Source organism: Mercenaria mercenaria, chromosome 9 (genome assembly GCF_021730395.1).
Source record: "Mercenaria mercenaria strain notata chromosome 9, MADL_Memer_1, whole genome shotgun sequence".
Taxonomy (NCBI): Eukaryota; Metazoa; Mollusca; class Bivalvia; order Venerida; family Veneridae; genus Mercenaria; species Mercenaria mercenaria.
In genome coordinates, this window is record NC_069369.1 from 57,730,749 (window position 1) to 57,966,576 (window position 235,828).

Consider the following 235,828-nt stretch of genomic DNA (forward strand, 5'->3'; position numbering starts at 1 on the left):
CTGTTTCGTCAGGCCCTTAAGCTTGTTTCGTTAAGCTTTGTTGCTCTGTCTTCTGCAAAGGCATTAAGTACATGTGTTTTAGGTTCTTAATGATTGCATTTATATAAATATACATGAGCATTTTTGTGTTTTACATTACATGCCTTCTGTCGCCTTTGCGTACATTAGGGTTTCACCTGGCGGGGATAACTTTTATTTACACTGTCCTGTGACTTTGGAACTTGGTGGGGGTAAGAGTGACGTTATGTGCACCATAAACCGGTTTAAGCTCCTCAGTGGTGGTCTTGCCACTGACCGTTCCAAGGCGGTGCCTCACTATGTTCCTTTGTTTGTTTGTTTTGTCCTTGTGTGTTTGCATTGTGTGAATGTGTGTGTTGGTCGTGTGGCCGTCCGCGTGCTGGGTTTACGTTTGGGGAGGCTTCGTTTTTGGAACGTGGCTTTCCCTGTTGGATATTCATCCTTGTTTATTGTTGATTTTAGTTCTACCGACTAAGGTTTGAATACTGCTTAAGCCAGTGCTAGGGGGCGTGGGCAGTGTTGCATTTTCCATTACTGCTCATGAACAGACTCAATCAAACCGAGTCTGCAATTTTCACTGTTTGTCTTGTTTTCGGTGCTTCCGAGGGATCTACTTTTAAGATTTTATTGATTAGTTACTCGATGTACTGTTTTCGGATAAAGTAATTGTTTAAATTGAAGCATACATGAGGTTTTATTTACGGACGATTGAAACGTTTTTATGAGATATAATCTTTTAAAGGGCAAGTCATTTCTTCGCTAACTGATCACACTTTTTTAATAAAATGAAAAATAAACATTTAATATACACTTCCTTGCCAAAATTGCAATCGGGGGTTTCAAAGTGATTCAACAGGCCAAGAACTAACATTCAAAGATCATTGTAAATGCAGCAAAATGAAGACGGATAGCACGTTTTTGAATATACAAAAGGCATCGCAACAGGGGAACAATATACATCTTTTACATGTTGTCTAATTTAGTTTCGACACTAATTGATCAATTGATCAATGTATTATTCCGGGTATTGGCGGTTAATTATTAGATGACTGATAACTTTTAAACCAAATAACTGTGTTTTCACCTAAATTACCCAGATTGCTTATGATATTATTTGTACCATTTGACACGCGCATATTTCTAACTGCTTTTAGCTCGCCTGAGCACAAAGTGCTTATGGTGAGCTGTTGTGATCTCGCTGTATCCGTTGTCCGTCGCGCGTGCGTCAGCTCGTCCCTCGTCAACAATTGTGTTTAAACGACATCTCCTTCAAAACAACTGAATGGATTTTGATGAAACTTGGCGTTGATGTTCCTTGGATGGTACTAAAGTTGTTCAAACGTTTCGGCTTATTTGCACATAGGGCCCGCCAGAGCTAAAAAAACAGAAAATATCTTCAAACGACATCTCCTAAACCGATGGTCCGATTTTGAAATAATTTCACACAAATGGTCCTTATGTCACCCTCTAGATTGTTCAAATTATACTGATTTGTCAAAAAACATGGCCGCCACGGGGCGTGCTCACTTTTCCCTATATGTATATAGTGCAAATTAAAAAAACTCCTGTATGAAACAGCTGGCCCAATTTTAAAATAATTTTACAAAAATGGTGACCCTCTCCAAGAGTGTTCAAATTATTTGCGCGGTCACTTTTCCCTGTACAATATACTATATAGTGGAGACTTTAAAAATCTTCTTGAAACTGCTTAGAAAATCTTCTTGTATAAAACTGTTTGTCCGATTTAAAAATATTTTCACACAAATCGTCCTTGTGTGACCTTCTACAAATATTGTTCAAAATTTTCTGATTCGTCAAAAAAATGGCCGCCAGAGGGCTTGGTCACTTTTCATCAACAATTTCTTTAAGCAACATCTCCTCCAAAATCACCAAATGGTCTTCTTCAGTAATCGCCTCACTCTAGAAGAGTATACTCGCGATTTGATTAAAATACGGTACATGCGCAGCCGCAAAGGACAACTATTTCATCTAAAAGACTAAAAGTAAAACAAAAACAGGCATTTAGAATGTGTTGATATTTCCTAGAACAGCCTTAAAGCCCTCTAGCGTAGGCTGATTTACGACACATTGAGGCAGGCATTTCCAAAGGACAGCAGGCTGGGAAGAAGCTGTGTTGGTAGGCAGATTTGCTGCAGGAAATTGGTTGTTCTGTAACAGTTGGTTGTGACTTATGGCTGATCTTGATTCCCTTCGAGGAGGATCAGGGATAATATCAACAATTTTGATGAAACTTTACACAAGTGATCTCTGGGTAGCCCACTTTCAAAGTTGTTAAAATGGTTCCGGTTCATTGAACATATGGGTCCTTTTGGTTACAAAAAGGTTTTCAGCTATCAGACGTTAAAAATCTTTTTCTCTAGAGCTTTGATATTTGGTATGTGATATTAGGGTTTGACTCTTTATCATAATTGTCCAAATTATTGCACTTATGTCAAAAATGGCCACGTTCTTACTATAGGCTTATATATAAGAAACTTTGAAAATCTTCTTCTCTAAACCAATAATAGCTAGAGCCTTGATATTTGGCGTGTGAAATCAGTTGTACTGTCTACCGTTATTGTTCAAATTATTGACCTAGGTTCAAATATTGTGTGTGACATAAACTATCAAAATCGTTTTTGACGATTAAAACTAATTGATATTTTGTAAAAAAGAAATTCCTTTCAAAAAATTAAAAGTTCATTAATTTAGATATAATGAATGTATTGTTTCATATTTAAAGAATAATCGAGGAAACATATACTACGGAAAAGGTGGTCCAAACAGTGGCATGTAGTTTCTTGTGGGTATATCTAAAGACCAAAAGTGGTTCTTTAGATAAAACAATATACAAATTAATTAGAATTGAATTTGAATTACCATGAAATATAGTGGTCACAAATACTTAGCAGCGTTCGATCTGTCGCGGTCTTTTACCATGTCACGCCGTTGTACGAGATACGTGCACATTGCCGAAATTTGCCTTCGACACGCGCTCGTTGTTGAGCGGCATTCAAACTTTCATTTCTCAGCAACGTATGTACGTGGCAAATCTTGTCAGTTTAGAGTTATTAGAGTTATTCCATCGAAACTATTCAAACAAGGGGGTCATTGACCCTAAAGCGCTCACCTCTGTACAAGGCTTTAAGTGTGTTTATATAACGTAAGGATACAAGTACAGAGTTAGATTTCTTCTATGTTAGCCTGATAATGAGCCAAAATGTGGTAAAATTAAAATGAAATTTATGAAGATATTTGAAACATCAAAAAGGTACTTTTACTTAGGTGTGATGTACGTATCTGAATCTTTCAAATGAAAGCCAGCATTCACGTAGTATATCAAGTAGTAGTAGCTGGTTTCAGTAGGATTTTAGGGAGGTTTTGCAAGTGAAACTGAGAAATATTTCATAAACATTTTTCAACAAAACATTTGGACATGTCGATTATTCTATTTAAATTTGTCATTTTTATCTACTACATTCAATTAATTGGAATATATTGTAACAGCCGTAAATACTACTTGTACTTATTTATTCCATTGTGTCATATTTGTATGTTATACTGTATACATCTGTAAAGACATCCAAGATTTGTGCAACTGCTAAAACGCAATTTTATTACAACGGCTCCAAACACATAATTGATTTCGCTATGTATTTATAAACTAATATATTTTGATTGCTGTCCAATCAAAAGTTTATTTTGCTGACCAATCAAAAGTTTTAGTAGTTCATTCTAGAATTTCCATGGAACTAGTAGTGTTTGCAGTCTAGATGAATAACTGCACAGGGCCTTACAGATGAGTCCTTGAAGAATCTTGTCATTTAGTTGTCACGGTAAGGCTACACTACATACAATCTTTTGATTTTTGCACTTATTGGAAGAAGAAGTTTTATACTTTGCAAATTTTCTTTGTAAGTGTAATGAGATATTTTCCATTTGTTTAATAAAAAGGAAAGCGTCCATAACCGCCAAATCTGTGTCTACGGAAATATCCGCCCCGTGGATAACCGCCGTATCGATATCCTCTGTACGGATAGCCGCCGTATCGATATCCCCCGTATGGATAGCCACCGTATGGATAACCCCCGTATCGATAACCACCGTGTCGATAACCACCGTAAGGAGAGCCGTATGATCCGCCTGAAAATACTCCTAAACCTCTAACAAATTGCGCCTGACCACGGTGAAGACAGCACAAGGCTAGCACAGCCACAAAGAGGAGAGATAATCTTTCGTGTTTCATTCTGCCCTGAAATATTCATTTCAATAAAACTTGATATATGTTTATAGGTTGATGTAAATATTTTATATTATTGTCTGTTTTATTTTAATGCACATTCAATAATTAATGTGGTTATATCACCGGAGAACATAATTATTTCTCCGGAAGTGGCACCTTTATGGAAGTTCACAAATACTTTGTTTTAACATGCATTACAAGTAAATTTCTAATATAAACTATCATGGGGCAATATTGTTTATGTCTGGAAAAAAAGCTACATGACTGATTCATTTCCAATATCGTTGTACGGGCGTTTTCTAACCAGTTATTAGTTTTATTGTTAAAATGCCATCCCTACGGTCTTGAAGCAGTGTGTTATGAATTTACTGCTTGTTTGTCTAGTCAAGAATCATAAACCGTCTAAACTGAATTAAATTTACAAATTTTAATACTCATCTGGACAGTCAAATACAATCAACTGTAAGGCAAACCTAAATGTTAAGCATGATAATTATAAGAATCGTCAATTGCCAAGAAATAACAGCAGTTGACTTCTGAGATTGTTCTACAATTTTTCACTGCAAGCGCTTTGCATGTTAAACATATCTTCATGCAGTTATATTTTTGAAATAATACATAGAGGATATTGAAGTTTATTGCATGAATATGGTTTTTATTTTCATCGAGTGATATGAAAATAAAATATTTCACGAGGGGCAATCCAGGTGGGCTTAAAAGACAAAAAGACAAAAATTAGAGACAAATCTCTGCGATTTTCTGCATTTATTTATCATGATAAAATCATATAAATCGTTTTCATTTAGTTTACAGTGTTTAAAGGGAGATAATAACAGTTATAAAAGTCCATTTCTGCTTGACGCGTAAATCAATGAATGCAAGTTGAATTCATAAATCATATACAATAACAGTAAACAAATTAATGCTAGAAATTACAAAAAAAAAAATATCATATCTATTCAATTTACTCATCGGTAACTTATGAAAACGATTATAAAAAATAAATTCACAAAATGTTAAAAAGAAGATAAAACCATTCCAAAAATAATAATTTTAGGGGAAAATGAGTAAAAGTACAAATGACAAACTGCATCATGTACTGGACTTAGATTTAATTTATACGTTAATTGGTTAAATTAAAATAATGTGCAATTTATACCAAGTGTTTTCTCAATTACGTATCGAGGGCGCAACGCGAAACAAGTCTATCTGCTTCTATTTCTATATACACACTTATACTAGTTTTGCGTTGAGCCCTCGGTATGCTAAAAGTGAATGAACACATCCATCAATGCTAGGGTGGGACAATTAACAGATTCCCTATATATCTATATATAGGAACCTGACAAATAGTGACAGTTTTAGAGAAGAGAAAGGACTGTATTTCATAAAAAGCTTGGAAACACAGCTTTACAGCGTTTCGCTGTAATAGCAATTAGCCTTGAGACATATATAGAGAGAGAAATCCGATCGAGTTAGAATTATCAATACTATACGCCCGGGTACACACTGAAATGGTATTTTATACAATGTGCACTTAAATTTGGAAATCAACTCTAAGAGGAGCGAGTAACCATACATAAACTATATTTAAAAGCTGGTTTTTTTTAGGAAATCATAACACTACACACACCAGTGTTTTCTGATTTTACTGGGTAGTGCTTTCAATGAGTATACAATATATTATAATTATATATATATAATCTTTGAAGTAAAACCTCCAGTAATAAAATTAACTTAAGGGAACGTAACAAAAACATCCGACATGATGCCTCAAACATTTTTCACTGTCATTCATTCGTAAAAAGTTTCTTTTTCTATATTTATCGCCAACTTTAGAAAAGCGTGTTTATATTTTTTTTTCTAAATATATCCATAAAATGGGTAATACTTACGTCTTCGTAAAATCACGTCCTTTAACTGAGTTTGCACATCCTGATCCTGAACAATTTATATAATTAGTCTTCGTTCAGGAACACTAACTTATCATTCTATACACATCCGTCTTGGTTGTTACATTATAGATCTTTTTCTTTGATTTTTATCGTATCGATCTGTCTGTGATCCGACGTTTTTTGCTGTTGAATGTTGTTGACTGATAAGACAAAACAATCGCTGCTTTGAGTTCTTCCCTAATGTAGTTATTCATTGAAAAGTAATTTTCTTTGTCTCTTTGACATAACGATTCATTAAGCCGCCAAAATCATTCGCGGTTAGCCAAATTCACAAAGACCATGCAACTACCTGTATATAACTGAGCAGACTGAACACTACTACGATTAATTAATGGGTTTTTTCCTGTCATTCGTCAACAATTCATTTTTTAACTCACGGTTTTATTGACCGCACAATTCGAACGCGGTAAAAAGTTCACAAGAAATTGAATCTAGAGGACCAAATTAATGATTAGACTTCTTCAAATGTGCAGCCTCGTTAAATGCGCATCCGGAAATTGCCAGCGCGCATCTTTTCGCGCATTCACTTTCGATGTCACGAAAAGAACGGCTAATGCGGATAATTTAGCATAACACCGTGAATTGACTTCTTTATCAATAAATATTGATAGATATTATAAACAATGTAAGTGTAATTTGCCAGATTTGAGTTGCTAAATAAGTGATAATATTTTATCAAATGAAATGACGAAAAGAAAGCAAGTAGCGGATTTTGTCATTACTCGCAACGGTTTAGATGGTTTAAATCTGAAATTGTCAGATTGGAAGATTGAAAGTGTTTAAATTACATACATTACAAGTACAAATTCATATAAGCAATCTAAACGCATATACCATATAAACGAGGCTATTCTGAAAATCTTATTGTTTCTATCGTATATACAGCACAGCCTCTCAAGAGTGGCTCCTCTCAAGCAAAAACCTCTCTATAACAACATCATCAAAATTTCCCTACGCTGAAATATACTATCAAATTTACCTCTCCAGAACAATAACGTCTACATAACAGTCAATATATGCATCTCCCAAAGGATATTGCTCTACAGAGGTTGCACTGTATGTCCATATGCCAATTTCAGTCAAATCAAACCCTGGCATTGCATAAGACTCATCATTCAAGGCATTCAGACGTGTTGAAACATTGTCGTCAATAACTAAATACAGCAGATCACTAAATCATACGTAATGAATTATTATACACAATAAGCATGGATGCTCTGCATTAACCTAATTGCACGATGGAATTATCATAATGAAGTAAGAAATTGTACCCTGACATAACTAAGTCCGATCAATACGACTCATTTGGTTCAACGTTTATGCTAGCCACACTGCGAGTTCTGTGGCAGTCAGTTAATTAAAGTGCGATGCCTGTTTTTCTGAATCCCAATCACAGTGCGATAAATTGTATGCATTCCAAAATTCTGAACGAGTTCTCCGAATGCCGAGTATAAGATTTATTTACACGCCAATTACAGCTCGATTAGTGTTTTTCAGCCAGTTATAGAGAACGGTAAGTCATATGCCAGGAACTTAAAAATTACAGTTTTACAGTACGTCAGGCAATAACATTAATATTTTATTTGTGTAGACCAATTACAGTACGGGATACGATCAACTTGCATTTCGACGAGTTTTATACCACTCTATTACAGTAAGGCGAGTGATATCTCAAGCAATTTCAGTACCTCGAGTTTTGTGCCAACCAATCACTGTAAAATTAAATGTGCAACTTTTTAAGACTTAACCTTCAATTTTGAGAGAAAAAAAATCAAACAACACCAAATCATAGAAAGAAAAGGTTGTTTGGCATGAAAATAGAACAGCATGTAAAACTGTATATTTAACTATACACAACAATTGTAAGTTTACTGACATATACATTGAATTCCGGTAAAGGGCTGTATAAAGGGGCCACACGTTCGGACAGTTCAACACCTTTTAAAAACTCATCATTTTCAAAGAAATGTTACATATCTTTTCGTTTCGATGCATTCGCTATAATGTCCCAGTGTTGAAATTTCTCATAACTATGTTGAACGTAGTTTTCAGCAATTATTTCTTTTTATTTCTTTACAAATGGTATGCAGTTTTGAAGGCAGACAATTATTTGAGAATATTTTAAGTATCCATCGCACGGGACAGTACGGCAGAATATGTAATGGTCAGGTAGATTGTTGGTAAAGATGCTGTTTGTTCATCAGTTATTTCTGTGTGTTTGAAGATATACTCCTAAACCTTAACAGTAGCAGGCTTTCCTAAGTACTTACTTGTTGTAGCTTGTAAGTTATAGAAGGAAAACTATTAAATCAAACTCAAAGTCTATGCTCTTCTATAACAACACATTTTCATTCAATAGTCTGTTGACAAAAACAAATACTGTACGTCCAAAAGCTACCGTTCGTTTTCGTAAACACCGTGTTTGTAAACACTAAAGATTGCGTTTTCTAACCTTAACTCGGGGTTCCACACTTTAGTGTGTCTGGTATAAGAAAAACGTGAACTCAAGCTAAACCAAGACATAATAAAACGGTAGAAAGGTCATTTTGTAAGTAGAGAAATTTCGGTTTGAAAACGTGTAAACACGGATGACCTAGTAATCGAACTGTAGCCATAACAAGCGCTGTACTTTTAAAATACCGCTGTATTCAACAACTATAAACTGCTTCAATCTACATTGATCAGAGAAACATATTTTGATTATTGTTTTGGCTGCAAGCCAAAGTTTGACAAATAGTTTAATATTACTTTCAAATAATATACTTCTTAACTTAAAATTCTAAGCGTAGCATCGAAGTAAGTGACCGTAACAACACAGGTTTAGACTAATTTTGCATTCATAATATCGACTTAAGATTAGCCATTCCTTTATTTTGCTACTGATCAACATAACCGAGTCGGAAAGGTCTGTGGCGGTGGCCGAATTTTTAACAATATCCGCATCCACTAAAATGAAAAGGAAAATGGCACCTGCTTGTCAATGAACAAAGTCTAACTACCTTTGAGATTATGTTGTTATCTTGTCTCTGGCCAAATTGATAAAAGCAATAAAAGTTATACCAATATTTTAGTAAGACAATTGGCTTGAAAAAGGTATTTCTTCATCTATTTGCATTCAAAATGTAGCTGTTTCCCCTGAGTACTTTGCTTAGCCGAAAAGCTAAAAGTTAAATTATTTGCAATTTATATGAAAGATACCGTGAAACTAAACTGAACTACAGATAGTTATGTTACATTATTATTAATATCATAAACACTTTGGGTCCCGTTTATATTATTACTCTAGACTAAATGATGGACCACAAGGTAGAGGCGATATATTTTGCATGTGGGTAAATGCACATTTATTCTCAGAGAGTAGACAAAGCAATAAAATATGCAAGTCCTTTGGAGGCAGATAACGCAACCAAGGTAACGATAGCAGACTCGGTTTGGTTTAAACATATTTTATTAGCGAAATGGTTTACAAAATACATATACAATCAGCTAAATTCGCAAAAACGCTTAGGATAGGATCGAAAGCCTAAAGCAGACTCGGTTTGACTGGGTTTGCTCATAAAAGGGGATTAATGGCTTAAACGAAACTTTAATTTGAGTGGACGCCATGATTTAAAACATCCAGAAAATATACCAAAACTTAGTGCGGTGAGACTTCTATTGACTGACTGACAAAAGAAGTTCAAGCATAGTTTTATTTTGTAGAGGACGATAGAATTGTATTTGTAAAACGAAGACACAACCCTTTTTTACAGACTCATACTTTTATGTGATATCCTGTAGACATAATGTATATATGATTATGATTAATAATATGTTGTATCTAAACATGATACTCTGTAATTCAACTCCACGAATAATGACATGTTATACCAACATGGGTGACTTATAGGCCCAAGAGGCCGAGTGCCTTATGTACTGTATGTAATATTGTATTATTTATATTGCAATTTAAAAGCCACGTTAATAAACAATTTACTTACTTCCTTACTTACTTGTATTTGATCTTACAGAGATTTAACTAAAAGCCTTAATTTAAAATCAGTTTATGCCATCGTCGTGTTAAATGCATCAGTATCAGGCTTGGAATTTAATAATAACTGATCAACCGTACGAGCACTTTGATTGAAGTAATGGCATTAAGTGTTATTAACCAACGAACAAATGCATAAAATATAAACAAAAAAACCCAGTTCATTTTAAACGGTACGGAGGGCTCTAATTATGCGAATGAATGATATTGCCATAAACGCCAGCATACCATCAGTTCATGTGAAAAATTCAGTGCAACTTTATTGATAATTGAAGATAATTGATTTCATACGTATTATTCAAATGTTATTTTACTCCATAAATCCTGGTGCAAAACTATTATTGTACTGAGACATCAAAAACGGCATAAACTTGATGGTCGTTAGATGTAGCGATAATTAGACATGATAGAACAGAGCTGATGCAACATACAAAAGTTTACAAATACAATTATGCTGATTTTCATCTCATTCAAATTTATTCAAAAATATTTAATATTATTGTTCGTATATTATTGTTCGTTCAACGATTAATACCCTTTGACATTATTGTTAGGAATGTTCTATAGCAAACTGGTAGTTAATGAGAAATTCGTTAAATTCTGTCACCTCTTGTGTGAATCTCTCTGCATGAATTCTATGATATTACCCTTGACTTGATTAAAGGTGGACCACTCTGTAGATGGTGTATGGAACACTACTGGGTTTTAAGAGTTAGGTTCATGTTACAGAGAAGAAAATTCGAACATCACCATATCATAGGAAGAAAGAATTGTTTTACATGTTTTACATAATATTAACAGCATATTACTATTATTTAAAAACCATGTCATACTCATAAATATTATATATATTTATATATATATTATAATATAAATATTATATTATATATATATATATAATATATGATTTCGGAAAGGGACTGCATGAAGGGGCCACACTTCTGGACAGTTAAACGCCTTTAAAAACTTAATATTTTCAAAAAGCTGTTACATGTCTTCGTTTTGATGCATTTGCAACAATGTACGCGTACGATTTCTGAAACTTTACATAACTAGGTTGTTTTCGACAATTGTTTATTTTTATTTCTTTACAAATGGCACTCTTTTTAAAGGGGGACAACTCTTTTAGAATATTTTAAGTATCCAGGTCTACGGGACAGAACGGTAAAAATGTATCGGACAGATGGGTTGTTTGTAAGGATGTTGTTTGTTTACTAAAAATTTCCATGGTTTTGTGATATACTGCTAAACCTTAATTCTGCAGAATAGTATGAGAGTTGTTGATTAAAATGAAACTTAACGTTATTTTCTACTAATCCATGTAGTTTACAAACCCAGTTAGATGCTTGAAAATTCCAGTTTATAAAACTATGATGTACTTAGAATTAACAAGAAATATCTTTAAAAATGATGGTCGGCGAATTGTAATAAGGAAAGAAGTTTATGAATTTTTCATCTAACATTCATCTTTCATCTAACATTTTTCAAATTGCAAAACTAAACACCGCACCTTAACAATTTAAATGGTTCTCTTTTAATTTTTCGCAAAGGTTTCGTAGGGTTGCAATTTTGTTTCGTTTATCCTTAGACGAATAATTACAGCAGTAGTTTGATGAAGATTCATGAAGCGGTTCATGAGAGGAGGTCATTAAATGTGTTTATATTTTTAGCTGAATTGGTCCCTATTCCCATTTGTAACAAAACTTTGCTTACATTTTAGTGTTTAATGCGAAGAAAGGCATATCTACTTTTAGCTATAGTGGTCCCTAATAGGGCCCAAGTTCCTATATAAATAAATTTGGAAGAGGACCTTATAATTATGCTCCAGACCAAGTATGACAAAGATCCACCAAGCTGTTCATGAGACGCTATATAAAGGCATTTCTAGTTTTAGCTCTAGCAGCCCTTAAAAGAGGTTAAATGTCCCAGCTGAGCAGAGTTGGCTGCGGGCCTAATAAAGATGCTACAAATCAAGTTTGATTAGAATACATGAGAAAAAATCAATTAAAGGATTTTTTTATTTATTATTTTTATTTATTTCTAAAACAGGCCACTTGATCCTGCTTTAACAAATGCATATTCGCTATTCATGAATCTTTGGACAATGACGTCACACCTATAAAAAGAAAAGTGAAGGTCAAGCAAAACATACAACTGTAATTATTTCAATATTTCTGTTTCATAAGCAAAGTTTGACCGTAGTCATATCACATAGATAAACTGTATGCAGCGTACCTTCATTTCAGTGTAGTTCAGTTCAGTTATTTGTGTTTAAAAAGGGTCCATCCGCCCTTTCGGGCACAGTATAGCATTTAAGCTATGTAGAGTATAGACCCCGGCATGTCACCAGGCATGCCGTTAAAGATAAATTTTTGAAGCCAAAGTGGTGAAAATTTACCTCTACGCAATTTCCGTAGAGTATATGCCAAAGAAAAATAATTTTGATGCCAAAAGTGAATCACTGTCACGGCCAATGAGACCTAAACGACAGAGACACGTAAAGAGACGTGGTTGCTCGAAGGCGCCCTTAAAAGGGCGGTAAGTGCTGCAAGCCGCTGTCGCTGGAATCCTCCGCCGCTCCTCCGCTGTGGGTGGTGTGCCCCTCCCCGCTCGCCTCCCACGTTGAGCGTTGAGTTTGAGCGGCTCGGGGGCTTCTCAGCATGCCGTCTATTTTCTGCAGGCCGTCTGAACAGCAAGCCGTCAGCCAAGTACGTAGCTCCTTGTCACAAACAGTTCCCTTTAGGGCCACTCCCGCCAGCTTCAGTCAGGACATTGACAGAAAAATGCCAATGACCTAGTTCTTTCAATGCCCTGTGCCTTCTCGAGACGTGCACTCACTGGCGGTCAGTGTAATGAGATTCAGTCATTATATAGCATATATATAATAAAACAGATTTCAACTGAGTTCAATATTTGCATACCATACTAAAGAAAAATATTCATATATAATAAATCAGTTAAATAATTTATAACAAATATATCAAAGCAAACAAGTACTCATTTTAATATGCAATCTGAATAAGTCACAAAAGCAAGAAACCTTTTCAAATACAGACGACAATTGTAACAAGGAAAATCTTTTAAAAAGCACTTCTCTACATAAAAGACTCTTATCACACCGTTATTCATGTGATACGCAGACCGTATTCAGCTGTTTCTTTAATTTGATATATGTTGGTATTTGAGCAGGTTTTTCTCATATTTATTAAACTTACTTATCATTTTGAGATAAATCAATATTCCTGCTAAATATACTGAGCCAAAGTTAGCTTTAAAACTGTGGACAGCGTCGTTTAGGATAAACGCTTTGTCTACATTCCACTCAGCGTAGCACAATCAACAGAGTGAAAGAAATTGACACTCTCGTCCAATCAGGCAGAGTGTTGCATAAATCTTCCATTTTGATAAATTATCTATAATGCGTTATCAAGTAGTTTGATTTGTAAACTGAAGTCACGTGGCATAGGCAACGAAAACGAATTTAGACGGCGTCGCCGAAAAATAGATACGTAATCGGAAAATCGATAAAATTGCTGACCAATCGTGCTGGTTTGGACTTATCGGTCATTTCCTGACTTGCAGAACTAAGTAAGCAATTTACAAATGTCATGGTAATCATCGAGCACCGATGGACGAATAACATTAAATAAGTTTTAAAAGACAATTCCAATTGTATCTTTTATTACATGAAATGTAATGATAATACAGTGCTTTCTCCATCTGCTGCAATAAATCTTTTAAAATCACGCCATTAGCTCTCTTTAGGTTAGAATAAGGAGGGCCCTAGATAATGTTGGAATAACTTGGCCCCACCCATTGTATGTATTTGACAGAATGCTTGTATAAATGTGATGTGATGTGAACATTTTTATTACAGGCAAGAATGAGTGTCAAAACGAAACACATATGTTTTATTTTGTAAGCCATCCAAATTGCGCCTTATAATTACATACGGCCTTTGATCTTGGATTGAACCTACAGTCGTTTCAAGCCCGCGACCAAACTGTCTTTCACAGCGGCATGATTATGCTGTAGCTCTAAAATAGATCAGGAAAGATGGAATATTGTCAGAAAATATTTTCACAACCTGTCCAGACCACTAATTTGCCTACAAATGCAACAAAATGCCAGTATTGTACAGCATTCAGTAAACATGTATAATGTCTCATCATGACTTTGATGACAGATTGAATACTCTTTCCGATACTTTATTTGAGCCGTGCTATGGGAAAACCAACATAGTGGGTTTGCGACCAGCATGGATCCAGACCAGCCTGCGCATCCGCGCAGTCTGGTCAGGATCCATGCTGTTCGCTTTTAAAGCCTATTGGAATTGGAGAAACTGTTAGCGAACAGCATGGATCCTGACCAGACTGCGCGGATGCGCAGGCTGGTCTGGATCCATGCTGGTCGCAAAGCCACTATGTTGATTTTCCCATGGCACGGCTCATTTAAGTAAGTAAACTGTTTTTTAAGCGTAACGTGAATTTGCTGCAAAATATGTAGACTTGTGAAAGCAGTATAACGGAATGCGACTGATTTTGCATATCAGCGTGCAAGTCGTCAGTCTGGAAATGGAAATTATAGGGCACTAACAGTCATCAAAAATATAATTATTTCTACAATAGAAAAAATGTCTATACCGTATAAACAAACATTCATAAAAACTCCAAAACCTAAGGTCGTCCTCTGTCACCGAATAACAGCAATATCTTTTAACAATGGCTTATATTTAGCCGTCCTTATACCTTCCATGAAAATATCCATTAGAAGATTAAATATGCATGAAAAAAAACACACTAACGTCATGAAACATAAATATCAATATTATGTATAGCCTTGCTGCTTGACATATGTTTGGAAATTTCTTACCACAAACACCAATATAAATGAATATTCTTAGCTAAACAAATCGAGGACAGAAAAGTATGGATGAAAAGGTAATGAAAACTCTTTTCTGTAAAAATAACAATACAGCTAAAGTTAAATGCACGAGACAAGTAGACAGTACGATATGATTCGTCGGACAATAGATTACATTGATCATGATATGGTTTGCATTTTTGTAGTCAACGTTGTTCTGAAAAGATATTCCATGACTTCCATTATGTCTCTTACAGATTTTACATTTCAGTTTTGTTTTAAAATAGTTTAATGCAACGATAAATGAATGAATAATTTCTTGTTGTTGATTTTTAGACAAGCGGTTCCTTATTTAGAGTAATATTGTACTTTCTCCAATGAAATAAATGCAATTTTATAAATTTATGTATCGGCAATATGTCAGTATATCATCATTTTACATGACTGAAATGTAATGTATGTTTTTTTCTCAATGTTTTGCTACATTTTACTTTTGTATTTGAGCCGCACCATGAGAAAACCAACATAGTGCGTTTGCGACCAGCATGGATCCAGACCAGCCTGCGCATCTGGGCATGTGTTGTGTCCGATGAGAAAAGTGACAGACTCCGCAATAGGCAGTTCTTCAAGTCAACTTTAACAGAGCTACATTGAGTTTCGGCTTCTTTCCTGTTTTATGATGCCCTTGTATGTGCTTCTTTTGTAACGCTGCTTTCTACGGAATCCAATAAGTGCCACATTGAATATCGCGTGCGGCAGACGAAGCGCGATTCGATTCTCGACGCGACACATGACACGAAACTACTTGAAAAATCATCACCTCTAGAATTCTATCTCAGAAGATCTCCATCCTTTGATACTCCCAGGACTACTTATTCCCATCCAGGTGGGTCTTTTGACACGGCTTATTTAGTGGGCGTTTTCCAAGAAATGCTTCCAACAGGTAGGTCCCACAGGGCATTAGTTCAGGCATAGGCGGACACCTGGTTAGAACCATCGACCTCTGCGAGATAGATGGATGGCTTTTTCGTATTAAGAATTTTGCACACCAATCGGGGTTTTGAAAAATATCGCTGAGGGGCACCACCCTGCCACAAAGGCCAGTCAAGCCTGGATTGATGCTAGATGTAATAAAAAGTGGTACGATGCTTATTATGACCTTTGTACATCACATTTATAATAATATTTAATTTACATATATAGCATTACACATTTTTATTCATTGAAATCAGTGAATTTTGTAAAGGGCAACAATAAATCATCATCATTTACATGTTAGCTATTTTAACTGTCGCCTTTTACATTTGTATGTATAGAAGGTATTTTTCAAAATGTTTTTACATTTTTATTTTATTTAAAGTAGAAAGGTCATTGTATGTTTGCACTTATATGTGTGCTTGCAGTGATATGTCTGCAGTAAAAACAAACTAGTAACTGAAAAAAAGATATGGTGCTTTCTTATGTCTTTTTGTCGACGTTTACGCATTTTCTTCCAATTCAATAAAAATGTGTTATAAAAAAGCAGTACCAGATCAGATCAAGATGCAAAACTGTGCATGCACTATAATTTATCAAATATCCTTATATGGTAATTAAAAATGCCCACATTGATTTTTATGTGATACTTATGTGTTACAGGTTCTAAACGATCATTCATCGTTATCTGATGCATTACCTTGGTTTCCGTTGTTATAAACTATAAACCACGTTCAAGTCACATGTGAGCCTGCGCATGTCTAGTCACATATAATCCAAATATAATATGTCCTAACCTTTTTATCCTTCCCACGTGCTCTTTCTTAGCTCAAACTTGTCTGCGTTTCAGTAGATATATGAAGCATTCAGCCAACATTTTGTAAAAATAGTGGTGTTAGAAAAGAGAGATTAAAAAGAAAAAATACTAAAATTCGGATGGGTTTAGTTAATAAGGCGTAACTTTATACAAAATAGGTAACACATGTTTTCTTTAATATATCTTATTTATATAGCAGATATCTACTTCTTGGGAGGAATGTGAGTCGTTGAAAAGTTTGTACACCTAAAAACAAGTGGCGTTAGGAAAGAGGAGATTAAAAAGAAAAAGTACTAAACTTCGGATGGTTTTAGTTAATGAAGCGAAACTTTGTTAAAAAGTAGCTAATACAGTTTTGCTTCTTTAGTACATCTTATTTATATAGCAGATAGAGATCTAGTTCTTCGGACGAATGTGAGTCGTTGAAAAGTTTGTACACCTAAAAACAAGTGGCGTTAGGAAAGAGAAGTTTAAAAAGAAAAAGTACTAAACTTCGGATGGTTTTAGTTAGTGAAGCGAAACTTTGTTAAAAAATAGCTAATACATTTTTGCTTCTTTAGTACATCTGTTTTATACAGCAGATAGAGATCTAGTTCTTCGGACGAATGTGAGTCTTTGAAAATTCTATACACCAGAAAATGCCAAAATGATTGTATCAAGAAGTGGATTGTATATGAAATTTAGAACAGCCTAATTTAGTCGTTTTTAACCTTATGTCAAGTTTGTGAACATCGCGATCTTAAACGATTTTCATTGAAAGCTTCTATAACTTAAACAGATAATAGAATTTTCCGAGGTTTAGCTAGATTTAGGAACAAAATCAAACGCATAATTGAACTTACCACGGTGTTGGTAAGACGGTATTGACAACGAAAGTTTTTTAAGTAGTAAATATTAGGTTTGTACCATTTTGAACTATAAGTAGTAGAGAAAGAAGTGTTTTATCAGACTATCTGATAAAGTATGTTTTGTTTTGTTTATTATGGGTTTAACATAACACCAATATTATCAGCAACAAGAGTTGTTTAAGTAGTTAATATTAGGTTGTACCACGTTGAACTATGATAGTGGAGCAAGTAGTGTTTTATCACACTACCTAATAAAAGTATTTTTTGTTTTGTTTATTATGGGTTTAACATAATTCCGACATAATGACTGGTCTATTTACGACTTTCCAGCTTTTGATGGTGGTGGAAGACCTTAGGTGTTCCATAAGTGAATCGAAGTCACTCGGCCACGGAGGTCCATCAAACAAAGTGGTAAGTAAATATATTATTATAATTTTTATTTTACTTGCTTCTCCTTTGATATCGTGCCAGTTTAAGTTTTTTTCTATGTTCAGTTATTAGAAATTATTAGAAAAACACCACTGCAAACAATGTTACATTTTGTAGATACTCATCGCACTTTCTTAGATGATTTCAAGCGGAAGCCTCCGGGGACGAGTAGTTATGGTTAATTTACATTCCACGGAAGTCTCTGTGACAGAGTGTTTTTTTTAAGTTTATTTCAAGAAAGAAATGAAATTAACATATGAGGTAAATGTGATTAATCATGATACAATAGTTAAACATTGGCCCATGGACTCGTTTATCAATACCTAGTAACCACAAAAACCATTATAATACAATTATACATTGTATCAAGAAACAATATTGATTGACCAAATCTGTCTGATTTTTATATTTCAACTGCATCATTACTTCTGTTACAATATCTGCACTTAGTTAACAAAATGTACACACGTTTCATACTACTTAATAGATAACTAAATGTTTGATTGATGCTAATAATATTTGTGTAAGACCATAATGAACGAGAATTTTTAAACTGCCTCAGGTTTTCGTCATAGCTTTGGCCAGCCAAATATTCTAAAGATTCTGATTGTTTGATCAAATCATTTTTCGAATAACCGTTCTGATTTATTATCAAAATTATTTAACGGTACCGTTTTGAATGTGATAATAAAATTACTACCGTCATAAAATTCATTGGACACTATGAAATTTTCATTAAAGTTGCCATAACAAAATGAGAAAATGAAAATAGAGGCAAATTATATACGTTCTAATATTGTGTTTTACAGAGAAAGTACCTCTTTGTTTTCAAAATATAGATATTGACGGCTATCTCTGTAGGATAATCTGTATCATTTGGGCTACAACAAGGGAAACAACTGTTTTTATTGGTTGTGGTATATTGATTTAGACAGTAAATGGGATGTAATTTACATTTTGTTTGTGATTGTAGTCCCAAAAAACAACTTTCAATTATTAGCTTTAAAAGATCTGAACACGTTCATAAGTTTTTCGACAACAAATTAAGCTATGTCTATAATGAATAACAAAGCCGTGCGGTTATCAGCGTTTGATATTTTTCATTAAAGATGTTATGTAAGGAAAAGAAACTCTGCTTGGTACGATGTTCCGTTTGGACAACCGTGACTTTTTATTTAACACTAAACCGCGATGCACGATGGTACGATGACGAAAACGCGGTGGCGCTATGGCACGATGATGAAACAACGATGGTACGATGGTGAAAACGCGATGGCACGATGATGAAATCGCGATGATGCGATGGTACGATGGTGAAATGTCGATGTAATATCGCGTTTTCATCATCCTACCATCGGGTTTTCACCATCGCACCATCGAGCCATCGCGTTTTCATCATCGTTCCATGGTGTCATCGCGTTTTCACCATCGTACCATCGCGTTTTCACCATCGTGCCATCGCGTTATCATCATCGTACCATCGTGGTTTCACCATCGTACCATCGCGTTTTCACCATCGTGACATCGCGTTATCATCATCGTACCATCGTGGTTTCACCATCGTACCATCGCGTTTTCACTATCGTACCATCGCCTTCCGGTTAGAAATGCGTAGTCCCGTACACTTGTAATTTTGTCAACAATAGATGAATGTATCTCAATGTATTTTGCATTTAGATTCTGCTGTTTTGCAAAATGTTTTACAAAATGTTCAGTGCTCAGTTCATTAAAACTGTAAAATCTTCAAGGCCACGTCTTTTATATTTTATGTATGCATGAAAGTAAATAAAAAGCTTGGTGTAATAGTCACATGGTATTATTCAAACTCAGCTTATTCTTGTTTGGATGTAGAAGGTACATAGTGCAATGTGAAAATGGGATTGTATCAAGCCTGTATTTACAGACACATATACTGTACCACTGCGCATGACCACCGGAAGGCGATGGTACGATGGTGAAAATGCGATGGTACGATGGGGATAACGCGATGGTACGATGGTGAAAATGCGATGGTACGATGATGAAAACACGATGACACGATGGCGAAAATGCGATGGTACGATGATGAAAACGTGATGGCACGATGATACGATGGTGAAAACGCGATGGTACGATGATGAAAACGCGATAGTACATCGATATTTCACCATCGTACCATCGCACCATCGCGTTTTCACCATCGTACCATCATTGTTTCATCATCGTGCCATCGCGCCATCGCGTTTTCGTCATCGTACCATCGTGCATCGCGGTTTAGTATTAAATAAAAAGTCACGATTGTCCAAACGGAACACCGTAGCTTGGACCTCCTGAGTACCAATATGAAAGGGATATGATATACTGGATGTGTATATTTGACTTTATTTCATTTGGAATTCAGCTTTCCGTATACTATTAGCTAGAACAATGTGACAGTCTGGTACCCTTCCCGATACGCAGATAACTACAAGAACCATTTCGTGACAGAAGAACCTGCGTTCTCGATTTATTGACTTAGTAACGCTGACGGCAATTATTTGCTAAACGAAGTAATAATTTAGTATTTCATTCACCAGTTTTCTCAAAATATCGCTTACAATTACTTTTAAAAATGAAATAACTAGTATACGAGTGCCCTCGTACTACATTTCTGTGCGTTTGGAAGAAATTGTTAGGATTAGTTTTGCTTTATTTTCTGTCAAACTGTTAAAATAATGAAAACGTCGGTCATTTAAGAAGTCTTTAATATGACAATATTTCATTTCTCTAAAATTCTTGAAAATCAATGGTGAATACTAGTATTCTAAATATATTGTTCATTGAATTAAGTAGTCGATATTGTCTTAAGACTGTAGGTCGTAATGACACATGGATACGTATTTTCGTATTTTATTTCGGCTTTCTTTTGCCTTAAGTGTAGGAAAAACGAGCATTAATTTTCGTAAGAACAGAAAAATGCCATTATCCTAGAGGCAGAAAACGCAGTTTATCAGAAAATAACGATTTTGTCTGGTCCGCTACCTAAAGCATATGGTTCTAATCAATTACTGATTGTTTGTTACAAAAAATGATAATGTTGTACTTTTGAACTAAAGGGATTGAATGGGGTTATTTACGAATTTCTATAATGACGTTTTTCTATCTGATAATATCAGAAGTGTGTGCCAAGCAGTCAGTTGGTGCTTAGAACCTCCGCGGCCATTCAAATGTTATCCGATGATTTTACTGAAAAACTAATTTAACGTCATCTCTGAATATATTGCTTCAGAATCAAAGAACAGATGAAGAACGAAGTTTTAATTATGTTCAATGTGGCGGCTGTACAACGTCGCCCCATACGTTGTGCCCTTTTCTCCGGTCGTGTTGGATTAGAAACTTCAGTCATTGCCCATTTATAGGGATTCCACTAGAATGTTTGCTCATATCGTTATTACTCATGATCAGCTGTCATACATGCTCTGCTTTTATATGGCTTGGTTTCGTTTCATGCTTCCAACAAATACTCGGTGCAGGTAAGAACTGGATAGCTGACCTAACAACTGTATTTCACAATAATGATGCTAAACAATACACAGGCACAAAACATTTAAAACATTTACTTATGATGGCGTGTTATGTAATGAAATAGCAAATCTTTTATTCTTTGATCAACATATACAATTCGAGTTGTATACAACATTTAACTGACTTTAAACAATACTATTGCTGTAATAATGTGGTGACTTAACGTATTATTATTACTATAAGTGCATTCAATTTGGAAATCCAAGTAATTTATTAACATCTTTAGTTTGTACGTAACAAACGAATATAGCACTGAATAATATTCAATTTTCACTCCATTATATTACAGTACATATCCTCACAGTATCTTCATGTTTTTCTTTGTTGTATTTTAGTAGTAGAATCTAGTAATATGAAAAAGGTCTCCCGTAATAATGTGGTCGTCTATGATAGGAAAAATATGGAATATATCTTCTGGAATAATGTCGATGATAGGGATAACGCCGGTAATAATGTCGAGGCAAATATCTTCTATGATAATGTCTGCGGTACCTGCCTGGGTAATGGGGTGCGATTTAGTCGTAGCTCAATGTGACCTCTATTTGGCCGTAACTCAATGTGAGTGAGCAAAGTACCACGGCGGCAATGAAAATGAGATCTATTTTCTTCATGATGTACTGAAAGTAGAATAAACGTAGAAGATAACTGACAGTTAAAGCATCATATTAAGATTTGAATTTGAAAACTTCAATACAGTTTTTAATAGGTCGTTGTTAAATTGTGTTAAATTAGATAAAAAAAATAAGCCAATTCGATTTAGCGTTTCGGCATGCGTCCTCGTGCCGCCGACAAGAATCCATACCTTTGCTCTACTTCCCTGTATTGTCCAAATATATCGGGTGTATGCTGATGTGCACCGGTTTTGCCGGCAAGTCATGTATTTTAACATTATTTAGTCGGACAAACTTTGGAAAATTGTTGTTAATAGAAGTATATACACCACACAAAGCAATTATTTCAGCTTTTTTTAACAAGAGCGAATGTTTACACTAACAAGAAATTTCATTTTCTTGCCGCTCACATGGACAGTGAGCGCTGGACGGTCGTATGGAAACTTTAATTTTCTCTTCCAGTAAGCGGCTTATGGCATTTTGATGAACTGATTGGTTTGCTGAACTTGGCTGACGGCCGCCTTTAACAAACGCTGCATTATTTTAAACAAGCAAGTAATTCTATTCCCAGTGTAAACATTTGCTCTCAAGTTGTATTTAAATCAGTTTCGAATTAAGGTTGCTCCAAACGGTGTATTTAGTTTAACTGTAGTCACTTTCATTTCAGTTTGTCGTATCTAAAATATCAAGTTGGAGCCATTTCACACAATTGGAGGTTTATCGTTAAAGATGAAATTTAAGTTAACATATTCGAGTTTTTAATCTCCATACAAGCTATCGCCATTTTGTCATTCACTACATATATTCTTTCTACCAGACGCATGCCCTTCATTAAACTTTCACACAGCAATGTAGTTAAATTTCCCGCCCAGAATATCAATGTATGCACTCTTTCCATTTTTTAAGAGATGATATATCCCATATAGTGATATTTTCGTTTTTGTTGTCGTTGATTTTCATTTCCAGCGCATTGACAAAACGTTTGACGCTATGACGAAATAATTGTGACGCACTAACTATGATTTTGTTGCATAATAACAACATTTCATTCTTCTTTGTTTAACAGGAAAATAAATCTGGTCGTGTTCTAATTAATCTAAGCACAAATAATAAAAGAATACTAAAACATTAGACAACATATAAGGCAACGTCGATAGAAAAGCCATATATAATCCGATCTCAATCACCCTTTTTGTCTGCAAAGGGTTCTTTGTACACTATATAGATATAGAACAGATATATCTCCCTTTGACCACAGATATATCAAAAGTTCAGCTTTTTTTAGCTCACATCTAGCAAAGTTAGTTAACTCTTGACGTCTATGTCGCCTGTCATGCGACAGTTTGTTCCCATTTGTATCGCAAAAAATGACAGTTTTTTTCAGCAAACGTAACAACACTACACGTCTAACGTAACTCATCCATGCTGAGAATTTTCAAGTTACATCCTAGGGACAAGTGAGTACAGTTAGCGTAAGACAATCAGCGATTCTGTACTTCTAGCATAACTGAAATGTCCTCCGGAGGTAACTGGCACATTTTTTAAAGATCTTTAACATAAATATTGTAAACGAAGTGGTGTTAAAAAGCAGGCTAAATCTACATACAGTAAAGTTATTATTATTTAATTTTTTCACTGAGAACATTAAATTTTCACGGGAAACACGCGCAGGTCATTAATAACCGTTAGGGGTTTGTTTCATATTTTGCATGAAAATTGAAAAGAAAAGAAAAATGTACATTGGTCTACGAAATAACAGACAATTAACTGTACATGCAGTTAATTTTGGAAAAGAACCATATAAAGGGGCAAAAACTTTCGGATAAGGCAATGTCTCAAAGGGCAAGGAAAGACTGACAATAAATTATTATGACAGCCATACTCAAGCCTTTCATAACGCTGAAAGAATTTTTAAAATCGGACCACTATTGAAACAGTTATGGCAGTTTGAAATTTAAGAAAATTATTGATCATGGAGGCAGCCATTTTGTGTGTTTATGACGTTATTTACACACTGCTGAATTCTTTATTTAGCAAATATCCTTTTAAATATATTAGTTTTATATGTAAGATGTAAAACATGGTAATGTCTGTCATCATAGATGGAAAAAGTAGAGAAATTATTTTACAGAAATAAGTAAATACAATTCAAATATATGTCCATGTAATAAATCTGCCATTTTGTTTTTTGTTGCCATGGAAACAAAATGGCCGCCATTTTCATCAAATATTTAAATGCTCATAACTTCCTAATGTTTTAGTCGGTTTTGAAAATTCTTTTACTTTTTCTAAATGATTACAGAAATCCCAGCAGATGGAATTAACATCAAAACAACATTGCCCTTTCCTTTAATAAACACAAAGAACTTTTTGATGCATTAATTTTGTGATAAGGTCCAAGTACTGAAAGCTCATATAAGTAGATTTAACATCGTTTTCAGCGAATGTGAAAAATGTTTATTTTATTCTTATTTCTTTTCTGATGGACAAGGTTTTAAGAATAATTTACGTGTTTACTGAACAGTACGGGACAGTGTGGCAAAATATGTACAGCACACTGTCAGGTAAATTAATTACTAAAAAAGTTTGTTTACCAACATCTGTGAGAACTTTATTTTACAAGTTTAATACTCTTTTTAAGGGTTTCTAAAAATTCATTATATTAATTTTTTACAATAGTTGATTACCTTAGATTTAAATGCAAATGACAACCTGTCAAAATGTGTGATTGTTTCTAAATCTAATGCCAAAAACAATTACCTAATAGCATAACTAACATGTTTTATTTCTTATTAAACACTGCTTTTTGTATGATTTGGTTATGCTCATTTCAATATTTCTTTACCTAACTGTTGTATAATATAAACTTCACCTACCTTGTGTATGAATCTTTCAGAAAAATGGTATTATTGCAACGATTTCGATCAATTTATACACGGTTAATGCATAATGAACTACATGCAAAATACTCATTAATTCCAGATGACTAATTGTTTTTTCTTACTCCAAGAATACTAATACGTACGTCAGGACCTGTGGCTCAAATTTTGACACTGATGAATACGTTCATGCTATTTTCAGCATGATCATTTGTTTTTTCCTTTTAATTATTCATAAATATATTCATACTGTAGAATCTGGTAAATAAGCGCATATTGGAATATAAGCGCATATCAAAAGTAAACGCATACGGCCTTACTGTTATTCAATATGGGATAATAAGCGCATGCCATGCCATTACCATAACTTTGTCTCGAAAGTAGGCGCATATCCGATTACTGGTAAATAAACAACAGATGCAGCAAAAAGACGTAATTAAATTAACGGTATTATATGAAAAGTTTTTCATTATAATATTAAACTCAATCAAAGCCCGTGTCAATTGGCATATAACACTTTATCAAATTTTATTCACTAAAGTAGAGTATGCAGTTTTTATTAAAACAGAATAGCAACCTATACGTTTCCGGGAAGGTCTTTAAAATTGTGTAAACATATCCATCAAAACTTAATTGAGCCGGACCATTAGAAAACCAACATAGTGCATTTGCGACCAGCATCCGCGCAGTCATGTCAGGATCTATGCTGTTCGTTTTCAAAGCCTTTTGCAATTAGAGAAACCGTTAGTGAAACTAGACTGCGCGGATGCGCAGGCTGGTCTGGATCCATGCTGGTCGCAGAAGCACTATGTTGGTTTTCTCATGGCGCGGCTCAAGTGTCTTTATGACTACAAAAACATAGGTCATGAAAGGAAATAAAATAAACCACCCATCATCAGTTTTTGAACAAAGATTTCAGCTCGGACACTATATACCAAAATGTTTTAATTCATTTTATACAGTATTTCGTGCCTCAAGGCACTCGTTTGTCCAAAATTGTTGATATTCTTCTTAAAGTCATAATTATACACTCATACAGCATAAAAAGGAGGTCATAAAATGTTAAATCGAAGCTTTTTTTGAAAACATTTTAACAGCCTCCCCACTCGGATACTGTATAAAATGACCAAACTTTGAAATTGGTAAGGCATTATGTTCCCTTCAGTAGTCTATTTTTTGTAGTCATTAGCTCGAAAATCAGGCTGGAGAAACCTTTCCAAAATTTTATAGATATACATGTACCTACGTTTTGAATATAACAAAAAAGTTACACAATTTTAAAGATATCAGAGGCTTAGATTTTAATGATTGCATTACATGCCAACTTAATATTATTAACTCATAGTTTAAAATCAATGAACGTAGAAAAAGAAAAGATAAATGATTTTTTATAGTACAACATATATGAATATTAATTCAATCTAGAAGTATTATTTATATCTACGAGAAAGTTATTTCTGATTTTTTCTAGTTCGATCGAGATGAAAGCTTCAAGCTTATTTGAACCACTCTCAAGTCCGCTTCCTGGAAAACCCATAGTCATATGAGAAGGCGGGGACGTGACCTCAATGGAGCTCGAACCCACGACACGCAAAGCTGAGCGGCCGATACCGTAACTACTAGATCACTGCTCTTATGAATGAGATTATATAGTCAATATGCTAATAACCTTACGTATACATCATGACATAGCATTTCCCTGCACGTGAACAATTACACTCATATTTGTTATGATATGAGCCGCGCCATGAGAAAACCAACATAGTGGCTTTGCGACCAGCATGGATACAGACCAGCCTGCGCATCCGCGCAGTCTGGTCAGGATCCATGCTGATCGCTAACGGTTTCTCTTATTGCTATAGGCTTTGAAAGAGAACAGCATGGATCCTGACCAGACTGCGCGGATGCGCAGGCTGGTCTGGATCCATGCTGGTCGCAAAGCCACTATGTTGGTTTTCTCATGGCGCGGCTCACATTATAATGTGTTCAGCAACAGAAAACATATATATCATACGAAAGGTCACGTGTTGTTTTTACTCTCGCTCCTGCACTAAAGTCTCGAATGTGAAATATATCTATTTTGTGTTATTTTGTAGACGAACCCCTTTTATAGTTAAATTTAAAGAAAAGGCGATAAGAAGAAGGTAACTATTTGTATATTATTTCAAAGTTATTAGAGCTCGTCTGTTACTTAAACTTTATTATACGCCCGAAGGGACGTGTTATGTTATAGCCACGGTGTCCGTCCGTCCGTCCATCCGTTAGCAATACAGTATCGATTGGCAAAATTGCAACAATGAAGAAAGACATCAAATCAAAGCAGCAAGAACACTAACTAGAGCTACATAAAATGCAGCTTTAATGACATCTAAACGAGCGTAAGTCACCATTTCTTGATCCCTATAAACGTACAAACCCGGTGTTTAATATCAGGAAACAGTAACGGTGATCAGTTAATACACAGATCCGATTTTTCCAGTAGGGAACGCTCACCTACCCTCTCCCCCTATATCTCCTACATGTTGTTGAAAAAATTTCGAAAACCAGTTAGAATACCTGCTAAAGGAACGGTAAAATAGTTATACTTAACGTTATGTTAATTAAATAAACAAAGTTTTTGAAATGTCGATGCTAGTTATACACCAGAAAATGCGGATTGTATATAAAATTTAGAACAGCCTAATTTAGTGGTTTTTAACCTTATGTCAAGTTTGTGTATATCGCGATTTTAAACGATTTTAATTGAAAGCTTCTATAACTAAAAGAGATAATAGAATTTTCCGAGGTTTAGCTAAATGTAGGAAAAAAATCAAACGCATGATTGAACTTACCACGGAGTTAGTAAGATGGTATATGCAACGGAGGTCCATCAAACAAGGTGGTAAGTATATGTATTATATAATTTTTATTTTACTTGTTTCTCCTTTGATATCGTGTCAGTTTAAGCCCTTTTTTATGTTCAGGTTACACATTTGCTATTAGAAAAATACCACTGCAAACAATGTTAAATTTTGTAGATACTCATGGCGTTTTCTTAGATGATTTCAAGCGGAAGCCTCCGGTGACGAGTAGTTATGGTTAATTTTCATTTCAATGGAAGTCTCTGTGACCGAGTGGTCAAGGTAAACTTGTATTCAAACGGGGGCTTCCTTAGCTGCTGGATAAGTTAAACTACTATTCAAGCGCTTGGCTCTCACCGATGTGGGTTCAAACCAACACTTTGGGCGTAGAATGATTCGTATGAATATGCCATGCAGCTGGCTTACAGAAAGCCATTGGTTCTACTCAGCTACCCGCTCGTGTATTAACGGGACCCTTGGTTCTTCATCCACCAAAGTCGCCATATAACTTAACTTGTGTCTATGTGACTCTTAACGAAACAAAACAAAACAAAACAAAATTATTATTTAAACTTACATTTGCGGAGTTGCAATTTTAAAAATGGTAAGTTTACTAGTTTAAATAGCAAGTATGTTTTATTAACCTTCTTCAGTGTTATTACGTATTATTTGTTTAAACAGGTTTTATGTAGATTTAATTCAAAGTAATCAGTTGCAAAACTTACAATTTAAATGGCAAATAAATAAAACCGTAGTTAATTACTTGTCAAGATATTTTACCATCCCAAAACATCAGAAACTACTTATCTTTAATTCATTTTGATTTGCAACTGAAAAAAGACAAAACAAAAATTAATGCGCTGTATTATAATATTCTTAAAAGAAAAGTATCACATAATGTTTAATTAAGTTCACTTCAGGAATGAAATGGAATTAACACATGAGGCAAATGTGATTAATCATGATTAAACAGTTAAGCATGGGCCCGTGGACTCGTTTATCAATACCTAGTAACCACAATAACCATTATCATACAATTATACATTGTTTCAAGAAGAAAATATTGATTGACCAAATCTGTCTTTGTACTGTAACTGATTTTTTCGGCGAACGCCGTCTAAGAACGAATTCGTGACCTGGACTAACCCATGCCACGTGACTTAAGTTTGCAAATCAGAGTACTTGATAACGCATTCTAGATAATTTATCAAAATGAAAGATTTATGCAACACTCTGCCTGATTGTACGAGAGTGTCTATTTTTTTCACTTTGCTGATTGTGCAGCGCTGAGTAAAATGTCAGACAAAGCGTTTATCCTTAATGACGCTGTTTACAGTTATAAAGCTACGTTTCGCTCAGTATATTTAGCAAGAATATTGATATATCAAAAATGATAACTTTAATAAATATAATAAAAACCTGTTCAAATACCAACAGATATCAATTTACAGAGAGAGCTGAATACGGTCTGCGTATGACATGAATAAGGATGTGATTAGCTGATCGATTAAAGTCTTCTAGGTAGAGAAGTGCCTTCCAGACAACTGCTGTAATTATTCGTCGTAGCGAAACATTTGTTAAAAATTAAAAGGGAATCATTTAAATTGTTAATGTGTCGTGTTTAGTTTCGCTATTTGCGAAATGTTAGATAGATGATAGAATAACACAAATGATATGAAAACCTCATAACTTCTAGTCTTATTACAATTCGCCGAACATCTTTTTTAAAGATATTTCTTGCTTGTTTATATTGCAAATGCATCATTACTTCAATTACGATATCTGCATGCAGGTAACAAAACGTACACACGTTACATTCTTTATAACTTGATAGATAACTAAATGTTTGATCGATGCTTAATAGAAAATAGTTGTGAAAGACCATAACGGACGAGAAGGTTTAAACTGCCACAGGTTTTCATCAGAGCTTTAGCCAGTCAAATATTCTAAAGATTCTGATAGGTTGGCCAGATCTTTTTTCGTATATAACCGTTCTCATTTATCATTAAGTTTATTTAACGGTACCGTTTTAAATAGGATAACAAAATTACTACCGTCATAAAATTCATTGGACATTATCAAATTGTCATTAAAGTTGTCTGAACTTTTAATGAAGTATAACAAAATGAGAAAATGAGGCAAATTATGTTCATTCAAATATTGTCTTTTGTAGAGAAAGTACCTCTTTGTTTTCAAAACATAAATATAAGCTTTCAATTAAAAGCTTTGAAAGATCTTCACAGGTGCATATATTTTTCGAAAAGAAATCAAGCTATATCTAATAATGAATAACAAAGCCGCAAGGTTATTAGCATTTAATTTATTTGATATTTTAATTTAAAATCTAAAGAAAAATATGTTATGGAAGGAAACGTTACTCTGCTTGGACCTCTTGAGTACCAATATGAAAGGGGTATAACATATTGGATGTGTATATTTGGCTTTATTTTATTTGGAATTCAGCGTTCCGTATATCATTAGCTAGAACAGAACAATGTTTCAGTCTGGTTCCCTTTCTTACCATACGCAAATAATGACCTGAACAATAACCATTTCGTGACAAAAGAAAGAACTGATGAAGAAGGAAGTTTTTAAGTTCAGTGTGGCGGCTGTACAACGTCGCCCATACTTTAACGTTGTGTTCTTTTCTCTGGTCGTGTTGAATCAGGAATTTCAGCTAATGCCCATTTATAAGGATTCCACTAAACATTTTGCTCATATCGTTATTACCCATGAACAGATCTATCATACACGCTCTGCTTTTTTATTATATACCAATATAAGTTCTGTAAAAAAGTCGGCTTGTATTTCACAAGTAGGTATGAACATGCAGAAAAAAATTCCGTATTGTACCTTTTGTACTGTATGTTATCGGGCTACTTTCATTAATATGCATGACCTGACACAGTTTTATAAATAGCGCACATAAAAGCTTCACTAAGTAGATAAACATTGAAGATTTTGTTCAATAACAAAACACCAAACAAAAAGGTGAAGGCATGTGCGCCTCGTGAGATCCGATCTGCTGGCCGGATCAAGCTACTATTATAATAACTCTATAAGGTGGCTTTCTTTCGTTTCATGCTTTCAGTGGATATTAGGTGCAGGTAAAAACTGGATAGTTGGCCTAACAACTGTATATCACTATGATGACGCTAAACAATACACAGAAACAAAACAGCACAAAACTTATGATGGCATGTCGTATAAAACAAATTATGTAATGAAATAGCAACTATTTTATTCTTTGATAAACATATAAAATTCGATTTGTATACAAATAATAAATTATCTGACTCAACATTTAATTGACTGACTTTAAACAATACTATTGCTGTAATAATGTGGTGACTTAACGTATTATTATTATTATAAGTGCAATGGAAGTCCAAGTAATTTATTAACATCTTTAGTTTGAACGTAACAAACGAATGTAGTACTGCATTATATTTAATTTTCACTCCATTTTATTACATTACATATCCTCTAGGTATCTTCATGTTTTTCGGGGTTTTTTTGGTAGCAGAATCTAGTCATATGGAAAACGTCTCCTGTGATAATATGATCGTCAATAATAGGGACGATATCCTCCCCGGTAATAAGGTCGAGGAAAATGTCTTCAATCATAATGTCTGCGGTACCCGCCGTACCCACCGCGGTACCCGCCGCGGTACCCACCGCGGTACCCACCGCGGTACCCGCCGTACCCACCGCGGTACCCGCCGCGGTACCCACCGCGGTACCCACCGCGGTACCCGCCGCGGTACCCGCCGAGGTACCCGCCGCGGTACCCACCGCGGTACCCACCGCGGTACCCGCCGTACCCACCGCGGTACCCGCGGTACCCGTACCTGCCTGCTCCATGATAGCCCTCGTATTGGCCGTAGCTCGATGTGAGTGAGCAAAGCACCACGGCGGCAAAGAGAAGGAGAGCTATTTTCTTCATAATGTACTGCAAGTAGAATAAACGTAGAAGATAACTGACAGTTTAAGCATCAAGTCAAGCAATAATAAAATTGAAGTTGAAAACCCCCGAAACTTTAATACAGTTTTTAATAGTTCGTTTTCAAATTAGATCTAAAAGAAGCCGATTCGATTAAGCATTTCGGCGTGCGTCCTCTTGCCGTCGACAACCAGCCATACCTTTGCTCGACCTCACTGGACTCTCCGAGTATATCAGTGGTACGCTGATGAGCGCCGGTTTTGCCGGCAAATAATGTATTTGTACACTATTTATTCGGACAAACTTTGGAAAGTTTTGGTTAATAGTAGTATAGACACCACAAGAAGCAAATAGTTAAAGCTTTTTTTAACAGGACAAATTAGCGAATGTTATCGCTAACTAAAAGTTTATTTTTCTTGCCACTCACATGAATTTAGTGAGCATTGGAGGGTTCGTAAGAAAAGTTTCATTTTCTCTTCCAGTAAGCGGCCTATGTCGTTGTGGGTGAAACAGATTAGTTTGCTGAACTCGGCTGACGGCCGCCTTTAACAAACACTACATTATTTTAAAGAAGCAAGTAGTTCCATTCCCAGTTTAAACATTTGCACTCAAGCTGTATTTAAATCAGTTTCAAAATTAATGTTGCTCCAAACGGTGTATTTAGTTTAACTGTAGTCACTTTCATTTCAGTTTGTCGTGTCTAAAATGTCAAAGAGTTGGAGCCGTTTCGCACAGTTGGTGGTTTATCGATAAAGAAGAAAGAAAATTAAAATATTCGAGTTTTTACACATGTTCAATCTCAATACAAGCCATCACCACTTTGTCATTCACTACCTATCTTCTTTCCACCAGATGCATGCCCTTCATTAAGCTTTCACACAGCAGTGCAATTAAATCTCCAGTCGACAATATCAGTGTATGCACTCTTTTCCATTTTTTAAAGAAATAATATATACCATATAGTGATTTTTTCGATGAATAAATTCATTGTTTGGAGTTCAGATGCATAGAAATCATTACGAGGGCGCATTTGAATGACAAACAATGATTCCATCTAACTTTAACGATCAAATCACTGTTTGCGATATATAATTTCGATTCTAACACGATGTCAAGAATTGTTACTTACATCCTTGACAACGTCTACCAAATAGTTGTTTTTCTTTTCCAGCGCATCGACATAACGTTTGACGCTATGACGAAATTATTGTGACGCACTAACTGTGATTTTGATGCATAATTACAATGTTTCATTCTTCTTTGTTTAACAGGAAAATAAATCTGGCCGTGTTCTAATTAATCTAAGCACCAAATATAAATGAATACTAAAACATTAATTAGACTACATATATAAGGCAACATCGATTGAAAAGCCTGACATTATTCGATCTCAGTATCACCTTTTACTCTTTACACTATATAGATATCGCTTTCATGTGGCTTATTGCTACCACAGATCAAACTCCTACGCAGTGATCTTCCTTGCCGCTTCGTAGCGGCAAGGGAGTCCACTGCGTAGGAGTTTGACCACAGATATAACAAAATTTCGGCTTTTATCAGCTCACATCTAGCAAAGCTAGTTAACGCTTGACGCCTATCTTGCCTGTCGTGCGACAGTTTGTTCCCATTTGTATCGCAGAAAAGTGACATCGTAACAACAATACACGTCTAACATAATTCATCCATGCTGAGAATATTCAAGTTAACTTCTTGGGACAAGTGAGTATAGTTAGCTTATGATAACTTCATAGTCTAACTGAATTGTCCTCCGGAGGTAACTGGCACATTTCAAAGATTTTTTAAACATGAATATTGTAAAAGAAGCGGTGTTAAAATAGCAGGCTAAATTCACATATAGTAAAGGTATTATTATTTCATTTTTCACTGAGTTCATTAAGTTTTCACGGGACACACGTGCAGGCCATTAATAACAATTAGGAGTTTGCTTCATATTTTGAATGAAAATCGAAAAGGAAATAAAAATGTTATTCTATTGACAATTAACTGTACATGCTTGAATTTTGGAAAAGTACCGCATAAAGGGGCCAAACTTTCGGATACAGCAATGTCTTTACAAGCTCACCGTTTTCAAAGAACTGTAACATATGTCTTTTTTGATGCATTAATTTTGTAATAATGCCACAGTACTGAAAGCTCATATAACTAGGTTAACATCGTTTTCAGCGATTTCGAAAAATGTTTATGTTATTTCTTTACTGGTGGCATTTCATGTGGACAAGTTTTTGAATAATTTACGTGTTCAATAGTACTGAACAGTACGGGTCAGTGTGGCAATATATGTACTGCACATGTAAATTAATGGTAAATGCTATACCAACAACTGTGAGTACATTATTTTACAAGTTTAATACTCTTTTTATGGATTTCGAAAAAGTCATTATATAATTTCTTTACAATAGTTGATAACCTTAGATTCCCAATTCTAATGCATAATTACGTCAATAAAAACAATTACCTAGTAGCATAACATACATGTTTTATTTGCAGTTCAATTTTCATATTAAACACTGCTTTTTGTATGATTTGGTTATTCTTATTCCAATATTTCTTAAGCCAAGTCTCAACTGCTGTATAACATAAACTGCACCTACCTTATGTATTAATCTTTCAGAAAATAATATTATTGCAACGATTTCGATCAATTTATACACATTAATTCCAGATGAATAATCAACTTTTCTTACTCCCAGAATACTAATACGTGCGTCAGAACCTCTGGCTCACATTTTGACACTGATGAATATGTTCATGATGTTTTCAGCTTTAAAATTTGTTTTTGCTATTTATTATGCATAAATTTATTCAGTTTTCATTAAAAAATGTCTATCATTACAATATTAAACTCAATCAAAGCCCGTGTCAATTGGCGTATAACACTTTATCAAATTTAATTCACTAAAAACGTTAAAGGACTATGCAGTTTTTATTAAAACAGTACAGCAACCTATACGTTTTCGGAAAAGTCTTTAAAAGGTGTTAACAGATTCATCAAAAATTAATTGTCTTAATGACTACAAAGATTTTGGTCATTAAAGGAAATAAAATAAACCAACCATCATCAATTGAGCCGCACCATGAGAAAACCAACATAGTGGCTTTGCGACCAGCATGGATCCAGACCAGCCTGCGCATGCAAGCAGTCTGGTCAGGATCCACACTGTTCGCTTTCAAAGCCTATTGCAATTAGAGAAACCGTTAGCGAACAGCATGGATCCTGACCAGACTGCGCGGATGCGCAGGCTGGTCTGGATCTATGCTGGTCGCAAAGCCACTATGTTGGTTTTCTAATGGTGCGGCTTAATTTTTTAAGAAGGCTTTCAGCTTGGACCCTATATACCAAAATATTTTAATTCATTTTATACAGTATTTCGTTTTTCAAGGCACTATGTCCTAAATTGTTGAGATTCTTCTTAAAGTCATTAGTATACCCTCATACAGCATAAACCATTAAACAGAGGTCACAAAATGTTAAATCGAAGCAATTCATCTTTTTTTAAAACATATTATTAGGCTCCTTACTCGGATACTGTATAAAATGACCAAACTTTGAAATTGGTAAGGCATTATGTTCCCTTCAGTAGTCTATTTTTTGTAGTCATTAGCTCGAAAATCAGGTTTAGAGATTGGAGAGACCTTTCCAAAAATTTATAGATATACCTACGTTATAAATATAACAAAAAAGTTACACACTTTTAAAGATATCAGAGACTTAAATTGCACGATTGCATTACATGCCAACTTAACATTATTATTTCATATCTTTAAATCTATGAACGTAGAAAAAAAAAGATATATGATTATTATTGGTAATATAGAGTACAATATACATGAACATTACAACTTAAAGTATTATTTATGTTTACGGGTATGTTTATACTAATTTATTCTATTTCGATTGAGATGAAAGCTTCAAACTTTTTTGAACCAATCTCGAGTTCGTTTCCTGGAAAACCCAGTACTGGTGTCATATGAGAAGGCGTGGTCGTGACCTAAATGGGGCTCGAACCCACGACACCGAAAGCTGAGCGACCGATACCTTAACTACTAGATCACTGCTCTTATGTATACGATTATATAGTCAATATGCTAATAACCTTACGTATACATCATGACATAGCATTTCCCTGCACGTGAACAATATCACTCATATCTGATATGACATAATGTGGGAATATCTCAAAATACGAGGGTCCTGCAAAAAGTTCTGTCACTTAGGTTCGGATTTCTTATGTGCTACGTTTTATCAAAATTATACTTATTACAAACCTTCAAAGTATTCCCCCTTTACCGAAACACATTTTTGTAACCTTTTTACCCAATCACGAAAAGCAGATAAAAAGTCTTCTTTTAGTTTCTGTTTGAGACACTGGTAAATGGCGCCGCCAAGAGAACTTCTAAACTTATATATATTTCTTTCCAGAAAGCATTTTCTTAAGCCTTGGAAATAAAAAAAAGTCACAGGGACTCAGGTCAGGTGAATAAGGCTGATTGTTTACAACTTTCACCTTTTCAGAAGCCAAAAAAGACTTAACAACCTCGCACTTGTGAGAGGAGGCGTTGTCCTCCTGACCAGCCTTTGCTTGGATGTTTTTTATTGTAAAACTTTTCCACTTTCTTCAGTACAGAGTTCTTGTAGAATCGTCCAGTGAATGTATGACCAGATGGACAAGGCACTTGAACTACTGGCCCACTACTATTGAAGAAAATTACGTACAACATCTTTTTCGAACTTATGGTTCTCTTGGCAATACAGGGGCGTTTTTGATCTTTTCGCTTCCATTGCTTATTATCAGCCCTTCTCTGTGGTTTAAACATGTACACCCAGGTTTCGTCACCTGTCATCAAGTTAGAAATAACCCGACTATCAAAGCCTTCTATGTTTTCAAAAATTCCCGGGCATATTTAAGGCGTTGTTTCTTTTGCTCCTCAGTGAGCAAATGGGTACCCACCTAGCGCAAACCTTTCTAAGGTCCAATACCTGGGATAAAACTACGAAAGTCCATTAGCGACAAAACTTTTTGCAGGACCCTCGTACTAGTAAAGTTTTGGAATATTTTGCTATATCTTAAACTGCTCTCTGTCTAATCTGTATTTTGGCCCATTTGGTTTATTTATCACAGTTAAAGATATATAAGACCCAAGTTCGTACATGAAAACATCAACAAGTATTTCTTGACCATAATATTAGCATGGTTTGTGTGTGAAAAGTACAGTATATAAGGATTAAAACAGCATATATAGATCTACACATTATAAATGAATCCGCCCCCTTAGCTCAGTAGGAAGAGCGCAGATCAACGGATTTCGGGGCCGCGAGTTCTATCCCCGGGCGGGGCGTATGTTCTCCGTGACGATTTGATAAAAGACATTGTGTCTGACATCATTCGTCCTCCACCTCTGTTTCAAGTGGGGAAGTTGACAGTTACCTGTGGAGAACAGGTTTGTACTGGTACAGAATCCAGGAACATGGTTAGGTTAACTGCCCGCCGCTACACAACTGAAATACTGTTGAAAAACGGCGTTAAACACCCCCCCCCCCCCCCCCAAAAAAAAAACCCAAAAAAACCACTGTACTACCACTTGTAACAAATGACTGTTACTCATGACATGTTGTTCTCCGTGACAATTTGATAAAAGACATTGTGTCATCATTTGTCCTCCTCCTCTGATTCATGTGGGGAAGTTGGCAGTTACTTGTTGAGAACAGGTTTGTACTGGTATAGAATCCAGGAACACTGGTTAGGTTAACTGCCCGTCGTACTGTTGAAAAACGGCATTTAACCCAAAGCAAACACAATCATGGCACGTTGTGAATTTAGCTCTACATCTAAAGTTTATATATTTAGTCACGTCAGATTCAATTGATAAGGATTTTCTATATAATTTAAGTTTGTATCTAAAAATAAACTGTTTTAGTGAAAGATGCGCATAGATAACTTTAAAGTTTAGTGTGTATCTCTATTTATCGTAAAGCTTGTAATTTTACTACTTTATTATGACGGTTATGCAATAACAAAAAATAAGAACATCGGTGAAAATTAAACAAGAAACAAGAAGACAGTCGAGGGTTATTTTAGTGATACACTGTCTTGTGATACAGAAACAACATGGGTGTTAAATGATATTGATATACCTGGCGTTAAATTCGTCAGTGTTGGTTTTGTTACTGACCGTTCTATATTAGGCAGTGCCCTTTTGTATTTTCTATTCATGTTTGTTTGTCTGTTTTTATGTCTATATGTTTTTTTTTTTTTAAATTTTGAGATTAATTTGTGTATATATGTGCTTAGCCGATGTGCACAATTATACATTAGTAAGTACCCTTATTTCCATGTGTAGTTGTGTGTGTGGCCGGCGTGGTTTTTCCTATTGGTCTTTTATCCTTGTAGGCTTTGAGCTACGACTCTAAGCCGTTCTTTTGTTTTCGGTTATTTTCAATTTTGAATGTAGCTGAGTGTAATAGGAGAAGCCGGGAAACAAAATCCAAAAAAGGGGAGAAAATATTAAGATTCCATCGATTGGTCAACGCTACCTGTTTCAGTCGAATGGTTGTTTGCTTTCAACTAGGCATTATATTTGGTTTTACCCTGTGAAATATAAGGTCAGGAAATAGCACAGTGGGTTAACGCTGCCTGGTTCCCAGTATAACTGTGCGTCATATTGCTTAAACAAAAAACAGTAACTTCCGGTTTACCATCCGCATTTTTACTGTTCGCCACCTTATTTCCAGTTGACATTCAATGTTCGCTGTAAATAAAGGTTAGTGCTTCCTGATAGTGTTCGCTGATTTTTGTTATGACACGAAAGACAAAATGTGATTTGCCTCTTTATCAAAGGGGGGTAATACTAAAATTATAAATGAAAGAGAGGGTTCCGATATGAATATATATACGAATATATTTATATAAATCGGTAAAATACTTGTGCAGGAATAAAATATATAAAGAATAGAGAAAAGTTCAATCGCCATGAAAAATCAGCAGTAGTCGTTTTACTTTTCCTATAAGTTATATTTTTTTTTACTGCAAGCGTTTTCAATGTTAAACATATCTTTAAAAAGATATAGATATATATCTATATAGTTCTCTGGCGCCATTTCTTGTGACATCTATTCTCAATGATAATTATGCAATCACGCTTAAAACATTTTGCCTGCTGCTCTGATACCTCAGAAATCAACATAATAATTTAATGTTATCTGCATTACATGCCAGCTAGAATATTGAATTTGCTGCATTGCTTTACAAAGGTGATAAAATTTTAACATACATGTATATAAAATACAAAATTGAAATATTTTCATAAGTATTGGTAGTTTTGATATAACTTAGTTCATATGTATTTGAAACTGAGTGTATGTGATAATTATTTAATTATTGACGTGTTTGATACAAACGTGTCTTCAAATAGTATCACTGGAAAATGCTAATTAAAAAATTAGCACAGCGAAAGTGAGAAAAAATCAAATCTTCAAAATACAAATTAATAGATAAATTGTATATTACAATAATAAAAAAACAGTGGCAAAAGTCAAATAGGAAATGTCACATTCATAGAAATTCTTGTAGCGTCGCATAAAGCAAACTTTATGCTTCCTTAGATACGACTAACGGATTTAATCAATGATTGGCAACTTTAGTCAATTTTTACGTATCGAATCATACAAAATTTTACCTTAAAGTTTGAAAACTTCAATTTGAGTACGAAAGAGCAGATGCTTAAAGATATTTCTAAGTAATTTTCACACGGTAAATTGTGTTATTCATTACTACCAACAGTACTTTTTATCTAAATAAAGCATTAAAGCTATATTAGATCCAAATATCATATTCAAAAACATGAACAATGACTTCATATGGTTTATGTTAACAGAAAATTAACAAGTTTATATGTATTAATAATATTATTCATTAGGTTTAAAATAGCACATACGCGTGTAGATAAACGCAGTATTAATGTGTATTACCACTGAAAAACTGGCTATCTTGTTGTTACTGCATGACATTAAATTATGAATATAGCTCTATATGTAAACATAATTGATATATTTAGTAATTGAAAGTAGATATAATTGACGAGGGCTTGAATATCTGAAGACAAAATATTTTGGTGAAAGATGCCCATTGGATATCTTAAAATAATTATTTCCTAACAAGTTCATTGACTACTTGAAACACTGGCTATTGGCCGAAATATGTCAACCTTTACAAGTAGCTATTGCAATACATCAAGTGATATTGCAAAGTTAGTTTTATACGAAAGGAATGTAACTTGAAAATTTAACATTTATCGAAATGCTCTGATACGTAAACGTGCAGTGTGCCAGTAATGTTATTAGAGTAAAATGTTCTTTTTCTTCCAGTTTGGTAACTGATTTTCTTTACATTACATTCAATTTGGAAACCTGCATAAATTTACACCGACCGTGATATTTTACGGTTTAAATACAATGAGCGGTAATTCTTACAAGAATATTATTTAACCTTAAAAGTAATTATTGTGATGTAAAAATCAGAAACTAGAAACTCTTATGCTAATTACATATGTAAAATGCTTCATCTTAACTGAATTTTTAACAATTAGAAGTTTTGTTAAGTTCGATAGGATCCATCTAACTACAAAGAGCATTAAAAAATAATTAATTATGATAAATCATTAATATACAGAAATCGTGTAAAACGATAATTAAACAGTTTTAATGACACGCTTTTACAATCTATCAGACATAATGATGATGGTACACCATGTTTTCCTTGTTTCCTTGTCTGAAGCATTGTGATATATAATATAGCACTTTGAGGTGATTGCTACTTTGTCTTTGCTTGCTACTTTGTCAAAAAAAATGAGTGATCACATTTTTTGTTTGCCTGTTCATTTATGTTAGGTGTAACGTCTCATCGACATAATTACAGGTCATATGGCGACTTTCCAGGCTTTCATGATTGCGAAAAGACTCTTCCGAACATATTTCTTCACGAGCGAGCACTGGCAATCCGTAGTTGGACGGCTTCCTCACATGAAAGACTTCTATACGCAGAAAAATATTGCGAACCCATACGGTTTGATGCCAACAATGCCACGCAGGCCCCTAATCATTTCTTTTCCCTTCCATCAGTTGCGTAACCTTCAGGGAGCTTCTCCATAACATTGAAGGTATTTCAACCATCCACAACCTAAAGTCCACAGAATGGTCCGAAGTTGGTCCAAAACTTTACATATACATATATGGAGCTATATATTAACAGTCAGCGCAAGTCTTATGAGTAAAACCAGTTTTGAGCTTAATGTAGAATTCAGCGACCAGTTATCTATAAAGTCGAACCTAAAATGCCCTTTTCCAGAAATGAACGAATATTCATTAAAATGACTTTGAATTCGTCTTCCTAAAGAATGACAAATAAATACCACACTAATTACAAGTAGCACACGCGTACGGCCACGCCGATAATTCTATTTCAAATAGATTTTTTTTGGACTCCATGATCTTAAAGGCAATGTCGATTCCAAAATAGCGCTCGTACTGTTACTGTCAAACTTCAGTAACTATTTCTTGTTTCAAATGACTTAATTTTCGTAGAATCCATGATCACAAATGTCCAGATGAGCCGTGCCATGAGAAAACCAACATAGTGGGTGTGCGACCAGCATGGATCCAGACCAGCCTGCGCATCCGCGCAGTCTGGTCAGGATCCATGCTGTTCGCTAACGGTTTCTCCAATTCCAATAGGCTTTAAAAGCGAACAGCATGGAGCCTGACCAGACTGCGCGGATGCGCAGGCTGGTCTGGATCCATGCTGGTCGCAAAGCCGCTATGTTGGTTTTCTCATGGTACGGCTCAGATAATTCTTCGACGATCAGCTAACCTGATATTTGACATTAAGCATGAGAGTTCTGATAGTATAGTTGAATGGTCTGGTGTCCGTCGTACCTAGTCAATAATTAATTTACAAACACCTAGGATGTCACAATTTTAATAAAACTCAATTACAATGTTACCCTTTATATAATCTTGGAAAAGTTCGATACTGGACCATAAACAGTCCAAAACTAGGCCACTAGGCTAACCCATTGAAACTCACTGTTAACATTTTTGGGGCAAAATTTTCAGCTTGATCTACATGAAAACTAACATAGTGTTAGTCTTTATTTAATCTATGTCAGTTTGAAAATTATATCATCTAGGCTCCAAATCTGGGCCACATATGTATAATCAAAAGCCCTGAAAGGACCAATAGCCAGTGCTTATTGAGCGATATTTCAACCGATACAACTAAAGAATAAACATTCATTGTGCATAGACCGGTTATGATTTGAACAATGTTTGTAGAGGTCCGCTAAACAACTACATGACAAACATCAAAGCATTCTGCAATGTGGTTTAGGACAAGAAGATTTTTAAAGGTTTTCTCTATACAACTCTATGTAAAACTAAGTTTGTCCTGGGGTGTGTGTGTGTGGGGGGGGGGGGGGGGTCAAATTTCAACTCTTACCTTAACTCTTACCTTAACTCTAACCCTAGAGCGGAGTGATTCCGAATATTTCGAATGTGAATATAAAGTTCATAAATATAGAATCCGTTGCTGTTGGATTTTGTTGTTTAAAACAGTAGTCCTGAATTGCTCACAAATCCACGCAATACCAAGATTATGAAAAATAAATATTGGAATATTTTTTACACGTCCAGAATATTTAGGTGATATGATACGGTCACATAGAAATAGAAGGAAAACTCAGACGTCGCGAGGTTGAAACTTGGTAGTTGATTTAGAGCTATAGCAAGTTGCTAAAGCACTGGCTAAAATGTGTGAGGTAAAATCGTTGCTTATTATTTGTGAAGCTTAATATGAAATCAGACTGCTACAAAAGAATGTCTTTAATTTGTCCGTCCTTATTCACATATACCATATAAACGGTTTAAATGCATATATATCGAATATAAACAACACTTAAGTTTTTATATGAACAGACTGAGGAAACATCTCTCTTTCGTCGTAAAAATGATTTAAATGAAAATAATATAATCTACAAAGATACTTTGAGAAGTATATAATGCAACAAAGTATTATAACAGCTCTAGTCTGTTTGTGTGCAGCACCTTTAACACTCTCTAATTAACACCGCCTTTAGCGGGATTCTATTTTTAACATTGAACGAACTCCATGATCTCAAAGGAGCAGAACATATATAACAACACTGTTTAAACCTGATTATGTGGTAAAAAAACTTATAAACATTAAACAAACAAGTATACTATGTACCGAAATAACCTATTTACGACGTTAAATAGAGTTGCTTATTATTAATTTATATTAACAATCATATTGTTTTAGAATCTGCACATATGAACGATGATATCTTTTTTAGAATCTGCACATAATAACGATAATATATATATTTTAGAATCTGCACAAATTAACGATGATATCTTTCTTAGAATCTGCACATATTAACGAACGATGATATCGTTTTTAGAATCTGCACATATTAACGATGATATCTTTTTTAGAATTTGCACATATAAACGATGCTGAAATAATTTAAAACTTCTGAACATTTCAAACATTTAAATTCCATCGAAGGAATTTAACACTTTGCAAATACGTTTACTAAAAGTAAAAGTATTTTTATTTATTATTGATACGTTTACTAAAAGTAAAAGTACTTTTATTTATTATTGCTAAATAGTGTAATCAAAACATGGATTGTATAGTTTTATAAACTACTCTACATGTAAAAAAATACCACTAACTTTACCTCTGTTACTTCCCTTAAAGAAAACTCCGTGTGGTTGTGCACTTTTATGTATTTTCTTCTGGTATTTGGTATATATTTTGTTTCTGAAATAAAACACCCGATTCTTAATAGTGCTACATGCATGTCAAAATTCGTTTATTTTTCATCTACGGAAAAGAGAAAATTTAGTACGTGAATCGATCAAAATCACACATCTGAAACCGTTCTTTATAATCATTTACTTTTATACATGTGTTTTTCACAAAACAGCGTGTGCCTTATTATCAAGCATTCGCTTAACCCTTACCCTGCTAAATTTTTTTAATGAACATGTCCATCTTTCCATTTGGACAGTACCATTAAATGTTAAAAGAGGTGCACAAACACGCCCACCTCTCGGGAGGTCAAAACAAAAATGGCGCCTTCATTAGTTGCGTCATGTAGACGCTTGAGATAAAAAGATTCACCGCGCCATAGAACAAGTTGGATTAAATGATTATCCGACATCGGATAAAATGTGTGACTGTTCTTGTTGCCACAAAAGGTGGCATGATCAATACTTAAGAATAATGAATAAAATAAATATGTTATAACTATGTAGTAGGTCAATAGCTATCTAATGCCGACCGTAAATGAATTTTTTATTTGTATTATATTATATTGTAGATAAATAGGTAGGTCTATAGATAAAATACATAAACAAATCGCTCGTATGGAATCATATTTTATTTTCAGCATGCCTAAAGGTCAAATGATTCATGTTGAAAGTACATTTGAAGTAGCAAAACGATTGGCCACTAATGATAACTTTTCCATCCGCAAAGCTGCAAAAGAATCTGGGTTCCATATAATACATTAAGAGATCATATAAATGGCCAATATGCTGGTTTCATTACACAAATTGGTCCGGAGAGAATAATGAAACCTGAGAAGGAAGAGTCTTTGGTTTCCTACGTTAAGTACATGGCATCAAGGAGTCTTCCTCTTACACGTGACGACATCAAACGCTTTGCGGATGAAACAATTAAACAACGCAATCCAACTTCTAATATTCCGTCAGACAAATGGATATACGCTTCCTTGAAAAGAAATCCTAACTTTTCTTTGAGAAAAGCAATGCCTTACAGAGGGATAGGAATTCAGTCTCACAGGACATATTTGGTGACTATTTTGCTCAGCTCAATTCTACAATTCAAGAACTGTCTCTTAAAAATGTCCCTACTAACATATACAACTGTGATGAAACTGGTTGTTCTGGTACTATCAATAACAGTGAAAAGGTTGTCGTATCGACAGGGACCCGCCATGGTTAATATTTCCGGTCATGTTACAATGTTGTATGCCAGATCTTCTACTGGTGAAAACAATGCCCCAACTACTGCTTTTTTCACAAGTACTTTCCAGAAACTGTGAAGATGGATTGCCTGGCGTCTGGGTTTTAGATCATCAGGGTCTGGCTGTTTGTAGAATGGTTTCAGTTTTTGTTCGTACCGTGTGTTGGAGCTGTTGACCTGTTCGCCTCATATTAGGCAACCATGCCTCACACATATCAAAGATGTTTGTTGATGCTGCAAGAGAAAACAGAGTAGATCTGATGTATATCCAAGCCCACACGTCACATTTACTTCTACCTCAGGATGCTGGGTATTTCAATATTGTGAAGCAGTGTGTAGACAAACTGGCTGTCCAGCTTTGATACTTGAGGATGAAAAACTTTATACAGGAGCCTCTTTCCAAAGATCCTTTACCAAGCACTTAACAAAATCAAAGGACAGTCAGTTTTAAATGCATTCAAGTGTACAGGAATAGTTCCCGACAATCCATCTAAAGTCAAGTCTCTAGTCCCCTCATCTTCGAAGACAGATGATTGCTCTCCAACACCTTCACTTCCACCGAGTCTAAACCTGCAAGAAAACAAAACAGTTTTTTCAAGTAAGGCATTGTATCCGACGAACTTGTCAATATTTTGTTAGAGCCTTCTTCAAACTTAGCAGTACCAAAGCCTCGGTGAAAACCTTTAAAGAGACCGAATTGTACTGTGTTCCGATAATTCTGTTGATCTTAGCCCAACGCAGAAACAGGCATGTACTGGAGAAAAAGGCGCAAATGAAACAACAAACATCCAATACTTACCCACTCCAGCTGAAGATGACAATGTACTGTGCCAAGTGTGTATGCTGTCTACTAGGGAAGGTTTCTACTGTGTGGAGTGAACGTTGGTTTCACTATGAATGCCTTCCTACATATGTACAACAGAGGTCGATCTAAATCTTGCGACTGCTTTATCCTGATGCTGCATTAAATGCATAGAGGAATTAAGTGTTTGTTAAAATAAGACAATATGTTTAGAAAAATCTTTTAATGTTATAGACATTATAAATTTTGATTTTTTGAAGTTTTTAGGTGTGTTTGATTGTTAAACTAGTTCAAAACTGGCTAGATTACATCATGTGTTCTAGAGTTACTGCCCCTGAAAGAGGCAACATTTTCTGATTTGGCCGTTTCAGCCATATACAAGTTTCATTTATGCTTTGATCTGAAACACATTTGCATAGAATGTGTATCTTGATGATCTCTAGGCCAAGTTAGAAAATGGGTCATGTGGGGACAAAAACTAGGTCACCCGGACAAATCTTGTTAACACTCTTGAGGCCACTTATATGACCCTATCTTCATGCAACTTGGTCAGAATGTTTATCTTCATGATTCCAAGGCCAAGTCTAACAGGTGAACGATATAGAGTCACCATGACCCTCTTGTAGTTACTATAGGAGAACGTCTCTTTCGACTAATTTTCATTTAACAATATCTGCCTCTTTCCTTTCATATCATTATGGATGGACGTTAGTGTATCATTCCAGTACGGCTTAATATAGGGGTTAAAGCGTATTTTATGTATATATAAGTATGTCGCTAGACTGAGAACTGTAGCTGAGTATAGGTCGTCTATTTCTTGAGTATCACTTATTTTAAGTTTCAGTGCGCACTTTAAGGGGTAAGGAAAGCCTGAAAATAAGTTAATTTCATACGAAAGCCATCATCAAGCCTTTCATAACGCTAAAAGAATTTTTAAAATTGGACAACTATTGAAAAAGATATGGCAGTTTGAAATTTAAGAAAATGGCTGATAATGGAGGCAGCCATTTTAGTGTATTTATGACGTCATTTACACACTGCTGAATAATTTATTTAGCAAATAACCTTTTAAAAGACTAATTTTCATATGTTTCTTAAGGTTTAGGAGTATATCACCAAAACACAGAAATATTTTATAAACGAACAACATCGTTACCAATATTTTACCTGACCATTACATGTTCTGCCGTACTGTCCCGTACTGAAAATATTCTGAAAAAGTTGTCCCCCTTTGAAAATGAATGCCATTTGTAAAGAAATAAAAATAAACAATCGCTGAAAACTGTGTTCCACCTAGTTATGTGAAATTTCAACACTCGCACGCTATTACAAATGCATCAAAACAAACATGTGTAACAGTTCCTTGAAAATGGTGAGTTTTTAAAAGCGCTTGACTGTCTGGAAGTGGGGCCTGTTTAAACAGTTCTTTTTTCGGAATTCAATGCTTATATCAGTATACTGACTCTTGTTTTATAGAGTAATATAAGTAATATACACGCTATCATTACAAAAACAACAAAACAAGTGTCAGTATACTAAAATAAACATTAAATTCCGAAAAAAGGACTTCCTAAATGGGACCCACTTTCAGACAGTCAAACGCCTTCAAAAACTCACCATTTTCAAAGAACTGTTACACATGTTAGTTTTGATTCATTTGCAATCGCATGCGAGTGTTGAAATTTTACATAATTAAGTGGAACACAGTTTTCAGCAATTGTTTATTTTTATTTCTTTACAAATGGCATTCATTTTCAAAGGGGAACAACTTTTTCAGAATATTTTCAGTACGGGACAGTACGGCAGAACATGTAATGGTTAAGTAAAATATTGGTAACGATGTTATTCGTTTGTAAAATATTTCTGTGTTTTGGTGATATACTCCTAAACCTTAAGTGTAAGATGTAAAACATGATAATTTCTTTCATTATAGCTGGAAAAAGTAGAGAAATTATTTTACAGTAATAAGTAAATGCAGTTCAAATGTGTATCTTAATATTTGTTAAATCCGTCATTTTGTTTTTTGTTGCCATGGAAACAAAATGGCCGCCAATTTGACCAAATATTTAAATGTTCATAACTTTCTTACTTTTACTCCGATTTTGAAAATTTTTTTCACTCCTTTAAAAGACTTAAGAAATCCCAGCCAGCTGCTCTATATGCAACTTAAATTTTCCTGCTTAATATTTCACCAATTTATCTCATAACGGGTACTCGTGTGCTCTTTTTCTACTTCCGCATGTATATAATCAGAACAAACAATAGTTCGATGTGTCGAAACATTAAGCGCATCCTCATTTAAAATTTGACAATCAATTACATTTTGTAAAAATGTATCCTCTACAATTATAATGATCTATTTAAGTGTTTGTCTATTACTGTTATACGGTACATTGCTGAACTTTGATCCACGGCACGCAACAAGTGTATTTAATGATTTAAGATCAAATTTTGCCATAAGATTTGTGCCTGCTTTTTAATTTTATCTTTTAGCAGTTCCTGTGATATGCAGGCTCCATACCCTCAGATCCCCTTTCTAAATTCCAGTTTGTTTAGTTCTGCCCATTGTTTTCTGGTTTAGGGCAAACCCATTATTTAAACTGGGGACCATACTGTAGCACTGAAGGTTCCATGTGCACCGCCGTATGAACACAACTGCGGATGTCTCTAAATTGTTTTTTGTACTTTTAGCATGTGTAAATGTTAATACCTGGTCAACCCGGTGCTAGAGGACGTGGACGGTAGCATGCATTTCCACTACCGTCCATGAACAGGCTCAATCAAACCGAACCTGCAACATTTTCGTTTTTGTTGTGTTGAGCGACCTGTGGAGTTCCACTTTTTCTATTTTATAATCTTTATAAATCGGGGTTTGAGTGCGATTTGATTCGAGTTCATCATTGTTATCAATCATGATAAACAATGGACCTTTATTGTGATAAATACATATTTTCTAACTTTTCGAGGTATTGCTTAAACAGGCGTTTGGAATGTTTTTTCAAGGTGGATGTGTTCTGGTTTAATGTCTTTTTCAACAATTTTTCAGTCATATAAACGACGGTGTCTACTTGTAGCAGTGAGCACAATGCCCAACTTTATAGTGCTGCCTCACTGGAATATCACGCCGTAGACACGTGACATGATACCCTACCCAGTCACATTATACTGACACCGGGCTGACCAGTCCTAGCACTACACTCTTAATGCTGTGTGAGGAAGCTGCTAGTACCATTTTTATGTCTTTGGTATGACGCGGTTGGGGATCGAACCCACGACCTCCCGTACTCGAAGCGGACGCTCTACCACTAGGCTACCGAGGCGGTTTGTTTTTTTGCAAGGAAAGTATACTTGTGCTATAAATTTATAACAGCTTGAGGATGTCATAATTTGAATACCGATGAAAGTTTCATAGTTTAGTTCTAGTGTGGTTACTACTGTGTTCAAGTTTCTGTGCCAAAGAGGAGCAATGCCTCCTTTGCCTACTTTCCTGGAGTATTGTTTATCAAAGTCAGGGCCAGATATTGCATAACTTGTATATTCAGTGTTTATACTATCTAAGATCCCGCCTGAAGAGCCAGTACTCTGATATTCTACATATGTCTATTTTATTATTCGTTAGAAAGGCTGCTAAGTAGCTTGCACTTGACATGATTCCAGTTGCGTTCCATGTTGCTATTTTTAGATTACACTTATTTTGATAAATAACCATTTGTTGACGCTCAGATTCTATTCCACGTCATCGCCAAGAGCGCTATAGGGATTGTAATCGGCCGGACTATACCGATCACCTCTATAACGGTTATAATGCCACGTATCAGACGAGTAACGGGACCTTTCATTATTGGCCTTTCGTGCTCTTTGATCAAGCGGTATATAATTATTACGGTCTTTATAACTGTTTTGAGACTTTGGTGACTGTAGGACTCCTTTTTCTTACATACTTTGCCAATTTTGCTTGTGTAACCGTATGTTGGAAACATACAACATAGAAGCGTTTCGTTCGCCGACGAACATACTGCAAGAAGTCATCACTATAATCTGTATGCTATGTCTCTCAGGGCCTATCAGTACCACCGATTGGTGGCATTTGCTGTTTCGGCAAGGTTGCGAAGTTACTTGTGTTTGTTATCTTAAGTTTGAACCCTGAGACTCGACTAGATTTAAATCATGGATTGTATCACCAAAGAGACGGGTTTTCTATTTGGGTTGTCAGACCTTTCGGTCCGTTATAATCGGTTGGATAGGAAGACCCCCAAAAGAAAAATCTTTTCCAATAACCTCTGTATCGGTAACTGTAAGCTGTATATTCACATTTATTTTGGACAACTCGTGTAAAATCTTGTACTTCAGTAAGAGCATCATCCTCAGGTGAAGATATCAAATCATTGCGTTGGGCAAAGTTGTTTTCATGGAGGGTGTGATTCGAACTGGTTGTATCAAACTGTTCTGGGACAGTTGTATCAAGGGGAGATCGGTTTGGGCTTTGGTTAATGGAATTTTTGGGGGCATTGTTGTTTTTGTGGAGTGCGTGGTTTGAGTCTGGGATATCAGATTCTGGTTGGGCACAGTTACTGTTAGAGACGGTATGGGTTGGGGTTGGGGTATCAAATTCTGCACCTGGTGAACCTTGTGTTAGTATACATTTCCTCGAACACACACCTTTAGGTTTGCCAAAGCAAAAGATATATTTAGGAAATTGCCTTGCATTTGTTTGACATTACATGCGTTGAGAAGTATATTTGTCTTGCATGAATTACCACTATCCACAATACTTGTCCGGCAGGATGAGAAGCACGCTGTGAGTTCATCCATGTTCGCTTTTATATTGTGAAGGTTTCCTGATACTTCTATTTTGAGCTCTGCCATAGTGTTTGTTTGCATGTTTTGTGTTGCTGCACGTCTTTATGCATTAATAAAACTTCTGCTTGAATCGATGAAATTATTGCCATAAACTAGGTTATCTCTGCCTTGCATTGACAGATGTTATGCGATGTAGCTGCATTTGGCGTCCCTAATACGGATGATTTCCTGCTGATTTTCTTCCCGGCATTTATAAGGTCTTTTATTGTCGAAAAGTTTTCACCTTCAAGAACTGAAATTAGTGCGTGGATATCGTGCGCAAATTTGACAGAAGTTGCCTCCCCTTGACTGATTTTTACACGTCTTTTGAGTTCTCTATTTAAGTCAAAAGGAAATTCGTCAAACTCGCGGAGGATTCTGTCTGCTTCTTTCTAATTTTGACTCCGAGTTGTGATATTCTAGAAGAAGTTGATTGCCAAACATGTCACACGGTATAGATCACGAACCCATGCTTTCTGTCGCTGTATTTCGACCAGGTCAGCACTGACACTGGATTCATGTTGGGTTAGGTTGAAAGTCGATGCATTCAATTCATCGTTTTGGGAGTTTTTTTAGCAATATCTGGTTATTTTGTTTTGACATATGTATACATGTATTGGGAGTTCTCCGTATAATGATATTTGAGGTATTTTGTTGTCGAATTCCCTCAAAGTATTGTTTCATGATTTAGGATCTGGAAAAACAGTTTTCTTGTTTTAATACCAGACTGGTAGTATTATTAAACGTTACGCTACGTAGACTTGCGATGTGGGTTGTAAGACCCTCTCCGTTTAACTAGACTTCATTTTTGTCAGGGCTGGTTTTTGTAAGGTTTGGAAATACCGTGTTCAGACAGGTTATTGTTATTCCACTGAGAACTACTTGCAAGCCATTTGTCGCAGAAATGAGTTTTAACTACTCTGACAGAGACTGTGTGTAAGCTTATCGCCGCAGGCAGAGGTCACCAATGCTTTAACAGGTCTTCATGTTATCTAAACAATGTATTTAATGGAGGATATTATCTATACATATTGCATTTATTAAACGAGTCAATCAAAGTATTAAAATGGGGTGGGGGGGGGGGGGGGGGTTCTATTTAATACAACGAGTTTAATATATTCAGTAAGAAAAGTCACAAATGTAACATTCTTTTCATCACATGTTAGATTTTCTTGCTGAAACATCAAATTTTCCTTACCTATTTTACACAAAGTCAGTTCTACTAACGTCTCCTTTATTTAAAACGACGTCAACGACGTCAACGTCAAAAGTTTGTTACAGTAGTGTTTTACCAAAATTATGTAATGGCTTTATTCTATTCCAGCCACATCAGACGACAGGTAACCAATGATTGTTGTTACACATCCTAGAGAGCTTCAGTTACTTATTGCTAGCAATGTGGATCATACATCTTCTTTTTTAAATGGGCATTACCCTATTGATAATGTTATAATGGAGTTAAAATGGTATCATACTTCCAAAGTTGTATGAAAAGAGTTTGATACTGTAAATTTTCCTCGCCTTGGAGATGTACCCCGTACCACACCATATGCGGTTTATATTTCACAGTTAATAAGAAATGCCAGAGCCTGTAGTAATGTTGAAAATGTTTATGTCTGTTTGTTACTTCCGTATCATCATTATTGCATTTGTTTGTGTTAAAGCGTATATACATACATGTAAAATGCGCGTAGCCAGGCATACTCAGTTACTCGGCTGAGTAATATTTAAAATCCAAAAACCAAAAATCAATAAGGCTAAAATCTCCATAGAAGAAATAATAAAATTGATCAGGAGTGGGTATTGGGGTAGGGACAATGTCATAGCATATGAGTAAGCTATTGCCGTGGTCCTTGACTTTGTTATATTGGAACTTCTTGTAAATTCATGAATCGCGCTAGCGATTCTTGGATGATTAGCAAGAAGCCTTCCAGTGTGGTTCTTACCAATATCAAATTTTGAATACAACAAATAAGTTTGGAAAAAAAAACTCATGGTGCTTAATTTGTGAATAACAAATTTCGTCTTGAATAAATAGACAATCTAGTCCAAGTCCTTCCAAAATGTCAGCCCCCACCACCCCTCTCCTTCACCATACCTTGCTTTACATTTCGAGCCGTTTGTGAATATTTTGTTCTAAACCGAAGAATCATAGTTTTGATTAGAAAAGTCATCAGAAGGCACTCTTTCTATTTGTTTACACTAAAATTTCCACGGGGGAGGCTCCCCGACCCCGCCGGAGGAGAGGATTCGTCCACCCATACTCTCCCCTTGAGTAACATCTAAATTGATCACGATACGCCCCTGTGTATGTTAAACCGATACATTATCACATACCACTATGACCGATTTCTGTAAAGGTGGTAGCGTTCGTTGAATGAGGTTTGTTGTATTATTTCAATTACTGACATGTCAAGGAAGATAGTATAAGTGCCTCTGGACCAGCTACGGGCCTGCCTTGGTCTACAATTTGACCAAATGCAACAAAAACCTAGAAGATAAGAGATCAGCGGGCATTCTATGATTTTTAAAAAGTGGACTGACTGATTAAATTGTTATATTGGGAGCTGTTACTGTGTTGTTCAATGTTCAATGTTCTTTGTTGCATTTGGCGAAATTGTAGACCAGGGCGGGGTCGTAGCTGGTCCAAACCCAAAGTATCTGTGGACAGTGTAAGTTTTAGCCGATTGATCAACAAATATATAGGAAATGTATGTGATGGTATCAAAAAAATGGAATTAATTTATACTTAAAATGCTATAAAAGCTGGAACTAACATCTAGATGTTTGTTAATTTTATAGTAAAGTATATAGAAATTGTGTACATTTAAACAGCGAAAGCTGATTGGTTCTGTGAGGTCTATACATTAATGCGTATAAAACTTATTTTAATTAATATTTTGATTTATGTTTATGAATAAACGTTACTATTAATAAAACAATAGAAGGTAATTTTGTGGTAGTCACATTTTATTTTATAACACATTGGCAATAAGTGATTTAACATGAGGATCAATCATATTAACGAGACCTTGTCCCATATACTATACTTTAGATGAACGTGTGAGTAATAAAAATGATTGATGTTAGTTAATTAAAATTATAACTATTACCGAAACACATGTGATTGCAAACATATGGAAACTTTTATATTTTAAAAAATGGTAATGTTGCCTATAAGCCAAACTTTAGTCCGTCCGTTTAGCTTGATAGGGTTAGTATAAATCTACGGATTGCGGGGTCGTGAACTCGATTCCCGTGCGAGGCATATGTTCTCCGTGAAGTTTGATAAAAGGCATTGTGTCTGAAATCATTATTCCTCTACCATTGATTATTGTTAAGAGTTACTTGCAGAGAAAGGGTTAGTACTAGTCCAAAATCCAGGAATACTGGTTACGTCAAATCCGAAATTTAAACAACTGAAATATTGTTGGAAAATGGCGCTGAATCCAAAACAAACAAAACTTATAGTAAAATGCGCCACCGACTATTTTTCAACGGACTGTTATGAAGTTTACAAAAATTAAAATTGTCAATATTTCCAACAGACTGGTGTTTTCTCAAGTCTCTATTTTTCTTCATTTCGCTGCCGTTAATCTTTTAACATGACCACTAACGTCGTGTTTTCATCACAGCGCAAAATGACGTACTTGACAGGTTTTTATAAGCAGCGTGTTTTTATATATAAAACAAAAACAAGGCAAAACAACTTCATTTTCGAAGTCTTAAAATTCTCTCTCCAATGATATATAATTTGTCAAGTTAGTTTCGACGTCACATCGGAGGCAAAGAACGCGAAACACTGACTTAAAACACTAACAAATTTTGAGTAAATATGCCTTTAGAAACTGCCAGGCAGTATATTGAATAAATTTAAACAAAAGTACAAAATTATAGTTGTTATCTATTTCTGAAAAGAAAAATTGGGGTCATCGATTTAGACTTCGCTCTATTTACCGTGGTGCTTCACCTACCCCCAGTTTTTATTCCTATTTCGTAAATTTCCATAAACTTAAATTTAGTTTATGTTTGTATTCCTATAAAATTCAATGGAACACCACCTCGTAAATACAAAAACAGAAATGGTAGTGAGTCGCTCTCGCTCTCAAGTATTGTGAAGATTCCGTAGCTAACATCAAAACAGTTAACAGCAATTTAGACTACATGTACAATAATCTATTATGGAGCGGAAGGGATACGTCCCATAATTTTATATAAGGTGTCCCGAATCACATGTTCTTCCAGCACGTTCACACTGCGTAGTTTCTCTCGTGGTACTTGACGTGCAGACTTTCACTAGACACGCACTGCCCGTGACTACCAAAAGAAGTGTCTTAGGTTCCGAGTTCTTGATAAGCAATGTATATGAGCACTTAGTAGGCAAACAAAAATTATGTATTATATATCGAATATTGAAGCGTTGACAGTTAGAAAAAAGTGTTTTATTTTTGTACAGCAAGTTTTCTATGTTTCCATTGATTGATCATGAAATTTGGTTAACATCAAAGTTTAAATTGTTATAAGAAGATTTATATGTGAAGGTTTTCCTGAAAAAAAGCTATTAAAACGAACTGTGTGATTATTTTCTAAAGTGTTTGATGTAACCTTTGCAGTGTTTTGCAGCCAATATTGTCTTAATAAGAGAGCTTTGCACGTCTTAGGTAATGTCTCATGCCATACTAATTCACACACATTTAAGGTTACAATGATCTTACATACCTGCCGTTGCAAGACATGGCTTTACCAAACCGAAGGGATGGCAAGAAATGATAAACCGAGCGCAGCTTAATTTCTGCCCTGCTAATTTTGTTGTTCCTAACATAATGTTTACCATCAATTTTCTGAGTGAGAAAGAGCTCGTTTTCATTTTAAACCAAAGAAAGCCAAATAAAATTGCTACTTACTAAGACTTAATAAATGATAATATATCATGGATGTGACCATTTTTTTTCTCACAATAATCAAATATTCAGGAGCTAGAAACGGTAGCAGAAAACTAATGTCTACGTGTTTTCCACATTTTCTAAACATCGGGTCAGGTCTTCTTAAAGTTACAGAGGAAAATACTTAGCAGTGTTCTTGTTTTTTTATTATCACCATTGCAATTACGTTGATATACCTCATCTATCTCAGGACCCAGGTCTATGGTAATAAAATAATTATAGCTCCTGCCAAAGACTTCCATTCGTCCTTCATACTTTTCGATAGTTAAGTGGTTGCATGCTTGACTTTCAACCCAGGCGTTTTGAGTTCGAGTCCAGATTCTTTAAATTTCTGAAATCCACTTGAGTGTTTCCCACCAAACTCAGACTAAGAAAGAGGGCTTCGTGTATATCGGTTATCTATACTGGACACCGGAGGAAACCAAATTGTTTATTTGCAACAGGCTAGGCTAAGTTAGACGGACAATTACTGTACCTCTATTTGTTCTGGTGACTTTTTCTATGTCCTTTTGGTAAGGCTGCTCTGTGTCTGTACTGAGAACGTATTTTGTTGGCCTGAGTGGCTGCCGTTTTGTGTAAAGCACATTTGAACATATCTGCCTTGAAACGGGAGCTGTATATTAAATTATAATAGCATATAATATTAATGATATAATATCATCTCATTCTCCACACGTTTACACCAAACCCTGAGTAGTAACCTGCTACTCATACTAATTTTAGATATTATTGTGGTTACTGTTTTACCAGATTTATATAAATGTTCCTTCCTTCTACCTTTTATGCGCTTATATCAAAAAATTGAAAGTTAAAGCGCTTCTATATTATTTGTACCAGTTTAAAAATAGGTTGCCCACTCCCTCCAAATAAACACCCGTCACACAGATAGAAGACTCACGCGCTAAACCCCCTTGCCTTTCTGTTTTCTTTTCCTTTCTATATTTTTTTTTTGTTGTTTTTTTTCCTGGAGTACTCCTATTGTATTGTGTTCAAGATACTACAGTATCAACTAACAACCTTGTCTTACAAACCAGATTCTGTTACTTTTTGCGGTCTTTTTTTCTCTCATAAACTCGGTGAATATTTCTATTGTCTAAAACAAGCTGAAGATACTGATATTCACTGTACTTTAAAACCCGACCACTGGCAAAATATTTTTTCTTAATACATAGTCTTAGAATGGATTAGGTAAATTAGAAAAGGCATGAGTAAATTGTTATTAAGAATATGATATATTACTATAAAGAAAATTTAAAATTTTAAAGAATAAAAATAACAAACTTTGTTTTATATTAATTTTTTTAGCTTTTTAACACAGCCCTACAAAGGGAATCAACTTAGTCAGAAAATATATATCATTAATAACAGCTTTTATCTCCCTTTAGTTATCTTGTTCTGTCTATAAGTAGGAATATCCATAATATTAGATGATATCTTTGCTGGCAATAGAATATTCACGACTGTTGTTGTTGTTATTCACTGACTTTGTCACTATGTATTATGTGCAGTCATCTGTTTGTAATTCAACATATCATGCTATTGATTTACTGAAAAATTCATGTTATTTTATGTGAACATGTAAAAGGAGTTTCTCTGGAAATAAAATATAAATTACAAAAAAAAAAAAAAAAAAAAAAAAATTTAGATATATTTCTAGCACGTCGTGATTTTGTCCTATACAATACGTTGAAATAATATTTTCTGATGTTATTGTCAATCTGTGAGTTTATTTTTACAAAAGAAACTACCAATAAATGTACAGATTACAACGGATATTAAGAGTACATTAAATGCGATGATTTATTTACAACATCGTCACAATTTCGCGCTATTACACTGTGAAATGTACCGACATATGTACGTGTACATTTCAAGCTATCTGGCATTAGCATTGAGAGTTACTGTGGTGAGGTCACGTATCACGGGACTGACTTCTGTTCTAATCATAGTCTTGTACCAGGCCAACCCACTTAAATAATTCTACAAACAACAAATTGTACCTTAACTCTTTACTCATTCTACATTTTCAGTATACTTTAGTCGCAACATAACGGTTGTCAAAATTATGTATATCGAGCGAGTATCAAGCACTTTGCGTTTGTATATCGTTTGAATATCGTCCTTGCGTCCATCGTGTATCGTTTCAGTTGCACACCTATATTAGGTTGAGTTTAAGAACTCACAATAAAATATGTTAAATCTGTATATCATTTAATCAGAATAAAATAATTATTGTCATAACCTAGATAACTAACTCAATATTCAAGGAAGATGTAATTGTAACGAATATCTACCGGCAGATCGTATACAATTATACAGTTGTCGTGAAAAAACAAGACTGTACTGGATCTCGAAATAACACAAGAAATAAGATTGCAATGTTGACATTATGTAGTACAAAACAACGTGTGCCTGCTTTCATATGTCATATGTTTGTATGAATTGGTAATTTAATGTCTTCTTCTATGTTATTATCTTGTAAATGTTTATACCTTATACAAATAAATAGGGGTTATCCCAGTTGAGAGCCCGAAAAAAAAAACACACACAAAAAACATGTGTCTCCTTTCGTCTTAGTATCCAAGTGCAATCCACGACAACAAAACTATTATTCTGACATGTGTACACAACCTCTGGTATTATCTTTTTTGTCGATCAAAAGTTCAGAGTGATAAAAGACATCACATTAATAATTCTTCATATTACTTTACGAGGTAATCTTATAAAAGAAACTGTACAAAAGACCATAATTTAAGGAAAACATACATATTATTCGGCGTTTTATACGACAAAAAAGTTTATTTTGTCAAACAATAAATAGCATAAATATACTTTGTATGGCTTTGATCATGTATCTGAAACCATATTGTTTGTGTTAGTTGGCATATTTATTATATTTTGCAGACATATTGACTTTTACAAGGTAAATGATCACTTTGTTTACTGAGACACAGTTTGGCATTTCAAAGAATCCTATTTAATGACATATCAAGTTACATTGCAAACATGAACAACTAGCATTTCACTTTTGAAATGTCATTGACCCAATGATTAACGGAAATGTCCTCCAGAACTGGCTCTAGATTAGAAGGTTGTAATAATAAACATCTCTAATACAAAATAGTTTTACAGCAATGTTTGTTTAAGAAGGATACAATGCGGATACCGTTCACCCTTCTACAGTTAATTACGACATTTTCTTTTTCGCCATGACTACTCAAGATACTACAAACCTATAGTTAAATCTATACACCAATTATTTTGAAATATAAATGCAACAAAGTAAAATACGAAAATAATCACAGGATTGGAGTTAATTCATGAGAGGTAATCAGTGTACGATACCTCTCATGTTCCCTTAAACTGAATTAAGCGGAATTCTTTTACACAAGTACATGAAATGGACTCAATGATCCCAGTGGACTAGAAAATATATTTAAAGCCACCAATCGGCACATTGTGATAGTTAAGGAGATCTGTTCGAATAAGAAAGAAACACAGTTCGTTCCTAAATCTTACACAAAACAATCGGTGCCCTTTCGTGCCCTTAATGGGTTAGTTCTTCAGTTTGTTTAGTTTTTTGAAATATTTGAGTGCTGATACTTAAGACTGATCGTGTCTGATATATTTCTTATTACTGTTGTTATTTCTTCATTTATTATACGCCTAGATACAAAGTATACGGGTGCTACATTGCAGTCGAGCATGTCCATCGCGTGGTCCGTTCATCCGCCATCGTATCCGCTCCATATCTACTAAACCACTGAGAAGCTGTTCATTAAACTAGTACATTTCTTTGCCTCATCGGAGCAACGTGCAGACTGCCCAAGCCGGCTCACTAGGTTCAAGTTCAATATCACATTTGAAGGTTAAAGATCAAATAGTTTAACTTCGTTTCTGCTCTATATTGTCTAAACCACTTGAAAAAGTTTCATAATTATGAGATGAATTAAATAACCTCATCCAAACGACATACGGAGTGCACAATGAAAGTTACTGATCACAAGATCAAGGTCACAATTAGATCAAATAGCTAATATTCGTGTTCACTCCAATCTCCTAAACCACTAGATTAAGCATAATCTGTTAACCTCATCAAGACAGAGTGTATTTAGTTGCAGTTCTAGTTTATTACAAATCCAGTTTCCTTTACAAAGCTTACCGGGCCTTTCTGGACGTTTTTTCTGTTTTCCGCTTGATTTTGTCCATATCTTAAGTTATGCATTTCGTCTTAATCGCTGGTGGTGTGGCGATAACGACGCAAATATATTTTCTTATTTCAAATTCGTTATATCAGTCTGTGTGATCCGATTTGCGATATAGGGCTGTAATTATGTTTGTTGTGTTCATTAAATCAAGAGAGCGTCTTCTAATTTTTATTAAGAAAACCATATGACTTTGTTGCGGCCCCAGAATGTAGTCAACATATGTGAATATTTTGAATCATACAGTTTTAATCAAAATCATGTTTGTATATAGGATACATGCTTTTCTAGTCAAAAGATTATCATAAATCTTTAATTAATACTTTAAAAATTAAATCGGATTTAAAAGGCGACTATAGATACCGTTTGTTGAAATGATGTTTTTTTTCATAACATACAGCTGATACGCTTATGAATTGTTGCACTTCGATGTCATTTATTTCATATAACTTTAACATTTCTCTTGGAAATATGAAATTATATGTGTTTCATTTTATTTATGATGTAATTTTATTGCTTGCATTACTATGTATGAGTGTATTGATAATGATTTATTTATTGTAAGACGGATAGGCGGATGCTCCCCGACCCTTATCACGCCATTGACGGGGAAAATAAATGGGGTAACCCCTTTCGAGGGCGCCTGAAAAAAAGAATAAATCGAATCGAGGGTTGTTGAACGTATGGTCTATATTTATGCAGACTAAGTTTACGTAAAAATAGATAAAATGAGATTCAACATGTCACATTTACTTTATTGTATATAATAAATGAGATGTGAAATACAAATTTAGTCATATCATAACGGATTTAAAAATATGCTATGAATATGTAATTTACCATAAGGGACATTTGGAACTCTTTAAATGTCGATTTCCACATTTTCCTTATTTCATACAAAAGTAGCCACTGTCTTGATGAACGAAGTGTTCGTGGCTTTGTGACGAGTAGAAACGCTTCATTCCCAGGCGTATGAACATAGTAGTAAGATAACGTGTAACCTTTTATGGAACTTTATTCGCAAGACTTCAAAGGTTTGTATCCTTTTAATTACACTTAGAATGTTTATAAACGAATACGTTTTCGGACAGGACTGGATAAACCAAGTTCACAGTGTAAAGCTTATAAGTAAAAAAGGTATAGAACCTGAAAGGGAATTAAATGGCTTATTCATTTATAAATTACAGCTAGGATTAACACCCGTTACGCTTTGATTCATTTTTATGACACTGTTGTATGGTAAATATGGTGTAAACCTCTGTCACTGAATATAAAAAGACCTACCATTAATTTGAAGACATATATTAAAATTGTGTGACAGGGTTCCCTAAAGTAAGGAGTACTGCATAAAAATACAAAGACAAAAGTCCAATAAGAAAAGTATGCGAAAAAATATATATGTACATGTAAACACCGACAATAGCATATGCACTTATAATAGTATAGAAGTAGCAAACTGACACAAACATACATAAAGCAGGGACACAGCAGGAAAGAAGAGCAACCTTGAGAACGGTCAGTGGCGAAAGAACAATAATTTGGGAGTTTAAGCTAGTTTCAATTTTTGGTACAGGGGTCATCCTTTGCCAAATACGGATGATGGGTAAATCTTTTGTTTATATACTTTTCCATTGTCATAAGGACTTTTTTAGTTTTATTTTATTTGTTTCGAGATTTTAAACACTTTTCTATAAATATATATATGGGATTATATACCTTATAGATAAAGTTAAAACAAAAGGTACAAATTGAAGATTTATCAAGGAAATTTCATAAGGCGTTATTCACAACCTTGACAATGAATGAGTATAGTAAAAATAGCCGCCGGTTTCTTTTTGCCACGCCGGTATTTGGCAAATTCAGCCCATATTTATACGCACTTTACAAAAATGAAAAGTGTCTTAAATTGTTACATTAACTTACCTATTTCAAAGTTAGTATCTTTTGATTAAATATAATTACCAGTTTTTTTGTAAGAAAGTAAGAGAAAATTGCATTTGCCATGGCAAAACTGATTTTGCCATGGCAAGAAAAATCGTCATTTTGCCATGGCAACTTTTTTTTCATTTTTCTTTAAAATTGATTTAACTATTTTTAAACGAATGTTTAGGTAAAAATATGATGTTTCATATTAGTATCTCGTTTTTTTATATTTTGCCATGGCAATTTTGCAATGGCAAGGTTCTGCCATGGCAATTTAGCCATGGCCAAATCTTGCTATGGCAATTTTGCAATGGCAAGGTTTTGCCATCCATGGCAATTTTGCCATGGTAAGATTCCGTCATGACAATTTTGCCATGGCAAATTTTTTTCCAAATGTATTATAATAAATTTTAGTGATAATGAAATACAACACTAGCAGGTCCAGAAATGACTGAAAGTTTCTTATGATGTCACATTTAAATTGATAAGCGTAGCTTTTGTTTGTTTGTTTTGGGTTTGAAGCCGTTTTTCAACTGTTACAGTATTTCGGTTATGTAACTGAGGGCTGTTAGCCTACCCAGTGTTCCTGGATTCTGTACAGTCAAGTACAAACCTGTTCTCCGCAAATAACTGGCAACTTCCGCACATGAATCAAATGTGGAGGACTAATGATTTCAGACACAGTGTCATTTATCAAATAGTCCCGGAGAACATACGCCCCACACGAGGATCGAACTTACGACAATTTTGTATTTTTTTTTCAAACATTTTAAAGAAAAGTTATAAATTTTAGTGATTATGAAAAACAACACTAGTAGGAACAGAACTGATTGCAAGTTTCAAATGATGGCACAGTTAAAATGCATCTAGATACATAAATTGTCTCACCAGTGCTGAGGTAAATACTAGTTGATTTTCAGTAGTAATAATTAGTTTTGCACTTCCTGTTGTTGTTGTTGTTTTCAAATATTAAATTAAATGAGTAAACTTTCATATACGATTGATTATTTATTATTATCATAGAATATGTATTGCAATATAGCAAATTAGTTTTTAATGAAACTGAATTTATGGCATGGAAAATGTTGAAAGAATGTTATAACTTTTAGTGATCAAGGAAGAACAAAAAAATACAATGCTACCGATACTTGAGAAACCACTTTCAAATGACTTTAACATGACGTTTTGCTATTAACATTGTTTACTGGAAAATAATTATACATGTATGCACGTCTTTGAATGTCTTATATACAAATGTAAATGTGGATTATTTGCTGTCTAAGCTGTGTTTAATAGTTTTAATGGCATGCACAGACGTATTTCTTTTTTTTACTAACCATAGATTCTCAATTTCAAAGAATATTATATTATCATACGTCTTAAACACAATAACTTTTAGGAAAATAATTCTTATTTGACAAAATAAACAGTATTTTGCTAAGATAATAGAGGTGTTATTTGGTAATCATGAATAAACAGAAAACGTCACAGATAACCCAAAGCGCCACAACTATTGTATAGTATCCTCATTGACGCGACAGCGCCGCAAGTTTTAACAAATACTGTGGCATATATGGTTTGGTGGAGCTTTCCTTAACTCTTATGTTTACCTGTATCATTATCACTAAAATTTATTATAATACATTTGGAAAAAAATTTGCCATGGCCAAATTGTCATGACGGAATCTTGCCATGGATGACAGAACCTTGCCATTGCAAAATTGCCATGGCAAGATTTGGCCATGGCAAAATTGCCATGGCAGAACCTTGCCATTGCAAAATTGCCATGGCAAGATTTGGCCATGGCAAAATAAAAAAAAAACCGAGATACTAATATGAAACATCATATTTAACCTAAACATTCGTTTAGAAATAGTAAAAATCAATTTTAAAGAAAAATGAAAAAAAAGTTGCCATGGCAAAATGACGATTTTTTCTTGCCATGGCAAAAGACTGCTTTGCCATGGCAAAATCAGTTTTGCCATGGCAAATGCAATTTTTTCTTACTTTCTCACAGAAAACTGGTAATTATATTTAATTAAAACATACTTACTTTGAAATAGGTAAGTTAATGTAACAATTTAAGACACTTTTCATTTTTGTAAAGCGCGTATATATATGGGCTGAACTTGCCAAATACCGGCGTGGCAAAAAGAAACCGGTGGCTATTTATTGCAAAAATGGAAGAGACTTTGTATCATTTGTATCATATTAGGCACTATGAAATATTGTTTGATGAAATTCCCAAAGATATATTTTTTATATTGAGTGGGTAACTACAACTACATTTTGTATATGAACCTATACTTTCTAGAAAAGGTCGCGACAGTCTCCAAACTGATTATATACAATATGACTGCAAAATGATGTATAAAATGTTTTCCTCATCATAATTGTTTGGAACAAGGCTTGCCTACCCATACCCAAACTGCATTTTAGACGGTACTCCCTGCTGGAAGAAACTGTTTCACGAGATGTTGATATCAATCAGTGTATGCCGTTGATAATGCAGTGACAGGGATTATTCCAGTCAACCATGCAAAAAAGTAAAAATTGAATAACATCATTCGTTCATGATTCCTTCAATTAGGAACTAAGGTATAAAAATCACTAAAACGTTTTGTTAAAAGAGGATGCCTCTTGTTGTATGTTTTATTCAAACACTGGTGATGGGCATCTTAGTGACATAAGATTATTAAAAAAAAAATGTGATATACATTCTACATATTATAAAAATGATAAAAATTATTTCAATTAAATTTGAAACAGGTTTATTATTTATCTTATTATATGCAATGATATGTTGAATGATGTCTTACATGTTTCTTCCATTACGTCGAAAAAGGTATCTCTGTATATGACAGGTTTGAGTTCAACGTAACTATAACCATCCAGCATTGAACATCTTTTTTCGAGAATTTCTAGAACCGGCAGTAGTCTTCCTTCGGGAAAGTCTCTAAAAAGAGCAACCACATCCGATATTGTATGGCATTGAATTTTCAGTAAAACACATTCGTGTTTTATTTCGCTTACTTCCCATCCTCCGGACAGGAAGATCTTAAAGGTTTCATTTACTGTTTCTCGTAGCTGCTGGAAACACTCAGGTGGCGGAGTTGTGAGTAGAGAGATCTTCATTCCCTTTTAGTCTAGCTTCAAACAACTCGACAAAAAATTCTGACAATCTAACCTCTTTCTCTGCACCAATATTCTTTATATCGATGTTAAAGTCCACAGCTATGTAAACAATACAATTGTCATGTAATATCAAAATGTCGCAGAAACTGAATGTAACTTAACGTCTTAGAAAAACTAAACTCGTCTGTAAGGACGAGCTTAAGGCTACTCTACTATTGAAAATAAACAATGTAAATGATGATGTAGCCAGCTCCTTTTTTGTTCTGGCTTTATAACTTAGAAACAAGTACTGATATAGAAAAAAATTTAGCCTTCGATATTTGTTTAAGGAAACTTGAGTTGCAGATAACTATCCCTTTATCGTCAAAGATAAGCAAATTATCAAATATACGCAAACAGTAGGACTGAACTTGTCGTTTCTAGTTATCTAAAAGTCCTTTTTATTAACATTCATCGTTCACCACTATTCCAGTGATAGACGGTAGTTGACTATATAGGCCGACTTGTATATTTATGTTTCTATGTCTTTCTTGTCATCTGTCGTTGTATAAATTTAATTATCAAATTACCATAATTTCCTTTCAAAAACTGAGCAAATTTAAATTTCTAGAAAAGAAATGTGAGCAAAAGCAGCAAAAGTGTAACGCCATACACCAATTTGAATTACGCTTTAATGGCTTAAGTCCAATGCAGGGTCATATACTCTGTAACTTAAAGGAACAAAGACTGTTGCCCGATTATAAGATTCTTTATTATACTTAAAATTTTGTTGTCGGGATTTAGAATCACATTTGCACAACTCAGGTTATACCCCGTATTATATCGTTTTGTTAGTTATTTATGACAGCTTAAGTCCCAGATTCCTCCGGACATTGTCTCAGGCACAGACTGATACTGTGATATAAGTCAGCTTGATGGTAATGAAACTTCAAGTGATTCATTGTCAGCGATCTTTAACCACTGGGTAACGAGTGTCCCTTTCTTATGCACAATAATAGCAAAACCAAGACCAGTATTATATTACACGTATAAAGGAAAAACATATTTTAAATCTTCAGATTCTTCTCAAAACACATATTTATATCAAAACATGACGAAAACAGTACTAAGGGCAGTGACATTATCCCGCTACAAATTGTCAGGTAAATCATTATTATGTACTTGCAACGGAAAGAAGAGCTTATATATGCGTAACCAAAATCAAGTACTTGATCAATTCGAATTTGTTTTGCTTGATCTTTTACATCTATGTGTGACTCTCATTGAATTAAAATTGCAAATTTTAAGGGGAGGTTACTTTTGAAACCCTCCTCATCTCCTACATTATTGTACCAAGACCAAGTAACTCTATTCTCTTCAACTGCCTTGCTGTTTTATATGCTTCCGAGAAGGCAAACAAAATAACTGACGTATTTTCAATGATGCCCTTCACTACTCGTCTGTCATGCTTGTTGTAGCCATGATAATGTCAAAGAAAAAGAAAACAAAACTTTGAAAATAATATGTAACTTGCGATGTATATTTTGTAAACGGGTAGGAAATGCATTGGCTGTATTTAAGGTTCATGGTTTGTGTTTGCGTACCTCCTTAAGAAGAACTTTTTGCTATACTAAGTTTTACAATAATTGATCACTCTTTTCTAAACAGATACAGAAACTACATTTTAAAAATTGCATTTCATCGAAACATCTTCATACATTTTGATAAAATATTAATACCAATGCATACTACATTTTGAACAGAGACACTATTCAAATTTCAGTTACCTGGTAGCCTCACCGAAGATGAATAATTTGGATCTGCTCGCATAACAACGGAAGAATCAAGTTTGTGTTCAATCCTCTCAGCTGGTTGAAGCAACCGACTCTCAGCTATTGATAAAAACAGCATTTAAATATAAATTAAATTGAAAAAATATATGACTGTTTAGATAACGAAAGTTAACATCAAAGTTGACAATGTAGGTTATATCTAAAGATAAACTCTTATAGCACCCTTGCTTCACACACACACAAATAGAGTTTATTGGTAAATGTCAAAAGGGTGATTATCATAAGGATTTCATCCATGAATCGATATTTATAAGGGAATTAAATAATTACCCAGCTTAACATTACGGATATTTTTATGATTTAAGCTGACAACAATAACCACACACAAAACTTTGGCCTTGGTAAAGAATTATTGGAAGTTTGCCAGTTTGACTAAGAAAATTGTAAATTGTGTCACACTGGCAATTTCTGTTAATGCGCTTTTTATTTTAAATTGGACATTTTCATAAGAAATATTGTAATATTTGTATTCAGTTTAAAGATCTGTCGATTGCCTGTTGTATTATGTAGTTTTTTTATGAAAGAAAAAGTGTTTTATGTTTGATTATGACATACACAAAGATACTCATGTAAGTTATTAAAACATGATGTTGTATTTCATTGCAGTCAGAATTGCATTTGCTCGAAATGCTATGACCTCAAATTCACAACAGTATATACCCTATCAATAGTTTTTTACAATAAATAAATTAAGATTTTTAAAATGTTTTATTTTTTATAACCACCCACAGTCTGTTTAGTTCTTCCTGTACTAATACATTTGAAATTGGGGATTCATTACATTCGATATATGAATTGAGCCACGGAGAAAAAGTAAAAACTTAAGGATATCTGCAATGTTTTAAGAAAATAGTTGTCTCTTTTCATAGATATATTTCTCATTCGGAGACATACTTCTCGTAAATAGAAATACAAGTCCTAAAACTTTACGTCTAACGCAAATCACATGAACGCAAAATTACTGCTATAATTTGTTTTCGTCACTCTTCTATTGCTCCATGTCGAATTTCTACCATTCATATGATTAAAAGGGAAAACAGGCCTAAATAGGTTTATTTATAATCATCCAAAATTACAGATGTCTTACAAAAAGAATTACCTACTTACCGTCACTAATCGTGTCTTATTTTTCTCTAATGTCTCTCTCCATAGAGTAGAAAATATGCATTGTTCTTACAGTTTCAACGAGTGATAAAGGTCCTTCTTTCATTTCATTTATAATGTCTGTTACGTCATCAGTGATTTTTGGGTTATCTACCTTTTGTAAAATTCTGGTTGTGATAACTTCGATTGTTTCAACATCATTCTTAAACTGAACGTCGTCAATATTGGGCTCATGAACATGGCAAAGCTCATTTCGAACATTTCGAAACTGTTTAACGTTTAAACTTTCTATTGTACTAAGCTGGCAATAGCGCACGAGAACGTGACAGATGAGAGATAAACCCCATTTCTTAATATCTGTTGCGCCGGTCGCAGGGAAAAACACTCAAAGTTTTGAATTTTTAATATCTCTCTGTTTAGTCTTCAGAAAGTCGTCAAGTGACCATGGAGAAGTTGGATCTGGCCTTAGATCCTTGACTCGTTTTTCAAGAAAAGCGCAATTTTTTTTGTACCAGCTTTTATCAGCAGGCAGGAAAGTCTACAATGTCTTTCTGTGCCGGAGGCGACATAATTACACTGAAAATATATATACTTGAATACTTAGGAAGGTAATTTCGTTTTAATTTTATCTCAACACGTGTATCATCAAACGCATTTCTATGTTGTATCGTATATATACAATTATCACCAAAGGCTTAATGATCCGAGTGGTCGCTTTGCTTCATTAAATAGCCTATTGTGATCCATAGTTTGATATTGATGTATTTTATTCACATTATTTTGTTCTAATACTTTTCTTCTTAATGAAATATTGCCAGAAAATATAAGGTTTCCACAACCCTACCCTTAAGTCAGTTTATTGTTTTTCATTGTTCGTATACTTTCCCTATCAGACATTTACTTATCTCTTGAATGAATCACAATGCAAATCATGACAAAATGGATTTGAATTGTTGCTAGATTCCTGTTATCTCTAATAAAAAATATATCAGCTTTGTATTTTGATTCAAATGATGACCCCAAAAGACCTAACAACACTAAATGTCTTCGAATATTATACGAGATTTTTAAATCCTATTATACGAAATAACTTCAGACTTCGCCTATGTAAACATTCTATGGTCTTCGTCATACATTTCTTAATCCAAGTGCACATATAGATTAACTGGGAATCGGAAATTATAGGGAGGCCAACCCATGCGGTTAGTTGTTATAGTTAGTGAATTATGAATAAATAATTAAATATGGGTTAAGACTATACCATGAGATATGTTTTTTATGAAGTACATTGAATAAAGAATAAAATGCCTAAACATGATTAAATAACACGACTACGGGAGACGATAACAACCTGAATACGATAATACGACTACGGATTACAATACTGGATATACATACATGTACGTAACATAAACATATAGAAACATAAACTACGGACAATGTAAGCTCGACCCTGTGAAACACGTATGAATTACAATATGTGGTAAATACGAACTTGCAGAAATTATTTTGGATAATTACGACTCTGTACCATGCAAGTCCCCTAATCTCACTAGTAATCATTATTTTTATAACTAGTTTAAATAAAAAAAAAACTGAAAATTTAAAAAAAACGAGCCTTCTTACACTTAAAATTGCAAAATACTGATAATGACATAATTTCCTTATACATTCAAAATATTTTATTACTCCCTTTCGGCAGATCGATCTCATATGTAAATGCAGCGTGGCTACCCGACGCCCATTAACGAAACAGATGTCATGACGATTCAAAGGAGTACACGACGAAAGATTATTAATTTGAAATATCTTGCGATGCACGATGGAACGATGACCAAAATGCGATGGCGCGATGGCACAATGATAAAACAACGTGTCATCGCGTTTTCACCGTCGTACAACGCATTTTCACCATCGTACCATCGTGTTATCACCATCGTACCATCGCACTTTCACCATCGTACCATCGCCTTTCGGTGGTCATGTGCAGTAGTACAGTATATGTGTCAGTAAAATACAGGCTTGATACAATCTTATCTTTACATTGCACTATGTACCTTCTACATCCTAACAAGAATAAGCTGAATTTGAATAATACCATGTGACTATTATACCAAGCTTTTTATTAATTTCATGCATACATAAAATACAATGAACGTGGCCTTGAAGATTTTACAGTTTTAATGAACTGAGCACTGAACATTCTGTAAAATAATTTGCAAAACAGCAGAATCTAAATGGTAAATTTCTTCTCACAAAATAAATTGAGATACATTCATCTATTATTGACAAAAATACAAGTGTACGGGACTACGCATTTCTAACCGGAAGACGGTGGTACGATGGTGAAAACGCAATGGTACAATGGTGAAACCACGATGGTACGACGATAATACCGCGATTGCACGATAGTGAAAACGCAATGATACGATGGTGAAAACGCGATGGTACGATGGTGAAACCACGATGGTACGATGGTGAAAACGCGATGGTACGATGGTTAAACCACGATGGTACGATGATGATAACGCTATGGCACGATGGTGAAAACGCGATGGCACGATGGTACGATGATGAAAACGCGATGGCACGACGGTGCGATGGTGAAAACACGATGGTACGATGATGAAAACACGATATTACATCGACATTTTACCATCGTACCTTCGCGATTTAATCATCGTACCTTTGCGTTTTCGCCATCATACCATCATTGTTTCATCATCGTGTCATCGCACCATCGCGTTTTCGACATCATACCATCGTGCATTGCGGTTTAGTATAAAATAAAAAGTCACGATTGTCCAAACGGAACACCGTAGTTTCTACTATCCTGTTTGCTGGAACGGGCGCGGGCGGTGTAGAGGGCCATGCCGAATATCAATACTTGACAAGATAGTCTTATAAGATAAACTGTTAGACAGTCTTGATTTCTGATGAAGAGATAAAAATTGAAACTAGAAAGAATGTGTTCTCGTGGTAATGTGTTCACATTATTTACCTAAAAACTATAATCGTACTGTCGCGCTTCGCCATCGTACTGTCGTGTTATCAGCATCATACTGTCGCGCTTCACCATTGTGCCGTCATACGTTTAATCCTTTTTATTGTGTTAACTTTATTAGGACTTATATAAGTAAGTTATATACCACTACTGAAGTACATATTTAATATATATCCTTAGAAAGTATGTATTTTTAACTTTTATTATCACTAATTGTGACAATGCTTCGGCCCAGGGCCTTTATCAAGTCACATGCACAATTCTAAGATTACATATTTTGCAATTATTCTGGCTAACAAATGCATGATAAGTTATATGGAATCACGGAAGCGACGTTTACGTAAACAATACAATCGACGTATACCCGCCAAATTTGGGTTACATACTTTATACGCTACTTAAATAGGGTTATAGGATTCAACAAGACAACTCTTATTAAAAATAATAAAGAGAGGTAATTAATCAACGATGTATCTGAATTATTTATTGTAAAACTGTATCTATTATTTATGTAAGTCTTGGATCTTTGTTAAATATAATTATTAAAATAAGAAAATGAAAATTAACAGAAAAAAATAAAATAAAGGAGACTTGTGTTTTTGTATTGATAAACCGGTATATAATCTACTACTCTAACCGTACAATGGAAAGTTATTACACAACATTAACCGTTCGTTTTGCCAAATATACTAGTTCACTGGCACCAGAACAGAAAGAAAATGCCATTGTACTTTTTAAAATTTATCCCTAGGTATTCTATAAGAAACGTGGCCATAACGGGAAAATATACCAACCCGTTTCAATAGTACATTTCTCAATTTAAACGCGCAGTTCGGTGAATGGGTACCTAGTATATTGAACAAGCGATAATTTATCTTCCAACATGCATCAGTCAAATTGTCTCAATATAATATATTGCTGAGATTATCCACATATTTTATGCTTTTTTCAACGTTACAGAAAAAAAAACTTGCGTGACCTTCCCTAATAAACATCCGGTCTAGAGGTCACGGCAGTGTGCACATGTTAGGCGAACCACTACGTAGAAGCATTTTCTGGAAAGTTTGTATCCTGGAAGATGTGTGCAGTGTCACAACAAGATGTAGTGAAAACACTGAATAACGTATTGAATCTTAAAGAGAAAACAAAATGATAAAAAGTAAAATAGAAGCATAATACTAAAGTGTGCATTTGCAAACAATGCAAGGATGTATAGAAGTAGTTTTCATCATAAAAATACATGTATTATTGATAAAAGTTGCAAAGAAACACGCTTATAAATAAAAAGAAAGAAAATATAAATAAGACCTGTCCTACAATTTTTTAAGCAGGTGAAAATCGTTGATCGTAATACATGCCAGTTAAATTAGAAACTTTGGCTATTGGTTTACAAGAGAACGTGAATATAAAGCTATGAATATTAAAATAAACAAATGACTTTAACTTCTAAATATATATGTACCAGAATGTAACCTGATATCGATACGATATCATTCGTAATTATATTAGTCTTCCGTCTGTAAGTTTCTGGTGGTTTAAGCCGGGCCGGGTTTTATTTATACAACCGTAACCGCGAAAAGCCTTTTCACTCCTGCTTTCCGAGTAGATACTGACATCTTATTAATGTTTCTACTAGATAAATTAAATGCGCCACATGGAATAAAAAATATAAACAAACAATTCGGTTATGTTTATGACTTGTCATTCAATTACAAATCGATGAATTTCTTAAAGAAATATTTAAGGTAAGTAGTATTCTATATAATAATTGACATTAAGGCCATTTCCTCATATTTCTGTAAATACAATGTCAGGATTTGACGAATATACGTGTTATCGCTTTGTGTGAATTAAAACCTGCGCTAAGTTAAGTGGCAGCGGCCTGTTCGTATTATGGTCTATTACGATATTTTCTAGTACAACAGGTAGATGTGCTGTAAAGGCATTTATATTCAAAGGATTATTAATAATAATTATAGAATGAAGGACTCCTGCGTACGAGTAATTACTGTGTAAAATAAACTAATGCTTGAAGCTCTATGTAGATGGCCGGGTCTAAAAACTTACCTGAGATACCGGAACTCCGATAAAATGGAAATGGTCATCCCCATCCATCCATCCATCCATCCAATGCATATTTAGCTCAAATTTGAGGGAAAAGTGCATGGTTACAAATATGGTCGCACGCTTTATAAATATACATATGTTCTAGGCCAGTCATTTGCAGATAATAAGGTACAGGTCGCACAAGGATTGTATTTTTGACCATTATTATCTCAAAATTTAGTGTCCTGAAACTGATGTTTCACTCTTTCTTTGTTTAACATAGAAACAACAGAATCCGTTCGGCAGGCTAAAATGTCATATGTTGAAGCGCAACAACAAAATGTATTTCTTTATACGGTATGATAAACAATTGTTGCGCTATAGCATAAAACGGAAGAAAGTTATATTTAGTCTCTATCTTGGAATAATTATTGGTAATTAGATTTGTATAAAAAATGAGAAAATACGCAGAAAATATGCAGAAAATATGCTTCGGAAATTCAGTGTCATAATGGGTGGAATATTATTCCGAGAAATATGGAGTGCCAATTTCTCGATGCAATACAAATATTTTGTTACATTCACAAAAGTATATTATCTCTTACATGAATGGTACAAATTCCTGTTTATAGAATGGCATACATGAAATTGGTGTCACAAATGACGTCGCAGGCCCTATGTGATATTTATTCGGACGTTAACATTATATTAGAAATATATTGACGTATCAGATTTCATTGGAACTCATAATAATTTATAGATAGGTATCAAATAACAGACCGTATTCTATGGCTCACACATCAATAAATTTAATATATAAATGCAGTTCAAAAATGCTTAGAAAAGAAGTACTAGTATTTTAGCTTTAAAATGACCACAGTTATTCAAAATTTGAAAAATTCCCATTTTTTAAGCTGGATATTTTCAAATCTTTAAAGCTGAAAAAATTCCAACTCCTAAAATTGGAAAAAATCCAATTGGATTTAGATTTTTTAAAACCATTTTAAACTGACTAAAAACATCGTTATTCACTATTTATGTTTAAGGGTGTTCATTGATCCTGTTTATAAGTGTTTACAATAAATCTTACTTTTTTTTCTAAATGTCCAATCGGATATTAATCCAGCTTTTTAAATGGGATTTTTTTTATTTACCATAGTATGGATCTCGAACCCGGACAAAAAGACAGTAAAACACAAAAAGAACACAAATATGCCTTTAATTTTGTTTTTTATAAAAAGATTATTGTTTTCCGCCCGGAAAAAAATCCAGCCCGCTCCTAAACTACCATCCAAGCTAAAACAGAAGTTTCTAAGTCACTTAGAAATGGTAGTGAAGTTTACCAAAATCCTGGTTTTGCAAAGATATCCTGGTGGCTGTTAGATACTAAATAACGCATTTTGTTTAAAGATATGCAAGTGCGGAAGTAGGAGTCACCATATAGGATGGTTAGGAAGAGAAACCGGAATATATATAAATAGACATATATTTGCAATGTACATATCTTTGTTATGAACTGGTGACATTTCTTATTTAAACAACGATCAGGCTATTGAAAGCGTGTTAAAGTAGGAATAAATGTTCTTTCCTAACTAACATATCGGAAATTAGAGAATAAATTGTTTGCTAGTGCTATTTTGGAAATATAAAATGAAAAAAAAAAATTCTCATCTGAACTGAAAAAAATATACAGATTTCAATTCAGGTAAATGTAAAATGGCTTACCCGCATGAAAATAAATACGTTTTGTATACATTTGCTTTTTTGATGTTCATTTCATCGCATCTGAGACTGACTCTGTCATATAATATTGAGACGGAGAAAGTTGGAATATCTCGGGGAGAGAAGAATTCACAGTACGGATATACTGTCGCAATAATACCAAAACCGGGATGGAATGAATTGTCAACTTTCTACAAAAAAGAGTAAGTGATAAACTATAAAATATGATCCAACGCTTTACCATACTTTTCTTAAGCACTTGTTCTGATATTGCTCAGATTATAAACATTATACTATCAATCCCACACGATAACTCAAACGATAACATGTTTGATAATTATGATTTTTCTTCATTTTAAAACATTTCAAATCAGAAAAATCTTTTGCATAGGCTAACATTACAGTATGTACTTAACTTCTGTCATATTTGAGTTCATCGCTTAGTCGCTTAAATTATCGTGCGGGAGTAGTAATATTCTGTTTATGCCACTAAGGATTAATTTGTTTATAATACGTTACTTAATTTATATGTTTCACTTCACTGTCTACTTTACATACTTACTAGGATAAATGTTTACATTATTATGTAAGAAGACTAAATGTTAGACTGGCTATAGCCAGAATAATTAGCCTCTTTAAATATAATAAGGATTATAAGTATAATTTATTGTTACTGTAGAGTCGAAATGTGCGATTAATCGACGCAACAAATTTTGCCCTGAAATAATTATTTCTAAAGCAAATAGTGTGTACTCTATGCTTCTATGAAGCATGTTTAATTAGTAATTTGACGGAGATGTTGTTATCAATTTAATGATGACATGAATTTATCTTACAAAGACCTATATAGAACTCAAAGTGTTTAGTCTACAGAATCATGAGTTAGAATTTACTCTCTGATTCATTGACTTTCCAAAGTTTCTAATCATTATGCTGTTTTGATAATAAAACGTAATACTTGTTTAATTAATTAAATTAAGCACTAAAAATTCATCTAAAACATATCTACGACATAAATTCGCAGGAACAAAAATGTAGGGCATGTCACATGCCGTAAATCCTTTAAAAATTAATGCCGAATCAATTTCAGAATTTAAGAATGTACACAAAGTAGCATGGTCAGTATCCTTAATCATTTAGGATAATGGCCAAGCTCTATCTGAAACTTCTGTTACTTTGTCTACATTCCTTAAATCTGAAAAATCTAATCAACAATAGTCACACACAAATGATATGTTACGTGTTCGTCATTCAATTTCAAACATGCAACACATGTCCAGTAAACTTTGGAACACCTGATTGTTGGGTTTAACGTACGTCACACTGACAAAATGGCGACTTGCCTGCTTTTTTATGGTGGAAAAAAGCTCCCGAGAAACTGGGTAAAGGGCAAGTGGTTCTGTGTCAGCGACTTCAACCACTCGGTCATGGAGGCCCCTTTGGACACTGATTATTACCTATATGCCGACTCGTATATAAAAGACAAAAATAATGAAATATTGTTTTTTATAGAATTAGAGTTGTCCCAAAGATTAATGCGATAGGCCCGCTATGCCCACATACGTATTTTTAGGCTACATCTAGGCCACTCATTTGTGTACATTTACAGATCAAAATACACAACTTTAGTACAAGTTATAATATGTTCTTTTCATATCTGGACAAAATATTAGTCATAAAAAATATGAAGCAGTTTGGGGTTCGCAACGAGATCGCCAAGATAATAAACAACACTGCTCTCGAAACAATACTGCTCTTGAGTAGCATGGGAATCCAGACTGAAAAGGACTTCGGACACTTTCTATATGAATTTGCCTACTCCAAGAGTGAAAACTAAACCACTAAGAAATAATTATTTAATTACATATACCATCAAAATACATATTTGAGATTATTTCTTAAAGTCAAATTTTTCAATATTTTTTCATAAAATGGTAATTTTTGCTCTAAATAGAATTACGTACCCTGTTATATACATATAAAAGCTATTTTGCTTTAAAGAACATTGTTCCCCCCGTGCATCAAAACCATATTTGACCAGCATATGTAGATATTAATTATACACATTTTCTGTGACTATTGTGTTGATGCAAGGGGTGGAACAGTACTTTTAAACAAAAAATATAACTACAGGGTGTTCCCAAATGTAAAGTAACCAATACTTTTTATATTCATTTTTAATAATTTGATAGTCACATATTTTTACATCTGTTTGTAACTAAAATACTATACAAATGTTTGAATGGGCACATATAGGCATGTTATACATGTAGAGTAGTGAGAGAAGCAAATACTGTTAATTCATTATTATTCATTGGGTTAAATTTTCATTCGCATATCCTGTTTGTTTGTTGTAGTAGATTGGCAAATGTGTGCTGTAAAATACTAGCAACACACCAGGTAATCTTCTGCATGCCCTCCTCGCGACGCGCACACCAGGATGTAATTTGTTTTCCATTTTGTTTTTATTTTATTTATTTTTTGGGGGGGATTTTTTATATATTTTTCATTTCTTTATTTCTTCATCTTTTTCTGTGCATTTATATTTATTTCTTTTAGACACATACTACATGTGACACGCATTCATCACTTCATGTTCTTCCTTCAGTAAAAACTGAATTGAAGATTTTCTTTGCGGCGGACTAGGCCTAAACACAACAAAAAAAGGGGCAATATGTGCACAGCATTTTATCTGATCCTGACTATAGTCTATCCAACAAAAATGAAGCTTGGCATTGATATGCCTGTGATGCATAGGTCAAGAACAGTAGCTTCTTGGCAGGTCATATCAGTGACGGTTTCACATTCAGTGTGATGCCACGTAAGTGATGTGTCAAGTCGCTTTCCATGCAGATGGCATATACAAATACGGCTAGACGCGAACACGAACTAAACAGTCCAGCCGAGTTTCAGGTGGAACTTTTAAGCAGCGACCTGCTTCAACTTTTCGAATATGTTTTACCCACAACTTCAGCCCTGAATAGACAACATTATCTATAGATGGGTTGTTGTCAGACTTATCCGGATTTAACTTTTTCCGATCCAGCTTCCTTAGGCAAGCCTCAGATAGAACTGTCATTTCGGATACATTTTTATTACATGTTTAAGCGAAATGAGCCGTGCTATGAGAAAGCCAACATAGTGGCTTTGCGACCAGCATGGATCCAGACCAACCTGAGCATCTGCGTAGTCTGGTCAGGATCCATGCTGTTTGCTTTCAAAGTCTATTGGAATAAGACAAACCGTTAGCGAACAGCATTGATCCTGACTAGACTGCGCAGATGTGCAGGCTGGTCAGGATCGATCAATGCTGGTGGCAATTGCACTATGTTGGTTTTCTCATGGCGCGGCTCAAATATTATGTGTGCCACTGGTACTTATCCTAAACAAAATCCCACCCTACGGCCTTGATAAGATTACTGACTTTTCTTATTATTAATGTTATACATCACACAAATAGCTGCCATCACTTATAACAGAGCTATACAGACATGTACATGTACTTAAATAACTACCTGAACCACTGTAATAAAACTGACCGGTCACTTATACATGTATACCTATTCACACAATGTAATGCGTCAATAACTTTACATTATGAACAGTGTATAGATAAATCAAGTACAGGTTGTTTGGAAAAATATCGTTCCCTTTTTATTTATTTATAGGATTTTAATCTTTAAATGTTATTTTTTCCTTAAATAAACAGATTTTGTCACTTTTTTCGACTGGAATTAAAATATTTAAAACTTCCGTAAAGTGATGACATTATATTTTCACGGAAATTTAAACATTTTATTTTTTCAAGAAAATATACCTACCCTGGCCCAGATAAAATAAGAAAAACATCTTGATAGGAACAGATACAAATCAGTTTCTGCTGTAATAAATTAACTAATACATTGGTTTATCACTGACTCGAAACGCTTTGGATATTGTTTAAATACTTAAGGAGAAATTTGCATTTGAAATGTAGGCTAAAAGCATATGATAGTGTCCGAAGTCCTTTCTAGCTTTTTTCTACCTGCAAATTGACAAGTTGATAATCGACGAATGAATGATAAACTCGATGGATGCCAGTTGACACTAATTAGAGCAAATTTAGTGGAATCTTTAATGTGTGATTTCTTCTGATTAAAAAAATTATTTATATATCGGTACCTAACATTTTATTATAGATATCAGTATAATATTTGAAGTCATTAGATCTAGATCTATGTACTTTTTCCACTTAAATGATTTTTTTGTGCAAGTGTCCGAGTTGACAAGAATTGTAAAAATTTCGTCGGTCGGCCACTCTGAAAATAGATTTGAAACATCTTCAACCTCCATCAAGCGTTAACGAACATAAATTATACGATATCGATTTATAAGATTGTAAACTCGAATTCTCGAAACTAAATTTTGTTTGACCTTGAAATTTTAATAAATTATACATGTCAAATGTTAAATATAGATAAGTTACTGCTGCTAAAATTAAATCTGTCGTTAAAAATCTGAAAACGTTCTGAATATCATTGATTTTCAAATTTTAAAAATGGCGGACTGAAAACTTCCGTATTTGCGCAAATTGACCCAACAACGGCATAAATAACGAGTGTTTCTGCGCAGTGGCCTGTTACTGCCGACGGCCGGCCAGACCCGAACCCGCTCTAAATCAAATCATTAAAAACTGTCAATCAAATATGAAATCAAACAATATAGATTAAATATATAATGCGAATCAAATAATTATGTGAATCAAACAAATTCATTTTTTGAATCAAATATGTGAATCGATTCTACAGAATATTCATATGGTATGTAGATTGGCAACAAATTTACGTTTATTTTTTCATGAACAGAATAGAACAGAAACTTTATTTCGACTTAACTATTTTCAGCTCATTGTCAAAAATGATGATCACAATATACATTTTACAGTTTCAAAGACTATAGGAGCCGCACCATGAGAAAACTAGCATAGTGCTTTTGCGACCAGCATGGAACCAGACCAGCTTGCGCATCCGCGCAGTCTGATCAGGATCCATGCTGTTCGCTTTCAAAGCATATTGCAATTAGAGAAACCGTTAGCGAATAGCATGGATCCTGTGTTGGATTTCTATGTTTGATTTCTCATGGCGCGGCTCATCAATGGAAATTTAAAATAAGTTGTCTTATATCACTGAAACCTAGCCTGATAATAACGCTGATGCGTCATATAGATGACTCGGCTAGGATCTATTTCTGTCTCTGTCTTAAAATATTAATGTTCAAGGAAGAAGGAAATCATACTTCTCATTGAAGAATGATGAGAGATATTGTGCATGATTCAATACTGGTAATGACAATGCAAAGCTTAAAGACAGGCTTCAAAGAAGTACTTAAGAAGATAGTGATCGTAAATAGAACAATAAATATCATTCTATACCTTTTTGTTAGGTTTAATGTCACATACTATATTGCTACTTTTCCCGCTTTTGGTGCTTAAAAATACCCTTGATATCCCTCTGCTCATTACTTCAGGCATTTCTGGGTAGCTCGGTAGTACGAATGGCCTTTCCTGAGCATGTGGATGGTTTCCTCATATGAAAAATTCTACACACAAAGCGCGGTTTCTAATACACATCCATGAGAGGCAAGTGATTCGAACATTTACCACTCGTCTGCGGAAGCCTCTAATATATATTTATAATTTCAAGTGGTATTTGTTGGTAAATTCAATGAGTCATTGTTAACGGAGAGTAGGCGTTTTGGAACACTTTAATATATTAGAGTGAAATATACAGTACATCTTGGAGTAAGGTACAATTCAAGGGAAGGACAAAAAGTGGCATATCTCTTAATAAAACATAAATTGTTGTTTAACGAAACAAGAAGGAACTGAAATTCGGTCTCTTAATGCAAGTGGTCTCTTAACAGGCGTAGCCTCTGTAGCATGTTAGAATTTAGAATGTCACAGTGAAAAATATAATTATTATTATGATGTATCAGTTATGTTTGTTACGGGTACGAATAGAAAGGATCAACAAAAATGGGTAGCATTTGGCTAAAACCCGCTGAAAAAAAAGGTGAAGATACAAAGGAAAATAAATGAGGTTGTTTCACATGTAAGATCAATATGTCCCATGCACATCATATCTTACATTTTCTCTCGCGATACGCTGTATGAAGTATTAACTGGGTGGAAGATATTTTGATCTATCACCTATATTTTGTGAAAAAAAAATGAGTTGCCATAGCAACAATTATTTAATATGTTACACAATCCAAATATGTGACTTTCCGCTTATTTTTAAAGATGTAGACGTTAGTTATTTTATTGTACAAAAGAAGGGTATTCTACAAATATTGAATAAGATATTTTTCCTAATCTTCATAAATTATTGTACCATAAAAAAGTCCGACGTGCTCATCATTAAAGTTTGAACTACTGTTTACCCACAAAATAAGCAAAATCATATTCGTGAAATCCGGCTTTAAAAATATGTCAAGGTCCAAACAGGTCATAAAAGAAACTCTCTTTGAATTTTAGAGCCCTTTCAATTTTAGTTTAAAACACGGATAAAGCCAAAATAGCCAAAAGAGATAAATATACCTAATTACACGGTTAGAAAAATATTACTTTTAACGTTGCAAACAGCGCGATAAACGAACATTATAAAAACAAATAATCCAATTTCACTTTTAAATTTGTAAATCAAATTTTCAAAGCAGTGACAAATAAAAAAAAATGCCAACCGTAAGAGTCTTTGCAGTGATTTCCAATACGTCTGATGTAGTAAATGGACAGTGAATCTATGTAAACTCTATATACAAAATGACTTTACTGCGAAAAGCGATAGAAATGAAATAATATTTGTTTAACACTTTTAAACTGTTTCCTGATATGTATCTGTATATTCCGTTTTGTGTCATACATATGTATACAGAGGAACCTCTGACTACCGGACCCTCCAATATTCGGAAACTTCCGAGAAAAGGACGAATGTTTTCGATCCCAATTTTCTCCTTCTATTCTAAACACTATTAGATAATATTTTTGAAATATTTGACTTATTTCAATACAAATCTAATTCCACAAGACAAGAACAAATAGATATTTGTTTGAATGCAAACCTGTGCCTGGGAATATTTCAGTTATGTTTAACGTGGTTAAAATCAGCAGTGATACATATAGATCTAGTTTCGCATATAAAAATATGTTATTGTATATGTTAGTCATATATCAACTTATTATATACCCTGTAAGTTACAGTGGAATCTGAAACATCAATATTTTCCATACATACGCTCAAATTTCGTATCGGGGCGTGACGTCATTTGAGAGGTCAATTTCATGCAAGTCGTCGCGTTTTATAGTTCTTTTACGACGATAATTTTAATTTTGCTCAGGCTAAAGATAAAATTGATATCATTTATATACTATTATATACTGATTATAGGTGTAGTACATGTATGTAATAAATTAACAGATTTGCATCGAAAAATATACATTCGTTCTTCTCGGAATAATATTTAGCTCCTAAAGTTGCGCGATATTTCCGCTGCATAGAGAATATTAGGTTATTGTCTTATAAATTTTAATTTATTAAGTGAGTCAAAGAAAGTATAGAAGTCGAGGCTCTGCCGAGACTTTTATTTTTTCGTAGACGAACATAATAAATTTAAATTCATAAGACAGTAACCTAATGTTCTATTTATCCTACCTGCTGATCTAAAGTCATTCTTTCATAAAAATTCAAAATTTACCACTAACTAGATCTGAGTCTGTCTTGCACAGAAATTAATACGCCCCACCATTACACAAACAGGTCTTTAAAATAAAAATATTATAAAATAAGAGCCGAAAAACCAAGCTTACCTTGTTTTGCTTTGTGTCAGACTTCTCTGTTCTACTGAACATTAAAGAATAATTTTAATTTGCTGCCAAGTGAAGTTTTGTCCGAAGTCCAGTCGAATGCCGGATTACCCATCCTCACCAAGCAAACGATTTACGAAACTTATATACACGCCATAACGCCGCTTGACAGAACAAATAGGCAAACCGTTTCTTCGATGATTGTATTCAATAACACTCGATTCCAAATGCAATATATTCCTAGATTGAAGTGTAGAAAGCTAAAATTCTAAACAAACGCTATACATGAGTCACATTCCGTTATAAAACCTTTTTGTAGTAATAGCAAATACGGTATGCATACACTATACATTTGTGACATGGTCTCACGTACCTAATAAAAGCGCGTTTATGAAAATAATTGCATAAATATGTCTTTTAGCAGTTATTCTCAAATAAAACCAGTTGGCGTGGTTTAAAACAAAATCCAAAAAGTAGTCCGCCAAGCCTTATCTAGTCACTGACCAGATAAAGCAAAATTTATCTGACCCCTTGATTTCTGCCTTTATTTTGCATGAAGGTAGGATAAAAAAAAATTATACTTCTAGATACAAATCTAATAACCTATAAAAACCTCCATAGAATTTAAACGTATATGAGCAACATGAGGCCGATATTAGTTTTCGTGTGAGCTGGTGTGCCTGATATTGATATCAGGCACTCTTTCGGTCATATCAGGCACACTTACGGCTGCGCAAAACATCCATATTTTATACTTTCACCGACACAATGTCAAGTGTATACAAACTAATATTTATTCTACAATAGAATCCATGCTGAACTGACATAATTTCGGTAGCGCCCTCTTCTAGTGTGGTTGAATAACGCTGACACAAGAAGCTACGGCCCTAATATGCATGAATTTAAAACAAATGACACTGTGCAACATTAGATCTTTTTGATCCCATTTCTATGTTAACAGAAGAGTAAAACATTTGCAACAAAGAGGATATAAAACAGGGCTAGTGTGCCTTAAGGCTGTATTGCCATGCTAGTCCGGTATTAGCTATCAGGCGAAAGCCCGTGGGCTAATACCTCTTTTTGAATGCCAATATCGCCTTATAGCACACTAGCTCTGTGTATTTATCTCTAATTATTACATGGAATCATTTCAGACTTCTAGTTGGTGCCCCAAATATAACGTACAACAACATTAAAAGTCATGGACAGGTGTTTAGATGTACCATCCCTACAGATAAGAACATAACCTGCGAAAAACTTCATCTGACTGATGATAGTAACCTGTGTGGTGAGTATAGGTTTAGCTAACAGATGTTTATAAAATGTTTCTTGATGCAATAAATTTGAGTTTGGCAGGTTAAAATGTACATCTGATAAAAGTGCCTATTTTTCATGGATTCATATAGAGACAAAATTATTGTGCATCTGTAATAGGTGTTAGATATGTACAGTTTAAAGAAGAACTTTGAATAGAACACTAAAATATTAGAAAAATACGAAACTTTGACTTTCTTATTGTTCTTTATATTATACACCACATGTTTTATGATATAACTGCATTTTAGGTGTATATATATAGACTGCTGCATTTTCGGACAGGAGATATACCTATAAGTATCTTCAACCTTTTGAAACACCGAATCTTCCACATTTGAGATGCAATTTGAATCACCCGTTGATGATACTTAAAGAGTAGAAACAGTTCTCCGTTTTTCCTGTTTTAAAATGTCTAGATTCAGTTTCTCACTGAATGTACGTCAGCAAAAACAACTATATACACTTGTAACACACTCATTCTCTTTTTCCAGCTAATGTTTCAAAGAACACCGACAGTGAATGCACTACTGACAGCAGACTCGGTGCAACGATGGAAGTCAATAGAAAATTTCCAGATATCAAATCGGAAACAACAAAACCGCAAATTCCAATGGTCACAGTACGAGTTCTTTTTATTCTTGTTACGCTGTCATATCCATTGCCTCTCTTTTCCGTGTCAAACTCAAGTTCTATCTTATTCCCTGATATATCAAAATTTTGTACCCAGTTGGAAATGTGTGCTGCTTAGAATGTTGACGAAAATACATCATGTGCAAACAATTTACTTTGGATTTAATTTGTAAACAAACTGGCCTTATCAAACTAGCTTCACAAACGAAAAATTTGAAACTCAGAATCCAGACGGTTAACTGCATGAGAACCAAATCCTAACAAAGTTTATACCAGGAGTACAAAACATCAGTTCCTGTAAGTGAAATATACGGAAAAAGAATAAATAAAAATGCCGGCGGAAAATCAATACTTTTCAAGATGAATTTGTGTGAACTGTATATTACATTCTTTGTTGCAAGATTACAAAATACCATATTTAGAAATTTTATAAATGCATGTTAAAAAATTCTACATCCGATCAAATATTTGAAAAGTTATTGCATTCGTTGATATTGTAACACGCATGCGCGAGAAATCCACTTATGTACTAAACATCCGATGATAAAAAAACTCAGATTTTTGTTTTACTTTCAAATTTTGTGAAAACTTTTGCTGGGGACAAGTGTCGTTAACTTTGAATCACATGTCGATGACCTCTGTTGGTCTGAAACCTTGATTGTGTTACAGAACTTATGTTAGGAAGTCATCCAGCTGGCTTGTGGATGGTCAGTTATCCTGAACAGTTCCTATCAGTCCGGAAAGGCTTCAGAAGTCTTCTTCTAACCACGAAAAAGCTGGAAGGTCGCCATTATGACCTATATATATGCCAGTTATTGAGAAAAATCTGACATTTTTGTCCGTTTCAGATATGTGCCCCGGGCTGGAGAAATGTTTACAACGAGAATATGACATATATATGAATTATATGACTGGAATGTGTCTTAAGGTGCGAGATGATTTACGAACATTATCTTGTGCCGATCGAAGGTGGGTGTGCTGATAATAAAATGTAAGAAGTACCAGCGTCACCTCATGGCGCAGTCACACGTAAAGTGATAATGTGGTAGTTTATATTATTATGTTAAATGAAATATACTTCAGGAAATAGTATACCTCTTTGTAAGACTCCATATGCATGTTTTGGGCATAAATACTCTGAAAACATAGACAGAGTTAATTGATTGGTCGATTCATAATATATATACAATTGCTGTTTGGTTTATATATTGACTTATAATCATATTGGCATTAATTGACTGTGAGTTTAAACAGAAGATACAGACGTTTATATTTCGTCGTTATCAATCGAATATTCAACTTGCTTTGCGATACCAATGGTCAGTATTGTCTAATTATCTATTCGAAATTTAATAATACAATCATATAACATTATCTAATTACAGTTACTGTTGGCCATTCTGGCCATACAATGACAAAACAAATAAAAATCGGAGACCGGTTTTTACATTCGCTGAAGGTGGAATGTCTGCAGCATTCACAAAGGTATTATTATGTTTTGTCTTGCATTTCCTACAATCTTTTGTTCTAATAACCGTATACTTCAGTCAACTTAAAAAAATTAATAATTAGGTCGATCTATCAAAAAAAAAAAAAAAAAAAGGATAGAGCTATCGAAGCACGTCATAACATTAGTCGACTCCGTCATTTTTAGACAAATTCTTGCAACTGTAACAAGAAGAGCTTTTAGCGGTACAGATGATAGATACATTTCATACACAATTTGTTTCATTCAAATGGGGTAAGATACGCAATAATTAAGCTCTGATTGATATCTAATCATAATGACAAGTTGCAATAACATAACGCAAAACTGTTCTCACAGTGGCAACAATTAATTATTGTGTAAGCAGGAAATGTTTTTATTGTTGTTTGTTTTGTACAGTTTTTGAGCGACATTTGAACAACCATGATAAGTCGTAATTCCTAACTGCAATAACCAAACGCTATGAAATACCAACCTACCCTAACTTCATCCATGCACATTTTGGATGGATCTTTTCATGGTGAACTGCGTTTGCCTGATGAATAATGCATCAGCCGCGCAATTGAGCGGTTGAAGTTTCAAGCCCTGTCATACGTGTGTCTGTTGGATAATCACCCGCTACTTATAGAATGATTACTGATTGCCTACCTGCAGGATAACGTGCATTTAAAACAGTAATCGGGAAGAAATACTGTTCAATGTATGTTGGCACCCCATAAGCTAAAACGACTGGCCCTAACAGTAAGTGTGACACGGAAATAAAACACACACACACTACTTTAATACTTTATGGCTCAAGTTATGACATACGTAAAATATTTGCTTAATTATATATTGATGCTAGTTCTCAATATATAACTCTTGATATTGCAGAAGTAAAGAAGAAAGAAATCAAGCAAACAATGGTATAAATCATGAATAAAGGAAATTAGTTGACCAACATGTTTCATATGAAAATCTGTACGGTTTGGATTATAAATATTCTAGAAATTTAGTTTTGTTACTGCGGAGTTACAAAGATGATTGTTACACTACCAATGTTATTGTTCGATTTCAGGACGGACGAAGCGAAGTAATTGGTGCCCCGGGTGCTGATGACTGGCGAGGTAATCTAACCTTCTATAATGGCCACTGTCATATTTCTTCCGGCGCTTAAAGTCATTGTGTTGTTAGCCGTCAATGTGACAAATGGACGTTTCCGTTTATAAATGGACGTTTTGTCTAAAGCGCCGTTACAAAACGTTAATTCTATTTTAAGTAGGAACAGAATAGTGATTATTTTTGTTTTATTACTTATTATACGAAACATACAAAACTTTTATATCGAGTAGAGATAAAACAGTGCAACAGCTTAACTTGCGTTAGTTGATTTACGGAAAATATCATAATGCACGTAAAATGTACATAGATAACGCATATACAAGCAATGTTTGAATAAAAAGACGTAAAATTGTTCCCTTCTGTGTTCGGAAAATATTATTTGAGTTTCTGTCAAAATTGTCACAAAATAGGGAAATTTATTTTGATACAGAAAAGAGCTTGCAGAACTTAAAAGCTAAATTTAAACTGTTTTCTTGTTAACGTAAGATAAGATTAAGTAGGCCTGAGTGTATCACGATAATATCGAGGTACCCAGCCCTACAGTTATGGAAAAGAATATGTAATTGCAACAGTAAATGTCAGTATTTCGTATTATGAATGTAAGGTATTAAATAACAATTTTCTCCATCACAGGTGCGTACAAAATTATTCAGAAGAACGTATTTCGGAGGATGGATAGGGAAAGGACGAACAATACACTTTATTCTGGTAAGCACTTTAACCTTTAGCCTGCTAATATTCCAAAATCGGCATGTCCATCTTCCGATTTTGGCAATACCATTGATTATTCGAAAGGATAACTGACTGAATAGCGAACAGTGCTGACCATGATAAGACTGCACGGGCTGGTCCGCACCTGTCGCTAAGGCAGAATCAATTACTGCCAGCGGGCTAAAAGTTAAAACCTGTTATTAAGATAACGTGATGTATGTATATAGTTATCATTTCAAGGTCCAATACTAAGGAAAGTGAACATTTTAATTTCTTTTAAAAAGCACAGAAACTATTTCATTTTATTGGAAAATGAAAGTTGGTATGTAGAAATTCGAAATAAATCGCAGTATAGGTACAATTATTTTTCTATGAAGTATGAAGAAAGTTAAAAAGACCTGGGGGGGTCATTCTGTCGATTCATTGAAATTTCAACATAATACACACACATTTCTTTGAGTTCCAAAGACCTTCTGTAAATTTTGACCTGCCAATCTTCATTATTTAGTGTCTTGCAGAAGTCTATGCACTGGCTATGAAAAAAATTGCCAACTCACTTTCCCTTAGTAATGCACCTTTAAGATTCATACTGTCGAAAAATGAGTGGGTTTAAATATTCAAGGTTTACGGTTTTGTTATTGAACAAAAGTATAAGAAGTATATACCAATGAGATCATGATCGAACGTAAAATACGACACCTCTATTATCGCTGCGTGAAGAAAGTATTTTAGTATATGGACAAGATAGTCTAACTACGACCACCACGGCTCATTTATAAGACGTACGATGTCAAATTTGTGACCAAATTGGCAGTGTTCATTTTAAAATCAAGAGCTGCTTCACAATAAATACAAAGTCCACTTGAGCCGTGTCATGAGAAAACCAACCTAGTGTGTTTGCGACCAGCATAGATCCAGACCAGCCTGCGCATCCACGCAATCTGGCTAGGATCTATGCTGTTCGCTTTTAAAGCCTATAATTGGAATTGGAGAAACTGTTAGCGAACAGCATGGATCCTGACCAGACTGGGCGGATGCGCAGGCTGGTCTGGATCCATGCTGGTCACAAACCCACTATGTTGGGTTTTTTTTCATGGCGCGGCTCACTTAATATTTTAGGTCCTGCCACCGTTTAAATTATCACACTGGTTTTTAAAAGACTGACAATTTACGTTTCAAAGCGCTGTTTTAATTCATCTTTTGGTTAGTATACTATAAATACAAATATTATACGGAGAAATCCAGTCCAGTTTTCGCCTAATATAAGAAAGGATAGTTCTTCATACAATTTACTCTAAGGTATAGTTCTTTATCCCGATAATCATTTCCGACATATTTATCTTATAGTCAAGTAGCACTATACCAACAGTATTGTCTAAGATAACAATTATTTTGTAAATAAGAACTGCTATCTAGTCAAGAGCCAAAAGTTAAGTTAATTTAATAAACACATTATCGTTTTCAAACATCAAAAAAATATCCTTCCAAGAACCAGTCAGATTTGCTAACTACTGTACAGAGTGTATTATGCAACTATTTCAATCAACAAGACATGGAATAGCTTCTATATATATCGTCAAACATCAAAATGTCGTCAAACTGTCAATAACGACCTGGGTTTAAGCATGCCTGACATGTAAGCCTGATAACAGATGACTAGTAACTGGCAACCGGACTAGTGACCTTTGACCTGAGATTGTACGCCTTCAAGAGAATAAAACCTACTACCAACTCTTGAACGAATTACGTTATCAGAACAGTTGGTAGTTAGCACACAGATAGGTAACGTGGTTATGTACTTTTACCAACGTTTGTCGTTCATTTATTCGTCAGTCCCTTTTTGAAATATCGTCCTAGTGTATAAGGTTTGATTCTTTTTTGTTTGTTTGTTTGTTTTGGCCGTTTTTTAAGAGTATTTAGTGATATAACGGCACCACTAAATCTAACAAGTCTTCCCGGACTCTGTGCCAGTATAAATCTGCTCTGGGCAAGTAAATGTCAACTTCCCCACATGATCCAGACATGGAGGACGAATATTTTCAACACAATTTTTTTTTATCAAATCATCATAGAAGACATACGCCTTGCCCGGGGATTTAACCCACGACGCCGCGGTCCGTAGATATGCGCTCTTCCGATTGAAATAAGAAGGCGCGCCTTTTATGTTTAATAGAGAATTCTCTAAAGTTTCAAGTAAATGAAACATTTGCTTGACATAGAATACATAAATTCGTAGTAAATATTGAAATATTTTTTCTTTCAGGATATGCTATAGTGACTGGAAAATTTCGAAGTGCCCCAGAACTGATTGTGTCTGGGTCTCCAAACTGGAACAAACCGCATAATAGTGGACATTTCGGAAAGGTATATTTTTTACGTTTATAGGGGTAGAAACTTTTTATTTTTATTTTTTTTTTTTAATTCAGAAATTTTATCTTACGTGCAGGTTGTAAGGGAAACTATAATGATGTGGCTGAAGTGTTTTAGTTTTACAGTCTTAAGAGTAACACTCATGAGATATGAAAGTTGTATTTCAGTATTCTTATTTCTTTATTAAGGGTGTGAAAAAAATATTGTTAGAGCAGTCTTTTACCGGTAGTGTGGCGATTAAATGTACTTAACGTATAAATTTTAATTACACTGACACGCTCTTTTTAAAAATTTAAATAAATATTATTAAGACTTTTTGGTAATTTTTTCTTAGACGATAGCATTAGTTGTAGATTATAAAGGTAAAGGTATAGTTTCTTGTTAAAGCGGGATGTGACGAGAGTCCCCACCTGGAATGGATGGAACAACTTATTTCCAGCCAAGCCCACGGCAGGCGTCATATTTACCTCCCCAGCTTCCAGTCAAGGCTGATACTGCTGGAAACAGTACCAATTTAACTAAATCACCCAGCACTGAACACCAGTCGGGATATCAACCGCGATCGGGAATCAAACCCGGACCGCTGGCGTAAAAGTCCAACCTGCCAACCACTACCCACTGACTCCCTTTATACTTGCGACATCAAATTTAGTTGGCATTTGTATTAGTTAATTTACACAGGACATCAACTCAACTTTACGTTATATGCCACCACTTTCAATGAAGTATTTTCCCAGCCACTTGTCAGTTGTGTTTCATCGAAATATCGTGATATAATTTGTTATGCTATTCAGCGCCTAGATAAAAATTTCTTAGCTATTTCAATTGAATCCATAATAATAATTAATTTTTCAGCTTCATTCACTTTGGTCTTTCGGACATTCCTCAGTTGTCTAGTATTTTGTGTTGTTTTTAAACTGACCTTCAGCGTGTATTTGTATGGTAAAAAAAAGCAAGCTGCCGGTTATTCATCGAGCTGACGACATTGACCAGAAAAGTACTAAATATGCATAATTAACTATTGACATTTGCCACGGATCGTGTGATTTTTTAAACAAAATATCTAAAGTAGTTTTTGTTTTCAAAAACAAAATGGCGTCGTATTGATTTCACGGATCAAATCACCAATATTCGATATCACTGTGCATAAGTGTCCATGGCTATTTATTGGATGCATATTACAAGCATTTAAAACGGTAGACTAAATAAATCCGACATTTATCATTATGTATCGGTCTTATCTCAATATGAAAGCATAAAATAAACAGGAAATTCGTTTATCTTCACAAATTAGCATATTAAATAAATGGAAAATGTGTGAATTTTCGGCGAGATATCGAAATACATCTTCACTGATAAGGGAGAAAATCATTATATTTCACTCAGGATCCACCTTCGTGAAAATATTGAATTGTCTACCTTATCTGTTAAGATATATTTCGATACCACACTGAAAACAAACAAATATCCTCTATATCATCGCAGGCCGTAAGCAGTAATATAAACACTAGATTGAGCGGATTTTAGCGGTTTTTCTTTGATTTATACTCCGTATATTACTCGATATGCCGTTAATTCTACCTAAACCTTTTGTGATCTTTTTCGGCTTTATGCGGATATCTTGCAAAATATTAAGCTTGTACGATGATTGGGATGGAGAAATGACCTAGTAATCTGATAGAAAGAAATTTATTTGAAAATAAAACGTTCGGTTACTGTTAAAACAAATGTTATTCATGCTATTTCTTTGCACCATAATACTATATACTAGGATATCATTTATTTTGATTTTCACAACACTTCAAGGTTAACGCTAAAATGGCTGTTTCACCGGGAAAATCAATTCATAAATGTCCAAGTGTTTAAAAGCAATATCTAGGATTTTTTGTGTTTGTTTTTATTCAATATCTTATATTGACACAGCCAAGATATCCACCAAAAAAAGGTTACCCATGAAATATAACTATTCACAGTAGTTAGGATAGTAACTATGTATATATTTCATCCGTTCTGCCAAGACGGTGATAAATAACTTTCTATATTTTACCTTTTAAGGTGGAGGCGTTCATTGGAACAACTGAAGCTGTCTCAATAGAATTTGGCAAAGCCAAGAAGGCTGTATGTATAACGAATATTTCTCTATTTTGTAGGGATTTTGGTCCTGTGTCCTGGCCATAACATTAACATGTCTTTGTATTTTCTATCGCTTCTGCCGATTTTTCTCATTTTTAAAGCAGTCGTGACAGTCAGTGACGTAAAAGCGAAATGGCTTTGTCCACTTTCACCGAGATCTAGTTGAAACAGCTCTATAAAGAACATTAGTACATTTTTGGAGCAACAGTAAACTTTGTTGTGAGCGGTTAAAACTTGTGGTCAATTCTGCTTAACTGGAATGTTGAGATTTTCCTTTGATGGTTGAGTTTTTTTCATATAATTATATTTATTGGTTATATTGTTATCATATTTCATTCATCTTAGTCTTCACATTTTCAACATGTCATAAAACTGTGAATTTCATTTTGAATATCTAATTCAGGCCCGGATCCAGGGCCAGACCCCGTGTTCACAAACCATTTTAAGTCTTAGCTGTGTTTGATTATGAAATTTAATATATCACTTCTATCTAATTAGCATGTTTAAAACTGAACTTCAAGTTAATAAGTATTTTCAAAAGGCTATTTAGTATTAATGGTCAGTTTCAGTTGGAATTAAACCTTGAATATTTCCTAAAATTTATATTAAAATTTCAAACTCAAACTCAGCTGAGATCGAAAAATGTTTTGTGAACACGTGCCAGATCTAGGAGGTACGTTCCTTCCCCCTTCCCCCGTCTAATTGGCTGAGAAGTGTTTTTATACTAATCAAAGTTGCACCAAACTATTTTGGTAAAGAAGTTACATAATATTTTAAATAGACCCAACATTGTACTGTACCTCAAAATTTAGACCGAAAATGCAGAAGAGGCCGCCATTTCATACCTATTTATTTAAATTTTCCAAGGGGAGTCCCCCTTCCCGACATCTCCTCACCGATGACACTTTCGTTCTAAACAGGTGCCCACATCCACACCCCCTCTCATTACCCCCCCCCCCCCCCCACCAACCCCACCCCTCTCCCCCGCGCTATCGGATTTTTTTCTAGATCCGGGTCTGTAATTACATTGATGTATAAATTTAGATTCAAATAATCTATGAAATAGGTGAATTTCAAATATTACCAACTGGCAAGCATTAAAGTAATAGCAGCAATGGAGTTAGGTCTCGAAAAACAAACATCAAAAAATGATATCACAAAACTTACACCAACGAAATTTCAGTTTTTAATCTAGTCATGGGTGATTTTTTTGAAACAATGTAACTGGCATAATACAACATAACATTTCGCAAGATATGGACCGTGTATAAGATAATCTTATGAAAATTGAACTCCTGCTGTACTGTAGATAAATGATGGAACAGTTCAATCATTTTCAGTGCCCAAATCAGCAATCATCCGATCTAAAATCGTACGTAGACAGCATAGACGTCCAAGCAGGTTCAAAGTTTGGAGCAGCGTTAGCCGCAGTGGATCTTACAGGTGACGAATACGACGAACTACTTGTCGGTGCGCCACTGTACACTGGCGACAATCCAGATGAAGGTCGCGTCTTTGTCTATAGTTCCTCAGAAGATGTAATATTATATCTTATCTATTCACAGTACTAGTATTTTCTTCATTGTATATCTTTGTAAGAACTACAGAGCGCCTTTCATTTTGACTCCTGAAGATACAGACTCTTTCGTCGCTAAGAAGCATGATGCAAAAAGTTATTCTTAAGTGCAACGATAATTAACTGATGCATTACGACATTAAGACAAAAAGTGTGGCTAAAATTGCGGGATGTATTTTTCACCTGCATACACAAATACTTTCAGTAGTTCGTTACTGACTTCTAAGATGTTCTTTAGACGATTTTGTTTTGAACGGGTAGTCAGATGATGTCAATACTTTGAGTACAAAGATGACTAATTTAGATCAATACCGTTTATTTAAATATAATGATGCTTATTTAGTACTCATATATATTGAAAAGACATATCTCTAGGAGGGTCTTGCAACAAGTTCTGTCATTTATAGGCTTCCGTAGTTTTATCTGAGTTTTTTTTAAACGCTCCATTGCATTTCTATTGTGTTTACAGTAGCTAACTATATCTGTTTATTTCGTGCAAATTGTTTTTCACATGACCAAGCTATTTCAAATAGAAATATATGTAATCATTTACAGTGACCAACTTACTTGTGAAATGGTAAAGTGGGCGAAAAGATTGAAATTTGTAGCTATATTAAATGCCGCGTTATGCTTGATCTAGATTCAAAGCAGATTTAAGATCAGTTGTGTGGTTTATATGGACCTCAGCCCATTTCAGTTTGCACAGGTTTTAGGTGGGTTATTGTTTCTAAAGCTGGGGAATTATCTGTCGAAGATGATACTCTTTCTGGTAGGCTGTACAAGCTGTGGTCGAATAGGATTGTCGGTGAAAGATATAACCATTTGAACTGGTATATCAGAAGGCTGTGTGCAAAGACTTATGAACAAGCGTTTGGACCTAAGAAAGGTTTGCGCTAGGTCGGTACCTCATTCGCCCACTGAGGAGCAAAGGAAATAGTGCCTTAAATATGACCGGGAACTTCTGAAACATACAAAGGCTGTGATGGTTGGGTAATTTCTAACTTGCTAACAGGTGACGAAACCGGTGTGCACCTGTTTGGGCCACAGAGAAGACCTGATAATAAGCAATGGAAGCGAAAAGATTAAATATGTGTCAGTATTACCAAGAGAACCATAAGTTTGAAAAAAAGTTGTACGCAATTTTCCTCAATTTTAGTGGGCCAGTCGTTCAAGTGCCTTGTCCATCTGGTCATACAGTCACTGGGCGATTCGATTAGAACTCTGAACTGAAGAAGTGAAAAAGGTTTACAATAAGAAACGCCAAAGCAAAGCATGGTCAGGAGTCTTATCCACGACAATGCCTTTTCTCACAAGTGCGAAGTTGTTAAGTCTTCATGGCTTCTGAAAAGGTGGACGTTGTAAACCATCCGCCTTATTTATCCCCCCCCCCCCCCCACCCCCTGCCAAAGGCGAATGGGAAATTAGAAATGCTCTCCGTCCGTGCGTGCGTCCGTCCGTCCGTCCGTGCCCGCGAAATATGGTTAAGTGACTGCATAACGGTACTTTCTCTTTGATGTCATTCATTCCGTTCTGTTTATGTGACCTTTTTCTTTTTATGTGACAGTTAGAACAATAGAGAGAACAATGGGGGTGTCACATAAAGACCGTTTCGTTAGAACTTCCGTCCGTGCGTCCGCAACGATCTTTGTCCGGAGCATAACTCCAAAAGTACTGGAGGGATTTTCTTCAAACTTCATACACTGATAGAACACATTGGGAGGAAGTGCAGTGTACAAGATCAATAACTCTACCTTGCCTATTTTTTGAGTTATTTCCCTTCATCATATTTTCTTAAAACATTTTGTCCGGAGCATAAGTCCAAAAGTACTGGAGGGATTTTCTTCAAACTTCATACACTGATAGAACACATTGGGAAGAAGTGCATTGTGTAAGAACAATAACTCTACCTTGCCTATTTTTTTAGTTATTCTCCTTTATCATAATTTCTTAAAGAAACTTGTCTGGAGCATTTCTTCTTCATGCATAAAGGGATTTTGATATAACTTGGCACAAATGTTCACCACCACGAGACGGAGTGTCATACACAAGATCCAGGTCACTAGTCTAAGGTCAAGGTCACACTTAGAGGCCAAAGGTCAGATACAAGAATGACTTCGTCCGAAGCATTTCTTCTTCATGCATGGATTGATTTTGATGTAACTTGGCACACTTATACACCATCATGAGACGAAGTGTTATGCGTAGTTCCCTTCTTTAGAATTACTTCCCTTTGTTGTTACTTTAAATAGATTTTATTGTAACTTTTTCATTACTAGTCGTAGGGAAAAATCAAGATCACTTTTCTGTAGTACAACATGCATGCTAAATCCAATTTTCAGGTGTATTTTGACCAATCTCTACCTGATTTTTTTTTTTTTTAAGATTAACTTCCCTTAGTTGTTACTATAAATAACTTATATTGTAACATTTTTATAATTGACCGTAGGGAAAAAACAAGACCACTTTTCTGTGGTACAACATAGATTTTACACTCTAATTTTAGGTGTATTTTATTATATATAAGGTATCTTTACCTGGTAAGGAGTTTTTTGTGAACTTAAAAAAAACAAAAGACTTACAATGATTACTAAACAACCACACAATTAACATTCCATTTGCAAATACAGCTGCTAGAGTAAAGAAATTTGCTGCGACGGGCATATATTGTGACATTCTGGCACTCTTGTTCCCTGTTAGCTTTCCATTCCTTCTTTTTACAGTAGCCATATAGAAAAACATCATAGCTATACTCTTCATGAAAATTAATAAAATTTAGCAGTAAACCACCTCACTACTGACTTATCTTTTCTTCCACATCTTTAAAACCCCTGATGCGGACCACAGCTAAATGGTTATTCAAAGCTTTCCCCAAAGTTAATACTTTCAGACACTAACTTGCCAGGAACTTTAGCCTTCAATTATAATATGCCCGGGGTGGGGGGGGGGGGGGGGGGGCGGGATTAGCCATGTCTAACATGGCTCTTGTTCACTTAGTCCCTGTGCCTCTTGACAGCGCCATTTATCAGTGTCACAAGCAGAAAGCAAAAGAAGACTATGCATCTGCTCTTTGCGACTGGGTAAAAAGTTTACAACATGTTTATGTAAGACGGAAATACTTTGAAAGTTTGATAAAACGTAGCACTTAAAAAATTCGAAACCAATGACAGAACTTTTTGCAGGACCCTCATATTCAGGTCTGATTCGTTTTGCATTATTAAATCTGAAACTAGATATGAGCCGTGCCATGAGAAAACCAACATAGTGGGTTTGCGACCAGCAAGGATCCAGACCAGCCTGCGCATCCGCGCAGTCTGGTCAGGCTCCATGCTGTTCGCTAACGGTTTCTCTAATTGCAGTAGGCTTTAAAAGCGAACAGCATGGAGCCTGACCAGACTGCGCGGATGCGCAGGCTGGTCTGGATCCATGCTGGTCGCAAACCCACTATGTTGGTTTTCCCATGGCACGGCTCATATGGTGTATTCAGACGTATCAGCTTTATTGCATATACAAAGCTATAGACACATATTTTTATACAGCTACTTTTTAGTTCCTGATCTAAAGCTGCAGGACAATCTATTCCTAGTTTTGAAGCTTTTGAATTTGATTATTATTTTGAAAGAGTTATTTTCGAGGTGTGAAACCGAAAGATGTAAGTTCATATAAATTAAGATATACTTACACTTTCCTCGGTATGCTACCTGTTACATGCATCGCTACAACATATGATGTTATTAGGTAATCTCTCCGTTTTACATTTAAAGGGAATTTGTGGCCCAATAGGGATACTTTCTGGAGGTGCGAATGTTGCCTCTTTGAAGGACAAAGCATCTTTTGCTCGCTTCGGTTCAGCTATATCGTCAGCCGGAGACCTTGACCACGACTCTTATAATGGTAAACTCTCATTTATAGTAGTAATGTTAACATGTGAATAGATACATTGTTTACACATAAAGGGTATTTTTACAGCCGGCAAAAAGTACTATTTTTGTTGGTTTGTGATTATACATTAAACAGTAATGGTACAATGTCTAATGTACAAACGTTAACTACTTCAGATTAATGACTAGTGCATAATACCCATACTTGTAGTAAACGTCAGTGTTATTTTGAGAGTTTTTTATTTTTCATTTTTTTTTTTTACTTACGGCGCAATAACACAGTTAAGGCTTTGTGGCTTTATGGCGTCAAGCGGGACTAAATATTTTGGTAACACATTTGATTCACATTGCACAGTATGGAATCAAAACTTTCATTCTTCCGGAATCACTGAGATACAGCAAAACCTAGTGTTAAGATCCTACTAGTCGCCTCCAACGATTATTATGGGGAAGGGCAGCGGATCCAACTGTTTTCATACATAAGATGTTGACAAAGAACACAACAGCACATGTATAATTAACAATTCTTTCATCGATGATTGAACTTCTCGGCTGACCTAATCAAATAACTGGAGTTGTATACATCGGAATTTTATATTTGTCAGTATGCTATGTAATTTTCCCTTTAGTCGGGTTATCGTAGCACAGTTCTAGCTTATATACCCGTCAAAGACAATTTTCCAACAGGAGAAGGACTGTCTCTCAACCAGCAACGTTTTAACTCACAGGTCGCTCTTTCTTATTGCAATAACGGTTATTTCATGTATTTGTATAAACCGATATTTGCACTTGTAAGAAACTGCTAAACGGATGATATTTCATCTAAACATGAAGTATAAACAACTGTGTTTTTGTATAATATCAAAATACCCATGTCTCCCAAACACAAATGTTTATTTATCTTTCTTGGCAATGTCACTCGAGAAAATATTGTTATATTATACTACTCTAGTGTTTACTTGGTGTGTGAAACAAAGCGTACCCTTCAGAATTGGTCGCAAAAGTATTTACATTCACCAAGAGTTCTCTGCTGATACTAATGATTCATTTGCAATGTTAATTATTTAATTTATGAATTTAGCGAAGGGTAAAGTGTTATATGAGTACTCTCAAACTTTAACTCATTATCTAATAATCAAATTTTTAAATTAGCATCTGATAAAAATGATAAATATTTAAATCAATAGCGAATGAATACCTATCTAAATCAATATCCTATCATTAATATCTAACGGATTACCTAATTTGAATCAATATCTAAATGATAAAATATTTAAATCAATATTTATTGGATAACGTATTTAAATAAATATCCAATCGACAATGTCTGATGGATTACATATTTGAATCAATATAACTGATCATATACTTAAATCAAAAACTGAATGCGAAAATGTTCAAGTCGACGATGAGCAAATTATGTGAGTTAATTCATTTTATGATCTTTTCAACATGGAGTAACAGTAATCACAAACTGACGGGACTTTTAAGAAAACCGACAAGTTTAATATGACTTGTTTCAAAACGAAAGTGTAACAAAATGCTTTGCATAATTGTACTGATTTCAATAAACAAAATAACAATTTTCAGATGTAGCGATAGGGGCTCCGTACGAAGATGATGGTACAGGAGCTATATATATCTACCCGGGAGTAGGGCAGTGTGGCTGCAAAATGGAAGATAAATTCTCCCAACGGATTGCAGGTATTTCGCGTGATATTCTGATGTCTTGTTTACTTAGCCTAGAACAAAAATCCATATATTGATGTTATCATACTATATACAGATATGTGTATATGAAGATAGTATCTCAATTTTCTTTACAATTCATTTACTTCTATTTTTGCGGAAGTGTTTGTCGCTTTTGAAAATAGAAACTGTGATGGCAATACTACTGTGACGCTAGATGTTTACTTAAAATTATATTAAAAGAGGATAAATCTGATAACTGACAGAAAATTGTCAGTATGAGTCTTGTATCTTATCTAAAACTAATAGAAAGTGCGACTCTGGTTTTTGTATATAATATGTTAAATAGAAAAAGTTTCTCAAATGCTTTTCTCGTAATAAAGCTAAAAAAGATCAGATCTGAGAATTATGTTCACGCAGACATGTAGACATGGTTACCAAAACATACATTTACGGAATAATTTTGGGCTCTTTAGATGTGAAAGGAAGATAGAGTAAGGGCAAATTACGAATCAAAGTATTTGCATACTTGAAATAATCAATGACCGTTTGTTAAAACGCATAGACTTCTGCCGAAGTTTAGAGTAGCTATTTACTACAACCCATATATATTTTTAGCTATATCATGTATGAACTCGTCCTTGTAAACAAACAGAATAGATGACCTTACGTGGTAAAGCAGTAAAGGTGTATTTAATGTAAAGAAAAAATTTCTAGTCGACAAAAGTGTTCATCTAGAATGGATGGAACAATTTATTTTTAGCCGAACTCATGATAGATGTCACATTTACCTCCGAAACATCCATTCTATGCCGATACCGCTGGAAACATAATATTTATAAAGAAGCCTTATAAACTGGTGCTGATTTTAAGTACCATAAAATATAATAGACGTTGTAACGTGTCCAGTGTATAGCATTGATACACACCAAGCCATCTTTCCTGGGTCGAACAGTAAATTAAATTATCTCTTAGCTAGGTGGGAGGCATTCATTTCGGTGTCTGGACCAGGATTCGAACCATAGACCTCTTGATTGACAGTCAAGCGTTATTCTTTTTTTTTCTTTTTCGTTTTTTTTCTCTCCACTACATCACTTTGCCATCGGGCAATCAACCAAAATATGCATGCGTAATTCGATATACTGCATTTCAAGTAGGTTGTTTTTCCTCGGATAACACATATCTATTTTTATTACTACATATATAGTAAAGATCACTTTTATTATCAGGCAGTGATCTTGATGTTGGTATTCGAACATTTGGTTGGAGTATCTATGGAAACGAGGACATAGATGACAACAGCTTTCCAGGTAATATTTACATGGGTTCATATCCACTTTGTACCGGAATTATGATGTAATAAAGGACGCCTATTTAGATTGTATTTAATTTAAAACATGAATGCTATTGATCGTTTGCTTTCTATGAGATATTGTGACAAGGTGATGAAAAAAAATGTATGCGTATTTATCTGGCAGTCAAACTGGTGTAAACCGACCACTAAGAGCAATTTCAAAACTCTTTTTGTACACTCAGATAGACCCTCAAATTTCCAATGATTAAAATACATTAAATAAAATCTAGAAATTGGTTTCTAAGCCCTGCAAGTAAAGAAAATGTAAAATTTAAGATAGTTTTGTATATATCATTAATAGAAGTTTAATATTTAATTTAAAGTGGAATTAGGCGCATTTGTCAAGTAAAATTCAGCTAAAATAGATGCTAAATGTGTATAAAGGGTAGGGGAAATTAAAGCTTTTAATCAAATATACCAAATTCTTCCTATTACTAGCCCGAAATGATAATTTACAAAATATGGTTTTTCTTATTTTGACTGGGGTTGTCTCATTAAGAAAAGGCAAACTGCACACAAGAGTTGCTTCCCTTCAACTTTAGAAATCTCTGCCTATAGGTAAGGGAGATCACTGCGTAGAAAATTGAAGAAAAGCACTATTGTTATAAGTCTGATTTCTTTATTTCTATAGCACCAACTTCAAAACCTCAAATACTTATGCGGCATTATCGTTAATTTTTACATTAAAATGCACAGCAACCGAAAATTTCTTTTATAAATCATTCACCAAAAAACACACTATGTGCAGTAAGATGCGCAAAACGTCACATTAAAGTTGTGATTCGCAAAGAATGACAACTCAAGCTTTAGGCCAGTACTTATAAGTAGAGATATCTATTAGTTTACTTCCCCTGCAACCACACAACTGAGTGGAACATGAAAGCGGTTTTAGACACAATATCATGCGTTTTTACAGAAAACAAAAGATAAAAATAAAACATTTAGGATTTATTTATATGTGTTTGATATAACCGTTAAAACCTGCTTCATATGATTTCAATAGTTTACTTATGGTAAAAAAACTTTTAACAAGCTAAAAATAAAATGAAACAACAGTAATTTATAGTGCAGATATCATAATTTGTCTTGAATCAAAATGTCACGATAGAAGCACTTTTGTAATACAGAACAGGTAGGATTGGAAAAGGTTCAATTATATTGATCTCTTTTTCCTATGCCTACTCTTAGACCAGGTGGTCTCTGAATCCATAGTTCATAGTAAAGCTTGTGATTTAAACACATCCAGTCTTCGGTTATTATTAATGTTGTTAACAATTTTATTGTATATGTTTAATTTCACTCAAACTCGTAACTACGTATTGGGAAAAATAAGAAAAAAATGAACTGAAGCATTTTGCAAGGTATATTTGATACTTTGATTTGATATTTTCAATAGTTATACTTTTAAATTTAACGAGTCATTTGCAGTTTCAATGTGTAATTAATTGTATCAGACTTTGCTGCTAAGACAGCTAATAATAGAAGATGACTTTTTATGTTGATAAATGGCAAGCAGGTGCAGTCTACGCCCATGTATGCTTTTGGACCGACTAGTCATATAGTGTTACGTACTAATGTAGACTTTTGTTCATATACAATTAAATAACATTTTAGAAATCAATTGTTTACTTATCCATGATATGCAACAGATCAAATGACTACATTAATTTTCTACTAGATATACATTTGTGAGATCATGTTCCAATGTCGTAAGCGTATTTTTATTGCATAAATATTACTAACAGTTTACAATTCAGCATGTGTATGAGTATATAGAAATGTCGTCCATTTTAATACTGATCTAGGGGGCATAATGGATTTTGAACATTTCATTACCTATCACGAAAGACTCATATCAAACGTTTGCTTTTTTCTCGGTTGCATTCTATTATTTCTTTCTTATAGTACATAAATGCACTGTTTATGACGATCTCGCCGATGTATGAACTTTTCATAACAGATCTCGCTGTTGGAGCTTACGAATCAAATACAGCTTTCGTTTTGAGGGCAAGACCTATTGTGAACGTTCATCTAGAAATGAAGATGACACCGAATCCGATACCGTTAAATGGTTCCTTGATAGACTGCTCAATAGATAAAGAGACGCTTTGTTTTAACGTCCAGGTTTTGTTCCAGTTTAATGCTGTAGGAACTAGAAATGGCAACGTCAGCGAAGTTAGTAAGTAGCCTTTAGGCAATGTGAGCGATGTTAGTAAACATACATTTGGAAAAGTGAGTGGCGTTTAGTAAGTAGTGCCATTTTGCAAGCATGAGCGGTGTTAGTAAGTAACTTTTTTGCAACACGACTGGCATTAGTAAGTAGCCTTTACGATTGTTCTGCTTGAATCTAAATCAAAATTATAAACGTAGCTATCCTGATTCACACTTTGCATATACTGTAAATAGATGCAAAAACATCAAAATGAATTCAATACGATACTGTAATATAGCATTTTTGAAGTTCAGAAAACAGGTATTTTAGGTCGGAAGCCAGTGACCACTTCTATGCACCACGTCCCGCAACCCCATTCCCTTTCAAACACATACAATATTTATAGGTAACTAGTTGTTAAGCAAGGCCAACTGAATGAAAATTCTAAAAAAATCTCATGAGCGAAAAACACTTTTGAAATACATACGATTTTACCGTTTCCACGGGATCCATTTTTTTTCGTGACAGAAAGGTCATTTTAATGTCATTGGGTCTTAGTTGTAATAAAAAAATATATGTTTAATAGAATATGACCATTTTATAAAAAAAACCTGTTGGCATGATGCAATTGGAAACCTGGTTTTCCACGTTTCTTGTTTTAAAGTTATATTTTGGAGTAAAAAATACCCTACCCAAATTTTTGGTTCGGAAAATTATGTGGACGCTTATTAGGTACAAGGAAACAGCGTATTCGTCCAAAAATCCGAAGTCAGAAGCTCTGTGCACGTGGCGGAAGGACACTTTGTGTAATTGATAGTATATATCTCATTCGGTATATCGTATGTTGCCGTAAAGGGATCGATTCCCTATGAATTCTAAGATAACGTAATCAACAATTTATTCAATATCATTCTATTTAGTTTCAGTTATATCTTTTTCCCGAGACTTTAGTTTGAGCATTGGTTCATAATATGCAAACTAGCTAAACATTACAAACTTAGAATAAATTATTTACTTTCAATTTACCTTGTTGCAACATACTATTGCAAAAGATAATCCGAGATACTTCAAGGCCAGATTTGAAATGTTTAATACGTTAAAATTGACTTATAACTTAGAAAATGTTATTTCTTGACACAGTTTCGTCATTTGTATATTCTTATAAACATTCATGCAAAAATGCAAAGTAGTTTATTAAAATAAGAATACTGCGAATAAAATGTCAGTGCCAAAGCTCCATTTAGTACCTTTCTTATCGTTTGTTTTATTATCAAAACTGACTAAAAAAGGTTGTCACGGAAACAGTGAAATCACATTAATGTCAAATTGTTTTGTTTTTTCATGGGCACTTATTTTATTTTCACTCAGTTGGTTCAGCCAAACAGTTTGATACTTCTAAAAAAATGTCAATAGAATGTAAAGAATGTAGAAAAGAATGAAATTTGAAAATGAAGACCTACAACGGAACATCATTAAAGTCCTCACAGATGTAAGCACGTACTTGGACGTGTGTACAGGGAATGTGTTTTCTTTTCTGTAGAGCTCAAATGGACCCTTGATTCTGATACAGTGTACAAAAGTAAGGAAGGTTGGAGCCGGGTACAATTTAGAGGTCCTGGCGGCACAGGGACGTTGACGGAATATATTACACTTTCTAGCAGTATGAATCAAAATTACCTTACAAATTACGTCATTGATGTAAAAGTAAGTAATAATAATGGAGATCTTATTAGAGTCATGTACTGAAAGAAAATTGTATTCAAGTATGGTATTTTCCCGAAAATGTATTACAATCGGGCGAAACGAAAATATGATTTTAAAAATAAACTGTGATTTTATATTTTTTTAATCTTATTGGGTTTAATTTGTGATTCATTCTTTTCAAGTTTCATAAAACGGTAACCATGTTTTGTCACTGTAAGGAAGTTTTTATTGAAAACTAGAGAGCATTCAAAAACCTACATGATAAATGAGTTTGGGATGTTGTGACGAGATGCCCTTATCAGGAGTTTTATGTTGATCTAGTTACTGTATACCTTAAGATTCGTACCCTTAATTCGTATCTAAAATAGTTTGACTCAATTATATTCGCACCACTATTTCCACCCACCAATTAGCTGTCTTAAGTGGATCTTTCAGATGCACTTCAAAGATCATTGTACTAAAAATCTTCATTTCGTCATAGTCATTGTCCGCTCATAAATTACTGGATAAAAGATTGTTTTTTTTTTTTCTTATTTCTTCTATACGAGGGCAGCGCTTCGAATAGATCAGAATCTGTCTGGACATCGAGGAAATAAAAACGTTATAGAATCTGCCAAGCTACTGAGTAATTAACATTGGTGTAAAATAGATAAAACATTATATTACGGAATACTATTAGGAGCTTTACCTCCTATCATATTCTGAGTCCTTGACCAAAACAGTACGTTTCGTTTGAGGTGCACGACGATAGGAATCTGACATATGTTGGTATTTTGATAGATCCTATGTAGAGTATTCACCTCAGGTGAATCACCGTACAAAGGATGCCATCCACAGGTTTAGAGTGCTATCATCGATTAAATAAAGACTGATTCGCACTAATTACTTTACATATAACCAAATATGTTAAAATCATTTGTGTTCCAGTAGGTCGGCAAAGACTATGACATTGAAGGTAATAGATAGAAGCGGCCATACTTAATTGCACTTAAATATGTATAAGTTATAACGTTAGAAACGAAATGTATTTCCCACTTTCCTTAAGGTTTTATATTTCGACTCGGCTGAAAGGAAAGACAATAGTCGAGGAAAGCATGAGCTTTAATTATTATTTTCTCAATAATCTACTTTTTAATACACATGTTAATTGACAAACGCACGCACACCATTATAATAATTATGGTTTATGGAAGACAATTCTGTTTGCAGGGATATAGGGGTAAACCAGAACCGAAAGATGCATGGACACAAGTTCGTATGGAAGGAAGGTTTGAACTGATTCCAACAAAGCAAGATAATTTTGCAGACTTGGATCCAGTCCTGAAAAATGATGCCAAGACGCACATAGTTGAAAATGTAATGGTGATTTACTACTACCTGTTCTATCTATGGAAATAACTGGATTAATAATTATCTCAAACACGTAACTGTAGTGAATACATATTTTTAAATATAGTATCATATTACCTTATGCTCAATTATCCTGAACACATTTTTGTAACAGGAGTAATTTTTCCTAACCAAGTTTTGTAACAGGAGTAAGTTAACCTGACCTGGATTTTGTTACAGGAGCAAGTTATCCTAACCAGGACTTTGCATCAGGAGTAAGTCTGTAACAGGAATAAGCAATGCTGACCAGGAGTAAGTTATCTGCAGTTTGGAACTTGACCTAAATTTTATATAGACAAACATTTGACAAAGCTGAAGGTTCCATAAATATCAAGTAGAAACAAGAAGATACTTTTTTAGAAAAGCACATGTCTCCCCCAAGTAACAGTAGTAATAGGCAAAAAAATAGGGGACAGAAGAGACACTGATGGTTGGCTTAGTGACTGAAATGCAACTGGGATCATCTGCTTGGCATGTCCAATCATCCCAAGAAGTTTCAACATTCTGGATCAAATGGTTCTCAAGTTATTGATAGGAAACAGTTTTCCATGTTCTGGCTTCTGTGACCTTGACCTTTGATCAAGTGACCTCAAAATCAACACGGTCATCTACTATGCATGTCCAATCATCCTAGTATTAAGTTTCAACATTCTGGATCACGTAATTCTCATGTTATTCATTGGAAATGGTTTTCCATGTTCAAGCCCCTGTGACTTTGATCTTTGTTTGAGTGACCCCAAAAACAAAAGGGGTCATCTACTAATGAAGCCCAATCTACCCTATGAAGTTTGAAGGTTCTGGGTCAAATGGTTCTAAAGTTATTGATCAAGTGCGGTTTTCAATGTTCTAGCCCCAGTGACCTTGACCTTTGATCAAGTGACCCAAAAACAATAGGGGTCATCTATTCTGTAAGCCCTATCACCCTATGAAGCTAAAAGGTTCAAGGTCAAATAATTCTCCAGTTATTGATCAGAAATGAACTGTGACAGACAGACGGATAGCTCCTGTGACCTTAACCTTTGATAGAGTGACCCAAAAAACAATAGGAGTCATCTACTTTGCATGTCCAATCATCCTATGAAGTTGCAACATTCTGGGTCAAGTGGTTCCCAAGTCATTGATAGGAAACATTTACTCTGTAGGTCCTATCATCCTATGAAGTTTGAAGGTTCTGGGTCAAATGGTTTTCAAGTTACTGAACAGAAACAGTTTTCGGTGTTCTGGTCTCTGTGACCTTAATTAATTAACCTATGATCGCATGACCCAAAAATCTTTAAGGACCATCTACTCAGCACGTCCAATCATCCTACGAAGTTTCAACATTCTGGATCACCTAATTCTCGTGTTATTCATTGGAAATGGTTTTCCACGTTCAGGCCCCTGTGACCTTCAGTTCTGATCGAGTGACCCAAAAAACAATAGGTCCATCTACTCTATAAGCCCTATCACTCTTTGAAGTTTGAAGAATCTATAATTCAACAAAGTGACCTAATTTTCTTATCCCAGACAGATAAAGGGCAGTCACAATAGCTTACTTTGAGCTACAAATGAAAAAGATGAAATCCAAAGTTATACCAGCAAAGCTTTGCCATGCTGTTTCTTTAGTTTTCTAATGACTCTTTCTTGCTCTATTGCAGCCTCCTCGTTGGCCTTGGCGAGGGCAATGGCCTTCAACTTTTCTGCTTCCTCCCACACTGCCTTCTCAGCCAAACGTATCGCATGTAATTTCTCATTCTCCGCCTTCTCCTGTTCCTTCCTGTGTAGCTCATTACCCAACCCTGAAATGTTTAAGAATAATTTGTCAAAAACAGAAACGGTAAATTAAACAAGACTGCTTCTGAATAAAGCAAATGTCTTTCAACACTGCTTTGTTTGGCAGAGTTATGGACCACATAAAATTGGGACAAATGGATCGACAGAATGACAAAATGAGACTGGTAGTTGAACAAGGTGCAAACCAATAATCCCTAAATCTGGTTTTCAACCAGTAGGCGACTCATCAGATTTACTATTTTTTTATTTTTTCATATGAAATTTTTCAAGAACTTTTCTCTTTGTTCCATTCAGACCATAGGAAAAAGTAACTAGAACTTGGTCTGGGATGCATGTCTCTGATAAAACTTCAATCTGGTTACAGGCCTTGTGTCTACAATACAGAAAATGTTACCTATAATCCTAGAATGGGCACAGCCTTGTATGAGGACGGGGCGTGTTTCCTCATACCGACGGGGCACATTCCTTGGTGTCAGAGCTGGCAAACTAACTGTAGCTGTTCCCCCTTCTCCAGGCATTTTATTTTTTCAATCTGTTTTAAAGAAATAAAAAAAAACATAATTCACAAAAAGAAAAAGAAAAGAACAATAAAGGCATGTTTTTATGTTTACGTCCAGGTGCACTTACTGCTGTCTCACAAGTATTCAAAGAATGTCACCTTCTTCTATTTACTTGAATCAGAGCTGCTCCAGATAATTAAGCTTTTGGTGCAGTTGGGTATCTAATTTATCCATCACTTTTTGTCTGAATTGGGTACTGTAAATCTGAATTGGGTAAAAAAAAATATTATTACCCGGCCTTTTCAGAAGTAATCCCAGGTATTTGCTAAAACCAACTGGGTATTTCACCAATCTCACACAAACAATTGAGTATTTTTTCTTGTAGTTTAAATTGTACTGGATGAAACACCGATGCTTACAGCACTTTGAATGCAGTTTACAAAGCGCCCAAATAAAGCCGATCAGACTGAATGGTCCTGTGATTTTTCCGAAAAATAGCAACCTGTTCTGCCGTAACATATAAAATAACCAGTCTGTTGTCTAGCGTTAAAGTCTTGTACCCGTTCTGTAATATGGAAAATGCAATACGCAAGTGATTTTTAATAAACTGGGTATTAGGAATTTCAACTGCATTTCAGTACGCACACTGTATGAATTCAATTGGGTTTTCTGCAAATTTTATTGCATAAATACGCAGCTTATCTGGAACTCTGCTGAAAGGTTGACTTATCTAGAGCTGTAAAAACTTTATGTCAAATTGAGGTTATGATGTGAAAATTTCAGCATTAAAGGTGGTCAGTCACATCAGAGCACTAAAACATTGTGAACTATCAAACAAAAACTAAACCCCATTACATACAGCCATGCATGTACAATGTCCATTTAACCTCTGAGGCTCTCCTAGGTAGCTACAAGTTATCTTAGAAGATGGTCTAAATAGGTGACTCCTCCAGAAAACTGTTACAAACATTTAGTTGAAGGCTAGTGTAAGATAAAGAAGCATCCCTTATTCTTGAGCATACCAGGTGTAAAGTTCCAATACATGGGAATGAATCTGAATGTGTCATTGCTGGGCCTTTCGGCTTAACAAAACAGGATTCTTATAATTATCTTAAGTTTTAGTTCGGAGAAGCCGGTGATCAAACTAACCCCAGGTTTCATAGTCAGACAGTGTTACAACTAGACCAATGTGCCCCCTCTGGCTCTGCTGATGTAACTTAGGGTGGCAAGTTGAATAAACCTGGGTATATACTATATTGGGACACCTTCACTTTACTGGTACGCACTTTCAATAAATACTATGTTTTTATTATGGGGGCCAGCTACCACCCCCACACCCTAGTTTTTCTTTTTTGTTTATTGAATCATTTATTTAAGTGATTATAACAAGCCCCTTACAGAAGCAAGCCTCTGTGGCGTACATGCTGCGTATTTGCTGTGTATATGCCGCGAACACAGTAGTACGCCAGAGGAGTACATTTTACATACACCGCATGCCGCGTACATGCCGCGTACTATTTCGACGAGTACACAGCATGTACGCAGGAGGTCACTAGTACACTTCAAGTACGCAGCACAGACTCTGAAAATTTAAGGAGTACACAGCATGTACGCAGGAGGGACTTGTACAAGAAAATAGTACACTGCATGTACACCGCAGATACTTTGAAATTTGTGCAGTACACTTCATATACGCGGGAAAGACTTGTACAATTTCTTTTGGCATTTATACTTAGTTTTTTTTTTATAAGTTAAAGTCTGAAGTAAACTTCATATACGCGGGAGGGACTTGTTCATTTTCTTTTGGTGTTTATACTTTGAATTTTTTTAGGTAAAAGTCTGAAGCACACTTCATGCAGGAAGGATTTGTACATATTTTTTTTTTTTGGAAGCAAGAACTTAATTTCCGAGTAACTTTTATCTTAATAGCATAGAATAGTTCAGATTACTGGTATTCTGAACAATGAAAATTTGCCAAACTATTTGCAATGTTCATTTGTGAAGCTTACATCTTAGTGATTTCTGAGCTGCACCTTGCATGCAGTGTAAAAATATGTTCTTTTTCATTTTGAATTAATCCTGGAGCTTTCTAACTTGGATAATTGAAAAGCCTTATTTGAACATCGTTGCATTACATTTTGTAATACATGAATTAATTACCAAGATAATGCCTCAACAGCGCCCGAATGAGAAGAATTAATAGCTCTCACTGTTACTTGAATACTCTTAAGCAAAACACCATTCTATCATGTTTTATAAAGGCTTTAATGTTAACTCATTAAGGCCTCACCAAATTAAAAAGTTGTTCATCGGATTTGCCGCTCGTATATTTTCAGAACGTTTTTGGCTAATTGCGCTCGCCCCATTGGAAAAAATCAATCCAAAATTTTTTGGTGCACTACTTTTTACGGACGTAAAAGTGTATAAATGCTTATATAATTCCAGTCCTAGATTGTTCTCAGATGGATTTTAATCAAAATAAATACATACTACGCACACATCATCTATAATAAATCATAACACATATATTTAGTTGCATTAAAGTTGTTTCCCCTTGATGCAGTTACGCCATTTTCTTCAAATGTTTACCAAATTACATGCTACAAAAATTGATTTATTTCATTGAAAAGTGGATGAAGAAAAGCATACTAATTTATTTGATAACATCAATCTACATTATTTTGGTAAGGGTAAATACTTATTGATGCATGTCACTTATCTTTTTTCTGTTTTTTTCTGTCCAAATGATCAGCATTTGCAATAAAAAATTACGAAAGTTGGTGGGGTAAGGAATTTACATTATCACAGCAGTTTCGCCACAAGAGTACACAGCATGTATGCAGCAGGAGTACACAGCATGTACGCCGCAGGACTCGGGCCAGGAGTACACAGCATGTACGCCGCAGGGGTAGTACACCGCAGGCTCATTTGCATGTAAAAAGTGTATGTGCCGCGTACATGCTGCATACTATTTCGCGCATACTAAATTCCTCTAGCGTACATCCTGTGTACTATGTAGTCCACAGCATGTACGCAGCAAGTAGTACACGGCAGAGCTCATTTGCATGTCAAAAGTGTACTACAAACGTACTATCGGTGTATGTGCGGTGTATATCCTGCGTACTATTTAAAGCCCTTGATTTCAGTACACATCATGTACGCATCATATACGCTGTATGTACACAGCAAGAGTACGCAGCAGGCCTTTTTGTTCTGTAAGGGGCAAACCCTGCCTTTTAAAAGCCTAGCAGGAAGTGCGTACCGGTAAAGTGCATTCTTGCCCACTATATTGTGTAACAATTTTTAACCACTCTTGGTTAGGCCTAAAAAAAATTCTTTGTTTCCGGTAACATGCTAAAAAAAATTAGGGTAGGTAGATCGGAAAAAAGGGGTTTTTTTGATATTTTTTTAATTAAGGGAGACTTTTCGGAAATTATTTTTGTGTCAAAAAATGAATACAAATAAAGGGGTTATGCCTTTAGAGCATCAGTAAGTTGATTTCTAACATCACTGGCCATGTTTAAAGCATAATAAGTTGAAAAAAATATTCTCCAAGGCCACTGACCATATCAACATTACAGGATAAATCCCGTCCTCCGGTATTTCCATAAATAGGGTCAGGGGGGCTGGCGAGATTAACCGATATAAAGACCATGTATAATATAAGCGATTATTTTTGCCAGAAGATAAGAATTTAGGAAAGTTCTTACTTTCTCACAATGAAAATATTATTTTACGACCTAGCTCGGCAACAAAATTTTTGCAAAAATAATTTGTTAACCTTGAAAAATGCAAATAATTTCACACCTTCGGTATCGAGCCACGGAAGCGGCAGTGTAGAATAAAAGATAAAATTCCAAAAATAAAGTAAACTTTGAGGATATTTTTGCTACATCTTAATTACAACAATGTTTTATGATGATCTGCAATACTTTTTTATTCATTTTCTTTGTTTCAATTTAAAAAAAAGGATAATGTAAACACTACCGCTATGCGCATAATAGCCAATACCCATCCCACTTACCGTAAAACCGGGAACTGGTGTTTATTGGTGGCTAATACCAGAAAACGGGATTTATCCTATAATGTCGATATCAAGAATAAAAACAGTTAGGGTCGGGCCAAAAATTTACGGTAGGTCGGGATACCGGAAACAAACAATTTTTTTTTTTACGCCTTATGTCATAACAAAATGATGCCACTAACTGATATGTATTTGCCTTTTAATCATCAAATCACATTAAGCCGGCCCTAACTGGACTGCTTTTTAAATGTTTCATAACCGAATATTAAGTTTAACACTCAAACACTGACTTAAAAAGGAACATTACCGGAAGTAAAGAATGAATCAAGTCGTCCTGAATCAAGTTGTTTATGATAAATTAAAACATATTCAACCTATCAAAATAGTCGTTTACTTTTGTTAGAAGGTGAAAGATTATCCTGTTTATTTTGCTAACATCTGTCAAGTCATTTAAAATTAATTACGCCCCCATTTAACTGAATGACAGTTAAACATATTAAATGCCACAAATCAAGCGTCACGAGTTGCCACGGGAGATCCCACCAAAATCCCGCATTCTCGCGTGACAATACGTAGTCGATAAATCTCAATATCCGTTACACGGATAAAGCCGGATAGTTCTGATATCCAGATAGCTGAACTGATTCTTTTTCCAACCCCATGTCCCCACCCAGTGCCACCAAAACGCATTTTTTTTCCCATTCAGATGACATCTTGTACGTTCCTGGTATACACAACTTATTCTCATTATAGATCAAGTCTAGGATTTTGTCGTTTTTACGGTAGCAAGACGTTCTGACCCCTTGACACCTTGACCCCTAATAAAATAAGATGACACCTTGACCCCTAGACACTTTGTCCCCTATTGTCAATTTTTTCATAGTGACACTTTGACCCCTAATTTTTTTTTTTATTTTGCTTGGTTTAAGTGAAAAATTTACATGTTATATGTCGATGTACAGTATTTATAGTTAGTTTTTAGTGTTTTTGTTGAATATTGACAGAGATTCTGGCTCAAATATTTCACATTTTAGTGTTTTTGTTGAATATTGACAGAGGTTCTGGCTCAAATATTTCACATTATTTTACTTTTTTGAAAGGAACAGACATCAGAAAATAATATGATTTTAATCAAATTATTTGAAGATTTTGACATCACAAGACACATCAAAGAATATGTAAAAAGGCGATAATGATATAATGGTAAGTATAAATGCTGTATTAAAATATAATGACTTTGAATCTCTCAACGATTACTCTCTTATAGTAGATTTAAACATTCATTTAATTTTGAAAAGTACTTGAATATAATTGAAGAAAAAAAGTTTCGAATTGCTCTTAGTAGATTTAGATTATCATAATATAATTTGGAAATAGAAAGAGGTAGATATAACAACACGGATCGAAATGATAGAAAATGTAAATTTTGTAATCTTAATTCTTTAGAAAATGATTATCATTTTCTTCTTGTATGTCCGTTATATAAAGAATTACAAAGAAAATATTTAAAACCATATTACTGTAGATGGCCCACTCTAAATAAATTTGATAATCTGATGTCTACGGAAAATAGAAAGGAATTACTGAATCTCTACAAGATACTGAAAGTTAGTTTCATTTTTGAAGCAACACCATTTTCCATTTAACATAGTCATTGTATGTTAGAATGTTCTGGATGTAATAATGACAATAATGAAAAGCTTCTCTCAGTATCTGTATTATCAATTATTATTATATATTATATTAAATATTAAATATGTCTCACTACATGTCAACTCTGTTTAGGCTAGAAGCATTTATAAATGCTTAACTGCTAAATAAGTTTCGGAATTACACATTTTCGGAATTACACATATTTGGCTATGTTTGATAAGATGTTTAATCAATGCAATTATTTTCCACTGAGCTATAAATATTATAAGAGTTGTTGGAAAACTCAAGGACATATTTTATCAACACAAACCAGTGTTTATATAATTGTACATTATAACATGTTTTATTGCATTAAAAAATGTCAATGATAAATATGCAAAATGTTTTTATAAAATTTACTAAGTATAATAGTATTGTAGTTATTGCAATCAGAACAGATAGATATCAAGGATGTGTTTGTTGATTAATTAATGTAAATGAATATATATTTTGTGGAGTGAAAATTTCACTAATAAGATTTGAACAATTAAAGTCTATGAATGAATAACACTTATTATATATCAATTTTTCAATGTATTTTCATAAAAATGATATTTCAATATTAAATTAATTTCAAATATAAAATTCTTCAAAAATAACATAAATTACAACTATTCTTTAAACAGATTATCAATTTTATCTATCATTTAATTTATTGTTTAAAGGCATACTTGAACTCCATCAACAGGGTGGTGATTGGATTAAAAACTTATTGAGGTGTGAAAATTGGATTACACTGCACTATAAACTGAAGTGTGCCCCTAATTACTCTAATCTAGGTACAAAACAATAAACTTATGCCCTTTAAGTGTTACCTAATGGGGTCTCACCTTCAAAACATGCAATTAGTAGGTACAGTATATTAATTGAAATGTATGGTGTTAAAGGATATCAGGCTAATATTTTATGAAAATTCCTTAAAATCAAAATATTTAACTTTTATCTAAGTTGAATATTAAAAGTGTTGGTTTACAATGAAAATGGTTTAAACGTAAACATAATTATTATGTATCAAAGTTATGTCTAATTTATTAGATCAATTTCAGGTTTGTGGCAGGCTCTTCGGGAGGTCTTCCCAGGTACAAATCTACATGGGTGTGCTTTCCACTGGGCTCAGTCCATCATTTGTCACGTGAAGGAGCATGGTCTCGCTAAAACCTACCAGGACAGGACAACCGTTCATCAGCTGATAAGCAAGCTACTTGCTCTTCCGTTTCTACCGTGTTGGGACATCGAGAGCGTTCCAACGTCTGAGGGACCGTGCCATGACCAGCTTGCAGCCAGTGCGGGATCTCTTCCAATACGTCTGGGACCAGTGGTTGGGCTCAAGTTTGTGGACGGCTGATGAGTGGAGTGTGTACAGGCAGCCTGTACGCACAAACAAAGACTGTGAGGGTTGGCACCGGGGCCTCAACCAGAAAACTGGTGCTAGTTATGCTTCTTCTCCAGGAAGGAAAGTTGGTATCAATCACTGTTGCTCTTATCTCTCAGCAAGCAGTGATCAAGAACCGTCTTCAGGTGTACATGTCAATGGACAATCGTAATGGTGAGCTATGGGACAAGTACGATGACCATGATATCATGTGTTAAGACTTTCTAGCCCGCGTTGGTGAGATTTACGGCCGTATGTAAATCTAAAACTCAACCAAATTGAAAGAACAGTGCCAGTGACCAACCAGTGCTCGTCATGTAAATAATGTACAAAGTGTATTATGTTTTATGTGATGCATTTTTCTTATTTGTGTCTTTGTTGTGTTTTGTATAATGTTTTATATTTATGTTGTCTGTTTCATGTAAATAGTGTACAAAATGTACTTATTAAATGTATTTTATGTTTTATGTGATGTATTTTTCTTATTTGTGTCTTTGTTGTCTTTTGTTTGACTTTTCTGTTTTACAGTTTTCTGTCTTTTGTATAATGTTTTATATTCATGTTGTCTGTTTCATGTAAATAGTGTACAAATTGTTCTTATTAAATGTATATTATGTTTTATGTAATGTATTTTCTTATTGAACTATTTAACTGTATGAAAGAAATATGAGAATGAAAAGAGAGAAAGAATGAGTGAAAGAAATAATGAATGAAGAGAAAAATATTTAGTTTTAGCGTTACTTATATTTATTTATAAAAATGTACATTTATGAATAAAGTAGTATACCAATAAATGTGAAGTTTCGAACAGAGAGTTATTTTATTATTTCAATTAGTAAATGAAGTTATTTATATCTATAATTACTATCATGATTAGTAAATTCATCTAAATAATTTCTTAGATAATTGCAAACGTTTGTGAAACATCATTTTTAATAATACCAACATGAGTAAACAACACACATAAACCATACTTTGTCACCTACTCATAGTCTAGAACTGTACAAGTCCATCAATACAGTTTTTATCAATGACTTACATGCACATTAAGAAATTAAACTGCAGAAAATATACCCCTAGCCACAAAAAAAATCTAAGGGGTCAAAGTGTCAAATAAAAAAAAGTAGGGATCAAGGTGTCACTGAAAATAGGGGTCAAAGTGTCACTAAGGGGTCAAGGTGTCATCTTTGGTAAAAAAAAAATTAAGGGGTCAAGATGTCAAGGGGTCAAACCGTCTAACATTCGTTTTTACAGATAGTCTGTAAATATACGGACAATCCATAAATTTAAAGGTTTTTCAGTCTATAAATTTACAGACTGGGTAAATGAAATATTTTAAAATTACAATTTAAATCAAAATCGCAGGTTATAATGAAATGTTTCACTTATTACATGCATAGATAAAACTAATAGGATACTTTCAGGCGGGAAAACAAGTGTCAAAAGGACCAAAGAAACATTATTGTTTATATAGCTCTCGTTGAGAGCTGTACGGTTTCTACAACTACATGAACATGAACATCATGTAGGATCAATTTAATTTTTTCACATTTTCCGAAAATTCAAAGTCATCAATACTGACAGAAAAAGACATATAACCTTCATTTATGCACGCAGTCTTAAAATATTTAAGTTTAAGCATGTGGTTTTGATTTAAATTGTAATTCTGAAAGATTTCATTTACCCAGTCTGTAATTTTATAGACTGAAAAATCTTTAAATTTATGGTTTGTCTGTAAAAACGACAAAATCCTAGACCTGTAGATGAGCTAGCTAAAGGCATCGACAAAAACCAGCAAATTCAATACAATACAATACAATACAAATTTTATTTAAAGTCGGTGCATATATAAACAGAAAACATTAGCTATTTATAGCTATTTACCGACATATAGCTATTTACTGGCATAGATGCTATTCTTCTAAATTTTAGTAAGGAACTTGATAAGGTTAGTCTGACATCACCGCCTCCTACAGAAGCTAGATCACTACGGAGTCTGGGGCAGCATTCATTCTTGGATCGCCAATACAAGATACAAGATACAAATTTTTATTTATAGTCGGGTGTCAACATTACAACATTAGCTATGAATAGCAATTTCCTGCACTGTCGCACACAACAAGTAGTCCTTGATGGGGCTAGTTCAGAAGTATCTTCTGTCTCATCTGGTGTCCCATAGGACAGGGTTCTTGGCCCTCTTCTTTTCCTTACGTACATCAACGACTTACCTTCGAGAGTCAGATAAACAGTCCACCCGTCTAATGTACAGACAAATCAGGAGCCAGCTTCTTCCCAGGCACTGTTGTTCTTTGGAACCGCCTGCCTCAATGTGCCGTAAATCAGCCTACGCTAGAGGGTTTTAAGGCTATTCTAGGAAATACCAACACATTCTAAATGCCAGTCTAGTGCCTTTAATACTACCAATACCAATTGCTATAATAGTTGATGAAAAAGAAGTACAAGAAAAACGAAGAAACTGAAAAAAGAGAGCATGCAGTTTCTATCTTCCATTACTGTCTAACCCTTTACAGGGAGGACGTAGACACTTTCTGATACCAAGTTAACTTTATTATGTTGCGAACCACACCTTATTAAATCGGTACATAATTATATTTGTCTTCTTTTGTTTTAAATTCACGCCATATGGTGACTATGTCCAGTTTATACGTGGAAAGATACCACAAGCTGCCCTTAGAACATAATTTCAAAACATTATTTAAAGTACCTCTGCCACAGCCCAGCCTGGTCGCTCCAGCACTTGCAAAAATGCACTTTGAGGCGGATTTGACTCCAAGAAAAAATATACACTCCAAGCCGTGCGGACGGTAATTCAAGTCAGCTGCATTGACCATTACTTATATATCCACAAAGGCATACATCACATTTTTACAAGCATTCAAAGAACCTTCCTTGACAGGCTTGTTCATGTACTCTCAAACAAATACCTTTTAGTGTTTTTTTTTTCACTTATGCTCAAAATTAAACTTGATACAGTCTTAAAGTTAACATTGTTTCGCGCTGTGTTGCAATTTCTGAACCACTTTTACTGTTGTCGTTTTTTTTTTTATTTTGTATAATGTATAAGATTTCCTCAAGCTAAAGTAGAGACAAATTTCAAAGTGACAACCACTGTACAAAACGTTCGCAGAGAATTCATTTTACCAATAATTTTGATAAAAGAAACCTCAAAATACTGGTTAACAATTATAAACTTACACAAAATGGAACTGTTGAGAACATTTTTTTCAAGGGAGCCTCAAGTAAAAGGATTTAATCGGACAGACATTTAGCTCAAGCACTGAAAAATTATGGCCGAGTCCTGTGAGACTGTTTTAAATTTTGCTCTCTACATTCGAAAATAACCACGGGTCAGAAGTAAAACCTACCTACATTGTAAACTAAAGAGTAAAGGTGAAATAAAGAACTTTTACCAATCTGATTTGTTGTCAATGTTCTATAAAGAAAAGAACCCTGATAACAGGGAACTTCATTTGAAACATGTTTCAAGGGAGCTGCGTTCTTTGAATTCAAGTAAAAGTACAGGATTAGATGGCATGCCTGCTAGGTTTTTTAAGAGACTGCGCTGATGTTTTGAAATTTCCAATCACTTAAATTTTATTGTAAACATGTCTATATCTGAAGGAGTTGTCCCTGCTAATTTTAAACAAGTTAGAGTCAAACCTTTACACAATTGGATGTAGGTAATTATAGACCAGTCAGCATTTTAAGTGTTGTTTTAAAAGTTTTAGAAAGGGCTGTCTACACTCAATTGGAGTCTTTTTTGACAAAGCACAATATCATTTATGATCATCAGTCTGGTTTTAGAAAGTCTTATTCTACTGATAGTTGTTTGATTCATTTGTTAGATACTATTAAGTGGAATACTTCAAAAATCATTACACATATATAATAATTTTAGACCTTCAGAAAGCGTTCGATACAGTTAATCATGATATCCTGTTTGGGAAAATAGAGCAGATGGGGGTCAGGTCAATTCCATGGTTTAAGTCCTTATATCTATTTGGCAGAAGTCAGGTTGTTTGTTTAGGAAAGTCGGTTACTTGTGGCGTGCATCATGACAGCATATTAGGGCCTCTCCTGTTTCCCTGCTATGTTAATGACATGATTACCAGTAGATGAAGACTGTAGACTTATCTTATATGCTGATGACAGCACAATCTTGTTTAGTCATAAAGGTCCAGATTTTATATCTGTCAAACTTGGTCAAGTACTGGAAAGTTGCTTAGGCTGGTTAGTAGACAATAAGTTATCCATGCACCTAGGTAAAACAGTATACATTCTCTTTGGTCCAAAGCGTAAGCTAAGCAAGCTTGGGTCAGCGTCTGTAAACTGCAATGGTCATAGTATAAATAGTTCTAGACAGGCTAGGATTATCTATAGACAGTCCTTTATTTATCAGGTGACTCAATTGTACACAATATAATATCAAAGGTCAACGGAAAACTTAAATTTTTATATAGACAAAATAGATGTCTGGATTTTAACACAAGGAAACTTTTATGTTCTGCACTATTACAATGTCATTTTGATTATTCTTGTTCGTCCTGGCATGAAGGTCTGAATAAAGGTTTAAAACACAAGTTACAAGTGATGCAAAACGAAATAATTAGATTCATCAAGGGTTACTCTCCTAGGGATTCTGTTACTTGGCAAGATTATGTTTACCTAAATATGTTAAATGTAGAAAATAAGAGTGAAGCAATTACGACTCAACCATATGCACAGAGAGTTTTATGGCACTTGTCCTTCGTACTTATGTGATAATTTTGTTAAAAGTACTAAATCTATTCAGAAGAATTTTATGTTACCTAGTATTAATAATAACACTAGTAAACAGACATTTTGTTATACCGGATCTAAAGATTGGAATTTTCTTCCTGAAAACATTTATTTATTTATTTGGGTTTTACGGCGCACCAACACAGTATAGGTTATATGGTGCCAAACAGGACTATATACAAATTTTGGTTTCACATCTCATTTACATCGAAATAAAAACATGAGGTATGCAATCAAAATACCTGCTGGAATCACAGAGTTACAGCAAAACCAAGTGTTAAGACCCTATTAGTCGCCTCTTACGATCATGCAAGGGTAAGGCAGTGGTTCCAATTCTTTTTATACACAGATCGTCCCAGAACCACATGGGGAAACATAAAAGGTTAAAAATATTAAAACTTTCAAAATGTTAGTCAAGAAATTTCTTTTGGATAAGCATGTTTCAGAAAGTAGAAGTGATTTGTTTAGCCTACTACTGATCTGTATGTGATATGTGTATCTGTGATAAATAAGCCCAACACTAATGTGATAGCAAAATAGTGTTTTTGATAAATTTTATGTTATTTGTAATGCATACTTTCAGTAATCCCGTGTTGTACCAAAATCTGGGTAATTCTTTTATTACACTTTTCCTCTCTTACACTTTATCTTTTAGTAGATTAGCATGGACCCCATTGGAAATAAGCTTTTAGCTTAACTGGTTATCCATAGGCCTCTAGCTTTCCCTAAAGTATAGCACCTGGCTTATCTAGAATCTTCAGTTTTATTAAAGGTATGCATTTTATCCTAGTCTTAATTATAGATTTGTTTTTACTACATGTATAGTAATTGGTTATATCAAAGAAGTATAAAATACATTTATTTTTATAGTTCTTTGGTTTTATATGCTGTGATATTATATTTATTGCCTGGTGTTGTGTCTATGCTACCGACCTTAAATGTCAATAAATAAATAAATACCGCATGTAACTCAGTATTTTCGAAGATGTCTAACCCTGTACCCTTCTGTATCAGAGATAAAATGCACTTTAAACAGCAAGAAATCAAATGGCTTATCAAATGAAAAAAAAATCGGCTTTTGTACAATAAAACAATAATAAAATCTGAAAAGTAGATCCCTCGGAAGCACCGAAAACAAGGCAAACAGTGAACATTGCAGACTCGGTTTGATTGAGTCTGTTCATGAGCAGTAATGGAAAATGCAACACTGCCCACGCCCTCTAGCACCGGCTTAAGCAGTATTCAATCTTCAAATCTAAATGAGTTGAAATCAGTGATCCCGAAGGACCAGAAAATATAACAACACTGAGATGAAGTCGGGGCGACTTTTTACGGCCGCCACACAGCACTTAACACCCGCTGTTGTGAAGTAAATAAAATCTGAAAAGTAGATCCCTCGGAAGCACCGAAAACAAGGCAAACAGTGAACATTGCAGACTCGGTTTGATTGAGTCTGTTCATGAGCAGTAATGGAAAATGCAACACTGCCCACGCCCTCTAGCACCGGCTTAAGCAGTATTCAATCTTCAAATCTAAATGAGTTGAAATCAGTGATCCCGAAGGACCAGAAAATATAACAACACTGAGATCAGTCTTGAAACACAGTTTAACTTGCTAGAAAAACAAAATAAAGAAAAAAAGTTTGGTCCTAGTTGGTCTTGAACCTACCCTCCTGAAAAATTTGTCAAAGTAGGTTTATAGGAATTGAATACTCTTCAAAAGGAGGTACATTACAGTACCTAAGTCCAAGTTACGCGTGCACGAGTGTTTAAAAGTTTTAAACGCTACTTTATACGTCTATACAAGCTCATCACAAGTGTTGCATTGTAGTAACAAGGATGTATGTAACATTAGCTATATAGTTAGTAAACTTGACGTAAAGTAGTAGGCATAACTTTGTTTAATTGCTTCAGAAAGTAGTATCAGTACTGCATCACAGGTGGCAGTAACGTACCTAGGATACAGTATGGGTCCATGAGCCATATGCACTTAAATTTACTACAATTATAATGTTTTCTTAGGAAAAAAATGACAAAAAGCCATTTTGAAAAAAAAAAAAATTGCGCCTGTGACAATGAACCATGAGAAAGGTGATCAAGAACAGTTTTACATGTGCATTGCTTCCAGGTCCGTATTTTTTGTCAAAACAATATTTCGTTATCAATGGTTGGCCGCCTTTTCGGCAAAAGATTAATCTTTCAGAAAAACCTTACTTCAAAACCCAGTTCCAAACCGTTTACGCATCACGAGCGAGCAACGGCGTATGAAACGATAGTGATTTCTCCACCCGAATAAATCCCACACATTTTTCGCACCGAAGTCTCCCCACTAAAACAAATCAAGTACACCATGTCAGTTAAAAATAGCACTACAAGCAGTCAGAATAGGCTAAATGTAAACTAACAAGACTAAAAATAAGGTTCAATTCTACTTAATTACTTACCAGTTGTTATTTATTTGAATTTGGTAAATAATCCTCGTGAGCCATCGCTGCTTGTTTATATTCGGGTACTCTTTGGATTTTATCGCTACGTTTGAAATACGTAAACTGTCTCCGCCAATGAAAACGTTCTTTACAACCACCGTCTTGTCAACGGTAATCATGGCAGGCGAAGGTAATTTCCGGAAGCGAAAATATTAAATAGCGAATTTGTAAGTAACAAAGTAGGATTGAACCTAGTTTTCGGTCTTGTTAGTTTGTGTTTAGTCTGTTATGACCGGTTATAACGTTATTTTAAACTCGAACTGTGTGCTTGATGTGTTTTAGTGGGGAGACTTCGATGCGAAAAATGTGTGGGAATTATTCGGGTGGAGAAATCACTATCGTTTCGTATGCCGTTGCTCGCTCGTGGTGCGTAAACGGTTTGGAACTGGGTTTTGAAGTAAGGTTTTTCTGAAAGATTAATCTTTTGCCGAAAAGGCGGCCAACCATTGATAACGAAATATTGTTTTGACAAAAAATACGGACCTGGAAGCAATGCACATGTAAAACTGTTCTTGATCACCTTTCTCATGGCTCATTGTCACAGGAGCAATTTTTTTTTTCAAAATGGCTTTTTGTCATTTTTTTCCTAAGAAAACATTATAATTGTAGTAAATTTAAGTGCATATGGCTCATGGACCCATACTGTATCCTAGGTACGTTACTGCCACCTGTGTACTGCATAGGCGATAACGCATGCTTTTTCGTGTTATAACGTATCCCGAGTGATTCTGAGGTTGTTATAACATGAAAGGAAAATGCGCTAACGCTATTTAGCATAAAACACGAAGACAACTAATAAATGAATACAAGAAGCAGGATTTGAAGCAAATAATTTTGATATGCGTTACTTTATAACAGTTGAGTTATCATAAAAAGCATCAGATGTCCTCAGAGGCATATGAGGTCAGAAACTTCCATTTTTGTTGATTTCATACTTTTTTCACGCTTCATGTCGCCTGAGTTTTGTGATAACAGAGCCGAATCATAAATTACAAACCAGATACTTTACACATATAATGTATTATCATATTTGTGTTGAATAGCATTTTGCTTTTTTCGAGAAAATTTATTCTTGTCTTATACTAAGCAAAATCATAACTTCACATACCTCAATTTCGTCTTTTTTTACGCGCAACATCAGCAGCAGACGTTGCACAACCCATTTTAAGCGTATTCCCAGCGGGAATTGGATTGCGCGTTTACCACCCGTGAATAAGAGATGTACTTGAGTCAGATTGCATTTTCCCTCAACATCATTAAATTTCCCTGAAATGCGCGGGAATATCTGAGTTGTTTGTTCATTTGAATTATCCATTTTGGGGCCGTAATACGTTTACGCTTTGCCACAGAAAGTGCATATATAAAAAGGTGTTATAACAGGGCATGAGCGCGAGAATCTCTCTGTTAACACAGGTTTTATCTCTTGTTAAAACACCCCCGAAAAGTGAAAACAACAGCAGTTCTATGCTAGAAAGCGTATTTCCATCGTTTCTCATTACGGATCTGGTGCAGCCGTTTTGCGCATGCCTGGAAGTGATTATTCAATTGGAGCGCACGGCCAAAATACGCAAATTTTTGCATGTCTGCACGCATTTTATTTTAGTGTATAATATACTGACTAAAGGTTAGGGTTAGTACCACCATAGTTAGAAAATATTTACATTTAAGATACTTTTCGTTCAAATTGCTTAAAACTGGTATATACCGGAGTCTGTAATATATCACTGGCGCACCAGGTCTGTTTTTAGTCGCAGCCATTTCCATGAGGTATAAATATTTATAGTAAAATATACGATTATGTTAGGTCCCTAGTAAATAACATAAATATCTCTGCCATTAAATCCCAAATAGATCTAGCACTTTCTGAGAAAAAAAAGTACAATATCTCTTATTGAGATGGGCCTAGAGAGAAAAGGCTTTTCTTAGAAATTATCAGTGTCATTATGAAGAAAGAAATAAACTCTATTACTTGATCTCAACAGACTTTGTAAGTCTATTAGGTCTCCTGTGCGTTTGGGATCTGTCAAGTTAAAGCTTCAGGATGCTTATGATAAGTTGTGTATGCTGCAATACATACTGTTTTAAATTACTGAGTCCATTCATATCAGGAGTTCTTACATATTTATACATTTATTTTGCAAGACATTGTCCGTATCTAACATCTGAAACTGAAACTGAATAATTTGATTAAACGCCTATTTTTATACAATGATATATTCAGTGGCGTTGTACATAATAATAATAGTTATTATAACAATATTAATAATGACAAAAATAATAATAGCAGCCTTATTGTAAACAGTCATGACCACACCCCTCCCCTTGATGAGCTGCATATAGAGGTTCAAATCCCCGGTTAATGGTGCCATCATATACTATTTAAGAAAGAAATACTACACACTACCCTACACATAGAGACCTACCAACAAGTGCGTTTATTAAACAAACCATGGAGATATAAATGTTGAAATGTAAAACCTTTTACAAAAATTTAAGAACTATCACCTGCTGTTTTCGCATGATAAACAGTTATCAAAAATTTAAAACAATGCCAAGAAATCTCTAAAATACAGTGTCTTAAGATTTTTTTTGAATGTGTCAAGTACGTCATTAAATTACTTTTGCATAGTTCTAACAGCCGTTCATTCCAAAGTTTTGGACCAATAGTACAGAAACTTCTATCATTGAATGTTTTGCACTTGTTGTATGGAACAACATAACGACACTTCAGAAATTTTTACTCTGTAAGCAATTCTGTTAAGTACAGAGGTGCTCTGCCAGTGTAACAGCTATACATGAAAGAAAGTATCTTGAACTCAGTTCTTGCTTTCACCGGCAACCAATGTAAGTGGTACAATGCTTGTTCTCAGAACTGTCAAATTTCCTCCTGTTAAGGACAAGTTTTGCGGACATGTTTTGAATACGTTGCATCTTACGCACCTCACAGTTAGCTACGCCATGCAGTATGACATTGCAATAATCCAGATGTGAAATAACTAGAGACAAAACTAAAATTTCAGTGGCTGCTTTTGTTAAGTATTTTCGGATGTTCTTAATTCGTAGGTAATTCAACATGGCTGTACGACATTTGCGATTTACATGATCTTTGAAGTTCAAAGTTTCGTCAAGATATCTAATTGTGCTTTCACGTTTGACATCATCACCAGCAATGTTAATGGAATTTGTAAAACATTTGTTCAACTGAGGTCTGCTACCAAACACAGGGTTTTTTTTCGGCTGTTTTTATAGCCGTTATTCGGCTATATTCCCAATGCCAAAAAGTATGTTTTTTTCCCAAAATGAGTGCAAAAATTCCCAATCTACATTCTGAAAAAAAAATCATCAAAATTGCACAAAAATTGACCAAATTATGGACAATTTTGTAATGGAAGTATGTTAAAGATGTTCTAAAATGTGAAACAAGTGTATGAGAAATGTCTTTAAACACATCCTTACTTTATCCTATGGGACTAAATATTTCCCAATTTGGAACATTTACGCATCAAAATTCCCAATTTTGGGGGTATAGGCTATGTTCCCAAATTAGCTAGAAAAAACCCTGAAACATAATAAATTCAGTTTTGGAAGTGTTCATTTTCAGTTTGTTTCTATTCATCCAGTCATTGATTATAACTGCGCACCTTTCAAGGTCTCCGATCGCTTGTGATTCTATGGAAACAGATATAGGACGAAAGCTTTTATTTGCTATATGATCATCAGCAAAACCGTAGACTGATATGGATTTTGGAATTACATCAAAAAGAGTTCCAGCATAGGTGAGATACAGCCAAGGACCAAGGCAACTGCCCTGGGGCACACTGTATTCAAGGTGGCGGTTTGATGAATATACATTGTTGATATTAATCTTACAAGTACGAGGCCTTAAATAGGAGTCTACCCATTAAAGAGCTATATCACAGACACCATATTTTGCTTTTAGGACATCTAGAAGAATGTCGTGGTCGACAGTGTCAAATGCCACACTTAAGTCAATCGCCATAAGGGTTGTGACTTCCTTTTTCACCATACCACTTAAAAGATTATTGACTAACCGAAGTAGCGCAGATTCACAGGAATGGTATTTCCTGTATGCAGACTGGTTCTTAGGCAAAAGACTATTTTGATTTACATGTTTGTTTAATCTGTAAAAAACAGCTTTCTCAATAAGTTTTGATAAAAATGATAAATTACTTACAGGACGATAATTGGAGAGCTCTAGTACCGGGTACTAGTACATCGTACCACCATTACAGTGTTTAAACACAGCAAACTGTAAATAGGAGTGAAAACTCGAAAAAAAAGAGTACGTTCAACAGTAGTCCCAATCCGTGACTCTGGTTACCTCCCCTGACAGTCCGTCCACAGAGTCACAAGCAACATGCAACTATTTAAAATCAGCGTAATCGAGGTACTTCTGTCTTTCAGACATGATTGCAAGCATAATGATGATTTAATGGCGAGAAGAAAAATATTTCTGAATAGCAAATTTATTCTTGTGCTTGTCTTGTAAAATACACGATACCGGTGTAACGGTCAGTTTTTTCCCCAGTCAGTTCTTTCCCCAGGGAAAAAACTGACTAGTTAGTTTTTTCCCCGGGGAAAGAATTGACTAGTCAGTTTTTTCCCCGGGGAAAGAATTGACTAGTCAGTTTTTTCCCCGGGGAAGAAACTGACTGGTCAGTTCTTTCCCCCCCAGTCAATTTTTCCCCCCCAATCGCAACTGGTTACTCTTTGATCATTCTTATGGGGGTGGGGGAAACTAACTAGTCAATTCTTGCCCCCCTCCCCCACCGCATCAATTTTCCTGGCTAGTCAATTATTTCCCCTGTTAGTGAATTGGAACTGGTTATTCTTGGTTCTTCTTGACTAGCCTGTTTTTCATTTCCGATAGTCGGTTTTCATTTAAATTTCATATAAAATAAGAAATATGTTTCATATTTTGTGTAAATTAAAGAAATGTTTTTAAATGAACTTATTTTAATTTCTGTTGTATTTTTTTATTTGCCTTTTTCCTGTTTCAATTTCTTCTAAGGTAGCCGGTAATTTAGGGATTAAAAAGTTTTATTAAGCTAAGCCTTTACATGTAGCACACAATATGTCATGCAGAATTACTTCTCTGACATAGGTCTATTACTTCAACTATAGCAATGATTTATCATAGTTTACTGTTATGGTTGGGACAAACCCCCTAATTACATAAGTCATTGCAGTCATTCTTTTCCAAATAGTGTTATACTATGAGTTCCAACAGTTTAAGTACTTAAATACTTATATATAGGTCTATATTTGATGTGTTAATGAGTTCCTACTTAAATACTTATATATAGGTCTATATTTGATGTGTTTTTGGGTGATTCTATAGGCTAGTATTTCATGAAAATAATAACCCCATAATAACTGCTTTTTAGCTCACCTGTCACATAGTGACAGGGTGAGCTTTTGTGATCGTCCGTTGTCCGTCCACAATTTCTTGCCTGCACGATAGTGGTTTCATTTGTGATTTTATTTTAACCAAACTTGCACACAACTTGTAACACCATAAGATCTTGGTTCCTTTTTTGAACTGGCCAGATCCCATTATGGGTTCCAGAGTTATGGCCCCTGAAAGGGCCAAAATTAGCTATTTTGACCTTGTCTGTACAATAGCAGCCTTATTTATGATTTGATTTTTATTAAACATGCAAACAACTTGTATCACTATAAGGTCTCGGTTCCTTTCTTGAACTGGCCTGATTCCGTTATGGGTTCCAGAGTTATGGCCCCTGAAAGGGCCAGAATTATATATTTTGACCTTGTCTGCACAATAGCAGCTTCATTTATGATTTGAATTTAATCAGACTTGCACAAAACTTGTGTTACCATAAGATCTCGGTTCCTTTCTTGAACCGGCCAGATCCCATAATGGGTTCCAGAGTTATGGCCCCTGATAGGGCCAAAATTAGCTATTTTGATCTTGTCTGCACACTAAGCAGCTTCATTTATGACTTGATTTTAACCCTAAACCCATGCAACTTGCACAAAACTTGTATCACCACAAGATCTTGGTTCCTTTCTTGAACTGGCCAGATTCCTTTATGGTTCCAGAGTTATGGCCCCTGATAGGGCCAGAATTAGCTATTTTGACCTTGTCTGCACAATAGCAGCTTCATTTATGATTTGATTTTAACCAAACTTGCACACAACTTGTATCACCACAAGATCTTGGTTCCTTTCTTGAACTGGCCAGATTCCATTATGGGTTCCAGAGTTGTGGCCCCTGATAGGACCAGAATTAGCTATTTTGACCTTGTCTGCACAATAGCAGCTTCATTTATGATTTGAATTTAATCAAACTTGCACAAGACTTGTGTCACCATAAGATCTTGGTTCTTTTCTTGAACCGGCCAGATCCTATAATTGATTCCAGAGTTACGGCCCCTGAAAGGGCCAAAATTAATTATTTTGATCTTGTCTGCACAATAGCAGCTTCATTTATGATTTGATTTTAACCAAACTTGCACACAACTTGTATCACCATAAGATCTCGATTCCTTTTTATGCACCCAAAGGGATGTATTATGTTATCGCCTCGATGTCCATCTGTCTGTTGGTTAGCAATTTCCCTTCTGCTCTATAACTCTTGAACCTCTTGAAGGATTTCAAAGAAACCTGAACAAATGTTCACCTCATCGAAATGACGTGCAGAGCGCATATTTCGGATGGCTTACTTCAAGGTCAAGGTCACACTTATGGGTCAAAGGTCATATGACTTTGTTTTGTGTGTGTATTGCTCTGCATTTGCATTGCATTGCAGTGCTCTTGTTTTTATTTGGCAGATCCTTCTTTTGTTCACTTACAATAATTTTTTAACTACTTCCCTTTTATGTTACTATAAATAGCTTATTTAGTAACTTTTTTATTATTGGCCGTAGGGAAAAACCGAGACCAATTTTCTGTGGTACAACATGAATGATACATGTACCTCCAATTTTAAGGGGGTATTTTGACATATCTGTACCATGTAAGAATTTCTTTTATGCCCCTGAAGGGAGGCATATTAGTCTTCAACTGTCCGTCCGTTCGTTCGTTCATTAGTTAGTTAGTTACAGGGTTATTTTTCAGCCGTTTTTATAGCCGTTATTCAGCAGTATTCCCAATGCCAAAAAGTATGTATTTTTCCCAAAATGAGTGCAAAAGTTCCCAATGTACATTCTGAAAAAAATTTCATCAAAATTGCACAAAAATTGACCAAATTATGGACAATTTTGTAATGGAAGTATGTAAAAGAGGTTGCACAATGTGAAACAAGTCTATGAGAAAGTGCTTAAACACATCCTTACTATATCCTATTTGACTAAATATTTCCCAATTTGGAACATTTATCCGTCAAAATTCCCAGTTTTGAGGGTATAGGCTATATTCCCAAATTAGCTAGAAAAAACCCTGAGTTAGTTCGTCACAACGTTAACTTTTTGCATGAAGGCACTTTACTTGCTAACCACTGCACCCAGGACCTTCAAACTTCACATGCTGATAGTACTTATTGAGTACACCACCCCTACTGACTTTGGGGTCACCAGGTTAAAGGTCAAGGTCACAGGGACCAACGTTAACTTTTTGCATAAAGGCACTTTACTCGCGAACCACTGCACCCAGGACCTTCAAACTTCACATGCTGATAGTATTTATTGAGTACACCACCCCTACTGACTTTGGGGTCACCAGGTCAAAGGTCAAGGTCACAGGGGCCAACGTTAACTTTTTGCATGTAGGCACTTTACTCGTGACCACTGCACCCAGGACCTTCAAACTTCACATGCTGATAGTACTTATTGAGTACACCACCCCTACTGACTTTGGGGTCACCAGGTCAAAGGTCAAGGTCACGGGGGGTCAACGTTAACATTTTGCATGAAGGCACTTTACATGCGAACCACTTCATCCAGGACCTTCAAACTTCACATGCTGATAGTACTTACTGAGTACACCACCCCTACTGACTTTGGGGTCACCAGGTCAAAGGTCAAGGTGCTGCGGGGGCATTTGTCACCATTAGTGACAGCTCTTGTTTCTTTTTGGTTAAATTTCTTCCCTTTGTTGGATTTTTTGACCTTCTTGTCCTTAAGTGCAATGATAACAGGTGAGCGGTAAAGGGCCATAATATAGGGCCATTATGGCCCTCTTGTTAAGTCGTATGGTATTAAATGTTCAAATCATATATATGCCTGTTTCTTGTCGATTCGAGCTTTATCATCGATTCGAGCCCTTGTGTTTTAGTAAAATTCATGCTCATGAAGCATGTTCTGCCATCAGAAACTAGTGTCATTATGTCTCCCACCACACAGATAGGGGTCATCTACTCTGCATGACCAATCATCCTATTAAGTTCCAACATTCTGGGTCAAGTGGTTCTCAAGTTACTGACCGGAAGTGGTTTTCAATGTTCAGGCACCTGTGACCTTGACCTTTAACAGAGTGACCCCAAAATCAATAGGGGTCATCTACTTCGCATGTACAATCATCCTATGAAGTTTCAACATTCTGGGTCAAGTGGTACTCAAGTTATTGATCGGAAATGGTTTTCAATGTTCAGGCCCCTGTGACCTTGACCTTTAACAGAGTGACCCCAAAAACAAAAGGGATCATCTACTCTACATGACCAATCATCCTAATGAAGTTTCAACATTCTGGGTCAAGTGGTTCTCTAGTTATTGATTGGAAATGGTTTTCAATGTTCAGGCCCCTGTGACCTTGACCTTTGATGGAGTGACCCCAAAAACAATAGGGGTCGTCTACTCCAGCAGCCCTACAACCCTATGAAGTTTGAAGGTTCTAGATCAAATGGTTCTCCAGTTATTGATCGAAAATGAAGTGTGACGTACGGATGGACAGGGCAAAAACAGTATGTCTCCCCAAGAGGGGGGGTGGGGGTGGGGGGGGGGGGGGGGAGACATAATAAAGATACTATAATTTGGAGGTCAGTACGTGTTTTGACTGCGCCTGTTAGACAATAGAAGAAGATTTACTCACAAGTCATATCTATATAGCACAATTATTTGATAACTGAATTCTGTAACTTTTCCGTCATCTCCGTAGCTCAACTTTCAGAATGTGAAATGTAATGAAAAAAGATATATATCTTTAGTTTCTCAAGAAAAAAAACATATTTTTGAAATTTAGCATAGATTTAATGGCATTGATATAATTTTATGAAATAGTATATAATATATGTAATGGTATTTAGTATGAGTGAGCAGTGCAGTACGGTGACATACTATGATACAGGCACAAGAGCAATAACTTGAGCTTAATTGAATATGAAATAATACCAATATTGATATGAATATAATGCACCAGTTTTCCTAAAATTACATAAAAGAGTGGTATTTTAGTGTTCCTTTGGAACAAAAATATTAGGATTCAATATGCACCACTCTGTAAATGACTTTTGTTTACATATTTCCATTTTTTTACTACGGACCATAGGTGGAAATGTATGTTTGGTTGATATGGTTTGTCTGTATTTAAGCTTTTATTACAGCCCTCTGGTAAACAGTATGGGCGACACCTTGAGAAGATTGTTTGTAATTTTAGTGGGAGGATAGGGAAGATACAGATTGAAGCTTCCCTGATTCTTTAGCATGCTGGCTGTAAAACACAATATACACTTGAATTTTATCACAATGTTAGATATATTTTACCTGGAGGAGTGGGGACTGAACTCGCATCCATGGTTTTGTAGTCTGACAGTGTTACCACTGAACCACTGCGCCTGCTCTTTTTTGATATGGTTTAAGCTTACAGGCATGAATTGTAATTATTATGGGTTAATGTATTTTCCTTCGTCGATATTGGGATAAATACTTCATAATTATTTCGAACATGCTCATGAAAGTAGAATTTGTTTATGACATTTAGATTGGTGTAATAATGTCGTGTCAGTATTTCCCTAAATTATTGCCTTTTTGCTTTTAAAACTCTTAACTATACAAATAATATGTCTTTGCCTTCTATTCATTTGGAGCTCGACTCGACACTTACCAGTAGTCTCACTCGGTGACTCTGCTCTGGTTACCACTTTGGCAAAATACGTTCTTACAGTTATGTCCGTTGAATATTCGAGGATCATATTACACTGGTAGCAAAAGCTTTTTTATTATCGTTATTAATGTTTATAGTGTTAGTGTTTCTATTTTAGTCACCTGCACACACTGTAGTGGAAAGAATTCCACTTAAACCTGAAAGGGAAGATATGGCCACCTCAAATACATCATCAGGGAATGAGGAACTCGGCAAAGATTTAAGTGAGGAAACTGTAACCTCAGAACAGACATCATCTAAACAAAGAAAACTAGAAGCGTTAAAAGAACTGTGTCAAGATACTGAGTTAGATCAGGATGTAAACAGCATTGCCTGCAGGCAAAATGTCAATAAAGGTATGCCTTGCTTGTAATAAGTATCTTCATACCTGATGGCAATATCTTAGCTATTTCAGAGCAAAATACATTTTTGTTTTTTGTTTGGTTTAAAAACGCATGACACAATTATAGGTCATACGGCGACTTTCCAGTTTTGATGGTGGAGGAAGACCTAAGGTCATCACGGGCAGGCACTTGGGTAGAACCAATGACCTTCCGTAAGCCAGTTGGATTGCTTCCTCACATGAAGAATTAAATGCCCTGAGTGAGGCTCGAACCAAAATCGTTGAGGGGCAAGTGATTTGAAGTCAGCGACCTTAACCACTCGGCCACACACCCACTCACCTTTCTTAGAGCAAAGTACTACTCCATAAATTGTAATGAATGGCATTCCACTGAATTTACAAAAAATACAAGTGTTCATAGCTTCACGCAATTTTTAGCTCACCTGTCACAAAGTGACAAGGTGAGCTTTTGTGATCGTGTGGCGTCCGTCGTCCGAATGTTCACGTTGATGATATCTAGGTCAAGTTCGAAGCTGGGTCACGTGCCGGTAAAAACTAGGTCAGTAGGTCTAAAAATAGAAAAACCTTGTGACCTCTCTAGAGGCCATACTTTTCAATGGATCTTCATGAAAGTTGGTCAGAATGTTCACCTTGATGATATCTAAATCAAGTTCGAAACTGGGTCAACTGCGGTCAAAAACTAGGTCAGTAGGTCAAATAATAGAAAATCCTTGTGACCTCTCTAGAGGTCATATTTTTCATGGGATCTGCATGAAAATTAGTCAGAATGTTCATCTTGATGATATCTAGGTCAAGTTAGAAACTAGGTGACGTCCAGTCCAAAACTAGGTCAGTAAGTCAAATAATAGAAAAACCTTGTGACCTCTGTAGAGGACGTATTTTTCATGGGATCTGCATGAAAATTGGTCAGAATGTTCATCTTGGTGATATCTAGATCAGATTCGAAACTGGGTCACGTCCGATCCTAAACTAGGTCAGTAGGTCAAATAATAGAAAAACCTTGTGACCTCTGTAGAGGCCATATTTTTTAATGGGATCTGCATGAAAATTGGTCAGAATGTTCATCTTGATGATATCTAGGTCAGATTCGGAAGTGGGCCACGTGCCATCAAAAACTAGGTCAGCAGGTCAAATAATAGAAAAACCTTGTGACCTCTCTAGAGGCCGTATGTTTCATGGGATCTGTATGAAAGTTGGTCTGAATGTTCATCTTGATGATATCTAGGTCAAGTTTGAAAGTGGGTCACATGCCATCAAAAACTAGGTCAGTAGGTCAAATAATAGAAAAACCTTGTGACCTCTCTAGAGGCCATATTTTTCATGGGATCTGTATGAAAGTTGGTCTGAATGTTCATCTTGATTATATCTAGGTCAAGTACGAAACAGGGTCATGTGCGGTCAAAAACTAGGTCAGTAGGTCTAAAAATAGAAAAACCTTGTGACCTCTCTAGAGGCCATATTTATGAATGGATCTCCATAAAAATTGGTCAGAATGTTCATCTTGATGATATCTAGGTCAGTTTCGAAAGTGGGTCACATGCCGTCAAAAAGTAGGTCAGTAGGTCAAATAATGAAAAAACGTTGTGACCTCTCTAGAGGCCATATTTTTCATGGGATCTGTATGAAAGTTGGTCTGAATGTTTATCTTTATGATATATAGGTCAAGTTTGAAACTGGGTCAACTGCGATCAAAAACTAGTCAGTAGGTCTTGAAATAGAAAAACCTTGTGACCTCTCTAGAGGCCATACCCTTGAATGGATCTTCATGAAAATTGGTCACCTTGATGATATCTAGGTCAGTTTTGAAACTGGGTCACGTGCCATAAAAAACTAGGTCAGTAGGTCAAATAATAAAAAAACTTTGTGACCTCTCTAGAGGCCATACTTTTCATGGGATCTGTATGAAAGTTGGTCTGAATGTTCATCTTGATGATATCTAGGTCAAGTTTGAAACTGGGTCAACTTTGGTCAAAAACTAGGTCAGTAGGTTAAAAATTATTAAAATCTTTTGACCTCTCTAGAGGCCATATTTTTCAATGGATCTTCATGAAAATTGATCTGAATGTTCACCTTGATGATATCTAGGTCAGTTTCGAAACTGGGTCATGTGCGGTCAAAAACTAGGCCAGTAGGTATAAAAATAGAAAAACCTTGTGACCTCTTTAGAGGCCATATTTTTCATGAGATCTTCATGAAAATTAGTGAGAATGTTCACCTTGATGATATCTAGGTAAAGTTCAAAACAGGGTCAGGTACCTTCGAAAATTTCGTCAATAGGTCAAATAATAGAAAAACCTTGTGACCTCTCTAGATACCATATTTTTCAATGGATCTTCATGAAAATTGGTCAGAATTTTTATCTTGATAATATCTAGGTCAGATTCAAAACTGGATCACATGAGCTCAAAAACTAGGTCACTATGTCAAATAATAGAAAAAACGACGTCATACTCAAAACTGGGTCATGTGGGAAGAGGTGAGCGATTCAGGACCATCATGGTCCTCTTGTTTATGCTTGTAAACATGGCTGATTTTGCATTTTGTTCAAAAATTTGTAGGACTGCATGCGTATGTGTAATCATACAAGGTTTAATATATGAAAATGAGAAGTGTACAGATGGGACATACAAGAGTAAGCCATCATATGTATTAAATTACAGCTAAACTTGTCTTAATTGTAGGTACTCCTTTAGAAGATGATGAAGTGCGATGGCTTATTGTTGGAGTATGTTTACACAAAATTATCTCCCCTACTTTGAGAAAGTATGTTCCTCAAACCATGCAGAGACTATATGCAAACTTGAAGCTTTCAGACAGCATTGACACACAGACCTTTGCACATTACCTCCGGAGATACACTCCAACAAATAAAGAATTAAACTATGAAGCTGTCAACAACAATTCTACCATTCCAAAGATACGAGGTAGACGAGACATACAGAAATATGATTACAGAGTACATAATGAGGTGGACCTCTCTAAGCTTTTCTTGCAGACCCACATGGCACAGTACACAGGTTTTGATGACACATGTGATTCCTCATCCCTTCTTGGCATTATTATAAATGTTGACACATTTCCTCCTGCTTTACGTTTTGCGGTCGAGACGGTATGTTATCTTATAATATTCTGAAAGGGACATTGCTCAAGATTTCAATTTGTTTTAATAGTTATGTAGATAAAAAGTAACACACTGTCATTATAGAATGACGACTTATGATGTTGAGAATTTACTCAGATCAGCTACCAAATAACATTATCCACCGGATAAACAGTTATGTCCCAATCTACGCTTATTACATTAACGGAAATATACTCCCCGTCATAAGAAAGTACCCACTCTGGATATTATTTTACTTTGTCCTAAGAATTAAATGGTAAAAACTGGTTTTATGGTCATCACTGGATGATATTAAGGTTAAATATATGGAATATAACTGTCGCTTGGCTTGCTCATGGTGCACGTGCAAAATGGGCCTTTTTACAAATGACTGTAGCACAAGAGTTCATTACAAAGCTTTTTGTGTGTTATCAATCAGTGTAAGAATATTACAGAAAAACGCCATAGTTTTTGTTAGCTGCACTATTCAGAGAACAGGGGGGTATTCTACTCGCCCCAGCATCGGCATGTCACCTTTTAATGTTTTTTGACAAGCTTTGTTTTTCTGTCATGTCTTTGTTACTATTGCTTATATCTTACTGTAACTTCACATAAACATTGTCCAGCATACAAACCAGGGTTTTTTCTAGCTAATTTGGGAACACAGCCTGTACCCCCAAAATTGGGAATTTTGACGAGTAAATGTTCCAAATTGGGAAATATTTAGTCCCATAGGATATAGTAAAGATGTGTTTAAGCACTCTCTCATACACTTGTTTCACATTGTACAACCTCTTTTAACATACTTCCATTACAAAATTGTCCATAATTTGGTCAATGTTTGTTCAATTTTGATGAAATTTTTTTTTCAGAATGTAGACTGGGAATTTTTGCACTCATTTTGGGAAAAATACATACTTTTTGGCATTGGGAATATAGCCGAATAACGGCTATAAAAACGGCCGAAAAAAACCGCTGCAAACAAAGTATATGCAGGGGCTGGGCCCATTATACCCAAGGTCAAGATCACCAAGGTGTTATACTTTGGTTATTTTTAAGGTTAAAGTTTTTTGGCAACCTTTGTTTTTATGCCCCCGAAGGGAGGCATATTAGTTTTCAACTGTCCGTCGGTTAGTTAGTTCGTTCGTTCGTTAGTCACAACGTTAACTTTTTGCATGAAGGCACTTTACTCGCGAACCACTGCACCAAGGACCTTCAAACATGCAGATAGTACTTATTGAGTACACCGCCCCTACTGACTTTGGGGTCACCAGGTCAAGGTCACAGGGGCCAACGTTAACTTTTTGCATGAAGGCACTTTACTTGCGAACCACTGCACTCAGGACCTTCAAACTTCACGTGCTGATAGTACTTATTGAGTACACCATCACTATTGACTTTGGGGTCACCAGGTCAAAGGTCAAGGTCACAGGGGCCAACGTTAACTTTTTGCATGAAGGCACTTTACTCGTAAACCACAGCACCCAGGACCTTCAAACTTCACATGCTGATAGTACTTATTGAGTACACCACTCCTACTGACTTTGGGGTCACTTGGTCAAAGGTCAAGGTCACAGTGGCCAATGTTAACTTTTTGCATGAAGGCACTACTCGCAAACCACTGCACCCAGGACCTTCAAACTTCACATGCTGATAGTACTTACTGAGTACACCACCCCTACTGACTTTGGGGTCACCAGGTTAAAGGTCAAGGTCACAGGGGTCAACGTTAACTTTCTGCATGAAGGCACTTTACTCGCGAACCACTGCATCCAGGACCTTCAAACTTCGCATGCTGATAGTACTTATTGAGTACACCACCCTTACTGACTTTGGGGTCACCAGGTCAAAGGTCAAGGTGCTGCGGGGGCATTTGTCACCATTAGTGACAGCTCTTGTTCTGTCATATCTTTGTTACTACTGCTTATATCTTACTGTAACTTCACATAAACATTGTCCAGCATACAAACAAAGTATGTGCAGGGGCTGTGCCCATTATACCCAAGGTCAAGGTCACCAGGGTGTTATGCTTAGGTTATTTTTAAGGTTAAAGTTTTTCAGCAACCTTTGTTTTTCTGTCATATCTTTGTTACTATTGCTTATATCTTACTGTAAGTTCACATAAACAATGTCCAGCATACAAACAAAGTATGTGCAGGGGCTGGGCCCATTATACCTCAGGTAAAGGTCACAAAATTGTTAAACTTGGAATTATTTTCATGTTAAATTTTTTTGACAGCTTCATTTATAAACATATCTTCACACCCTATAAACGACTGTAGCCCCCTCTTCCTCTTGCGAGTGATCAAAACAATAAACTGACAGCTAAAAGTTAAAAAATAACATTTTAAAGTGACTGATTTGCTTTGAAGGTATGTATATTTACATTTTATTGGAAGCTGAACATGATTTGTTTCTGTATATAATGTGTTAGTCTGATGACAGGTAGAATTATAGCAAAAAATGTGGATTGATCACTGATTTTGTCCAGAATTGTAAATTGTCGGCATCAAAAGTACTTATTTTCTTGCTTGAAGAATGACCTACCTGTAAATTTCACTGTTTCATGGATAAAGAAACAATACTAGTTTGGTAAAATTAAATCAAGTCATTGGTAAATTCTCCAATTTGTTTATAACCGTCAATGAAAGAAGATTCGGTATTATTTCCTGATTGTATGCATGCTTGCTTAAATACTGTACAAGTCCTTGCGAGTTTCGTAAAAAGACTGTATGCCTGTTTGTGAGTGACTTCTTTATAAAATATCGGCGTTTCCTATGCTCCTGTAGTACTTCTTCATAATTATAACCCGCAAACAAAGTTTGAAGGATGGTGGAATATTGCAGTCAACATGCGGTTTGTCTGTTCGGTCTGTTTGTATATGTGTCCTCATATATTTGATTGTGCAATTACTTCAGTGCTATTGCACCTACCTCTCTCAAAGATTACGTACAAACATCGGCAATATGTACTTAATGTCCATCTTATTATTTTCCCTCTTCTTTTTAAAGTAACACTTAAAGGTGAAACATGGTCTTCTTTTCTTTGTGTCAGTGTCGTAACTTCTTTATGCATTAAGGGATTTTGAAATAACTTGGCACAAATGTTCACCATCATGAGACCATAATTAGACGATGTATCGCATACAATTCTATACTTTCTAGAATTTCAAACCATTGAAACCAGTATATAATCGCAACTACAATTAATAAGGTGTGAAAATATGAACAGTGAATGGGGTGATTTGGAGTGAAACGGCGCCAAACTGAATCCACTAATCCTTTGGGGATCGCTTTCTTGACAGCGTCGCAGGGTAAACATCATTATTTTAGTTTTGTCTTTGTATTTGTCATAAACACACGAACTTTAACATGAAACTTGTCTTATTTTACTGAAAATACATTGTGCGAATGGAATGTTCCCATTTTACAAGCAGAAGTGTCATTAGAGGAAAAAATGAGGGTTTATTCCCTCATCTGAGCAAGAAGTGCTCAAGGTGAGCTTTTGTGATCACCCTGTGTCCGTCGTCCTCGTCCGTCGTCAACTATTTGACTGTTAACACTGAGAGGTCACACTTTTGGTCCAATCTTAATGAAACTTGGTCATAATGTTACCATCAATAGAATCTTGGATGAGTTTAATAGTGGGTCATCCGGGCTCAAAAACTAGGTCACCAGGTCAAATCCGCAAGGACAGATTCCTGACGTATTATCACTATCAAATGTAAATTATTTCTAACTTGAGAAATAGCAGTAAATCTTGACAGGTAGTAATCACGATGGCTGTACTACTCGCGCACGGTATTTGTAACGATAACATGTTTATGTTATTATTGAGGAAGGGGGAATCGGGACAAAATAGTTGTACAGTACGTTCCACTTAATTGCATATCGGTTAATCGCATATCCCGGATATTCGCATACGAACTTGAAGCACCGATCGATCCCTATATAATTACCTTTAAAGTTTTTCGCATAATTGCATTGAATTTTTAATCCGTCCCGCTTAATTGCATAAAACATTTGGCTAAAAGTCCACTAATTTGGTCGCAAACAGCGATAAAAATTATCAAAAGATGCCAAAAATTTACTGTGAATTACTCTAGCCGATCAGCTGTTTCACGTCGCCTAGGTGACAAGCGGTGCGTGACAGATTCGTCAACGTGTGAATCACTCAGGTAAATTGGTAATTTAAATACGTTAAGTATGTACAGGTGACGTATTGTTACACTTTTATCGATCTGCACGAGAATTTAAGACCTTTTGTTGTACGTTTTTGCGGAATGAATGTCGGGTAACATCCCCCACCCACCCGCGTTGAAAGCGAAAAAAAAAATCCTTGACGATTATCGTAATTATTCTGTTGATAAACAATGTAATTGGCCTTGTTTTCATCATCAATTAACACCCCTTCAAAGAGCTAAAAGAAGTTTGTTGGTATCATGACATTAGAAGTGGAGATCAAAGCTGTATAGTTTCCCCGAGATTTTCGTGGCATTACGTCATGTTTTCGCGCCATGTTGCACATCACTGTTTGATCGTACCGCCTCGGTTCTTAAGTGCTGAGAAGTAGATCTAGTGTTGTAACAATCAATAAAAAAGCTTCTTTTTAATTTGTTAAAGCAAATGTGCAATATCCCGTATAAACTGACAGGTAAACGTGTCAAACTATAATAGCGGATTTCTTACCCCTGTGACCTATTTGCCCTGAAGGAAATTACAAAATGGTTTGAGAAGAATATCTTATTATAAAGTGTCGTGTCAAAAAATACATGTACATGTACAAAGATTCATTCAAAACTTATTAAAAATACGCAACAACATTATTGTTTTGTTTTTAACCGATTTTCTATGTATGTTCACGAGGTCGCGTAACAGAAATCTGTGCAAAAATCGTTTTACTTCATATTTTTAAATTGCTGCTGCCTTTTCATTATTTAAGATTTTTCTATTCTGTTTTTTGTACTTTCTGGTCAAAAGTCTGAATTTTATGCCCATAGTTTGTATCATCTATTTACTTTTAGAAAGTAATAAGTATTTAGGATCGCGCTGTTTGAAATTTTGCAAGTAATTTTATGAAAATTCGACCGTTTTTATAGAATTTTGCCAACATTTCTGTTAAAACCTTTTTTAAATCATTATAGAATTCAAACTATATTACTTCTCAAATCGGTGTTGAAAATTTGAAGCGATAAAATAAAAAATTGAATGCGTGACGCGCGTTTTTTGTATACGTGTCGATGAACAAAAGTAACGGCGTTGTAAGTTAGGCATTACGATAGGTCGCACGTGCTCGTGGAATGGAAAATTACCGGCATGGCGTTTTGATATCTGTACGATTCGCGGGTAAATTCCAGTCAGTGGTAAATAAAAAATACTGTCGTTTACAGCTTTATCTGTTTAAAACATACACAGGTATGATTAATCACTCCATTAGTGACACATTTTCTAATTAATGTTGCCGTATTGATTCAAAGTAATAACCATTGCTCCTAGAGCAGCCGAAGCATACCGAAACAGAAGCCATATACGTATATTCGGATAAACGAATAGCCCGGTTATTCGCATATTTTGCTTTGACAAATTGGGTATGCAAATAAGCGGACTCCACTGTACTACTTTTAACCATGTTGACTGGTTTACCATGAAGTAACTCTGAATTACTAGTAGGACTTAATTGACTTTTCCGGTAATGTTTTCGTTATCTTTTCCTATTTATACGTTTATTCGCAGGATACTTGCGGGTGAAATACAAAAATGTAGATTTTTAAAAAAATCAGAGGATCATTTTGTTGCAGACGGACAGACAGACGGGAGTCAACCTATAGTCCCCATCCTGTCTCATCTCATATTTATTTTAAAATCGTCAGGTAACCGTGATTTCCGTAGGGAATCGACGGTTCATTTCTTGCATAAAATAGTAGGGACCCTGTTTATACTTTCAGTTTCTAATTCGTATTTTATGATAGTATATGTTGTGACAGGATGGACGTACCGGGGACAATAACTATCAGAACAAATCAACACCCATTACAATATTTACAAATTTATTTACAGAAAATGATTATTTACAATGAATAAATGAAAAGTGAAAAAAAAATCTTATTATAAGAAAGAAAGAAAAACATCTGAGCTCAGTAACTCTTTTATGAAGTTCTAACACTGACTGTTCGTTGACACAGATGTTTCCGTTAACTTTGAACTTTAATTAGCACAAAAATACAACACATCTTCAAGTAAAGTCCCTTTAAACCGTGAATACGTTGACTCCGTTTTGGCTCCCTATGATGGTAGGTGATTGCATCCCTGAGCTGACTTCAGTTGATCACAAAAATCATCGTCTTTGCTGTTTACGACACAACCATGGGACAAAAGCTCTGCGCTGGGAAAATCACATCCAGGCTAGTGAAGACAAATGAACCTCGGGTATTGTACTTCCCGGTCGTGACAGCATCACCAGGTAAAAGTCGTCTGGTGAAAGAAGCTAAAATATATAACATATGGTAAGCACCATAGCAAAACAAATAAGTAAGGGCATAAAACTGCTCCTTTGGGTACACCATACCTCCGTAGGCTCCCATAAATAATACGTGCTACTTATACAAAATATATGTGCTACTAAGTTCATACGTCACGTGATTAAAATACGTCACAGTCACTTATTACTTCCATTATTTCTAAAATTACTAACAAGTCTAAAGTTAAAAGTATGGAAAAGATATGAAAGCTTATGATGAAAAATTATAGATAAGGAAATGATAAACTGCAGCTATTATTTACAATCACAAATTAATATGATGCAATGCGAAATAAACGTAATACAAAAGCTAGCATGAACATAATATCAATTTGATGTAAATTCGTCTAATGTCGAAAGTGGTGTGCACTAGGCAATCTAGTCCAATCTATTTGTAGGGTAATGTCCCGCCAAATACTAAATTTCATGGGACTCACGGCTTATGCGTGTACTCTGACTATTTGCATTTTTACGGGAATCACGATATAGCCGGGAAGTCTGACTACTTTGGCGCGGATTGAAATTTACAATTTAAGGCCCGTTATAGTGGTTTTGGGGATAAAAACATTAAGTACTGAAGTTTATAAAATACCAACTTTCTTGTTACTGAACCGAACTTAATAAAATTTACTTGGAAATTTAAGTTATGAAATACAGAAAAACATGAGAGGTAATTTATGCGTAAAATCTAACATTTACCTCAATAACTCAAAAATTTACAAAAAGATGATGCAATACCTGTATTTACACTACAGATCCATGAGGCCCGTATGTCAGTTTGTGACATATGTGTGTAAAACCAACACTGAATACATGTAAACAACGCTGAAGCATTCAATTAATTATTTAATTAAGTAGTATAGCGAGTCACAGACACTACATCCCCACCCCCCAGTGGATTAGTACAATCATCGCACGAGGGGTTCGACATTAAATGACATTATAAACACGACGACTGATCAAAAGAAACAACTGTGTATGCATTTTTTTAAAATTTCATTTACGCCTTTAAAGGACATAAATCGCCTGCTGTACTCGCAAGATGGAATACAGTATCACTCACAAATACGCGTTCAGATCAAATATCAAAATTGGCAAGTCGGCATACAGTTAGTGTTTTTACACAAACTAGATGAAAATCAATTTCATTCAGAAACACAATAAATACGAAACATTTTATTTACATATATTTATGGAGTATGCATACATATTACAGAAAGCATCATGGATAATTGGATTACAAATCAGTTTGGCGTGATATTCATCAGTTTCGTGACTTGGTCGAGTGAATTTTCATGCAATGAGTGTGATCAGTCAACATTTTGTAATCATTACCTGTCAGTTTCATCTATTATATCACCATATACACATATTTATGTTAGACTTATCGTTAAACTTTAATATACATACAGTGTAAAGCAAAATAATGAATTTGAAGACGATTCTTACCTTTCGCGTGTCTGTTTATTGTTTTGATCACTCGCAAGAGGAAGAAGGGGGCTACAGTCGTTTATAGGGTGTGATCTTTGGTACTTTAAAAGATAACGATTTGAAATTTAAAATATTTCTTTATAATCATTATCTGCATGTGTGGTTACAATCCCCATAACTCTAACTGTATTTTTGACAGAATTATGCCCCTTTCATACTTAAAGTTTTTTGGCAATCTTTGCTTTCTGGATGTAACTTTAGTGCAATATAAGATAAAGACTTGAAACTTAAAATGTATCTTTACTATTATCATCATCATCTGCATGTATGGTAACAACCCCCATAACTCTGATTTGTATTTTTGACCAAATTATGCCCCTTTCATACTTTAATGTTTTGTCAAACTTTGTTTTTCTGAACATAACTTTGGTATAAATAAGATAATGACTTGAAACTCAAAATATATTTTTACCATCATCATCTGCATGTGTGGTAACAATCCCAATAACTCTAGTTTGTGTTCTTGACAGAATTATGCCCCTTGGTGTATCTTCCTTTTAAAGTAGAGGTCTCTTATTGAGACATATATTCATTTTACTGTCAAATTGCCGAATAGTGGAGCGCGCTGTCTTACGGACAGCTCTTGTTTATTACTGCACTAAAATGGCCCGTTTGAATGACGTTCATTGTACCCAAGCCGTAGGCATGGTCGGGGTGGTACGTCTTATCGGCAGGTGGCACGTCAGATGAATTGCACACATCGCACAATTAGAAAACTTGTCAAACGGCACAATGCAACTGGGTCTGTGAGTGACAGAGAACATTCTGGACGTCCGAGAATCACATCAAGTCAACAGGACCGGCATATTATGCCTTCGCAATTGCGTAACAGGTTTTGCACTGTAGTACAGGTTGCTCGAGAGACTGCATGTCCTTGGGCAACGTGTCAGTGAGTCAACTATATGTCGCCGCTTCCATGAAAGTGGGTTATGTAGCTATGATGCATATCGAGGCAAGATGGTAACACCACAACGTTGGAGAAATCGCGTCATTTAGTGTCGTCATCATATGCGATGGACGCAGCGTCAGCAGCATTGTGTCTTGTTCACGGATGAGTTACGTTTCTGCTTTGATATGCTAAATATATGGCGTCATCGCGGCGAGCGTTACGTCAACTGATGTGTTCGCCAGGCACCTCGGTGGGGTGGAGGGAGTGTTATGGTATGGGACGGGATCTCATGGAACTATAGGACACCACTCATTGTCATCGACGGAAGTCTTATGGCACAACGTTAAGTCGATGATGTGCTTTAACAGCAAGTGCTACCATTTCTTGCTTATCACCCCAACATTAAGATAAAGCAAGACCACACTCTGCCAGACTGATCTCAGAAGAATTCCTGGCAGCTAACAATGTTAACATTTTACAATGGCCTGCGTTTTCACCGGACCTTAGTCCAATTGAGCACTTGTGGGACCAACTTGGTCGCAGAGTCTACATTAGCGGTAATCCGTACAAAACAGTCAACAGTTGATTCAAGTGCACGTAAAGGAATGGAATGTCATTGCACATTATCGTATACAACGTCTGATTCACAGTATGCGCCGAAGATGCCAAGCATGTATAGATGTTTAAAGTGGACACACTTGCTATTAGGTCTGTTACTTTTTGTTTTCACCATGTGCACATTTCAATGCAGTGAGAACTTAAGTAGTGAATCAATTCACTTTTTTTGACATACAGACACTAAATAGGAAAATGGCGTGAAAAAAATGGCAGTCGCATGTTGTATTCAAATAGTCCTAGTTTCTTTGCTCTATCATGTCTGTAGAGCTATATTCCTTACTTTCTTTGCATTTTTTTTTTAGCTGAAATCACATGACAGATCTATGCTTGACATGTAGGTAGCACTTTAGTAATGAAATAATAACATGACAGAATTTGTCATGGATACTTAGATCATACACCACCATTACAGTTTGGGGTCTCATTGTTTAGCTGATTTTAAAGTTTGTGCGTTTGACTAAAAATATTTTTCTTGCATCAAAATGACCCTCACTTTTCTTTTGATTTCTATTCAGCACTGACAATATTCTTCAAGAAAATGTACGTTAAAGACATTTAAAATTGGTCATGATGTGTTGGAAATATGTCAGTTTTATATAGAATAAAGAACAGCTATTTAGTGTGTTGTAACCTTTTGGTGCTAAACTACAGTCGAAACTCGGTATCTCAAACTCGCTTACCTCGAAATTCCGCTTAAGTCGAAGAAATTTTCAAGTCCCGTCAAATTTCCTTCTTTATATATGTAATTCAGCTCCGGTTACGTCAAAATTTGACTTATCGAGACTCCGGATGTGTCCAAAGGGATTTTCAGTCCAGTCAATAAAATTCAAGTGCATTGTAAACTCGGTAAGTCGAAGTGAGGAAAATATGCGATAAAACTTCACACATCTCATTGTGAATGTGGTTGGTTTTTAACACCTGTCCGTGCTTATTGCCTAACCAGATCGAGAGACATGATGCCGTATCAAAGGTGCGACGATAATCAAAGTGAGATGATGTCATACTTGTTTGCACGTGCCATAATGATAATTGTTTGATGTAAACATTAGATTTCTTAATCAGCGGTTATTTTTTTAAGACGTTATGAAAATTGCTTTTAATTTAAACTAATGAATTAATTTGGTTTGAACAGCTGGGATCTTTGATAAGGATTAATTAGAGGTAATCGCGATGAGAATGTATAGAAAATTAACTTCTTGGGGGAATGCATGATTCGTTCAAAATGTCAGATCGAAATGCTGTCAATCCCCCGGGAGAGAAACGTGGTACAAAAAGGAACTTTGCTCAAAAACATCTGAGGTTAGTATCATTTTCATTCTTCAAAAAACTGAAAACTTTGGTAAACACAAACTGTACGGAATCGTGTACGTGTATAGTGCCAGCAGCGTATACACAGCATCACGGAAACAGCTTTTATTTTTATTAAAACTTGTCGTAACTAAGCCTTTTTGCATCATTTCGTCCATACGTCCATTCTCATAACTCGAATTTCGGTTATCTCGAAATAAAAAGCACGGTCCCTTGAAATTCGAGATATCGAGTTTCGACTGTATATTCTAAAATGTTTGATCTATTTTTGGAATGAAATTTATCTCGATTACATGTGCTTTGTTTATTTTATACCAACGTTACTAAGTGGGTACTTTCTTATGACAGCCAGTATACATTAGGGCCACCTCGATTAGCCTAGTAGCCTAGTAGCAGAGCGTCCCCTTCAAGAGCGAGAGGTCCTGGATTTGATCCTCGGCCACTTCATACCAAAGACATGAAAAATTGTACCAGTAGCTCCCTTGCTTGGTGTGCTCAGCATAAAAAGGGACACTGGCTCAGGATTTTGTCAGGAATGAGGAGTCGAGTGTGATATAAGTTGTAGAACTTGCTTAACAATCGACCTAAAATTGATTTGTATAAACTAAACGGAAATACACAATACAGTAAACCTCACTTATAAGGAACTCAGATGTAAGGAACACTCGGTTATAAGGAACAGTTTTCAATTCCCCGATCTTATTCCTTCTTTATTCGATGTAAAAATCCTCGGTTATAGGGAACTCGGTTATAAGGAACACTCAGTTATAAGGAACACTTTTTCCAGTTCCAAAGTACGAAATTCATTGGAAAACCCCTAGGTTATAGCGAACAGACATAAAGAATGAAAATTATTGAAAACCGGAAAAAACAGGAGAATCGCTGATGACGTCAGAGTAACGTCGGCACTTTCATGTGCTTTCATGTACATGCATAAACGCAATTATTTCATTTCTACAATCTTTAGTTTGTTAATTCACGGATACGGTAAAAAGAAAACATTAACATTTACCAAGTACTAGGAGCTACATATATGAGGTATTTCATGTTAACAATAGTAAACGAAAATCAGTCACGGTTCCGGTCACATTCACCAAACCTTGGATTTTAATATTGGTCATTATTAGTCTAGTTTCGTCACGATGGAAATATTTTAAATAAATATGCTAATTACGCATGATTAACAATGGCAAACAGTCCAGATTACCAAATTTCTAATTGTAAAAATATAGCAGGTGCTAAAATGGACAGTAGCAAAGCTATAGGTATAATTTACACATTAATGTATGACACCATTGTCCAGTGTGTGCAAAATAAAAATTTGAACATTTATTTTATATTAGTATTGATGCCACTTCATATAACATGCAGTCGAGGAAGGTAGCGCTTTTTTTTAAAAAGAAGATAGAAATAACCGACAAAAATAAACAAAATTACGGTCATTCTTACAGACGTACATATTGGCTTAGTTAAGGTTTAATGCCGTGTTTCAACACTATTTCAGTCATACACATGCAGGCAGTCTACCTTACCATCTCTCCAGGAAAGGACCGGTACTAGATTGGCAACTTTCTCACATAAAGATTCATGGTTGGCCCAGAGTGTGAACACATAGCCCTTTTCAAACGTCAGTCAAATAGTGTTCACTATATACAAATTGTGTTCTTTATACATACCTCGGTTACAAGGAACTAGTTCGCTATACAGATATAAGGAACCTCGGTTATAAGGAACAATTTTTAGAGGTCCCAAGCTGTTCCTTATAAGTGAGGTTTACTGTAGTTCTGATTAAAACATTAGATACTGTGCTTTTGAATAAATATGCTACCATTATTTTCTAAATTTGGCAACGTGTATTGTTGAACATATTTTTCAAATTTACCCAATGGACCCCTTACAGAAGCAAGCCTCTGTGGCGTACATGCTGCGTATTTGCTGTGTATATGCCGCGAACACAGTAGTACGCCAGAGGAGTACATTTTACATACACCGCATGCCGCGTACATGCTGCGTACTATTTCGACAAGTACACAGCATGTACGCAGGAGGTCACTAGTACACTTCAAGTACGCAGCACAGACACTGAAAATTTAAGGAGTACACTGCATGTACGCAGGAGGGACTTGTACAAGAAAATAGTACACTGCATGTACACCGCAGATACTTTGAAATTTGTGCAGTACACTTCATATACGCGGGAAAGACTTGTACAGTTTCTTTTGGCATTTATACTTAGTTTTTTTTTATAAGTTAAAGTCTGAAGTAAACTTCATATATGCGGGAGGGACTTGTTCATTTTCTTTTGGTGTTTATACTTTGAATTTGTTTAGGTAAAAGTCTGAAGTACACTTCATGCAGGAAGGATTTGTACATTTTTTTTTTTTTTTGGAAGCAAGAACTTGATTTCTGAGTAACTTTTATCTTAATAGCATAGAATAGTTCAGATAACCGGTATTCTGAACAATGAAAATTTGCCAAACTATTTGCAATGTTCATTTGTGAAGCTTACATCTTAGTGATTTCTGAGCTGCACCTTGCATGCAGTGTAAAAATATATTCTTTTTCATTTTGAATTAATCCTGGAGCTTTCTAACTTAGATAATTGAAAAGCCTTATTTGAACTTCGTTGCATTACATTTTGTAATACATGAAATAATTACCAAGATAATGCCTCAACAGCGCCCGAATGAGAAGAATTAATAGCTCTCACTGTTATTTGAATACTCTTAAGCAAAACACCATTCTATCATGTTTTATAAAGGCTTTAATGCTCATTATGTTAACTCATTAAGGCCTCACCAAATTAAAAAGTTGTTCATCGGATTTGCCGCTCGTATATTTTCAGAACGTTTTTGGCTAATTGCGCTCGCCCCATTGGAAAAAATCAATCCAAAATTTTTTGGCGCGCTACTTTTTACGGACATAAAAGTGTATAAATGCTTATATAATTCCAGTCCTAGATTGTTCTCAGATGGATTTTAATCAAAATAAATACATACTACGCACACATCGTCTATAATAAATCATAACACTTATATTTAGTTGCATTAACGTTGTTTCCCCTTGATGCAGTTACGCCATTTTCTTCAAATGTTTACCAAATTACATGCTACAAAAATTGATTTATTTCATTGAAAAGTGGATGAAGAAAAGCATACTAATTCATTTGATAACATCAATCTACATTATTTTGGTTAGGGTAAATACTTATTGATGCATGTCACTTATCTTTTTTCTGTTTTTTTCTGTCCAGATGATCAGCATTTGCATACGAAAGTTGGTGGGGTAAGGAATTTACATTATCACAGCAGTTTCGCCACAAGAGTACACAGCATGTATGCAGCAGGAGTACACAGCATGTACGCCGCAGGACTCGGGCCAGGAGTACACAGCATGTACGCCGCAGGAGTACACAGCATGTACGCCGCAGGGGTAGTACACCGCAGGCTCATTTGCATGTGAAAAGTGTATGTGCCGCGTACATGCTGCGTACTATTTCCCGCATACTAAATTCCTCCAGCGTACATCCTGTGTACTATGTAGTCCACAGCATGTACGCAGCAAGTAGTACGCGGCAGAGCTCATTTGCATGTCAAAAGTGTACTACAAACATACTATCGGTGTATGTGCGGTGTATATCCTGCGTACTATTTAAAGCCCTTGATTTCAGTACACATCATGTACGCATCATATACGCTGTATGTACACAGCAAGAGTACGCAGCAGGCCTTTTTCTTCTGTAAGGGACAGTTTATCCACCGGTTAAAGCTTTGAAAATATGACGATCCATTTGCTGAAATAGTTTGAAACGTCATGTTCAAATAACCTTTCTACCTGTTAATCAGTTACACTTTCTTCTGTTAACATTTATTCACAACTTTTTGTCATTTTAGGTTCGTAAAGATATTCGCAATGAATGGGCCCACTGCAACTTTTCGCAGTGGGATATGCACAAATTTCAAACCTCGTTCGTTCAAATGAAAGACATGATTGGATGTCTGAATCTATCGGCACAAGAAGAAAGAGACATTCTTCAACTGATAGACACATGGGAAAACAATGGTATGTACTGACAAGAATGAGCCGGGTGTGATTGGTGTCGGTATATTGATTTTAAAGAAAAGTTGTACATACGATTTGATTACTTCGCTAAAATTATTAAAGCAACCCATGTACCTTAACCATTACCCTGCTAAATTCATAATTTTATCAGGTCATTGACATCACCGTACATTAGGGGTTCTAACTGACCAATCAGAGAGCTGCATTTTCGAGTACCTGCCAGTTTCCACTTGGTATAACGAAGTATATTTACAATGAAAATATAGTGACTTTAGAAATAAATATCACACTATTTTAGATATCAAATTAAGATTTTTCACTGCACATGCCCTGGATGATGCTACAAACAACAAAACTTTGAAGTTTCATTGAAATATTATATGGATTTAATACCTTTATTTTAGTTTAAAGTTTGAGATTTTACACAGGGAGTCTATGATAAAGTCCGAGTAAAATGTAATCATTACCCAAGTGAAATTAGTATCATTCCGCAATGTTTTGGACATGTTAAAATTATGAATATCTATAATTAATTCATCCATCTTTCAAGTTGGACAGTACCATTTTCTGTTAAAAGGGGTTCTTACCAAAAAGATACTGACTGAATGGTGAACAGTGTAGAGTGTGATCAGACTGCACGGATGTGCAGGCTGATCATGATGAGCTACACTGGTCGCAAAGGCAGAATCAAATGTGTCCTGCATGATAAGGGTTAATGATGTCCGAGTATCATTTGGGTTTACTTTGTATTTTGTTGTGCTTTTTTAGGTTTAGACATTCTACACGGTGCTGTTGGATTCAGTGTGTTGAAAGAATTGAAGAAAGAAACAAAATCACTCGCCGAATATTGCCAAAGCAAAATCAGAACATCAGATGAAAATTTCAAAAAAATACTGCAGTCTCTTACAAACATGCTCACAGAGTTAGAAAATATTAAAACACGACTGTCAGCTGTAGAAAATAAAATTGATGTTTTGTGTAAACATCAGGACTCAAACAAAGGAACTAATTATTTTACGGCACCAAATAGAATAGAAGTGTTTGTTGGTCGTGAAAATGAGCTTAAACAGCTGGAAGGAAATTTCAGTGCTGCTGCTAACCATCCGTGCATTCAAGCCATATCTGGCCTGGGAGGAATGGGAAAGACATCTTTGGCTACAGAATATTCTTGGAAGTACCGCGAACAATATCCTGGTGGAGTGTTCTGGCTATCAATCGAAAGCGATGACACAATGCTCGATTCTTTTAAGCTACTCGCAAGTGGTGTTCGTTTACAGTACACAGATGCAAACCATGCGATGCGAGAATTTCTGCAATGGTTGTCAAAAAGGTCAGATAGATGGTTGATAGTAGCGGATAATCTTGATAGTGATGAACTTACCGAAACAATGGAAGAATTTCTGTTCGGGTTTTGGAAAAGGAACACAGAAGGGCACCTGTTAATAACAACTAGACGAGAAGGCAGAAGTGCAAAAGAAACATTAAAAGTGAATTTTTATCTTTGCCTGGACAAGCTAACGACACCCCAAAGCATATACTTTTTAAAAACTCGCTCGGCTACTGATACAGCTCCAGATGATAAAGCGCTATGTGCACTGGTGAAAGAACTTGATGGACTGCCATTAGCTCTGGAACAAGCTGCTGCACACGTAAAATGTCTTCAGTGTACCTTCCAAGAATACTGGAACGAATTTAAGACGGAGCGTTTACGTTTGTTAAAATCTGTCGACCACAAATCACATGTCAAAATGTCGAGAGAACGTCTGGCAGTACAAACAACTTGGAACATGAATTTTGATTACATTAAGAGGCAGTCTGAAAAAGAAGGACTTGGAACAGCAGCCGTCACCGTAATGGAAATATTTGCACTGCTACCTGCAGATTGTATTTCGTTAGAAATCCTCAACAGTAATGGGCTGGCAAAAAGAAGTACTGTTGACGGTGACAAGCGGATTGAAAAGGATTTATATCGTTCATTGAATAGTAAATTAAGAAAACGACAAGTTTTAGAGATTCTAAGAAGATTCTCAGTTGTTAAAGTTACTGACGCAAGTACAGTCATAATGCATCGTTTAGTACAGAATATATTACAAGATGGAATGACACCATCACACCGAGACAGTATCAAGAGATTTATCACTACACTGCTTCAAGAAATGGCTCGGAGATTCTCTATGTGGCCTAACTGGAGTGAACAGATTTGTTATTTCTTGTTACGCGTAAATCATGAGCATATTTACTAATTATCGCCTTGAATGCATACAAACTGTCTCAGTATACAGAGGCTAGAAACTGTTTTACTTTTGCCTAACTATTTATGTTTGATTACTATGTGTATCATACATATTTCTACTTCAAATTTCGAGATACCGAATGTTTCTCATTCTGCAGCATGATCGTTAATCAATATAAAACAAGCTGATTTGCTACTTTTATGTGACATAATATGTAAGTGCATTTATTTCATCCGACTGTAGAACAGATCAAGACCGGCCATCAGGGACCAAGTGGTTATGGCTGCTAAATTCAAATTGCTTCTGCCTCGCAGTTCTCAGTTCCAGGCTTGCAAGTGGTGTATTATTTCTTGAAATAATGACCATAGGAGGTACAGAAATAGAAATTCAAGGAATACTGATTGAGTTTTATCATCTTACTTTTTACTTAAAAATTGAGACAGTCAGAGAATGAAAATATTAAACATGCAGTACCATGATAAACTTGGTGTTATTGAAATAAACAGCAACTGAATCCCAGTTTTTATAAACTGTGGAAAAACATTCGACTATTCTAAAAAGGCCTCATCGGTATATTGCAAGTGCAAAAATTGTATTTCATTCTTACAATTCGTACTCAAGTATTCTGATATTCACTTACTATTTAAGCATGGCTGTTGTCACATGTGCAAGTTATTTCAGTATGGAAGACACTAAAATTACACTTTACAGCACTACTGGATCCGGGGTTTCATGTTTTTACACCACCACTGGACCTTTTATATTATGTCCAGTCACCTACGTGAATTTCAGCTTAACCTTTTTATCTTTGAAAAACTAGTCAATTCATTCATCTTTTTAACAGTGTAATTATGTGTAATGGATATTCAATATTCTTTTCAGATGACAACCGAATCTTTCTATGTATATTTGAATAAATCTAATCTGAATGTGAATTTCATGAGCTGTAATCATGCTTCATTCAGCACAGGAAATAGCAGCTTAATACCCTTATTCACTATATACCCGTATAAATTCTGTGAAAAATATGGCTTGTACACTAGTAAATGTGAACGGGCAGAAAACAAATTTTGTATTGTACTCTGAATCCTGTAATGTGCATGTTGCAGGACTATTTTCATAACCTGAACAGTGCACTAAAACTCCTCTCAGTTCTATTCTAACATTGATAAACCTCGTTGTTCCTTGGTCAAAAATAAAACAACAACCAAAAAGGCAAAGGTGTTTAATAAAAGGGTCATTATAACACTAGCTTGATCTGTGATGTTGCATTTGGCTCTTGTCAGGATTCTTCGAGGCAGGATCACACTCGATCGACGCAAGCGTGCCTTGTACGATCCAACCTGGCAATATCCACTCAATCCAAAAACAGTATCCCAGATCAAGCTACTATTACAAAAAAAAATTTCCAAATGCATAGATGGGGCGTTTGTGTTCTTCTAACATTTATTAACAAGTGGCAAAACAGAAGTCCCATGCTGGTGGAAAACTTTGTTAGTGTTCGTTCCTTGTGGTTGTTGGCAACAGTGTTAGGACTAAAAATGCTTCAAGGCATTTAGAAGCTAAGAAACTATTTTTACTTAAATTTCAATAGTGACCTTGTCCAAGCATAGATCATGTATGCGACACACTGTCTCATCATGGGGAACATTTGTGTGCAGTACTAAGACATTCCATCAATGCACATAAAAGTTATGGAGTGGAACAATTTTACTTGAGTATGGAACGGAAACAATTTTACTTGACCTTCAACCTTGACCTTTGACCAACAACCATGGGTCATGTACGCGACAGATAGTCTAATCATGGGGAACATTTTTATGTAGTAATAAAAAAATCCTTTAATGCATGTAAAAGTTATTGAGTGGAAACAAATTTTTACTTTACCTTCAAAGTGACCTTGACCTTTAACCGACAAGCAAAGATTATGTGTTGACACATTGTGGCATCATGGGGAACGTTTGTGTGTAGCACTAAGATAATCCATCAGTGCATATGGAAGTCATGGAGCAGAAACAATTTTTACATGACCTTCAATAGCAACCTACAACCGTTTCAAGTCATATACGTGCATAACCTATATTGCCATATATTCACAAACCAAGTTTTATGAACCTAGCTTAAATACTTTTTGAGTAATTACAGGATCCAGATTTGAGGACGGAAGGAGAGCATTCTATAGTCCCCTCCGGTGTTCCACCAGCAGGGGACTAATAAGGTATACAGTCATTTTACAGTAATGCTTACTCTTGCACTATTTTTCCTATAGTAACACTTACTTTTAGCATTGTTTCCTACAACAAAATTCAATAATCAAGAGAAAATTTGTGCAACATATTTTTTTTCTGGTAAGTAAAACAATTCTATCCACAACTTCCACAAAACTTGTGTCACCATAAGATCTCGGTTCCTTACATGAACCGGCCAGATCCCATAAAGGGTTAAAGTGTTATGGCCCCTTAAAGGTCTAAAATTTGCTATTTTGGCTTTTGCAGCCATATAGAGACTTCATTTATGGTTTGATTTGATACAAACTTCCAAAATATCTTCAGCCACAAAAAGATCTTGGATTCCATGACGAATCTGCCAGATCCAATCATAGGTTCCAGTTATTTTATATCTGATTACCTCCCATGATTGTAATCAAAACTGATTTATATCAGTAAGTACTTACAGGACTTACCTGAAATTTCATTATTGTCATTAGTTGGACTGAGACAATCAGGGTAGATAACTATGGATTGATTTTATGTCAAATTACCTCCCTTTATTTCAAATTAAAATGGGTATATCTCCGTAACTAATGAAGATACTGATCTGAAATTTCTTTTATGTCAACAGATGGACTTGGACAATCAGTGAAGATACATATTGACTGAATTTATGACAAATTACCTCCCTTTATTTTTTATCTAGATGAATACACCTTAACAGCTTCTAATGAGATTGGTTTGAAACGCCATGGTAAGAAATAGTCATATTAGATAACTCTTGATTGAACATTTATCGATATGAATACTTTACTAATATAGTGTTGTTTAGGCTTGTACTGTATCTTCTACATGCATATACCAATGCATGATTACCTCCCCAGATTTTAATAAAAATGGATTTATCTCTGTAAATATTTATAGAACTCATTTGAAATTTCATTACTGTCTTTAGTTGGACTGAGGCAATCGGGGTAGATAGCTATAGCCTGATTTATACCAAATTGCCTCCCTTTGTTTCAAATTAAAATGGGTGTATCTCAGTAACCAATGAAGATACTGATTTGAAATGTCATTTGTGCCATCAGATGGACTCGGATAATCAGGGTAGATAACTTTTGACTGAATTTATGACAAATTACCTCCCTTTATTTTATGTAAATGAATATATCTCAGCAGCATCTAATGAGATTGGTTTTAAATGTTATTTACCCAAGTCTTCTAGCGTAAGGAATAGTGATGTTAGTATAAAAATGCAGCATTTGAGCCTAGGACCCTCGAACTTGGTATGGAAATTGGCCCTGACTAGGTCAAAAGGGACTGTTACAAGAAAATGTTTATCCTGATGATGTGCACGCCTATGTGCTCTATGTCAAAACTTGATCATATCATTTTGAGCAATGGTACTCGGGTGAGCGATACAAGGCCATCATGGCCCTCTTGTTTTATTATTTTAGTGTTGGTGTCCCCTAAAATGGACCAAGCAGAACCATTACAATGACACAACAGACCATGTTTGATGAATATCTATCAAGAGAAGAAGTCATTTTAAGGTTATTTCTATTTGTCTCTAGAGATCCCTAAAAAGGGGCCCAAGTGCCCCCATTTGAACAAATTTGGGAAATGACATTACAGTGACACTACAGGCCAAGTCTGATGAAGATCCAGCCAGCAGTTCATCACAAGAAGTCATCTTAAGGCTTTTTTCTGTTTTTAGCTCACCTGTCACATAGTGACAAGGTGAGCTTTTGTGATCACCCTTCATCCGTCCGTCCATCCGTCAACAATTTCTTGTCTGCACTATAGTGGTTTCATTTATGATTTTATTTTCACCAAACTTGCAAACAACTTGTATCACCATAAGATCTTGGTTCCTTTCTTGAACTGGCCAGATCCCATTATGGGTTCCAGAGTGATGACCCCTGAAAGGGCCAGAATTAGCTATTTTGACCTTGTCTGCACAATTGCAGCTTCATAAATTATGATTTGAATTTTAATCAAACTTGCACAAAACTTGTGTCACCATAAGGTCTTGGTTCCTTTCTTGAACCGGCCAGATCCGATAATGGGTTCCAGAGTTATGGCCGCTGAAAGGGCCAGAATTAGCTATTTTGAACTTGTCTGCACAATAGCATCTTCATTTATGATTTTATTTTAACCGAACTTGCATCACCAAAAGATATTGGTTCCTTTCTTGAACCGGCCAGATCCCATCATGGGTTCTGTAGTTATGGCCCCTGATAGGGGGTGGGGCTTGTTTTGTCTAAATGGCTGTATAGAAAACTTTGAAAATCTTCTTTTCAAAAGCTACTGGTCCATTTTCAAAATAATTTTACACAAATGTTCCTTGGATGACCCTCTACCAAATTCCTTGAGATAACGCTCATTATCCCTATATGGCCATATAGAAAACTTTAAATCTTCTTGTATGAAACTACTGGCCTGATTTGAGAATTATTTTATTTAAAGTTACTTTAAGAAAATTTCAACTATATTTTCTCATAATTCTTTTGATTGATCTTTATTATGATCTTTTCACCTTGAAGACTTTTCCTTAAGTGCAATGATAACAGGTGAGCAATATAGGGCCATCTTGGCCCTCTTGTTTACTCAGACCAGATTTGATGAAGATCCATTGAGTGGTTAATGAGAGGTAGTCATTTATAGGTTTACTTTTAGCCCTAGCAACCACTAAAAGGGGCAAACTGCCCTCATTTGAACAAATTTGAAAGAGGATCATATAATGATCCTTCATACCCAAGTCTGATGAAAATCCATCTAGCCATTCATAAGAAGGTAATTTAAAGGTACTTCTTATTTTAGCTCTAGCAGCCCCTAAACAAGGCCAAGTGCATTTGAACAAATTTGGGAAATGACATAACAATGACTCTACAGGTCAAGTCTGATGAAGATCCAGCCAGCGGTTCATCACAAGAAGTCATCTAAAGACGTTTTTCTATTTTTAACGCTAGCGGCCTCTGAAAGGGCCAAACACCACTGAACAAATTTCGCAGAGGGCCTTTAAATGATGCTACAAACAAAGTTCGATGAAGATCCATTATGCTGTTCATGAGAAGAAGTTATTTTGAGGCATTTCTGTTTTAAGCTCTAGTAGCCTCTACAAGGGACCAAGTGCCCCAAATAAAACGAATTTGGAATAGGACCATATAATGTTCTAGACTATGTTTCATGAAGAAACATCAAGCAGTTCATGAGAAGACCTTATTTAAGGTATTTCTATTTTTAACTCTAACATCCCCTAAAGCAGCAAAGAGTTTCCTGAAGATGCATCATGCGGTTCATGAGAAAAAGTCACTTAAAGGCATTCCTATTTTAAGCTCTGAGCAAAGCATTAGCAGTTGAACAGTTTTATGAAAAGTCTATAATGATGATACAGACCAGGTCTGATGAAGATCCATTGAGTGGGTAGTCATTTAAAGGTTTACTTTTAGCCCTACAACCCCTAAAAGGGGCAAACTACCCCCATTTAAACAAATTTGAAAGAGGATCATATAATGATCTAACGAAGTCTGATGAAAATCTACCTAGCCATTCATTAGAAGAAGTCATTCAAAGGTAGTTCTAGCTTTAGCTCTAGCAGCTCCTTAAAGGGCCAAATGCACCCAGTTGAACAATTTTGGTGAAGGCCCCTATAATGACGCTGCAAATCAAGTTTGATGAAGATCCATCAAGCAGTTAATGAGAGGTATTTTTGTCTTTAGCCTTTGCAGCCCCTAAACTGGAAGAAGTTGTTTAAAGGTTCTCCTAAATTTAGTTCTAGCAGTCCCAAAAAGGGGCAAAGTGCCCCCCCCCCCCCCCCCCACACACCACATTTTTGGGACATGACTTTATAATGATGCTACAGAGCAAGTTTGATGAAGATCAATCGGGTGGTTCATAAGAAGACGTCTTTAGTTCAAGTGGCTCCCATCTGAACAAAATTTGGAGAACTTTTAATAATGCTTCAGGCCAAGTTTGATGAAGATCCTTTTAACGGTTCATGAGAATATATTGTTGAAAGGTATTTCTAATTTTGGCTCTCATGGCCCCTAAAAGGGGCCAAATGTCCCCATTTGAACAAACTATGCAGAGGACCTTATAATGAAGCTACAGACTGAATCTGATAGAAGATCCTTCTAGCGTTTCATGAGAAGTTGTTTAAAGGTATTTCTAAATCTGGCACTAGTGGCCCATAAAAAGGGCCAAGTGCCCCATTTGAAAAAATTGGGAGAGTACCTTTTAATGACGCTACAAACCAAGTTTGATGAAGATCCATGAAGTGGTTCATGAGAAAAACTTCCATAAAGGTTTTTCTATTTTTAGCTCTGTTGGTCCCTAAAAGGGGCCAAGGTGGACCCTTTGAACAAACTTGGTAAGAGTTCTATGCCAGGATGCTACAGACCAAGTTTGGTGTAATTCTGATCCGTAGTTTTAGAGAAAAAGATGCTTCAGTAAAAATGTTGATGCAGGACGATGGACGCCGGACCATCCACCTATACAAAGATCAGGTGAGCTAAAAATATGGCGGGAGTCACACACAAGAAGTACACATTCTATTTTACTCTACACAGATTTATACCATAGTTTATGACTGGTAAGGAAAACTTCTGAATTTTCTGTGTCGTCAAGTTATCTTGGAACAATAAACAAAATCATTCCTGCAGCCTACTACAACAGTATTGTTATAAACCACAGGAGAAGAGAATATTTCTCCATCTAACTGCTGCCTACACAGAATGTTTCCTGTAGGAACATCCACAATGTACAATGTACCAACTGTAGAGGCAAAAACTACCACATGAAGTGCAGGATTAACTTTGCATTGAATGTGATCACCATTCTTACTAGATTCCGACTTATTAAGAATTTTAGATTTGGTAGACTCGCATTTTCTTATGAATGGGTTTTCTGTGGTTTCATTGCTCTGCAGTTCATGTGCATAATAAAGTTAAAACTAGTGCCTAAAAGTGCATCTGCAGACATATTTCCAGGCTGATCATTTTTAAAACCAACCTCCGAATTTTCTTTAGTATCTATTACATTTTCTACAACTGATCCTTCAACATTTTGATTTTCTAAACACTTACTGTATATATTATTGGGTATATCACAACTTATATTAAAACTGTCACCATTTATATGACACTTGAATGGTGAAGAATACACCTCTGCATCTACCTGTAATTTCCAGATAAGTTCACCTTCACTTGAAACACAGTATAAAAATTTGTCATGTGATCCAAAGGTAATAAATTCACTAATACTGAATGTATCTGAATTTTTATTGTTGTCTATGCTTCCACAATGTAATGTACTACTTTTGCCTCCAGTATGGTCTATAGCAACACGATGTGTTTCATCATTCTTTGCCACTGATAGTGTATCTGCATATGCAGATGGTGATGAAAATATATGTCCATCTGTTGAATACTTCCATAACTGAAACAAGAAAAAAAACATGAAAGCACTGAAAACCCTTGTTAAAAAAGTAATCTGTAACTTCAGTAAAGATAGTATGGACAAAAAAGATTTACAAAGGTCATACATAGACAGAAGATGAAGAAATAAAGGATATTTGTTTGTTTCAGTGGAAGATCAAAATATAATACCAAGTGAACACCATATTGCAATATTTTCATGAGTGACTGTGCCACTAGTGAAAATGTAATTTATGGTCATCAACAGAAAAATATACATTGACCTCTCACCGAAACAAGAAAATTTTCAATGGTTTCTGCCAAATTGTACCCATTTTACATGTGCACGGTTATTTTCAGTGCATCATGACATCACAATGTTGTGAAATAACAAGATCTCTGTTAAAAACTATCAAATAGGTGTTTGATTTTGTCAGATTTTTTTACATTCTATTACAATGAAGCAGATATCTTTATGTTTGTGTAGGTATTTATGCACATCTACAACTTTACTGAAGTATATTTTGCAAAGAATTTCCAATTTTCATAATCAATTTTCTTATGCATTCAAGTGTAGTTCTGTACTAGTGAAAATTAAAACAATATTTTCACTGCTCTAAAACAGTGAAAATATCAATTTTATTTCTCTGATATATTTCAAAATTTCACTGAAAAGCAAAAGATAAAATGTAAATGTTACCATTCTGATATCACTATCTTGCCAACATGCAACTACTTTTGTTTAAGAACAAACAAGTATCATCCAAAGAAAAGGACGTTATAATTATATTCTACTGAATAGATTTTACCAAAGTTCCATTGAAGCTCAAATGATACAGGCATCTGTCAGTACAACCAACACATACACCTTGCTGGGTCAGGGCGGGGGAAGAGAACACTGGCTTGAGGAAGCCGTACTCCCACAATATTTCTCCATTCATCTGAAATATCCATAAAAAAATGGATGTCATTATGTCAAATAAATGGTTTTCTTGAATGTAATTAAACTTTCTAAAGATGAACATTCATAAGCAATAAACATTGATTGTACAAATTTCTCAGCAGCTTGTCCATCTCTATTCATTCAAATGCTAATGCAATAATTTGAAAAACATGCATAAAATTTTACTACAGTAGACAAAAACTCAAAAGACAACAATAATTTCAACAAGAAACGCGGCAATGCCACGAAACCAGGTTTTCAACACTTTTCATAAGAATAAACAAGAGTGCCAGAATGTCACAATATATGCCCGTCACAGCAAATTTCTTTACTCTAGCACCTGTATTTGCAGATGTAATTTTAATTTTGTGGTTGTTTAGTAATCATTGTAATTCTTTTGTTTTTCTAAGTCCACAAAAAAACTCCTTACCAGGTAGAGATACCTTAAAATACACCTAAAATTAGAAAGTAACAACTATGTTGTACCACAGAAAAGTGGTCTTGGTTTTTCCCTACGGTCAATTATAAAAAAGTTACAATATAAGTTATTTATAGTAACAACTAAGGGAAGTTAATCTTAAAAAAAAAAAAAAAAAAAAAAAAAAAAAAAAATTGTAAGTCCACACAGAAATCCTTACCAGGTAGAGATTGGTCAAAATACACCTCAAAATTGGAGGTAACATGCATGTTGTACTACAGAAAAGTGGTCTCGATTTTTCCCTACGTCTAGTAATGAAAAAGTTACAATATAAGCTATTTATAGTAACAACAAAGGGAAGTAATTCTAAAGAAGGGAAATGCGCAAGACACTTCGTCTCATGATGGTGTATAATTGTGCCAAGTTACATCAAAATCCCTCTACGCATGAAGAAGATATGCTCCGGACAAAGTTTTCATTCTTGTATCCTTTGACCTCTAAGTGTGACCTTGACCTTAGACCTAGGGACCTGGTTCTTGCGCAAGACACTCCGTCTCATGATGGTGAACAATTGTGCCAACTTTCATCAAAATCCCTCCATGCATGTAGAAGATATGCTAACCCTAACCCTAACCTAACCCTAACCCTATTTTTAGTAACAATGACCTTGACCTTGATCCCAGAAACCCCAAAATCAATCCCAAGCTACAACTTTATATAAGTTTTCTATACACCAAGTTTCATCATGATAGCTCATTCCTAAGTTAAGTTATTGACCGGAAACCCTTTTTCTATTTTAAGTAACAGTGACCTTGACCTTGACCCCAGAAACCCCAAAATCAATCCCAGCCTTTGTCTTGATATAAGCTACATACACACCAAGTTTTATTCAAATATCTTTACCGAAACAAAAGTTATTGACCGGAAACCCTTTTTCTATTTTAAGTAACAGTGACCTTGACCTTGACCCCAGAAACCCCAAAATCAATCCCAGCCTTTGTCTTGATATAAGCTACATACATACCAAGTTTTATTCAAATATCTTTACCGAAACAAAAGTTATTGACCGGAAACACCAGTTTGACGCCGCCGCCGCCGCCACCGCCGCCGCCACCCGCCCGCCCGACCGACATCTACCCCAATCTAATAACTCAGGTTTTCGTTGAAAACCTGGTTAATTAACTTTCCCTACTGGTTTCGTTTTAAAAGATGTTCAGCAGTTTATTGTCTAAGTCTTAATTACATACCTAGAATATTGGCCATAAAATTAAATTTACACTAGAAGGTGTTTTTGTCACAAAAACTTATGTCTTCCCCCTATGTATATTATTATTATACCAGATTTATATAGCACCCTTTTCATGATCAATTTCATGTTTAAAGGTGCTTTACGTAGTTCAAATGCAGCCACACAGGGCGCATAATTCATCCTCTACTAGTACAGACACAGAGCGTTCTGACCAGAGGGGCAGAGTGAGACAAAGTCCCCACGACAGAGAGATCAGAATGTATACATTTAGCTCTGGTGGCCATTTTGTAGAGCAAAGCGGAACTTGTCAGTGATATGCACAACTAGGCTTGGTACTGATCACTCCTGTAAAGTTTCGTTGAAATCTGTCCAGCATTTTGACCTGTTAAAGCCGGACAAGATTTCAGCTCTGGCAGACATTTTGTGCAGTGAGGTGGAACGTGTTGGTGATATGCACAACTAGGCTTGGTACTGATCATTCCTGTGACGTTTGGTTGAAATCCAGTCAGCAGTTTGACCAGTCAAAGCCGGGCAAAATTTTTCTATCTTTATCTCTAACAGCCATTTTGTGCAGTGAAGCGGAACGTGCTGGTGATATGCACAACTAGGCTTGGTACTGATCACTCCTGTGAAGTTTCGCTGAAATCCAGCCAACAGTTTGTTCTGTGAAAGCCAGACAAGCTTTTTCTATTTTTAGCTCTGGCGGCCTTTCTGCAGCAAAGGGGAATGTGCCAGCGATATACACAACTGGGCTTGGTACTGATCACTCCTGTGAAGTTCCATCAAAATCCGGCCAGCAGTTTGACCTGTGAAAGCCAGACAAGCTTAATGTGGATGGACAGATGGACAGACGGCCAAGGCAAAAACAATATGTCTCCCCCGCCTATGGGGGAGACATAATGATGTTTGTCACAGAAATCTAATCCATCAAACAAGAGTAAAAGAAACAAGTTACTGGATTTAAAGCAAACATTTTCCCGCCAAGTGTTGCTATATAAAGCTGATGTGGATCATTACTGATAATAGGTGATGAAAATATGCTGCCAGACTGTAAGTGTCTCTTCCAGACCACTCTTTGTGCCTACAAAGTAAGTATAGACTCCATGTAGTTAAAGTATTCAAGATACTGCCTTGAGTCAAATTTTGACTTCCTCAATATCTTATGCCCTCAAAGGGAGGCAAATCTTTATTTTACTCTGTTTGTTTGCTTGTTACTCTGTCTGTTTCAAACAATTCACATCTCTGCTATAACTATTAAATAATTCAAGGTGTTTAAGTTAAACTGTACACAAATGTTAAGCATGATGGGACGGTACCTCACAGAATAATATTAGGCTTTTTAAGTCTTAACGTCACAGTCACAGTCTGCTCAGTTTAATGTCACACTGTCACAATCACAGGTTATATAGCGTTTTTACAGCCTTCGATGGTGGAGAAAAGCCTAAGGTGCCCCTCTGCACATTATTTAATCACACACTGGCACCTGGGTGGAACCAGCGGCCTTCTGTAAGCCAAATGGATCGCTTCCTCAAAGGGAAGAATTCTACACCCCAAGTGAGGTTTCGAACCCACAGCAGTGAGGGAAGAGTAATTCAAAATCTGCAATCTTTACCACTCAGTCATGGAGGTCCCCACTGGGACTCTAATTATATCCTAAACACAAGGGCACTCCACTTTTTCTTCACTAACATTTAAAGACACTTCTTCAGTAGAGCAAAGGTTGTCACCTTATAGGAACTGTCTGTGTAGAACTAAAAAACTATGTACTTAAAAACAAACTCTGTTAGCACATATAATGTAAAACAAACTATGCAAAAGTTCAAACTATAATCTTTTAAAACGGAAAGTTTTCAGTCAAATAAATCAATGAATTTATCATAAAACATGTGTGCCATGGACTTCTTAAAGCAAACAGGAACTCGTACAGAAAACCAAAGAGAAAAACAAAACTACTGAATAGTTTGAGACTAAAGTGATGCAATCAGTGCTCCGTGTAATTTCATGATGAATTGTTCTCTACAGTAAAACACAGAATTGTTTTTGTTTTTGATATTTTCATATGTAACATCCTTAACAGTAGAATATTTACATTAGCATACTTACATTAACATCCAAACAGTACACAGTCTGACTATGGGAACCAATGTATACCAGTCCAGTCTCAGTATCAACTACAGGTGAACATTTCACCTGGGAACCAGTCTCAAACTGCCACCAGATGTCCCCAGTATCAACATGCAGGCAATACACATTGCCATCATAACATCCTATGAAACATTAATATTGAAAAAAAATTATTTTGCTTGCAATATATGCCAGCCCGAATATGATTTTCATCAGTGCTGGAAAAACTTGTCTTAATCCCTAGGCTGTAAGATAAGTCTCTTCATTCATACATAACTGTGAAAAGTGGTTAAATTTCATTTTATTTCTTCTATTGTTAATAAAATATGGTATGTAAGAAACAGATTGAAATAGCCAGGTTTTGGGTAACTGTTTTAGCAGTACAGTAGTTCAGTAGAGCCTCTTTACCACGTTCACAGTTACCATACATGTGATAAGTTCAGAATCCCAAAACTGGAGGTTTGCCATTTTTCAGCTGGAGTTGGGGTCTCAAAACTGGAGGTTTTTTATCGACATAAATTAAGTGCGCAGACACAAAACTTGGAGACAAAATCCAACATTTTAGGCAACAAAATAACGCATAAGTCTACACCAGAAGAAACAACTGATCCTCATAACTCTTGATTTGAATTTTGACAGAGTTATGCCACTTTTTAACTTGCATTTTTTGGTTAAAGTTTTATATAATGTCCAATATATCTGTTACATTCAAAGCTATTGACTATTATGCCCCTTTTACTGGCAAAGCTTTAACTGCCCCTTTTACTGGCAAAGCTTTAATTCAGAGTCAATCACTGAGAAAAGTCCAGCATGCTGTTTTACAGAAGTTAAACAGATTAAATTTGTTGAAACAAAGTCTCAATTTAGGTCTGGAATGGTGGTGAACATGCATTAACATTATTCTACTCGAGGACTGAAGAAAAAAACGAAGCCCTAAATTGGTCTGAACACAACCCATAAATTATGTAAATTCCTTACCCCACCCACTTTCGTATGAAAATACTGATTTTGACATGAAAAACAGAAAACAGAAATGCATCAACATGTATTTACCCTTACCAAAATAATGTAGATTGAAGTTATCATATAAATGAGTGTGTGTTTTCATCCAATTTTCAATGAAATAAGTCCGATTTATTAGCAAATTAATTTGGTAAACATTGGAAGAAAATGGCGTAACTGCATAAGGGGAAATAACATTCATGTTCTAAAAATAGTACTGGGTTGGTTTTTCCAACAATTATTTATGTGATTTTATTTTCTTTGAATAATCAAAAATTCATTTCAGCTGGGAATTATTTCTTGTGACTTGGAGTTTTTTTGCTTCATACTGGTAAAAAAATGGAGCCTAATTGGCATTGAGAATGGGTCGATATTCGGCCCCATGAGACAGGTGGAAAAGGTCCTGCTTGTCTAATCCCTTATCAAAACAATTAATCGTGTTATCAAAATTCACCTGTGAAAAACTAACTCTTTCCTCCAGCTACGTGTCAAACATGTGTAACACACAACAGTCGGTGACACTTTGATTTACTGTGTAAACATGTTTGGCACTCCTCAGTAATTATCAACCAAGTCATAATATTGATTTTTTTTTTTTTTTTTTTTTTTTTTTTTTTGAAAAGCGGGAGAATTATGGTTTTGGTCGGGAGACGGGAGGCAAGGTGAAAAAATCGGGATTTTGTCCCTCCCGCGCGGGAGATCACATGTATGCAGTTACCCACATGCCTTGTTTTCCAATCCACACTTACAAGCAAAACATTTTTATATTCTGATTAATACCCTAAAATAATGTATTTCTAAAACAAGGGTGCCAGAATGTCACAATATACGCCCGTCACAGCAAATTTGTTTACACTAGCACCTGTATTTGCAAATGGAATTTTAATTTTCTAGTTGTTTACAATGTTGTTTTTTTTAGAAATTATTGTAATTCTTTTATTTTTCTAAGTCCACAAAAAAAATCCTTACCAGGTAGAGATACATTAAAATACACCCAAAATTTGAAAGTAACATCAATGTTGTACCACAGAAAAGTGGTCTTGGTTTTTCCCTACGGTCAATTATAAAAAAGTTACAATGTAAGTTATTTATAGTAACAACTAAGGGAAGTAAATCTTTAAAGAGAAAAAAAAAAAAAAAATCGAAAAAAAAAAATTACAAGTCCACACAAAAACTCTTACCAGGTAGAGATAGCTCAAAATACACCTCAGAATTGGATGTAACATGCATGTTGTACTACAGAAAAGTGGTCTCGATTTTTCCCTACGACTTATAATGAAAAAGTTACAATATAAGCTATTTATAGTAACAGCAAAGGGAAGTAATTCAAAAGAAGGGACCAGTGCATGACACTCCGTCTCATGATGGTGTACAATTGTGCCAAGTTACATCAAAATCCCTCCATGCATGAAGAAGAAATGCTCCGGACAAAGTCATTCTTGTATCTGACCTTTGACCTTTAAGTGTGACCTTGACCTTAGACCGAGGGACCTGGTTCTTGCACATGACACTCCGTCTCATGCTTGTGAACATTTGTGCCAAGTTGTATCAAAATCCCTCAATGCATGAAGAAGAAATGCTCCGGACAAAGTTTTCATTCTTGTATCCTTGACCTCTAAGTGTGACCTTGACCTTACCCCTAGGGACCTGGTTCTTGCGCATGACACTCCGTCTCATGATGGTGAACAATTTTGCCAAGCTACATCAAAGTCCTTTCATGCATGAAGAAGATATGCTCCGGACAAAGTTTTCATTCTTGTATCCTTTGACCTCTAAGTGTGACCTTGACCTTAGACCTAGGAACCTGGTTCTTGCGCATGACACTCCCTCTCATTATGGTGAACAACTGTGCCAAGCTACAACAAAATCATTCCATGCATGAAGAAGATATGCTCCGGACAAAGTCATTCTTGAATTTTTCATTCTTGTATCCTTTGACCTCTAAGTGTGACCTTGACCTTAGACCTAGGGACCTGGTTTTTGCGCACGACACTCCGTCTCATGATGATGAACAATTGTGCCAACTTTCATCAAAATCCCTCCATGCATGAAGAAGATATGCTCCGGACAAAGTCATTCTTGAATTTGACCTTTGACCTCTAAGTGTGACCTTGACCTTAGACCTAGGGACCTGGTTCTTGCGCATGACACTCCGTCTCATGATGGTGAACAACTGTGCCAAGTTTCATCAAAATCCCTCCATGCATGTAGAAGATATGCTCCGGACAAGGTCTGTGGACGCCGCCCGCCCGCCCGCCCAGCCGCCCATCTGCCCGCCAGGGGCATTCCCATAATATGTCCCGTTTTTCAAACGGGCGTATAAAAAAGGTCAACAACTAAAAGATGCTTTTGTAGAAAAGCACATGTCTCCCCCAATGCATAGTGGTAATAGGCAAGAAGTCAATAGGGGACAGGAGCGAAAGTCAGAGACATTGATGGTTGGCTGCAATAGTGCAATAGGGATCATCTACTTGGCATGTCCAATCATCCCACAAAGTTTCAATATTCTGGGCCTAGTTGTTCTCAAGTTATAGGAAACGGTTTTCATTGTTCTGGCCCCTCTGACCTTGACCTCTGATCAAGTGACCCCAAAATCAATAAGGGTCATCTACTCTGCATGTCCAATCATCCTATGAAGTTTCAACATTCAGGGTCAAGTGGTTCTCAAGTTATTGATCGGAAAGAGTTTTCCATGTTCAGGGCCCTGTGACCTTGATCTTTGCTCTAGTGACCCCAAAATCAATAGTGGTCATCTACTCTGTAAGTCCCATCACCCTATGAAGTTTGACGGTTCTTGGTCAAATGGTTCCCAAGTTACTGATCAGAAACAGTTTTCAAATTTCCTGCCCCTGTGACCTTGAACTTTGATCGAGTGACCCAAAAATCATTAGGGGTCATCTACTCTACATTTCCAATTATCCTATGAAGTTTTAACATTCTGGGTCAAGTCGTTCTCAAGTTACTGATCAGAAACGGTTTTCCACGTTCAGGCCCCTGTGACCGTGACCTTTGATCCAGTAACTGCAACAAGAGGACAATGATGGTCCTGAATCGCTCACCTATCCCCACATGACCCAGTTTTGAACTGAGTATGACGTCGTTTTTTTCTATTATTTGACATAGTGACCTAGTATTTGAGCTCATGTGACCCAGTTTTGAAACTGACCTAGATATTTAGATAAAAATTCTGACCAAGTTTCATGAAGATCCATTGAAAAATATGGCCTCTAGAGAGGTCACAAGGTTTTTCTATTATCTGACCTAATGACCCAGTTTTTAAAGGCATGTGACCCAGTTTCGAACCTGACCTAGATATCATCAAGGTGAACATTCTGACCAATTTTCATGAAGATCTCATGAAAAGTATGGCCTCTAGAGAGGTCACAAGGTTTTTCTATTTTTAGACCTAATGACCTAGTTTTTGACCACACGTCATCCACTTTCGAACTTGACCAAGATATCATCAAGGTGAACACTCTGACTAATTTTCATGAAGATCCATTAAAAAATAAGGCCTCTAGAAAGGTCACAAGGTTTTTCTATTTTTAGACCTAAGGACCTAGTTTTTGACTGCATGTGACCCACTTTCGAACTTGACCTAGATATCATCAAAGTGAACATTCAGACCAATTTTCATGAAGATCCATGGAAAAATATGGCCTCTAGAGAGGTCACAAGGTTTTTCTATTTTTAGACCTAATGACCTAGTTTTGGACCGCATGTGACCCAGTTTCGAACTTGACCTAGATATCATCAAGATGAACATTCTAATTTTCATGAATATCCATTTAAAAATATGGCCTCTAGGGAGGTCACAAGGTTTTTCTATTTTTAGACCTACTGACCTAGTTTTTGACCGCACGTGACCCACTTTCGAACATGGCCTAGATATCATCAAGATGAATATTCTGACCAATTTTCATGAAGACCCATTGAAAAATATGGCCTCTAGAGAGGTCACAAGGTTTTTCTATTTTTAGACCTACTGACCTAGTTTTGGAAACACGTGACCCAGTTTCAAACTTGACCTAGATATCATCAAGATGAACATTCAGACCAACTTTCATACAGATCCTATGAAAAATATGGCCTCTAGAGAGGTCACAAGGTTTTTCTATTATTTGACCTACTGACCTAGTTTTTGATGGCACGTGACCCAGTTTCGAACTTGACCTAAATATCATCAAGGTGAACATTCTGACTAAATTTCATGAAGATCCATCGAAAAATATGGCCTCTAGAGAGGTCACAAGGTTTTTCTATTTTTAGACCTACTGACCTAGTTTTTGACCGCAGTTGACCCAGTTTCGAACTTGACCTAGATATCATCAAGATGAACATTCTGACCAACTTTCATAAAGATCCCATGAAAAATGTGACCTCTAGAGTGGTCACAAGCAAAAGTTTACGCACGCACGTACGACGGACGCTGCGCGATCACAAAAGCTCACACTGTCACTGTGACATGTGAGCTAAAAATAAATAACTGAAGGTTCTAGATCAAATGGTTCTCCAGTCATTGATTGGAAATGAAAACAGGAGGGTCATGATGACCCTGGATCGCTCACCTGAGTAATATGAGCTACATGTTTCAAATGTCAAACTGATGATAAAATATTAAGAAAGTCAGTAGGTCACATTCATGGTCAATGATATTCAGTTTTACAATTGGTGTGCAAAACTGTGTATGTCATCAAAATTTCAAGGCTGTATCTTAAAAAACAAGAAAGTAGGTCAGAAGGTCAAGGTCACAGTCAAGTGACATCATATTACTTGGGGTCATCAGGTAATTATCATTAAACAGTCTTGGAAATAGGACCAAATGATTTTTTAAGTATTGTTTCCTATATAACTCACATAGTAACTAAGTGACCCCAGGGCGGGCCTCTTTTAACCCCAGGGGCATAATTCGAACAATTCTGGTAGAGGACTACTAGACAATGCATCATGCCAAATATCAAAAGCATAGGTTGTATGGTTTCAGACAAGATTTTTAAAGTTTTTTCCTATGTAAGTCTATATAAAACTTAGGACCCCCAGGGAAAGGCCTCTTTTCACCCCAGGGGTACAGTTTGAACAATTTTGGTTGAGGACCATAAGACAATGCTACAAACCAAATATCAAAGGTCTAAGTGTTGCGGTTTCAGACAAGAAGATTTTTTGAGCCTAGAGGGATAATTTGAACAATCTTGGTAGAGGACCACTAAATGATGCTACATAACAAATATCAAAGCCTTAGGCCATGTGGTTTTGTACAAGAAGATTTTCAAAGTTTCCCTATATAAGTCTATATAAACCATGTGACCCCCGGGGCGGGGCCATATTTGACCCTAGGGGGATAATTTGAACAACTTTGATAGAGGATCACTAGATGATGCTACATACCAAATATCAAAGCCCTAGGCCATGTGGTTTTGTACAAGAAGATTTTCAAAGTTTTCCCTATATAAGTCTATATAAACCATGTGAGCCCACCGGGGCAGGGCCATATTTGACCCTAGGGGGATAATTTGAAAATTTTTGTAGAGGACCACTAGATGATGCTACACACCAGATATCAAAGCCCTAGGCCCTGTGGTTTTGGACAAGAAGATTTTTAAAGTTTTTCCTTTCGGTTGCCATGGCAACCAGAGTTCTGCATGGGATTCAATTCTTTGAATAATTTTGAAAGGTGGCCATCCAAGGATCATTCCTGTGAAGTTTGGTGTAATTCTGCCCAGTGGTTTTCAAGAAGATTTTTTTTAGAAAATGTTGACAGACACAAGACGCACGACGGACATTGAGCGGTCACAATAGCTCACCATAAGCCTTTGGCTCAGGTGAGCTAAAAATGAAAGGCAGATACTTATACTGGTGGATTTACATAAGTACAGCACAGAACAGTTTGAACAATAATCTGTAAAGAATCTGTTTTAAAATGTCCACTCAGACATTATTAACTAAATGGTCCTCAGCAGAAGTGAAGTCACTCTTAATATTAATCTTTCTTTAATCTATTCTATAATTTGTAAAACTCTTAAAACATTATGACAATGAAAAACTAAATATTACCAACAACAACAAAGTGTCCACATGCACTAAGACTGGCTGATGACTCTATTCTGTCAGGAAGAGTTGTCTCCCATAGTCTCTCTCCCGTAGAGCCACATATAGCAGAGAATCTGTGAGAGTGAGATCCTACCATCACAATAAACTCTCCACTGAAATATAGTCCCAGATTTTATTATTGATATGATAATTCCTTAGATCTGTACAGGATATCCAAGTCAAACAATATTTATACTGGTCCTTAGAAAAGAATCTCCCTTTACTGGTAAAGGAAAGGCTTGGAACAATGGAAAGGCTTGGTACAATGGAAAGGCTTGATACAAAAGAAATGCTTGGTACAATGGAAAGGCTTGGTACAATGGAAAGGCTTGGTACAACAGAAAGGCTTGGTACAACAGAAAGGCTTGGTACAATGGAAAGGCTTGGTACAAAAGAAAGGATTGGTACAAGTTGATTTTGTCATATTATTACTGTAACTACATCTAGTTCAACTAAAAACTATCTACACTAATGAATTCAAACATACGACCATAACTGACATTCTGTTTTTGTTAAATAGCACACAGAATGGTAAACTTTATAGTCTTACTCCAGCCAGTAAATATGAACTATAGATATGCTAATTCCTCATTGCATTTTAATATTTTCATTTTAATGGAAAGTCAAGTATGACAAGCTGCAAGTAACCCCCATAACCAGTTTATTTTCAAGCAAAAGTATAACAAGAGGACCATGATGGTCCTGAATCGCTCACCTATCCCCACATGACCCAGTGTTGAACTGAGTATGACGTCGTTATTTCTATTATTTGACAAAGTGACCTAGTTTTTGAGCACATGTGACCTAGATATCATCAAGATAAAAAATTCTAACCAATTTTCATGAAGATCCATTGAAAAATATGACCTCTAGAGAGGTCACAAGGTTTTTCTATTATTTGACCTAATGACCTAGTTTTTGAAGGCACGTGACCCACTTTTAAACTTGACCTAGATATCATCAAGGTGAACATTCTCACCAATTTTCAGGAAGATCTCGTGAAAAATATGGCCTCTAGAGAGGTCTCAAGGTTTTTCTATTTTTTGACCTACTGACCTAGTTTTTGACCGCACATGACCCAGTTACGAATTTGACCTAGATATCATCAAGCTGAACATTCTCACCAATTTTCATCAAGATCCATTGAGAAATATGACCTCTAGAGACATCACAAGGTTTTTCTATTTTTAGACCTACTGACCTAGTTTTTGACCGCACGTGACCCAGTTTCGAACTTGACCTAGATATCATCAAGATAAACATTCTGACCAATTTTCATGAAGATCTCTTGAAAAATATGGCCTCTAGAGAGGTCACAAGGTTTTTCTATTTTCAGACCTACTGACCTAGTTATTGACCGCACGTGACCAAGTTTCGAACCTGACCTAGATATCATCAAGGTGAACATTCTCACCAATTTTCATAAAGATCCCGTGAAAAATATTGCCTCTAGAGAGGTCACAAAGTTTTTCTATTTTCAGACCAACTGACCTAGTTTTTGACCGCACGTGACCCAGTTTCAAACTTGACCCAGATATCATCAAGGTGAACATTCTGACCAATTTTCATGAAGATCCATTGAGAAATATGGCCTCTAGAGAAGTCACAAGGTTTTTCTATTTTTAGACCTACTGACCTAGTTTTTGACCCCACGTGACCCAGTTTCGAACTCGACTTAGATATCATCAAGGTGAACATTCTGACTAATTTTCATGAAGATCTCTTGAAAAATATTGCCTCTAGAGCGGTCACAAGCTTTTTCTATTTTTAGATCCACTGACCTAGTTTTTGATCCCACGTGACCCAGTTTCGAACTTGACCTAGATATCATCAAGGTGAACATTCTGACCAATTTTCATGAAGATCCATTGAGAAATATGGCCTCTAGAGAGGTCACAAGGTTTCTCTATTTTTAGACCTACTGACCTAGTTTTTGACCCCATGTGACCCAGTTTCGAACTCGACCTAGAAATCATCAAGGTGAACATTCTGACCAATTTTCATGAAGATCTCATGAAAAATATGGCATCTAGAGAGGTCACAAGGTTTTTCTATTTTTAGATCTACTGACCTAGTTTTTGAACCCACGTGACCCAGTTTCGAACTTGACCTAGATATCATCAAGGTGAACATTCTGACCAATTTTCATGAAGATCCTTTGAGAAATATGGCCTCTAGAGAGGTCACAAGGTTTTTCTATTTTTAGACCTACTGACCTAGTTTTTGACCGCACGTAACCCAGTTTCGAACTTGATCTAGATATCATCAAGGTGAACATTCTGACCAATTTTCATGAAGATCTCGTGAAAAATATGGCCTCTAGAGAGGTCACAAGGTTTTTCTATTTTTAGATCTACTGACCTAGTTTTTGACCGCACTTGACCCAGTTTCGAACTTGACCTAGATATCATCAAGATGAACATTCTGACCAACTTTCATAAAGATCCCATGAAAAATGTGACCTCTAGAGTGGTCACAAGCAAAAGTTTACGCACGCACGCACGGACGACGAACGACGGACGCCACGCGATCACAAAAGCTCACCTTGTCACTTTGTGACAGGTGAGCTAAAAACCATAGTAAACATACCTGGATTTAACAACCAGCAATGGTGACGCATCCACACATTTCCCCGTGTTGTATTTCCACATTTCTTCCAACTTCAAATAACACTCTCGTACAACTTTCAACTCGTCTCTCTTTTCAGCTACAGAAAAGGCAGCCTTTCTTTTTCTGCAAGTCATTCCACGAATAAATTCTGTCTCTGTGCAATTAATGTAGTCAAGTCTGTTACATCTACTAACTGTAAACTGTATATCATTTAAAACTTTAGTCAGTTTTCTCAATGGCTGATCCTCGTCCAATTTTCTTTTATAAATTATCTTTTCCTTTGTAGTAATTAACTTTTGATTACAGTCATCTAATGTACTACTAGTATTTCTTTCAATTTCAAAATTATTTATACTTTCCCCTTTATTCAATTCATCAGTAACAATTTGATTATCGTTCAAACCCTCAGATTTTTCTTTGTCAACCTGTTCTGATCCCTGTCCCACTATGGAGATCAAATATTTTCTAACATCACTGAATGTTTGATGTAACACTATATCAACTAGCTGTGGCAGCTGCACATTCAGAATGTTTTCAACAGTATTAGCAAGTCGGACAGCTTTCAATGAATCTCCACCTGCTTGAATAAAGTTCTGGGTCTCTGGTATGCTTGCAGCTCTGTTTGTAAGTTCCTGTGGAATACACAAGCAAAACACGCTGATAAATAAATGCATCCTAAGAATTTTCCTAAATAAGATTTACAAACTGCATTTTGCCTTAATGAGATTTACAATATACCATACTTAATATCTGTAAAATCTGTAAAATCTTCCAAAAGTTGATTAAGGAGGTAGGTTACCTTCATATTTGTATGTGCGCATGTCCAACCGGAAGCTAACGTGACGATTTACGACGACGTTTACGACAAACTAAATGTATTTGTATATTCATTCTTCTGAAAACAAATCATAGACCTGTCTTCGATCTGACGCTTCATGGTTTAATAATGCAGAAATAATGAATAAATTGCCGCAGAAACGCTTCAAAACAATGTTGCCTTAAAATGACGTCATTGACGCCATGACGTTACGTGTCAATTACCGCGCAAAATTGATAGCTTTTATCTTGGAAGTACGTAATTATGTGCATTTTCTTTATTCAAACTATTTTCAAATAACCATTATTTGCTGAAATATTTTTTATGAGTCTTTTGCTCTGAATAATAATCAATATTTTGCTTCTTTTATGTAATTATATTGAAATGTTATGCGGAATGTAAGAAAATGGATGATGGTAACCAATGTTATTTGGAATATAGTTGGGTGAGAAGTTACTTTTTACGGCCACTTTCAAATAAAAAATCTAGCAGTTTCATTTGTAATACCTATTTTTCAGCTTCCATTGATAATTTGTTACTTATATACTAAAACTAAGGTCTAAAATTGTTCAAATTTCAGTAGAAAATTGTAGTTTCTTGAATTGAATTGATGTTACCATGGAAACGAAGCCCGTGACCTATGTATCTAAATGTAAAATTCAAAAGCGTTGACACTAGTCTATTTAAAAAACACAGATTCGGCTTTTTGTTTTCATTTCAACAATATCCATGAGAATAATAGTAACATGCTGAACGATTTTTCCATGAACAATGCCAGACGAAGGGTACTGCTGTAAGTATTCTAAGCTTAGAAATCTGTTTGAATAAATGCAGATAACACGAAAATATAACTTACGTTAGAAATAATATGTTTTAAAGCTACATCAGCTAGAAAGATAATCTTATTCAATATTATTTTATAAGAAATTATGGCAAAAAGCAAGATATAAGCCATTTTAAACATCTCTGTTGCCATGGTTACTTTAAATTTTAAGAAAAATAGGGTACCATGTATAGTACTTGGTATTTTGCTAATAATATTACCCAAATATTCCATGTTGGTCATTAACAGAATGGCACTGAAGCCGTCGAAAACCCCTATTTTTATACATAGTTGTTTAAAAATGAGAGAAAATGCGTTACCATGGAAACACGAGCCCCGCGACATATACATTTTAAGCTTATATTAGAAAGCTAACGCGCATACTAGTAAAATTATAGATTATGCTTACTTCTACAGATATCAATGAAACTAAAATACACTGAAAAGTGTTAAATATCCGTATTTTCCTTCTTCTTTCAGTATGAAATACCTTTGGAGGGTCATGTTCTTCAAACCTGGATAAAAATTGAACTTGAAGGGACAGAGACAAACGAAACTGAGATTTTAGCAGTTCAAACTTCATATTACACGAAATACAAAAAAATGCTGCGGTTGAACTAATTTGAATTTACCCTTGTAACAAGGTAACCTACCTCCTTAATCACAATCCACATAATGGCAAACTTGTAGCTTCCAGCACCTAAAATTATGTTTATCGAATCCCATACCTCACTTCATTAATATTTCTAAGTGAATAATTTTTGTTGATTTTGTTGTTGGGTTAAATTGTGTAATTAAATCCTAACAAACAAGGTAAATTCCCGTTCATTTTACTTTTCAAAAGTTGTCTGAAATTCTGAATTTATATCCCTACAGCCGTTTTAGCTAAAGCCATGACATTTTGTACACATGAAATTAAATATTTTACAGTATTTCAAGCTTTCCTGTAACAGGAAAGCACAAATATTTTCTTTTGTCTTAGAAGTGATTTGACTGAATGTTTAAATTTGTGTTCAAGGAAACATTTAACTTTTTATCTACATACAATTCTTTATGTACAATAAGTTGAGATTACATGATTACAAACTTGTAAACTTTACCACATAAATCAATGTGTTGTATGTGCTAATGAAATTCAAAATATTGCAACTTTTAACCTAACTGGGATGTACATATTCATAAAACACCAGTCAATTCTAATTTGGTCATTCAAATTTAGAGTCAAACCTTTCTTTAGCAACAAGTTAAGAAAAGCAGCAAAAGTGACCATTTAGGTAGGCTGTTGCTTAATACAGGTTAATTTGCTCTGGAAGAAAATAGAAATGTGAACTACCAAATGTGGCTGTTTAACCTTTACCCTGCTATATTTCCTAAATGGACTGGTCAATCATTCAATTTGGGCAGTACCACTTATTATTCAAAGGGGTGTTCACTGAAAACTTACTGACTGAATAGCACCCAGTGCAGACCATGTCGCAATGGCAAAATTACTTGCCGCCAACAGGCTAAAGGTTAAGACAAGTGTCTGCTTGATAGAGATGACCGATTCCACATAATATTATTTGACTCTATGTATATGCATTTGTAGAAAATCATTTAATTAACTATAAGATACAATTTTAAGACACCTATGAATTTTTTTCTATATAATTATACATATATGTATCAAGACTGCAACCTCTTATAATAGGAAAATTCTTTGCTTTCAACATTGGGTGGTGTATGAAATCCATAAACACTATGAAAACTAACCTTCCACATTGACATAAGATATTCAATGGCATCAATTCTATCAGGTTTACATAATCTTTCTCGATATATGTTCTCTAGAGCATTCATGTCAACCTTCCCTGAAAAAATTAAACTTTCAACAATATATTACAAGTATGTAACCTTTGAAAGTAGCATGAATATCTTCCTTAAAAACATATAACAAATTATTAATATAAGCTTTTTTTCAAACTTTTAAAATTGTTTGATCTGTTAAAAGCTGGTAACAAAACAACAGTTAAAAGTCTTATTCACATGTCAATGTTCTGAGGATCAATTTCATGTCAGCTGAGCAGTCTATAATTAAATTCCCTGCCTCTTTCAAATAAACTTAAAATAACCTGCTAATTTCCAACGAAATTTAAAAACCCAGTTTCTTTCCAATAAAACTTAAATATCCACCCTTTCCTGTTAAACTTTAAACACCTGGCCCTTTTCTGATAAAACTGAAATACCGGTATACTGCTTCTTTGTTGAAAAAAACTTAAAACACCTGGCCCTTTTCTGATAAAATGTAAGGATCCTTCCACTTTCTTATAAAACATAAAAATCCTGTATGTTTGTTAAAAAATTTAATCCCTGGCCCTTTTCGGATAAAACTTAAACATCCAGCCTCTTTCTTATAAAACATAAAAAAAAAACGGCATATTTGTTAAAAAATTTAAATACCCAGCCCTTATCTGAAATATGTTGCCTCTTTCTGAAAAAAACTTAAATACCCAGCCCTATTCTTATAAAATGTAAGTATCCTCCCTCTTTCTGGCAAAACTCAAACATTCAGCCTCTTTCTGATAACATTTAAATACCCAGCCCTTTTCTGATACTCTTAAATACTCAGTCTCTTTCTGATAAAACTTACGTATTCTGCCTCTTTTTCTATAAAACTTAAATACCCTGCCCCTTTCTGATAAAACTTAAATTCCCTTGTATTTTTCCTATGAAATTTAATACCCTACTTTTTTCTGGACAGGTAAAACTTAAATACCTAGCAATTTTTTGATAAAACTTAAATGTACAACCTCTTTCCAATAAAACTTAAATACCTATTCCTTTTCTTCTAGAACTTAAGTACCTTTCTTCTCTCTGATAATTTGTAAGATTATTTATAACAAAAGTTTTATTTTTATGACTAAAGACAGCAAATATAGCTATGAAACTTTCTAGTTTCACAAGACAATGGAAGAACAACATACCATGTTCAGTAACTGGCAGGTTTGCAATGATTATGACACTATCTGGCCACCAGTGGGAGGGCAGGTTCTCTTTCATATACACACTGACCATATCAGTGTTCGCTGTGTGTTGTGACAGTACAACAAACATTATCAGCTGATCTCCTATAAGCATTACCTCACAGTCATGAACATTTACATTTCTCCTCCCCACCTGAAATTGTAAGATAAAAAAACTTTATAAATACTATGTAGTTTATGTACACTTAACAAAACTTTTAATGCCTTCTTGATACATTTTGCAATATACATCATATTACAGAAGTATATTTTATGAAATTTCTGAAGTGTGTAGAACACTACAAGTATGTTTTAAATAAAACATTAAAATTTAAAAGAGATTGAAAGGTTATAACATCTATTTAATCATTTTGCAACCCCAACCTAATTCTAAAGTCACAAAATTACAGATAAATGTCTATGAATTAATTTACAACAGAATAAATCAGTAATACAGGAAAATTTATGATACATGCAAAATGACTTCTTTATCCTGCATTATTTAACACTTTCGACCATTACATATTACACATATTTGTACATGTACACGAATGCTGAAATAAATACTGTTTGAACCAAGTGCACAGTATTATGAGACTATGAATCATGAAGGTGCCAGTTCAATCCCCAGGTAAGACATCATATTTTTAAAAATTTACTGAGAAAATCAGCAGCTCAGAAGTTAATAATCATCCCCCATCTCTGATTAATAAAATACTTACAGAGAATAAGTTTAAGAAATAATATATCTCATCGGTGATTTGTCCCTGAATAAATCAGTTTGTAGTTCAGATGCGAAGGAATTATATCACAAGGGCGCATCTGAATGACAAACAATGATTTATTCACAAGCAAATCACTAAATGAGATATATTATTTCGATTCTAACATGTAACCAAGGATTTTGAAGTACATCCTTGTCGGCATTCATTAAATATTTGCCCGTTTTCAATCGGTTTCTTTTCCAGCGTGCCGCTACGCCGTTTGACACTGTGACGTAATTAACGTGACGTCAGAACAATGAATTGTTGTTTAATAATTCACTGTTTCCAGCCTTCTTTGTTTCATAGGAAAATGAATCGGATCGTGTTAGAATAACCTTTAACCCGCTGGCAGCACATGATTCTGCCTTTGAGGCCAGTGCAGACCAAGATCAGCCTGCCTGTACGTCTGTACTGTTCCCTATTCAGTCAGTAAATTTTCAGTGAACACTCCTTTGAATAAGAAGTGTTATTGCCCAAACTGAATGACTGATCACTGGCCAATCCATTTTAGAAATTTAGTAGGGTAATGGTTAAGGCAGGTACAGAATCAAGAAACACTGTTTAGGTAAACAGTCTGCTACTATTGCATAACTCATTTACTGCAAAAAAAATGATGTTAAAAACATCAATCATACAACAGAGAAATTGCAGATGAGAAAAATACTTTAAACAAAGATGTAACAATATTGCTCTACATCAAATATTTGCAAAACCATTTATATTCTTTATATTTGTTTTATGTTTATATTACTATACCACATAATGAATAAATGTGTATTACAGTATTTAGTTTATCCATTACTTCTTTACTTACACACATAAATCAGCCACAAATATGGCCAATTTTTTTACTCTATACTGTGAAGTCATCAATGTATAATTAATTTTTATGGGGGACTAATTTTGCAGATATCATCGTTTTATCAATCTGTGAAATTAAATCCCAAATGACGAGTAAAATCCCAATGAGCCGTGCCATGAGAAAACCAACATAGTGGGTTTGCGACCAGCATGGATCCAGACCAGCCTGGGCATCAGCGCAGTCTGGTCAGGATGCATGCTGTTCGCTAACAGTTTCTCTAACAGTTTCTCTAATTCCAATAGGCTTTGAAAGCGACCAGCATGGATCCTGACCAGACTGCGCGGATGCAAAGTCACTATGTTGGTTTTCCCATGGCATGGCTCAATTTATATTATGCTCAAAAATTGAAATCCACATATTCATATGCATGTATTCCCATGAAATAGCCATTCTGGCCTAAACAATGAGGTTTCGTACCCAACAATTTCATCCCCACAAAATTAAAAGATTTCAAGACAAAACAAGAGCACCGCCTTGCGGGTGCTGACGCCCATCTGATTTTTTTTGTGTAATAGAAATATTGTCCTACCCATGATTTTCTAAGTCTAAAAAGGGCCATCATTCTTGCAAAAAGCAGGATAGAGTTATGTTTCTTGATGTACAGTGTCCACTTATGAATGTGAAAAACTGTTGCAAGTTTTAAAGCAATAGCTTTGATAGTTTATGAGAAAAGTTGACTTAAACATAATACTCAACCAAGAAAATGATTTTCTAAGTCCAAAAGGGGCAATAATTATTGCAAAAAGCAGGATGGAGTTATGTTGCTTGCTGTACAGGGTCAGCTTATGATGGTGAACAAGTGTTGCAAGTTTCAAAGCAATAGCTTTGATAGTTTAAGAGAAAAGTTGACCTAAACATAAAACTTAACCAAGAAATCTGATATTTTCTAAGTCCAAAAGGGGCCATAAATCTTGCAAAAAGCAGGACGGAGTTATGTTTCTTGCTATACAGGGTCAACTTATGATGGTGAACAAGTGTTGCAAGTTTTAAAGCAATAGCTTTGATAGTTTAGGATAAAAGCTGACCTAAACATAAAACTTAACCAAGAAAACTGATTTTCTAAGTCCAAAAGGGGCAATAAATCTTGCAAAAAGCAAGATGGAGTTATGTTTCTTGATGTACAGGGTCTGCTTATGATGGTGAACAAGTATTCCAAGTTTCAAAGCAATAGCTTTGATAGTTTAGGAGAAAAGCTGACCTAAACATAAAACTTAACCAAGAAATCTGATATTTTCTAAGTACAAAAGGGGCCATAAATCTTGCAAAAAGCAAGATGGAGTTATGTTTCTTGCTATACAGGGTCAGCTTATGATGGTGAACAAGTATTCCAAGTTTCAAAGCAATAGCTTTGATAGTTTAGGAGAAAAGCTGACCTAAACATAAAACTTAACCAGGCAACGCCGACGCCGACGCCGACGCCGACAACCGCTCAAGTGATGACAATAACTCATCATTTTTTTTCAAAAAATCAGATGAGCTAAAAACATTTTACCATTTTGATTTCCTCCAAATTAATTCTCCGACCATTACGTTTTTTCTGTTGATCTCTCCTGCCAATATAGTACAGATTGTTCCCCTTTACTCTGACATCATCACCTGTATCTCTCAGTACGAGCTTATCAAAATTCAGCTCCTCACTTTCATCTATTATACACTGTCTATTTCTGCCACCTGTCAATAATGGAATATAAATTTCTTTTAATCACTTTATGTATATGTTTTACACTGAAAATTGCTTCAGTCGCAGTACCGATGGTATCATATTGCTTTAAAGTGTACCGGTGGTATTCTTTCAAGGTTTAATAGTAAGGTTTTGTAAAATTTTGCAACAGAACATCTAAAATGCACACTGAATATAAGCTAATATATAAAGAAATAAAATAAGTCTGTCATAAACAAAACTTTTATAAAATTTGTATGCACTTTTATACATTATGACATCAATCAGCCTTGTATGTCAACATGAACAAAAAGATATCAGGACTTTCAACATAATAAGATTTATCTTTGTTTTAGTTGTATGTCACGCAGACACAGTTCTGGTCAAATGGCAACATTCCAGATTTTGTGGTGGAAAAAAATCCAAGGTGTCTCTCTTGGCCTAATATCAGGCAGAGACGGGTACCTTGACAAAACCAATGACCTTTCAGAAGCCATCTGGACAGCTTTTGCAAAGAATACCAGAGCACATCATTCCCACAGAGATAACGGGCAAGTGATTGCAAATATGATCATAAATGTAGTATGAGTTCTCAAAATGTTGTACTGATTTTATCAGTTTTCAATCACAGTTCTCAATGTCTCAGTATCTAACATTGTGATTAGACTGAAGTAAGATAGTGGAAGTGTTCCATATATTTTTCATACCAATCCATAGCCTGCCTTGTCCTTCAGTAACAATATTTCCTGTATCATCACAGACTTCTACCACTGTACCCTGCAGAGGATGGCCAAGAGAAATTTCTGCTGATGTCCTATGTACAAAAATCAAATATGGCATTAAGTTCTATTGATGAGTCTTTTCTAGTAATTTCTATTGCTTAATTTCCAGAAATGCAGTCTCTCGGCAAGTACAATTATTTCTCCAAATGTATGACTGGCATTTTAAAGTCATATTTAGCAGCAAGTCAAAATTATCATTTATCACATCGCCCCATTCTTAAATTGTCAGTTAGTAGTTTTCATTATATGAACAGACATTAGTTTGGTTGCCAGCCAGCAGTCCTCAAATTTCCTTGTGGGTAAAAACTGAGTGATTTCTCAGAAGCAAAAAAAAAATTTCCTCAATGTAATTTCAATGTATAATTGATATCCATTGTAAAAACTGCACTTCTACCAATCATTTATATGTTATGGCATGATTACCGGTATGTCTATCATAGTCATGGGCACATCAGCCTTGGGCAGTTATTTCAAGTAGCAAAAAGAAGGAGCTGTGATCATAAATGTTAATGGTGTCAATCAAAAGCAGACTTCTAAAATTTTTTCCCCAAGTTCTGATGGTGGAGGTGAATACCCCATATGCCTCTGTAGATATTACTTGTATGAATCCATAAGCAATGTGTGGCAAGTAAATTGACATCAGCACCCTTCAACACTCAGCCAAGGAAACCGAAGAAGCATGTGATTAATGAAATATTTTACCTCAAGTCTTCCTCTGTAACTTCATAGTAAGTTGCCCAGCAGGAGACCTCTGTTGTACCATACAGATTGTAGAAACAAGTCTTGTTGCTAGGCGACTTTATAGACTGTAACCAGGAGCATGATGGGAACTTCTCTCCACCAAGGGCAACAACTCTCATCACAGAGTTATCTCCAAGGATGGTCTGGGATAACTTACTGGCATTAAATCTGGACATCAATGTTGGTGTTACCTGGAAAACAAGTCAAATCTGCTACCCAGATGATATGCCTTTTTAATCTTTCAGCTATATATCTCTTGGATTGTGTATTTGTAAATATAAAAACATCAATGCAACATGCAATTTCAGTGTCACATAAAAATCTCTTTCCCATAAGCCATAAGATACATTCTTCATTATACATCAAGGCCTTCATCTTATGGCTACAGGGCCAGCTCTAAGTAAGACAGTATATTCCCAAACTCCTGATGAGGCAGAACCGTTACCTCCACTCTAGCAGTACAACAAACAGTATGCCGTTTTACTGTAACACCAATTATGCATCTGCTCTTAAAAATACAGTTTGTTAGCAAGTTGTTTCTTTTAAGTTTGATTATTTGAAATGGATTTCATACCATTTCTAACATACTTCAGTCAATAAATCTAGCAACTGTTAATTGATTCTGAATGAGTAATGACCCATTCTTTGCAAGTAAAGGGCAACTTCTCCACAGTCATTTAAGGTAGAGGTTGAATCACTTCAGACTGCCCTGTATCAAATCTTTACACAGAACACTGAATAGTCTCCCCTGCTGAATTCATCATCTCACACTCTATTTACTGAGCTTTAACCCTTACCCTGCTAAATTTCTATATTGAACTTGTCCATCTTCCAATTTGGACAGTACCATTAACTGTTATAAGGGGTGCTTACCAAAAAGATACCTGCTGAATAGCGAACAGTGCAGATCATGATAGGACTGCACGGATGTGCAGGCTGATTATGATCTACATTGGTCGCAAAGGCAGAACTGATCGTGTCCAGCATTGTAAGGGTTAAGATACGGATATCCCTGTAAACTAAAACACTTGTTGTAAAATTTACTCTTCAAACTTTTCCATGAAAGATTTCTCCACTTGCTCTTTTTTCAAACAATTTTCCTTGCAAAGTGCTCAACATACAGGCATATATTGGACTTTAGATATACAAGGATCATACCTGAATGACAGTGACTTTATTCCTCCCGTGAATCATCTCCAACAACCGATCAGGCATCATTTTCACTGCTGGAGGTATTATCAACAGACACGCACCCACACTTAGTGCCATAAATATCTCTACAATACTAGGGTCAAAGGTCAAAGCTGTCGCTGCCAGAACAAGGTCATCAGACATCAGGGAGAACAGTTCTCTGAAAAATGAAACTACAGATTGTTTTATCATGCAAAACAAATGTCTCACACAACTTACCATGCAGAAATTGCAAAATGCCACAAATTAAGGGCCACAACTGCGGGGAAAATCAATGAACCATAACATTCCAATGATATACACAACACGGCTTGGCAGTGGTAACTCCTGTGAAGTTTGGTGAAATTGCAAACACTGGTATAGAAGAAGTAGCACAGATATCAAAGAATCTGACAAATCAGGGTCAAGACTCTACTAAAAATCAGAACAAGACAATGACATAGTCACTAATACGCTACACACTAATCACTTGTGAGGTTGGGTAAAATTCAGCCTAATGGTATATACAGCAAGTAGTGTAAATACAGTAAAATATGACATATCAAAAGCCATAATTCTGCTAACAATCACTGAACCGGAACATGCTGATGACACGCATAACTAAGCCTGGCACTTATAACCCCTGTAACATGCATAATAAGACTTGGCACTGATCACTCCTGTAAGGTTTGGTGGAAATCCGCCCTATTATAATAAGAGAGGTGGCCAAAACATCAAAATTTGACAAATCAAGGACCATAACTCAGCTGAAAATCACCAAATTGGAATATGCTGATGACATGCACAACTAGATTTTTTAGCAATGGTCTCTTTTATTAAGTCTGATGTAATTCCTCCATATGGTATTGTAGCAGTTGCATGGACAAGGTAAAATACAACAAATCATGGGCAATAACACCACTGAAAATCATGTACATCCAGGCTTGGCAATGGTGTCTCCTGTGAAGCTTTGTGTCGTGTAAATCCACCTGGTGGTGTCGGAGGAGTTGTGTGGACAAACTTTGTAACATGCAGATGAACAAACAGATGGACAACACTAAATCAATATGTCTCCCCCACTCAGGGAGACATAATTATATAAATCTAAATTATTGAAAAGTATAATGTTAAAATGTTAATAAAAATATATATAGTTTTCACTGACTGAAAAATATCAAGTAAAAAAAATGTGTTTTTGTCCTATGTGCTAGTAGATTTACTGTGTTTTATGTTGTTTTATTATCAAAATTACTCTAAAAGGTAATTTTCAGTAAAAAAAAACTATTTTATGGATAAAAATTTGATGAATATGTTAATTACATTCAGGTGTTAAAGTAAATAATAGCCTATTATTGAGTTATATAGACAATAGACAACACTTTATTTCATCTCATATCATATTACATGATGTATGAGCGAACAGCTGACACGATCACTGGGTCAAAGCTATTAAACGTGTGAATGACTACACATGGGCGTGTTTATCGGTGCGTTCTCACAATTGACTGGTTCTCTTGGTAAAAATATGTGCACTGACAGTGGAAAGGTGACCTGGTATTTGTTTTATTAGAAGTAAGGATTATAATAATATTCAATCATTGTGGATTAATAATAATACAGATGGGAGTATCATTTGATGTCAAAAGATGCATTAGTAAGTTGATTAGAAACATTATTATGTTCATTATTTTAAACATTTTGTAACAAACGCACAAAGCACATGGGCGACAATGCTGTGCTGGGTTTCAGCTGTCATTGAGAAGCTAAATGGGCACATCTTCAATGAGCTAGTGCAGACATGTGCTTGAAAATAGCATTTCAGTCGGAATGTGCTTTGTCTGAATTAAATTACTTAATTGCAATTTAACAGTTGTAGGATAGGTGCGAAATAACGCGGCCCTGTCCAAAGTTCTGGGAGCACGCCCCCCGAGGCCACGGCCAAGGATACCCAGCACGACATGAGTCTCAAGGTCACAATGGATTCCCTTTGCCAGCCGCATTCCCACCCTGTCACCGGGCCCCGCGCCCCGTCCCCAGTGATACTAGCAACATTACTTCGCACCTGCATAAATAATTATGTAGACATGCAGAATACAACTTTGAGGTACCATCATAAATTAAAGGAAACAATCAGATGTTTGCATCAAACGTCAAGCATTACGCATTCAGACAAATAGTGTATATAAAAGTGCTCATAACAATCTTATAATTTTTTAATTTGTGCAATGTTTTTAACACTAAAACTTGTTAATTTGGCAATTATCTACTAGAAAGATGTAAGAATGTCCTATCTACCATTTCAAGTGGGGGGGCAAATGTCCAGAAGTCCACTTTTGGCAAATGTCCTTGGGGAGGGAGGCGGGGGGGGGGGGGGGGGGGGGGGGGGGGGGGGCCCAAATGTCCGGATCCCGTCTTAATGCATGATAAAACATTTCACTCAGGAAAACCAGATTTTATATTTTCATTCACGGCTTTGCCACTTTAAAAAATATTGTATCTGCTGTTCACTCAATATCTTCTATTAATTGTTCTGAAATTCAATCTCCTCTTTACTTACATAACAAGGCAGCCCGAAAGACAGAAAATAAACCCGCCACTGTTATGGTTAGTAAAAGGGGTTTAAACTTTGCCTTGGGCTGTTTTCTCTGACCTTGAACTGACATAGCTGACTCATAAATTTCTGCACATCGTCTTGATGAGGTGATTATTTGACCAAGTTTGATGGAAAATCCTTCAAGGGGTTTACGAGTACAGAGCTTAAACCTTTGACCTTGAGTTGTGACCTTGACCTTGAGTTGACATGGCTGACTCATGAGTTCTGCACATCGTCTTGATGAGGTGATCATTTGACCCAAGTTTGATGAAAATCCTTCAAGGGGTTTAGGAGATATGGAGCTGACACGAAAGTGTTACGGAAGGACGGACAGAAACCATTCCTAGGGGATTAATTATTCTGAGAACTTTAAAATGCCCGAACTCATGCCCCCATAAAACTGCCCGTTTTTGCTAAAACCATGAAAGTTCATTTTAATGAAATGAAAAGATTACACAGTACAGAGCATATTAACCTTTAGCCTGCTGGCAGCAAGAGATTCCACATTTGCTACAAGTGCAGACAAAGATCAGCCTGCACTGTTTGCTATTCAGTAGGTACATTTTCAGTGAACAACCCTTTGATAAACTAGTGGTATTGCCCGAACTGAATAATGGACCAATCCATTTTAGAAATTTAGCAGGGTAAAGGTTAATATAAACATAATGTAACTAACCTCAAATGAAGGATGTTAGGTACAACACTTTCATTTGGAACCATAACAATTTTAGCTTTGCCAGTGTCCCTGATGTAGTGATACAGTATGCCAGCTATTTACATGTTTCTTTCTCACAACTGATGTAAACTGTACAAAAAAATAGTCCTCAAATCCAGGAACAGTGAGCCCAGTGGAACACCTCTTCTGCTTCAATGCAATGCTGTACAGCTGCATAAAATAATATGATCTGTCACTGAGAAGTTACTACTTATTTTTGCACAAACTTATGACAGCAGAACTACTGTTTAACCAAAGAAGTATAGATACATTTCATAGCTCTTTAGTTTAACTAGTCAAAAATACCTATCAGGATCAAAGACCTTCCAACAATACCAAATGTATTTTTTATAAAAATAATACAATTAATATTCTGATCTATGACTAAAATTCTTATAAAATAACTGCTGCTTAGCTACACATTGTTTGACAATCAGAGATTGCATGCGCAAATTATCTCACTTAAAAGTGATAGAAATTCTTTAGACAAAATTAAACTAAGTTGATCATTTTGTCAGTAAATTAACGTCACCAGTACAATCAACCTCTGTACAACACACCAATAGATGTCTTCCAGGCTGTGTTGTTTGTAGAATATGCATTGTTTATATAACTTAAATCATGCTTGAAGTCTAGTGATGTGTTTCAATTGTTCCTTTATTTGATGTGCCTACCCATTTCTCTCAAAAATACTGTTGGCAATCTGTATGACATCTATGTATTAAAATATATTGTATTGCTACAATATTTAACTTTGGACAATATTTCATGTGTGTACCTGAATAAAGTCTTGGTGTATCAAAACAACCTGGGCACCAACATCTTTAAGCACTTGCATAGCATACACAAAACCCTTAACATCAAAGTTGTAGAAGACGCTTTACATCAAGGACCCTAAGGGAAAGAAAGAAAGTAATCCCTTTGAAAGAATTAACACTTCAACTTTACTACACATAATTATTATACAAAATTCTTGCATAAATTATGTAGGAGTCAACTTTATGCATATTTCTAATACAAGGTGGAAATACATGTAGTTACTACTAGTTAGACTCATACTGAACCTTCGGTCTCACTATTCAAATACAGAGAAATCATGATCATTCATGGAGACTATGATCTTTGATTCTGTGGCTACACGAATATAACAAAATCTGAGCTCTCCACAACATAGCCATTTTGGCCAAATCCACAAAATTCTATGATGATTTCACCATACACAATATACACCACCAAATGACCTACTGGAGTCATACACTCTCCATATAAATAAACATCGTCAATACCATGTAAAAAATATTCAGTTATTAAACCTTTACCCTGCTAAATTTCCAAAATGGACTCGTCCATCATTGAATTTGAGCAGTACCACTTATTATTTCAAGGGGTGTTCAATTAAAATTTACTGACTGAATAGCGAACAGTGCAGACCATGATCAGCCTGCACGAACATGCAGGCTGAACTTGGTCTGCACTGGTCGCAAAGGCAAAATTACTTGCCGCCAGCAGGCTAAAGGTTAACTAAAGTACAAAGGTAATCAACATTTAAACCTTTACCAAGTAAAATGGTCGGCATGCGGTGATCTATCTTTAGACATAAACCTACAAAATTCCTTCTCTCTCCCAGTTAACAACTTCTTCACCTGAACAAAAATTTCATTATTCAATATCAGAGATAAATAAAAACCATCTTTCAAAATAATTTTACTAAACAAATGTTTCAGTCTATTGCAATGTGCTTTTGAAACGCTTATTTCTAATATTCTAGTAAAATAGCTTAAATGATCAAGAAAATGGTCATAGTGCGACCAAATCCAGACTACAGAATTTCACTGTAAGGACTTGTTTGTAACTTAAGAAAACAAATCTGCACTGGTTTTATGTTAATTGAGAGCTTTCACATAACTCACAAAACTGATATAAAACAGTGTTACACACTATTAAACTGAATAAAGACTTGAGAAAGAATCTGCTGATGAATACCTCTCATACCTGTCTACAGAACTAGGAAACAAAAGCACAGCAAGATTTCTAAGAGTATCACCTGTATGGAAATGCTCCACAGTTGTTTGTAAGAGATGCTCGACTGATGGTCCCCATTATCATACAGAACAGCTTGTCTGTTGGCATGCTTGCTGTAAGCTTCCTCAACCAAACTAAGCAGCATTAAACCCACATCAGCCATACTGGAACTGTCATAGTATTTTGCTGGAAGTTCATGAAAATCTGTAAGAGAAAGTGTTTGCATCAAAATGAACTGTAACATGCTTTGTAGAAAAGCAGATGTTTCCCCCAAAGCATAGTAGTAATAGGCAAGAAGTCAACAGGGGACAGGAGCGGAAGACAAACAGACACTGATGGTTGGCTTAGTGACTGAAATGCAATAGGGATCATCTCCTCTGCATGTGCAATCATCCTATGAAGATTCAACATTCTGGGTCAAGTGGTTCTCAAATTATTGATCGGAACCAGTTTTCCCTGTTCTGGCCCCTGTGACCTTGACCTTTGATGGAGTGACCTCAAAAACAATAGGGGCCATCTACCCTATACGCCGTACCACCCTATGGAGTTTGAAGGTTCTAGATAAATGTTTCTCAAGTTATTGATCAGAAATGAAGTGTGACGGACAGAAATATGGACAGACAGAGCAAAAACAATATGTCTCCCCCAGTGGGGGGAGAGATAATTAAGTATGGTTTCTCTATTTCCATTTGCGCATGAAATACATGAGCATTTCCAAATTGTGTAAAAGCCACATATACTTGAAACACATACATGTATTTTATAGAAAATGGGGTTTCCTAAACTGCAACTGATTTTTTATATTAACATTCATTTTTCTTTTAAATGAATTCACACTGTTGTTACTGATCTCAAGTTGCATACTCTTACTTCATACATTTATACTAAATTATTTAAGCTTATATGAAATCATGGGTATTTTTTATAACATTTTATGTACAGAGATACGGGCAGGAAATTAAACATTAATAATAACTTTACTTTGTAAGCTAATTAACAACTAAAAAACCCCTTCCGAATCAAACTGATAGAATATATGTCTTTAACGTTTCATGAACTGGTTACAGAGGCAAATAAGTGACATTAATGGCAACTTCTTTTTTGTACATGGCATGCATACCTTTATAGCAAAGAAGTTCCCCGAAGACAAAATAGGTTTAAAAATTTTTAAATATTTTTTCCCTTTTTTTTTTCCCCCCTTCATTAAATTGTGTCAAGGGGATGAGGAGAGATGGTGCGCACAAGATTGTGTCTATGTATATAGTATAGTAACAAAAAAAAAAGTCCCGTAACTCTGCAAATTTTTTTCTGAAAGAACCTAACATGCCCCATGCACAACTACTGTTGTTACTGATCACTTGTGTGAAGTTTCATTAAATTGTTTCAAGGGGATGAGGAGAGATGGTGCGCACAAGATTGTGTCTACGGACAGACGGAAGACGGACAACCTGAAACCAGTATACCTCCCCCACTAACAACTTTGTTGTTTGGGGGTACAATTATAACAAGAGGACCATGATGGTCCTGAATCGCTCACCTGTCCCCACATGAACTGAGTATGATGTCGTTTATTCTGACCAATTTTCATGAAGATCCACTGAAAAATATGGCCTCTAGAGAGGTCACAAGGTATTTCTATTATTTGACATAATGAACTACTTTTTGAAGGCATGTGACCCAGTTTTTACTTGACCTAGATATCATCAAGGTGAACATTCTCACCAATTTTCATGAAGATCTCATGAAAAATACGGCCTCCAGAGAGGTCACAAGGTTTTTCTATTTTTAGACCTACTGACCTAGTTTTTGACCGCACGTGACCCAGTTTTGAACTTGGCCTAGATATCATCAAGGTGAACATTCTCACCAATTTTCATGAAGATCTTGTGAAAAATATGGCCTCTAGAGAGGTCAAAAGGTTTTTCTATTTTTAGACCTAGTGACCTAGTTTTTGACCGCAGATGACCCGGTTTAAAACTTGACCTAGATATCATCAAGATGAACATTCAGACCAACTTTCATACAGATCCCATGAAAAATATGGCCTCTAGAGTGGTCACAAGGTTTTTCTATTATTTGACCTACTGACCTAGTTTTTGAACGCACATGACCCAGTTTTGAACTTGATCTAGATATCATCAAGGTGAACATTCTGACCAATTTTCATGCAGATCCCATGAAAAATATGGCCTCTACAGAGGTCACAAGGTTTTTCTATAATTTGACCTAGTGACCTAGTTTTTGACCGCACATGACCCAGTTTTGAACCTGACCTAGATATTATCAAGATGAACATTCTGACTAATTTTCATGCAGATCCCATGAAAAATATGACCTCTAGAGAGGTCACAAGGTTTTTCTATTATTTGACCTAATGACCTAGTTTTGGATCACACGTGACCCAGTTCCAAACTTAATCTAGATATTATCAAGTTGAACATTCTGACCAATTTTCATGCAGATCCCATGAAAAATATGGCCTCTGCAGAGGTCACAAGGGTTTTCTATTATTTGACCTACTGACCTAGTTTTTGACCGCACGTGACCATGTTTTGAATCTGACCTAGATATCATCAAGATGAACATTCAGACCAATTTTCATAAAGATCCCATGAAAAATATGGCCTCTAGAGCGGTCACAAGGTTTTTCTATTTTTAGACCTACTGACCTAGTTTTGGACCGCACATGACCCAGTTTCCAATTTTAACTTGATATCAAGATGAAATTTCTGACTAAATTTCATGAAGCTCTCATGAAAAATATGGCCTCTAGAGAGGTCACAAGGTTTTTCTATTATTTGATCTACTGACCTAGTTTTTGACCGCACGTGATCCAGTTTTGAACCTGACCTAGATATCATCAAGATGAACATTCAGACCAATTTTTATAAAGATCCAATGAAAAATATGGCCTCTAGAGAGGTCACAAGGTTTTTCTATTTTTAGACCTACTGACCTAATTTTGGACCGCACATGACCCAGTTTCGAATTTTAACTTGATATCATCAAGATGAACATTCTGACCAAATTTCATGAAGCTCTCATGAAAAATATTGCCTCTAGAGAGGTCACAAGGTTTTTTCATTATTAAACCTACTGACCTACTTTTTGATGACACGTGACCCACTTTCAAACTTGACCTAGATATCATCAAGGTGAACATTCTGACCAATTTTTATGAAGATCCATTCACAAGTATGGCCTCTAGAGAGGTCACAAGGTTTTTCTATTTTTAGACCTACTGACCTAGTTTTTGACCGCACTTGACCCAGTTTTGAACTTGACCTAGATATCATCATTCAGACCAACTTTCATACAGATCCCATGAAAAATATGGCCTTTAGAGAGATCACAAGGTTTTTCTATTATTTGACCTATTGACCTAGTTTTTGAAGGCACGTGATCCAGTTTCGAACCTAACCTAGATATCATCAAGATGAACATTCTCACCAATTTTCATGAAGATCTTGTGAAATATATGGCCTCTAGAGAGGTCACAATGTTTTTCTATTTTTAGACCTACTGACCTAGTTTTTGACCGCACATGACCTAGTTTCGAACCTGACCTAGATATCATCAAGGTGAACATTCTGACAAATTTTCATAAAGATCCCATGAAAAATGTAACCACTAGAGTGGTCACAAGCAAAAGTTTACGCACGCATGGACGGACGGACGCACGCACGCACGGACGACGGACGCTGCGCGATCACAAAAGCTCACCTTGTCACTTTGTGACAGGTGAGCTAAAAATGAGAAAACTTGTTACATAGAACAAGTATCAACCTATACATGTATGCACTTTAAATTGTGCTTCTTTTTGCAACAATATTTAACGACAATGTCTACTTGTTGCAGTGAGCAAAATTCCCAACTTTACAGTGCTTCCTCAAAAGAAGTATCACATAGCAGACAAATGACATGATACCAAACTGAGTCACATTTTACTGACACTGAGCTGACCAGTCCTAGTACTATTGTCTTAATGCAGAGCGCCAAGCAAGGAAGTTAATAGTTCCATGTTTTATGTCTTTAATATTGCCGTCAGAGAGCAAACCCACGGTCTCCAGAGCTCCAAGCCAGCACTCTACTACTAGGCTACAGAGGGGGTTGTATCCACTTGAAAACATTTTATTTAACTAAAATGTGTCTGTAGGACACAGGGTGTGCCCCCACTGGAACATCTGTCACAAATAAGGGACAATAATTAAAATGTTTGCAGTCTTAAGGCGGTATAGCCTCAACAAACATTTTATATAAAGGATTCATTATTCTAGGTCATTATACTTTTTGAGCTATGAGCATCACAAACAAAACATCCACTATTTTGGCTATTTCAAGGGCTGTAACTCTGTAATTAGCGTTGAAATCTCAAAGAATGCCAAGTGTACAAAGCCACATCATGATAAAGACTCATGCAAAAATCAAATACTTTTTTAGCTAGGCACTTCCTTAGGTGAAAATGTGCATTTTTGACTATTTCAGTGGCCATACCTTTGGAAATAGGGGGTGGAGCCAGACGAAAAATGGGAGATGGGCAAGTTTATACCGTGATAAAGACTCATGCAACTTTTCATAACATTTTAACAAATACTTTTTGAGCTAAACACGTCACAAGGTGCACTTTTTACTATTTCAGGGGCCATAACTCTAGAAATAGGGGGTGAAGGCAGACGAAAAATAGGAGGTGCAAGTTCATATCATGATAAAGACTCATGCAAGGTTTCATCACTTTATATTTCAGGGGCCATAACTCTGGAAATAGGGGCGGAGCCTAAAGAAAAATAGGTGTGCAAGTTTATATCATGATAAAGACTCAGGCAAGGTTTCATCAATTTATATCAAATACTTTTTGAGCTAGGCGCTTTGCAAGGTGAAAATGTGCATTTTTGACTATTTCAGGGGCCATAACTCTGAAAATAGGGGGCGGAGCCAGATGAAAATAGAAGGTGTACAAGTTCATAATTATCATGATAAAGATTCATGCAAGGTTTCACCAATTTATATCAAATACTTTTTGAGCTAGGCGCATCAACAAACTTTTTTCGGACGGACAGATGCACAGACAAGACCAAATCTATATGAGTAGTTGGGGCACAAAAAGTATGACAAAAGGTCATGGTAACAAATCCTTGCATACAGATTTACTTGAATATGTTCTTATTTTCAAAATTTTTAAGCATTTGAATGCCAGAAAATTACATAACAGACTAATACTTGAATTAATGTATCTATGCATAATTGACTAACTAGCCTCAACAATTAGGCAAACTTTACTGTTTAACACTCACAAACCATTATTTTCTCAATTCATATAAAATAAATTTAGGAAAAGTCACTTCTGTATGAAACAGTCACCTCTAGGCTGAGACGGGGGTTCAGCTTTTAATTTTTTGCGATATTCTCTGACATCGGCAGCTGTATATTCTGTCTTTTCAAGATTTAAAGCTTCTGCTATCACTGACCGAACTCTCTCAGAAAGATCGTCAACACTCTCCCCTTCCTCTCTCTTTATTACAGGATGTGTTCTGTAGAAATCAAAATACAGTTAGATAAATAAAGTAATAAAACACTGCCACGTCAACAGGGAGTGCTACGCTGGAATGAAACCAGATAATGATTGTATGTATTGCACATGTTTTTTGTTATAACGATTAACATTTGCAAAATCTCAAGGACTGGTTGGTGCCCCAAGCCCAAGGGATTCTGCCCCTGTAATAACCAGACATGGGGTCAATTACATGGCAAAGTAATTAGTTAAATTACAAATTACATTACACTACAGTCGACATTGTATTAAGAGACCACCCAAGGGACTGCTAAGAAGTGGTCTCTTAATGGAATGGTCTCTTAATGAATTTCAGTCAGATGAAAAGGAAAGTTATTTTTAACTGTTAATGTAACTGTATTTATTATGAACATACATGTATGGTTTCAAAATCTGTTTTAACATCGTGAACACTTTTCCAAGTCTACAAAACGTGTTTATGGCTAGATTGTTTGTCAGTTCGACTGATACAAAGGTTAATTGCAGTCAGTCACGTGCAAAACGTACTCGCTAATTACACAGATGAAGAAATGCCCGGTAGAAGTTTGGTACCCGGTCGCTTAATAGATACTTTTGTCGAATATTTTACCTGTCTGGACTACATTAATGTGGTCGCTAGTGGTTTAATAAAAAAGTCGTTTAATGGAATGAATTTATATACTGAAAACGTTCGGGAGGGATTTTGACTGGTCGTTTAATACAAAAATCGCTTAATAGAGGTGGTCGCAAGTACGGTGTCGACTGTATTTTGCAAAATAATTAATTCATTTACCATTACACTTCCAATGTAATTAATTAAATTACACATTACATTGAAATGATTTAGTATTTTTTCATGTTATAGTTTGCTCAATTGAACATATGTAACATTTTACTACTGTTTGCAGATCAAATTTCCCTTTCACATTTTTTGAAATCGATAGAGTTATACATTTACATCAAAAAAGCAGCGAAACTGAAGCTATTTTTGGAGTAATCCTGACAGGTTTACCCCGCCTCGTCCGTATTCACTTTGTTACTTGAAACAGTTGAACGTGTTCTTTTTTTTCGTTATCTTTACGTCACCTCAATGATCCACCCAACACTATCACACACACACAAAGTGCGCGCTCTGACTCTAGTAATCATGTCTAGTATTGTCCTTGTATACGTTGTAACTTTATCGATTGAAAAGGTTGTTTGAATTTGAAAAGTAAAATACTCGTATTTCAACTAAGTCCAAATGGGAACAGCGTCTATAGTAATTTCTGGCCATGCAATTATTGAACTTTCAAACTACACAACATATGAAATTGTAATATCCATCAAAATCTGATAAATTTCTGCAGAATGCGGTTGATACTTTTTTGTCTGTGGAAGCTGATGTCGAAGTTTAAAGATTTATCATAAAAATGTTATTTAACTATCACAAAATCTGAGTCCATAATATTTTTTTAGTTTAGGCCTAGAATATTGTTTGTTTTTTTTCTTTTTTGTGTGTGTGGGGGGTGGGGGTCTTCAGTCTGATCCTTTACATATAATTTATTATGTGAATTTATCTATTTTTTATTTAAAGAGTTTCATGCCCGTCATTTATATACTATCTCAGTTATTTACAGACAGGCAGTTAATAAACATTGTCTTCGTTCCTTGGAAGAACCAGTTCTAGAATCATACCTTCCGTAAGAAATTACCAACTATTTTCAACTAACATGGTCGGTTCTGGGAATTAAACTTATGACCTTCAATCAATGATTCCAATAACTCAACCACGAGTCAGTCGCGTTTTAAATTATGGAAGCTTAACACGAGATACATTATTTAAAAGAAATGTTTGCAGCAAAAGGCACTGAAATTTAGGCAAGACAATGCGTATAATGTATTAGTGGGTTCTGTTTTTTTTTCACATCCACGCGACCTGAATGTAGTGTGCATTCATTTAAGATTTGATTGACGATTATTATATCTTTTACTTTCCATCTAAACAACCGTTTCAACTGTATTTTAATCAACTTTTTATCTTATAAAATTCTCAGTCAAGTGGCCAACATAAACAAGTTCATCCAGTGTATTTAACCGACTTGTTACATAAATAGTTTACTGTAAAGGCGGAGTTACCTGTATAGACGAGGTACAAAAATAGCTTCAGCATTGCTGCTTTTGTGACGTAAAGGTAAAGTTCTATCGATTTTAAAACAAGGTGAAGGGGCAATTTGATGTGCAAACAGTAGTAAATGAAGAAATATTTTATATAAATATTTCATTTAAGGAGCAGTTCAAGCATTTCCCTCTAAAATTACATATTATACCTCTTTAGAGCTTTTAAACTCATGTTGAAATTTGCTAAAATATTATGCAGTAATGCTTAATTGAAATATAATTGAATGTTATTGGTAATTGAGTGGGTGACCTAGTTTTTGACCCCACATAACCCAGTTTCAAACTTGTCCTAGGAATCATCAAAATAAATATTCTGACCAAGTTTCATGAAGATAGGGTCATAAATGTGGCCTCAAGCGTGTTAACAAGTTTTTCCTTTGATTTGACCTGGTGACCAAGTTTTTGACCCTAGACGAACCAGTATTGATATTGGCTTAGGAATCATCAAGATAAACATTCTGACCAAGTTTCATGAAGATAGGGTCTAAAATGTGCCATCTAGTCCTTTGATTTGACCTGGTGACCTAGTTTTTGACCCCACATGACCCAGTTTCAAATATGGCCTAGAGATCATCAAGATAAACATTCTTTGCAAGTCTGTGTCAAATCAAAACATAAATGGGATCTCTATATGGCTGAAATGGCCAGAATAGAATCCATAATGGAATCTTGCCCATTTTCGAAAGGAACCGAGATCTTAATGTGACTAAAGTTTTGTGTAAGTGTGATTAAAATTGAATGTAAAATGTCACTTCTATCGTGTTCACAACGTAAAAATTAACAAATTATGGCTCTTTCAGGGGTCAATCAGGGGCCGTAACTCCGGACCCTACAATTGGATCTGACGGATTCATCATGGAATCCAAGATCTAATGTTGCTAAAGATATTTTGCAAGTTTGTACAAATGAAGTTTTTATATGGCTGCAAAAGCCAAAATGGCAAATTTTGGCCCTTTAAGGGGCCATAACTCTGTAACCCATGATGGGATCTGGCCAGTTTTCGAAAGGAACCAAGATATTATGCCAATACAAGTTGTGTCCAAGTTTAATTAAAATCGGTTGCAAAATGTGGTCTCTATCATGTTCACAAGAAATTGTTGACGGACGACGCCAACGGACAAAGGGCGATCACAAAAGCTCACCTTGTCACTATGTGACAGGTGAGCTAATAAACTGAGGGTTGAGTGCAAAACTGCCATAACTCCTATTAAATAAAGGAGTTATGGCAGTATTGCACTCAACCCTCGAAACATTATCTCAAATAAAAGAATAATAACAATTACTGATTATTGTTTCTTGTGAAATCGTTTAATTTCACGGTCACAAAATTTTCTGGTAAAGGTCAATACAACTATTTCATGGCGTCATGAAACTGAACATAAAATGTGTAGGAACTTAACTTGTTAGTGAGATCTAATTTTGTGGATTAACACATGAATATTAAAGATTACACAATATGTGTTTGATGTAGGTTCAACACTAGAAAGTAATGATAACTTCCTCACATGAATCAGTGGTAGGACCCATGACTTCAGACATATTGTCTTTCGTCACACAAAATGTTTGCTGTGCCTGAAAACTGAACTTGCAACCCCAAGTCTTGATCTATCTGTACTGAACTTTCCAGACCAACTTGCAATGTATCCTGCAGGGATCACTTACTATTTATTAGTAGTCTAAGGTTATTCAAAGGTACAGTTCTCGGCAACAGGCCATGGAATTTTTTACTTTTATTTCTTCAGCACAGTACAAGTTGATCATTTTTACTGTATGGACCAAAGTATGGCTCAAATTAACAGGTCACTTTTTCAGCACTAAAAGTAATCTATCAAGAACTTGCAGCTTGGATTTACAGCAATGTATCCTAATACAAACAAGGCAGTCTGAAAGACAGCTAAATCCCCCGCCACTGCTATGGATAGTGAAAGGGTAAACCTTTGATTTCAGCTGTGACCTTGATCTTGAACTGACATGGCTGACTCATGAATTCTGCACAACGTCTTGATGAGGTGATCATTTGACCAAAGTTTCATGAAAATCCTTCAAGGGGTTTAGGAGATACAGAGCTGAAACCTTTGACCTTCAGTTGTGACCTTGACCTTAAGTTGACATGGCTGACTCATGAGTTCTTGATGAGGTGATCAGTTGACCCAAGTTTGATGAAAATCCTTCAAGAGGTTTAGGAGATCTACAGAGTAGACATCAAATGGAAGGCTCACACCGTCGACCCTTAGTTGTGACCTTGACCTTGAGCTGGCATGGTTGACTCATAATTTCTGCACATCATTCTGATGAGGTAATCATTTGACCCAAGTTTTATAAAATTCCTTCAAGGGGTTTAGGAGATACAGAGCGGACACGAAATGGCAGGCTCAAACCTTTGACCTTCAGTTGTGACCTTGACCTTGAGCAGACATGGCTGACTCATAAGTTCTGCACATCGCCTTGATGAGGTGATCTTTTGACCCAAGTTTGATGAAAATCCTTCAAGGGGTTTAGGTGATATAGAGCGGACACAAAATGGAAGGCTCAAACCTTTGACCCTAAGTTGTGACCTTGACCTTGAGCCAGCATGACTGACTCATGGGTTCAGCACATCGTCTTGATGAGGTGATCATTTGACCCAAGTTTTATAAAACTCCTTCAAGGGGGTTAAAAGATATAGAGCGGACACAAAATGGAAGGCTCAAACCTTTGACCTTGAGTTGTGACCTTGAACTTGAGCCGGCATGGCTGACTCATGGGTTCTGCGCATCGTCTTGATGAGGTGATCATTTGACCCAAGTTTTATAAAATTCCTTCAAGGGGTTTAGGAGATATAGAGCAGACACAAAATGAAAGGCTCAAACATTTGACCCTAAGTTGTGACCTTGACCTTGAGCCAGCATGACTGACTCATGGGTTCTGCACATCGTCTTGATGAGGTGATCATTTGACCCAAGTTTTATAAAATTCCTTCAAGGGGTTTAAAAGATATAGAGCGGACACAAAATGGAAGGCTCAAACCTTTGACCTTGAGTTGTGACCTTGAACTTGAGCCGGCATGGCTGACTCATGGGTTCTGCACATCGTCTTGATGAGGTGATCATTTGACCCCAGTTTTATAAAATTCCTTCAAGGGGTTTAGGAGATATAGAGCTGACACAAAATGGCAGGCTCAAACCTTTGACCTTCAGTTGTGACCTTGACCTTGAACCGAAAAGGCTGACTCATGGGTTTTGCACATCGTCTTGATGAGGTGATCATTTGACCCAAGTTTCATGAAGATCCTTCAAGGGGTTTAGGAGATATGGACCGGACATGATTTTGTTACGGACGGAAGGACGGACGGAAGGACGGACAGAAGGAAGGACGGACGGAAGGACGGACAGAAGGAAGGACGGACGCAGACCATTCCTATAATCTCTCCGCCACGGCAGGGGATTAATAAAACATTCTTGATTCTTCCAGGTAGGTTTGTGTCTCCTTACAGTAGACACTGACTGTAATGACCAAGTTCGTACCACTTACTTACTTGAGTTTAAATACAGTTACAGGCGTAAAGAAGCACCAGAGAACATCTGTCCATCTAGGACCATCTATTGTTGTTAGAGCACATGGGAATGACAGCCGCGACATCTGGACAGACACCTACAAAAATATCACATCAATAGGTGTCTCTGTTAAATATACCGCCACAGAAATCAGTGTTATTGTACAATAGTTTGCAGCTATTAGACTGATAAAGAGGCAATCCCCTAAACCTGTCCTATCATTTTCCAAGGTTTTTAAGGTTAGCAGATTTGTGGGGTAATTTTCTGATTTTTGGCATGAATGGGGTTACAATTTAAATATCTCTTAAGTTGTTTTTTTTTTAATTCATTTTGGTTTATATGTACCGGGTAAATCCAAAAATATTTTTACAAGACACACCAAATTAATATTTCGCTACAGGTAATAATGTCAACCAGATTCTTAGAAAAGCAAAACAGAATTCTATAAGCAACATTAACCAGAACTTTATATGCAATGTAAAAAAGACCCTATGTAATGTAAACCAGAAATCTATATGTAATGTAAACCAGATCTCTATGTAAAGTAAAGCAAAATTCTACATAATGTAAACCAGAATTCCAGGTAATGTTAATCAAATATCTATGTAATGTAAACCATTCTCTATGTAATGTAAACCCGGACCCTACGTAATGTCAACCAGAACTCTATCTAATGTAAACTGGAACTCTTTGTAAAATGAATTCTATGTAACATCAACCAGAATTCTGTGAAATGTAAACAGAACTCTTTGTAATGTAAACAGATTTATATGTAATGTAAACCAGCACTTGATATAATGTAAACAAGAACTTTATGCATTATATGCCTTTGAAACATTACGACACCATTCATTTCACTAATGCAAATTTTCTGCACCTCATTTCAGTAAGAAATAAATTTACCAGAAATAAAACTAAACAGATATCTATCTCAGATAAAAAGTAAAATAATAACTTATTACAAGATCTGACCAGGGCAATGCTTGGTTAGTAGGCTTGCAATGGAAAACTTGGCTCACTAAACCTGACACATCAGATCTTTTACAAATACTTGCCTACTAACCTTAAATGACAACTACTTACCGTGCAATTCTTATATGATCTACAATATGGCTTGTGAATTTTTATTAATGATGAAACTTTTTTCAGATATATTTAAGCAAAGATCCTTTCAGGATGATAAACTCATAATACTTCTTAATTACGACAATACGAGATTGATTTAAGGCACACACAAGAAAAATGGTGATGATGAAAGAAAAGTTTTAACCCCTCTTTTCAAGCGGCTGATCTGCAAAATCTCATACTAAGGGTCTTTGTTTAAGCTGCTTTAAACCTATAAATTCAACATCCATTCTTGTAAAAAAAGGCATTGTTACTGTCATTCCGCAATTAAGGTTACTGGCTTCCAATTACTTGTCCCTCATTATTTCGCGCTCAAAACACCACATAGGATGCAGGTATGCCATCCAGCTGGCTTACTGAGGTTAAGTAATTCTACACAGGTGACAGTCTGTACCTGAAAGTATGTAAGGAGGGCCACTATGGGTCTACCTCCACTATCAAAATTGGGAAGTCGCTCAATGACCTCGACTATGCTGGTGTGGCTTAAGGTAGTTCTGCACGTTTGGTAAACCAGAAGTTATGGTGTAACATCATTTATCCGTAAAACGTGGAATAAAGCCTGGATTGGGCATACGGAAATGAAAATCATTTCATGGATTAATGGCAACCTGTGAGTAAATTTATTACTATGGCACTGTTACTATCTATCTAAAGTTAAAATATGATATTAAAACATCTGACCCATTAAAAAATTCAAACTAATGTCTTAAAATCAGCTTTAAATGTGCGTTTCACATTAATCATGGTCAAATATCTCAAAAATAAGCATATGGACACATTTTATTTCACCACATTATACCATATGACTGTTTATTTATGACTGTGAGAAGTTCATTAGAATCTACATTGTAGAAAAATTTCTATTTGCAAAAATGCTATGAAAGTTGTGATTTTCCCCATAGACTCCCATTATGAAAAATTGTGTGAGGTCCAAATTTTTCAAATCAGTCTAGCAAAGAATCAAGAACACAACCCTATCTTTTTTTTATTTGCCTAATTTTCTAAGTATATTCTGAAGTTATGAAAAATCAGGGTTTAATCAAATTCTACATTGTTGAAAAAATTTGATCCAAACATCTTAAGCTAAACTGGGTGTATGACTTTGTCAAATTGATGACATCAATCACATTACGCTCTCAGTGAAGCTTAATTCTTGTACCATCCAGATAAGCACCACTAAAACTATGCACTCAATTCTTGTAACGTTGCTATGTTATCTTTATCAACCTTGATTGCAATTCAAACCCTACACAATACCCCTAAACTTTGTAAAAAAAGGCTTTGTATATGATGTAAGATGTCCATACCGGCTGAATGGGCAACTCTAGTTCAAAAGCCTGTGTGTTAAACTTAAGGACTCCAACACTGTTGTTAGTAGGAACATCTTCTGGCTGTATGAGAATGGGAAACTCTTGCTCTGTAAAAGGAGAGAAAAAACAATTCTAGAAAACTGGTACACACAAATCAATTTGAAAGGCACTAATAACAGCTGACAAGAATAGCCAGTAAGTCGAGCTGACAGCTGTGCAATCTGTTGCACAATGTAACTACATTTTCCCACTTATTTATAATGTCTGGGTAGCATTATACACTATTCGAACAGAACATTCAGCTGTTTTTCATTAGCCCTAATTTATCTCCAATTCCAAAAACTGTGCAACCTCTTTAGTGCAACATCAATAAAACTAAAGGGGAACTTTCATGGTTGAGTGGTTAAGGTTTCTGACTTCGATATACAGGCCGCTCACCCCTTCGGGTCTGAAACCCCACAGGCAAGTAGAGTTTTTTCACAGGAGAAACCCATTCAACTGGCTTAGAGAAGGCTGACTGTTCTACCCAGGTGCAATACTGTGCTAGGTTGAAAATAATGCAATTTACAGGAACTGGGTTGTTCCTCTAATATAAAAGCTAGAAAGTCATCGTATGACCTAGAATGTTTTGTTGTGACAAAACCAGTTTCCTTCCTGGCATGCTAAACTAGTAAATCATTTTTCCAGTTCTGCCTGGAAAGTTTACCTTGTACAAACTTTTTCATATTTTCCAGAAACTGTTGCTTGCTTTGCGGTGATGTAAGATCCTTGTAACCAAGCACCCACTGGAACACTTTAGGTACATTCCCATGATAAGGCTGAAAACAAACATCTAGTTAATAGTAATTTATTTTAGGTCAATTGTGAAGCAAGCTCTACAACTTATATTAATCACTCTCCACATCTCATTCCTGATGGAATCCATTGCCACAAGGGTATGAGAGAAGAGAACCCATATACCTCTCCTGGAATTCAAGCCTGTACCCTCAAGAAGTTAAGATATACAGTTTCCTTACAAATCTTTAGTGTTAAAACAATTCACTTTACGCAGGGGTCAATTCTGCAACCTCCATATTTGTAGTCTTTTACTATGCTCTTGGAAGGTTTAAACACTAAAGCTATATAGTGAGATTAATTGATTACCACAAAATGACTGATGACTACATCTATGACAATATGATCTAGAACTGATGTATAATTGGCCACAAGAACTTTTGGGCTCTCTGTCTGTGGGCTTTGATCCTCTTCCACCCAAATATGAATACCAAGCACCCCCAGCATACCACGAACGAACTGCCTGAAATTATACATGTCATGACAATATAATATTAATAAACAAATGAAAAACTTTTTATTTTTGTGAAAAGTTAAATACAATACTTATTAAATCAAGCTTTTTACTATTTCGTGAACAATAACAAAATGTTGAAATAAAAAATCAAACAAAAGGCCAAGCTGACCTTCAAGCCATCACCTGAGTTAGTATATATTTAGCTGAACAAAACTGAAATAAACAAGAGGATCATCATGATGACCCTGGATTGCTCAACTGAGTAATATGAGCTACGTGTTTCAAATGTCAAACTGATGATTTTTAAAAAAAAATTGGAAGATTTTCCTATTTACAATCAAGTAACCCCTGGGGCGAGGCCAATTTTATCCCAGGGATCATGATTTGAATAAAGTTTGTAGAAGTCTACTGGGCAATGTTACATATCAAATATCTAAGACCTAGGCCTTCTGGTTTATTTTTAGCAAATTTATGAAGATTTCCCTATGTACAATCAAGTAACCCCTGGGGCGGGGTCAAGATTTGAACAAATTTTGTAGAGGTCCACTAGGCAATGCTACATGTCAAATATCTAAGCTCTAGGCCTTCTGGTTTATTTTTAGAAAATTTTGAAGATTTTTCTATGTACAGTCAAGTAACCCCATGGGGCGGGATCAATTTGACCCGGGGGGTCATGATTTGAACAAAATTTGTACAAGTCTACTAGGCAATGCTACATGTCAAATATCTAAGCTCTAGGCTTTCTGGTTTATTTTTTTAAAAAATTTGAAGATTTTCCTATAGAAATCTATGTAAAATGAAGTGACCCCTGGGGCAGGGTCAATTTTGACCCCCGGGTCATGATTTGAACAATTTAAGTAGAGGTCCACTAGGCAATGCTACATGTCAAATATCTAAGTTCTAGGGATTCTGGTTTTTGAGAAGAAGATTTTTTAAGAGTTTCCTATGTAAAATCAAGTGACCCCTGGGGTGGGGGTCAATTTTGACCCCGGGGTCATGATTTGAATAAATTTGGTAGAGGTCCACTAGGCAATGCTTCACACCAAATATCTAAGCTCTAGGGCTTCTGGTTTTTGAGAAGAAGATTTTTGAAGTTTTTCCTTTCGGTTGCCATGGCAACCACAGTTCTGCATGGAATTCAATTCTTTGAATAATTTTTGTAGAGCTTCACCCAAGGAACAATCCTGTGAAGTTTGGATGAAATTGGCGTAGCGGTTTATGAGGAGATGTTGTTTAAAGTAAAAGTTTACGTACGACGGACGATGAGTGATCAGAATAGCTCACCCTGAGCCTTTGGCTCAGGTGAGCTAAAAAACTAAGGCTGAGGCAAGTTTTCTTAACTCCATGTCTAACCAAATTCTCTTCAGTCATTTGTAACAAGCAAAAAATAAAAAAAACTATCTTAAGGAAGCCAAGCCTAACTTTAAGTTGTCTTTATACAAAACTTGTGTTGTAACAAAGAAAATGGCTGACCATTGATGCTTTCAGTTTTTCCAGAATCCGCCATTATGCCACTATCTTTTTTTAACCATTTTTTAGTGTCTATATACCTACAACATGTTGGTAATTATTTATTTAGCAAATTCACCTTTAAATAAACAACTGCTATCTTATCAAATGTTCTTATAACTGTCTCAATTTTAATGCAATTTTAAACATTTTTAAACTTACCTTCTAGCGGCACCCCTCGGGAACAGACAAACAATTATATAAGTATGTAAGGCAATCAACACTCTGCATACAATCAGGAACACACCAATAGGGAAATACAGTATCATCAATGCAAATTTAAATCCATCAGGAAACCTGAAAAAAAGGCAGAAAAAAATGGATCTAGATTGTAAATGACAATTCAAAATGTCTGTTCAAAATGTGTACAGATGTTTAGGTTTAATAAATTATTCTTGATTTCTTACACTTCTGTTGGATTTAATCTTGATTTTAGTTTGCTGTCCATCAGACAGCCAGTGCTCGTCTATTTGATTTGTTGTCCCAGAAGTAGGAATATTACCCTTAATGTTAAAACATCTAGAGTTTCAATCCAGTATCTGCATTAGTTTTGCAGATAGTAACTTACATGCAAAATTAGATCAGGATTTTGATAGTACAAAAGGGGGCATAATTTGGCCAAAATACATGTCAAGAGTTATGGAACTTAATGCTATCACGTAGCATGTGTGTCACAGGGTGAGAAAAATGTGCAGTCAGTCCGTGGCTCGAACCTGGGACCTCTCACTTACAGGGCAAGTGCCTGCAGACCGAGCTAACCGGCTGCCTGACACATATTCTCCCCTTGTTTGATTAAGTCTGTACCATGACATACATCCCCCCAAATTGGAAATTCGTCCTCAAATTCCGGAAGTACATATAATATTGAAAGCATCGTAAGACTGACCAAGCAAGCATGCCACAGTCCCATGTTGGGCGCCAAATGCCACAGGGTGAGAAAAATGTGCAGTCTGTCCGGGGCTCGAACCCGGGACCCCTCGCTTACAGGGTGAGTGCTCTGCCTACCGAGCTAACCGGCTGCCTGACACATATTCTCCCCTTATGTGACCAGGTCAGTACTGTGACATAATGTAACAATCTCAGGAAAAATGTGCAGCATTCACCGGGACTCGAACCTCGGACCATTGGCTTACCGTGCCAATGCTCTACCAATTAAGCTACCAAGGCCACCTGATACCAGAACCGCTACACACCTTCCCTCTTACTGCGAGACATTGGCACTCCTTGCCAATGTCTGCCGCAGACTGTTAACCGAATTCAGATGCACACCCCAGCCAAACTGCCTTGCCCCAAATGGGCTCCAAGGGTGAACATCCCAGACAAGCCCCCAAATGTAGTCTCCAGGGCTCGAGATAAGATGCGTAATAGCGTAAATTACGCTTTGAAATAATGCATATACACATGTCTGTTGATTTTTTAGCGTATAAAAACGTACATAAAATTACAGAAACACATGCAATGACTTCTTATTGGCGTAAACAAAATCTGAATTGTCTGGATGCTTTACATAACAGAGCACGATCGGCACTCATTCTGCCACATTGAACGTACACAGGCATTGAATGGTACTCTATAAACCTATGTTAAACTATATAATACACTTAAGGTTAGAGACCACCAATTGTTTTCCCATAGACTTACATTGTAACATTATGGCGTGTACAGCCTTCTATACATCGAAACATGTATATCTAATTACAAGGTTTTCAAGAGCTATCTTAGTTCTACCAAAATATCGCACGAAAAACATATGAATAGTGATACTTTATTTAAGTAATTTTCGTGTGAATGAGATGACCCCGTTTACAACATTTACATGGCGGGAGAAATTTGTTTGATAAAACTTTTTTTAAATACTCATAAAATGTAGCAAATTTTGTCAAAATGTATAATAAAATACTGTAAATGCAGTGAAAAAATATCAATTTTGAAAAAATAATCACTTCCTGGGTTTGTTTACATGACTGACCAATCAGAACGCACAGACGTTACCTTATTCCCAAGTATACACTTACCTCATTCCCAGTAAGTTTCATGTACTTTTTTGAATTGGTGGTCTCTGACCTATAGATGAATGTTTCGTATCACGTTTTCCAATTTTACAGTCATATTGTGAAACATGATACAATACCAAATGTCTTACAAAGTTTCATCAAGAAATTTTCAGTTTTGAGAAAGATATGGACAGTTTACTGAGGTCACCCCCTGCCGATTTATATGCCCATACTCCGTCCCTGTCGTCGTCAGATTGCATTTTTTCGTGGAAATTTCAGTTATCTGCATTTGATTTGACTTTGAAGCTGAAATGCGATTCATTCCATAAAAAATAGAAATAAGGTCTAATAATTTTGATCATTCTCTAACATTTCAGAGATAAAAATGATCCTTTTTAGCCCAAAAGCTCAGATAAAAATGGGCACACCTGTTTAAAAAAAGAGGCCACAATTTAAAAAAAACTCAAAGTTCAGGCTTATTTCTGCACAAAAACGTCTTTCTACATCATTTACAACAGATTTGTGGCCATTTACATTACCTGAGTGTGATGGCTTCCGACGAAAGTCATGTTTTAGCTCTATTATAGGTTAGAGACCACCAACTGTTTTCCCATAGACTTACATTGTAACATTATGGCGTGTACGGCCTTCCATACATCGAAACATGTATATCTAATTACAAGGTTTTCAAGAGCTATCTTAGTTCTACCAAAATATCGCACGAAAAACATATGAATAGTGATACTTTATTTAAGTAATTTTCGTGTGAATGAGATGACCCACTGTTTACATCATTTACATGGCGGGAGAAATTCGTTTGATAAAACTTTTTTTTCAATACACATAAAATGTAGCAAATTTTGTCAAAATGTTTAATAAAACACTGTAAATGCAGTGAAAAAATATCAATTTTGAAAAAATAATCACTTCCTGGGTTTGTTTACATGACTGACCAATCAGAACGCACAGACGTTACCTTATTCCCAGGTATACACTTACCTCATTCCCAGTAAGTTCCCTGTACTTTTTTGAATTGGTGGTCTCTGACCTTAATGCGTGCGCAAATCAAATTGTTAGGAATTAATATTGATGGTAAGGTAGTGTATTTTAAAGCAGTGTCGATTTAAAATATTAACTTCCGGTGTGGAGTTAAGAACAACATGTTTCTTTCTAAGAATGTATGTAGAGAACAAATGTGCTACGCATTCTTTTAACCAACAATAAATGATTCCCAAAACATGGTTAAAGGTATATTGAATAATCTATTGGATTAGGCAGTGAGTGTGAAGCCAAAGCAATTAAGTCAATGGAGAAAAAGAAGCAAAAACTTGAATGCTGAATGGAAACTGAACTGCAAACAAAGTCATAGGTGTTACACCAAATAAATATGTTATAAAACTGATTTCTGTTTTTTTTTCTCATTTACAAATTTTCAGGAGTAAAATCACTCCTAGTCAATTTCAGATTTTAACATTTTACTCATTCACAAAAATTATGATCAGTAAATACTCATAGGCCAAAAAAATTATCTGGAGCCCTGAGTCTCAGGAAAAATGTGCAGTCAGTCCGCGAATCGAACCTGGGACCCCTCGCTTACAGGGCGAGTGCTCTGCCGACCGAGCTAACCGGCTGCCTGACACATATTCTCCCCTTATGTGACAAAGTCCGTACAGTGACATACACCCCCACAAATTGGAAATTCCTCCTTGAATTCTGGAGGTAAACAATATCGCAAACGTCGTAAGACTGACCAAGCAAGCATGCCATGGTCCCATGATGGGCGCCAAATGTCACAGGCTGAGAAAAATGTGCAGTCAGTTTGAGGCTCGAACCCGGGACCCCTCGCTTACAGGGAGAGTGCTCTGCCGACCGAGTTAACATGCTGCCCGACAGTGAGACCGACACATATTCTCTCCTTATGTGACCAAGTCCATACCGTGACATGTGAATGGTCATCAGTTATTTAGATAGAAACTTGCATGCAAAATTTTAACCAGGATTGTCTAAGTCCAAAAGGGGGCATAATTTTGCCAAAACAGATGTCACAGGTATGGGACTTGATCCTTTGAGGTTGGTTATTGACCTAGAAAAAGAAAAATTAAGTAAGTTTCAAAGCTATATATACCTTTAAACAATAGATCTAGCTATGCAGGCAAAAGTAACCAGAATTTTGTAAGTCCAAAAGAGGGCATAATTTAAATTTGCCCAAAATACATACATCCGATTTGCCAAAATGTCGGAACTAGAGGGCATGATCAGAAACTTGAAAAGAAATGATACAAGAACTGATGTAAGGAAATATTTTTTTGCAAATCGTGTTGTTGACCCATGGAGTAAATTACCCCAAAGCATAGTCTCAGTGCCATCCTCAAGTAGTTTCAATTAGAAGTTGAGATCCACACCAATGGCGAAGAGGTAAAAAGTAAAGAAAGTATGGAAGTATGGGACTTGTCACTTGATCCGGTGAGCCCTGTGAGGTTGGTTGACATTTCATTTTAAGCTTTGGTTTCAAGTTTAACTGCAATTTCAACAGATTTCATATAGCAAGATTGTAAATTTACAGAATAAAAAATCTTCAAATCTATGAATTGTCCTTTTATTTATAGAATATCTGTAATATCAATGAAATTCTAGACCTGCCAGAGCCAGCATGTGCCAGATAGGCATCCGTTCATCGAACAAAACAATTATTTATGTGTTAAACTTTACCTGGTAACTGTAACCAAATCATTTATTTCTACCATCTTGACAGATATGGAAAGAATCGTTTAAAACGTCTAAAAATATGTCCAAATTATTTTGCAGTTACAAACCCAGGGCGCAGACATTTTTCTGTTGCATTGTGGAATGGGCGTTTTCGATTGGAAACTCCGCTGTAAGGTCAGACACCACTATTTATTTCATGGTGCGATACGCATATTTTCTTGAAATCTTGCATTTTGGGCGGATTTAATTTAACTGATTGCGATTATTATGGTTTGTAATTTGAAGGTAAAGTGGTTTCCATTAAAACAAAGACAAAGATCTAGTAGCACATTTAAACATTAGCCACTTTGTCTATTTTCAGAATGACTCGAAAACAGTCACGCAGGTTCATTCAAACTGGAACAACTGATACGTATTAGACCTTCCTGATTCAAAGAAACGATTCTGTCAAACATTGAGAGAGATGTACACTGTATATCTTTTGCATAAATTCAATGTATTACGTGATGCTTGTTTCTTGTAATATATAATAGTTTTTTTTCCGGTACATGCATAGTTCAATTTTCAGGCATGGTATGATGTCTTTGTACTTGTAGCATGTGTAAATGTTGAGTTCTGCTCAACCCGGGGCTAGAGGGCGTGGACGGTAGCATGCATTTCCACTACCGTCCGTGAACAGGCTCAATCAAACCGAGCCTGCAACATTTTCGTTTTTGTCGTGTTGAGCGACCTGTGGAGTTTCCACTTTTTCTATTTTATGGTATACTTGCATGATTACCGAAACCATGCATGTATCGTGACTAATGTTCTTTATGACATGATTTATATGTAATAAACTGCTTTCAGACTGACAGTCATTGTTACGCAGATTTTTAACTTACTCGGTTAATTCTATATTGACTATAACAGAGTTCCATAATCTAAATTTTCACAAAAAATAATAAAATCACACCTTACATTATTCACGTATTAAAGTAAACAAAAATTTCACCAAAGAATTTAAGCTCTTGTTATTGAATCCTCTAATACCATCAGTTGTTATCTATCAATTATAAGTTACATACTGTGTCAAAATGTGTCAAAATTTCCCCTTCACATACTATAACAATCTTGTAATGTTTTATGACTCTGATTCAAATACTTTTTAAGATACAGACGACACAAACTTGTATGCCATTTATACATATTTTTGACTTAATTATTGACCGTAACTCTCGTTCGTCTGACTGGCAGAAACCCGTAATAAAACCCCAGCCGTATAACTTCACGTGCTGAACAGTATTCCTATTATGTTTCATGACCCTAGATCAAATACGTTTTAAGATACATGCGACACAAACTTTTATGTCCTTTTATGCATATTTTTGACACAAGACAAGGGCTATAAATCTGGTCTGACTGAATAAAATCTCTAACAAAATGCCTGGTGCACAGCTTCACATGCTGAAATATATTCCTGTAATGTTTCATAATCCTTGGTCAAATACTTTTTGAGACACAAACTGAGACACAAACTTAGACCCATTTTATGCATTTTTTTTACTAAGTCAATGGCCATAACTCTGATCTGGCTATATGAGATCCCAGTTAAAACAACAGTTGCACAACTTTCTGTGATGAATAACAATCCTATTGTTGTAGGGTAGAGTATAAGGGTGCACTTATACTTTCTTGCTTTTGAGCTAGCTTTTATAGCGACGTGGTAGAGTGTCCGCCTTAGATGTGAGAGGTCCCGGGTTCGATACCCGGTCAGTGCTGAAGTATTTTCAGCTTGTTATATTTGGCGCCCCCGACGAACGAACAGCTCTAAGTGCCTCCGCCCCCAACGCACACGCAAAAAAAATGGGAGTGAGGCACAGAGAATGGAAAACCATAAGTCACCCAACATGATATAAATGAAAATGTTGCAGGCTCGGTTTGCTTGAGCCCGCTCATGGATGGCAATGAAAATGCAAGCTACCATGAATGCCCTCTGGTCTATGGTTGAGACACAATCATGTTCCAAGTATCAAAATATAATTAAGATACACTCGTAGACGTATTCATATGGCGGTGTACATAGAGCCTTCAATTGTACAAAGAGTGCAATTCCATGGAAAGCGGCGAGTGATCCGCTGATTGTCATAAACGATAAGTTAATGGGCAGAACTAAATAAACTAGAGTCTTAAAATGGGATCTGGGGTTTTGGAGCTGCATATCACAGAAACTCACAAAGCATACTATCCATTGTAGTATACTGTGCATTTGAGTACAAAGTTTACAATTAAGCTAACTGACCAGGTACATCATTTTAATTTTAATTCGTAAAAGCCACATTCCAAGAACGCAGCCTTCCCGAAATGAAACCCTAAAACAGCGAATGTTTGTAAATAAACGGAGTCTGCACAAAGATAAATAGACAAAGTAACACAATCTGACAACATGGACATAACAAACAAATAAAAGAACACAGTGGACGTTATGAGATTCATTTTCACAGATAGCCTTGGATGCTCTTGAACTGAGATACAAAAGTATGTGGCGTTCCTAGCATGTATTCCATATCCATGTCTTAAAGAGTTATTCAATCATAAGTAGTATCTGTTATGTATTCTACATAATATTACATTTTAAAAACAGTTTATAGATTTCTATGAACCAACTTTCTTTTTTTCAAAGTTTTACTGCTACTGTCTTCGTGCCAATATATTTTCAATAATACCCTCACTCATGCCACGTATATAACCGAACATGCTTGAAATCATGCTGTTTTGCTTTGGATCTGTGCTTTAACTGGTAAAATGCCAGATAAAAGAGAAGTTGCGATTTGATCTGAATGCGTGTTCGAGTAAGTGTTTGCAAATCACTACATACAATTTTTTTTGCATTGTGCCTTCACATTTATAAATATATTTCACCAGATCTCAAAGGTATATAAAAAAATATTTTAGTTTTTAACATACAGACAGTAATAACACCTCTGCAATTTTATTAACGACTCACAATTAATACTATAATACCGAACATCTTAAGTTAATTCAATTCTTCATTTCTCAGGTACATATGCATATAATGGATGTAACAGAGCATTGGGCAGGCATTCTTGAATTTAACTATTCCAAATTTTACCTTTAAATCAGTAAACGGTATATGTTTTGAAGATATTCAAATTGTATCCGTACAAATTATAAATGCTGCTCTCATTATTCTAATGGATTTTCTGATTTACTTGGGTTAAAATCTGTACCATTGCCGTGGCCCTGTATCTCTGCTATTCATACGCCAAGACGCGTATTTGCTTCAAAACGATGCTTTTGCAAATTGAATATTTACCTGTTTATGTCTGAGACTAATGTTCAGACTTCATGAATGTATTATGAATTGATATGTGTAACAATTGATAATTTGACAGGTAGATCTAACTCAATTTTAGAATTACAAGGTTTTGCTTCCTAACTTTTAAAATCTAACCGTTACACTCCCAAACAATTTTTTTTTTCTAATAAACACTATAAAAACACTTTATAAACACTATCAAAACCGCTTTTTGTTGTTTGTTAGTGCGTTCCATTAGTGATCTATTGAAACAATCAAGAAATGGTTGCAATGGATCGCTAACGGAACGTGTTCCATTAAATGGATCGCGATTTTGAAGCGAGTTATTAACTTTACAGAGCCATTCAGAAGGCTTTCTCCTCTTTTATCAGGAAACGTATGGTTTTAATCCATCGAATGTACCGTAACAGCAGATCTTCTAGTTGCTATGGTTATATTATGTAATCTCATCTAAGGTATAATATAGAGGGACAGAAATTAGTGCATTTTGTAGGTTATAAGTGTAGAGATTGGACATGATCTGGATTTACTGAAGAGAAAATGGTGGTTGTTATTTCATTTAATTTATATTATTTACAACTAAAGGTATTTTCTTAATACATGACATTGTACTACAATTCAGTATAAATAAATGCATGTTTACATTGTGATTCTTTATAGATTTCTATGTATGTTAGAATTCAAAGATTTATCAAATGCATAACACAATAGTTTTTGAAATGCTGATTCAAATGACCTGTATATTACTTTCTTATATTGAAAATAGTTAATAAATATATGTTTCTCTTTGTCTATCCATATTTCACAAAATTTAAGATGGAATTTCTGTTAGCTGCATATATATTATTTAACAAATTAATATTTGAATAATTTTAACAGAAAAACCTTTACAACAGTTACTGCATATCTCTGCAAATCCAGGCTATATCCAGTCACATAAACGATTTGCCAAAACTGAATGCATCAGGTTTCAATTAAATACAACCTGTAGTTAGGAATGTATCAGTTTGATGAAACGAATTCCATTGAGTGATCTATTAAGCGATCTATTATATATGCGTTCCATTAAGTGATCCATTATGCGATCCATTAAGCGACCCATTATACGATCCATTAAGCGATCCATTATACGATCCATTATATGATCTATTATGTGTTCCATTATATGATCTATTATGCGTTCCATTGAGCGATCTATTGTGCACTCCATTAGCGTGTTGTTAAATGACACATTTATGTTAATTAGCGATCCACTAGCTCATCTGAATGTGAAATTGGAACACGGTTTTGATGGTGTTTATTGGATTAACAACTCGCTTGCGGATCATGGTTTAAGTGGTGTTTATTGACAGTTTTTATTGGGCGTTTTGTTTTTGTTTGGGCTGCTAAATTCATACAATGAACTTGTCCATCTTTCAATTTGGACAGCACCATTAACTGTTAAAAGGGGTGCTTACCAAAATTATACTGACTGAATGGCGAACAGTGTAGATCTTAGAGTTTACACTGGTCACAAAGGCAGAATCAATCGTTGGCTAAAATATTGTTCCAGTAATATTTCTAGATAAAACTCATGGTAATGTGTTGTTACTTCGGACAATTAACTGTATTCTTTTGAAAAATAAATGCCATTCACGATTATCTACTGGGGATTAAATTTCTATTATTTAAACAGGAAGCATTTAAGTTTTACATTTATTTGATACCGATTTGTAAAACACATTTACAATAATTTAAGACGACATACATTTTTCTTTGTGTGGGAATCAAAAGACTTATTTTCCCAGGGTCATTTATAGCTTATACCTTTATGAAATACTTAGAGTCGCACTTTCTAGTTTGTAAATCATTTTTATTATGCTTTTTGACGTATGGATTGTTTGGTTCTTTGTTTTTCTCGAATCTTCATTTAGATGTCTTTTCTTCATTGAATAACTTTTGGCAAAAAAACAAATGGCGTGTTATTTGTTTTATTCAGTATTTAAAAGTATGAGAATATTTTGTCTAAATATCTTAATTATTTGACCTAGTTTTAATACATTTGTTTTTGAATTCAGAAATACAAGTATTAACCATTGCTGCTTTTCACATACGAACTTTTACAACATTTTACTGTAATACATCTATGAAATACATGTAAAATAGTTCGAATTATGCAAATTAAATACAGTTGAAATAAGACAAAAACGTATTAGACCTTCATGATATGGTATAAAAGTTATGAAAGTAAAAATGTTACAGGTATAGAAAAGGGGCATTATTTTTAGGTATAACATTAGACGATGTTGTGCGGCAGTGGTGACAAAACAGTAATGCACAATAAAGTAGCCTTACTGGCAAGAGAACCGGAATCTGTTCCCTAGACAGCGAACTTATTCGTCCGGAACCGGTTCTCTAGCCAAATTACTGTGCATAGGCTAGGGAACCGGAATTTTATTTCTTTGCATAAAGCTGTCGAAATTCACTTTGTTTGTTTTGGAAAGTGTCATGCATGTTATTATCTTAATTTTTTTTCACCATTCCAGCAAGCAAGATATATGCCCTTTCGTTTATCTGTGTTTACTATGGCTCCAAAAGTGTACTCGCCGCATACTGTCCGCCATATTGGAAGATAAACTTGTACGAATGAATGCGGAAACCGTCGGCATTGGAGCAAGCCGAAATAAACTTGAAATTTAAACTTAAAAGGTACAAAACAATCAAAGAAACAATTAAAACAAAGTAAGTAATTTCTGTCAATTTGTATTGTTCACATATTTTTGAACGTGTAATGCCGAGGTGTTACAAGCCAGTATATAAAGTGATCAGATAATCTGCAAGAAGTTTTAATGGCAATTAAATTTGTTTGTACATCTATAAACCTGTAATGACGCAAATACAAATTAATACTATTCAAAAAAGTAATTTAAACATTGTACATGTTTAAAACAAATAACATCTAAAAACGACAAAGTAGTTTTCACGCATTCATTTCGTACTAGTTTACATCATTCCAATTAGGCAGTGGCTACGATTACGGTACCGTAATCCTAGCCTCCGATTCTAGGATTACGGAAGTTCCGTATTCGTAGACAACCCTTTGAGAATAGGCTAGGAATTACGGAAGTATTTAAGAGGCATCAAATAAATGTTAAGACATGCATACATGATGTTGTAAACTTACTTATTTCATTTAAACAAAACGTATTAGGGTGTTGATTTCGTCCGATTCTGATGCGCGGAAATCTAAATTTAAAAGACAGGCAATTTAATCAAATCATGAAATTTAAAGCATATATATAGATATTTTTTATAATCCTTTTGAGCTATTATTCAGAATATAATTCTTCGTTTGTCTGCCAGTTTTTTTTTTTTAAAAAAAAAAAGAAAGATAAAAAAATAAAATATTTAGTATGGTTTTGGAAAGAAAAACGTATGTCTACGGGTGTCGATTTCGCCTGTTTCTTTAAGATTATACTAACCCAAAATGGCTGATCGATAACACGAGATAACAGGACAGGCAAGAAATAAACGCTATTTTAAGTGAAATAAGTAAGTTTACAATAACATTTATACATGTCCTAACATACATTTGATGCCTCTTAAATACTTCCGTAATCCTAGCCTATCCTCATAGGGTTGTCTAGAAATCGGAACTTCCGTAATCCTAGAATCGGAGGCTAGGATTACGGTACCGTAATCGTAGCCACTGCCTTCCAATTAATATGGCGGACACGGAATGCGGCGAGTACACTTTTTTGAGACAGTAAACGCAGAAAAATGGAAGGGAATGGTAAAATTAATTAAGATAATAATATACATGATACTTAGATCTACTTATAGAAACAGAATGAATTTCGGCAGTGTTAACGTTATAAAATTCCGGTTCCCTAGCCTATGTGCGATATTTTGGTTAGAGAACCGGTTCCGGACGAATAAGTTCGCTGTCTAGGGAACCGATTCCGGTTCTCTAGCCACTGCCAAAAAGTAAAAAAAAATACAAAAATATGGGGTTAATATGCAGTGGATGTGGGTTATGGAGGAGTAATGTTTGTTGTTGCCTTATACAAACTCATCACCACTTAACTATTTTTCCACGTTTCACATCTGTAAAATAGGTCCTTTTTTTTCGCACAGGTAAACTGTCCCTCTAATTCCTGATTACTTTAGTATGGATATGTTTGTTAGACCGAGTAGTTAAGCTATCAATTTTCTTCCCCACCTCAGCTACTAACATTGTGATGATTATAGATAAAGCATGGTTTGAAATACTGTCATGTATATTTTTATTTGGCAGATTTCCTGGGAATTAAGAACATTTTTGATTATCATGAGCAAAATAATAAGTTTCTCCTTGCCATTTGGATAGAAAAAAAAACCTCAGTACAGTCATATGCCTACATTGGCCATAAACTGTATATTATATTCACTGTACTACATTACTCATGTTTGCAGTGACCAACTCGAACACATCCAAGAACTGGGAACCATCACAAACGAGAACCAGCATATTTGACTGGCTCCTGATCATCAATCAATACAATTGATAGGAAGAAAAAAAAATCGAAATCCAGTCACTGTAGCAGACAGCTGAAAATTGACCTTCATTGGAATAATGAAAATAAGTTGAAATCTTGTTCATTTAACATGTTTCACGTCGCTCCAGAGATAAGAATATCACCGCCAAGGAAAAAGAGAAATCCGTTCCCTAAACCGATTGACAGAGAATCAGTAAGATGTTTTTAATCTTTACTTGATCAGTATTTCATTAAGGATTACAGAGGTGGCTTCAAGTGCAATGCCAAGGCCGTTTCAACAGTGTTCAATACCACATCTTTATAGAAAAAAGTTATCATGGTCCTATCAAGTTTAACCAAATGCTATTCTTCATAGAGCCTCACTAGAGCTTGGTACTCTTTGTATTATATGTATGATTAAGCTACAGTAATCTGTTAAAACTCTATTTCATTTATTCTGAATCATCAGGTCAGAGACTTCCCCTGGATTGAGAGACAGTGTCTAGATCTAAACACTGTCTCTCGTTTGAAAGACGAAATGTCTTTCGATCGAAAGACTGCATTTAGCTTAAGTGTTGAAAAAACATGAAATCATTATTAAAACAATCATTTCGACGTCCCAGAATTAGAAGGGCGTAAGTGGAAAACCATAGTTTTTGGCAAAATGAAAAAAACTATGACAGATACGCCCTTCTAATTCTAAGGGCGTAAATGGACTTTTCTGGTACAACAATTAAGTGTAGATACGCCCTTCTGTTACTGGGATTCTGAAAAACTTTTCACTTACGCCCTTTTATTATTGGTGAATTTGGTCAACATAGCAGTTTGTGACAAAATTTTTTTTTTACAGAATTATGCCCCTTGGTGTGTAGTTTCAAAAAATGTATGAATCATAAAAGGGCGTAACTAACACTTACGCCCTTCTTATTCTGGGGCGTCGATTTCATTACAGTCGCATTATTTATTCATTGAAACAACTTGTTATTTCAAGTAAACTTTACAAGAAGCACATTGTCATAGAAGTTTGCTTAAGCATTATAATGCTTAAACAAAATTCCCAAAATAATTTTAATTTTGAAAATTTGATAAAAGAAAGATAATTTTCTATATTTGAAATAAATTTGCGCATTCTAAAAAGAGGGTTTTAATTACTCTTTCAATGATTTTAATTGCTTAAGCTAATTTTAATTTTGTCTTTCGAACGAGAGACAATGTTTAGATCGAGAGAATGTCTCTCAATCCAGGGGATGTGTCCGACCTGATCATTTGTTGCTGGCGTAACAGCATAACTTAGCTGCCGTAACAGCATAACTTAACTGACACTGCAGTTATTTTCTGATTTTCTGTTACAGCTTAACCTCATTTATTAACCTGACCAGTGTTGAATTGCAAAGTCTGTGCGATAACTCTTGTGAGAACAGATGACATCACACAGTTTGTCGCACAGATATTTTTGAATGTCAAATCAACATTTTTTATATACATGTATGAGTTTAATTTAATTATAAAGTTTAGAGTTTTCTATAAAGTTCATAAAAATGTACTGCAGAAAATTCACAGAGCACCTGCATTTTACACTGATGGCGAAAGAGTTTCAAGACTTGTCTCGCATTCAGTCAGACATCCGGTAATAACCTGTCAGACCAAACTGAAACTCTTATGACCAAAAACATGTTGTAAAGAGCTAGTAAACAAAAACAAGTAGATATTATCTACCTGTAATCTACCTGTATCCAGGGCCGTAGTATTAGCCTAGAAGCTTTAATGGCCCCTCTTGTTAAGTTCCTCATCATACAATCTTCTTCTCTAAATAAGTATTCTTAAATCAATGTTCTAGACAGATGCTTAAAAAACTGTGTTCTAAAAAAACTCTTTGGCGGTAGTAAAAACCGATATGCTTTGACCATATTGGACATGCATGTCTGAACCCCTAACTGTCAGTGTCCGACCTAGCCATTTGTTTTTTCAGACAGGTCCGACTGTAGGATGGGATTTTGCCATGACTGACTTCAGCTGTCCTTATAATAATAATAAAAGTTTAAAAATGAAAAGTTATAAGGGTAACTTTATTGTCGAGCCCACTTGAGGTGAGCTTGATGGAGTCGTCACTTTTGGTGGGTCGGTGTAAATGCGTGCACCAATGCGTGCGTCTGTCCGATTTTGGCCAGACTGTAATTTGACATGCATGGACCAATCTTGTTTATATTTGGCATGAATGTTTACCTTAATGAGGAGTGTCGTGCGCAAACCCCGTGTTCCTATCTCAAAGGTCAAGGTCACAGTTGGAGGTCACAGGTCAAATTGAAGTTTGTCCTGAGCATTTCTTCTTCATACATGGTGGGATTTTGATGTAACTTGGCATGAATGTTCACCATTATGAGACAGGGTGTCATGCACAAGAACCAGGTCCCTAGGTCTAAGGTCAAGGTCACACTTAGAAGCCAAAGGTGCTGGCGGGCTTGACATTCTGCCCATGGGCATGCAGAATGTATTTCTAGTTTTTAGATGAAACTGTTAAGGGGCTACTTCCCCGACAGCCCTGCTTTGCCCCACACCGGAACTTGCTATGCATGCGCACAAACTTCAGCAGAAAAAGTGCAAAAATAATGATCCAGTATCAGGCCTGTTTGTCATGTGGAGAGTAGGGATGGTTGGCAAAAATTGTAGACTTGGTACTCATAATGGCATTTGAAATTCTTGTACATAATTCATCTTCAGTGTGTGATCCATAGTGTATATAATGTCAGATTAAAAGGAAAATGACTTGAAAATACTGAATGAAGAACATGAATCTATAGAATTTGAATTGCTGAAACTGTGGCGAGTGATTGTGTTTCTGCCACCGTAGAAAAGGAAGAAAAGGGTCTTGCAACAAGGAGAATGTGATCAAAATTGAAGGGGTGGGGGGCATTCCAGCCAAAATAGGAAACAGAATTTTCATGGTTGCTCAAGAATTTGTTCTTTATTTGGAGGACTCACTCAAAGCTAAAAAACAAGTGGTTGTACTTATTTTGTGCACATGCAGGTATACAAACAGTCAATGGGTATACAAACCATCAGTCTGTCTAATAAATTATAATGATGACTGATAATTTTTAACAGTTAAGAGAAATTCTTGAAACTTTCAGTGCAAAATTTTAATGAACCTTCATGTATCTTAACTTGTGTATATTTAATTACTTATCAGTGAATTATCCTTATGGTAGCAGAAACAAACATCTTTACAAATTTAGGTAAAAGGTAATGGTAAGCTTTATTTAATGTTTCATATTATCTATAGACAACTTTAGCTACAAAGCTGTTGTGTGATCAACAAGATATGCAGTAACAGAAATTCACAGGGACTTATTTTACCTTTCTGGTAACAGGTACAACCCCAGGCAATGGTGATACCAGTATCATTTTGCAGGTCTTAACTCTTGCAAATGCTTGTTCATATTGTTCAATAAACTGTTTGTTGGACCTTCACCTAAGAATTTGTTTCAAACTAAGACGATATGAGCCGTGCCATGAGAATACCAACATAGTGGGTTTGCGACCAGCATGGATCCAGACCAGCCTGCGCATCCGCGCAGTCTGGTCAGGCTCAATGCTGTTCGCTTTTAAAGCCTATTGGAATTGGAGAAACTGTTAGCGAACAGCATGGATCCTGACCAGACTGCGTGGATGCGCAGGCTGGTCTGGATCCATGCTGGTCGCAAAGCCACTATGTTGGTTTTCCCATGGCACGGCTCATATGTTTTTTAAAGTCTGATGTTCTCAATTTTAATACAAAGCTAAAAAATAGGTAGAGCTAATTCACTTACCAATTCATTGGTGTAGGCATTAAGATTTGGTTAAGTATTTTATGTACTAAGTTGGTTTTTCAGTAATCACTAATGGGAATAGATTGAAACTTCACACACTTGTGTGCTGTGATGATCTGACATGCAGTGCACGGGTTCCATAACTCTGTTTGCTCTTTATTTAAGCTGTGTCCCTGTTTTGGTTTTCATACATTTTAATGTTTTAATGACAAGGCTTTTGGACAGTCAAGCAGTGCTGTCCTTTGACAGCTCCTGTTTTGTATGTTGGCCTATGCTAGAAATTTGAAGCAGTTACTTAAATGTCCAACAGACATTCTTGCATGCTGCGGTGCAGTTAGGAATACATTTAAGAATATTATAACAGGGTGACAGATTGTATGACTCCGATCAGATGATAATTTGTCTGATCGACATTTTCATCGTTTGAAAAAAGTTATTCCACATGAAGCACACAATATTTGAATAAATAACAGTCTATGGCAGGGTACTTAAACAGTAACTGTTAAAAAAAAACAAAAACCAAAAACATCATATCCATGTGTTCCAGGGATATAAATTAGCAGGGGCCCAGTAGCCCATGGCCCCTAGATTTGGGCTGGCCCCCTAAATTGTTGGAGAAAATGCCCATATACCTAAAGTTAAACATTTATTTTTTACAGTCTGGGCCCCTAAATAAAAATAGTTTGTTTATATCCCTGTGTTCATTGAAACCCTAACAGATATGAAAGTCAATCTATCTCATTGTAAAACACATGTATCAAAGATGGCCATCAACTCTGTCACATGCATGGGTGGTAAAATTGACAAAAACGGTGAATAATTGCTTTTGAAAAGATACAAAAAATGGTGTTTGGAAGAATACAGATTTCAAAACCGATTAAACAAAGAATGTTATCATCTAAGGAAAAAAAGTTGTAAAACAATAACTGCATGCATTTCAGGTGCCAATATTTGGACAGCAAGACAACTGTATTTGACATGAATATTGGAATATATTTTAATACATTCAAAGTTGCTAATTAAGCCCTCTACCTGTGAAACAGTGAACATTGAAAACTATTTCTGCATGGAAACTTGAGAACCATTTGACCCAGAGCCTTCAAACTTGATAGCATTATTGGGCCTTTGAAGTAGACGACCCCTATTGTTTTTGGGGTCAGCAAGTCAGAGGTCAAGGTTAAAGGGACCTGAACCTTGAAAATGGTTTCCGCTTTATTATTTACCGAGAACCCTCAAACTTGATAACATGAGTTGGGTTATGAAGTAGATGATCCTTGTTGTTTCTTAGGTCAGTAAGTCAGAGGTCAAGGTCATAAGCCATTCTTTGTGATTTGTAATAAGTCCTGACTCAAGAATTATTTAATTTTGTCCTGTAGTTTCCAGTTTATGGAAGGTCCGGTGTTCAAAAGTTCCACTGGAATAAGTTAAGAGGTTACAAAGTACAACATGATTTACCTGAGAAAAGTATGTACACAGAAGACTTGAATTACGGAAGTGTTTAGAGATCGCAATGCAAGCCATTTTAATGATCCATGCAAGTCATTTGAATGATTGTTTATTTTCAAAATTTGTAACCTTGAAATATATTTTACTTTGTTTGCTTTCAGTTTAAAGCTGCGCACCTACAGGTTTATGTCAAATTTTTCAAAACTTAGAAATGGCTTTCTTTAGTTCACAGTTGCAATAGAAGAAATTTTAAAGTCTGTCTGTCACAAACATTTGTCTAGACTACTCCGCTAAAACTACTGCGGACATTTCAACCAGATTTGTAGCGATGCTCAGTACCATAGCTTGTTTTGCATATCATTGGCATTTTGGGGTTAAAATACATTTGATTAATATTATTGCCATTGAAATGTCTGTTATTTTGATAAATCTACTTTTAGAGTAAAAGTCGTTTCTAAAAATATTTAGATTGCTTCATTAAAGGGAGGTAATATAATTTGAATTACAAAAATATTTGAATTACATCTGGTTAACCATATCAGGATAAGAGATTTATGTGAATCAAAATATCAATATTAATGTAAAAATAAGTAAATCTGTAACATGAATGAAAGTTATATTTTTGTATAAGTAATCCAGTATAAATCCTTTAATAAGGCTATAGTGTTGCTTATGTGAGCACTTCCCTGCTGAATGAAAAAAAAAATGAGTTGACAAAATACTTAATACCTTAGTACATAAGTCTCCTTTGAGGGGCTTTCATTTGGGAAATGCGTGTTTTATAAATAACTCTTGTTCAGTTTTTGTTTATGATTGCATACAATTTCTTATACAGTTTTGGTAACGTTCCCCTTTCATTTTCTGAAAAATTAACTTTCATATCAATTTACCTTTCTGTTTAAATGAAGTGGTATAGGGAGACAATATTGTGCTTCTACTATTTATATTGTTTAATACTTGAACAGTGCTGGTTTATCATTTTGGACATTGAATATCAATTGCCTTCTGAAATGATTTTATTTTAAAAAGGAAGTGATGTCGATCAGGAGGCATGTCCCTTTAAAGTAAGTTTTTGTTATCAACACGACTTTGTTTACCGGGTATATATACCCGGTAAAGGGAATGTGTCTTCTCAAATGCGCAAATTTCTTTTAAAAATGGGTAACCTGTGTTATAGATGCCGTTCTCGGATAAAACGAATATTAATGGTATAAACGGATTTTACAGTATTGAGACTTTGTGATTGGATTTGTTTTCAAGATTACAGTGTTTTGGAATTAAGATGTGTCATGCAGTTTTGAGTTGATATTCATGTATTGGAATTTAGAATTTTGTTCATACAGTTTATGATTTTAGAAAGAAAAGCAATATATTAAAGATTTTTAACTTTTTGTCTAATTATTACCAAACATAGCTTCTGTTAAGTTTGTGGTAAGTCTTTCAGTCTCAGCCACTGCCGATCATGTTTGAAACCATTTTGTTGCTACATCCCGTAGTTGCTATGTTACTAACTGTTTGTTTTTTTTTGCGACCGGTAACATTTGGTCCTTATTTGCATAAAGAGCAAAATTAATAGACTTGTTCATTCCTCTTTGGTAGTTTAAGAAATGGAGGGGCCTGAAAACTGTTAAAACTTTTATTTTATTTTAATGAAAGTTTCCTTTTTGTTAGCTCATCTGATTTTTTGAAGAAAAAAATGACGAGTTATTGTCATCACTTGATTGTCATCTGCTATCAAAGCTATTGGTTTAAAACTTGCAACACCATCAATAGCTGACTCTGTAAGAATTATGGCCTCTTTTGGACTTGGAATATACCAGATTTCTTGGTTAAGTTTTATGTTTAGGTCAACTTTTCTCCTCAACTATCAAAGCTATTGCTTTAAAACTTGCAACACTTGTTAACCATCATAATGCTGACTCTGTACAGCAAGAAACATAGCTCCATCCTGCTTTTTACAGGAATTATGGCCTCTTTTGGACTTGGAAATTATCAGATTTCTTGGTTAAGTTTTGCATTTAGGTCAACTTTTCTCCTTAACAGTCAAAGCTTTTCTCCAAAACTGTCAAAGCTATTTCTTTAAAACTTGCCACAGTTGTTCATCATCTATACAGCAAGAAACATAACTCCATCTTGCTTTTTGCAAGAGTTATGGCCCCTTTTGAACTTAGAAAATCAGATTTCTTGGTTAAGTTTTGTGTTTAGGTCAGCTTTTCTCCTCAACTATCAAAGCTATTGCTTTAAAACTTGCAACACTTGTTTACCATCAAAAGTTGACTCTGTACAGCAAGAAACATAGCTCCATCCTGCTTTTTACAAGAATTATGGCCTCTTTTGGACTTGGAAATTATCAGATTTCTTGGTTAAGTTTTGCATTTAGGTCAACTTTTCTCAACAGTCAAAGCTATTGTTTTAAAACTTGGAGCAGTTATCCGCCATTAAAAGACGACTGCACAGCAAGTACCGTAACTCTACATTGCTTTTTTGCAAGAATTATGGCCCCTTTTGGACTTAGAAAATCATGGGTATGACAATATTTCTATTAATACAGAGACAAAAAAAATCAGATGAGCGTGTGCACCCGCAAGGCATTGCTCTTGTTTAAACTTTATGCTGATTTTCTATGTGGCATATTAGAAGGGCATTATTTTTTCTGACTTTAAAGAATTAAAGATGAAAAGTTTATTCTTTCTTCACAGCGGCAGAAATACAAGGTAACTAAATTACGTATTTTAAAGTTATAAAGTTACATTTTTGTTATTTTATTTTGTTTTAATGTTTCCAAGTTTAAGCAAGAACCAGCAAAATATTGTTTAGATAATTAAATGGGAAGTTGTTTCCACAGAATAACTTAATTAATTTGCATACTTTGAAAGTTCCACTGTGGTGCAGGGGCTAAAGCATTGGTCTTATAAGTATACCTTTCATAATGTGGAATGAACAGGTTGCATTCAAATCTTGGTCTGTCCTGTCTCTGCCATAGGGTCAAGGTCAAACTAAGGTCTTGTGCCAGGAATTACATATAGGAATTACACATCTTTGTTTGTTGTATCTGTACTTCTGAATGGCATGATTTGATGCATTCAGAATATATATTATATAACAGAACATGACCCTTTTTTAGCTCAACTATTCAAAGAATAGTCAGAGCTGTTGTACTCATCCAGACACCGGCGTCACACTTTGGTTAAAGTTTTGCATGAAAGTACATAATTATTACTGTTATGTAAAGGCATCTAGCTTTGAAGCTCCTTTTTATACGCCGAAAGGGACGTATTATGTTATGACGCTGGTGTCCATCTGTCTGTCCGTCCGTCTGTCCGTTAGCAATTTCGTGTCTGCTCTGTAACTCTTGAACCCCTTGAAGGATTTCAAGGAAACTTTACACAAATGTTCACCACACCGAGACGATGTGCAGAGCGCATGTTTTGGATGTCTCGCTTCAAGGTCAAGGTCACACTTAGGAGTCAAAGGTCATATCACTTTGTTTCGTGTCCGCTCAGGAACTCTTGAACCCCTTGAAGGATTTCAAAGAAACTTGACACAAATGTTCACTACACCAAGACGATGTGCAGAGCACATGTTCCGGATGACTTGCTTGAAGGTCAAGGTCACACTTAGGGGTCAAAAGTCATATCACTTTGTTTCGTGTCCACTCTGTAACTCTGGAACCCCTTGAAGGATTTCAAAGAAACTTGACACAAATGTTCACCACACCAAGACGATGTGCAGAGCGCATCTTCCGGATGACTCGCTTCAAGGTCAAGGTCACACTTAAGGGTCAAAGGTCATATATGACTGCTTTGTGTATATTGCTCTGCATTGCAGTGCTCTTGTTTTTATTTGGCAGATCTTTTTTTTGTACTTACAATAATTTTTTTTTGAATTACTTCCCTTTTATGTTACTATAAATAGCTTATTTTGAAACTTTTTTATTATTTGCCGTAGGGAAAACCGAGACCACTTTTCTGTGGTACAACATGGATGGTACCTCCAGTTTTAAGGTGTATTTTTACATACCTGTACCTGATAAGGATTTTTTTGTAGACTTTGAATATTTTTTTTGTGGACTTGGATTTGTTTTTTTGAAGTTATCCTTTTGTTGTTCAAGTCCTTTGGGGCTACAACAGTCAAGTTCTTAAAATTTTGCTCCCATCCTATGATGTAAGCCTTCGGGCATATATTGCCCCGCTTGGCAGCGCTCTTGTTTCTTTTTATAGGTCAATAACCAACCTCACAAGATCAAGTCCCATGACTCTGACGTGTATTTTTGGCAAATTATGTCCCCTTTCGGACTTAGAAAATCCTGGTAATATTCCTGCTTCTGGGAAAACAATTGGAATAGTCTAGCATTGTCCATTTTTTGTGGCCTTGGACAGCTCTTGTTAAATAGAAACTGTTGGCGTGATGCAAAGTTTGAAAACCTGGTTTTCATGGAATTTCCTTGTTTTATTGATGTTCCTTAGATTAATCTAAAAATACAAAGTGTGAATAATGTAATAAAATTTTGTTTAAATGTGATTAACCACCTTTAAGTTGGTTCTACACCACTGCATATTCTTTTCGCACCAGTAACGTAATTAAATGTAATAGCGTCTGATGGCCCTTTCACGCTTCCGTAGAATCAACATTTATTACACGAAATTCATTTTGAAAATATTTCTGAAATGTCTGCAGTTCTCAGATATGGAAATATCTTACATCTGAGGCATATACTGACACTTTCAGACAACATCAAAAAGGACCTTTTGAGCAATTTGACAAAGTTCCAAAAATGTACCCTTGCTCCGTTACGGACCCTGTGGGATTTGTGTTTATCCCGAGCTGAAATATGTTTTCGTAGATGAAAAGCTGACACGTTGTGCTAAAGACCAGGTAATTTCAAATTGTTAGAAACTCATGAAAATTGGCTCCCCATTAGCAAAGTCCACTCGCATACATTTTATCGGGGTGACCCCTGACTATCAACAAATACAAAGGTGACTTTCATTTTCAACTTTAGCATGTCTACTTCCATTTTTTTTACTTCCGGAAATAGCTGAAGGTCGAGTGATGTCATTTTCTTTGTTGTCAAAAACATACATGATGCCTGGCGAGATTGCATAAAAATGTGCCCGCTGTCCTAAGGATATTAACAGGTAAATACAGAACTTAATAGCTTTAGATCATGTACTCCTGCATTATTTTGCTATGGTTATATATATATATATAAGTATGTGGAAGTTAAATCCATTCCTTTCAGTGGGTACTGAGGTACCAGCTTACATACAACAACTTAACCAAAGTTGAAAAAGGGGCTTAATTTTGTTAAAAAGCAGAATAGAGTTGTGGAATCTGTGCAGTGTAAGTCAGTTAATTACAATGAATAAGCTTGTGAAGTTTCAGTCCATTTCTACAAGTGGTTACTGAGATACCAGCTTACATACAAAGCTTAACCAAATTGGGACTGATGCATGGGTGAGTCCAATAGCTCTACCAGTCCTATTCTTTGAATAGTCTAGCTAATATTTCTTAACTGCTTTAGGTGACATTTTAGAAGTATGCTATTTTGCTGACATTGTTAGTTAGTCTATTTGTTTGTAAACTATTTGGTTTCTGATCAGTAACCAGTAACCTTTTGACAAAGGTCAAACTGCGTAGGACAATGCCATTGCTCAGCAAGATGATCCCTATTGTTATGAGGGTCAGTAGGTCACAGGTCAAGGTCACAGTAACTCAATAACTGTTTAAGGAACACTGGCTTTCAGTTAAAAGACTATAGGTCCTGGGATGATTACCTTTGCTCAGTATATGACCCCTTTTCTTTTCGGGATCTGTAGGTCAAAGGTCAAGGTCATGGTGACCACTAAAGTGAAAAGCATTTCTACTTAATAATCAGAGAAGACTTTGGCTGTCAATTTTCATAGGAGATTGCCATAATCAGAGGCTGGCTCCTGTTGTTTGCTTACAGTACAGTTAAAGGTCAAGGTCACAGTGACCTCTAGACTTAAAACAGTTCCCACTCTATGTTCAAAGAGCACTTTGGCTGTCAATCTTTATAGCATGACTGCCTATGTCAACAGATGACTGGTCATGTGGTCAAAGTCATGGTCACAGCATGCAAAATTACATGCTCAATTGTTTTGTACAAGTCATCATGACAACACTTGTTATGTCTCCTACCACACAGTGGTGTGGGAGGCATATTGATTTACTCCAGTCTGTGTGTGTGTGTCTCTGTGTGTGTCTGTCACAAAGCTTGTCCGCACTCTAAGTTGAACATTTCTCATCCAATTTTCACCAAACTTGAACAAAGTGTGTTTGACCATAAGAGCTCGGCCAAGTTCGATAACTAGCCAAATCAGTCCAGGCGTCTTGGAGTTATGGCCCTTGAATTACAAAAAATCGGCCTTTTTACTCTTGTCCGCACTCTAATTCAAATATTTCTGATCCGATCTTCACCAAACTTGAACAAAATGTGTTTGACCATGAGACCTCGGCCAAGTTTGATAACTAGCCAAATCGGTCCAGGCATTTTGGAGTTACGGCCCTTGAATTATCGAAAAATTGGCAATTTTACTCTTGTCCGCCCTCTGAGTCGAACATTTCTCATCCGATCTTCACCAAACTAGAACAAAATGTGTTTGACCATGAAACCTCAGTCAAGTTCGATAACTAGCCAAATCGGTCCAGGCATTTTGGAGTTACGGCCCTTGAATTATCGAAAAATTGGCAGTTTTACTCTTGTCCGCACTCTAAGTCGAACATTTCTCATCCGATCTTCACCGAACTTGAACAAAATGTGTTTGACCATGAGACCTCAGCCAGGTTTGATAACTAGCCAAACCGGTGTAGGCATTTTGGAGTTACGGCCCTTGAATTACCGAAAAATCTGCCTTTTTACTCTTGTCCGCTCTCTAAATCCAACATTTCTCATCCGATCTTCACTAAACTTGAACAAAATGCGTTTGGCCATAAGACTTTAGCCAAGTCCGATAACTAGCCAAATCCACCCAAGCACTTTTGATTTATGGCCCTTGAATTACTGATTGGATCCACTCATCCAGACCATATAATTGGATCCACTCGTCTAAACCATCTAAAGAAACTAGACATTTTACATAGGGGCAGTTGTGGGAGACATGCGCTTTTCTCAAAAGCATCTCTAGTTTTCTTCTGATTTCAGCATAGTTGTTATGTAAATACAACTATGCATGAGAACTGGAAAACAATATTGTAATGTGCTGTAACATGTGGAAATATGAAAGCAATGCTGTAATGTGTTGGTACTGGAAAACAATACTGTACTATATTAGGCCTAAAAAAATTGTTTGTTTCTGGTATCCCGACCTACCCTAAATTTTTGGCCTTACCCTGAATGTTTTTATGGCCTAAGAGAATTTTCTTTCTCAACTTTTTATAGAAATTTAGCAGGGTAAGGGTTAGGCCATTGGATTTATGTTATCTATATAATTTTCTCTCTCTCAGTGTCAGCCAATTATTTCTTGCAGACAGATAGTAAAGAGATCAATAGAATTGTAAATTGGTTTTGTGTTTATCTTTAAATTTTCTCAGTTCTTGTGACAACAGCTGGAGAATACTGCTTGCATATTTCTGCATAAATACCCTTGCAAGAGTTTGAATGCTTCAGGAAATATTCTTGAATTTTTTTAAGAAGGCAAGTTGATGAACTATGCACCATTCCATGAACGACAAATGGCTGCAATGTTCAAGAACAGTTTTTGAATTTATACCAAAGCTGTTCAAGCAAGCTGAAAACTCAGATTAGCAATTTAGGCCATTATGACTTCCTTGTTTTTCTTTATGTCCACTTTTTATATGCCCGAAGGGACGTATTATGTTATACCCCCCAGTGTCCTTTCGTCTGTCTGTCCGTTAGCAATTTCGTGTCCGCTCTGTAACGCTTGAACCCCTTGAAGGATTTCAAAGAAACTTGGCACAAATGTTCACCACATCAAGACGACGTGCAGAGCGCATGTTCTGGATGGCTCGCTTCAAGGTCAAAGTCACACTTTTGTATCAATAATCATATGAATGTGTTGTGTCCATTCTGTAACTCTTGAACTGCTTGAAGGATTGTAAAGAAATTTTGCACAAATGTTCAACACATCAAGACGACATGCAGGGGTCAAAGGTCATCGCTTTTTAACTCTTGAACCCCCTGAAGGATTTCAAAGTAATTTGACACAGATGTTCACTACATCGAGAGCAGGTGTAGAGCGCATGTTCTGAATGGCTAGTTACAAGGTCAAGGTCACACTTAGGGATCAAAGGTCATACCTTTGGGCGTATATTGCTCTGCATTGCGGTGCTCTTGTTTGAATACTACAACAGCTTTACCTTTAAAAATGTGTACACTAGTATTTTCATTAGTTGAGTAAGCAAATTTAGAATCATTTTCTCTCTGGCATTTTGCATGAATTGCATGTTTAGAAAAAATTGGTCATCTGATATATATCCTGAATTTACTTTTTAGTCTTTCAGGAAATTTCATCATCTTTCAGGAAAAATCATCTTCTGAAACTATCTGAATTCATTTCTGAATCTTTCTGATAAAATTCAGTACATGTTGAGAAAAATTCAGAAATGTTCAGAACATAAACTCCCTGTTGAGAAAGATTCAGACTTCTAAAAAGTGTTCAGACAGTGTTCAGTGTGTGTTCAGAAATAATCAGACATGTTTCAGAAATATTCAGAAAAATGTTTTTATGAGGGTGTGGCCCTTATAAATGTAGATCATCGGTATATTTACACAGGTCCTCTGGATTGACTGTTAGTTTTACCACAGGTCCTCTAGAAAGGTTATATAATACTTTGAAATCATTCAAAATTTTGTGGTTTTGCTAAAAACTGCTTTTTCGTTGGGATATGCACTTACAGGTTCTCCCCACGGATATTAATGATTTCACAGTATTTAACTCGCCAAACAAACCATTTGTCTATATTTTATCCTCACAATTAATGACATGTATTTTTCAGTATAGATGGCCGCTAAAAGTACTGCTTGAGTCATGCAATTTGTTTATTTAGATAAAAACTATGTGTAAAACTGCACGTAAATATTTGATTGTGGTTTTACATTACAGTACAAAGAAGTTAAATTCAAAGACTACACCACACAATAAGTTGATAAATTGAAGGTAGTCTTTTAAAATACAGAATAATCCATCAGTAATTAATTAAAAGTCATTAATTATCAAAATGACTGAATTGCTGCAAATTTTGTAAAAAAAGGAGAAGTTCAGATTAAGCAATATTTTAGAATTAAAGTTAACAAATCTGAAGAAATATACTGGTAGGCTGCTATTGATTACTTTGTGGACTTAAATTTCTCACCTAGAAACCATTTAATTTAGTTATTTATATTTTTAATAAAAGCAAGGGAGGCAACTCCTGGACACATGACACATTGTACAATAAAATGAAAAAAACTGCTATCTCCCTTGTCACTACACTCATTGATCAATGCCAGAACAACATTCATGTGACCATTGTTCATCATGTGATGATCGTGATGAATGGTAAACTGTAAACATGGCGGACGAAACTCCGAAGAAACTGGTTCCCCTTAATTGTTTTCTTTGTGATAGAAAGATGTACTATAATTTAAGTGGGAAAAAAAAATGCCAGAATTAATCATTAAGGTAGACTTTATAACAAATTGGGAAAATATAACGAAATAATTAGATAAATAAAAAAGTCCAAATCTGTGTTAGCAGTGTTCAGTGACATTGTAGCTGCAAGGGAGATCACTGTGTAGGAGTTTGTAAAATGACAAAGTACTTGTTAAAACAAGGGAGGCAACTCCTGGACCCATGTACATAAAAATGATAAATACTTGAGTGAGGTTATTTAGTACAACAGACTGCAGATCTTTTGTAAATATACAAAAAGCATTTTGTTTGTATGGTTGCAAAGTTCAACTTTGAACTGATCTGTAGTCTGGCAGAAGCCACAAACTATTTCTTTGCAATAAATTATCTGTTTAACTTGAAATGGCATAACATTTGAGGCATTGGCTGATGATACTTGTGTTAAAAGGAGACTAACACTTGAGGGATTTCCTGCAAATGACAGAACTGTTTTGAAGGATGCTTCTTGTTTGTTCATTTAATTAAACTTCTTAACTGAGAGGCTTTATGATTGTCTGCAATCATTATGGTATTTGGTGCTAATGGAAGATTATATTACCCTTACCATGCTCTGCCTTTGCGGCCAGTGCAGTCTGATCATGATCTGCACTGTTTGCCATACAGTCAGCATCTTTTTTGGTAAGCACCCCTTTTAATTAACAGTTAATGGTACTGTCCAAACTGAAAGATGGACAAGTTCATTATAGAAGTT

The 235,828-nt window shown here is 35.5% G+C and overlaps 6 protein-coding genes and 1 long non-coding RNA gene across 10 annotated transcripts; 2 read left to right on the forward strand and 5 right to left on the reverse strand.

The window, feature by feature from the left end:
- Positions 1–3,417: 3,417 nt before the first annotated feature.
- Positions 3,418–6,483, reverse strand: LOC123548017 (uncharacterized). Its single transcript, XR_006685796.2, has 2 exons — positions 6,157–6,483; positions 3,418–4,270 (listed from the first exon to the last, which is right to left on the reverse strand). It is a non-coding gene; the product is annotated as an uncharacterized LOC123548017 (long non-coding RNA).
- A 15,254-nt stretch (positions 6,484–21,737) lies between these two features.
- LOC123547206 (glycine-rich protein 3-like) lies at positions 21,738–34,921 on the reverse strand. Of its 4 annotated transcripts, none has more exons than XR_008372437.1 (2): positions 34,607–34,921; positions 21,738–22,338 (listed from the first exon to the last, which is right to left on the reverse strand). XR_008372437.1 is itself a non-coding variant. In XM_045334131.2 (2 exons), the coding sequence occupies exons 1-2, from the start codon at positions 34,512–34,514 to the stop codon at positions 31,671–31,673; spliced, it is 360 nt and encodes a 119-aa protein (XP_045190066.2). In that variant the 5' UTR covers positions 34,515–34,529; the 3' UTR covers positions 31,276–31,670. The 4 variants fall into 4 exon arrangements, 1 of the variants encoding a protein (XP_045190066.2); XR_006685611.2 differs by lacking the exon at positions 21,738–22,338 and adding an exon at positions 31,276–32,003; XR_006685612.2 differs by lacking the exons at positions 21,738–22,338; positions 34,607–34,921 and adding exons at positions 31,276–32,003; positions 34,471–34,602.
- Positions 34,922–74,403: 39,482 nt separating this feature from the next.
- LOC128559527 (integrin alpha-4-like) lies at positions 74,404–105,981 on the forward strand. The gene is made up of 16 exons (XM_053551473.1): positions 74,404–74,840; positions 83,632–83,765; positions 84,286–84,413; positions 85,273–85,393; positions 85,810–85,909; positions 86,968–87,016; positions 87,645–87,719; positions 89,986–90,086; positions 92,148–92,210; positions 93,566–93,763; positions 97,563–97,692; positions 99,270–99,383; positions 100,598–100,678; positions 102,683–102,901; positions 104,415–104,578; positions 105,788–105,981. Exons 4-16 carry the CDS (start codon positions 85,275–85,277, stop codon positions 105,974–105,976), a joined length of 1,602 nt encoding a protein of 533 aa, XP_053407448.1. The 5' UTR covers positions 74,404–74,840; positions 83,632–83,765; positions 84,286–84,413; positions 85,273–85,274; the 3' UTR covers positions 105,977–105,981.
- A 1,555-nt stretch (positions 105,982–107,536) lies between these two features.
- Positions 107,537–112,801, reverse strand: LOC128559291 (uncharacterized). The gene is made up of 3 exons (XM_053550577.1): positions 112,659–112,801; positions 108,135–108,272; positions 107,537–107,745 (listed from the first exon to the last, which is right to left on the reverse strand). The coding sequence occupies exons 2-3, from the start codon at positions 108,256–108,258 to the stop codon at positions 107,537–107,539; spliced, it is 333 nt and encodes a 110-aa protein (XP_053406552.1). The 5' UTR covers positions 108,259–108,272; positions 112,659–112,801.
- A 9,047-nt stretch (positions 112,802–121,848) lies between these two features.
- LOC123547232 (uncharacterized) lies at positions 121,849–154,239 on the forward strand. Its single transcript, XM_053551474.1, has 5 exons — positions 121,849–121,968; positions 132,791–133,028; positions 135,718–136,145; positions 150,852–151,020; positions 151,789–154,239. Exons 2-5 carry the CDS (start codon positions 132,845–132,847, stop codon positions 153,261–153,263), a joined length of 2,256 nt encoding a protein of 751 aa, XP_053407449.1. The 5' UTR covers positions 121,849–121,968; positions 132,791–132,844; the 3' UTR covers positions 153,264–154,239.
- A 5,979-nt stretch (positions 154,240–160,218) lies between these two features.
- LOC128559292 (beta-alanine-activating enzyme-like) lies at positions 160,219–191,428 on the reverse strand. Its single transcript, XM_053550578.1, is given in 15 exon segments — positions 160,219–160,903; positions 161,691–161,822; positions 164,447–164,572; positions 165,595–165,758; positions 172,669–172,817; positions 175,294–175,946; positions 178,707–178,804; positions 179,918–180,110; positions 183,075–183,253; positions 183,950–184,056; positions 184,727–184,956; positions 185,924–186,116; positions 189,205–189,271; positions 189,274–189,298; positions 191,288–191,428. Coding segments are annotated over 15 exon segments (3,003 nt in total). The 3' UTR covers positions 160,219–160,357.
- A 5,157-nt stretch (positions 191,429–196,585) lies between these two features.
- LOC123546217 (lipid droplet-regulating VLDL assembly factor AUP1 homolog) lies at positions 196,586–212,568 on the reverse strand. The gene is made up of 7 exons (XM_053551475.1): positions 212,424–212,568; positions 207,883–208,017; positions 206,064–206,217; positions 205,627–205,738; positions 204,918–205,027; positions 202,467–202,582; positions 196,586–196,793 (listed from the first exon to the last, which is right to left on the reverse strand). The coding sequence occupies exons 1-7, from the start codon at positions 212,456–212,458 to the stop codon at positions 196,601–196,603; spliced, it is 855 nt and encodes a 284-aa protein (XP_053407450.1). The 5' UTR covers positions 212,459–212,568; the 3' UTR covers positions 196,586–196,600.
- Between the last annotated feature and the right edge of the window lie 23,260 nt (positions 212,569–235,828).

What these genes read in the sequence shown, in the direction of transcription:
- LOC128559291 (XM_053550577.1), bottom strand. Translation starts at nt 108,258, where the DNA reads ATGCCTGGAGAAGGGGGAACAGCTACAGTTAGTTTGCCAGCTCTGACA. An exon ending in TGCCCATTCTAGGATTATAG is followed by an intron (nt 107,746 to 108,134) that starts GTAACATTTTCT and finishes TAAACATTTCAG; the next exon opens with GGTTGGGTAATGAGCTACAC.
- LOC123546217 (XM_053551475.1), bottom strand. Translation starts at nt 212,458, where the DNA reads ATGGTAGAAATAAATGATTTGGTTACAGTTACCAG. An exon ending in GATTTGGTTACAGTTACCAG is followed by an intron (nt 208,018 to 212,423) that starts GTAAAGTTTAAC and finishes CCTTTTTTTCAG; the next exon opens with GTTTCCTGATGGATTTAAAT. An exon ending in GTAACTGTATTTAAACTCAA is followed by an intron (nt 196,794 to 202,466) that starts GTAAGTAAGTGG and finishes TGATTTCTACAG; the next exon opens with AACACATCCTGTAATAAAGA.
- LOC128559527 (XM_053551473.1), top strand. Translation starts at nt 85,275, where the DNA reads ATGTGCCCCGGGCTGGAGAAATGTTTACAACGAGAATATGACATATAT. An exon ending in TGTCTGCAGCATTCACAAAG is followed by an intron (nt 85,910 to 86,967) that starts GTATTATTATGT and finishes GTTCGATTTCAG; the next exon opens with GACGGACGAAGCGAAGTAAT. An exon ending in ATTACGTCATTGATGTAAAA is followed by an intron (nt 104,579 to 105,787) that starts GTAAGTAATAAT and finishes TTCTGTTTGCAG; the next exon opens with GGATATAGGGGTAAACCAGA.
- LOC123547232 (XM_053551474.1), top strand. Translation starts at nt 132,845, where the DNA reads ATGGCCACCTCAAATACATCATCAGGGAATGAGGAACTCGGCAAAGAT. An exon ending in CAGGCAAAATGTCAATAAAG is followed by an intron (nt 133,029 to 135,717) that starts GTATGCCTTGCT and finishes TCTTAATTGTAG; the next exon opens with GTACTCCTTTAGAAGATGAT. An exon ending in TACGTTTTGCGGTCGAGACG is followed by an intron (nt 136,146 to 150,851) that starts GTATGTTATCTT and finishes TTGTCATTTTAG; the next exon opens with GTTCGTAAAGATATTCGCAA.
- LOC123547206 (XM_045334131.2), bottom strand. Translation starts at nt 34,514, where the DNA reads ATGAAAATTGAACTGCAAATAAAACAT. An exon ending in TTGAACTGCAAATAAAACAT is followed by an intron (nt 32,004 to 34,487) that starts GTATGTTATGCT and finishes TTCTACTTGCAG; the next exon opens with TACATTATGAAGAAAATAGC.